The sequence below is a fragment of the Ranitomeya imitator genome, chromosome 10 (assembly GCF_032444005.1).
Source record: "Ranitomeya imitator isolate aRanImi1 chromosome 10, aRanImi1.pri, whole genome shotgun sequence".
NCBI lineage: Eukaryota > Metazoa > Chordata > Amphibia > Anura > Dendrobatidae > Ranitomeya > Ranitomeya imitator.
In genome coordinates this window covers 87,931,505-88,205,313 of record NC_091291.1, presented here as the reverse complement: position 1 = coordinate 88,205,313, position 273,809 = coordinate 87,931,505, and the positions used below count along the sequence as shown (strand labels likewise).

The following is a 273,809-nucleotide window of genomic DNA, read 5'->3' as shown; positions in this document are numbered from 1 at the left end:
GGGAAACGCAGAGCAACATAAAGTCAGCCATGAGTGTCAGACTGCTAACAGGCGAGACTTCCGTGTCCTCACCAACAGGACGACTGACCATGCTGTCTTCCTTCTCATCCACCTCTTCCTTCCTGTTCTCAGGCCATCCACGCTGGACAGACGATATGACAGCTGTGCTTGTAGTACCATCTATAGTGCATGAAAGTAGCTCCTGTTCTTCCTCCTCCTCCTCTTCCTCATTGTCTACCAATCCACATTGGAATGACTTGAGGCTGGGCGGAGTGTACTCTGTATGGTTCCTTGCTCCATGTCCTCGTGCTCCACCTGCAATGCATCCTCTTTAATTTTAATTGTGAGCAGAGAGGTTTTCAGAATGCAGAGAAGCAGGAAGTGGCGCTAATTATGGCGTCGTCAACGCTCATCATCTTGGAGCAGTCCTCACAGTTTTTGAGGATGGTACATATGTCTGACATCCATGTCCACTCCTGAGGTCTTCTGTGTGGAGTCTGAACTAAATAACAATGGCCTTGTTGATGCTGGTAGTCAACAACTGCCCTCTTCTGCTGACAAATCCTTTCCAACATTTGCAGTGTAGAGCTCCAACGCGTGGGGACATCACACACCAGTCGGTGAGCCGAAAGCTGTAAACACTGCTGAAGCACGGCAAGGGCGGCTGAAGCTGTAGCTGACTTTTTAAAATGGGCAGACAGGCTGTATACTTTTACTAGCAGATCCGGCATCTCTGGGTAGTTTTTGAGAAAACCTTGAACAACGAACAACGAGGTTAAGCACATGGGCCAGGCAAGGTGTGTGTGTGAGCTCACCTTGCCTCAGAACTGCCATCAGGTTCTGGCCATTGTTACACACGACCATGCCTGGCTGTAGGTTCAGCGGTGTCAACTAGGCTTGAGCGAAACGGATCGGACAAATTCAAAAGTTGCCGACTTTTGGCAAAGTCGGGTTTCATGAAACCCGACCCGATCCTAGTGTGGGATCGGCCATGCGGTCGCGATCTTCACGCCAAAGTCGCATTTCGTATGACACGTTTGACGCCATTTTTTCAGCCAATGAAGGAGCGTGGGCAGAGTGATGACATAGGTCCTAGGGGCGTGGACGCCTATCGCCATCTTGTCGCTTGTGCGCTGTAGCGATTTGCAATGTGTAACACCAGCTTTTCTGTTCAGGGACGGAGGAGAGAGAGAGAGAGAGAAAGAGAGAGAGAGAGAGAAAAAAAAGGTTAGATTTCCCATTGACTTTGCATTGGGTTTCGTGTTTCGGTCAATCCCCGACTTTTCGCCATAATCGGCCGATTTCACTCGACTCGACTTTTGAGATAGTCGTGTTTCGCGAAACCCGACTCGACCCTAAAAAAGTAAAAGTCGCTCAACCCTAGTGTCAACCAAAAATGTGACTGTTCTTTCAGCACTGTCCACAGCTCTTCTGCATTGTGCAGTTTGTCACATAAGCAGATTAGCTTCAGCACAGCCTGTTGCCGCTTTGCTGAGGCAGTGCTGCAGTACTTGCTGCTTCTGACTGATGTGCTCATTTCAGAAATGAAGGATGAAGAGGAGGAAGAGGTGCAGGAGCTGTAGACTGTGGGGGCAACCCAAATTGATGAAGGGCCTGCAATCCTCGGCGTGGGAGGATGTGTTTAATCCCAAGGTCTGACTGGGTCCCGGCTTCCACTATGTTAACCCAGTGTGCAGTCAGTGAGATGTACCGTCTCTGCCCACAAGCACTTGTCAACGTGTCAATGGTTAGGTGGATTTTCCCAGTAACAGCATTGTTGAGGGCACAGGTAATGTTGTGGGACACATGCTGGTGTAATGCCGATAAGGCACACAGGGAGAAATAGTGGCAACTGGGGACCGAGTACCTTAGGACGACCGCCGCCATCATGATGTGGAAAGCTTCTGTCTCAAGGAGCCTAAAGGGCAACATTTCGAGCCCAAGCAGAAGATAAATATGAGAATTTAGTACTGTGGCCTGTGGGGCGTTAGCTGGGTAATTCCGCCTGCGTTCCAATGAATGGGGTATAGACAACTGAAGGCTGCGCTGGGACAAGGACGTGGACGGGCTTGAGAATGGTGCTGTTTGACTGTGGGCTGTTGCAGGTGCAGGGCACGAGGCATCTTCACATGCACCGTGGACTGGGGATTGGCTTCTACGCGAAACAGTGGAAGAAGCAGTGGTGTCACCTGCAGACGGTGTTCCTGGAGCCTGGGGTTCAGCCCACAAAGTCGGGTGCTTTGCTGCCATGTGCCTGATCATGCTAGTGGTGATCAGGCTGGTAGTTTTGCTACCCCTGCTGATGCGAGAATGGCAGGTGCTGCAAATGGCCTGTTTGGGGTTATTGTCAGAGTCTTTAAAAAATAACCAGACTCGGGAAGATCTAACATTTGGAATGGCAACTTCCGTCATGTTGGTGTTACGGGGAATGGATGCACACCTTCTGTCTGCGGCCACCCCACTGCTTCTTCCTGCCTGTTGGGGTGCTATGCCTCCTTCCCCATGTGTGCTGCTGTTCTCGCTCTGCATGTCCTCCTGCCAGATTGGGTCAGTTACTATGCCATCCACCACCTCGTCTTCCAAATCCGCACCCTGCTCCTCCCCCTGACTTTCTGGCAATTGTGTCTCATCATCATCCACCTCTTTTGACACTTTCGCACCATCGCCTTTGTGTGACCATGGCTTTTCAAATCTTTGGGCATCGCTACATGCGATATCATCTGGCCCCACTTCAAATTGACTGGTCGTGAGACCGGAATCTTTAAAGGGAAAGCTGGACAGCTCTTCGGAGTGTCCAAGTGTGGGATCAGTTGTCTCAGGGCACTCAGCATGGTGGGAGGAAGGAGGATCAGGGTGAGTAATATGCGGTCCACACTCACGGCTACTCAGACTTGACCACGTGGAAGACGTGGTGGTGGTGGTGGTGGCTAAGTGACTGGAAGCATTATCGCTATAAAACCAACAACCGTTTCACATTGCTCTGGCTTCAATAGTGGTGTGCTGCAGTCCCCTAGAAATTGGGGCAGGAAGTTCTAGAGAGAAGATGTGAGTCTCTGTTGTGGCCCACTTTCAGCTTGGCCATGGCCTCGTCCTCTACATGCACCATCAGCATCACGTCCACTTCCCCGTCCCTTGCCTTGCCCATTTTAAATGGACTACTGAAATATTTGAAAAGTTCAATACAAATAGATTAATTTTGAGAAAACTTATATGTGATCTGTATGCCTGAAATGCAAGGATTTGGAGACCACAGTTACACCAGGCGTCTGATGGAGATAATAGATTGTTTAAGTATGTGGCCTTTTTAAAAAAAATAATAATCATTTTTACACCACAAAATAATGAGTAGACCAAGGCTAGCAGACAAAACAATGCAATGTATGCCTGCAAAGCAAGCATTTTGACCCCACAGATACACCAGGCGTCTGACAGAGATAACAGACTGTTTAAATATGTGGCCTTTTTTTAATTTTTAAACCACTAAATACTGAGTAGACCAAGGCTAACAGACAAAAAAATACAATGAATGCCTGCAAAGTGAGGATTTTGACACCACAGTTACACTGGGCGTCTGACGGAGACAACAGACTGTTTAAATATGTGGCTTTTCAAAAAAAAAAAAAAATTTTACACCACAAAATAATGAGTAGACCAACGTTAACAGACAAAACAATGCAATGTATGCCTGCAAAGCAAGGATTTTGACTCCACAGATACACCGGGCGTCTGATGGAGATAACACACTGTTTAACCCCTCTCTGACCTTGAACGGGATAGTATGTCCGAGGTTAGAACCCCCGCTTTGATGCGGGCTCTGGCAGTGAGCCTGCATCAAAGCCAGGACATGTTAGCTGTTTTGTACAGCTGACTTGTGCCCGCACTAGCGGTGGGTGGAATCGCGATCCACCCGCCGCTATTAACTAGTTAAATGCCGCTGTCAAACGCTGACAGCGGCATTTAACTAGCACTTCTGGCCATCGGGCCGGAAATGCGCACATCACTGACCCCTGTCACGTGATCGGGGGTCAGCGATGAGTCGGCAGGACGACCAGAGGTCTATTGAAGACCTCTATGGTTGTTGATGCTGGATTGCAGTGAGCGCCACCCTGTGGTCGGCGCTCATAACAATGCAGCAGTTCTACTACATAGGAGCGATCTGAGCATCGTTCCTATGTAGCAGAGCCAATCAGGCTATGCCAGCTTCTAGCCTCCCATGGAGGCTATTGAAGCATGGCAAAACTTAAAATAAATGTTTTATAAAATATGAAAAAAATTAAAAAAATATAAAGTTTAAATCACCCCCCCTTTCACCCAATTCAAAATAAAACAATACAAAAAATCAAATATACACATATTTGATATTGTCGTGTTCAGAATCGCCCGTTCTATCAATAAAAAAAATATTAACCTTATCGCTAAACGGCGTAGCAAGAAAAAGTTTGGAAAGACAGAATTATGTTTTTTTGGTCACCACGTCATTGCATTAAAATGCAATAATGGATGATCATAAGAAGGTATCTGCACCAAAATAGTATGATTAAAAACTTCAGCTTGGCATGCAAAAAATAAGCCCTCACCCAACCCCAGATCATGAAAAATGGACACGATGTGGGTATTGGAAAATTGTGCAATTTAATTGTTTTTTTAGGAAAGTTTTGAATTTTGTTTACCACTTAGATAAAAACTAACCTAGACATGTTTGGTGCCTATGAACTCGTAATGTCCTGGAGAATCAAAATATCAAAATGGCAGGTCAGTTTTAGCATTTAGTGAACCTAGCAAAAAAGTCAAACAAAAAACAAGTGTGGGATTGCACTTTTTTTGCTATTTCACCACACTTGGAATTTTTTTCTCATTTTCTAGTACATGACATGGTAAAAACAATGATGTCTTTCAAAAGTACAACTTGTCCTGCAAAAAATAAGCCCACACATGGCCATATTGATGGAAAAATAGAAAAGTTATGGCTCTGGGAAGGAGGGGAACGAAAAACGAAAAAGCAAAACCGAAAAAAGCTGGGGTCATGAAGGGGTTAAATGTGTTGTTTTTTTTAAAAAAAAACACAAAATAATGAGAAGACCAAGGCTAACAGACAAAACAATGCAATGTATGCCTGCAAAGCAAGGATTTTGATACCACAGATACACCAGGCATCTGATGGAGATAACAGTCTGTTTAAATATGTGGACTTTTAAAAAAAATAAATAAATTTAAACCACAAAATACTGAGTAGACCAAGGCTAGCAGACCAAAAAAATGCAATGTATGCCTGAAAAGCAAGGATTTGGAGACCACAGATAGACCAGGCATCAGACGGAGATAACAGACAGATCAAAATGTGGCCTTGATTTTTTTTGGCCCAACAAAATTGTGTCAATAAGTAGGCTATGACACAAAAAAAAAAAAAAATTTGAGTACTAAAATTGTTAAATATTAAGCACAATGATATGCGATGCGTGTGGTGTACAAATCACAGTGATAAATATAAGAACTGTAGCTAAATATTTTTGGGCTAGCTACAGATATTTGGGGCAGCAAAATGGTGTCCAAAAATGTTGCAAGGCACATCGCTAGCGCGTGCCGAAAATGGCACACACTAGCGATGCGCGTTAACATTGCTGCCAATGGGTGCGCTAACGGACGCGTTGCAATTTCGCTGTGCAATGCTGTCCGTTAGCGCTGTCCCATTAACGCAATGGGAACCTAGCCTAAGACACTCCAAAAAATCATATAGTACCAAAAAAAGGCCTGATTTTTCTGATCACATCTGATGCCTGGGACAAAAAAATTTTTTAAAATTGTTAGAGATTTTCACGCTCTTGTATTGCAATGACCTGGTTGTAGTCTGCAGCGTGACAAAGCAAATAAATGTAGAAAAAATGAGGCTATGGATTGCTTTCTGATAAAATTAGCAGGTATAAGCTGCAAAAAAAATAAAATAAAATTGCCACGGTACCTGCAGCTACGTACAGTATATATAAAATACGCAGCAGCAGACAGGAATTGAGCTTTTTGAGGTATGCAGTGAGATCTAAATACTCACATACAGTGCCTGCATGCCTTGCACTGATGTGGATATGTGCACATAGACTCCCCTGCCTACCTAGCACTGCAATCTACCGTATATACTCGAGTATAAGCCGAGATTTTCAGCCCAAATTTTTGGGCTGAAAGTGCCCCTCTCGGCTTATACTCGAGTCACGGTAGCGGTGGGGTCGGCGGGTGAGGGGGAGAGGGCGCTGAGGTATACTTACCTAGGCCCAGCGATCCTGACGCTCGCCCTGCCGTCCCACGGTCTTTTGTGCTGCAGCTTCTTCCCCTCTTCAGTGGTCACGTGGGACCGCTCATTACAGAAATGAATAGGCGGCTCCACCTCCCATAAGGGTGGAGCCGCCTATTCATTTCTCTAATCAGCGGTGCCGGTGACTGCTGATAGAGGAAGAGGCTGCAGCACAGAAGATCGTGGGACGGCAGGGGGAGCGCCAGGATCGCTGGGACTAGGTAAGTATGTCATATTTACCTGTCCCCGTTCTAGTCGCCAGGCGCCGCTCCATCTCCCCGGCGTCGCTCCATCTTCCCGCGTCTATCTGCGCTCTGACTGTGCAGGTCAGAGGGCGCGATGACGCATATAGTGTGCGCGGCGCCCTCTGCCTGATCAGTCAGTGCGGAGAGACGCCGGGACCGGACGCTGGGAGCTGCAAGCAAGAGAGGTGAGTATGGCTTTTTTTTCTTTTATTGCAGCAGCGGCACAGATTTATGTGGAGCATCTATAGGGAAATATGAACGGTGCAGAGCACTGCATGGGGCACAGCTATGGGACAAAAATGAATGGTGCAGAGCATATATGGGGCAATATGAACGGTGCAGAGCACTATATTGGGCACAGATATGGGGAAATAATGAACGGTGCAGAGCATATATGGGGCACAGATATGGGGCAATATGAACGGTGCAGAGCACTATATGGCACAGCTATGGGGAAATATGAACGGTGCAGAGCACTATATGACAGAGCTATGGGGAAATATGAACGGTGCAGAGCACTATATGGCAGAGCTATGGGGAAATATGAACGGTGCAGAGCACTATATGGCACAGCTATGGGGAAATAATGGTCTATTTTTATTTTTGAAATTCACCGGTAAATGCTGCATTTCCACCCTAGGCTTATACTCGAGTCAATAAGTTTTCCCAGTTTTTTGTGGCAAAATTAGGGGGGTCGGCTTATACTCGGGTCGGCTTATACTCGAGTATATACGGTATGTACCTCCGAATTAGCCCCCTAAAAAGGACTGTTGGTTTATCAGAATTTGTGGATTGAACAATAGCAGACCCATACTAACTAGTAAATGTAAGAATCTGACCCTATCTCAGCAGCAGCTCTCCTCTTATAGACCTGATGACGCTGTGCGGCCAGCCAATCACTGTAATACCACAACAAAGATGGCTGCAGTATTACAGTGCATGGGAGACAATCCCTGCATGCTGATTGGCGCTCTAAAAAGCACCAAAATTAAAAGGAGGAGACCCGAGCTCCCGCCAAATAATTCCGGAAATACTCTCTGCTCACCGAGTACACCGAGCATAGTGATACTCGGGCGAGTACCGAGCACGTTCGCTCATCACTACTAATGAGGGATTTGACTAGTCCATGGGGCGTTAGTTTCCCCAGACTAGTCAGCCCTCTTTCCATGTTATCACGCCACTGTGAGCGTGATAACATAATTTTCACAAGTCGGCGTCATCGTCACTCATGTAAGTCTCGCACATGCACGCTGCTCATTTGAGCAACATCACTGCACCTCTGTAGCTGGGTGCATGCTTCCCAATTTCAGAGGCGCACTGTACATGACCAGAAGTTCGGAATACGACTCTTCTGAATGTTAAAATGAAAAAAGTTTCAACTCGCCTCCTGTGCCGGCACCATTTCAGTACTGTCAGCCCTCACTCTCCTGCGGCTTATGTGAGGTTGTTATGACATGTAAGTCATGCACCCAATCAGCACTGATGTCTCTGTTCTGCCTTCAGATGTATAAGTAATTAATAGGAAGGGGGCGGCCAGGGGCAGCACTCATTTCCTCTTGGTTACTTATACAGTATTTCTGAAGGTGAGGACAGTGACGCCAGCATTGATTGGGTGCAGGGCTCAAGTGTCATAACAAACTCACGGAAGGCTCAAAAAACACGAGTGGCAGCACCACTGGAAATGTGCCAACATGGGAGGGGAGTATAAGATTTTTTATTTTAACGGGGAAAAACATGGACAATGAGAAGAGCTTGTCCAAGTAGAGAACAGCCCCTTTAGTTTAATAAGAGGACTTTATTTATAGGGGCCACAGCTGGGTATAATAATATTACTGCATGGGGGGTTATGATGACAAAGGGGGTTTATTATTAATGTATGGGGAACAAATAGGAAGATAGTATACTGATTGAGTGCCAAATAGAAGGACTTTATATTATATGTTGGCCAAATAGAAAGATGTAATACTACAGGGTGGGCCATTTATATGGATACATCTAAATAAAATGGGAATGGTTGGTGATATCAACTTCTTGTTTGTGGCACATTAGTATATGGGAGGGGGAAACTTCTCAAGATGGGTGGTGACTATGGCGGCCATTTTGAAGTTGTCAATTTTGGATCCAACTTTATTTTTTCCAATGGGAAGAGGGTCATGTGACACATCAAACTTATTGAGAATTTCACAAGAAAAACAATAGGGTGCATGGTTTTAACGTAACAGGGAAGGATTGTAAAAGGGAATCTGTTACCACATTTTTGCTACCTCATCTGAGTGCAGCATAACGTAGGCAAAAGGACCCTGAATCCAATGGTGTCACTTAGTTTACTGGGTGCAGGAGCTGTGACACAATCAGAGCTTTTATGTGTAGAATACAGCAGAGCTGAGGAAGCTGCCCCAGCCCACACCAGGCTCTGTACATACAGGGTCTATAGGTAGTGAGCTGCTTATCACCGGAGGGGGCGTTGCTGGCAATTTTAATGTCTTAGGGTGCTTTCACATTGCATTTAATGACATGTTCGTGGGTTCCTTCAGGGCTTATGTCCAAACCCCCTTCAAAATTGGATTCAGACATATGTGCCGACGGGGCCATAGACTATAATGGTGCTGGCAGAGCCAACGTACAGCCACTGGTAGTGGACACCCAGATATAGTAGACAGCAACATGTTGGTGGGTGGGAGTAGAGGGAAGGTGGGTCAGGTCTATATTCTGCCTTTATGCCCAGATTACTCTAATTATGCCACTGTCTTTCCTAGACATTTTCTAGAATTGTCTAATAGGGTGCAATAAGGGTCTAGAAAATAACCCCATGTCTGGTAATGTTCAGTATTCTTGCTGTATACTCCACACGGATTCATGTTGCTGCTTTATCATCTTTCTGTACATTATTCCCATGGAATAGCCGGGCAGGTGTGGGAATCTCGCTGTTGCCTTTCCTTTCTGATACTTCTGGCTTTAGGCTTCTGGAGCTCTGTCACGTCCGTTCCTCTGTAGCTGGCGATTTAGTAATATGCCATATATAATGTTACAGTCAGGTGCCCACCATAAATTTCTATGAAGGTCTCAGCATCATGGACAGTAAATCAATGCTTTCAAGGCAATAACACATGCTGCACGAGGATATTCTGTAAATCTAGAAATTAAACATACTGATCAGAAAATGGCAATTATATTGACACTTGAGAAAAATATAAGGAAATAAAATGGGAATAATTTGCTTTGAATTCTCATAGAAGACAATTTCTTCTCTATATCAATGTTTTCTATCCGTCAAGATGATATCAAGGATTTTTCCATTCTCGGGGGGCCTGTACATTAGTGGTTGTCACACAGTAATTGCCATGTGGCCACAGGTTGCCTTGCAGGAATTACCCTGTTGCCATTAATTGCCACAATTTGGCAGAAAGTACAGGTGAAGCCTCAAAACTACAGCAAACCACAACGGTAAATGGCTCTAACTGCTCTTCTGCAAGCCATGGTGCATTTTTACAATGTTGTTCTTGCCCACAGGCAATTCTTGAGGCCCAGTTACTATGTGACAGAAAACATTTGTGACAAATGATGAATTATCCAAAAACATCTGGTTAATGAAAACCACGTCTACAATATCAACCAAGCTCAAAAAAATGAAGAGTACAAAAAAAATAGTTGTAAGCCATAATACATTTTTGTGCAAAAATAAAAATACGCAAAATCCAAATGTTTTTGCTTTTAAAAAAAGGGGCAGAAAAAGAATGTAGAATTGGGGACCTCACATATTTAATAGTGTTCTTGATAACGGACGACACTGGCATTCCCAAGATGTCAACGCACCGGAGCCCGTAAAAGTGTAAAGGAGACATTGTCACATCTTTCGCTTTAGATTTGTGTTAACGGATTATAGCTTGGAGAAAGAAGAGAAAGCATTACTTACAGATGCAACACGTTGGCAAGTGGACCAGGCAGGTGACTTAAACTCGGAGAACAGCACCAGATTTAACTTCTCTGTTCTTTGTGCCGATACCAGCCGCACATTGGAAGAAGAATACAAGTGATAAAGCAAATAGATATTAACACTGTGGCTAAAGAGCGAATTCTCACACGGATTCTCAAAAATTATGAATTGATACACACATTTTTTAAGTGGGTTTTATAGTGTGAACATTTTCTACAGATTTATAGACTGGATTCTTATCTCACACAAACCCTATATATAAATTATATAAATCCCTGGTATACAGGCTGATAATTGACCGGACAAGCATACTTGCTTCTGAGTCACTGGGCCACATAAACATGGCAGCAATCAGCCAACAAATGAGAAAAGAACTTGTTCACCAGCTGATCACACTTGTTATGCCTCAAGGATCGTTCTGATGGAGGTTTTCAGTGCCTGTGCAAAACTGGATAGCACATGGGCCAGTGTACGATACAGACTAGAGCTCAGAGCATCGGACAGCCCAGAGGCTTCAAATAGATTGATGTAAGTGCTTCAAAACATTTTTTTTTATCTCCTCGGAGACCTTTGGTAATGAAAACTCATGTGGGGGAAACTTCCTCAACCCATCCTTGGTAAAGAACACCACAAGTCCTTTGTCCGTTTATTTACACAAGAGGTGCATTTGGGCCTTTCTCCCATTGTATGAATCCATCTTTATTTTTATTATACACAGAGTTGAGGCACATCTAAGAGTCGTATTCACTGCCCCATCCCTGCTTAAGTTGATTCCGTGGGCTTTTAGTGCCACCGGTGGCATAACATCTGATAGGCGCATCCGCCTGTTAAGTGGAAATGCTGACAGGCTGACTGTTCTCAAAATGAATATGGCTTGGATTGGCTCAGATTTTTCAACTCTGTCTGACGACAGCATTGGAACTTAAAGACAATGCAACATTTTTTCTGGTATATTCCCATGCACCCCTTCCCACCTCAAAAAGGATATATGATTCATGGTTTAATATTTTTTCTTGTCCTCCTCTTTCTCCTACACCATATCAACAGGGTTATTATGGAGGACTAGCAGGCGGCCCTCCTGCTAAATTCATTTTCAGGGCTACATACTTTATTTTCAAAAATAACACCATACTGTTTGCTGGCGGAAGCACAACAAACACGGTCATCCACGAGACCTAGCTTCCTGTCCCACTTCGCATAGGGATGCGTGACACCACTCTTGAAGCCAGAACAGTGCAAACAGGTGGTCAGTTGGATGTTGGATGACAGATAATGCTTCCAGTCTGTTTCCAAACACTACTGTCTTCCACAAGGTTCAGTCTCACAAGCAAGGAGTCTGGACCACTTGCCCTGCACGTTTCAACAGGGACATTAGGACATCATGTGTAGTGATTCCCTAAAATTTGAGCAACCACATTCAGAAGAGGACAACAGTGGGTAGTGCCAATTAGTGTCCCAAGAGGTAGATGATGATGAGATACAGTTGCCAACAAGTGATGTTGTTAGGTCAATGAGTCAGGAGGACCAGAGTGTGGTAGTGGAAGATGAGGTGATGGGCAATGAAGTCACTGATCTAACCTGGGAAGGTGTTGTGCCAAGCGAGCACAGTAGCACAGAGTAGGAGGGATATTTAGCACCGCAACAATCAGGCAGAGGAAGTGTGTGGCCAGAGTGAGAAGGCAGGCAACTGTTCCCCAGGGCACTCAAATGCTGCAAGCTCCCAAGCCAAGGGTTAGGTGTTCGCCAGTCCGGCACTTTTTTAAAGAAAGTGCAGACGATAAAAGAACGGTCATTTGCAACCTGTGCCATACCAAGATGAGCAGGGTCCAGACCAATACCAGCCTGAGCACCACCTGTACTGTATGTTCAGGCACATGTCATCTAAGCACCCGGCTAGGTGGCCGAACATCTAAGTAAACAATCAGTGCCTGCGGGTGACACCACTGCCTCTTCCCCTGTACTAACTGCTTGCCAATCCACTGTCCAGGAGGCTGGCACGAAAGACTCAGACCCCATGCTTGTTGTACATTCGTAAGTATCATCTGCAACCATGTCCAATTCCTTGCCCTAGAACAGCTTTCAGCTATCCCTAACACAGACCTTAGAACGCAAAAGAACATACTCACTGGCCCAAACACTGCATGGGCACATTGTCAGACTGTTTGCCCTGGAAAATTTTGTCATTAAGGCTTATGGACAAGGAGGCTTTTTACAACCTCATGCTGGCTTCCATCCCCCCAGTACTAAGTCCCCAGCTGCCACTTTTATTTCCCGTGTGCCATCCCCATCTTACACCAGCAAGTGTCCCATAACATCACCCATACCCTGACCAACACAGTTAATGGGAAGGTCCACTGTGGCCAGGGATGCTACATTTCCCAGACAGCAGACTGAATGAACCTTGTGGAGGTCAGGGCAGAGTCAGATTCTGGGATGGTACATGCGCTACCAACTAAGAGGATTTGGAGTGCTAGTTATATCAGGGGTTCCACCATCTCATTCTTCATCTCCAAGTTATCATCTCAGAGCACGTCATCCAGATCAGTCGCAAGCTGTAAGCACTGCAACAATACCTCAGTGAAGCAGAAAAAGGCTCTGTGGAAACTAGTTTGTTTTCAGTGACAAACAGCAAACCGCCAGAGTTGAGGAAAGGTACAACTGACAAACTAATCTGTTGTTCTCTCTGAACGTACAACCAGGTATGGTCTTTTGTGATAATGGCCGTAACCTGGTGGTGGCTCTGAAGCTTGGCAATATCGCACATGTACCATATCTGGCCAACGTGCTCAACTTAGTGGTTCAGTGCTTTCTGAAAACCTACAGAGATGTGTCTGGCTACTTGTAAAGGTACGTCGAGTCTGAGCCCGTTTCTGCAAGTCAGCTACAGTTGCAGCCGATCTGGCAGTGTTGCAGCAGCGCTTGCAAGTGCCAGCTCAGACTGGTGTGCGACGTAACCACATGCTTGAACTCTATATTACACACATTGGCAAGGCTTTGTGAGCAGCAGAGGGCATTCGTTGAATGCAAGCTACAACATGCCCGTTGATATTTCAGTCAGCTTCCATCTGTAACAACTGGCAAGTGGGCATTGATGTCTGACATCTGTAAGGTTCTACAAAATTTTGAGGAATCGACAAAGATGGTGAGTGATGACGCCATAATCAGTGTAACCATCCCGCTTTTGTGTCTACTCAAACATTTGCTGCTCAGAATTAAAGAGGAAGCTTTGCTTGTTGAACTGATGGCGATGGAGGAACAAAGTGCATATTCTACACATTTAGGTGAGATATGGAAGGAGAGGGATACCAGTCTTCTTTTTCATTTAGATCTGGTCCATCCATTATGTTAAAGTCTCAAAGCAGGCTGTGGACTAACCTGCGGCAGTCCTAGATGGACATCTCCCATTTCATGACCAGGCATGTTCTAGCTAGTTGCAAAGAGCCCTTAACACAGTTCATAAGGTGTCAGGCCTCCTGAATAACCTGTATGGTATGTTCCCCAGCAGGGCCGGACTGGCCATCGGGCACTTCTGGCAAATGCCAGAAGAGCTGGTGCTAGTAGTGGGCCACTGCACTCTTTCCCCCCCTCCCCCCACCAGTGCCGCCGCCACATTCAACTATACCGGTGTCTATGACGCCGGTATAGTTCAATGCAATGATGGAGGAGAGAGCGTCCGCTGACGCTCCCTCTCCCATCATTCCCCGCTCTGCCTCTGACACTGCGGGTGCGCAATGACGTCATATCATCGCGCACCTGCTGTGTCCCGGGCCGACTGCAGCTGCCGAGACAGAAGACAGGAGCAGCGCGGGCAAGAGGAAAGGTGAGAAGTGTGTTTTTTTTTGTTTTTTTTAACTGGACTGTGGAGCCATTATCGGGGGAATGAGATGTGGGTTGTGCTGTATATACCACTGTGTGGGCTGTGCTGTGTATATACCACTGTGTGGGCTGTGCTGTGTATACTACTACGCGGGCTGTGCTGTGTATACTACTACGCGGGCTGTGCTGTATATACTACTACGCGGGCTGTGCTGTATACTACTACGCAGGCTGTGCTATATACTATGCAAGTTGTGCTATATTATATGCGGGCTTTGATATATACTATGGGAGGTATATTATATTCTATGGGGAGGCCGTTATATACTATGTGGCTGTGTTATATACTATTGCGGGGGTATATTCTATTCTATGGGGGAGGCTGTTATATACTATGGGGGGTATATTATATTCTATGGGGGAGGCTGTCTTATATACTATGGGGGGCTGCATTAGATTTTATGGGGGGCTACATTATATATTATGGGGAGGTGGGCTGCATTATATTCTATGGGGGCTGTATTAGATTTTATGAGGGATGATTGTGTCATACTCTTTGATGGGGCTGCATTATATTCTATGGGGAGGTGGGCTGTATTCTATTCTATTCGGGGCTACATTATATTCTATGGGGGGCTGTATATTTATATTCTATGAGGGGTAATTGCATCATACTCTATGGGGGGCTGCATTATATTCTTTGGGGGGTTACATTATACTCTGGGGTGGCTGCATTATACTCTGGGGTGACTGCATTATACTCTGTAGGGTGGTGGCTGCATTATACTGTATGTGCGCCGCATTATACTGTATTGAGGACTATGGGGAATACATTATATTATATGAAGAACTATGGGGTGCATTATACTATGGGAAGTGAATTGTACTACATGGATGACTATGGCGGAGCATTATACTATATGGAGCACTATGAGGAGTGTATTATGCTATATGAAGGACTATGAGGAGTGTAATATACTATGTGGAGGACTGAGCAGTGTATTTTAATATATGGAGGACTATAGGGAGTGTATTATTCTATATGGAGGACTGTGGTGCACATTATAATATATGGAGGACTATGGGGTGTATTTTACTAAACAAGTAAAATGCTGCATATTCAGATTGTTTTTGCCGGAACAAAAATCCTTGTTCTCAGCAGCACATCGCCGGTGTAAACTGTAGATGTGCTGCTGATAACATGATACAGTATGGTGATCTGTTAGTGATCTATTAGTGATCGTTCTGTCCCATCATTATTCCTCAGCTGGTGGAAAGAGGCCGGGAAACAAGTGTTGAACAACTTCAGTATTGTCGATCAAACTCATTTAGCGGCCTGAACTCAGCGCATGTAAATACAACCGAAATGCTTTTGTGTGATGTGCAATATGTTAGCATTTGGGGCCCCATTTTAAACTTTGCCTAGGGCCCCACTTTGCCTAAAACCGGCCCTGCCTACAAGTGTACAAAGATATTATACAGTCACCATGTGACAAGTGGGCCTGTGTAACTTCAAATGCCAGGGCTGAATTTTAGTCCCAGTCCGGCCCTGTTCCCCAGGAACTAGTCTGTAAAGCCCAAAGTGTGCTTTAGGTTGCTCCAGTATATAGAGACTCTGAGGTCATTTTCCAGGGCATCTAACAGGGCTTGTGTGAATGGACACTGCTAAAATAGATGCAAGGGTGTTTCCTCAGCGAAAGAGCATATTTGGCAGTACCTAGTGTTACACAGTCCACAGGCATGTATGAAAGTTCTCAGTGTCAGACTTACCCCTGAACAGCCATCCATGCCAGGTCTTTGTGCCTGTTGGTTAACCTGCTAAAAGCCACATTTTTCCTATCGCCACGACAGCACCCACAACGAGAGAGGGGATCCGCCCACCTTCCGGACAGGAACCTACAGGTTAAAAAGGGGCGGTCCCCCTCGCCCTCCAGTTTGGGTTCCTGTCCGGACGGCGGGAGCCTACAGGTCGTTTCACCTACCCGGGTCCGCCAAGCCTCTGTGCGGTGTCCGGGTGAGAACGGCAGAGTCGGGGGCCCGGAAGCAGCGTCGGGGGAAGTCCTGTGTCCAGCTTCCCCCCTCGTCTGGCAAGGAGCGGCTGAATGCCGAAGTGGCGTTCCCAGGGGAAGGCACGCCGCCCTGGGTCGTCCACACGCGCGCGACGCTGCGGGAGCAGGTCGGCGCTTATGACCCGGAAGTGATCGATCGACTTCCGGAGGAGACCGGGAGGAGGAGTACGGGACTTTTGAAAAGGAGCAGCGCTCAGGTGAGATGTGTGTGCGGCAATATGTCTTCAGCAGGAGACGCTGAACACCGACAGGCAGGAGAGCACAGGTCTCATAGCGGCGAACGTGGGCAGCAGGATCCTGGCAAACCAGCGTCACATCGCGCCTCACCCCCTCAAAAACCGGGGAAAAAGGTCTCCAAATCCAAGCATAAGCAATGTGCTGTATGCACAGAGCCTCTACCTGACACCTATGTTAAAAAGTTATGCCAATTATGCATATGTCGTATGTTAGAAGAAGAGGCCCCTCTCCGGGTATCGGATCTGAGTGAAGTAATTAGGGAAGAAATAAAATCATCCCTTAAAACCAGACGGCATGAAAAAAGCAGTGTGGAGTTGGTGTCCGATTCCAGCCCTTCAGTACAAGAAGGCGAGTGCTCAGAAAGTTCTTCGGCATCCTCTTCAGATGAGGAGGGAAGACCTTGCTTTTCCATGGAGGGTATGGAAACCTTAATTAAGGCAGTCCGTGCAACTATGGGGGTTGCAGAGAGTAAAGAACCAAAAACAACCCAGGAGATCATGTTCGCAGGGCTGAGCCAGAGAAGTCGGAAAGCCTTCCCAGTGGTGGATTCTGTTAAAGATCTGGTCAAACGGGAGTGGGACAAGCTGGATAAAGGGTTCTTACCTTCAGCGGCAAAAAGAAGGTACCCCTTTGAAGATGACACTTTGTCACAGTGGATGAAGGTTCCTAAAATAAATGCGGCAGTAGCCTCTACTTCAAAAACAGCCTCACTTCCGTTAGAAGATGTAGGGCTCCTCAAGGATCCTTCAGACAGAAAGGCTGACATGCTCCTTAAAAAACTATGGGAGTCATCATCTGGAGCCTTTAAGCCGGCTATTGCAGGCACCTGTACGGCCAGATCAATCATAGTAACATAGTAACATAGTAACATAGTTAGTAAGGCCGAAAAAAGACATTTGTCCATCCAGTTCAGCCTATATTCCATCATAATAAATACCCAGATCTACGTCCTTCTACAGAACCTAATAATTGTATGATACAATATTGTTCTGCTCCAGGAAGACATCCAGGCCTCTCTTGAACCCCTCGACTGAGTTCGCCATCACCACCTCCTCAGGCAAGCAATTCCAGATTCTCACTGCCCTAACAGTAAAGAATCCTCTTCTATGTTGGTGGAAAAACCTTCTCTCCTCCAGACGCAAGGAATGCCCCCTTGTGCCCGTCACCTTCCTTGGTATAAACAGATCCTCAGCGAGATATTTGTATTGTCCCCTTATATACTTATGCATGGTTATTAGATCGCCCCTCATTCGTCTTTTTTCTAGACTAAATAATCCTAATTTCGCTAATCTATCTGGGTATTGTAGTTCTCCCATCCCCTTTATTAATTTTGTTGCCCTCCTTTGTACTCTCTCTAGTTCCATTATATCCTTCCTGAGCACCGGTGCCCAAAACTGGACACAGTACTCCATGTGCGGTCTAACTAGGGATTTGTACAGAGGCAGTATAATGCTCTCATCATGTGTATCCAGACCTCTTTTAATGCACCCCATGATCCTGTTTGCCTTGGCAGCTGCTGCCTGGCACTGGCTGCTCCAGGTAAGTTTATCATTAACTAGGATCCCCAAGTCCTTCTCCCTGTCAGATTTACCCAGTGGTTTCCCGTTCAGTGTGTAATGGTGATATTGATTCCCTCTTCCCATGTGTATAACCTTACATTTATCATTGTTAAACCTCATCTGCCACCTTTCAGCCCAAGTTTCCAACTTATCCAGATCCATCTGTAGCAGAATACTATCTTCTCTTGTATTAACTGCTTTACATAGTTTTGTATCATCTGCAAATATCGATATTTTACTGTGTAAACCTTCTACCAGATCATTAATGAATATGTTGAAGAGAACAGGTCCCAATACCGACCCCTGCGGTACCCCACTGGTCACAGCGACCCAGTTAGAGACTATACCATTTATAACCACCCTCTGCTTTCTATCACTAAGCCAGTTACTAACCCATTTACACACATTTTCCCCCAGACCAAGCATTCTCATTTTGTGTACCAACCTCTTGTGCGGCACGGTATCAAACGCTTTGGAAAAATCGAGATATACCACGTCCAATGACTCACCGTGGTCCAGCCTATAGCTTACCTCTTCATAAAAACTGATTAGATTGGTTTGACAGGAGCGATTTCTCATAAACCCATGCTGATATGGAGTTAAACAGTTATTCTCATTGAGATAATCCAGAATAACATCCCTCAGAAACCCTTCAAATATTTTACCAACAATAGAGGTTAGACTTACTGGCCTATAATTTCCAGGTTCACTTTTAGAGCCCTTTTTGAATATTGGCACCACATTTGCTATGCGCCAATCCTGCGGAACAGACCCTGTCGCTATAGAGTCACTAAAAATAAGAAATAATGGTTTATCTATTACATTACTTAGTTCTCTTAGTACTCGTGGGTGTATGCCATCCGGACCCGGAGATTTATCTATTTTAATCTTATTTAGCCGGTTTCGCACCTCTTCTTGGGTTAGATTGGTGACCCTTAATATAGGGTTTTCATTGTTTCTTGGGATTTCACCTAGCATTTCATTTTCCACCGTGAATACCGTGGAGAAGAAGGTGTTTAATATGTTAGCTTTTTCCTCGTCATCTACAACCATTCTTTCCTCACTATTTTTTAAGGGGCCTACATTTTCAGTTTTTATTCTTTTACTATTGATATAGTTGAAGAACAGTTTGGGATTAGTTTTACTCTCCTTAGCAATGTGCTTCTCTGTTTCCTTTTTGGCAGCTTTAATTAGTTTTTTAGATAAAGTATTTTTCTCCCTATAGTTTTTTAGAGCTTCAATAGTGCCATCCTGCTTTAGTATTGCAAATGCTTTCTTTTTACTGTTAATTGCCTGTCTTACTTCTTTGTTTAGCCACATTGGGTTTTTCCTATTTCTAGTCCTTTTATTCCCACAAGGTATAAACCGCTTACACTGCCTATTTAGGATCTTCTTAAACATTTCCCATTTATTATCTGTATTCTTATTTCTGAGGATATTGTCCCAGTCTACCAGATTAAGGGCATCTCTAAGCTGGTCAAACTTTGCCTTCCTAAAGTTCAATGTTTTTGTGACTCCCTGACAAGTCCCCCTAGTGAAAGACAGGTGAAACTGCACAATATTGTGGTCGCTATTTCCTAAATGCCCGACCACCTGCAGATTTGTTATTCTGTCAGGTCTATTAGATAGTATTAGGTCTAAAAGTGCTGCTCCTCTGGTTGGATTCTGCACCAATTGTGAAAGATAATTTTTCTTGGTTATTAGCAGAAACCTGTTGCCTTTATGGGTTTCACAGGTTTCTGTTTCCCAGTTAATATCCGGGTAGTTAAAGTCCCCCATAACCAGGACCTCATTATGGGTTGCAGCTTCATCTATCTGCTTTAGAAGTAGACTTTCCATGGTTTCTGTTATATTTGGGGGTTTGTAACAGACCCCAATGAGAATTTTGTTACCATTTTTCCCTCCATGAATTTCAACCCATATGGACTCGACATCCTCATTCCCTTCGCTAATATCCTCCCTTAAAGTGGACTTTAGACAAGACTTTACATAGAGACAAACCCCTCCTCCTCTCCGATTTTTACGATCGTTTCTAAACAGACTGTAACCCTGTAAGTTAACTGCCCAGTCATAGCTTTCATCTAACCATGTCTCGGTTATTCCCACTATGTCAAAGTTACCTGTAGATATTTCTGCTTCTAGTTCTTCCATCTTGTTTGTCAGGCTTCTGGCGTTTGCGAGCATGCAGTTTAGAGGATTTTGTTTTGTTCCAATCTCCTCACTGTGGATTGTTTTAGAAATGTTCTTACCTCCCTTCTGAGTATGTTTTCCTGGGTCGTCTTTGTTCGAGTCTAATGTTTTTCTTCCCGTCCCCTCTTCTTCTAGTTTAACGCCCGCCTGATGAGTGTAGCGAGTCTTCTGGCGAATGTGTGTTTCCCAGGTTTGTTGAGGTGTAGTCCGTCTCTGGCGAGGAGTCCATCATGGTCTGGGTGACTCAGTTGGAGGAGCAGCTTAAAGCGAAGGTACCCAGGGACAAGTTGCTGAATTCCCTGTCTCAGGTCAGAGAAGGAGCAGCTTATCTAGCAGATGCCTCAATTGATTCTCTGAAATTGGCTGCAAGATCGGCAGGTCTTTCGAATGCAGCCAGACGGGCTCTATGGCTAAAGACATGGAAGGGGGATGCCCAGGCTAAGGCCAAACTTTGCTCCATTCCATGTAGGGGTGAGTACCTATTCGGCCCGGTGCTGGATGACATCCTTGCAAAGGCAGAAGATAGGAAGAAGGGATTTCCTAAAACGTTTAATCCCACTTTTAGGAACGCCTTCTGAAGACGCATGCCCTTCAGGAGATTCCAGCCAGACCAGCAGGGGTATAATCGCGATTCGGAAACATCAGATCATAAGAAGAAAGGTGGATACTATAAGAACCCTTCATCTTTCTCAAGACGTAGATGTAACTACAGATAGAACAGATCTACCAGTAGGGGGAAGACTAAAGTTCTTCTCAGATAGATGGAAAAAGATTACTTCTAGTGCCTGGATAATGGGGGTGGTTGAGTCCGGATTAAAATTAGAATTTTTGAGAACTCCCCCAGATCATTTTGTGATAACATCACTGGACACTCCGGCCCAACAACAGGCCTTAGAATTAGAGATTCAACAATTGCTTACAAAGCGAGTTATTGAAGAAGTCCCAAAACATCAGGAGAAGACAGGCTTTTATTCTCCGCTATTCTTAATCTCTAAACCTGATGGGTCCTTTAGGACTATCATAAATTTACGTAAATTTAATAGATATCTTCAGTACCACGCTTTTAAGATGGAATCCATTAAGTCAACAACTAAGCTTTTGTTTCCTAGGTGCTACATGTCGGTCTTGGATCTAAAAGATGCGTACTACCATCTTCCAGTTCACAGAAATCACCAGCAATTCCTCAGGATGGCAGTATGGGTAAACCATCAGATTAAACATTTTCAATTTTTGGCAATGCCCTTTGGCCTGTCCATGGCACCTAGAGTTTTTACTAAGGTTGTTTCTGAAGTAATGGCCCATATTAGGGAAAGAGAAACCCTTGTGGTGCCCTATCTAGACGATTTTTTGATAGTAGGAAATTCAATTGACCAGTGTACGTCTAGGGTAAATGCCATAATATCATCCCTACAGGATCTCGGATGGATAATCAACTGGGAAAAGTCAAAACTGGAACCCACAAGACGTCAAATGTTCCTAGGAGTTCTTCTAGACTCAGAAGATCAGTCATCCTTCCTACCAGAAGACAAGAAGCGGAAGATCATTCAAAGGATCACGGCCGTAAGAAAAGCTCCAAACTTAAGTTTAAGAGACGCAATGTCTCTACTAGGATCTTTGACTGCGTGTATATCGGCGGTAAGATGGGCTCAGGTTCATACCCGAATACTTCAGTACGAAGTTCTTCGAGCAGAAAAAGATCTTCACGGTGCTCTGAGCAGAAAGTTCAAATTATCACCCGCCACTCTTCACGATCTGAGATGGTGGCTCAATCCAGCACATTTGTCAAAAGGAGTTCTCTGGACCATCACTCCGAACAATACAGTTACAACAGATGCCAGCCCGTTCGGTTGGGGAGCCCATATGGGAGACATTCTAACCCAAGGGCGATGGTCGAGTCAGGAGTCCCAGAATTCCTCGAATCTAAGAGAGCTTACTGCAGTCTATCAGGCTCTTCTTTCCTTACTACCATCCCTGAGGAATACGCATGTACAGATACAAACAGACAATATGACTGTGGTAGCCTACATCAATCATCAGGGGGGGACAAGGTCTCGATCCCTGATGACCACTACAGCACAGATATTGTCCCTGGCCGAGAAACACTTACAATCCCTGTCGGCAGTACATATAAGAGGGGAACTCAATATAGAGGCGGACTACCTCAGTCGCCATTCCCTTTGTCAGGGAGAGTGGTCCCTAAACCAACAGATATTCGATCAGATAGTCAATCTGGGGGGGTTGCCGACAATAGATCTGTTTGCTACGAGGAGGAACAGGAAGGTCAGGAAGTTCGCATCCTTACATATAACAGACCAACCATTTATAGTGGATTCCCTTCGTGTCCGTTGGGACTTCCAGCTGGCATATGCCTTTCCCCCAATGTGTCTGATTCCGATAGTTCTCAGGAAGATCCGGGAGGAAAGAGCCAGAGTGATCTTAATCGCCCCCTTCTGGCCCAGGAGGCCTTGGTTCTCTCTCCTCATGACAATGTCTGTGACCGATCCCTGGGTGTTGCCAGTGGTTCCGGAACTCCTCTCTCAGGGTCCATTTCATCATCCAAATTTGGAGACTTCACTTAACGGCCTGGAATTTGAGAGGGAGCTTCTGAGGGAGAGGGGGTTCTCTAACGCTTTAATAGCTACTTTATTGAAAAGTAGAAAGGAGGTCACTACAAAGATCTACTCAAAAATTTGGAAAAAATTCCTTTTGTTTCATCAGCAACCATTAGGAGATAAGGCTCCGATTTCAGCTATTTTAGAATTCCTTCAGAAAGGCTGGGAATTGGGCTTAGCGGTCAACACTCTAAGAGTTCATGTTTCAGCCTTGGGAGCTCTATATAACAGTGATGTAGCTGGTAATAGATGGGTTGCTAGATTTATTAAGGCATGTCAGCGTTCTAACCCAATCCATATTGTAAGAATACCCCCTTGGGATTTAAATTTGGTACTTGAGGCGTTGACTGAACCTCCGTTCGAGCCATTAGACTCTATTTCAATAAAAAATTTAACCTTAAAAACAGCTCTACTCTTAGCATTAACATCTGCCAGGAGGGTCAGTGATATACATGCGTTATCAGTAGATCCTCCCTATCTAATAATTCTCCAGGATAAGATTGTCTTAAAGCCTGATCCTGCATATTTACCAAAAGTAGCATCTAAATTTCATAGAAGTCAGGAGATTTATTTACCATCCTTCTATGAAGATCCAGGTTCAGAAGAGGAGAAAAAATATCATACTCTAGATGTAAAGAGGGCGATATTAGAATACCTGGATAGGACACAAAGCTGGAGACAGAGTAGGGCTCTGTTTGTTTCTTTCCAGAATCGGAAAAAGGGTTCTGGTGTCACGAAGAACTCTATCGCTAGATGGATTAGAGAAGCGATATGTCTTGCCTATTCTGCCAAGGGAGTAACACCACCAGAAGGCATCAGGGCGCACTCCACTCGGGCCATGGCATCATCCTGGGCGGAGAAGGCAGATGTCCCCATTGAAATGATATGTAAGGCGGCAACTTGGTCATCACCTTCCACCTTTTATAAGCACTATCGCCTTGATCTATCTGCTAATTCCAGCTTACAGTTTGGCCGTTCAGTACTTAGTGCTGTGGTCCCTCCCAGTTAAATAGTCTTTGAAAGTCTCTCGTTGTGGGTGCTGTCGTGGCGATAGGAAAACCGGTTTTTACGTACCGGTAATAGGATTTTACAGAGTCCACGACAGCACCCATACATTCCCCCCCGTATTTAGTTTCTTATTCCTGCACTCTGTTGGAAGGTGTGCCGTAGAGTTCACTCTATAGAGGTGGTGGTATTTAGTATTGTTTAATATGATATTGTCATGTACTGATTCATTGGCGGTAACCCTTGTACTCTGGAACACAAACTGGAGGGCGAGGGGGACCGCCCCTTTTTAACCTGTAGGTTCCTGTCCGGAAGGTGGGCGGATCCCCTCTCTCGTTGTGGGTGCTGTCGTGGACTCTGTAAAATCCTATTACCGGTACGTAAAAACCGGTTTCACCACAGTCTCGGTAAGCTTATGAATGGTGTTTGGTTTCTTTCCGTAATTCGAACAGGAGTCCCTTGAGATGTTCCCTGACAAACTTGAGCACCTCCTGGGGACCAGGGGATCTTCCAGTTATAAGGATAGGAGCGGTCCACTAGTCCCGACTATTTAGAATGGATGGGCTGCAAAGGAGGAGATGGAGAGTTGTGCTCCTGGTGTGGACGGGCAAGTCTTGCCTGTTGGGAGGTCTGGCTCACATGGCTGACTTTATGTCTCACTGCCTTTCCTGTGACACTCGCGTTATTTGCATTTTGGCGAATAATGATTACTGGTTCTTAAAGGGACACTGTCACCTGAATTTGGAGGGAACAATCTTCAGCCATGGAGGCGGGGTTTTCGGGTGTTTGATTCACCCTTTCCTTACCCTCTGGCTGCAATATTGGATTGAAGTTCATTCTCTGTCCTCCATAGTACACGCCTGCACAAGGCAAGATTGTCTTGTGCAGGCATGTACTACGGAGGACAGAGAATGAACTTCAATCCAATATTGCAGCCAACATGCAGCCAGCGGGTAAGGAAAGGGTGAATCAAACACCCAAAAACCCCGCCTCCATGGCTGAAGATTGTTCCCTCCAAATTCAGGTGACAGTGTCCCTTTAAAGTGCCTCTAATACACTATTCCTACTCCAGCAGTTAATCTTATTCTAATTGCAGATTTGAGCAGTATTTATTAAGGAAAATAATCTACTTTATTTGAATTAGCCCTGAAAAGGACTGTTGGTTTAATGTTGCACCAGCCGGTACTGGAACGCTATACAGGTCCTTCTCAAAAAATTAGCATATAGTGTTAAATTTCATTATTTACCATAATGTAATGATTACAATTAAACTTTCATATATTATAGATTCATTATCCACCAACTGAAATTTGTCAGGTCTTTTATTGTTTTAATACTGATGATTTTGGCATACAACTCCTGATAACCCAAAAAACCTGTCTCAATAAATTAGCATATTTCACCCATCCAATCAAATAAAAGTGTTTTTTAATAACAAACAAAAAAAACATCAAATAATAATGTTCAGTTATGCACTCAATACTTGGTCGGGAATCCTTTGGCAGAAATGACTGCTTCAATGCGGCGTGGCATGGAGGCAATCAGCCTGTGACACTGCTGAGATGTTATGGAGGCCCAGGATGCTTCAATAGCGGCCTTAAGCTCATCCAGAGTGTTGGGTCTTGCGTCTCTCAACTTTCTCTTCACAATATCCCACAGATTCTCTATGGGGTTCAGGTCAGGAGAGTTGGCAGGCCAATTGAGCACAGTAATACCATGGTCAGTAAACCATTTACCAGTGGTTTTGGCACGGTGAGCAGGTGCCAGGTCGTGCTGAAAAATGAAATCTTCATCTCCATAAAGCATTTCAGCCGATGGAAGCATGAAGTGCTCCAAAATCTCCTGATAGCTAGCTGCATTGACCCTGCCCTTGATGAAACACAGTGGACCAACACCAGCAGCTGACATGGCACCCCACACCATCACTGACTGTGGGTACTTGACACTGGACTTCAGGCATTTTGGCATTTCCTTCTCCCCAGTCTTCCTCCAGACTCTGGCACCTTGATTTCCGAATGACATGCAAAATTTGCTTTCATCAGAAAAAAGTACTTGGGACCACTTAGCAACAGTCCAGTGCTGCTTCTCTGTAGCCCAGGTCAGGCGCCTCTGCCGCTGTTTATGGTTCAAAAGTGGCTTTACCTGGGGAATGCGGCACCTTTAGCCCATTTCCTGCACACGCCTGTGCACGGTGGCTCTGGATGTTTCCACACCAGACTCAGTCCACTGCTTCCTCAGGTTCCCCAAGGTCTGGAATCGGTCCTTCTCCACAATCTTCCTCAGGGTCCGGTCTCCTCTTCTCGTTGTACAGCGTTTTCTGCCACATTGTTTCCTTCCGACTTACCATTGAGGTGCCTTGATACAGCACTCTGGGAACAGCCTATTTGTTGAGAAATTTCTTTCTGGGTCTTACCCTCTTGCTTGAGGGTGTCAATGACGGCCTTCTTGACATCTGTCAGGTCGCTAGTCTTACCCATGATGGGGGTTTTGAGTAATGAACCAGGCAGGGAGTTTATAAAAGCCTCAGGTATCTTTTGCATGTGTTTAGAGTTAATTAGTTGATTCAGAAGATTAGGGTAATAGGTCGTTTAGAGAACCTTTTCTTGATATGCTAATTTATTGAGACAGGTTTTTTGGGTTATCAGGAGTTGTATGCCAAAATCATCAGTATTAAAACAATAAAAGACCTGACAAATTTCAGTTGGTGGATAATGAATCTATAATATATGAAAGTTTAATTGTAATCATTACATTATGGTAAATAATGAAATTTAACACTATATGCTAATTTTTTGAGAAGGACCTGTATAACACACGTCTCTTCTGCAGCAGAAACTCTCCCTATACTACTTCCATGTGCAATAAGCTGAAAATGGCGTTACCGCGTCTTATATAGACCAAATGACGCTATGCAGCATGCCAATCACCGGCTGCGACCCGCGAGATGTCACACCCAGGCCAGTCCGGTCCATGAAGCTACAGCCACCTACCGTCCAGCCCAGGTGTGACATCTCACGGGTCCCAGATGATGATTGCGGTCCAAAGATCGTAAGTGATGCGGCCACGGCTCAGATGTGACGACTGTGCAGGTCATCTGCGGGACCAGAGTTCCAGCGAGCAGAAAGGACATGGGCGCTCCTGGAAGTGACCATGACAAGGAGACATGGTAATATTAGATTTAAGGCCTTTGATTGTTTGGGCAATGTGTTTACTGACCTGTGACACTACAGGCATGATGTTAGAATTGAAACAGCAGTCACACAGTCTCCCCTGAGGAATCTTACTGAAGAGGAAATCCGTAAGGAGCAGCGCACCACACTTTCCTATAAACCTGGACATTGCAGTATCATAGAAGACAATCATGGGATCATGACAGGCTTGGGGATTTGAATCTGGATGCATTTTATGGTAAGATTGTTCCGTTACATACTAAGGGAATGAATAAGTGGAAGATCGTCATTGTGATATGAGCAGGTGTCCCTATTTGTTAATCTTGTCATCACCTAGTTCTAGTCAAAAAAAGTAGGGTAGACATTGAGCCAGAACCAATTGTATCTTGTTTAAATCCAATGGATTGGGTGTATATTTGACTTTGTTGTGGAACACCCTTTAGTGGATTGTCTTCATTGTGCTAATTCTGCCAGTGCAGTTATTTATTCCTGCAGGAATTTTTTTTTTTTTACTATTGAATGTATTTTTAATAGCATTAATTAAAAGATACATTTTAATTTTTCACCACTTGATGCTTATTTGGAAATCCACTCTACTCGCAGTTATTAGGCCGGCCTCACACTAGCGAGTTTTACGGACGTAAGAGCGCAGAAACTACGTCCGTAAAACTCGCATAAAATACGGTACAATTATTCTCTATGCCCCTGCTCCTATCTGCCGTATTAAACTGATCAGTATTATACGGCTTTCTACGGCCGTAGAAAATCGCAGCATGCTGCGTTTGTCACCGTATTGCGCAAATAAAACGTCAATGAAAGTCTATGGAAGCCCCAAAAATACGGATTACACACGGACCAGTAGTGTGACTTGCGAGGAATACGCAGCGGTGTTAGCGAGAAAAGCCGGCAATTCAGTGCGGTGTACAGTAAAATCACACTGACAGCTTACAGTAGAATAGGTAGAATAAATGTGTACACATAGAATAGGTATATATATACATATATGTCAGTGAGACACATATATGTATATATATTATTACTTCATCCAGCGCGATATAGCAGAAAGCCGGCAATTCAATTACCGGCTTTTGCTTTCTCCTTCCTAAACCCGACATGATATGAGACCTGGTTTACATACAGTAAACCATCTCATATCCCCATTTTTTAGCATATTCCACACTACTAATGTTAGTAGTGTGTATATGCAAAATTTGGCCGTTCTAGCTAGTAAATTAAAGGGTTAAATGGCGGAAAAAATTGGCGTGGCCTCCGGCACAATTTTCTCCGCCAGAGTAGTAAAGCCAGTGACTGAGGGCAGATATTAATAGCCTGGAGAGGGTCCACGGTTATTGCCCCCCCCTACCCCCCCTGGATAGAAACATCTGCCCCCAGCCACCCCAGAAAAGGCACATCTGGAAGATGTGCCTATTGTGGCACTTGGCCACTCTCTTCCCATTCCCATGTAGCGGTGGGATATGGGGTAATGAAGGGTTAATGCCACCTTGCTATTGTAAGGTGACATTAAACCAAATTAATAATGGATAGGTGTCAATTATGACACCTATCCATTATTAATCCAATACTAGTAAAGGGTTAAAAAAAACAACACACACATTATTAAAAATTAATTTAATGAAAAAATCAAAGGTTGTTGTATTAATTTATTCTACTCTCCATCCACTCACTGAAGACCCTCGATCTGTAAATAAAAAAATAAAAATAAACCAACAATATACATACCTTCTGAGGATCTGTCACGTCCAATGATGTAAATCCATCTGAAGGGGTTAAAATATTTTGCAGCCACCAGCTTTGCTAATGCAGCTGCTCATGTCTGCAAAACCCCGGAGAATGTAGGTAAAGTAGGTCATTGACCTATATTTAGCTTCATTTGCGGTGAGGCGCCCTCTGCTGGCTGTTCCTAGATCGTGGGAACTTTCCTAGAAAGCTCCCTGGCTCGAGTTCATATGAGGACAATCAGCAGAGGGCGCCTCTTATGATCTCGAGCCAGGGAGCTTTCTAGGAAAGTTCCCACGATCTAGGAACAGCCAGCAGAGGGCGCCTCACCGCAAATGCAGGTAAATATAGGTCAATGACCTACTTTACCTACATTCTCCGGGGTTTTGCAGACATGAGCAGCTGCATTAGCAAAGCTCGTGGCTGCAAAACATTTTAACCCCTTCAGATGGATTTAAATCGTTGGACGTGACAGATCCTCGGAAGGTAAGGATATTGTTGGTTTATTATGTTTTTTTTTTATTTACAGATCGAGGGTCTTCAGTGAGTGGATTGAGAGTAGAATAAATTAATACAACAACCTTTGTGATTTTTTTCATTAAATTAATTTTTAATTGTGTATTTTTTTTAACCCTTTACTAGTATTGGATTAATAATGGATAGGTGTCATAATTGACACCTCCCCATTATTAATTTGGCTTAATGTCACCTTACAATAGCAAGGTGGCATTAACCCTTCATTACCCCATATCCCACCGCTACACAGGAATGGGAAGAGAGTGGCCAAGTGCCAGAATAGGCGCATCTTCCAGATGTGCCTTTTCTGGGGTGGCTGGGGGCAGATGTTTCTAGCCGGGGGGGGGGGGGGGGAGGGGGGGCAATAACCATGGACCCTCTCCAGGCTATTAATATCTGCCCTCAGTCACTGGCTTTACTACTCTGGCGGAGAAAATTGTGCGGGAGCCCACGCCAATTTTTTCCGCCATTTAACCCTTTAATTTACTAGCTAGAACGGCCAAATTTTGCATAGACACACTACTGACATTAGTAGTGTGGAATATGCAAAAAAATGGGGATATGAGATGGTTTACTGTATGTAAACCAGGTCTCATATCATGTCGGGTTTAGGAAGGAGAAAGCAAAAGCCGGTAATTGAATTGCCGGCTTTCTGCTATATCGCGCTGGATGAAATAATATATATACATATATGTGTCTATTAATATATATATATATATATATATATATATATATATATATACAGTATATATGTTTTTTTTTTAACACATGGATCCCTTGTATAGCCGTATGTCGGTTTTGCAAGCCTGCGATAAAAACACGCAGTACGGATGACATACGGAGGATGCCATGCGCAAAAAACGCTGAAACACCCTGCCTACGGAGGAGATACGGACCACTATTTTGGGGACTTTTCAGCGTATTACGGCCGTAAAAAACAGACCGTATTTTCATACGCTGAGTGTGAAGCCGGCCTTAAAGGCACATTAAATCAGCCATCATGTGAAGGGAAAGATGGGGGCTTGACGTGCGAACCTGCATCAAAAGCAGGGACACGACTTTTGATGTACATGTAAGTCAAAGGTCATAACGGGGTTAATGTTCTGTGTACAACCAGGGCTGCCACAAGGAATTTCAGGGCCCCATACTGGCAACATTTTTGGACCCTCTTGAGACTCCGCCCAGGCTCCTCCTCTTGAACTTTCCACAGTCCCATCGCCCACTCTTATGTATTTTTCTTTAAGGGAATGTGTCACATACATTTTTAAAATGATCAATAACACTACATACAAGGGACAAATACCATCACAATTGTGGATAGTCGGGGTGTGGAAGGTGCCAAAAAATAGGCTGCAAGCCTCAGCTGTCAGCTTTATTACGGCTGGTTATCAAGAATAGAGGTGTTTTTCTTTTAAATTATTTAAATAATTAAAGAAAATGGCGTGGGGTCCTTACCTGTTTTTGACAGCCAAGTACAGTATTAATAAGTACAGTAAAATACACACCCAAGGTAACCTTCGCTCACAGCCTCCAGGTGCTCCAGCAGCTGGAAACTCCAGTAACCTTAAAATGTCCCTCAAAGTTTCCTATGAGGTTTCTGTAACTCGCAGCTTCAAGATGGCTCTTGAGCGCCGGATTTGCATCAGTCCTGCACTGGCACTTACAAAACAAGAGAAACAGTTGCTAAGATGTGATATGACTGTTCTTGTTAATGGATTTAAAAAATTAAAAAAAATGAGTGGGAGTTTCTCACAATTTTCAAAAGCAGCAGCAGCAAAGCTGACAGCTGATGTTAATATTCTGGGAAGGAGGTAAATATATCTAAAGGGTCCCAGGCTATTAATAGCCACTCACAGCGATTTGGTTTTACTGGTTATTTTATGAAGGGACCCCAAAAAAGACATAGCGTCCTCCCTATAATTTCAAAGGAGCAAAGGCAAAACAGACAGCTGTGAACGGATAGCCAGAGAAGGGGCCACTGAAATTAGCCCTCCTCCCAGGCCAAGATCAGCCCTAAACCTGGTGCTTAGCTGTCGCTCTTCCCACTGGCGCTGCGGTGGTTGCAAGTGGGGTAATATTTATGGGGTTGATGTCACCTTTGTATTGTCTGGTGACATCAAGCTCAGGTGTTCGTAATGGATAGGGGTCTAGAAGACGCCTCCATTACTTACCCCATAGTATGTTTGAAAATAAACACACAGCATGAAGTCCTTTATTTGAAATAAAAATCACTGTTTTACACATTTGAAAATAAAAAGCAAAGTTAAAACTCCTCATATGCCTATTCCATTAATGCCCTTGTCCACTGTATATAAATAAAAAACAAAATACTCACCTTACGCCTAAACTACTGATGCCCATGTCGACTGTTAAAAAAAGGAGAATAAACCACATCCCTCCACAGTCCGATGTGACTATAATCCATACTGTCCCAGGAAGACCCAGATAATTTGGATAAATGTTAAATCAGTGACACAACCGCTATCCCCGCCAGCCGGAACAGAATGAAACCAGCGCAATCCCCCTGCTGGGCCTAGCACTCAGCTCTTGTGAGAAAGTTCACTGGAGTTCATAGCTGGATCCCGGTGAGCTCACTTACAGCACCGCTGTGTGAGAACTTTCTCATGCAATGAGTGGTGCCGTGAGGTCACTGGGGTTCATCATGTTTGAACTCCGGTGAACTTTATTGTGGTAGCTCAATGCTAGACACTGCAGGAGTGATTATGCTCCGGTCAGTATGTGCCAGTTTGCAGGTATAGCGGTTGCATCACTGTTGTGACTGCTATACAACTCATGTGGACTGTCGTGGAACAGTATGGATTATCTTCACATCGGACAGGTGAGGGACATGGTTATTATTTTTATTTTTGTTACAGAGGACATGGACAGTGGTCGATTAGGTGTTAGTCGAGTATTTGTTATTTTGTTTTTTTTTTTACAGGGGACAAGGACTTTAATGGAATAGACATAAGGGAAATATAACTGTTTATTATTTCAAATAAAGGAGTCTTTCTTTCAAGTAAAAGATTTTATTCTAGCTGTGTCTTCTTTACAATCTAACTATGGGGTAAGTAGCGGGGCATCGTTTAGATGACTCTCCATTACTAACCTGTGCGCTTGTTGTCAGCGCACATAAAACAGATGACATCAACCCTACAACCATTACCGCACTTGCCACGGCACCAGGGCAAGTGGGAAGATCCAAGCAAAGCGCCAGAATAGGCACAACTAATAGATACACCTTTTCTGGGACAGCTACAGGCTGCTATTTTTAAGCTGAGGTGTCAATATCCATAGCCCTTTACAAGCCTGAGTGTTCCAGCCTCCAGCTGTCTGCTTTAGCTTAGCTGGTTGTCAAAAACCGAGGGGGGGGGGGAGCCCAAGCTGCTTTTTTAAAATTATTTAAGTTAAAAAAAAATAAAAAACAACAGCCGTATTCTTGATAACCAGCCATGTAAAAATGACAGCTGAGGGATGCAGCATGCAACTGTCAGTTTTGCCTGCGCTGGTTATTAAAAATAGAAGGGATCCCACATCTTTGTTTTATTATTTATTTACAGCACAGATGCCGACTGATAAATATTCTCATCAGCAGCTCCTCTGTTTTCAGCGACAGGTGTTGGCTGATGGGAGAAGTACTCTCATCAGTAAAATGCCTGTGCCCGGAGGTAACTTTTTTACTGCCAGTCACAGCTGCTGGCTCACACTGTCATCTGACAGAGCGGACATCGCAGCGTTGTGATCTGCACTAATGATTTTATCGCCAATCAGAGCCCATGTTGGCAGCACTTTCATGCAGCTGACGGCTGGGCAAACAATGGATGTTCGGGCTCCCCATTCATTTTTTTTTTTAGATGTTTGGCCGAACTTGAAGATCCATGGCTTCACCCATTATTAGTTCTGTGCATTACATGCACGCTAAGGCCTATACATTACACTTTTGGCTGATCTCCAGGGATTAGCCAACATTATTAAAAAAAAGTTTCTAAAAGCAATAATTTTATTGCAAATAATTATTTGCAGAACACCCCAAAACCGCTGTCCTTTTAAATCTACATCGTTTCAACGTTGGTGATCTTCGTTAGACATTCTTTCCGTCCCCACAGTGAGGACATGCCATCCATGTGCTAATGACCACGGTAGCCCAATTGACAATCTTGATATGTCACGCGGAGGGGAAAAAAACGAATAGCCAAGTTTGATGAGTGGTGATTGGCAGCAGCTTATCCCACTTTCCTTTCTACTTTTTTTTCCATTTTACAAAACTTAAAAGAAGCAAACTTGACAATTAGTGTTATTTCTTGATATTGCCCACCCCAGAGTTTTAAAGGGATTTTCTTGGAAAAATAGGCCAAGCATGTAATCTGGGGGGGGGGGGGGGGGAGAGTGATTCCGACCTCCGTTCCTGGCACAGCACACCATTTCTATGAGGTTATGAGACTGCTGTATGATAAACAATGGTGTGAAGACTCGACAATGTAGCAGTCGAATGACGTGCTTATCTTTGTAGTAGCACATTTTAATTTCTCCTCTTGAATTTTAATGAGTCTGACTGAAGGGTTTGCTCATTGTTAAAACAACAGCCACTTAAATGCCTTTTTCACCTTCAATAAGGAAACCACTAATCTCTCCCATTCCTTATACAAGTACTTTAATGGATGCTGGGCGGAATGTCATTAACACTCAGTTGGTTCCAGTCACTAACATATCTGGGACAACATGGAACAGGTTAAGAAAGGGCAGGATAAAAAGGAGAAAAAGGCAGAGTTTACAGCTGTAATAAACACTAAATGAGTAAGAGGAATCAGGAGACAAAGTAGTGAAATCTTCAACTAAGCTCTTTTAAAGATCCATAATCTTAAATGAAAGTTAAAGGGAATGTGTGTTGGCTAATTCTAGCCGTACCGCTCCATCTGATCACATGTGGGTGTAGCTTGTAAGAACACAAGTGAATCTTTAGACTGGAAGTGCTCTGGGTGGGATGATGCTTCATCACTGCCTCCATTCTTGGCGTCGCTCCTCCCACCTAGGTGATTGACACGCTGCAGCACTGCTATCAATCATTCAGGGGAGGGTCTTAGGGCTCATACTTGCGTGAAACACGGCCGAGTCTCGCATGTTAAAATCTGGCTCTGCCACCGGCACACCAGAGCAGAGCGTGCAGCCGCATAGCAATACATGGAGCTGCACGCTCCGCTACCAAGTGCCGGGGGCAGAGTCGGATGTTACCATGTGAGACTCGGCTGTATTTCACGCAAGTAAGTATGAGCCCTTAGGCTGAGAACGTAGCTGGGAGCCGAGGCAGTGGAGGCGCTCTCTCCTGCCTAATACAGCAGAGTGGCTTATCTTCATCATCTGTCCGGATGAATATTACCCTCTTTATCTATTGACTTATGTACACTGCTCAAAACATAAAGGGAACACCAAAGTCCCACATCCTAGATATCACTGAATGAAATATTCCAGTTGAAAATCTTTACTCATTACAAAGTGGAATGTGTTAAGAATAAAACCTAAAAATTACCAACGTAAATCACAACTAATATCCCACGGAGGTCTGGAGTTGGAATGATGCTCAAAATCAAAGTGTAAAATGAAGTTACAAAGTTACAGGCTGATCCATCTTCAAGACAAAGAAATAATGCTCAGTAGTGTGTGTGGCTTCCATGTGCCTGTATGACCTCCCTACAATGCCTGGGCACACTCCTGATGAGGCGGCGGATGGTCTCCTGAGGGATCTCCTCCCAGACCTGGCCTAAAGCATTCGCCAACTCCTAGACAGTCTGTGGTGCCATGTGACATTGGTGGATGGTACGAGACATGATGTCCCAGATGTGTTCAATCGGATTCAGGTCTGCGGAATGGGCGGGCCAGTCCATAGCTTCAATGCCTTCATCTTACAGGAACTGCTGACACACTCCAGCCACATGAGGTCTGGCATTGTCCTGCATTAGGAGGAACCATGGGCCAACTGCACCAGCATATGGTCTCACAAGGGGTCTGAGGATCTCATCTCGGTACCCAATAGCAGTCAGGCTACCTCTGGCGAGCACATGGAGGGCTGTACGGCCCTCCAAAAAAAGGCCACCCCACACCATTACTGACCCACTGCCAAACCGGTCATGCTGAAGAATGTTGCGGGTAGATCGCTCTCCATGGCGTCTCTAGACTGTCACATGTGCTGTGTGAACCTGCTTTCATCTGTGAAGAGCACAGCACGCCAGTGGCAAATTTGCCAATCCTGATTTTCTGTGTAAAATGCCAAGCGTCCTGCATGCTGTTGAGCTGTGAGCACAACCCCCATCTGTGGACATCGGGCACTCAGACCATCCTCATGGAGTCAGTTTCTAAACGTTTGTGGCCTGCTGGGGGTCATTTTGCAGGGCTCTGGCATTGCTCCTCCTTGCACAAATGCTGAGGTAGCGGTCCTGCTGCTGGGTTGTGCCCTCCTACGGCCCCCTCCACGTCTCCTGGTGTACTGGCCTGTCTCCTGGTAGCGCCTCCAGCCTCTGGACACTACGCTGACAGCACAGCAATCGTTCTTGCCACCGCTCGCATTGATGTGCCATCCTGGATGAGCTGCAGTACCTGAGACACTTGTGTGGGTTGCAGAGTCTGTCTCATGCTACGAGTGTGAAAGCACAACCAACATTCAAAAGTGACAAAAACATTGGTACTGAGATGTGGTCCCCACCTGCAGAACCACTCCTTTTTTTAATGTGTCTTGATAATTGCCAATAATTTCCATTTCTTGTCTATTCCATTTGCACAACAGCATGTGAAATTGATTGTCAAACTGCTGATTCCTAAGTGGACAGTTTGATTTCACAGAAGTTTGATTTATTTGCAGTTATAGTCTGCTATTCAAGTGTTCCCTTTATTTTTTTGAGCAGAGTATATCCAATTCGGATCTGCAGGCAGACCTGGCAGTTTCATCAGCAAGTTGTTATATGCTATGGTATTGCTATGTTGCCCTATGTCAGAGGTAAGGCTGTATAGGGACAAAGGACAACCCATGTGGAGCGGGGGCGCCATTTCACTATCTCATAGGGTGCCCTCCTCTGCTGACAGGCAGGAGACAGCTTTTTAGGTATCGTTTAGTTATGTAGTCTCTGATACAGCTTTTGAAACTGACAGCAATCAACGATAATGGATAAATCTACTAGTTACCGATTACTGCATGGTGACTCAATTGTGACAGACGCTATACATCCCCTAGAATTGACCATTAATGATTGATCTATGGTCATGTCCCCATCTCCAACCTTGAACAAATATTGTTGTTTTCATGACTAAGATGGTTTTGGTTTTCTGGTTATTGACATATGTTAGGTCTGTCACCCTGATCAGTGCTGCTATCTCTGGGTTAGGTTTGACTTTTTTTTAAGACCCATATATTGGGGTTTCTTTGATTAAAATATGGTGTTCTAGGGACAGCCGCCAAGGAGCGTGGGCGTAACTGTCATGTTATAGGGTGCCAACCTCCGTGGGTAGGCAGGCATTCAGAATAGGTCCCTGTTTATCAATTATTGTGTGTGATATGTTATGTCTTCTTAAAGCATACCTAATAAAAACATTGATTTTAGACGTTTGCATATGTTCGCTGTTTGTTGAAATCTCTCATTTGAATTCTACTTGTGCTAAAAGGTAAAAATTCACTTGTTTTCTTCTAACCTACACAATCAGTATGGGGGCTGGCAGGTTCTATTTAATAGATAAGTAGTAATGTAGATAAAGGGATTATTCTCAAGATAAATTATGACCTATTCCTGGGTTAAGGTATAATGAAGTGAACTCTGGGGATCCAACCCCACAATCCCAAGAAAGACTCTGAAACCAAATTATCACAGAGCTCAGTCTTGGATGGAGAAGTACACCGCACCCTCAACTACAGCTCCATTGGTATTTGGACTGCCAGAAATGTCCAAGCGATGTGTTCTGAACGGAGAATTCTCTAGCTGTAGATGCTCTGGGCATGGGCAGAGCAAGGAGGGAACATCTACTGGTGATCTCCACTCCCTATGCCTCTTTAGTACCTGCTACTGGCTGGACAGACCCACACTTACTTAAAGCATCCATAGATCCTTCTACTGTCTTCAGTATAGTCGTGGATTCACACACTAATCCTATACAGTTGCAGAGAGTTCTGCTACATATCGTAAAAGTCTTTCAGAACTTAATGTGCTAACCTACCACATACATGACCCGTGTGCACCCCTGTAGCCCCCCTGCCAGGTATATGACCCTTGTGCACCCTTGCAGTCCACCTGCCAGGTATATGACCCATGTGCACCCCCCTGCCAAGTATATGACCCGTATGCACCCCTGTAGCCCCCCTGCCAGGTATATGACCCGTATGCACCCCTGTAGGCCCCCTGCCAGGTATATGACCCGTATGCACCCCTGTAGCCCCCTGCCAGGTATATGACCAGTGTGCACCCCTGTAGCCCCCCTGCCAGGTATATGACCCGTGTGCACCCCTGTAGCCCCCCTGCCAGGTATATGACCCGTGTGCACCCCTGTAGCCCCCCTGCCAGGTATATGACCCGTGTGTACCCCAGCAATCCACCTGCCAGGTATATAACCCATATGCACCCCTGTAGCCCCCCTACATACAGACGAATGATTCCCCGGGAAAGCACTTTTACTCGTCTAAAGATTCATTTCATTGCTGGTTATCAGACTTCGGTGCAACAGAAAAAGAGTCAGAAAATACTATCCTTATCTTTCCATAAAGCTCGTTTAATATCAGAATATTACTGAACTTCCCAGGCTCCCATCCCGCATTTTAATGCATGTATCTCCAAGAGACATAGCATTCCAGAATCATACAACTTTACCAGCTATAATACATAAAATAACTATGCCACAAACATACATTGGGATAATTATATAGTTTAGACACCCATCCACAATAATTAAAAACACAAGAGTATGAATGTTAATATGGCCTTACGCAAAAATAATACTCCCACATCTTGTCTTAAGCCAATGTTAAGAGTACATTTCTCATGTACAATAGGAATATATCTGGAAGATTTTCTTTAAATACATATACATACAGAAAGGATGCAGAAAACTCCCTTTAATGGGAACCACAGCTGAATATAGCTGTGAATAACCTGTCCTAAAAGTGCAAAGGCGCGTCCCTAGACTGCTTCCTGATCTCCTAATCCAGCAATATCAGTATGCGAGACGGGCGAAGGAGCAGACCCAGTGGGAGAAGCGGACTACGGACATGATACTCGCCCACTTCCACCACCTCCACTAGTCAGGGATTGGCTGCAGGGGCTGAGGAGCTGGTGGAGATCTCAGTGCCTACAAAACAACACAATGAAACTTTGTTCCTTTCAGCTGGTGCTAATCTAGCGGATGAAGGAGTCCAAATACAAAAATGAAGTAGTGATTGCAGGCTCGCATATATATTCTATGTATACTGTCTGAACATGCTGCATCTTCATGCGAGCACCAGATATGAGCGATTGTCTACGTGGAGTACAAGAGTCCGCACGCTAGGAGACATGGTTAACAGGCGATCTCTGCGGGGACATCCTGTGTAGAGCAGCAACAATCTGTCGGTAATTGGCAGCGCAGAATACTGATTTGTGGCGAGGATCAGCACGGAGCACACGTCACGGCCGACTAAACGCACTCTCTTCCCACTCTCCAGCACTTTGGTCATGCGGGACGTTTTAGGACAGCCTTCAGAGGAGCATACCGGCGGTCTCATTGACAGGTGGCAGTGTGACTTGGCAGGAGAGGTTCAACGCTGCTGAGACTGTGAAGCTCTGGTCCTTTCTTCAGGCTCAGGATGGGAAGACAAAACTGGGAGCAGGGAGAACGGAGGAGAGGAAGAACCTCCGGTATAAAGATCTTAGCACTGTCAGTGCAAATACAGAGGCAGGCACGCAGGCAACCTTATTACTGGCCCTAAAGATTATTTGCTTTACTGGTGCCTGCCTCCAGGGTGCTAGCTCAGTAGTGTTTTTGGCAACCTGCACTAATGTGTCTGGAATTGGAGCATCTGAACACCATCTGGTGTTTGCCCATCATTTATTTACGGCAATGATCGTTTTTTCTTTTGTCTTCTCGTCGAGATGAGAAAATACGAAAGATCCAATTTTTGGCAAAATATTTCATGGCACAAACATGTGGCTTCTGAGGCTTGTAACAAACAGGTAACATTCTAATTTTTCACATCCTACGCGCCCAACAGGCTAAGCATACTGGGAAGAGACGGGTTAAATCTTATCTGTCACACTATTAATCAAACGGAAAGATCTTCCTGGTTATAAGGCGACCGTGGCGTGGCTTCATACAGACACGACTGCTCTTCACCGGCTCTCTTGGTCTAGCCAATATTCCGTCTAGCCTACAGTGAGGTGTATCTGGTGTGCTGGATGAGCATGACATAGGGAAGACCGGGCTGTAAGCTCTGCAGGGTTTGTCCAAGGTCTACAAGAGACTGCAGGATTGGTAGTGGGCTGCAGGCAGATCCCTCCAGGGGGCCGAAGTCTCCTGGACCAGAGCGAAGACGGCTTCAATTTCAACCCTTGTCAGTAGGGAGCATTGTGATATCTGCGGATGAAGGAATAATCAGACAATTATTTACAGGCGTGCATCATTACCCCCAGTATGAAGGCAAATCTAATACATATGCTACACAAAGACAAGACAAAAACAGCAGCTGCTTCATGAATCGATGGATATATCTATATTGCTGGATATTAGACAGCGGGATGTAAGGAACATTAACCTTGTCACTTCTTTCCGTTCTCCAGGACATCTGAGGACAATAGTGAAGATTTCAGCAAGATATCGCATAAATAAATACTCATAGCCAGAAGCTATTTTATTCTTCGGCCAGAATATAAATTAATATTATAATGGATCTGATTAGAATTTGTGGTTTCTATGCTAGAAAGATATCAAATCATTCACAAAGCGACCAGACAATTATAGATTGTGAGTCCAGGACTATCCCATCGGGGACATGAAAGAAGGATATCAGCTTCCATCAGAAACAATCTTTCATGTTACTGGTAGAGATGGGCGAACCCGATCAGTAAAGTTCGGCGTCCATACATAACACCTACTGTTCGGGCACGGACACAGAGCATGAACTTCACCAGGACGTCTGTTACTGTTTGGGTTCGGCCCATCGAACTCCAGGTGTTTGTCGCACGGTCATGTTCATGACAGCATGGCAAACACTGCTTCTGATCAGCAGTAAAATGACAGCAAGAGCCCGCAGATGTGATTGGAGGTATAAAGTTTACCTCTGGTTATTGGTGTCGGCTGATGGGACAACTGCTCGCATCAGCCAACGCCTGCTGCCGCTAATAACAATGAGAGCAGGAGCATTCATCAGCTGGTTTCTGCGCTGTAAATACCGTATATACTCGAGTATAAGCCGACCTGAGTATAAGCCGACCCCCCTAATTTTGCCACAAAAAAACCTGGGAAAACTTAATGACTCGAGTATAAGCCTAGGGTGGGAAATGCAGCAGCTACCGGTAAATGTCAAAAGGAAAAATAGATACCAATAAAAGTAAAATTAATTGAGACATCAGTAGGTTAAGTGTTTTTGAATATCCATATTGAATCAGGAGCCCCATAAATCTCCATAAAGTTTATGATGGCCCCATAAGATGCTCCATATTAAAATATGCCCCATATAATCCTGCATAAAGGTTAATAATGGCCCCATAAGATGCTCCATATTAAGATATGCCCCATATAATCCTGCATAAAGGTTAATAATGGCCCCATAAGATGCTCCATATTAAAATATGCCCCATATAATCCTGCATAACGGTTAATAATGGCCCCATAAGATGCTCCATTTACATATTTGCCCAATATAATGCTGCACAAATGTTGATTATGGCCCCATACAGACACTTGCACCATACAGTGCTGCACAAACGTTATGGCCCCATACAGTGCTGCACAAACGTTATGGCCCCATACAGTGCTGCACAAACGTTATGGCCCCATACAGTGCTGCACAAACGTTATGGCCCCATACAGTGCTGCACAAACATTATGGACCCATATAGTGCTGCATAAACGTTATGGCCCCTTATAGTGCTGCACAAACGTTATGGCCCCATATAGTGCTACACAAACGTTATGGCCCCATATAGTGCTGCACAAACGTTATGGCCTCTTATAGTGTTGCACAAACATTATGGCCCCATATAGTGCTGCATAAACGTTATAGCCCCATACAATGCTGCACAAACATTATGGCCCCCTATAGTGCTGCACAAACGTTATGGCCCCATAGATGCTCCATACAGACACTTGCCCCATTTGCTGTGATAAAAAAAAAAAAAAAAAAAAAATCACATACTCACCTCTCAGTCGCTCAGGCCCCCGGCACTTTCAATAGTCACCTGCTCCTCATTCCGGCGCTGCTCCATCTTCAGCACTGACGTTCAGGCTGAGGGCGCGCACTAACCTCGTCACCGCGCCCTCTGACCTGAGCGCCACCGCTGAAGATGGAGCGGCGCCGAAACGAGGAGCAGGTGAGTATCGCGCAGCGTTCCCCCTCCCCGTTATACTTACCTGGTCCTGGCCCTGTTCAGTCTCTGCTTCCCCCGCGCTGCAGCTTCTTCCTGTACTGAGCGGTCACCGTTACCGCTCATTACAGTAATGAATATGCGGCTCCACCTCTATGGGAGGTGGAGCCGCATATTCATTACTGTAATGAGCGGTACCATGTGACCGCTCAGTACAGGAGGAAGCTGCCGGCGCCGGGAAGCCAGGGACCGCGCCAGGAGCAGGTGAGTATAATTAGACAGCCCCCGCTCCCCCTCACCTGCCGACCCCTGGGTATGACTCGAGTATAAGCCGAGAGGGGGACTTTTAGCCCAAAAAAGTGGGCTGAAAATCTCAGCTTATACTCGAGTATATACGGTAAATTAAAAAAAAAAATGGTGTGGGTTCCCCTGTATTTTTGATAACCAGCCAGGCAAAACTCACAGCTGGGTGCTGCAACTCTCAACTTCAGCCAGCCTGGTCATTAAGAATAGAGGGGTCCGCAAGCCATGTTTTTAACCCCTTCCCGACCCATGACGCCACGTAGGCGTCATGAAAGTCGGTGCCAATCCGACCCATGACGCCTATGTGGCGTCATGGAAAGATCGTGTCCCTGCAGATCCGGTGAAAGGGTTAACTCCCATTTCACCCGATCTGCAGGGACAGGGGGAGTGGTAGTTTAGCCCAGGGGGGGTGGCTTCACCCCCTCGTGGCTACGATCGCTCTGATTGGCTGTTGAAAGTGAAACTGCCAATCAGAGCGATTTGTAATATTTCACCTATTATAAGTGGTGAAATATTACAATCCAGCCATGGCCGATGCTGCAATATCATCGGCCATGGCTGGAAATACTAATGTGCCCCCATCCCACCCCTCCGATCGCCCCCCCAGCCCCCCGATCTGGCCGGTACACTGCTCCGGCTCCCCTCCGTCCAGTGCTCCGCTCCCCCCCGTGCTCTTGTCCGCTCCCCCCGTGCTCCAATCACCCCCCCGTGCTCCAATCACCCCCCTGCACTCCGATCCACCCCCCCGTGCTCCGTTCCAGCCCCCCCATGCTCCGTTCCAGCCCCCCTGTGCTCCGTTCCAGCCCCCCCGTGCTCCGTTCCACGCCCCCCGTGCTCCGTTCCACGCCTGCCGCGCTCCGATTCCCCCCCCCCCCCCCGTGCTCCGATCCCTGTTGTGAATTCTGTGGCTGAATTCACTCCTGTGGTCACAAGTGGTACTGCAGCTTCTGGGCTTCCTCCCTCAGGTGTTCTGGTGAGCTCGTTGGCTGCCTTGTTATTTAACTCCACCTGATTCTGTCTTCCTTGCTCCTTGTCTATGTTCCAGTGTTGGATCTGAGCTTCTGGATCTTTCCTGTGGCCTGCTGCTCTGCTTAGATAAGTGCTTCTTTGATTTTGTTGCTGTTTTTTCTGTCCAGCTTGTCTATTCGTTTTTGCTGGAAGCTCAGACGCAAAGGGTGTACCGCTGTGCCGTTAGTTCGGCACGGTGGGTCTTTTTGCCCCCTTTGAGTGGTTTTTTGCTTTAGGGTTTTTTGTAGACTGCAAAGTTCTCTTTGCTATCCTCGCTCTATCTAGAATATCGGGCCTCACTTTGCTGAATCTATTTCATCCCTACGTTTTGTCTTTTCATCTTGCTAACAGTCATTATATGTGGGGGGCTGCCTTTTCCTTTGGGGTATTTCTCTGAGGCAAGTCAGGCTTGTATTTCTATCTTCAGGCTAGTCAGTTCCTCAGGCTGTGCTGAGTTGCATAGGTAGTGTCAGGCGCAATCCACAGCTGCCTTTAGTTGTGTTCAGGATAGGTTCAGGTATTGCGGTCTACAGAGATTCCACGTCTCAGAGCTCATTCTGTTGTTTTTGGGTTATTGTCAGATCACTGTATGTGCTCTGATTACTGGCACACTGTGTTACTGGATTGCCTACATAACAGTACAAGGAGCCAAACTAATGATTCTCAATAGAGGGAAAAAAGAAGTTCTGACATCATTTTTTTTTCTCAGCTCTGTGTTCAGTCTTTTTTTTCCCCTAGACATTAGGGTGCTTCAGGACACAGCTGTGGACATGGATATTCAGGCTCTGTACTCTTCAATGGATAATCTCGTTATAAATGTACAAAAGATTCAAGATACAATTGATCAGAAATCTATGCTAGAACCAAGAATTCCTATTCCTGATTTGTTTTTTGGTGATAGAACTAAGTTTCTGAGCTTCAAAAATAATTGTAAGCTATTTCTGGCCTTGAAACCTCATTCTTCTGGTAATTCAGTTCAACAGGTTTTGATTATTATTTCTTTTTTGCGCGGCGACCCTCAGGACTGGGCATTTTCTCTTGCGCCAGGAGACCCTGCATTGAGTGGTGTCGAAGCGTTTTTCCTGGCGCTTGGATTGCTGTATGATGAGCCTAATTCAGTGGATCAGGCTGAGAAAAATTTGCTGGCTTTGTGCCAGGGTCAGGATGATATAGAAGTATATTGTCAGAAATTTAGGAAGTGGTCAGTACTCACTCTGTGGAATGAATCTGCGCTGGCAGCTTTGTTCAGAAAGGGTCTCTCTGAGGCTCTTAAGGATGTCATGGTGGGTTTTCCTATGACTGCTGGTTTGAATGAGTCTATGTCTTTGGCCATTCAGATCGGTCGTCGCTTGCGCGAGCGTAAATCTGTGCACCATCTGGCGGTATTGTCTGAGATTAAACCTGAGCCTATGCAGTGCGATAGGACTATGACCAGAGTTGAACGGCAAGAACACAGACGTCTGAATGGGCTGTGTTTCTACTGTGGTGATTCCACTCATGCTATTTCTGATTGTCCTAAGCGCACTAAGCGGTTCGATAGGTCTGCCGTCATTGGTACTGTACAGTCCAAATTCCTTCTGTCCATTACCTTGATATGCTCTTTGTCATCGTATTCTGTCATGGCGTTTGTCGATTCAGGCGCTGCCCTGAATCTGATGGATTTGGATTATACTAAACGTTGTGGGTTTTTCTTGGAGCCTTTGCGGTGTCCTATTCCGTTGAGAGGAATTGATGCTACACCTTTGGCCAAGAATAAACCTCAGTACTGGGCCCAGCTGACCATGTGCATGGCTCCTGCACATCAGGAAGTTATTCGCTTTCTGGTGCTACATAATCTGCATGATGTGGTCGTGTTGGGGTTGCCATGGCTACAAACCCATAATCCAGTATTGGATTGGAACTCTATGTTGGTATCCAGCTGGGGTTGTCAGGGGGTACATGGTGATGTTCCATTTTTGTCTATTTCGTCATCCACTCCTTCTGAGGTCCCAGAGTTCTTGTCTGATTATCAGGATGTATTTGAAGAGCCCAAGTCCGATGCCCTACCTCCGCATAGGGATTGTGATTGTGCTATCAATTTGATTCCTGGTAGTAAATTCCCTAAAGGTCATTTATTTGCGAATGACTGCGGCTGGAGGCGTCACGGTGAGGTGTGATGAGAGGCGGCTGCAGGGAGAAGTGTGAGTGCGGCCGCTCCTGAGTAGTGGTGGGCGCAGGGGGCGCTGGCACTGAGGACCCCGAGTGTTGGGTGCAGGGCTCAGAGCAGTGTGATGGGTGCACCTTACCAGCTGTCAGGCTTCTACCAGGGCAGGGGTTGATTTTACACCATAAGTGGGAATTGGGCCCCCCTCAAAAAGAAAAGGGCGATGCCAACTGCGGTGCGCTGCTCCTTTTTCCGCGTGGTCCTCGTCGCCCTCCTCCTTGTCGCTCTCCTCCAGCTTCTCTACCTCTCGCTTCTCTCTAACCTCCATGGACAGCAGCAGCAGCGCTCTGCCCATCCAGTGCTGGCGGGCACCCCCCGGGCAGAGCCAAGATGGCAGCGGGAGCAGAAGGACCACCTGAAGTCCGTGCTGGCGTCCGGTGGCATCCTAGATGCCGGCGGACAATACCGCATTTACCGCCATCTCTTGGCCCGTGACGCGGGGCAGTCTAAGGATGTGGCGTTGGCATCTCATGCCAGCCTGAGTAACCTGTGGCATCTGCAGGAGCTGGTGCAGCGGTGGGATGGTAGGATCTCGTTAGCGCTGTTTGCATCTAGCGGAGCCCAGGCGAAACTAGCCGCGGTGCTGACCTATACCCTCGCCCAGCTGTGCCCATCAGTGAGGCAGAGGGTATCCGTCCATCTGGTGTGCCAGTCCGGAGATACAGCCGTCTTCCCAGAACAAGATGACGCAGCCGAGTTTGCCCATCTTCAAACGTGTCAGGCCGTCTTCGCCAAGGTGGCAAATCTGGGCACAAATATAATAAACTACGCAAGGAACACGTCTTACCCCAACAATCTGCTCCGAAACGTCGCCAGGGGCGGAACTGGGAGCGCAGCCTTTGTACTGGTGCTCGATATTGATATGGTGCCCAGTCAGGGGCTGAGGTCAGGCTTTTTAGACCTGGCTGATAAGGGGGTTGATCCACACCTGGTATTTGTGGTGCCTGCCTTTGAAATTAGACATACTAGGCGGCTGCCTGGCACCAAGGAGGAATTGCTGCGACTGTACCAGGTGGGAGAAGTGCGAGCGTTTTATGAGGAGTTATGCCCGCGATGCCAAGCACCTACTAACTATTCAGTGTGGCTAAACCTACCGGAGAAGGACCCTTCTAGGAGACTGGCAGTCGCCTACGTGGTGGAGTGGAGAGATCCGTGGGAACCGTTCTATATCGGGAGTAAGGACGTGCCAGCCTACGACGAGAGGTTCAAGCAGTACGGGTTCAACAGGATCAGTCAGGCTTGTGAGCTGAATATGGCCGGCTTCTCCTTTGCAGTCCTGGACTCTGCATTTTTGCTTCATAAAGGCCATAAGCTCCCGGGGGACTTCCACAGTCAGAAAGAGGAGGAGAACAAAAGGAACCGCTTACTATACAGGGGCTTCAAGGAGGAGCTGAAGATGAAGTACCCCCATTCCAGCAGACGCTGTTAATAGTATTGATGACCTGAACTGTGTGATGGGGAGTGGGAGATGTAGGTCATGGACACTGTATTTTTTAGAATTGCAGGATGGGTCTAGATCTAGTGAATCTAACAACCCCCCCTCCAATGTGATGTACCTTTTTATTTATTGATGTGTGCGACTACTCAAAATATGAGACTGCATCTATCGTATCGGTCAGATCAAATTCCTCTATTATTCCTAACATATGGTAATTTCTTAGCATGGATCTAACTCATTCCTGTTCTGTGTATCAAAAGGTTTTGTTTTTTTTTAAAGTTTTCTGTATAAGACCGGTTTCATACAACTCAAATATTAACTAAACTGAACACTCCGGTAGAGCCCGCCGGCACTCTTTCCTTGCCTTGGGCGCGGGAGGCCCGCCAGCGCTCTGTCCTTGCCTTGGGCGCGGGAGGGCATCCGGCATTCTGTCCTTGCCTTAGGCGCGGGAGGGCATCCGGTGCTCTGTCCATCCCTTGGGCGCGGGAGGGCAGCCGGCGCTCTGTCCTTGCCTTGGGTGCGGGAGGGCAGCCGGCGCTCTGTCCTTGCCTTGGGTGCGGGAAGGCAGCCGGTGCTCTGTCCTTGCCTTGGGCGCGGGAGGGCAGCCGGCGCTCTGTCCTTGCCTTGGGCGCGGGAGGCCCGCCAGCGCTCTGTCCTTGCCTTGGGCGCGGGAGGGCATCCGGCATTCTGTCCTTGCCTTGGGCGCGAGAGGGCATCCGGCGCTCTGTCCTTGCCTTAGGCGCGGGAGGGCATCCGGTGCTCTGTCCATCCCTTGGGCGCGGGAGGGCAGCCGGCGCTCTGTCCTTGCCTTGGGTGCGGGAGGGCAGCCGGCGCTCTGTCCTTGCCTTGGGCGCGGGAGGGCAGCCGGTGCTCTGTCCTTGCCTTGGGTGCGGGAAGGCAGCCGGCGCTCTGTCCTTGCCTTGGGTGCGGGAGGGCAGCCGGCGCTCTGTCCTTGCCTTGGGTGCGGGAGGGCAGCCGGCGCTCTGTCCTTGCCTTGGGCGCGGGAGGGCAGCCGGTGCTCTGTCCTTGCCTTGGGTGCGGGAAGGCAGCCGGCGCTCTGTCCTTGCCTTGGGTGCGGGAGGGCAGCCGGCGCTCTGTCCTTGCCTTGGGTGCGGGAAGGCAGCCGGTGCTCTGTCCTTGCCTTGGGCGCGGGAGGGCAGCCGGCGCTCTGTCCTTGCCTTGGGCGCGGGAGGCCCGCCAGCGCTCTGTCCTTGCCTTGGGCGCGGGAGGGCATCCGGCATTCTGTCCTTGCCTTGGGCGCGAGAGGGCATCCGGCGCTCTGTCCTTGCCTTGGGTGCGGGAGGGCAGCCGGCGCTCTGTCCTTGCCTTGGGTGCGGGAAGGCAGCCGGCGCTCTGTCCTTGCCTTGGGTGCGGGAGGGCAGCCGGCGCTCTGTCCTTGCCTTGGGTGCGGGAAGGCAGCCGGTGCTCTGTCCTTGCCTTGGGCGCGGGAGGGCAGCCGGCGCTCTGTCCTTGCCTTGGGCGCGGGAGGCCCGCCAGCGCTCTGTCCTTGCCTTGGGCGCGGGAGGGCATCCGGCATTCTGTCCTTGCCTTGGGCGCGAGAGGGCATCCGGCGCTCTGTCCTTGCCTTAGGCGCGGGAGGGCATCCGGTGCTCTGTCCATCCCTTGGGCGCGGGAGGGCAGCCGGCGCTCTGTCCTTGCCTTGGGTGCGGGAGGGCAGCCGGCGCTCTGTCCTTGCCTTGGGCGCGGGAGGGCAGCCGGTGCTCTGTCCTTGCCTTGGGTGCGGGAAGGCAGCCGGCGCTCTGTCCTTGCCTTGGGTGCGGGAGGGCAGCCGGCGCTCTGTCCTTGCCTTGGGTGCGGGAGGGCAGCCGGCGCTCTGTCCTTGCCTTGGGCGCGGGAGGGCAGCCGGTGCTCTGTCCTTGCCTTGGGTGCGGGAAGGCAGCCGGCGCTCTGTCCTTGCCTTGGGTGCGGGAGGGCAGCCGGCGCTCTGTCCTTGCCTTGGGTGCGGGAAGGCAGCCGGCGCTCTGTCCTTGCCTTGGGCGCGGGAGGGCAGCCGGCGCTCTGTCCTTGCCTTGGGCGCGGGAGGGCAGCCGGCGCTCTGTCCTTGCCTTGGGCGCGGGAGGGCAGCCGGCGCTCTGTCCCTGCCATGGGAAGCAAGCCTAGCCTGATAAATGACTAACAACCCTCTCCTGAATGCACACAGAGAACTCAATAGTGAAGGAAGGAGAACGGCCTCACACAACACATAAGGTGGGAATAAACTTTTTTAATTATTATGTAAAGGGTCTCTGTCCGTACATGATGACTGTTCAAACTAAGTCCCACTCCTCGGTGCTTCACGGTGCAGCCAGTCCTTTATATACTCCTCCCCACCTGCTTGATTTCTCTCAGTCTCCACCTCCTCTCCTTTGATTGACAGGTTTCATAGCGCCCGATAAGAAGGAAGGTGTTTTGATAAATGATTATCCCCTATAGATTGTAAGCTTGCGAGCAGGGCCCTCACTCCTCTTGGTATCTATTTTGAACTGTGATTTCTGTTATGCTGTAATGTCTATTGTCTGTACAAGTCCCCTCTATAATTTGTAAAGCGCTGCGGAATATGTTGGCGCTATATAAATAAAATTATTATTATTATTATTTATTTAATTTATCCGTGCCTGAACACACCGCTATGCGCAGTTATGTGAAGGAATCCCTGGAGAAGGGACATATTCGCCCATCGTCATCACCACTGGGAGCAGGGTTCTTTTTTGTAGCCAAGAAGGATGGTTCGCTGAGACCGTGTATTGATTACCGCCTTCTTAATAAGATCACTGTTAAGTTTCAGTATCCCTTGCCATTGTTATCTGACTTGTTTGCTCGGATTAAGGGGGCTAGTTGGTTCACTAAGATAGATCTTCGTGGTGCGTATAATCTGGTGAGAATCAGGCAAGGAGATGAATGGAAAACGGCATTTAATACGCCCGAGGGTCATTTTGAGTATCTAGTGATGCCGTTCGGACTTGCCAATGCTCCATCTGTTTTTCAGTCTTTTATGCATGACATCTTCCGTGAGTATCTGGATAAATTCCTGATTGTTTACTTGGATGACATTTTGATCTTCTCAGATGATTGGGAGTCTCATGTGAAGCAGGTCAGAATGGTTTTCCAGGTCCTGCGTGCTAATTCTTTGTTCGTGAAGGGATCAAAGTGTCTCTTCGGTGTGCAGAAAGTTTCATTTTTGGGGTTCATCTTTTCCCCTTCTACTATCGAGATGGATCCGGTTAAGGTCCAAGCCATCCAGGATTGGACTCAGCCGACATCTCTGAAAAGTCTGCAAAAGTTCCTGGGCTTTGCTAATTTTTATCGTCGCTTCATCTGTAATTTTTCTAGCATTGCCAAACCATTGACCGATTTGACCAAGAAGGGTGCTGATTTGGTTAATTGGTCTTCTGCTGCCGTGGAAGCTTTTCAGGAGTTGAAGCGTCGTTTTTGTTCTGCCCCTGTGTTGTGTCAACCAGATGTTTCTCTTCCGTTCCAGGTCGAGGTTGATGCTTCTGAGATTGGAGCAGGGGCGGTTTTGTCACAGAGAGGTTCTGGTTGCTCAGTGTTGAAACCATGTGCTTTCTTTTCCAGGAAGTTTTCTGCTGCTGAGCGTAATTATGATGTGGGCAACCGAGAGTTGCTGGCCATGAAGTGGGCATTCGAGGAGTGGCGTCATTGGCTTGAAGGAGCTAAGCATCGCGTGGTGGTATTGACTGATCATAAGAACCTTACTTATCTCGAGTCTGCCAAGCGCTTGAATCCTAGACAGGCCCGTTGGTCGTTATTTTTTGCTCGCTTCGATTTTGTGATTTCGTACCTTCCGGGCTCTAAAAATGTGAAGGCGGATGCTCTGTCTAGGAGTTTTGTGCCCGACTCTCCGGGTTTATCTGAGCCGGCGAGTATCCTCAAGGAAGGAGTCATTGTGTCTGCCATCTCCTCTGATTTGCGGCGAGTGTTGCAAAAATTTCAGGCTAATAAACCTGATCGTTGTCCGGCCGAGAAACTGTTCGTCCCTGATAGGTGGACTAGTAGTTATCTCTGAACTTCATTGTTCGGTGTTGGCTGGTCATCCAGGAATCTTTGGTACCAGAGAGTTAGTGGCTAGATCCTTCTGGTGGCCATCTCTGTCACGGGATGTACGTACTTTTGTGCAGTCCTGTGGGATTTGTGCTAGGGCTAAGCCCTGCTGTTCACGTGCCAGTGGGTTGCTTTTGCCCTTGCCGGTCCCGAAGAGGCCTTGGACACATATTTCGATGGATTTCATTTCTGACCTTCCCGTTTCTCAAAAGATGTCAGTCATTTGGGTGGTCTGTGATCGCTTTTCTAAAATGGTCCAATCTGGTGCCCTTGGTTAAATTGCCTTCCTCCTCTGATTTGGTGCCTTTGTTCTTCCAGCATGTGGTTCGTTTGCATGGCATTCCTGAGAATATTGTTTCTGACAGAGGTTCCCAGTTTGTTTCAAGGTTCTGGCGAGCCTTTTGTGGTAGGATGGGCATTGACCTATCTTTTTCCTCGGCTTTCCATCCTCAGACTAATGGCCAGACCGAACGAACCAATCAGACCTTGGAAACATATCTGAGATGTTTTGTTTCTGCAGACCAGGATGATTGGGTGTCCTTTTTGCCGTTGGCTGAGTTCGCCCTTAATAATCGGGCCAGCTCGGCTACCTTGGTCTCTCCATTTTTCTGCAATTCTGGGTTCCATCCTTGTTTCTCTTCAGGACAGGTTGAGTTTTCGGACTGTCCTGGTGTGGATTCTGTGGTGGACAGGTTGCAGCAGATCTGGACTCAGGTAGTGGACAATTTGACCTTGTCCCAGGAGAAGGCTCAACTTTTCGCTAATCGCAGACGCCGTGTGGGTCCCCGACTTCGTGTTGGGGATCTGGTTTGGTTATCTTCTCGTCATATTCCTATGAAGGTTTCCTCTCCTAAATTTAAACCTCGTTTTATTGGTCCGTATAGGATTTCTGAGATTCTCAATCCTGTGTCCTTTCGTCTGACCCTCCCGGACTCCTTTTCCATACATAATGTATTCCATAGGTCGTTGTTGCGGAGATATGTGGCACCTATGGTTCCATCTGTTGAGCCTCCTGCCCCTGTTTTGGTGGAGGGGGAATTGGAGTATATTGTGGAGAAAATTTTGGATTCTCGTGTCTCTAGACGGAAACTCCAGTATCTGGTTAAATGGAAGGGTTATGCTCAGGAAGATAATTCCTGGGTTTTTGCCTCTGATGTCCATGCTCCAGATCTTGTTCGTGCCTTTCATGTGGCTCATCCTGGTCGGCCTGGGGGCTCTGGTGAGGGTTCGGTGACCCCTCCTCAAGGGGGGGTACTGTTGTGAATTCTGTGGCTGAATTCACTCCTGTGGTCACAAGTGGTACTGCAGCTTCTGGGCTTCCTCCCTCAGGTGTTCTGGTGAGCTCGTTGGCTGCCTTGTTATTTAACTCCACCTGATTCTGTCTTCCTTGCTCCTTGTCTATGTTCCAGTGTTGGATCTGAGCTTCTGGATCTTTCCTGTGGCCTGCTGCTCTGCTTAGATAAGTGCTTCTTTGCTTTTGTTGCTGTTTTTTCTGTCCAGCTTGTCTATTCGTTTTTGCTGGAAGCTCTGAGACGCAAAGGGTGTACCGCCGTGCCGTTAGTTCGGCACGGTGGGTCTTTTTGCCCCCTTTGCGTGGTTTTTTGCTTTAGGGTTTTTTGTAGACTGCAAAGTTCTCTTTGCTATCCTCGCTCTATCTAGAATATCGGGCCTCACTTTGCTGAATCTATTTCATCCCTACGTTTTGTCTTTTCATCTTGCTAACAGTCATTATATGTGGGGGGCTGCCTTTTCCTTTGGGGTATTTCTCTGAGGCAAGTCAGGCTTGTATTTCTATCTTCAGGCTAGTCAGTTCCTCAGGCTGTGCCGAGTTGCATAGGTAGTGTCAGGCGCAATCCACAGCTGCCTTTAGTTGTGTTCAGGATAGGTTCAGGTATTGCGGTCTACAGAGATTCCACGTCTCAGAGCTCGTTCTGTTGTTTTTGGGTTATTGTCAGATCACTGTATGTGCTCTGATTACTGGCACACTGTGTTACTGGATTGCCTACATAACAGATCCCCCCCCGTGGTCCCCCCCCACCCCATCATACTCACCGATCCTGCCGGGGTCCCGTCCATCTTCTCCCTGGGCGCCGCCATCTTCCAAAATGGCGGGCGCATCCGCAGTGCGCCCGCCGAATCTGCCGGCCGGCAGATTAGTTCCAAAGTGCATTTTGATCACTGAGATATAATCTATCTCAGTGATCAAAATAAAAAAAATAATAAATGACCCCCCCCCCCTTTGTCACCCCCATAGGTAGGGACAATAAAAAAAATAAAGAAAATTTTGTTTTTCCACTAATGTTAGAATAGGGTTAGGGGTAGGGTTAGGGGTAGGGTTAGGGCTAGGGGTAGGGCTAGGGGTAGGGTTAGGGGTAGGGTTAGGGGTAGGGTTTCGGTATGTGCACACGTATTCTGGTCCTCTGCGGATTTTTCCGCTGCGGATTTGATAAATCCGCAGTGCTAAACCGCTGCGGATTTATGGCAGATTTACCGCGTTTTTTTTCTGCGCATTTCACTGCGGTTTTACAATTGCGATTTTCTATTGGAGCAGTTGTAAAACCGCTGCGGAATCCGCACAAAGAAGTGACATGCTGCGGAATGTAAACCGCTGCGTTTCCGTGCAGTTTTTCCGCAGCATGTGTACAGCGATTTTTGTTTCCCGTAGGTTTACATTGAACTGTAAACTCATGGGAAACTGCTGCGGATCCGCAGCGTTTTCTGCAGCGTGTGCACATACCTTTAGAATTAGGCTATGTGCACACGGTGCGGATTTGGCTGCGGATTCGCAGCAGTGTTCCATCAGGTTTACAGTACCATGTAAACATATGAAAAACCAAATCCGCTGTGCCCATGGTGCGGAAAATACCGCGCGGAAACGCTGCGTTGTATTTTCCTCAGCATGTCAATTCTTTGTGCGGATTCCGCGGCGTTTTACACCTGTTCCTCAATAGGAATCCGCAGGTGAAATCCGCACAAAAAATGCTGGAAATCTTTTACCCGCGGATTTTTCAAAAATGGTGCGGAAATATCTCACACGAATCCGCAACGTGGGCACATAGCCTTAGGGTTAGGGTTGGAATTAGGGTTGTGGTTAGGGTTGTGATTAGGGTTATGGCTACAGTTGGGTTTAGGGTTAGGGGTGTGTTGGGGTTAGTGTTGGAGGTAGAATTGAGGGGTTACCACTGTTTAGGCACATCAGGGGTCTCCAAACGCAACATGGCACCACCATTGATTCCAGCCAATCTCGTATTCAAAAAGTCAAATGGTGCTCCCTCACTTCCGAGCCCTGACGTGTGCCCAAACAGTGGTTTACCCCCACATATGGGGTACCAGCATACTCAGGATAAACTGCGCAACAATTACTGGGGTCCAATTTCTCCTGTTACCCTTGTGAAAATAAAAAAATGCTTGCTAAAACATCATTTTTGAGGAAAGAAAAATGATTTTTTATTTTCACGGCTCTGCGTTGTAAACGTCTGTGAAGCACTTGGGGGTTCAAAGTGCTCACCACACATCTAGATAAGTTCCTTTGGGGGTCTAGTTTCCAAAATGGGGTCACTTGTGGGGGGTTTCTACTGTTAAGCCACATCAGGGGCTCTGCAAACGCAACGTGACGCCCACAGAGCATTCCATCAAAGTCTGCATTTCAAAACGTCACTACTTCACTTCCGAGCTCCGGCATGTGCCCAAACAGTGATTTACCCCCACATATGGGGTATCAGCGTACTCAGGAGAAACTGGACAACAACTTTTGGGGTCAAATTTCTCCTGTTACCCTTGGGAAAATAAAAAATTGCAGGCTAAAAGATCATTTTTGAGAAAAAAATTTTTTTTTATTTTCATGGCTCTGCGTTATAAACTTCTGTGAAGCACTTGGGGGTTCAAAGTCCTCACGACACATCTAGATTAGTTCCTTTGGGGGTCTAGTTTCCAAAATGGGGTCATTTCTGGGGGATCTCCAATGTTTAGGCACACAGGGGCTTTCCAAACGTGACATGGTGTCCGCTAATGATTGGAGATAATTTTCCATTTAAAAAGCCAAATGGCGTGCCATCCCTTCCGAGCCCTGACGTGCGCCCAAACAGTGGTTTACCCCCACATATGGGGTATCAGCGTACTCAGGACAAACTGGACAACAATATTTGGGGTCCAATTTCTCCTATTATCCTTGGCAAAATAGGAAATTCCAGGCTAAAAAATCATTTTTGAGGAAAGAAAAATTATTTTTTATTTTCATGGCTCTGCGTTATAAACTTCTGTGAAGCACCTGGGGGTTTAAAGTGCTCAATATGCATCTAGATAAGTTCCTTGGGGGGTCTAGTTTCCAAAATGGGGTCACTTGTGGGGGAGCGCCAATGTTTAGGCACACAGGAGCTATCCAAACGCGACATGGTGTCCGCTAACGATGGAAATAATTTTTCATTCAAAAAGTCAAATGGCGCTCCTTCCCTTCCGAGCCTTACCATGTGCCCAAACAGTGGTTTACCCCCACATGTGAGGTATTGGTGTACTCAGGAGAAATTGCCCAACACATTTTAGGATCCATTTTATCCTGTTGCCCATGTGAAAATGAAAAAATTGAGGCTAAAATAATTTTTTTTGTGAAAAAAAAGTACTTTTTCATTTTTACGGATCAATTTGTGAAGCACCTGGGGGTTCAAAGTGCTCACTATGCATCTATATAAGTTCCTTGGGGCGTCTAGTTTCCAAAATGGGGTCACTTGTGGGGGAGCTCCAATTTTTAGGCACACGGGGGCTCTCCAAACGTGACATGGTGTCCGCTAAAGAGTGGAGCCAATTTTTGATTCAAAAAGTCAAATGGCGCTCCTTCCCTTCCAAGCCCTGCCGTGCGCCCAAACAGTGGTTTACCCCCACATATGAGGTATCAGCGTACTCAGGACAAATTGGACAACAACTTTCGTGGATCAGTTTCTCCTTTTACCATTGGGAAAATAAAAAAATTGTTGCTAAAAGATAATTTTTGTGACTAAAAAGTTAAATGTTCATTTTTTTCTTCCATGTTGCTTCTGCTGCTGTGAAGCACCTGAAGGGTTAATAAACTTCTTGAATGTTGTTTTGAGTACCTTGAGGGGTGCAGTTTTTAGAATGGTGTCACTTTTGGGTATTTTCAGCCATATAGACCCCTTAAACTGACTTCAAATGTGAGGTGGTCCCTAAAAAAAATGGTTTTGTAAATTTCGTTGTAAAAATGAGAAATCGCTGGTCAAATTTTAACCCTTATAACTTCCTAACAAAAAAAAATTTTGTTTCCAAAATTGTGCTGATGTAAAGTAAACATGTGGGAAATGTTATTTATTAACTATTTTGTGTCACATATCTCTCTGGTTTAACAGAATAAAAATTCAAAATGTGAAAATTGCGAAATTTTCAAAATTTGCGCCAAATTTCCGTTTTTATCACAAATAAACGCAGAATTTATTGACCTAAATTTACCACTAACATGAAGCCCAATATGTCACGAAAAAACAATCTCAGAACCGCTAGGATCCGTTGAAGCGTTCCTGAGTTATTACCTCATAAAGGGACACTGGTCAGAATTGCAAAAAACGGCAAGGTCTTTAAGGTCAAAATAGGCTGGGTTATGAAGGGGTTAAATTATTTAAATAAATAACTGAAAAAACAAAACAAAAAAAAACGGCATGAGGTCCCCCTCATGTTTGACTAGTCAAGCTAAAGCAGACAGCTGGAGGCCGGTATTCTCAGGCTGGTAAGGGGCCATGGATATTGTCCCCTTTCAGCCTAAAAATAGCAGCCCACAGCTGCCCAGAAAAGGCGCATCTATTAGATGCGCCAATTCTGGCGCTTTGCGAGGCTCTTCCCACTTGCCCTGTAGCGGTGGCAAGTGGGGTTCATATTTGTGGGGTTGTTTTGTCTGGTGACATCAAGCCCACAGATTAGTAATGGAGAGGCGTCTATAGGATTACTAATGGATAGTTGTCTTACAGTTACATGGCAAACAAAGGCAGCCAAAATAAAGTCTTATTTTAAGTAAAACAAAAACACACTTTTACTATTTTATTTAAAAATAACAAAAAGCACAGTTCTACTCACCTAACGCCCCTTCCATTGAATCCATGGTCTCCTGTAATTAAACAAAAATAAAAAAAACCAACAATGTTCCTCACCTGGGTGTGAGAACCCATCTATTTTTGATGACCAGCCTTGCTGAAGACGACAGCTGAGGCTTGCAGCCTCTAGCTGTGAGATTTGCCAGGCTGGTTATGAAAAATACAAGTGAACCCATGCCGCTTTTTTTTTTTGTATTGGTGGCAGCAAGCATCAGTTGATGGGAGCAGTAGTTCCATCAGCCAACACCAATGGCCGGAGGTGAACTGTATACCTCTGATCACAGCTGCAGGCTCACACTGACTTAACAGCGTGGAAACCGCGGATGTGTAACCGGTGGTGATGATTTTACTGCCGATCAGAAGCAGCGTTTGCCGTGTTTGGCAAATACTGATGTTCGGGCCCCCGTTCAAGTGAATGGAGTCTGGATTCGGGACCGGGTACTGTTCTGGTACCCAAACTTTTTGTAACTGTTCGGCCGAGCCTGAAAATCTAGGTGTCCTTCCGTCTCTAATTACTGGCCATTAACGGAGACTTCTACACACACACACACAGACCAGTCAGTGGCAACAATTTCAGACTGTATATAGACATGCTGCCTGACAAGGGAAGTAGTAACATTTAGTGGTCAATGTATTTATACATTTCTGTGTGTCGAGTCAATTCCACTCATTTCAGTGGAGTTAGGCTGCAATACCAGACACCAATCATGAACAGATTTGGCACAGCTCTTGGAGACCATCAAATGTTTCTCTAGTGATGCGTTGCTATAGTTACTCAACTGCTGCTGCCAATCACAGACCGTGGCAGTGAAGGAATGGTGACATCGCAGACCGTGGCAGTGAAGGAATGGTGACATCGCAGACCGTGGCAGTGAAGGAATGGTGACATCGCAGACCGTGGCACTGAAGGAATGGTGACATCGCAGACCGTGGCACTGAAGGAATGGTGACATTGCAGACCGTGGCAGTGAAGGAATGGTGACATCGCAGACCGTGGCAGTGAAGGAATGGTGACATCGCAGACCGTGGCAGTGAAGGAATGGTGACATCGCAGACCGTGGCAGTGAAGGAATGGTGACATCGCAGACCGTGGCAGTGAAGGAATGGTGACATCGCAGACCCTGGCAGTGAAGGAATGGTGACATCGCAGACCCTGGCAGTGAAGGAATGGTGACGTCACCATTCCCTCACTGCCATGGTTTGTGATATCACAGACCATGGCCGAGAAGGAATGGTGACATCACAGACCATGTGGCAGTGAGGAGTGGGGACATCAGACCACGGCAGTGATGAGTGGTGACCTCACAGACTCTTGGCAGTGAGAAATGGTGGCATCACAGACCATGGCACGTCCACAGGTATAACAGCAAGGGAGTACCGTATTTTCTGGTGTATAAGACGACTGGGCGTATAAGACGACCCCCAACTTTTCCATATAAAATATGGAATTTGGGATATACCTGCCGTATAAGACGGGGGTTATCTTATACGCCCAGTCCGCTCACGTGACCGCGACGTCATCGAAGGTCCTTCACTCACTGCATTCTTAGGAACGGAGGCAGACGCTTGCACCGCTGAGAGCCAGGGTCCGTCAGAGGGGTGAGTATATCAATATTTTTTATTTTTATTCTTTACATGAATATGGATCCCAGGGCCTGAAGGAGAGTCTCCTCTCCTTCAGACCCTGGGAACCATCCAGGATCGCTCCATGCACCCGTACCCGGCGTATAAGACGACCCCCGACATTTGGGACAATTTTTAGGGGTTAAAAAGTAGTCTTATACGCCGGAAAATCTGGTATATATATCAATTTGTTACTTTTACCCTATATGCATAGTGCCTGTACAGTATTTGGTAAGGCCAGATAACCACTTTAAGTGATATATAAAGTCGGATTTAGTCATTTCCCCCCCGCCCCCAATATTTAGACCAGGGAGTTAGATAAGGTAAATATACTGTATTGGCTCACATTGAAAGGTAAATGTCCAGTGTGAGATATGGTAAATTGATATTTTGATATCTGATAGAATGCCCTGTCAGACACATTTTGGCCCCAAAAAATTGCTCCCAAACTCAGCCCCCACCCTTGGGATTCCCCAAGACTAATGTTTTTCTTTAATTTGCTCAAGCAAACAGGCTTTTGAAGCTCTCTCCAGGGGAGCTCAAAAGGCATAGACCCTGTGTCTTCCAGCACCACGTTCTGCAATTATCACAGGGATGTGAATTCTTGTGCAGGACCAGCCAACTGGAGTCCTTTGTTTGACTCAAGCATTACAGATCCCAGACCAGCACTAGGCTGATATTGAAACTAGAAAATGACCTATAATAAAAGAATGCAATATCTCTGAGCCTAGCCAAGCACATAATCGGAATCTGTATTCCTTTCTCCACAAGCCCATCCCATACAGCCGCATCTAGAACTCGGCTTTGAGTTACAAAGCATAGCTACCTGGAATTAAATATGGTAGCTGTATTTGGTCTCCCTGCGCAGACAAAATCCAGCTGAACCCCAGTGGCGCCGCTGCCGCTCCTTTCAGAGCTTCCAGCGGAAAGTTATGAGCCTCCACGATTCTGGACAGAAAACCATACTCTCAGATATGGGAAGAGAGAGGCTGCACAAGCCCAGGGGTGGGCGCAGCGTGTGGGAGGAGGCAGCCTAGGGGATAATAGGCATCTCCTCATTTTGGACTCAGACTTTCTACTGGCAGGAGGCAAGTTAGCTGATGCGGCCAGAGAATCACGCAACAAAAATTTGGACCGGTAATCCATCAGTGCCTCCCTGTGATCACATGCTACATAAGGTAATTACAACCTATCTATACCCTACCCTTATACTACACTTTTGACTGTATACTTGCATATCTGTTCTTGTAAATATATACCTGCATATTTCTAGGGCACCTTTCTGCGATTAAATAAAAAATTAATCTTGGGCTGCTCATTTATCTCGATTCATGAATCCCCACGTCCGCATGCTCAGTTGGTTATTATACGCTACCCGGGTTGGTTTCTGACCCGATATAAGCCTGCTGTCGGAGGGGGCTTATATTGAACGAGGAACTGGTGGAAGCATACCGTACTGTGTTAGTGAGGAGCCCTGACAGTGAAAGACGGGAGGTTTATATATATATTTATACCCAGCCTGAACTGGTGATGTATATTCCCCCCTTCACTTGGAGCGCCTCAATAACTTGTACCTATAAGGGAAGCCTTTACGGCAACTATTTGCCCTTCCTGACTGACCTGGGGCAAGTGGTGGCGCCAGAGTGCTGATCCCTGCTGGGTCCTTCTATCCCCTCCCCAGAGGTAAGTGAAGTCGACACACCCCTTCCCCTGTGCGATTCGTCACATCCAGCATCTGTAGAGAAAATCCTAACTTTACACCACCTCAGTGAAGAACTTCACAAGTGTCCTACTGGAGCTAAAGAGCACAAAGCCCGCACCCGAACGTCTGCCTGAGGACGGTTGGTGCTGGTAGCTTGGATTAGACGTGCCGCGGAGCAGATATCGACACCCGTGGTAAACTCATGTGAAATATCTGTGCCACCTTAGAGAATTCCTATATTAGCCTTTTCCTAACATTAAATCTTAATTCATCTTGCTGAAACATCAAAAGTTAGACTATTGAAATAAAAATAGACGTGAAATCCTCTTCTGGAAATGCGCCCCTGATGTCCGACACTAAATCACAGGAGCCGGTTAGGTAACTGCTGATCACTTGTAATGATTACTGCAGAGTTGCAGCACTGAACAATCCAATAAAATAACCTTCAGTGATTACCAATATCCCTTACTTAACCAAGTGCGGTCATGGAGGCTTAACTCCTTCAGGTGCGGATCTGTCTGCACACCGGGCAGGCATCGGAGAAAAGCTTCATGATGGCACTTGTACGATGTGCTCATTTTCTAGCTTTCATTCTGTAGTATACATATCCCGAGGGGGATACACAAGATATGCCTTTAGGGGGTACTCATGCCGTAATGGATTTACAGAGAGGGAACATCGCTTATAAACAATGAGAAGCATGCGACTGTCGTGTGAAAACTAAATAAGGCCAAATTAAAAGGGTTCTCCGGCAGTGCTCACCTCTACATCGTAGGAGAGAGGGGGCCGGTGGCAGCATCCTTTCAGATACCTGGCGACCCGCAAGCAAAAGTGTAGGTATTGTGCGCCTGTTGTAAAGAGTCGGCAGATATTTGTAGGCAAGATATCACAAGGAGCCACTCGCCTCCACAGTGGAAGTAAGCCAAACCAGATCACCCTATATTTCCCTCTCTGCCTTACATACTCCATACTGGACTATCACCCCGAGGTCGGGAGAGCCCCATTCTGCCGATACATGAGGATCCTGGAGATGTTTACACAGGGCCCTGCTTGTACTTGCAGTCCCAGCTTCTCTCCGACATGCAATCCCATGTGAGGGGCCAGCAGACCATGAACAATCCTGCCTGTGAGCAGACGGTCGGGGGCCGCAGGTTGTGCGCCCCGATCTAGAATCACTGCACTGTCCAGCAGCTTTTATAACTCTGCACCACGTCATGTAGATTGAATACACAATTAGCTCAGGGTTTGGTGCAGCTGAAGGTAACCATCCGATAAATTCAGATTTTTAAGGATGAGTCACCCACTGCTTTTTCTTGATCGACTAAATATATGTTATGCTGGTAAAGTCGCCCACGGGACAGATGTGGTCAGTGCAGAAATCCAATAGTCTTATCTGAAAAGAAGACTTTATTCTGTAAACATGGACAGAATCGACATCCGGCTGATGGATTTGAGGATGGGGCTGGTATCGCTACAGGTGGAGTCTCATGGGGTCACACATGGGTAAGGGGCCATCTGCCATGTGTGCGTTTTCCTGCTGACTTACTTCGATGAACATAAATTACATTTTGTAAGTGTGAAATTGGTAATTGAGTAACGAGTCTGCGGAGAGTAATTTGTGCCATACTTGGCAGACCGGGCACGGCCCCCCGCCACATCCGGCTCTTCAGGGCACAGACCTACGTAGGGGCATTGGGTGCGGCGGTGCACACAGCCTACCGAGGACAATTCTTGTACGCAAGATAATTGAGAAATCGGAAGCGAGGAGAGGTCCTACATATGGCTTTATTTTTTGTCTGACGATCTGGTGTCTGGTAAATATTCAGAGCCCAGAAACTTCAGAGCTCTTCGGTGTAATCGGGGGACCAATTTAGGCTATGTGCACATGTCAGGCCTCTTTGCAGAAATTTCCTGAACAAAACCAAACTTTTTCAGCAGGAAATCAGCATGCGTTTTTTTTCGTGTGTTTTGTGCGGATTTTTCACATTTTTTTCCGGAGCTTCCCAATGCATTAAATAGAGGGAAATCCGCAAAAAAAAGCAAAATTAATGAACATGCTGCGCTTCTTACCGCGATGCGCAACATGTGCACAAAAATTGCGGATTGCATTCTATTAATAGGATGCTTAATGGATGCTTTTTTTTTTTGCAGTTTTATCGCGTTTATAGCGAAAAAAAACCATGAAAAATCCAGAACGTGTGCACACAGCCTTATTGTACCGAGAACTGACGCCTGGAGGCTAAATTAATGGTGGGGTCTAACACCTGCTATAATTGTCAATCAGGGGGTTAAATTACTATTGTGGTAAAGGTTCAACATGAATCTTGCAATGAGAGGTCTGAATGTATCTTGTGGTGGGGGGTGTCGATTTTGCGATGGATGGTATGAATTATTTTTCCTTATGGGGTGCCAGTTTTATTTTGCGGTTTGAAATCTGGGCTCTAAACTAATTTTGTTGTTCCGTGCGTACTAGTTTTTCATTCTTCTTATTTCTTTTAGGGGGTACCTCAAAATAAGACTTGGTGCCCCCAATGCACAGAAGGGGCAGGAAACCACCATTAAAGGTGAACATTTCACCTGGGGGTCTTCAAAGCTCATTATCTAGACTGGTAGACCACATGAAGGTGTCAGTCTGTCTTGTTATACCTGGTTCTTCTTCCAAGAGGCCCGATGCCGCCAGCTTATTCCGGAGTGCACTATAACAGTTTTCAAGTCCCTGTAATGTATAAAATCCAAACAAAGATATCATTCACCGAGGCATAAGCATCAAATATTTGTGCTCAAACGAGTTACCATACTTCTCTCTGAAGCACAAAACATGTGGTCACACAAAAGCCACAGACTACCAAATGAAACACATTATGGGCCCGATCCACAAAGGTATTGTCACCAAATATGGTGGTAACACACCTTCAAATACTGCAATATTTTTATGCAACAAAGTTACACAAAAATTGTGCAATTTTTGCCACTTGTATGCCAGTTTCGTCCAGCTCTGCTAAAGTAGGCAAACATGGGACTGGGCGTAACAAAGCCCGCCCGGCAATGTCATCAAATGTTGTGGCACAAATGTTACTCCAGTCCCTGACTAAAGTAACATTTCTTTTGGAGGCACAGGCCAGTTTCTAAGATGTGGCGTGCAGCTACAAATGAATTGGGACCTCGCATCAGGCCGGCTAATGGTAAGAAGAGCTACAGATGGTAGGAGCGACTCTCCGGTCTCCCGTCCAGCAGCCGCAGAGTACTGACGTGGCCAATGGACCATTTCGCAATAACTCTAGTCTTTACTTATTATACAATTTTATTTGCTCACCTTGAGCTGCTGCAAGTCTGTTTCAATCTTTTCTATATAATGCAACATCTGCTTGAACATCTCTGAAGGTGGCGTGGGCTCGAGGTGCCCGGTGTCAGGGGGGTTCAGCCGGTCTGCTGCATATGAGGACCCTGCTTGGTGCTCGGAATATGTGCATTGAGTAGAGGATTCCGCGTAAACAAAGTCGTCATCTGTGGAACTTTCTTGCATGTTCTCATAGCCCTCCAGAATCAGATATCTCCCTGCAATAAAAATAATAAAAAAAAGCATTCAAAACAAAAAGAGCACTGCTAGAAGCAAACAATAAATATAAGAGCCTACAACAGATACTGACCTGATATCCGATACTGAACGTCGTCTGAATCTTTAGTGTCATTCTTTGACTGTTCTTCGCTTTGAGGTTCATGAGCATCAAAAAACTGCTCGGAGCCATCTTCTTCTGCCAAGTCTGAGAATACACTGCCATGCTCGGAGTGGCGCTTTTCAGCCTTTTGCTGTACAGGAGATTGCTTATTTGCACACGTCTTTTCCATTCGTTTCCTCTGGTGGTTGTGTCCCAAAGGTCTCGTCTGTTTGTCACTGTCCGTCATCTGCTGGACACTCCGACTGCAGAAACGCTGGAAGTTTTCAGCTTCCTCTCGCTGAAGGAGCTTGACCTGCTGCAGTAATAACTCTCGGAGTTTTTCCACTACAGGAAACAAATGTAATATATAATAAGAACATTAATCAGTTAAGGTACCTTCACACATAACGATATTGTTAACGATATCGTTGCTTTTTGTGACGTAGCAACGATATCGTTAATAAAATCGTTATGTGTGACAGCGACCAACGATCAGGCCCCTGCTGGGAGATCGTTGGTCGCTGAAGAAAGTCCAGAACTTTATTTCGTCGCTGGACTCCCTGGAGACATCGCTGGATCGGCGTGTGTGACACCGATCCAGCGATGTCTTCGCTGGTAACCAGGGTAAACATCGGGTAACTAAGCGCAGGGCCGCGCTTAGTAACCCGATGTTTACCCTGGTTACCATGCTAAAAGTAAAAAAAAAAAAACACTACATACTTACCTAACGCTGTCTGTGCTCCAGCGCTGTGCTCTGCACTCCTCCTGCACTGGCTGTGAGCGTCGGTCAGCCGGAAAGCAGAGCGGTGACGTCACCGCTCTGCTTTCCGGCCGCTGTGCTCACAGCCAGTACAGGAGGAGTGCAGAGCACAGCGCTGGAGGACAGACAGCGTTAGGTAAGTATGTACTGTTTGTTTTTTTTTACTTTTAGGAAGGTAACCAGGGTAAACATCGGGTTACTAAACGCGGCCCTGCGCTTAGTTACCCGATGTTTACCCTGGTTACCGGCATGGTTGGTCGCTGGAGAGCGGTCTGTGTGACAGCTCTCCAGCGACCAAACAGCGACGCTGCAGCGATCCGGATCGTTGTCGGTATCGCTGCAGCGTCGCTTAATGTGAAGGGGCCTTAACACGGGTCGCACACATGAAGGTCAATAATTCATTTGTATCCATTACACTCCACACAAGGGACACGGAAGCAAATGAGTGACAGCGATCGGTGGGAGTCGTGGATCGGTCAATGTTTCTGGTGCCAAATGGCCTTTATCGCCATGTCATAGCCAAAAGGCTACAATCATGAGTGGCCCTGGTCTCATAACTGTGCACAATGCTGCTCCAGACATGGACGATTGCTCGCAGGGGTCAGAAAGGACATTTTATTAACCCTGCTGTTCTGTTCGGTCTGGGGAGACCTATTTTGAACTTTGGTATTTTTTGGGGTGTTCAAGATGCGGTTCTGAAACTTGTGGTTGATTGACTTAAATGAGGATGGGTCGGTCGGCCACGGGTTTCAGAGCCGCATCTTGAATATTTTAAAGAATATTGAAGTTCAAAGTCGGTCATTTTTGACCAACAGAACAGCAGGGTTAAATAGCTGACATGATTCAAGTGGATTTTTTTGGCCTCTCTCTGGATCAACTGGAGTCTTAAGATGAACTTAATGGACATATTGCTAATAGATCATCTATCTTGCTCTGGGAAGCAGAATGGCATCTATATTAATCACCACCACACTTCCTCTGACTCTGGAAAGATACAAATAACTACATAGGCAGTGGCGCTTTCCCTGCGCAGAACATAATTACTCACATTTATGGATCAGTAATCTGGAAAAGTTTAGTAAAAGTGTCATTACTGGTTGTCAGCCATGATTGCGAACACAGATATTCAAGACTTCGCTCTATGAGACAGGAGACAGCTCAATAGCTCAGATTGAAGTGAGATTTTCTTTTTGCAATAGGGTAAAAAGTATTTAATTTGAGTGTTCTGGGTCGTCACACTTACGACCAAATTCTTGGTCCTTCTCTCAGAGGGGCCCACCGCCGGGCCAGACAGGGGGGCCCACCGCCGGGCCAGACAGGGGGGCCCACCGCCGGGCCAGACAGGGGGGCCCACCGCCGGGCAAGACGGGGGGGGGGGGGGCCCACCGCCGGGCAAGACAGGGGGGGCCCACCGCCGGGCAAGACAGGGGAGGGCCCACCGCCGGGCAAGACAGGGGGGCCAAACAGTAGTGAAGGGGTTGTAAAACTGATCATACACTGAAGTGCTTCTAGCTTTAGTTAAAATGGTGAAAAATGCAAAGTGTGAAAATGAGTAACAGTTACTTTGTTGCTTTCTAAAAGATGATGTCAATCATACTTACAGTTTCTGAGGGCGTCCTGTGCCCATGTGTGCTCGGCAGCGGTGTAGTAGGACATGCGGCTAGGACTGGCAGACGTCGGGGGCAGATTGCTCTGCACTGGCTGGACCGAGCTGTCCCCCCCACTATGGGCTAGTGCTGAACTCTCCGTGCCTGAATCCTTGTCTGAAAGGAGAAGACAACTTATCAATGTTTCATCTCATCTCTTCCCAAAAGTGCAGATAATAAAAAGGAGCCAACACATGGTACACAACTATCATCAGTATATGGTCAGCCACAAAATGCCATTCACCCTGATCCGTCAGAGCACTCGTCTGGGGGCCGGGTCCGTACCATCAATCTCTCCTTAAAGAAACAAAAAACTTAATGGGATTTATGAACAAATCAAACTTCAATTTGGTGACTTCCACAACTTAAGCTCGATCTCAGGATATTACAGCTCACAAATGCCATTTTGGGGTACCCCAAGATTTTAATGCATCCCCTTTCCATAGGTACCAAGATAATAACTGAATGCTGGAGGTCTACAGGACCAGCAGAAAGTGTGGCGTACGGCTCTCAGGCAGTCCCACAGTCAATGAATGGAGTGAAGGTGCTCATACCATCAGTAAATTATCCCCAAACCCTATGGAAAAATCAGTGATGGGATCTGGTTGTTTTTCTTTTATTTTAGGGGTAACTGCGTGTGTTCAGTTTGCTTAATCTCCCAATTGTCATTTCAATCGTCTTATTATGCCCTGCAGTAGTGTTAGACAATATACCTCTAAGAGTACTAGACGGCATCGGCCATAGACCATGACTGGAGCAAGGGGCACAGGTTCGACCTCCGTTCCCTTCAGACAAGGCCCCTGTATTTGGGGTCATAGGTTCCCCGATCTTCGCATGCACTAAGGCCCCACATTCTACTGATGGGAAGTTCTCTCCTATATCTGGAAACCCCCTTTACCTTAGTCTTACACACTGGATTAAAGGTCTGCTCAATGCAACAAACCTTTTAAATGTACGGGAGGATCGGAACGGTCCCCTGGCGGAAGATGTTGGGGGAGAGAAGGGTCCGGGGGCCGATCATTTCATTCTCAGGGAATAAAATCTGCCACTAGAGGTGACGGCAGACTATTGTCCGCTCCCCATACAGAACCTGTGCACGCTCAGCCAAGTGCACAGACAGGAGAACCGGTGCAGAAGAGTTTTCTGGACAGTCTTACAAAGGCAATACTAGTGACTATAGCAGGCTTGGCACTGTGCACGCTGCATGTATTGGAGTATTCTCTATGGGTAAGTGCTGGAATCATTACAGGGGACCCTGGTAGTGAAGCTGAACTGCCCCTCGTTTACAGAGGAAACAACGGGGATCAAACACTTCAGTTACGCCACCAGGAACCAATGGAATATAACAACCCAGCAAACTAAGAGGGACCGGCTCAGGAATAAAGAGGTCAGCAGCAAAGTTGTAGCTACATGAGCTGCTGCATGTAATACTGCCCTCCCCATAAGGGGGCGCTGCATGAGAAGGGCATGGCCTGATACCGGATGGCTATCACAAAGGGTGATGGAGAGAAAAGCCTATACAGGATCACTGTACTTGGGCTCTACAACAACACTACATTTGCAGCTATTTTCCCATACCAGGCATATGTGGGTCATTGGCAGGACATGGAGGGATATTATATACAGCAGAATTGAATCCTCCCCAAATGACTGCGGATGACGGCTCCACAACCAGCGCCGTGGTGTGTCCTCGTGTTATGTGGAGAACATCGACAAAGAATGACTTTTGGAATGAGCAGATAGGAGTTAACATATGGCGACCGCATCTATCCGGGGCCAAGAATACAAAGCAAAGCGTATAACAACGTGCCGCGTTCCGCTCAGACAAAGCGCGTCTGCTACTGAGCCCAACCAGGCCCATGGACAATGCGGAGGCACCAAGACATCGGATCACGGACAGCCATAACTGGCCGGAAGAGAAGACAAACACAAGGCGGATTTACAGACTGATGACAAAAGGCAGGAAAAAAGTGACGACGTACCTCAAATGGACCCCAGGCTGTAAGCTGCAAGAGCATCATTGCCCTCACTGCAAACAGACTTTAAAGCTGGCACAGACATGACAGTGCGGGCAGAGATGGACACCGCTGACAATGCCAGGGAATACCATCGGGGATCTCCCTCCCTGCCTGAAGCACGGCACATTTTAGTATTTTTCAGAGCTGTTGTGTTAAATGTTCATGTACAGGACTGTGTACAAAACAAGGCTGCAACGTAAGAACGCTTTCCGAAATTTAGAGTTAGATTTTATCAATTTACAAAGTACAAAGTGATGGAGAATGAGAAATCGAAGGGAAATCCGTGTTTGGTGCCACCACCATTTCCGTTCTTCTAGGTACACGTGCAGTCAGAGATTCTGTAGGGTTATAGTCAGGTGTACGAGGAACCAGCCAGACCAAAGTGTGAGAATCATCATCGTTTTCAATAGGAAGAATCGCAGTCATTAACTGAAACAGAAATCGCTGTGTAGGAGGCTTAAAACTGGGTGAGGAACGGCCGACCTCTGCTACAAAGGTGAGGTTGTGGAAGACAGTTCCATATCACAGGGGGAAAAAAGGGCGAAGGCGCTCACACCTTTAGTAATAAATCAATATGCAGGTGCACACATACACTTGTCCAATATACATAAGCACACTAGTTTATGAACACAAATTCCACTATTGCTACACACAAAAAATGCAGGCTACTTTGATAAAAAAAAATTTGAGGACTGTTTGCTCACATAAGGCCAATTTGCGATTTATTGAAGTCACATTGCTTTTTTTTTTTTCTGTCTTGTATTCATTGACTTTTTTGCACCAAATTCTTCAAAATGGTGACTAAGGTTTACTAATCCTCAAGGATTTTATCAAAACTACAACAAGCAGTCCAGTAAGTGGCGCCTCGCTGGAGTCAGCATCTCTGCCCCTACATTGTGATTCTCTCAAATTGGGTAGCAAAAACCTATTGACAGATTCCCTTTAAAATTATGCTTAAATGTAAAGAAGAACAAGGAGTCCTGGAAGTGATGACATGTGTCCACAGATCCCTGGTCTCAGCATTGAGCCCGTCTGGGAGTACATGAAGAGACAGAAGGATTTGTAAAAGCCTCATACCCAGAAGATCTGTGGTCAGCTCTCCATGATGTTTGGAACATTGGGCAGAGTTCCTTTAAAGACTATGTAAACGTGCACCTAGAACAATTGATGCTTTGATGCAGTTTTAAAGGCAAAAACACCAAATATTGATTTGATTTAGATTTCCCTTTTGTTAATTCACGATATTTCTATCAATTAACAAAATACCATCTGCTCCTTTTATTTGTAAAGCATTCTTATTTTTCAGCATTTTTCCCACACCTGCCTAAAACATTTGCGCAGTGATTTGGTTAGGTTAGAAGTGTATATAAGCTGCACATACATGGCCACAATGACATTATACATTACTCACCTGAGCGAGGCCCAGTAAGGGCTTCCCCTCCTTTATCCTCCTGGTCAACTTTCTGTTTCTCTCCATCTTCATGTTCTTCTCTGATAATATAAAATAATAAAATAACACGTGTCAGTCCCGAATATTTATATACAATAAAAAAAAATCATGGAAAACAAACGAAAAGATATTAGCAATTTCACAAGAGCGAGGCGAAAGAAATCAGGATGGGCCATCAGTGAGGACACCGTGACTGGTCCCCCTGCAGCATCACCCAACGACTGGAAGAAGCAGAGCGCCTGAATTTTTTTTTTTTTTTTTAACTCATACTTAGGGCTCATACTGACCCTTGTTTTTCAGGGATAGCATTTGTATGTATGATAGTCCACAGGGCAGTTCACATTAGATTTTTTCCTTTAAAATTAGTTGTTTATGCAAACTCATGGAGTCTTGGCCCATTTTAATCAGAATCTCACATTAGACTCGACAATAAAAGTCTATGGATCTGAGGAAAAAAAAGCAGGCAGCACTTGGATGCCATCCGTGCGTTCTCGGTTTTCTCACAGACTGATGCTTGTTTTTTTTATCAGAGAAACACCAGAAAACTGACAAAAATCTGACACTGACCAATCTCTGGATGACTCGGATCAAATACACTGATGAAGCTCGGATTGTTTTTTTTTTGCATAGGAGAATCCCTGACGTGTGAAGGAACCCTTAGGCCATGTTCACACAATGCGTTTTTTACTGCGGAACCGCTGTGATTTTGCCGCTGCGGGTCCGCAGCTGTTTTCCATGCAGGGTACAGTACAATGTACCCTATGGAAAACAGGAACCGCTGTGCCCACATTGCGGAAATTCACTAAAAAAGCCGCGCTGAATAGCCGCGGTAAAAAAGAAGTACCATGTCACTTCTTTGTGCAGAACTGCAGCGGTTCTGCACCCATTGACCTCCATTGTGAGGGTCAAACCCGCAGTAAAACCCGCAGACGAAAAAAATATCTGCGGGCTTTCTGCGGTTTGTGGTGCAGAACCGCTGCAGCAGGAAGTGCGTGGGCGGAGTGTGGCTGCCCCTCCCCCCCCCCCCCGTGCCCCAATCCCACCCCCCCATGCTCCGATGCCACCCCCCCCCCCCTGTGCTCCGACGCCCTCATCTCCCCCCCTTATACTTACCGGGCCTCCCGGTGTCCGTCCGTCTTCTCCCTGGGCGCCGCCATCTTCCAAAATGGCGGGCACATGCGCAGTGCGCCCGCCGAATCTGCCGGCCGGCAGATTCGTTCCAGGCACATTTTGATCATTGTGATAACCTCACAGTGATCAAAATAAAAAAAAAAGTAGATGACCCCCCCCTTTATCACCCTCATAGGTAGTAACAATAATAAAATAAAAAATGTATTCCCCCCCCCCCCCCCCCACTACAGTTAGAACTAGGGTTAGGGTTAGGGGTAGGGTATTTTCAGCCATTTTAACCCTAAAAAAACTTCCTAGAAAACACACAGACTCTGCAGAGAAAACTGCATAAAAAACCGCACTAAAAACCGCATAAAAAAACGCATCAAAAAACGCACCAAAAAACGCACCAAAAAACGCACCTGCGTTTTCTGGCAAGAGCTGCGGTTTTTAGTGCAGAAAAAACAGCAGGGAAATCAGGAACGTGTGAACATGGCCTTACTCAGTTCTTAATATAGTCAACCCTGGCCCCTCACCACACCGTGCCAACCCGGCCCCTCACCACACCGTATACCCCTTTAGGCAACTAAACTGTAGTGACAAATTAGAACTTCTATATGTGACTGTCGCAGATATTCCCAGATACCTGCTGATTTTTACTGACGGCTCTTTCAGAATTTTACTTACTCATTTGTAATCACTGATGTGACTTGTAGTGGAATTGCAGGTCTGGGATCCTCCACTTTCGATGCAGCAGCCATTCTTGTAATTAAGTCATGCCAACTAAAAAAAAAAAAAAGAAACAGCACTGTGAGGGCAGGTTCAAAGGGCAGAGCATGTAAGGAACAGCACTGTAAGGGCAGGTTCACAGGGCAGAGCATGTAAGGAACGGCACTAAGGGGAGGTTCACAGGGCAGAGCATGTAAGGAACAGCACTGTAAGGCCAGGTTCACAGGGCAGAGCATGTAAGAACAGCACTGTAAGGGCAGGTTCACAGGGCAGAGCATGTAAGAACAGCACTGTAAGGCCAGGTTCACAGGGCAGAGCATGTAAGGAACGGCACTGTAAGGCCAGGTTCACAGGGCAGAGCATGTAAGGAACGGCACTGTAAGGGCAGATTCACAGGGCAGATCATATAAGGAACAGCACTGTAAGGGCAGGTTCACAGGGCAGAGCATGTAAGAACAGCACTGTAAGGCCAGGTTCACAGGGCAGAGCGTGTAAGGAACAGAACTGTAAGGCCAGGTTCACAGGGCAGAGCATGTAAGGAACAGCACTGTAAGGGCAGGTTCACAGGGCAGAGCATGCAAGGCACAGCACTGTAAGGGCATGTTCACAGGGCAGAGCATGTAAGGAACAGCACTGTAAGGGCAGGTTCACAGGGCAGAGCATGCAAGGCACAGCACTGTAAGGGCAGGTTCACAGGGCAGAGCATGCAAGGAACAGCATTAAGGCCAGGTTCACAGGGCAGATCATGTAAGGAACAGCACTGTAAAGGCAGGTTCACAGGGCAGAGCATGTAAGAACAGCACTGTAAGGCCAGGTTCACAGGGCAGAGCATGTAAGAACAGCACTGTAAGGCCAGGTTCACAGGGCAGAGCATGTAAGAACAACACTGTAAGGCCAAGTTCACAGGGCAGAGCATGTAAGGAACAGCACTGTAAGGGCAGGTTCACAGGGCAGAGCATGTAAGGAACAACACTGTAAGGGCAGGTTCACAGGGCAGAGCATGTAAGGAACAGCACTGTAAGGCCAGGTTCACAGGGCAGAGCGTGTAAGGAACAGAACTGTAAGGCCAGGTTCACAGGGCAGAGCATGTAAGGTACATCACTGTAAGGGCAGGTTCACAGGGCAGAGCATGCAAGGCACAGCACTGTAAGGGCAGGTTCACAGGGCAGAGCATGTAAGGAACAGCACTGTAAGGGCAGGTTCACAGGGCAGAGCATGTAAGGAACAGCACTGTAAGGCCAGGTTCACAGGGCAGAGCATGTAAGGAACGGCACTGTAAGGGCAGGTTCACAGGGCAGAGCATGCAAGGAACAGCACTAAGGCCAGGTTCACAGGGCAGATCTTGTAAGGAACAGCACTGTAAGGGCAGGTTCACAGGGCATTTCATGTAAGGAACGGCATTAAGGCCAGGTTCACAGGGCAGAGCATGTAAGGAACAGCACTGTAAGGGCAGGTTCACAGGGCAGAGCATGTAAGGAACAGCATTAAGGCCAGGTTCACAGGGCAGATCATGTAAGGAACAGCACTGTAAAGGCAGGTTCACAGGGCAGAGCATGTAAGGAACAGCACTAAGGCCAGGTTCACAGGGCAGAGCATGTAAGGAACATCACTAACGCCAGGTTCACAGGGCAGAGCATGTTTTTGTGCAAATCTGATAAACATGAACATTGCCAGGACAGTGACCAAGGTGACTCCATCGGCTTAGTCAAGTTTATGGCTCTGTGGGGTTGTCTTTGGAATAGTTTTTGGGTTGATTCCAACAAGCCCTGACTTTGTACTACGCAGCGAGCACTGTATGTGTGACCTAAGCCTTACATGAGATTCAGAGTAAAACATTGCAACATAGATCAAAATATCATCTGGTAAGGAATCTTAAAACTTGTATTCCCAATATCACGGAATTCCAATACTCAGACATTTTATTATTCCAGAAAAGAATTGAAGAAAAACTAGAGCATCACAGAAGAAGGCCAAGCGGGGCAGAGATGAGCATTCGTGAGATTCCTTACATTATAATACTAAGTGATAAAAGTGCATCTTAGGGCAACATTTTATACCAAGGTTTTCAATTCAATTTCTTTAAACTGCTTTTCCCACTAAACACATTTAGCAGCTCTCTGTAGGATAGGATATAAGCGTCTGATTACTGGAAGTCCAACTGTTAGGACCCCCAGTGCGCCTCCAAGTTATAAACTACTGAAAGAAATGCAAGTCCGTCCAAACAAGTAGTACTGCAGGGTAAACATATCCGAACTTTGAGGACTGCGGATATGCCAATAGTCCAGACTGAAAACAGCTAAGGGTATAAAAACGGATAGGTTTCATCAAAGTTTGCCAAATGTTGGAAACCTATCTAATAGCAGGTTCAAGGACATTCCTCTAAAGTAGCCTTTAATCGAATTATTGATCCAGAAAAACCGCAAGGTCACACTTTCAAGATGAATGACATCCTCACTAAATAAGAGGTTGGGAGACGCTTATAAAGCAACTCAGCTTTTAACACCTTAAAAATGACAAAACTTTTCACAACTTTCTGTTAACTCTTTGTACTAGCGTTGCATTACATAATGGCTTTAACTTGGATAACATCTAAAGTTCTATGTACTGCAACTTTCAATCTAAGAGAATATTTAAAAGGACTTGCATAGGATTAGAAAATTATGGCTTCTTAGAGCTGCAACTGGTGGTGCACATTATAGTTCATGCTACAAACATTATCAAAAATCCATTTATCGGTCATGGTGTATATTATATATTCTTTTTCAAATTGCCACTAAGGCATCAAATTACCCAATTTGTTTCCATTCACAATTTACACTACCGTATATACTAGAGTATAGGCCGACCCGAGTAGAAGCTGAGGCACCTAATTTTGCTACAAAAAAACTGGGAAAACGTATTAACTTAAGTATAAGCCGGGTGCATTGTCCCCTCATCCCTATCTAGGTATGCATGGCTCCCCATCCCTGTTCTTGTATGCATGGTTCCTATAAAAAAAACAAACAAAAAAAAAAAAAACACATCCTACATACCTTCCCTGCGCGCCCCTGCTGCATCTCGTTCTGCTGCCAGCAGCTCTTCCAAAAGTAATGAATATTCACTCCACGCCTAAGGGAGTGGAGAGGGGTGAATATTCATTACCTAAATGATCGGGGGCCACGTGATCGCTCGGCTGTAAGACTGACACCGGAAGGAGATGGAGCGAGGGCACGCAGGGAAGGTAAGTAGGATGCTCGCTGGAAGCCAGCAGCTGTAACTGTGCACGCTATAAGAGAAATGAATATTCACTGCCAGTGCAGTGAATATTCATTTCTCTTTAGCAGCAGGCACAATTACAGCCGCAGCAGCCGGCTCCTGCCTCTGTGACCTGCTGCTCTCCCGCTCCCCCTCCCCCGCTGTCTTTCTGGGACAATGACTCGTGTATAAGCTGAGGGGGCGTTTTCAGCACATAAAAATTTGCTGAAAAACTCGGTTCATAAACGAGTATATATGGTATATACATGCATGTAAAAAAAAAATGCATACAAACAGTTAAAAACCTGATGGTTCCTCCATTTGAAAGCAAACTGTGTGTATAATTACTATTAGGATTTACGAGCTTAATTCCAATTAGACTAAAGATTTATATAAAAGTATATGCTCTGTAAACCCCTTTGAGAACACCTGTATAAGGCAAAACACATCTGGAGGGCCAGTATATGGCGAAACACCTGGAAAGAGAGTACCTAATATTTTGATGTTGAGTGGTCTCTATTTTTACAACGCTGAGAACTGCACTAACTGCCAATTTACATCTAATTAGAATAGTGAGCCGTAAGATTGTGAATAATAATGGCAAACACAGTGGCATGTAAAAGTTTGGGCACCCCTGGTTAAAATTACTGTTATTGTGAACAGTTAAGCAAGTTGTAGATGAAATGATCTCTAAAAAAGGCCTAAAGTTTAATTACTAGAAAAAAAATTGTGTGCTCAGATAACTTTCACCAAGGTTTCAGACCTTAAAAGCTTGTTAGGGCTATGGTTTGTTCACCATCATCGTTAGGAAAGGTCATGTGATGCAAAATTACCAGCCTCCTCTAACTTTGTGCCGAAAAACAGAAGCCATGGGTTCTTCTAAGCAGCTGCCTAGCACTCTGAAAATAAAACTGGTGGAGGCCCATAAAGTAGGAAATGGCTATAAGATAGCAAAGCGTTTTCAAGTTGCCCTTTCCTCAGTTCGAAATCTAATTAATAAACGGCAGTTAACAGGAACAATGGAGGTCAAGATAAGACCTGTTAGATAGACCAAGCAAAAATTCAGAGAGCTTATCATAAGATTGCTAGAGAGGCAAATCAAAACCCCCACTTGACTGCAATAGACCTTCAGAAAGATTTAGCAGACTCTGGAGTTGTGGTACATTGTCCTACTGTTCAGAGACACCTGCACAAATATGGCCTTCATCAGAAGAAAACCTCTCCTGCGTCTTCACTATAAAATTCAGTGTCAGAAATAGGCAAAAGAACATCTAAACAAGCCTGATGCACTTTGGAAACAAGTCCTGTGGACCGATGAGGTTAAAATAGAACTCTTTGGCCACAATGATCAAAGGTATGTGTGGAGAAAAAAGGGCACATAATTTAAAAAAAAGAACATCTCGCCAACCATAACATGGGGGTGGATCAATCATGCTTGGGGTTGTGTTGAGGCCAATGGCACAGGGAACATTTCACAGGTAGAGAGAAGAATGGATTCAAAGAAATTTCAACAAATTCTTGATGCAAACATAACACCTTCTGTAAAAAAAAAAGCTGAATTTCAAAAGAGGATGGCTTCTACAAATGGATAATGATCCTAAACACGCATCAAAATCCACAATAGATTAGTTCAAAAGGCACAAGCTGAAGGTTTTACAATGGCCCTCACAGTCCCCTGATTTGATCATTGAAAATCTGTGGCTAGACCTCAAAATAGCAGAGGATGCAAGACGGCCCAGGAATCTCACAGAACTGGAAGAATTTTCCAAGGAGGAATGGATGAAAATCCCTCAAACAAGAAATGAAAGACTCTCAGGCTACAAAAAGCGTTTACAAGCTATGATACTTTCAAAAGGGCGTGCTACTAGGTAGTAATCATGCAGGGTGCCCAAACTTTTGCATTGGACCATTTTCTTTATTGTTATTTTTAAATTTAAAAGAGGACTTTTATGCCTAAAATACAAAGGAAATGTGTCATCTTTAACTTTAGACCTTTCAGAGATCATTACATCATTAATTTGCTTAACTGTTCTCATAAGTAATTTTCACCAGGGGTGCCCAAACTTTTACATGCCACTGTATGCACCTGTATAGTTCACTTTCAAAGATTTGGGGGGTTTGATTACATTTCATTATTAATATAAGTGTACCTAGTGTAAATATTTTATTGAATGTGAATGGAGACCAATTGGAACAAAAAATATAAAATAAAATAAAAAAAATCATGCAACCTGTTCATGGCTATGTTTTGTTTTTTTAACCCCGTACAACCCCAGTGGAGTTCTCCATCTCGTTGTTTAAATCTGCAAATATTGGGGTAAAGGATAAACAGTAAAAAAACTGTATTCTTGAACAAAAAGTAAAAAAAAGCCCCATACATAAAAAGAGGAAAAAAAGGGAGTGGGGGAGGTAAAGCATTCTATTTTTGAGATGAGATAAGTAGACTGTTTCGTGCAAAGTAATACTACTAATAAGGGGTTAACAAATGCCATATTTCCCCAAGATAGGTGATAATTTTATGATCGCCGAGGGTCAATCTGCTGGGATCTCCTCCCTAATTACAGGTCCCACAGGCACTGAGTGAATGGAGCATTAGTGAGCATGTGCGACCATTCAATGTCTATAGAAGTGGTGATTGATACCTTTTAATGGCTAACTGAAAAGATGGTAACAAATTGCAAGCTTTCGAGATTATGCAGGTCTCTTCACCAGGTGAAGACTAATGCAAAATCTGAAGAATCACATATTTATACACAACACAGCACAGAGAGAAAGAATGCAATAGACAAGTGATGTGAAGCAGAATTATGTGAGAGGGATAGACATAGATATTGGAACATTTCATAGATAAGGAAGTCGTAATGTTTTATGGTCCTCTGAATGAGTCTGGTTCTGTGTTGCGATGACCCCAGAAGGTCTGAAGAGCAAATTCCTTAATTGATGTAAAAAAACAAATCCATGCGACACATTCATTCCTGCACTGAGAGTGTCAAAGGTCGTCATCAGTTTATACTCACAGACTTCTGTCTTTCTGAGATTTGCAATTACCATTTAAAACAAGTACTTTTATGTCCATGATGCTATGACCGGGGATACAAAAATGTTTTGCTACCGGTAGGTCCATTCTTTTTTTCTCTTATTGTGTGGCGATGAAAATTCATCCTTGTTCTAAGCTTTTGCCCTGTCTCCCCCACATACAGACCCCCCAGTTGGACATTTAGTACAAATAATTAAATACACCTCATCAGATTATTTAATTATTTGTACTAAATGTCCAACTGGGGGTCTGTATGTGGGGGAGACAGGGCAAAAACTTAGAACAAGGATGAATTCTCACGGCCACACAATAAGAGAAAAAAGAATGGACCTACCAGTAGCAAAACATTTTTGTATCCCCGGTCATAGCATCATTGACATGAAAGTACTTGTTTTAAAAGGTAATTTCAAATCTCAGTAAGACAGAAGAGTCTGTGAGTATAAACTCATGACGACCTTTGACACTTCGTGGAGGAATGAATGTTTTGCATAGATTTGCGTCTTTTTACATCAATTAAGGAATTTGCTCTTCAGACCTTCTGGGGTCATCACAACACAGAACAGACCCATTCAGGGGACCATAAAACATTAAGACTTCCTTATCTATGAACTGTTCCAATATCTGTGTCTATCCCTCTCACATGATAATTCTGCTTCCCGTCACTTGTCTTATCTATTGCCTTCTTTCTCTGTGCTACGTTGTGTATAAGCATGTGATTCTTCAGATATTGCATTAGTCTACGCCTGGTGAAGAGACCTGCTTAATCTCGAAAGCTTGCAATTTGTTACCATCTTTTCAGTTAGCCATTAACCCCTTTCTGACATTAGACGTACTATCCCGTCGAGGTGGGGTGGGCCCCTATGACCACCGACGGGATAGTACGTCATATGCGATCGGCAGCGCTCATGGGGGGAGCGCCGGCGATCGCGGCCGGGTGTCAGCTGCCTATTGCAGCTGACATCCGGCACTATGTGCCAGGAGCGGTCACGGACCGCCCCCGGCACATTAACCCCCGGCACACCGCGATCAAAGATGATCGCGATGTGCCGGCGGTACAGGGAAGCATCGCGCAGGGAGGGGGCTCTCTGCGGGCTTCCCTGAGCCCCCCGCAGCAACGTGATGTGATCGCGTTGCTGCGAGGGTCTCCTCACCTCCCTGCCTGCTCCAGCCCCGGATCCAAGATGGCCGCGGAGGGAGGTGGCTTCACAGAGCCTGCTCAGAGCAGGCACTGTGAAGCCTGCAGTGCTGCATGTCAGATCGGTGATCTGACAGAGTGCTGTGCAAACTGTCAGATCATCGATCTGTGATGTCCCCCCCCGGGACAAAATAAAAAAAGCTAAGAAATTTTTTTCCAAATGTCTAAAAAAAAAAACAAAAAAAAATATTCCTAAATAATGAAAAAAAAAAAAAAAAATTATTCCCATAAATACATTTCTTCATCTAAATAAAAAAAACAATAAAAGTACACATATTTAGTATCGCCGCGTCCGTAACGACACGACCTATAAAACTGGCCCACTAGTTAACCCCTTCAGTAAACACCGTAAGAAGAAAAAAAAAAACGAGGCAAAAAACAACGCTTTATTATCATACCGCCGAACAAAAAGTGGAATAACACGCGATCAAAAAGACATATAAATAACCATGGTACCGCTGAAAACGTCATCTTGTCCCGCAAAAAACGAGCTGCCATACAGCATCATCAGCAAAAAAATAAAAAAGTTATAGTCCTGAGAATAAAACGATGCAAAAATAATTATTTTTTCTGTAAAATAGTTTTTATCGTATAAAAGCGCTAAAACATAAAAAAAATTATATAAATGAGGTGTCGCTGTAATCGTACTGACCCAAAGAATAAAACTGCTTTATCAATTTTACCAAACACGGAACGGTATAAACGCCTCCCCCAAAAGAAATTCATGAATAGCTGGTTTTTGGTCATTCTTCCTCACAAAAATCGGAATAAAAAGCGATCAAAAAATGTCACGTGCCCGAAAATGTTACCAATAAAAACGTCAACTCGTCCCGCAAAAAACAAGACCTCACATGACTCTGTGGACCAAAATATGGAAAAATTATAGCTCTCAAAATGTGGTAACGCAAAAAATATTTCTTGCAATAAAAAGCGTCTTTCAGTGTGTGACGGCTGCCAATCATCATCCGCTAAAAAACCCGCTATAAAAGTAAATCAAACCCCCCTTCATCACCCCCTTAGTTAGGGAAAAATTAAAAAAATGTATTTATTTCCATTTTCCATTAGGGTTAGGGCTAGGGTTGGGGCTAATGTTAGGGTTGGGGCTAATGTTAGGGTTGGGGTTAGGGTTTAGATTACATTTACAGTTGGGAATAGGGTTGGGATTAGGGTTAGGGGTGTGTCAGGGTTAGAGGTGGGGTTAGGGTTACCGTTGGAATTAGGGTTAGGGGTGTGTTTGGATTAGGGTTTCAGTTATAATTGGGGGGTTTCCACTGTTTCGGCACATCAGGGGCTCTCCAAACACGACATGGCGTCCGATCTCAATTCCAGCCAATTCTGCGTTGAAAAAGTAAAACAGTGCTCCTTCCCTTCCGAGCTCTCCCGTGTGCCCAAACAGGGGTTTACCCCAACATATGGGGTATCAGCATACTCAGCACAAATAGGACAACAACTTTTGGGGTCCAATTTCTCCTGTTACCCTTGGGAAAATACAAAACTGGGGGCTAAAAAATAATTTTTGTGGGAAAAAAAAAAGATTTTTTATTTTCACGGCTCTGCGTTACAAACTGTAGTGAAACACTTGGGGGTTCAAAGCTCTAACAACACATCTAGATGAGTTCCTTAGGGTGTCTAGTTTCCAAAATGGTGTCACTTGTGGGGGGTTTCTACTGTTTAGGTACATTAGGGGCTCTGCAAACGCAATGTGACACCTGCAGACCATTCCATCTAAGTCTGCATTCCAAATGGCGCTCCTTCCCTTCCGAGCCCTCCCATGCGCCCAAACAGTGGTTCCCCCCACATATTGTGTATAATCACACTCATGACAAATTGGGCAACAAATTTTGGGGTCCAATTTCTCCTGTTACCCTCGGGAAAATACAAAACTGGGGGCTAAAAAAATAATTTTTGTGGGAAAAAAATGTGTGTTTTATTTTTACAGCTCTGCATTATAAACTTCTGTGAAGCCCTTGGTGGGTCAAAGCGCTCAAAACACATCTAGATAAGTTCCTTAGGGGGTCTACTTTCCAAAATGGTGTCACTTGTGGGGGGTTTCAATGTTTAGGCACATCAGTGGCTCTCCAAACGCAACATGGCGTCCCATCTCAATTCCTGTCAATTTTGCATTGAAAAGTCAAACGCCGCTCCTTCCCTTCCGAGCTCTCCCATGCGCCCAAACAGTGGTTTACCCCCACATATGGGGTATCAGCGTACTCAGGACAAATTGTACAACAACTTTTGGGGTCCAATTTCTTCTTACCCTTGGGAAAATAAAACATTGGGGCGAAAAGATAATTTTTGTGAAAAAATATGATTTTTTATTTTTACGGTTCTGCATTATAAACTTCTGTGAAGCACTTGGTGGGTCACACCTCTAGATAAGTTCCTTAGGTGGTCTACTTTCCAAAATGGTGTCACTTGTGGGGGGTTTCAATGTTTAGGCACATCAGTGGCTCTCCAAACGCAACATGGCGTCCCATCTCAATTCCTGTCAATTTTGAATTGAAAAGTCAAACGGCGCACCTTCGCTTCCGAGCTCTGTCATGCGCCCAAACAGTGGTTTACCCCCACATATGGGGTATCGGTGTACTCAGGACAAATTGTACAACAACTTTTCGGGTCCATTTTCTCCTGTTACCCTTGGTAAAATAAAACAAATTGGAGCTGAAGTAAATTTTTTGTGAAAAAAAGTTAAATGTTCATTTTTATTTAAACATTCCAAAAATTCCTGTGAAGCACCAGAAGGGTTAAAGGGACAATCTGTCACCTGAATTTGGCGGGACTGGTTTTGGGTCATATGGGCGGAGTTTTCAGGTGTTTGATTCACCCTTTCCTTACCCGCTGGCTGCATGCTGGCTGCAATATTGGATTGAAGTTCATTCTCTGTCCTCCATAGTACACGCCTGCGCAAAGCAATCTTGCCTTGTGCAGGCGTGTACTATGGAGGACAGAGAATGAACTTCAATCCAATATTGCAGCCAGCATGCAGCCAGCGGGTAAGGAAAGGGTGAATCAAACACCCGAAAACTCCGCCCATATGATCCAAAACCAGTCCCGCCAAATTCAGGTGACAGGTTCCCTTTAATAAACTTCTTGAATATGGTTTTGAGCACCTTGAGGGGTGTAGTTTTTAGAATGGTGTCACACTTGGGTATTTTCTATCATATAGACCCCTCAAAATGAATTCAAATGAGATGTGGTCCCTAAAAAAAAATGGTGTTGTAAAAATGAGAAATTGCTGGTCAACTTTTAACCCTTATAACTCCCTAACAAAAAAAAATTTGGGTTCCAAAATTGTGCTGATGTAAAGTAGACATGTGGGAAATGTTACTTATTAAGTATTTTGTGTGACATATCTCTGTGATTTAATTGCATAAAAATTCAAAAGTTGGAAAATTGCGAAATTTTCATAATTTTCGCCAAATTTCCATTTTTTTCACAAACGCAGGTACTATCAAAGAATTTTTACCACTATCATGAAGTACAATATGTCACGAGAAAACAATGTCAGAATCACTGGGATCCGTTGAAGCTTTCCAGAGTTATAACCTCATAAAGGGACAGTGGTCAGAATTGTAAAAATTGGCCAGGTCATTAACGTGCAAACCACCCTTGGGGGTAAAGGGGTTAAAAGGTATCTACCACTGAGGACTCTCAATTCTAAATATTTTTCTATCTACTGGCTAACACAGTCCAAAGATATATATGGTCCAATAAAACAAGAAAAAAGCAGCAACACTCCACTTCTTGGTGAAAAAACAACCTTAGTCCTTTATTGCATAATAAAGCTCATGGACAAGGTATTACGGGTAAAACAAGTGCAGGTTATGCAGGCAAATGAAGCAGGACGACGGCCGTTTCACGCAATATGCGCTTCTATGGGTCCAGATCATCTGGACTAAGGTTGTTTTTTCACTTTGAAGTGGAGTGTTGCTGCTTTTTTCTTGTTTTATTGGACCCTGTATGCACCTTCTTCATAGCAAGCACCTCCAGCAAGGTGAAGGTTTCTGGAATGTGTCCGTGATTCAGAGCTCATTCATCCTTTATCAGTGAGTACTAAAAGCGGTTTTTCTCAGTGCCATTCATATCTCTTTTTACCAAAGATATATATTTTTCCTGTATAGAAGTGGTGGTCGCTAGTGATGAGCGAATATACTCGTTACTCGAGATTTCCCGAGCACGCTCGGGTGTCCTCCGAGTATTTTTAGTGCTCGGAGATTTAGTTTTCATCGCCGCAGCTGAATGATTTACAGCTAGTAGCCAACATAAGTACTTGTGGGGGTTGCCTGGTTGCTAGGGAATCCCCACATGTAATCAAGCTGGCTAAGAGATGTAAATCATTCAGCTGCGGCGATGAAAACTAAATCTACGAGCACTTATAAATACTCGGAGGACACCCAAGTGTGCTCGGGAAATCTCGAGTAACGAGTATATTCGCTCATCACTAGTGGTCGCACATGCTCAGCACTAGTCCATTCAAACAGGGGGCTCTGGGACCCTCATTGTCTGAATCTGTGAAAGTCTCAGCAAACATTTATCATATAGCCTGTGGACAGGTGATCAATGTCGCTTATGGGACAACCCCTCTAACTCAGGGTGCTGTAATAATGGGGCTTGTAAACTACAGACCCCTATGAAAACGCACATTTCTCTGAACAGTTGCTTTCTTTACACATTCTGCCCCATTCTGCTTCATACAAACCTTTACAACACGCAGTTCTATAGTATTTGTCACATACACATTTCTAGAAAGCAGACGAGTGTGTGATAAAACATTGCTCATTGTTAGCAGCAGTGTAACATACACGTTTTTTTCCGACACGGTGTTCGCGATCAGCTCATAGATTTGTGCTCCATTGTCTGACATGGATATAACAAAGAGGGCCTTGTTATCTGTGGATAAAGAAGAGAACAAAATATGAATGGAAGAACTTTGGGGGAAGGGAATGACACAAATCCACAATATCAGTAACATACACCATCACTGCAGCTCCTTCACAGACTTGAGGATAAAGAGCAGAGTCAAATTTTTGTCCTAGGGTAACCAGTAACAAACTAAATCATAATATACCCCATAAATAGATTTTATTGTTGAATAATTAAAATACCAAGCTGTGGTAATTCCATACACACAAAACACACCGTGAAAATTTGGTATAGGGATGAGTATTCTACACTGATCACTATACTGGTGCCTGCCTATCTGCAGGGGTTGGCGCCCTAGGGGAAGGGTTGTGCCCGCTCCACGATGGCTGGCCCTGGGGTCCCTAGGTTAAGCCCTAATAGTCCAATTGGGTCCCTCTACCCAGATGTATTGCTAAAGGTACCCCTTAAACATAGATCACTCCTATAATAAAGGAAAACTAATCCCCACACCATGCTATAAAAACAATAGAGAACATGTGAGAAGGCAAAGGACGGCAATTGGATAGATGCAGCACAAGGGCTAACAGTGTTGTGCACAGTATACTGTCATAGATACCTAAATCTCGCATATCTTATGTCTCCAATTTGCCCAAATAATCATATGAACACCAGTGTACCACATCACATGGTTAATGTCCTTTTATGCCACGCTATACTGCCGAGAGTACACTGATACATCCAAATCAGAGTTCGTGTCAAGATAAAGTACTCATATAGCATGCCGTCCGCCTCTCATGAACACCGCCTCAACGTGTTTCGCCCCTCTGGCTCATCAGGAGGCCCGATTCCATAACATGTATCCCGATAGTATATGATAGCTCTAATATGATCTATGTTTAGTGCTCAGGGGTACCTTTAGCAATACATCTGGGTAGAGGGATCCAATTGGACTATTAGGGCTTATCTAGGGACCCCAGGGTCAGCCATCGTGGAGCGGGAGCGCCACAACGCTTCCCCTAGGGCGCCAACCCCCGCAGATAGGCAGGCACCAGTATAGTGATCAGTGTAGAATACTCATCCCTATACCAAATTTTCACGGTGTGTTGTGTATGTTATTACCACAGGTTGGTGGTATTTTAAGTATTCAACAATAAAATCTATTTACGGGGTATATTATGATTTAGGTTGACAACGTGCAGAGGCAGCAGAGGCAGAGTCATAGCCAGATAGGTGGGATGTGCGGGATTTAAAAGGACCGTGCTCCCTTTATTTGGGTGACTGCCGAGGGTCCCATAGGCCAAGCTTACGTCGTGGCACAGCTTTGTGGTAGGATCTCTTACATATTCGGTCAGTGCTATATGAATATAATTAGGCACATTCACACTAATCACTGACCTGTTGCTACTTGTCGGACCAATACGGTGTTCAACTTGATGACGGGACTGAAGATGTGTTTGCTGTCCGACATGGTGGCCAGGATCTTGCTGTGGCATCGGAGAATCAATTTGTCATCCTGTCTCTGAAGCAATACCAGAATGTCTTCCAACAGCAGCGTGTACAGATCTGTGAACGAGATTTACGTGACTACGTCTTCATGATGTTACCAGATGGCCACAGGGTGACCTTTCACAAAGACCAGAAAACAAGATTAGGCCACGCAACTGGCCAATGCCGAGTGCAAAAAAGGCAAAATGTCCATTCTGGGAAATCACAGCCGATAAACACTGGTCTGCAGACAATACCACGAATAATAACATTAACACTCTAGGCTATTGATGAGCAAAGTAAAAAACTGGAAAATCAGAACCACACTAATAAGCAATCCTTAAGTTGGATCTGTCAGCACAAGATGACTGTTCACGCACAAGTGTCCTGTGCACCTTTGGCATGGGCAAGCGGCTCTGTGCACCTTTGCCACGGGCAAGCGGCTCTGTGCACCTTTGGCATGGGCAAGCAGTTCTGTGCACCTTTGCCACGGGCAAGCGGTTCTGTGCACCTTTGCCACGGGCAAGCGGCTCTGTGCACCTTTGCCACGGGCAAGCGGCTCTGTGCACCTTTGGCATGGGCAAGCAGTTCTGTGCACCTTTGCCACGGACAAGTGGTTCTGTGCACCTTTGCCACGGGCAAGCGGCTCTTTGCACCTTTGGCATGGGCAAGCAGTTCTGTGCACCTTTGCCACCTACCCGCTTTCCCTTTACTTCCATCCTCTCTGGTCTGTGAAGTCAGAACTGTAATTTTATGACAGTGGGTAAGCGATAGATGGAAAACAATCTGGGAGAGTGCACTGAACTACCCAGAAACACCGAAGGGTGCACAGAGCGCCTGTTCTTGCTTTGTAATCTTGTGCTGACAAATTCCCTTTAACAGCCAAAGCTACTGTATAAATAATACCTGTCTGATATTGTCTGGTGAAAACTGGTTATCATCTATCCGCGGGATTCAGCCTGATCAATGGGGAATCAACCACTGGAACCTGCCCCTATGGCGGCGTGCTGAACGGGGCCTAACTGGGCACTATTATCCCCCATTACAAAAAGGAATGGCAGGTCAGATGTCAGTCTAACACTTTATACATTCTCCATGAGAAAACGTTAAGCCCAGCACTTGGCAGCCCCATGGGCAATGAATGGAGTGCAGATTGGGCATGTGCATTGCCCCTCCATTCCAACAAGGATTAAAAAAAAAAAAATCCATACGGATCTCTGCAGTCGGACCCCCATTGGTCAGCAAGTTATCGTCTATACTTTGCATGGGTAATAGAGAAGTTGTCTGGCGAAAAGAAGGTAACTACTGCACACCAACTAAGAAACTCTTGGCAATTCCCAATCTTTGGATGAACCTAGGCTTGCTCCAGTTATATGCGACACATCGGTGCACCGGGAAAGCTCCTGGCATACACATCCGGTGTAGCCTCCCTCCTCACCACCTAAAATCAGACCAAATTAACCCAAGTCCTCACTGTAAAAGTTGTTTTTTTTGTGGCTTTGCTCTATGAGTAGTTCAGCAGAATGCACTTGTGTAAAATGTGAAACGCAGGGGTGAAAAAAGCCTCAGCACTAATTAGGAGTCCTGCGGATATTGTCACCGGCTGCATCTACCCAGACAATAATTGCATCAAATCCGCTCATTTCTAAAGGTTTTATAGAATAGAAATGTCACTTGTGTTTTTTATTCCAAATCTCGCCATTTATTACCAATGATCTTGTCTCTGTTCACTTTCCAAGCCAAGGGTCCTTCATGAACCATCTTCCTCTTTGTTAAATCCAGATTCTGCAGAACACAAAGGGGAAAGATTCACATTTTTTAACCCTCTAATTTAGAAGAGTAGAGCCGAATGAAATAATAGTAAATCCCAGACTCCGGATCGATGCAAAACCAACAAGAAATAACAAAGACGTATCAGGCAGAAGCAGCTGGACGGGCTGGGATTAAACATTTGGGGCGGAAATGGAGAAGGATCAATACGATATACAAGAGAAGGATGACACCTGTAAATAGATTTCATATAGAGACCGCGTCCATGACAGGATTTAGAAGTAGGGTGAGAAAAAGTAATAAAAAAATATATATATATATTTATTAGACAAATCGGGGAAAAAAGGATATATAAAAAAAAAGACAAAAAGAAATAGAGTGAATGCAGTGATGATGCCATGAGTGTCACCAAAACAGCCCTGCTGGGGTACAGAGACCCACTAGGGTGATCCAGGTATCCGAGAAACCGGATCCATTGGGTGCACAAGATCCAATTATGTGCATGTGAGACGCTAAGATCCGCCATGTTGTGGGGCAGAGGGCAACCTTCATCTCACTTTAAGGATTGTCCACATCCCCAAGAAAGCAGAAAGGCCGATTGATAGGTTTTATGACTTATGACCGTGTATAAGGATTTTCTACGTTTTCCTTTTGGTATTAGCCAGCAATTGATATCTTGTTGCTAAACTTAAAGACCCCGTCAATCATTGTTGGGGAAGCGCAATCCCACGATCCTCATGCTACACTTACAGGGCAACCTCTACAAGAGTTCTGCACTTTCTTCTGTAAATCCTCAATAGTCATCAGCAGAAAATTACCTATCGTTCAAATAAGGATTTTTGTGTTACTTTCTTTTATTTGGTATTTTTTCTTTTATCTCATGACCCTTGTGTAGGGGGATTACACCAAAAAACAAACCCCAGCCCCACAGCCCCACCCCCCTAAAATTAGTAATCTTGCAACTTTCACACTGGGGCATTTTTACACTCCTATTTCCTGTCTTTTCAAGAAAAAAGGCTGAAAAGGAGCGCTTCCGAGGAGGGGAAGAAAAACTAAGGCCCCTTTAACACATCAGTTTTTTGCTATCAGACGCAGTCTGACGAATTTTGAAAAAAACGAATCCTGCGACTGATGCCGCCGGACACGTTTTTTTTTTTTCTTATAGACTCATATTAGCGACGGATGGCGTCATGTTTCATCCATTGTTCGCCGGATCCGTCAAAAATTGTTTTTTGTCTGGTGGCCGGAGACGACGGACAAAGTAACATTTTCTGTGTACGTCGAAAAAACGGACAGCAACGGATCGGTTGCCATCCGTCGTTGGCTGGAATGGAAGCCTATGGGCGCCGGATCCGTCAAATGACGGAATCTGGCAACGGATTCCGTTTTTGCTTCTTTTTTTTCTTTTTTTTTTAACTGAGCATGATCCGATTTATTTAGCCAGATCCGCTAGTCAGATGCGTCGAAAAAAACGAATCCGTCACATTGGGTTTTCACAATCTGTGACAGATCCGTCGACCCAGCGGGTTGTGACTGACTGCAAAAAACTCGTGTGTGAAAGGGGCCCAACAAAACACACTAGATATCCTGAATGTCTACAACTTTATTATAGCTCAACCAGCTTGCTACTGCCAGGTCCAGACTTCCTAATCAGGTGCCGTATAGTAAAACAGCTGGAAAAAAAAGCGAAAACAAAAAAGGAGCGCCAGGCGATGAGAACAATGAGCTCACATGGGCACATGGGGAGTTAAGGATTGAAGCTCCACTTCGTAGGGGGGAGAACGATTCCTATCCCAAGGTCAGCCTCTCCTCTGTTATTGAGTTGTAAGTCTTTATCCATGAAATTAATTCTGCGAGTCTCTTGCTGGATTGACACTCACTCCAGTATATGGCTTAAACTGCATTGGTCTACGGGCAAGGAGGAGAGGATGACCAGGAATAAAAGGGGAAAGAATCCTTCAGCTCCCCATGTGCTCTCACTGTGCTCTTCGGCTTGTGCTCCTTTTTTTTGCTTGTTTCTTCAGGAGTTTCAGCAGATCCCCATCAGCAGAGGCAGGATTACAATGGTAGGTAACGCCTAAACACAGCTGATCACACCGGATCCAGCAAATCACAATAGGTCACGGCTGATCCTGCTAACTCTCCATTCACAATGACTTTTGCATACACAGTAAAAACTTCAATATACAATTCATTGTGGCTGTGTACACGGGTTGTTTCCTGAAACAGTAATTTAGTCAAGACGCCAATGTGAAAATTGCAAGATTTCATTTTTTTTTAAATTTCATTAAAAAAAAAAATATGGAACACAAATACCTGACTCACAACAGGTCAATTTCTAATGGTAGGAATCAGTACCAAAAACGGTCACGCAATTGTGCCGCCAATCACGAAACCATGAAAGATGAGAGTTACCCTTTATGACAAGTGATTATGCGCATGAAGTCATTAGATTGATAAATTACATTTCTTGCAGAAAATAGTCGCTGGTGGAATTCACCTGGTGACAGAAATCCTTCCCATCAGTTCTAGTTCTCATCACAGTGACAGATCACACGGTATACTGCCGTCTAGACCAGTGAAGAGAATAATTCCAGTATCTCCACACTGTGACTAGACTCCTCGCCTGGCTATTAAGGTACCTTCACACATAACGATATCATTAACGATATCGTTGCTTTTTGTGACGTAGCAACGATATCGTTAAGGTAATCGTTATGTGTGACAGCGACCAACGATCAGGCCCCTGCTGGGAGATCGTTGGTCGCTGAACAAAGTCCAGAACTTTATTTCGTCGCTGGATCTCCCGTGGACATCGCTGGATCGGCGTGTGTGACACCGATCCAGCGATGTCTTCACTGGTAACCAGGGTAAACATCGGGTAACTAAGCGCAGGGCCGCGCTTAGTAACCCGATGTTTACCCTGGTTACCAGCGTAAAAGTAAAAAAAAACAAACACTACATACTTACCTACCGCTGTCTGTCCCCGGCGCTGTGCTCTGCACTCCTCCTGTACTGGCTGTGAGCGTCGGTCAGCCGGAAAGCAGAGCGGTGACGTCACCGCTCTGCTTTCCAGCCGCTGTGCTCACAGTCAGACCAGAGAAGCAGAGCGCCGGGGACAGACAGCGGTAGGTAAGTATGTAGTGTTTGTTTTTTTTTACTTTTACGCTGGTAACCAGGGTAAACATCGGGTTACTAAGCGCGGCCCTGCGCTTAGTTACCCGATGTTTACCCTAGTTACCCAGGGACTTCGGGATCGTTGGTCGCTGGAGAGCTGTCGGTGTGACAGCTCTCCAGCGACCAAACAGCGACGCTGCAGCGATCCGGATCGTTGTTGGTATCACTGCAGCGTCGCTTAATATGAAGGGGCCTTCATATATGCCAAATGTTTCACAAACGTAGACTGGCAAACTTGCAACACCACATGCGGCTTCTACTGTAACTATTAGACACTAATACTGCATTTTTAAAATAATCTCATGAATATGATGCCGGGGCAAAAAGTAAAACGGGTTTTTGTTTTTTACTAGCACGAAAACGCAAATTCCAACATGTAAACCATGAACAAGCCTGTTATTGCTGGTTCTTATCTCTTTAATGAGTCTGTATCAAATGAGAAAAAAACCCATCAATGCTTCACACTTACCAAGTTAGTTAATATGAACACATCCATAGTCATTGGAGCAATCTACTGCTACGGCAGGCAAAGGAAAGGATTCCGGAACGCCAACGCTCGATTCCGACCATAACCGCAGAAGAGCTACAGACTCAGACTTTGTTCACACCAGTTCCCTTCCTGCTCCCTTGCAGGTTCCAGGATATATGACAGCAAGAATAACAGTCTGTATTGCCATAAATGCTGTCAAAACCCCCTATTTATGGACAACAGACCCAATGCGCTGAGATTTTTATCAAAGTGGAGTCATCATAGCTGCCTCTGCTCCCACTAAAATTAATTTCCCTTTGGAACATACAGAAGTTTCCAAACGTTCTTGTATCCATATAATGGGCCCCGCTCATTACTGCATTCGTGCCTTTTTTTTGGCGTTTTACATTTACATAGTAACATAGTAACATAGTTAGTAAGGCCGAAAAAAGACATCCAGTTCAGCCTATATTCCATCATAATAAATACCCAGATCTACGTCCTTCTACAGAACCTAATAATTGTATGATACAATATTGTTCTGCTCCAGGAAGACATCCAGGCCTCTCTTGAACCCCCCGACTGAGTTTGCCATCACCACCTCCTCAGGCAAGCAATTCCAGATTCTCACTGCCCTAACAATAAAGAATCCTCTTCTATGTTGGTGGAAAAACCTTCTATCCTCCAGACGCAAAGAATGCCCCCTTGTGCCCGTCACCTTCCTTGGTATAAACAGATCCTCAGCGAGATATTTGTATTGTCCCCTTATATACTTATACATGGTTATTAGATCGCCCCTCAGTCGTCTTTTTTCTAGACTAAATAATCCTAATTTCGCTAATCTATCTGGGTATTGTAGTTCTCCCATCCCCTTTATTAATTTTGTTGCCCTCCTTTGTACTCTCTCTAGTTCCATTATATCCTTCCTGAGCACCGGTGCCCAAAACTGGACACAGTACTCCATGTGCGGTCTAACTAGGGATTTGTACAGAGGCAGTATAATGCTCTCATCATGTGTATCCAGACCTCTTTTAATGCACCCCATGATCCTGTTTGCCTTGGCAGCTGCTGCCTGGCACTGGCTGCTCCAGGTAAGTTTATCATTAACTAGGATCCCCAAGTCCTTCTCCCTGTCAGATTTACCCAGTGGTTTCCCGTTCAGTGTGTAATGGTGATATTGATTCCCTCTTCCCATGTGTATAACCTTACATTTATCATTGTTAAACCTCATCTGCCACCTTTCAGCCCAAGTTTCCAACTTATCCAGATCCATCTGTAGCAGAATACTATCTTCTCTTGTATTAACTGCTTTACATAGTTTTGTATCATCTGCAAATATCGATATTTTACTGTGTAAACCTTCTACCAGATCATTAATGAATATGTTGAAGAGAACAGGTCCCAATACTGACCCCTGCGGTACCCCACTGGTCACAGCGACCCAGTTAGAGACTATACCATTTATAACCACCCTCTGCTTTCTATCACTAAGCCAGTTACTAACCCATTTACACACATTTTCCCCCAGACCAAGCATTCTCATTTTGTGTACCAACCTCTTGTGCGGCACGGTATCAAACGCTTTGGAAAAATCGAGATATACCACGTCCAATGACTCACCGTGGTCCAGCCTATAGCTTACCTTAAAAACTGATTAGATTGGTTTGACAGGAGCGATTTCTCATAAACCCATGCTGATATGGAGTTAAACAGTTATTCTCATTGAGATAATCCAGAATAACATCCCTCAGAAACCCTTCAAATATTTTACCAACAATAGAGGTTAGACTTACTGGCCTATAATTTCCAGGTTCACTTTTAGAGCCCTTTTTGAATATTGGCACCACATTTGCTATGCGCCAATCCTGCGGAACAGACCCTGTCGCTATAGAGTCCCTAAAAATAAGAAATAATGGTTTATCTATTACATTACTTAGTTCTCTTAGTACTCGTGGGTGTATGCCATCCGGACCCGGAGATTTATCTATTTTAATCTTATTTAGCCAGTTTCGCACCTCTTCTTGGGTTAGATTGGTGACCCTTAATATAGGGTTTTCATTGTTTCTTGGGATTTCACCTAGCATTTCATTTTCCACCGTGAATACCGTGGAGAAGAAGGTGTTTAATATGTTAGCTTTTTCCTCGTCATCTACAACCATTCTTTCCTCACTATTTTTTAAGGGGCGTACATTTTCAGTTTTTATTCTTTTACTATTGATATAGTTGAAGAACAGTTTGGGATTAGTTTACTCTACTTAGCAATGTGCTTCTCTGTTTCCTTTTTGGCAGCTTTAATTAGTTTTTTAGATAAAGTATTTTTCTCCCTATAGCTTTTTAGAGCTTCAATGGTGCCATCCTGCTTTAGTAGTGCAAATGCTTTCTTTTTACTGTTAATTGCCTGTCTTACGTTCAGTGTGTAATGGTGATATTGATTCCCTCTTCCCATGTGTATAACCTTACATTTATCATTGTTAAACCTCATCTGCCACCTTTCAGCCCAAGTTTCCAACTTATCCAGATCCATCTGTAGCAGAATACTATCTTCTCTTGTATTAACTGCTTTACATAGTTTTGTATCATCTGCAAATATCGATATTTTACTGTGTAAACCTTCTACCAGATCATTAATGAATATGTTGAAGAGAACAGGTCCCAATACTGACCCCTGCGGTACCCCACTGGTCACAGCGACCCAGTTAGAGACTATACCATTTATAACCACCCTCTGCTTTCTATCACTAAGCCAGTTACTAACCCATTTACACACATTTTCCCCCAGACCAAGCATTCTCATTTTGTGTACCAACCTCTTGTGCGGCACGGTATCAAACGCTTGCACCTTATTTTTATTTTAAAGTTGCACAGTTTGTAACCTCGACCCGACATCCACCATACATGTATGGCACACATCGAGAACTGGTGTATGGAGGAGGCTTAGAGGATGAGCCAACTGCCCCATCGCCAGCAGATGATGGCTGCGTTACTCAGCCACCATCTGCCTCCAACAGCAGCAGGTGGAGCAGAGTTTGGTATCGCTGTGATCGTACTGACCTGGAGAGTCATGATGTCCAGTAGTTTTTAGCAGAGTATTATAAGAAAAAAAAAAAGTAAACCTGCAAACGCTGAATTGCCCCTGACGTTTTTACATACTTATCACTGTGCCCCCTTATGTCCTTTTGGATTGTCTGAATGTCCCCTTGAAGTGTTCTAAGGTTTGAAGAAGATTCCGTATCCATGGGATCAGAAAAGCTTCCCAATTGCTGAAAATCTCACCAATCATGAGATATGCTGTTCTACTCCTCCGAAATGGACGACTGCAGATAGCCAATCGCAGCACTCAGCTGGTCTTCAACACGTCAACCTCTGCTCCATTTGCACAGGTTCTTCAGATCCCCGACTCTGCAGATCAGTGAAGGAAGAGCAAGAAGGTATCCCATATTCCAAGAATGGGAGGATAATAATCATGGGACCTCACCAATTAGGAGCACTGCTGTTTCATTTATCCGTAGTGGACCGCTGAGGATAGGCAATCACAGCACTCAGCTGGTCTTCAGCATGTCGACCTCAGCTCCATTTGCACAGGTTCTTCAGAGCCCGGATTCTACAAATCAGGAAGGTATCCCACATTCCAAGAATGGGAGGATATAACAATCAAGGGACCTCACCAATTATGAGCACTACTGTTTCATTTATCCGTAGTGGACTGCTGAAGATAGCCAATCACAGCACTCAGCTGGTTTTCAGCACTTCGACCTCCATTCACACAGATTCTTCAGAGCCTGGATTCTCAGGATCAGTGGAGGAAGATCAGGAAGGTATCCCGTATTCCAAGGGAGGATAACATTTAAACTTGAGAATACCCGTTTAACAAGTCCAGTGCTGGAGGCCACACATGCACAGTACTTGGTCAGACTCACCTTTCACGCGAGCAGCATAGTGTCCACCAGTACTGTGCGGGGTACTGAGTGCACCAGAATAAGCTGACCAATACCGGACATTGTGAAGATGATTGAAACAGACATCAGGAGGCACCATGACAAGTGTGTTATACCTACACACAGGAGTATTTTCTTTAAATAATTCCAAAAGAAAACTGTATTGTGAGCATTACCCTTTAAGAAAAGAGCCTAAGAGGTTTCCTATGGCAATGTATCTAGAAGGTGAAGGCGTACAGCATGAGGTATGCCTAAAATTTGCATGCATCACAGATAATTTTTCCAAACAATAAGCATCGCTTTCATCTGTCATTTCTAATCACTTCCCTAATTTGCATGCTGGTATAATTCATTATCGTTTGGGTTTGCGTCATGTATCTAGGCCGGCAGCAGCGTTATTTACCTTCCCGGAAATCTAGTCGGGCAATAAGTGACTTGGTAAAAACATCGTTACTATAAATTTCATCTTCTGAACTGCTCTGCTGGAAAAGGCAAGCACGAATTTAGAAATGTAAGATTTCATTATCTGTCACAGACCTTGTACTATAGTACACACCGCGGAACCATTACACGCACATCATTATGAATACGGCTCCCCGCAATGAATATTAAGATTGCTAACGAGCATTAATGAAGCAGATGTTTGCATATTTGTCGAAGAAAATGCAATTAATCATCTCTACATGAATACATAACTAACAAACTACTTGAATATGCCACCATTCACTGGGCACGTAGCGTGCTTCATAGGTACAGTACCTTGAAGAAGACCTGTCACGAGGTCAGAAATTAACAGTTTTGCTCTTATTTTATTCCTGCTCCTCTACCGAGTATTCCGTTATTTTCTTTTTTTAAATCCGCCATTCGGTTCCAGAGACATGGGACTTTTTATTTGGTGCTGTTTTTCAGTCTTTACTAAGGGGGCGTGGCTAACAGAGTGACAACGCAGCGCTGCCTACAGACACACCCCTAGAGCATTTGGTGAGCCACACCCCCCAGTAGAGACAAAAATTAGCACTAAATTAAAAGTCCTGTATCTCTGGAACCGTATGGTGGATTTTAAAAAATAAAAAAGCGGAATACTCAGGTGAGCAGCAAGAATAGAATGATAGTAAAAACTGGCCACTTTTGACTTGGTGACAGGTTCTCCTTAAAGCAATGCCTAGAAGATAGTGTCTCATGAAGGCTCGTAAATGAAACTACTAGATATTACTTGTGCCACAGTACAAGTCGCTGCAGTGTGCATCAGGACTTTCATGTTTGAAGACTTTGCTATCTTATATGGTTAGGATCATAGTGAGTACTTTTGTGGCACGACCACATGGTCTTCAGTAGCAAAATCTTCACTAAGTTATGTGGCTTTCCCAGTGGAAATTGAGAAATTACTGCATCTCTGTTGTATATCCGACCAGTTTGCACACACAGAGTCTGGAGCAGGACAATAGTGGGGCCATCCTCAGCAACCAATCACATCTATTTTATTTTCAAACTAGAATGAGTTTAGTTGCTATGGTGATCTGCCACATTCCGTCCGAATTCACTTTTAGAGTGCTAATATATTTCAAGCAATGTGAATGTCACCCTATGCTGGACTGCAGTTTATTCTGGTAAGAACGTGACTTTTAGTAGACAACGGAACAGCCTCATAAATCTTATAAAAAAAAAAAAAGTTTCAAACAACATACAAGAACATCGCACCACAAACAAACCGCTATAAATGGGGCTGCCCGCAGTGAATATTAAGAGGCCTCAATCATTGAAGCAGATGGCTGCATATTTATCTGCGAAAATGCAATTAATCTTCTCTCCATTGCTAGATTTGTGAAAGTCGGAATAATCGAGGACAGGGGATAATTAGCATATCACATTCGCAATCATTTCCCAGAAGTATTCGGTATAGATGGGATGCAGAATGAGGGGACTGAGAATCTGTCAGTGTACTGCGAAGTCTGTAACTCACCTATTTCTCAGCTCCTTATGACCACACACTACATTAAAGAGCAAGATGGGGCAAAATCTTTAATGAAACTCAATTGCAAATATGACTTTTAGTCCCAAATACATTTATTTACAAAAAACAAAAAAAAAAGTGTCCCAAAACGTGGACAACAGCCATAAAAGAATTGCTATTTAAAGTAATTACTATGGTAACAATCTAGAGCTACTCCGTCATGTATAACCAAGGCTAAGAGGGAGGCGCATTCTTACATACGGCCCGTGTGCTCACTGAGCCCCATAGGCCAACATCCCGTGCCCACAGCCATCAGTCCAGAGACTGATCACTGAGTACAATGGGCAGGAGCAGCGGTACTGCCATAGTCGGGTCACGGGCGGTATACACAGAGGGAATGCAATGCCGCAGGTATAAGAGGTCAGAATGGAGACATTACTCAATAATCAGTATAACATGACAAGCTAATGATTGGCAGCAGCTTACCCGTAACTCATCAATCATCGGATACTCCCCCGGCTTTAGGTAGGACAGGTCAAGTCTTCGCTGGTAGTCTTCAAGTCTCTGGAATCAGATACAAATACTTAATAGCGGGTTCACAGGACACGGCCTCCGACTACGAGAAGTTCCTAATAAATAGCTTTAGATTAACTCATTTTGTGTGATGGGCTCTGGTCATCAATTAACAGAATGGCACCCATTACCTCTTCACAGAAAGAGGGAGGCTTCACAGTAAACAGTCTTAAAGGGGTTGTCCAGGCTTGGGACAAAAGTCTGCAGGCACTATAAGTTAGAATGCGTGCACACGATTTGCACACTTGGGGACACACGCTGACTACATGTGTCCCAGAGAAGCCGAACGCGCCTAGTGGGTACATGGCCGCCCTCTCCTCCCACCAATACCTGGTAATACTGAGCGTGAGCACTGCACGCTGAGACACACACCCTGACGGCAGACATTGGTCCCAAGCCTGGACACAACCCCTTTACACCAGGAACGGACAGTGTAATCAGTAACCTGGTCATCCGCACTATCAGCGATCACAAGCCCTAGGAGCAGCCCATCTGTTCTGCTCCGACCGTTCCCTTCACCCCTTCCCAGCGCAGCCCATTTCTGTTTTTTCACCCCTTCTTCCATGAGCAATAACTTTTTTTTTATTTTTTAATCCACATGATGTATGGGGACAGGATTCTTTACAGGATATCACTTATTTTACCATACAGGGTCCTGGCAAACCAAAAAAAAAAATCCAAGTGCAGTGAAATTGCGAGGGGAAAAAAATGCAAATCTGACATGTTTTTTTGGGTATTGTTTTCATAGTGTACATTGTGTAGTAAGTGACCAAGCAATAAGACTGTCATTGGTACGATTATGGGGATACCAAATTTATACAGTTTTTTTTATATTTTAGTGGTGCAAAATAAACAAAAACAAAAAAAAACTTCTAAACATTTTTTTGAGGGGTCACCATTTTCAGAGACTCATAACGTTTTCATTTTTTGGTCCATGGAGCGGTGCGAGTTCTTTTTTGAGGGTCGACAATTTCTTTTGCTGAACGCATTTTGCACTGGATATCATATTTTGATCAAGCTACTATTTTTATATTTTGATACATTAGCCTTTTCAAGACTATACCAAAAATGGGCATATTTTTCATTATCTTTAATAAAAAAGGATAGTAATTTGAAGTGTTTTTTTTTTTTTATACTTATTACTACATGTATTATTAGTCCCCTTAGGGGGATTTGAACCTGTGATCATCTGACCGTTTATACTATACTCAGCAATGCCACAGTAATGCTGCATGTAGGAAAAAGCCATGGTCTCCTCTGAAGTCCGGCCACAGGCTGAGCTTCAAGGGAGCTCCATGATGACAGACATGGAAGTCTAACAGACCCCTGGCTGCCATAGCGCTCCATAGACGCCCCGCGATCACGTCAATGGGGCACATTGAATGACACTTAATGGCTGTGACACAGCCAGGGTCTGCCTCTATCTTCCAGGTATACGGTGCACTGTCCCCAAGAGCTGGCTCTACGCACGCATTACTGACTTGCGCCGTATATGTACGGCAGATGTCAGTAAGGGATTAAACCCATGTTCGTATCTGCGCTGTTCCAAATTAAATTGTTTAAGGAAAAAATAGATCTGTCACAGAGTTTCACTTTCCTCTCATAATGAAGACAAAGCAGCAGGTGTCCGTTGGGGCCGCAGCGCAATGGTAACACCAAAACGTTACGGCTCCCATCATAGGTTCATAGTGATTCCACACTAAAGAAACCATCACAAAGAACAGTGCTGGTCCTTCATGGTCGGCCCTTAGCCGCTGCACGCTCCCAGCTCACCTGCTTGTTCTCCGCTTCTCGGACAGCCTGGTTGACATGGTTCAGTATACGCCGGCAATGGTCCGCAGCGTTCTTTACCTTCAGCTTCTCTTCTGGTTGGTCTAGTGAACACAACGGAAACGTAAATCAACCAGCTGGAGCCAAGGTCCACCAGACCACACTGTGTTCTCGGAAACACTGGAGCACTCCAGATTAAGGCTTTTTTCACACACGGATTTCTGATTAATACTTCTATGCCAAAACCAGGAGAGTCTCCAAAACAGAACAGCCAGGAATCTTTCGATCATATTTTTCTGGTTTCGGCATACAAACACTGCTGCACAATACTGACCACATACAGATGTGTGAATAAGCCCTAACCCATGCTGGCTGCTACTTTGTAGCCTGGCTCATTCATGATGCACATTTTCCGGGCAGCGTCTATTGACAGGTTCCTTTTAAATCAGAATTTTATGCTAAAAGGTATTTAAAATAAACATCTTGCAACTTTCACGCTCCGGCCTAATATTAGACTCACACTTCCAGTTCTTTCAGGAAAACACAATGAACATGAGCAGCAATAGACTGCCCGATGCTGCGGTGGTAAGATCACCTCCTGTGGATAGTGGATCCTGCGTTATCTACTGTGCACAGAGGTTACCTTACATTGTACTTTTGTCTGTGACGATAATTAGGCTGCTGAAAAGTCCTCTTTACAGAACAGCAAGTGTGACCCTAAAATTAGATTTAGTGGCCACGGTGATAACACAGGATTTCTAATATTTTTTTGGTTTTTAACTACAGATCGTAGAAAAAAATAAAAAATATATACTGTATTATATTATTATTATATATATTCTACTGGTTGCATAAGAGGACAATGTGGTCACAGTCTCTGGAGTGCACCAATAAGCGGTCACATCACACATTGGGTAATATAGAATAGCGCCGAACAAGGCAAAATTACACATCTTATCAGAAAATATATAAGCATTTCATTTTCTGATTTGGAAAATGATTCTCCCACACAAAACACTGGTATCTTCCAGACAGACACAAATACATCCATATATAACTGTAGCAGTACAGCATCTGCTGTGCCATGCCCACTGTATTTGCATTACTGAACACCAGGTAATTAAAGGGAACCTGTCAGGAGTATCCAGCCTCCTAAGAAGTCTATATGGGCATGCAGGTCATAGGAAGCTGAATACATGATACCTTGATATCTGCGATCTGAGGTCTTATTCCAGAGAAATACACATTTTCTTATATACCATCTTTTTCTGACTATAAGACGCATTTTTGTTCCCCAATATTTTGGGGGAAAGTGGGGGGTGCGTCTTATAATCCGAATCTGTGTGCTGTGCTGTAGAGGAGGGGGAGCGGCTCTGGGGTGGGCTGGCTGCAGAGACAGCAGGAGGTCCTGTGCTCCCGCTCATTAGCCTCATGAAATATTCACTGCACCTGCTGTCCATCACCTCCGTGCTGAAGATGTGGGAGTGGATTCACAGGGGAGCAGCGAATATTACATGTGCCTGCATCTCCCCCCCTCCCATCATGGATACGGCCCCGTCACTCTTATATGCTCACCCTGTGCTGCTGGCAGGCATATGCCCCCATGCTGCTGGCAGGCACATGATAAAATAAACTCTTAACTCACCTTCTGATGATGGCTCCGTGCTCACAGCTCCTCGGTTGTGCTTCCTGTGTCTGTGCCCAGGTCACATGATCCGATGCCTGGGAAACAGGAAGCACAACTGAGGAGCTGTGAGCAAGGAGCCATCATCGGAAGGTGAGTTAAGAGTTTGTTATTTTATCATGTGTCTGCCAGCAGCACAGGGGGGGGGGGGGCATGTGTCCAGCAGCACGGGGGGGGGGGGGGGGGGGAAGGGGCATGTGTCTGCCAGCAGCACGGGGGGGGGGGGGGGGGGGCATGTGTCTGCCAGCAGCACGGGGGGGGGGGGGGCATGTGTCTGCCAGCAGCACGGGGGGGGGGGGGGGGGGGGGAAGGGGCATGTGTCTGCCAGCAGCACGGGGGGGGGGGGGGGGGCATGTGTCTGCCAGCAGCACAGGGGGGGGGGCATGTGTCCAGCAGCACAGGGGGGGGCATGTGTCTGCCAGCAGCACGGGGGGGGGGGGGAGGGGCATGTGTCTGCCAGCAGCACAGGGGGGGGGGGGGGGGCATGTGTCTGCCAGCAGCACAGGGGGGGGGGGGCATGTGTCCAGCAGCACGGGGGGGGGGCATGTGTCCAGCAGCACGGGGGGGGGGGGCATGTGTCTGCCAGCAGCACAGGGGGGGGGGGGGGCATGTGTCTGCCAGCAGCACAGGGGGGGGCATGTTTCTGCCAGCAGCACAGGGGAGGGGATGTGTCTGCCAGCAGCACAGGGGGGGAGGGGAGGGGCATGTGCCTGCCAGCAGCACAGGGGGGCATATAGTGACTGGGGGGCCTGTACCTGCCAGCAGCACTGGGGGGCATATTGTGACCGGGTGGGGGGGGGGGATTTGGGCATGTCCCTGCCAGCAGCACAAGGGGACATATTGTGACCAGGGGGGCATGTGCCAGCACAAGGATGGGGGTTATATAGATACCAGGATGAGGGACATATGATTTGTAAGACGGACACTGGTATTATAAGACCCATTTAACATAAAAAAAATATTTTTTTCTCTTTTTATTCACCAAATTTGTGGGTGCGTCTTATGGTTCGGTGCGTCTTATAGTCCGAAAAATACGGTATAAATGAGCTGTTAAGACCCATAGGCCGGACATAGATCTCCCTGAGAATCTGCCTCCAGAGCCTTTTTTAATTAGAAGGCAGAGTTACCAGTGTGAGACATGTAACTAACACATTACAGTAGAACTGAACTTTGTCTCATAACAAACATGTTTGCAGTAGCAGCTCTCACAGCTCTGCTGTATCACAAAACGGACTACCTGCAAGATGGAAGATGAAGCCCAAAGAGGACAGATGTGTCAGGTATAAATCACACAGAACTCTGCAGTGAGACCAGGAGAGCAGACTGTCAGTCATTACATGTCTCACACTGGTAACGCTCCCTTTAATTTAAAATAAGTTCTGGAGGCAGATTGTCAGGGAGATCTATGTCCGGCCCATAGATCTTCACAGCTTATTTACATATAAGAAAAAAATGGATTTTTCTGAAATAAGACATCGAATCGCAAATATCAAGGTATCATTTTATTCAGCTTCCTATGACCTGTATGCCCGTACAGACGGCTTAGGAGGGTGGATCCTGAAAGGTTCCCTTTAACATAGGCGGAAAAGATACCGGAGACCTTTACAGCAATTAGTTTAACAGACGGAAACCAGCCTCATCCCGGTAATTGATTTCCACCCCAGGTAAAAGCTCCTAAATATAGTGGGAGTCCATCAGCGCCCGCTGACCTGAGTACTTGGCGATGTTGTCCAGCAGTAGCGGGTATTTGGTCAACCTCTGCATCTCTGTTGGAATAATGTCCTTCAGCTGCAAGCGTCTGCACAGTGGATTACTCTCAGCATCCTGCAGGATACATCCATCATTGTTAACAAGACTTATTACATGCACCAGCAACTTACCATCAAGTACTTCACTTCATTACAAATTACATGAGAACAGCTCCACGCTATGCCTAGCACATTACCCAGCGCACGAGAGGCCAAACGCTCCGATCACAAGTTCCCCAGATCTGTCTCTATGGTTAATGTTCCCACAGTTCTGTCCAGAGTCCATTGAATGCCCGTTCATACGTGATCATTAAGTAATGTCAGTGGGGGGGATGACGCATCTCAGGCCCCAGAGCCTTCCATGGGGTGACTATTCTATACGGCACCACTGGTGACATTGAATGCAAGAAAAAAAAAAGTGACAATCTACTTCTATTCCACCGATAGCATCCTAGCAAGAGTTTCAATTAAAACATGATATGTGATGGGAGAGAGGGGCACGGCAGGAAGTAATGCAATGGCTTCTAGTTCCCAACAACAGATGGTTCTCTGCCAATCAGCAGACCCCCACGGGTAAACATCAACCTTAGAGGGGCTCCGCTGAAGATCAGTTATCACCTATCCACCAGATAGCTGGCAACTTGCTGATTGGTGGGGTCTGCCGCTGGGACCCACCAACTTCTACCCCCCATTAGGAAGGAGCGGCAGTGCATATGTGCGGCATGAGCACATTATTCCCTATGGGGGGCTGCTGAGCGCTGCTTTCTCCTGCAGCCCCATGGAGAATGAATGGAGCAGTGACCAGGCCCTCAACCTACCGCTCCATTTTGTAACATGTATGAAAGTTTCCGCATACTGACCATTGGGGACAGCTCCAGCGGTGGGACACCCAACAAATCAGCAGGTTACCCTCTATCTCTCCTCTGTAAAGCGGATCTGTCACCAGATTTCTAAACAACAAACTGCATACATTATTACATAAATCTATTGAACCTGGTGAGGTTGGTGTACTTCTTAAATCCAAGTCAAAATTACTTGATTAATTAATTCACCTTCCCAATAAGAAAATGAGCATTTTATTACTGGAGCCGGACTCATTCTGACATCGGGCTAGAAAACTTCCACAAAGGGTTTATACAGCCATTCTGACAGAAATTTTCAATGTAAGTAGGCCAGCTTCTTCAGGCCCAATATCTAATTAATAATGTAGGCAGTTAGCACTGTAAAATCCGGTGACACATTCACTTGAAGTGGCAAGTGACAAGTCAATCTACAGAATAGAGATCACCTGTTAGATAGTAATGTGGATTTCTGTGCCTGTTCTACGTCAGACGTCATAGCACTGTGTATTCCTGATGCCTCCCCAATAGAGCGGTGTATAGTAATGGTATATGGGACTGAAATCCGGACTGTTGTGATCTTGGATTGAGGTCAGCTTTCATCCTTCAGCTCTACATGTGCGGCTTTTACATGTATCGGCCCCATACACAGTAACGTCGGCCTAACCTGCCTATTTTGGCAAGACTAGCCGCCTCTACCCTAAAGATGACGTCCGGATAGAGATCAGTCAACTTTACATTTTCCGGTTTCGAACATGGGCTGCGATCAGAACCCACAGGACAACATTTTCCTGGTCATCCTCACAGAAAGGACGATATCTGTAAAGTGCTATGCAATATGTTGGTATAACATAAGCATACTACATTAAATACCTGACTTTAAGGAGGTAAGCGGCATGGTAGGTGGAGCGTGCATGTGTATGGGCGGGGGTCTCGGGAAGATGTTACAGGCCAAGTAAGCGCGTGGCTAATAACCTCTAAGGCTACGTTCACATTTGCGGTGCGTCGGGCGCAAGCGCGGCGACGCATGCGCCCCTATATTTAACATGGGGGGCACATGGACATGCGTTTTGTTGCGTTTTGTGGTGCATGCGTTTTTTGGGCGCAAGAGTCAGGGCGCAGAGGACGATGCTTGTTGCATTTTTTTTCCGCTATAAAAATGAACGCATGCATCACAAAACGCAGCGTTTTGCATGCGTTTTTGCGTGCGTTGTGTGTTGCGTCGCCGACGCAGCACACAACAACGCAAATGTGAGCGCCGACGCAGCACACAACAACGCAAATGTGAGTGTAGCCTAACTAATAAAGGGGCAAATTAACCATCTTACCGTCTAACAGCCAGAAATAGAGCAGAGCACTAATGGGGGCGAGAACAGAAGGCAGCATTTGGGTAGAGAGCCCCATGGCTACACGAGCACCGTGCTCCTCCTGTCCATACTGCAGGGACGCTCTGACAGCTGGAAACTTCCCTAAAGAAACTGACAAAGGCCAATACTTCTATATAAGACACTGTGGCTGCCACGGGGGGTCACTACATCACACAACTAGCCGAGACCATTAGATGCTCTACAATCGGCGACCCTCTGTTGATGGCTGCCACAAGATATTACAGCAGTGCCGGTGATTGGTTTTAGATACGCTGCTCCTGGGTCATTGCTCTTTATTCGGATGGCAGCCGGAGGACATGGCCGAGACGGTTCCCTTTATATCTGTCCGTACATCAGACACTATACACCAGCACTAGGACGGCCGCAGTACTGGGCTGTAGGGAACTGTGAAACTATTACACCAGCGTTCATCTACAGAAGATTTCTCTACCTTCACACCTTATTGATACTGCATTTTTGGATTTAGTTTCCTCCCATCATAATCCTTTTTTTTTCCCATTCCCAAACCTCTGAGTGCTTGTTTTATGCAGGACAAGTTATGTTGTAAATGACACCACGTCCTAGTTCTATATACTGTACTACAATAACATGAAATGGAAATAAAACCGACCATGAAATTCTGCAATTGTTCCTCATGATTAGTTTTTACAGCATTCACATGCCATTAACTTTGTAGTAAACATAACGGTGTCAAACCCACCCAGCAAACATAGTGGCGGACAATATATCACTCTGCAATAACGCTTCAGAATGTGACTGCAGAGTAAACAGCTGCAGGAGTGCGGAGGCGGCTGTCAGACACAGCCTGACTCCCCTGCCTTACTGATCTCTGTATACGCAGCACTGCACAATCACTGCGTAATCCGGATACGAAGTGCAGCTGCAGGAGTGCGGAGGGGGCTGTCAGGCACAGCCAGACTCCTCTGCCTTACTGATCTCTGTATACGCAGCACTGCACAATCACTGCGTAATCCGGATACGAAGTGCAGCTGCAGGAGTGCGGAGGCGGCTGTCAGGCACAGCCAGACTCCTCTGCCTTACTGATCTCTGTATACGCAGCACTGCACAATCACTGCGTAATCCGGATACGAAGTGCAGCTGCAGGAGTGCGGAGGGGGCTGTCAGGCACAGCCAGACTCCCCTGCCTTACTGATCTCTGTATACGCAGCACTGCACAATCACTGCGTAATCCGGATAGGAAGTGCAGCTGCAGGAGTGCGGAGGCGGCTGTCAGGCACAGCCAGACTCCTCTGCCTTACTGATCTCTGTATACGCAGCACTGCACAATCACTGCGTAATCCGGATACGAAGTGCAGCTGCAGGAGTGCGGAGGCGGCTGTCAGGCACAGCCAGACTCCTCTGCCTTACTGATCTCTGTATACGCAGCACTGCACAATCACTGCGTAATCCGGATAGGAAGTGCAGCCAGCGCTTCTTCCTTCAGACCCAGGCGACAGGAGAGTAGAGGAGCTGTCGAGCCCTAACAAATATCTGTGCAATGTGGCCAAGACGTTGGATTTCCAATGTAACATGGGCTAATATGCTAACCTGTGTGAAATACACTGAAAAAAAAAACCCGCAGTCAGTCCAATTTGGTTTCTTGCTCCACCCCCCCAAAACACACGAGTGATACCTACTATATAATTGTCTAAGGGTCACTTCCGTCTGTCTGTCCTTCTGTCACGGTTATTCATTCAATGATTGGTCTCGGCAGCTGCCTGTCATGGCTGCCGCGACCAATCAGCGACGGGCACAGTCCGGAAGAAAATGGCCGCTCCTTACTCCCCGCAGTCAGTGCCTGTCGCCCGCATACTCCCCTCCGGTCGCCGCTAACACAGGGTTAATGCCGGCGGTAACGGACCGCATTATGCCGCGGGTAACGCACTCCGTTACCGCCGCTATTAACCCTTTTTGTCCCCAACTTTTTACTATTGACGCTGCCTATGCGGCATCAATAGTAAAAAATGTAATGTTAAAAATTAAAAAAAAAAACCTGCTATACTCACCCTCCGTTGCAGCTTGCGCCGGCCACCATCTTCCGTTGCAGGTTCAGGTGGCAGAAGGACCTGCCATGATGTCACGGTCATGTGACCGCGACGTCATCACAGGCCCTGCGCGCCTGCGCTACAAAGACCTGCCATGATGTCACGGTCATGTGACCGCGACGTCATCACAGGTCCTGCGCTAATACCAACCCTGGGACCGGAACCTGCCGTGGACTACAAAGGCTCCCTCGGAACGGTGAGTATATGTTTATTTTTTATTTTTTCACCTGTGACAAACCTGGCTGGGCAATATACTACGTGACTGGACAATATACTACGTGGCTCTGTGCTGTATACTACTTCGCTGTGCAATATACTACGTGGACATGCATATTCTAGAATACCCGATGCGTTAGAATCGGGCCACCATCTACTGTGTGTGTGTGTGTGTGTGTATATATGTGTGTGTATATATGTGTGTGTGTGTATATGTGTGTGTGTATATGTGTGTGTATGTGTATGCTCATTTAGAGCCGAAAACGTCACACAGACATGTGGGTCTGATTAAATCCTGCACATTTATTAAGAAAAATGGAGTGCTGCCTTCTTTTTTGGAAAAAAAAAAAAAAAACTGAAAGAAAGCTCGTGTGTATACCCACAGACACCATACATGCATACAGACACACTTAAACAACACAATGGAACTTCAAGTCAATCACACATCTGAAATCAACCTGTCCAGTTTTGAAGCAACAACACCTATTATGAATCAATTTCTCCTGCTGTTGTGCAAATGGCACAGACAACAGGTAGAAATGATAGGCAATTTGCAAGACACCCCCTATAAAGGAGTGGTGGTTTGGTCATTTTGTCATTGCTCTCACCCCTATCGGTACTGTACAGTAGAATGACGCAGTGTCTACAACCCAGAAGTTGCTCAGGTAGTGCAGCTCATCCGGGATGGCACATCAATGCGAGCTGTGGCAGGAAGGTTTGCTGTGTCTGCACAATGTCTGTAAAATGACCTTTAAAAGGCCACTAACATTTCAAACTGTCAGAAACAGACTCCATGAGGGCGGTGTCCTCAAGGGCTCTACATCCACAAGTGGGTGTTGTGCCTACAACCCATCACCGTGCATGGCGATTGGCATTTGCCAGAGAACACACATTGGCAGATTTGACATTGGCGCCCTGTGCTCTTCACGCATGAGAGCAGGTTCACACTGAGCACAAAGAGTCTGGAGACACCGTGGAGAACGTTCTGCTGACTGCAACATCCTCGAGCATGACCGGTTTGGCAGTGGGTCAGTAATGGTGTGGGGTGGCATTTCTTGGAGGGCTGCACAGCCCTCAATGTGCTAGCCAGAGGTACCCTGACTGTCATTAGGTCCCGGGATGAGATCCTCAACCCCTTTTGTGAGACCATATATCCAGGTGCTCTTGAACATGGGTTACTTTTGACGAACAACAATGCCAGACCTCATGTGGCTGGAGTGTGTCAGCAGTTCCTGCATGATGAAGGCATTGATCCTATAGACTGGCCTGCCGATTCTCCAGACCTGAATCCAATTGAGCAAATCTGGGACATCATGTCTCGTTCCATCCACCAATGCCACATTGCACCACAGACTGTCCAGGAGTTGACTGGTACTTTAAACCCTTAATAACCAACAATATGTCCTTTTACTGACCTGCGATTTAAGGGACTAGCATCCCCCGACAAGTGACAATCCAGCAGCTGTCAGCAGTACTTTATAGCTGATAACTTGCTGCATCAGCCATGATCAGTGCTGGTACAGACTATAAATCATTTATTTTCTTGTGCAGTGTATAAAACACAAAATTAAGGGAACACTAAAACCCAACATCCTAGATATCACTGAATTAAATATTCCAGCTGTAAATCTTTAGTCACTACATAGTGAAATGCGTTGAGAACAATAATACATAAAAATGATCAATGTAAATCAAAATTAATATCCCAGGGAGGTCTGGATTTGGAATGATACTCAAAATCAAAGTGGAAAATCAAATTACAGGCAGAATCAGCAGGTACATTTGTATCAAAGAATACAATAAGTAATGCAATCACCCCCCATGGTCTGTACGCACGATCACCACCCAAGACTCCATTGCTGAACAAAAACAATGTTCAAGCGCGTTTCCACTTTGCTCAGCAACATTTAGACAAGCCTGTGAAATACTTGAAGAATATAGTCCAGTCAGATGAGGCCAAAATAAAACTTTTTGGATGCCATAATACACACCATGTTCGGAAGTCAAAAGGAACTACATATAACCCCCCAAAAATCATAAACAGTGAAGTTTGGAGGTGGGAACATCATGGGGTGGGGCTGATTTTCAGCAAACAGCACTGGCAAACTTCATACAACGGAAGGAGAGCTGAATGGACAAAAGATATTCTTCATAATCTGCAGTCATCTACCAGGATGATGAAGATGAAATGACATTTCAGCAAGACCATGATCCCAAACACACAGCCAAGGAAACGCATATGGTTTCAGAGAAGGAAAATAAATATTCAAGAATGTCCCAGCCAATCACTGGACCTGAATGCAATAGAAAATTTATGGCAAGAACTAAAGCTCAGAGTTCATAGAAGGAGCCCACTGAACCTTCTGGATGTGAAGAATGTTTGTGTAGAAGAATGGGCCAATTTCACACCTGAGCAATGCCTACGACTAGTTTCTCCATACAGGAGGCATATTGAAGCTGTCATCACCAACAAAGGCAAACATATCTGTCTGTGTATGAATATTATTATTTTTTATTATTATTATTATCTAATATATAAAGCTGAATGTGTGTGTGTATGTGTGTATGTATGTATGTATGTATGTGTGTGTGTGTGTGTGTGTGTGTGTGTGTGTGTGTGTGTGTGTGTGTGTGTGTGTGTGTGTGTGTGTGTGTGTGTGTGTGTGTGTGTGTGTATGTATGTGTATATGTCCGGGATTGGCATCTGAACCGTCGCAGCTACAGCCACAAAATTTTGCACAGTCACACGTCTGGACCCCGAGAGCGTCATAGGCTATGTTGTGAGGTGAAATTTTAACCCCGCGCTTTCCAATTCACCAAACAATTTTGCCCCTATCTTCACAATGGGGAAAGGAAAAGTGTTGGAGGCAAATTGACAGCTACCAGATGTGAACAAGGGGTACTTAAAGAATGAGAGCGATGGCGCCAAAGAGTATATACCGTACAGTTGATAAGGTGGGGCCCCGACATGGGATACTCACCACACACGGGGATATGAACACACACAAAATGCGCCACACACTACCACGTGCTTGAACACATATACCACCCTCAGCACACATTTCACCACACATACACCAACCTCGCCACATAAAAGTCGAAACACAAGTCGCCGCTCAAAACTCGCCACGGGCAAAACTCGCCACATGCAAAACTAGGCTCACACAAAACTCGCCACACGTGCAAAACTCACCTCATGGGAAAACTCGCCACACGCAAAACTTGCACCCGCGGAAAAATTGCCACATGCACAAAAGTTGCAACACATGCAAAAGTTGCCTCACACAAAACTTGCACATACTCAAAAGGCGCCATGCGCAAAACTCGCCATGCGCAAAACTTGCTGCACACAACTTGCTACACTAACCTGTCTCATGCAACTCGACACACAAAAAGTTGCTACACGCATGTCGCCACATGCAACTCAACACACACAACTTGACACAGGAAACTCGCCCTAGAGCACACACAAGTCTGGTATTATTTTTCAAAAATAAAAATCTGATTAATAAGCAGACAAACTACAAGAGCAACAAATGTACCATATAGGAAATACGCCAGCTGTCAGTCACATGACCTGTCTATTATGTGTATGTGTGAGCTAATATATACTGCCAGGGGGAGGGTTTCCTGTTGCTGGGGATTTATCAGTCTGCCAATTTAGCTTACAAATACAGAGGTAAAAATACTGACCAAATAACGTGTGAACGAGGTCTAATACAGGAGGAGATGACATACAGATATATACTATGTACAGGGGAGATCACACACAGGTATATACTATATACAGGAGAGATGACACACAGGTATATACTATATAGAGGAGGAGATGACATACAGGTACATACTATATACAGGAGGAGATGACATACAGGTATATACTATATACAGGAGGAGAGGAGACACAGGTATATACTATATACAGGAGCAGATGACCTACAGGTATATACTATATACAGGAGATGACATACAGGTATATGCTATATATAGGAGGAGATGACATACAGATATATACTATATACAGGAGGAGATGACACACATATATACTATATACAGGAGGAGATGACATACAGGTATATACTATACTAGCTATTGAACCCGTTCTACGCCCGGGTGGCGAGCATTTATATTGGTATATGGTCTCCATCCTGGTATGTGCTGCTCCATCCTGCGCCCTAATCTTGTCATGTGCTGCTCCATCCTGCGTCCCCATCCTGTCAGGAGCTGCTCCATCCTGCGCCCCCATCCTGTCATGCGCTGCTCCATCCTGCGTCCCCATCCTGTCATGTTCTGCACCCATCCTGCGCCCCCATTCGGTCATGTGCTACACCCATCCTGCGCCTCTATTCTGACATGTGCTGCACCCATCCTGCGCCTTCATTCTGTCATGTGCTGCTCCCATCCTGCACCCCCGATCTGTCATGTGCTGCTCCCATCCTGCGCCCCCGTTCTGTCATGTGCTGCTCCCATCCTGCACCCCTGCTCTGTCATGTGCTGCTTCCATCCTGCACCCCCATTCTGTCATGTGCTGCTCCCATCCTGCACCCCCGTTCTGTCATGTGCTGCTCCCATCCTGCACCACCGTGCTGTAATTTGCTGCTCCCATCCATATGCCCCATACACTGCTCCATAAAGGTTTATGGCCCCCATAAGATGCTCCATATTATATGCCCCGTACACTGCTCCATAAAGGTTTATGGCCCCCATAAGATGCTCCATAGTATATGCCCCCGTACACTGCTCCATAAAGGTTTATGGCCCCCATAAGATGCTCCATATTATATGCCCCGTACACTGCTCCATAAAGGTTTATGGCCCCCATAAGATGCTCCATAGTATATGCCCCCGTACACTGCTCCATAAAGGTTTATGGCCCCCATAAGATGCTCCATATTATATGCCCCGTACACTGCTCCATAAAGGTTTATGGCCCCCATAAGATGCTCCATAGTATATGCCCCGTACACTGCTCCATTATGGTTGATGGCCCCATAAGATGCTCCATAGTATATGCCCCCGTACACTGCTCCATTATGGTTTATGGCCCCCATAAGATGCTCCATAGTATATGCCCCCGTACACTGCTCCATTATGGTTGATGGCCCCCATAAGATGCTCCATAGTATATGCTCCCGTACACTGCTCCATTATGGTTGATGGCCCCATAAGATGCTCCATAGTGTATGCCCCGTATGCTGCTGCGATATATATATATAAAAAAAAATACCATACTCACCTATCGTCGCTGGGCGCCGAGTGCTGGGGGGCCTGAGCAGGCAGGGACACCGGCGCGCTGTGGGGGTCAGGTGCCGGTATCGCCGCTAGCTCAGGCCCCCGACACTTGCTATATTCACCTGTCCCCCGTTCCAGCGCTGCCCGCCGCTTCTTCCGGGTCCTCTGGCTATGACTGTTCAGTCAGAGGGCGGCACGCATTAAGCGCGTCATCGCGCCCTCTGAACTGTGAACGTCACAGGCAGAGGACCCGGAACACGGAGCCACACGGAGCCGCACGCAGCGCTGGAACAGGGGACAGGTGAATATAATACTTACCCTCCTGGCACGTCCACGGTCCCTGCCTCTCCATTGGAGATGGCGGTGTGCGTTCAGTGTTTACGCATACCGCGATCTCCTGGGAGCGTCACTCTGTGGGGTCCAGACTGCGCCGGCGCTTGCGCAGTCTATAAAGGCTTCGGACAGAGTGACGCTCCGAGCGTTATATTATAGATATAGGAGATGACATACAGGTATATACTATATAAAGGGGAGATGACACAGCAGGTATATACTATATACAGGGGAGATGACATACAGGTATATACTATATACAGGAGATGACATACAGGTGTATACTATATATAAGGGAGATGACAAACATGTATATACTGAAGTGAAAATGAAAAGGTGTGAGTGCAAAATGAGAGGAGTGAGGGAAAATAGTGGAGTGATCGGAAAATGACAGCTGTGAGGTCGAAATGAGTAAGGGGGAAAATGAGAGGTGTGAGAGGGAAAATGAAAGATGTGATGGGGAAAATGAGAGGCGTGATGGGAAAATAAGAGAAGTGAGGTGCTATAACTAACCACAGATGTTTACTATGCCCAGGCAACGCCAGGCTCTTCAGCTAGTTATTATATATATGTGGTGTATGTATATGTGTGTATATATATATATATATATATATATATATATACACACACACATATATATATATACACACACACATACATATATATATATATATATATACATACACACACACACATTATATATATATATATATATATATATATATATATATATATATATACATACACACACTTATATACACACACTAGATGGTGGCCCGATTCTAACGCATCGGGTATTCTAGAATATGTATGTGCACGTAGTATATTGCCCAGCCGCGTAGTATATTGCCCAGTCGCGTAGTATACAGCGCAGAGCCCGCGCAGTCTACAGCAGAGCCCGCGCAGTGTACATTGCACAGCCCGCGCAGTGTACATTGCACAGCCCGCGCAGTGTACATTGCACAGCCCGCGCAGTGTACATTGCACAGCCCGCGCAGTACATTGCACAGCCCGCGCAGTACATTGCACAGCCCGCGCAGTACATTGCACAGCCACGTACTAGTATATAATACAGCCCACGTAATATATTGCACAGCCCACGCAGTATATAGCAATGTGGGCACCATATCCCTGTTAAAAAAAAGAATTAAAATAAAAAATAGTTATATAGTCACCCTCCGTTGGCCCCCGGATCGAAGCGGTTACAGACGCTCCTCACGCGCTCCGGTCTGAAGAGTGCATTGCGGTCTTGCGAGATGACGTAGTGGTCTCGCGAAACTGCACGTCATCATCTCGCGAGACCGCAATGCATGGAGCGGTCCCCAGGGCGTCGCGAGGAGCGGGAAAGGCCTGTTCCTGATCCGACGGACGGTGAGTATATAACTATTTTTTATTTTTTTAAATTATTTTTAACATTAGATCTTTTTAATATTGATGCGGCCTAAGCAGCATGAATAGTAAAAAGTTGGTCACACAGGGTTAATAGCAGCGTTAGAGTGCGTTACACCGAGGTCAACGCTGTCATTAACCCTGTGTGAGGGCTGACTGGAGGGGAGTACGGAGCGGGCACTGACTGCGGGGAGGAAGGAGCGGCCATTTTTCCGCCGGACTGTGCCCGTCGCCGATTGTCGTGGCTGTCAGTGACTTGGATTTCCATGACAGACAGAGGCCGCTACCAATGAATATCCATGACAGACAGACGGAAGTGACCCTTAGACAATTATATAGGAGATATTTGCACAAACACCTAAAAAAATGAATAAATTAGCTTGTGTACAAGTGAGGAATGTGGGTGCTCCAGGGTGCCAATCATTACTTTGTGTGAATACACCCCTCGCAATAGTGCAGGTATATAGAGGATATCTGTCTAGTACATATCTGTATCCTCCTTGCACACGTAGGGCAGGGCCATGTAAACAATTTCTTATGAAAAATTAAAACGGATGGTGATACTAAGGTCACCCGGCTTACACTTCTCAGGTATGGCACTGCCAGGGGCGGCAAGGTCATTACCAGGATAAATGCCCTCACGTGTATAGAAGATATGGCGATGTTTATGAATGACTGCACAACGGGGAATTCTACACTGGATTCCAGCTCATTTGCAGAATATTAAAGAATAAATACAACTAGATGTGATGTTTGCTCTAAGGGGCTATGGCAGCGCCAAGCACTGGAAAAATAATGAATAGAAGATGAATGCAAATTCCAAAAAATTCAAAGAAAAGAAACTACTCCTGGTTGTAAGGGTTCGGCTGTAACTCAATATACCGGGATCATAAAGGATAACATCAGTGTCACATTCAATAGAGGAACGGTGTGTTCTAGGATCGGCCACTGATGATAAAAGCTTAGAAATACTCCCCACATTCATGTCAGCTGCCATTAAACTTCATCTATGGAAGCATCGGATGAAAGGCTGGGCTCACCACAGGAGATCACTATTCCGCTGTGCATCGATTCTGGAATTAATATTTCAAGGCTTTTTCCCATTATAAGGACTTATGTCCTATTCACAGGACCTGTGATAAGTGTTACATAGCCTGCAGGTCTGACCCCGACCACATGAACAGTGGTCTCGCCTTCCCCTAATTGAATGGTGCTGAGGCGGAGATAACGAGCATACCTACAGCTTTTTCGACCTCTTTGATAACTGATATTGTAAATTTTTCTAAATTTATGCGGATTAAAGGGATTGCTCAGTAGAAAACCATAGCGGACATCTTCCAAAAACTGAACCAATGTAAATAGAAATGAGCTGCAATACCACACACATCCTATTGGCAGATGTGGCGCGGTTTTTCAAAGAAAGCAGCCATGTTTTTCTAGCAACCCTATAAGAGACTATCGAAACCTTTAGCAAGGAAAATGTATTTCCATATGCTGGTAGTTATCGCACATCAGCACAGGTTGTAATCTTCACTCCCACATATATTCTCACACCCCGCCATCATAGCCACTTTTCAGACTTATCTCACAATGGCGCTTCCCTCCCAGAAACATGCTGGATTTGAGGTTCAGCAAAATGATCTGATACATAAAGCATGGCATTATTTTTGGGGTGATATCATCTTTTACAACCATTAGGGAATAAGACAGTCGTATAAGTCAGATGAGGATCGCAATGCAATGCTCTCCCAACCCGAGCATGACAACTGCATAGAAATACATGCTGCCACGCTCAGGTCAAGAGATCCCACGGCAAGTCTGAGACATGTGCTGCAATCCTCCTAGTTATACAGCTGACGCTTTCATTATTTGTTTCTCTGAAAGACAATGATGCAGAGATGGGTGAGAATTACCTTCCTCTGCAGGGTCTGCCATGGGTTCTCTTTACTCTATACCCTCGTACACAGCCTATGTGATTACCCTTCCCCTGCAGAGTCTGCCATGGGTTCTCTTCTCTCTATAACGTCGTACACAGCCTGTGTGATTACCCTTCCCCTGCAGAGTCTGCCATGGGTTCTCTTCTCTCTATAACGTCGTACACAGCCTGTGTGATTACCCTTCCCCTGCAGAGTCTGCCATCGGTTCTCTTCTCTCTATAACGTCGTACACAGCGGTGTGATTACCCTTCCCCTGAAGAGTCTGCCATCGGTTCTCTTCTCTCTATAACGTCGTACACAGCCTGTGTGATTACCCTTCCCCTGCAGAGTCTGCCATGGGTTCTCTTCTCTCTATAACGTCGTACACAGCGGTGTGATTACCCTTCCCCTGCAGAGTCTGCCATCGGTTCTCTTCTCTCTATAACGTCGTACACAGCGGTGTGATTACCCTTCCCCTGAAGAGTCTGCCATCGGTTCTCTTCTCTCTATAACGTCGTACACAGCCTGTGTGATTACCTCTTCTCTTGCAGGGTCTGCCATGGGTTCTCTTCTCTCTATAACGTCGTACACAGCCTGTGTGATTACCCTTCCCCTGCAGGGTCTGCCATGGGTTCTCTTCTCTCTATAACGTCGTACACAGCCTGTGTGATTACCCTTCCCCTGCAGAGTCTGCCATGGGTTCTCTTCTCTCTATAACGTCGTACACAGCCTGTGTGATTACCCTTCCCCTGCAGGGTCTGCCATGGGTTCTCTTCTCTCTATAACGTCGTACACAGCGGTGTGATTACCCTTCCCCTGCAGGGTCTGCCATGGGTTGTCTTCTCTCTATAACGTCGTACACAGCCTGTGTGATTACCCTTCCCCTGCAGGGTCTGCCATGGGTTCTCTTCTCTCTATAACGTCGTACACAGCCTGTGTGATTACCCTTCCCCTGAAGAGTCTGCCATGGGTTCTCTTCTCTCTATAACGTCGTACACAGCCTGTGTGATTACCCTTCCCCTGCAGGGTCTGCCATGGGTTCTCTTCTCTCTATAACGTCGTACACAGCCTGTGTGATTACCCTTCCCCTGCAGGGTCTGCCATGGGTTCTCTTCTCTCTATAACGTCGTACACAGCCTGTGTGATTTCCCTTCCCCTGCAGAGTCTGCCATGGGTTCTCTTCTCTCTATAACGTCGTACACAGCCTGTGTGATTACCCTTCCCCTGCAGGGTCTGCCATGGGTTCTCTTCTCTCTATAACGTCGTACACAGCCTGTGTGATTGCCTCTTCTCTTGCAGGGTCTGCCATGGGTTCTCGTCTGTCTATACCCTCGTACACAGCTTGTGTGATGTCCCTTCCCCTGCAGAGTCTGCCATGGGTTCTCTTCTCTCTATACCCTCGTACACAGCTTGTGTGATGTCCCTCCCCTGCAGAGTCTGCCATGGGTTCTCTTTTCTCTATACCCTCATACACAACCTGTGTGATGTCCCTTACCCTGCAGAGTCTGCCATGGGTTCTCTTTTCTCTATACCCTCATACACAGCCTGTGTGATGTCCCTTACCCTGCAGAGTCTGACATGGGTTCTCTTTTCTCTATATCCTCGTACACAGCCTGTGGGATTTCTCTTCCCCTGCAGAGTCTGCCATGGGTTCTCTTTTCTCTATACCCTCATACACAGCCTGTGGGATTCTTCCACCTTTTTCATTGTGCATTTCAAAACATTTACACTTTCACAGAGTTCAACTGGTCTGATCTACCCCCTCTAGATATTTAGATGCTTTCTTTTCTCTTCAAATGTTGACTTAAATCTATTCCCCTCTACAATGAAAAAACGTAATTCTTTAGTAAATTCAGTATACTGCCTACAATGGTGCCTCAGGTCACAAGTACACTGCACACCATACTGAACTAACACTAATTTAGCACGTTCCTATGTTCTATTAAATATCATGAAAGTAAAAAAAGATCATGTGAAACTGAACTTGCAAGAGTCCGCAGTTATATGAAGAGAATCTAATAAAATGTCACCTACCTGAACAAACATTAAGAACTTCGAGTCCTTCTTCTGCCGGGACTTTATCATTTCCAAGGCAAAAGGTTGATTGCTACAGAAAGTTGCTACTGCTTGCTTCAGTTTCTCTTCCTCGGGTCCACAAAACTACACAGACGGACATATTACTTAGAGGAAACATGGCTGACTGTAAGGAACGCGCACCAGGCAGAGTTAGGAGAACTTACCCAGCTTAAAACGTCATCACCAATTTGTTTTATTACAGAATTTTCATGGCGTTTTTTGACGGCTTTCATCTGCTCCTTCAGGCCAACTGAATATTAAGGATAAAAGTGTCAATGGACATAGACACCAACATACAAGTCAGACGCAGCCTTCATTTAGAGACCCTAATCGGTAACAAAGGAAAACAACGCACTCCTGCCGTGGATCTGCTTTGGATAATATAGGCTCCTGATGGATCACTGCTACATGTCATTGTATGGAAACCTCCATAATTTACCGAGAGTGTACACGGCTCATTGAGGCATAGTACGTCTACATTCACACTGAGCATGCAGTACCAGTCCGATAACGCTCTTGGTGCATATGTCAAATGTATGCCAACGTACTGATGGCAATGCTTGCCTGCACAAGGGCATCCATCAAAGATATACATCACAAAATCGTATAACTCTGGCGGACAATGCAAAACGCAGGGCAAAAGTATCCTACAAGGAGACATCCAATACCGTTATTTTGGTAGCCTATCCTATGCATAGGCCATCGGCACCCCCACCGGTGAATGATCAGATGCCCTACAGTGTCGTCACCCGTACAGTGGCCGATGCCAGGTACTGCACACCCAGCCCTATTCTTATCCTTACAATATATCCCTACGTAATGGCTCTTACTCACCATGAATCTCTAGGATCTCCTCCAAATTGGAAAACACGCTTCGCGTTTCAGCGGGGTTTAGGAGGCCTTCTCGGATCACTCTTTGGTGAAACACTTGGTTGAGAACATTAAGCGTCCGGACATGCGCCCTCTCCGTGTAGAACAGCTCTGAGCGAGAGAAGAGCAAGAGCTGAAACACTCCGAAGCCATCAGCAAGAACACAAATACATGGAAAAGTATCTGCCCCCTTCTCAATGGGAAACGTATAGGGATCTCAGAGCATGAATGCCCCATCACACATTTTATGGAGTGACTGACCATATTTACAGCAATCTGTCAGTAAGACCAAACCGCATACATGGGCATGCAGACCTTTATTTTACTCATTCCACAGCGCTTTACAGACATCATCTCTGTCCCCACTGGGGCTCACCATCTAGATGCCCTGTCAGTATGTCTTTAAAGTGTGGGAAGAACCCAGAGGAAACCCACGCAAAACACGGGGAGAACATACAAACTCCTTGCAGATGTTGTCCTTGGTTGGATATGAACCCAGGACCCCAGCGCTGCAGGCTGCAGTGCTAACCACGGAGCCATCGTGCTGCCCTAAAGATTTAAAAGTAAAATCCATAGACACCTTTATATCTTCTATCTGTTGCTGCATTCCCAAGTAATTAGTGTTTAAATTCATATGCAAATGAGGTGTTAAGTGCTTCTGGGCGTGACTTAGTACCTAATAGGCCTCTGCCTCCCCATGTTTCACTGCTCAGCACCAGTTTCGTTAAAGGGAACCTGTCACCCCCGTTTTTTGAGATTGAGATATTAATACTGTTAAATAGGGCCTGCGCTGTGCGTTACTATAGTGTATGTAGTGTACCCTGATTCCCCACCTATGCTGAGAAATACATTACCAAAGTCGCCGTTTTCGCCTGTCAATCAGGCTGGTCTGGTCAGGTGGGCGTGGTGACATCGCTGTTTCTTCCCCAGCTTTCCGTTGGTGGCGTAGTGGTGTGCGCATGTCGCAGTGACGAATCCACTGCGCGCACGGGAAGAAGCAGTTTGCATCTCGGCTTTGGGAAAATGGCCGCCGCGATCTCTTCTGCGCACGCGCGGCATCCCGCGGCCATTTTCCTGAAGCCCCGTGCAGCAGAGCACTCCATCTGCGCACGCGCGGCCCCAGGAAGATGGCCGCCCCCACCGATGACAGGGGGTAATAGCGCAGATCGCGCGCTGCTTCTTCACGTGCGCGCAGTGGATTCGTCACTGCGACATGCGCACACCACTACGCCACCAACGTAAAGATGGGGAAGAAACAGCGATGTCACCACGCCCACCTGACCTGACCAGCCTGATTGACAGGCGAAAACGGCGACTTTGGTAATGTATTTCGCAGCATAGGTGAGGAATCAGGGTACACTACATACACTATTGTAACGCACAGCGCAGGCCCTATTTAACAGTATTAATATCTCAATCTGAAAAAACGGGGTGACAGGTTCCCTTTAACTTGACTGATAAGCTCACTTCTGTGTGATGTCAGGTTCCAGACAAGGAATAATCAGATGGTGAGCTATGAAATCAAGCTAAAGAGGCGGCTGCTGGTGGGCGGGGAAACAATCTTCTGAGCCAGAGACTTTATCACACCCAGAGCACTTAACGGCTCATTTGCATTGGAATTAAAATGCCAATTACTCAAAAATACAGCAACAGATACAATAAATAAAGGGGTAGATGGATTTACAGTCCAAAGACCTGCAAATCACTATATATGGTTTGGGGTGAGGAAAGTCGATCTTACGGACTGTCTCCCTTTAATACATAGCTGCATTTGCCCATAAATGCTTTCCCTGAAATAGCGCACGAACGATGAATGAATGAGTTTTTCCCAGTCGCCTCATTTTTCCTGCATGCTGTCGATATATTGATCTTCTAGCCATAAAATATTCACCAGTTGATCTGCTGTGGAAGTGATGGATTTATAGTCCTCGAGTCACAATGTCCCAGTTCAGCAAAACCTGAGGACAGCAAAACCTGAGGACAGCATCCGCAAGCTGCAGTCTCCGGAGAGGAGAGCCATTCCTGGCCCGCGAGGAGTGTATGCCGCGGCCTGTAAATCACCGCGCCGCACCGTCTGCTCCGGGGAGGCGTTATGCAGGACAGTTATGTAGCTTATTTCATTTTCTGTTCTATGTTTATGCTATAACCATATAACTGTGTAATGCTGCATAAAGTGCATTTACTCATAAAATAGAAGCCATTACTGCAGACGTGTACACAATGTGTGCTGGACAGTAACGGGGCTCCAACATTCAGAAGATAAGGGGTTACACTGAGAAGGGTGGAATGGCCCGCACATTAGGAATAAAGCTGCAGCTTTCAGACATACGGGGGCGTATTAGTACAATTGAGACCATGCAAACTTCGACTATACGCGTCTTAAAGAGCGTCTGATTTATCGCAGGGGTTCATGCCGTGTGGTTAATCTGCCCATTGCAGGAGTCACATTTACCCTCCACATAAGCCACAACCATAATCTAGCCCCCTACACAGAAGCAGGGCAGCCCCATCTCCACTGTCACAGTATAAAACATCTACAAAGCTACTGCCATCAAGTAAAGGTGTAAAAACACAAGCACAAAAATATTCTTAAAAAGCAATAAAAAAAAAATATATAGGAGTCCAGTATTTTGATTTTGACCTCATTCTCATATTTGAAGGCTTCTTCCCTAAATTACAAGTAATCCCTATCTTATCCATAGGAAAGGTGATAATTTTGGGTTGGATGGGTGCCATAGTGGTGGACCTCCAGTGATCCTGAAGATTGGGGCTCTGCAGCCTTGTCTTACATGGAGGTGCACATACTTGTCTATCGGATTGCTGGAGAAAGCCAGGGCTGTCGTTTGCCACTTCGGGAAGTCCCAATGACAATGAATTGAGCCCAGGCTGACCATACGCACCTTGACTCTAAGATGGGACAATAAGGACCCGTTCTTGGAGGTCCAGATCCCCGAATTTGGGAACAGTGGGGTCCCAGCAGTGGGCACCCCAGCAATCACAAGTTAAAAAAAAAAAAATTTAGAAGACATTGCCCATCACTTAGACAACCTGTTCTCAATTGCTACATTCCCTCTCATAAAATAAAATGTCTGTCCTCCCTTCTGGTGCCTTTCCAGCGATGCCCGCACTGTAATTAAGAGAGTGATTGGCTGCAGGCTCCCGCGGCATTCCAACGTCCCGCGAGTCCGGAGAGCTGGCACCGGAGAGGAGTACGGGCGGCCTTACTGTACAAGGAGGAATAAGAAGCCGAGAAGGAGCAGTCCGACCAGTGGAGAAAGCCGTATTATACTTGTACCGTGTGTGGCACCACAAACGTAACACCGCCAGCTCCCAGATAGTAAAACATCCCTGTCTCCCCCTGTCCAGCCACCCCAATACATTGCACAGCCTATCCCTTTCTGTGCAGCCTCCACCGGCTGTATAGAATAGCGACTGGCTTTATGAATATACATTTCATATGCTGCAAAAATGGGTTTTAGAAGAGGAGCCCCCCCAAGAGCGAGAGCCGCTGGGCCTCCATATGCCCCCGGGGTTCTGAGCTTTCTCACGAGATCCAGCATGTCTCTGTGCACAGCTGAGCTGTGCCCACTACTCACATCCACAGCACAAACACCACTCCACACATTAGGTGACAATTTATAGACAGGAAGCAAAACATCAGGGGTCGCGATAACAAATGTGTAACAGCAACCTCCACACACAGGACAACGTCATGACTGCATATCCGGGAGACGTCCTTACCATGGATGACCTCCTGCTGTTTGATCTCATGTGCTTTAAGTCCCTGTAAAACATCTCTGCTGACCAGTTGCTGCCAATTGGGAGGATCGACCTCCAGATCTAGATCAAGGTGCTCATCTTCACTCTGAATGTCCCCAATACCCAAGCCGTCCAATCTGAAACAGGGACCACAGCAAAATTAGTTCCTGCATAACATTATTGTGGTGCTCACTAAGGGTTACTCCCAAAATCATAAGTTACTCCCTATTAATTGTGAACACAGAGCAACACAATATGGGGCCCAGGATCCCAGGAATCAAGACTCTGCAGAGCCCTGTCTTGAACAGAGCAGCGGTGCACATGCTCCATCTTTACTCCATTCATTCTCTTTGGGACTGCTGAAACTAGCAAGTGAAACTCGCCAATCTCCAGTAGTCTCATATACCATGAATGGAGCTGAGGTTACGCATGTGCACCACCTCTCCATCCAAGACTGGGGGACAATGAATGGAGCTGAGGTTACACATGTGCACCACCTCTCCATCCAAGACTGGGGGACAATGAATGGAGCCGAGGTTACACATGTGCACCACCTCTCCATCCAAGACTGGGGGACAATGAATGGAGCCGAGGTTACACATGTGCACCACCTCTCCATCCAAGACTGGGGGACAATGAATGGAGCTGAGGTTACGCATGTGCACCACCTCTCCATCCAAGACTGGGGGACAATGAATGGAGCTGAGGTTACCCATGTGCACCACCTCTCCATCCAAGACTGGGGGACAATGAATGGAGCTGAGGTTACGCATGTGCACCACCTCTCCATCCAAGACTGGGGGACAATGAATGGAGCTGAGGTTACACATGTGCACCACCTCTCCATCCAGGACAGGAGGACAATGAATGGAGCTGAGGTTACGCATGTGCACCACCTCTCCATCCAAGACTGGGGGACAATGAATGGAGCTGAGGTTACGCATGTGCACCACCTCTCCATCCAAGACTGGGGGACAATGAATGGAGCTGAGGTTACACATGTGCACCACCTCTCCATCCAGGACAGGGGGACAATGAATGGAGCTGAGGTTGGGCATGTGCACCACCTCTCCATCCAAGACTGGGGGACAATGAATGGAGCTGAGGTTACGCATGTGCACCACCTCTCCATCCAAGACTGGGGGACAATGAATGGAGCTGAGGTTACACATGTGCACCACCTCTCCATCCAAGACTGGGGGACAATGAATGGAGCCGAGGTTACACATGTGCACCACCTCTCCATCCAAGACTGGGGGACAATGAATGGAGCCGAGGTTACACATGTGCACCACCTCTCCATCCAAGACTGGGGGACAATAAATGGAGCCGAGGTTACACATGTGCACCACCTCTCCATCCAAGACTGGGGGACAATGAATGGAGCCGAGGTTACACATGTGCACCACCTCTCCATCCAAGACTGGGGGACAATGAATGGAGCTGAGGTTACGCATGTGCACCACCTCTCCATCCAAGACTGGGGGACAATGAATGGAGCTGAGGTTACACATGTGCACCACCTCTCCATCCAAGACTGGGGGACAATGAATGGAGCTGAGGTTACACATGTGCACCACCTCTCCATCCAAGACTGGGGGACAATGAATGGAGCTGAGGTTACACATGTGCACCACCTCTCCATCCAAGACTGGGGGACAATGAATGGAGCTGAGGTTACACATGTGCACCACCTCTCCATCCAAGACTGGGGGACAATGAATGGAGCCGAGGTTACACATGTGCACCACCTCTCCATCCAAGACTGGGGGACAATGAATGGAGCCGAGGTTACACATGTGCACCACCTCTCCATCCAAGACTGGGGGACAATGAATGGAGCTGAGGTTACGCATGTGCACCACCTCTCCATCCAAGACTGGGGGACAATGAATGGAGCTGAGGTTACACATGTGCACCACCTCTCCATCCAAGACTGGGGGACAATGAATGGAGCTGAGGTTACACATGTGCACCACCTCTCCATCCAAGACTGGGGGACAATGAATGGAGCTGAGGTTACACATGTGCACCACCTCTCCATCCAAGACTGGGGGACAATGAATGGAGCTGAGGTTACACATGTGCACCACCTCTCCATCCAAGACTGGGGGACAATGAATGGAGCGGAGGTTACACATGTGCACCACCTCTCCATCCAAGACTGGGGGACAATGAATGGAGCTGAGGTTACACATGTGCACCACCTCTCCATCCAAGACTGGGGGACAATGAATGGAGCTGAGGTTACACATGTGCACCACCTCTATCTAAGACGGGGGACAATGAATGGAGCGGAGGTTACCCATGTGCACCACCTCTCCATCCAGGACAGGGGGACAATGAATGGAGCTGAGGTTACGCATGTGCACCACCTCTCCATCCAAGACTGGGGGACAATGAATGGAGCCGAGGTTACCCATGTGCACCACCTCTCCATCCAAAACAGGGTGGGGGGGGGCAATGAATGGAGCTGAGGCTACACATGTGCACCACCTCTCCATCGAAGACAGGGGGACAATCAATGGAACTGAGGTTGACCATGTGCACCACCTCTCCATCTAAGATGAGGAACAATGAATGGAGCAGAGGTGGAGCATGTGCACCACCTCTCCATCCAAGACGAGGAACAATCAACGGAGCTGAAGTTACACATGTGCACCACTTCTCCATGCAAGACTGGGGGACAATGAATGGAGCTGAGGTCACACATGTGCACCACCTCTCCATTTAAGACGAGGAACAATCAATGGAGCAGAGGTGGCGCATGTGCACCACCTCTCCATCCAAGACGGGGGGAAAATGAATGGAGTGGAGTATGTGCACCACCTCTCCATCCAAGACTGGGGGACTATGAATGGAGCTGAGGTTACGCATGTGCACCACCTCTCCATCCAAAACAGGGGGGGGCAATGAATTTAGCTGAGGCTACTCATGTTCACCACCTCTCCATCGAAGACAGGGGGACAATCAATGGAACTGAGGTTGAGCATGTGCACCACCTCTCCATCCAAGACGGGGAGAAAATGAATGGAGTGGGGTATGTGCACCACCTCCCATCCAAGACGGGGCTCTGCAGAACTGTCCTCCGGATCGCTTAGGTTCCAACGATCAAAAAGTGGATTGGGTATTACTTGGGATTTTGTTAATAACCCTTTAATATGTTCATGCATTGAAATATATTTTTGGTATAACTATGTGGTGATATTCGCCATAGTCCAGACATATCATGACTTCTGTATATGCTGAATATAATCTGTATGTATATCAAGTAATCATTGTGTCTGCATAAAATATGCTAAAATAATCCTCACTATCTCTCAAAAAGGGTTATCGTAAAGAAAAAAAACCAAAAAAAAAAAAAAACAATCTTTTAGGAGGTACTTAAAATAAAATACATGCAACTTACTAATATGCCTGCACAAAGAAAACGGTCCTGATCTGAAGATATGGGCACTGGTTGGGGCAGCTGCATCTCCAGGTTGTGTTTGACATAAGAGAGCTTCCTATGGTGGCACATGGCTACTGGTGCGAGTGGCGGAGGCTGGATGAATGCTCATTTCAATATCCAAGCCAGCCCCCTAACTAGCCATTCTGGCTGTGACACAGAAGGCGGCGGACTTCCCTGACACACATCATTGGTTACAGATGTGGAGCAGCAGGGATCTGCACTAATCTCCTGACATAGGGGACCGTATATAACACAAATGGCGGGCGCCTCTGCGTGCTGTGCCAGAAAGGCCAAGCCAGTCACATATGGAACCAGATATAGGAAGAGTCCTGTCACTCCAGGGAAGGAAACACGCGGGACCCCGGTCAGACTAAATCTACGTTGTGGCTCGGTCCTCGGCCGAACATTAAACCATGTTTAGCATACATCGCTGAGACCATACAGCCAGCGTCCGATACACGCTGCCCCTTGATGCATGTCCGATCCACGGGCATCATATCAGCTGTTGGGGTCACTTTTAGTGGACAAATACTAAAAGTTTAATATTTTTACTGTTTAATGATAAGAATAAAAGTCTAAGAAGAAAAAAAAAACACCAACTGATTTTATAGGTTATCACTTTTGTTTTTACAGATCTATTTTGTGAAGTCTATAAAACAAACAAAACTAAGACAAAAAAAAAAAAAAGACTCGCCTTCGTGACAGTTTTGGCGTGCCATGGTCACTGAATCTGGGGAATGTAAACAAAATATACAATAAATGATCATACAAATTAGTAAATGACATACAAGTTACCCACAGATTGTTATCTTGTCAGAAGCGGCTGCGACATCTTGTAAAGAGAAGTTTAAAGGGGTCTTCCCTTACTTTACTGCGAGAGTTAAATATATTGCGATACTCCCCACCAGACTAGGGCCGCTCTCCACGCTGCCCCCATAAGTCTGCTTTCATCAACATTCTGCGGGGGCACCACACAACTGCTGATTGGCTGCAGCCTTCACAGTCTGTCCCAGCCAGTTTCTGCTCAGTCAGAATGTGAAGGCTGCAGTCAATCACTGGTCCAGCAGGCGAGTATAGTGTATACATTTTTTTCTTATTACACGGCCCTGGGCCCATTTACAAAAACTTTTGAAAGTGAAGGAAAACCCTTGAAAAGGTAGAGATTCTCCAAGACAAAAAGTACCATAAAGACAACAATCAATATAATGTTATTTTCAGCACAGGGACACAGTGTCTAAGGCCATGTTCCCACATAGCGGAAACACATTGGCGCAAATTCATCAAGTCTGTGGTAGTCTTTCTGCAGTAAAAGGCGCCAAATTCATTAAGCAGTACATGCCACTAAATGAATATGGCGCCTCTTGTGAGTGGCGTGCACCTCTGTGCCACAAAACGCTACTCCAGTCAGGGGCTGGAGTATAATCTCTGCCATACAAAAATCATCAGTGACGGAGACCAGATTACTATTGCATAGTCCGCAGAAATAAAATGCAGCATTTTTGCACGTGGAAACAAGGCTTAGAGTCTCTCTCTCAGGGGTCACATCTACCATGAAAAAAGTTTTCATTCCTAGCAAAAATATAGTCAGGACTAATAACAGTACCGATCAGAGTCTTTCACTTCTTCCTGCAAAAGATCCAGTGGAGAAGGTGGGAAGTCAAAGAGGGAACCTGAGGTCCGTGAACCTCCATCACAGGAGTCTGTGGAGCCTTCTGTGCTGACTTTCATGGCTGCTGGGGGGGAAAAAAAAAGAGGAAAATGGTGAATGTGTCCGTATAGAAGTCTAAAGTGGATAGCAGAGGAATGGTAAATCTGCTGCACAGCCGTGCACTCACCGCCATCCAACTCCTTACTACCATCCGGGGAGCTGACGCCTAAGGCACTATTAGCAGGAGGAGAGGAAAAGGGGCTGAAGGAAGAGTCATGGCCGTCTACAGAGCCACCACTAGAACGCAGTCTGCTCTCTGCCGGCTCAGGGCTGCTGGATGACGAGGTTGATAAGTGCTTCGGGTGTTTCTGCATTTGCAAGGCTCGTGAAACTAAAAAAAAAAAAAAAAAAAGAGAGATTTCAATCACACATGATGTCATTTTGTAGTCACAATGGGTAACACTTCACGGCGGCGCTCACAATTTTGCAGGCTTGAGCTTTGAGCTCTCCAAGCATCAATGGCGGCTAAAGGACTGCACATGGTCCACTTGGTCATTGCACCCTGGTAATGTCCTCCTTGTATTAGACGCCGCACTGCGACTTCACAATAAACATTTTACACATGGGGTCACCGATCCCGAGACACAAAGCCCTGTGCCCTCCATTGTGGAAGACAAGATGATCCGTGACCGTCACACACTGTGAAGCAGCCTTCAAGCACAAGGAGGTGGCACGTGACCATCTTTAAGATATTCAGTGGGATTTACAGGAAAGGTGAACACAATCTCAGACATTTACAGTGTGCGCTTTGTGTAACACGCCAGTGACAACATGATGAATGGCTGCACCAAACCACCAGGTTTAGGAGGAATGCTTCACATATATCTGTTTATTTTACAAGTATTCCTGCCAGTCATCTCATCCCCCATCTTCTCCAGTACTCAGTGTGTCAGGCATCTCATCCTATCTTCTCCAGTATTCCCGCCAGGCATCTCATCCCATCTTCCCCAGTATTCCCGCCAGGCATCTCATCCCATCTTCCCCAGTATTCCCACCAGTCATCTCATCCCATCTTCCCCAGTACTCCCGCCAGTCATCTCATCCCATCTTCCCCAGTACTCGCGTCTGGCATCTCATCCCCATCTTCCCCAGTATTCCCGCCAGTCATCTCATCCCATCTTCCCCAGTACTCGCGTCTGGCATCTCATCCCCATCTTCCCCAGTACTCCCGCCAGTCATCTCATCCCCCATCTTCTCCAGTACTCGTTGCGTCAGGCATCTCATCCCATCTTCTCCAGTATTCCCACCAGTCATCTCATCCCATCTTCCCCAGTACTCGCGTCTGGCATCTCATCCCATCTTCCCCAGTATTCCCGCCAGTCATCTCATCCCCCATCTTCTCCAGTATTCCCGCCAGTCATCTCATCCCATCTTCCCCAGTATTCCCGCCAGTCATCTCATCCCCCATCTTCTCCAGTATTCCCACCAGTCATCTCATCCCATCTTCCCCAGTACTCGCGTCTGGCATCTCATCCCCATCTTCCCCAGTATTCCCGCCAGTCATCTCATCCCCCATCTTCTCCAGTATTCCCATCCCCATCTTCTCCAGTACTCATTGCGTCAGGCATCTCATCCCATCTTCTCCAGTATTCCCGCCAGGCATCTCATCCCATCTTCCCCAGTACTCGCGTCTGGCATCTCATCCCCATCTTCCCCAGTATTCCCGCCAGTCATCTCATCCCCCATCTTCTCCAGTATTCCCATCCCCATCTTCTCCAGTACTCATTGCGTCAGGCATCTCATCCCATCTTCTCCAGTATTCCCGCCAGGCATCTCATCCCATCTTCCCCAGTACTCGCGTCTGGCATCTCATCCCCATCTTCCCCAGTATTCCCGCCAGTCATCTCATCCCCCATCTTCTCCAGTATTCCCATCCCCATCTTCCCCAGTACTCGCGTCCGGCATCTCATCCCATCTTCTCCAGTATTCCCGCCAGTCATCTCATCCCCATCTTCCCCAGTACTCGCGTCAGGCATCTCATCCCCATTTTCCCCAGTACTGACATCAGGCATCTCATCCCCATCCTCCCCAGTATTCCCGCCAGGCATCTCATCCCATCTTCCCCAGTATTCCCACCAGGCATCTCATCCCATCTTCCCCAGTATTCCCACCAGGCATCTCATCCCATCTTCCCCAGTATTCCCGCCAGGCATGTCATCCCATCTTCCCCAGTACTCCTGTCAGGCATGTCATCCTCACTTTCCCAGTACTCCCGTCAGGCATGTCATCCCATCTTCCCCAGTACTCACATCAGGCATGTCATCCTCACTTTCCCAGTACTCACGTCAGGCATGTCATTCCTCACTTTCCCAGTACTCCCGTCAGGCATGTCATTCCTCACTTTCCCAGTACTCCCGTCAGGCATGTCATCCTTACTTTCCCAGTACTCCCGTCAGGCATGTCATCCTCACTTTCCCAGTACTCCCGTCAGGCATGTCATCCTTATTTTTTCAGTACTCCCATCAGGCATGTCATCCTCACTTTCCCAGTACTCCCGTCAGGCATGTCATCCTATCTTTCCCAGTAGTCACGTCAGGCATGTCATCCTATCTTTCCCAGTAGTCACGTCAGGCATGTCATCCTCACTTTCCCAGTACTCCCGTCAGGCATGTCATCCTCACTTTCCCAGTACTCCCGTCAAGCATGTCATCCTCACTTTCCCAGTACTCCCGTCAGGCATCTCATCCCATCTTCCCCAGTATTCCCGCCAGGCATGTCATCCCATCTTCCCCAGTACTCCCGTCAGGCATGTCATCCTCACTTTCCCAGTACTCCCGTCAGGCATGTCATCCCATCTTCCCCAGTACTCACATCAGGCATGTCATCCTCACTTTCCCAGTACTCACATCAGGCATGTCATTCCTCACTTTCCCAGTACTCCCGTCAGGCATGTCATCCTCACTTTCCCAGTACTCCCGTCAGGCATGTCATCCTCACTTTCCCAGTACTCCCTTCAGGCATGTCATCCTCACTTTCCCAGTACTCCCGTCAGGCATGTCATCCTCACTTTCCCAGTACTCCCGTCAGGCATGTCATCCTCACTTTCCCAGTACTCCCGTCAGGCATGTCATCCTCACTTTCCCAGTACTCCCGTCAGGCATGTCATCCTCACTTTCCCAGTTCTCCCGTCAGGCATGTCATCCTTACTTTCCCAGTACTCCCGTCAGGCATGTCATCCTCACTTTCCCAGTACTCCCGTCAGGCATGTCATCCTTATTTTTTCAGTACTCCCATCAGGCATGTCATCCTCACTTTCCCAGTACTTCCGTCAGGCATGTCATCCTTACTTTCCCAGTACTCCCGTCAGGCATGTCATCCTCACTTTCCCAGTACTCCCGTCAGGCATGTCATCCTTATTTTTTCAGTACTCCCATCAGGCATGTCATCCTCACTTTCCCAGTACTCCCGTCAGGCATGTCATCCTTACTTTCCCAGTACTCCCGTCAGGCATGTCATCCTCACTTTCCCAGTACTCCCGTCAGGCATGTCATCCTTACTTTCCCAGTACTCCCATCAGGCATGTCATCCTCACTTTCCCAGTACTCCCGTCAGGCATGTCATCCTCACTTTCCCAGTACTCCCGTCAGGCATGTCATCCTTATTTTTTCAGTACTCCCATCAGGCATGTCATCCTCACTTTCCCAGTACTCCCGTCAGGCATGTCATCCTCACCTTCCCAGTACTCCCGTCAGGCATGTCATCCTTATTTTTTCAGTACTCCCATCAGGCATGTCATCCTCACTTTCCCAGTACTCCTGTCAGGCATGTCATCCTTATTTTTTCAGTACTCCCGTCAGGCATGTCATCCTCACTTTCCCAGTACTCCCGTCAGGCATGTCATCCTCACTTTCCCAGTACTCCCATCAGGCATGTCATCCTCACTTTCCCAGTACTCCCGTCAGGCATGTCATCCTCACTTTCCCAGTACTCCCGTCAGGCATGTCATCCTTATTTTTTCAGTACTCCCATCAGGCATGTCATCCTCACTTTCCCAGTACTCCCGTCAGGCATGTCATCCTCACTTTCCCAGTACTCCCGTCAGGCATGTCATCCTCACTTTCCCAGTACTCCCGTCAGGCATGTCATCCTCACTTTCCCAGTACTCCCGTCAGGCATGTCATCCTCACTTTCCCAGTACTCCCGTCAGGCATCTCATCCCATCTTCCCCAGTATTCCCGCCAGGCATGTCATCCCATCTTCCCCAGTACTCCCGTCAGGCATGTCATCCCATCTTCCCCAGTACTCCCGTCAGGCATGTCATCCTCACTTTCCCAGTACTCCCGTCAGGCATGTCATCCCATCTTCCCCAGTACTCACATCAGGCATGTCATCCTCACTTTCCCAGTACTCACATCAGGCATGTCATTCCTCACTTTCCCAGTACTCCCGTCAGGCATGTCATTCCTCACTTTCCCAGTACTCCCGTCAGGCATGTCATTCCTCACTTTCCCAGTACTCCCGTCAGGCATGTCATCCTCACTTTCCCAGTACTCCCGTCAGGCATGTCATCCTCACTTTCCCAGTACTCCCGTCAGGCATCTCATCCCATCTTCCCCAGTATTCCCGCCAGGCATGTCATCCCATCTTCCCCAGTACTCCCGTCAGGCATGTCATCCCATCTTCCCCAGTACTCCCGTCAGGCATGTCATCCTCACTTTCCCAGTACTCCCGTCAGGCATGTCATCCCATCTTCCCCAGTACTCACATCAGGCATGTCATCCTCACTTTCCCAGTACTCCCGTCAGGCATGTCATCCTCACTTTCCCAGTACTCCCGTCAGGCATGTCATCCTCACTTTCCCAGTACTCCCGTCAGGCATGTCATCCTATCTTTCCCAGTAGTAACGTCAGGCATGTCATCCTCACTTTCCCAGTACTCCCGTCAGGCATGTCATCCTCACTTTCCCAGTACTCCCGTCAGGCATGTCATCCTCACTTTCCCAGTACTCCCGTCAGGCATGTCATCCTTACTTTCCCAGTACTCCCGTCAGGCATGTCATCCTCACTTTCCCAGTACTCCCGTCAGGCATGTCATCCTCACTTTCCCAGTACTCCCGTCAGGCATGTCATCCTATCTTTCCCAGTACTCACATCAGGCATGTCATCCTCACTTTCCCAGTACTCCCGTCAGGCATGTCATCCTTACTTTCCCAGTACTCCCGTCAGGCATGTCATCCTCACTTTCCCAGTACTCCCGTCAGGCATGTCATCCTTATTTTTTCAGTACTCCCATCAGGCATGTCATCCTCACTTTCCCAGTACTCCCATCAGGCATGTCATCCTCACTTTCCCAGTACTCCCGTCAGGCATGTCATCCTCACTTTCCCAGTACTCCCGTCAGGCATGTCATCCTTATTTTTTCAGTACTCCCATCAGGCATGTCATCCTCACTTTCCCAGTACTCCCGTCAGGCATGTCATCCTCACCTTCCCAGTACTCCCGTCAGGCATGTCATCCTTATTTTTTCAGTACTCCCATCAGGCATGTCATCCTCACTTTCCCAGTACTCCCGTCAGGCATGTCATCCTCACTTTCCCAGTACTCCCGTCAGGCATGTCATCCTCACTTTCCCAGTACTCCCGTCAGGCATGTCATCCTCACTTTCCCAGTACTCCCGTCAGGCATGTCATCCCATCTTCCCCAGTACTCACATCAGGCATGTCATCCTCACTTTCCCAGTACTCCCGTCAGGCATGTCATCCTCACTTTCCCAGTACTCCCGTCAGGCATGTCATCCTCACTTTCCCAGTACTCCCGTCAGGCATGTCATCCTATCTTTCCCAGTAGTAACGTCAGGCATGTCATCCTCACTTTCCCAGTACTCCCGTCAGGCATGTCATCCTCACTTTCCCAGTACTCCCGTCAGGCATGTCATCCTCACTTTCCCAGTACTCCCGTCAGGCATGTCATCCTTACTTTCCCAGTACTCCCGTCAGGCATGTCATCCTCACTTTCCCAGTACTCCCGTCAGGCATGTCATCCTCACTTTCCCAGTACTCCCGTCAGGCATGTCATCCTATCTTTCCCAGTACTCACATCAGGCATGTCATCCTCACTTTCCCAGTACTCCCGTCAGGCATGTCATCCTTACTTTCCCAGTACTCCCGTCAGGCATGTCATCCTCACTTTCCCAGTACTCCCGTCAGGCATGTCATCCTTATTTTTTCAGTACTCCCATCAGGCATGTCATCCTCACTTTCCCAGTACTCCCATCAGGCATGTCATCCTCACTTTCCCAGTACTCCCGTCAGGCATGTCATCCTCACTTTCCCAGTACTCCCGTCAGGCATGTCATCCTTATTTTTTCAGTACTCCCATCAGGCATGTCATCCTCACTTTCCCAGTACTCCCGTCAGGCATGTCATCCTCACCTTCCCAGTACTCCCGTCAGGCATGTCATCCTTATTTTTTCAGTACTCCCATCAGGCATGTCATCCTCACTTTCCCAGTACTCCCGTCAGGCATGTCATCCTCACTTTCCCAGTACTCCCGTCAGGCATGTCATCCTCACTTTCCCAGTACTCCCGTCAGGCATGTCATCCTATCTTTCCCAGTACTCCCATCAGGCATGTCATCCTCACTTTCCCAGTACTCCCGTCAGGCATGTCATCCTTACTTTCCCAGTACTCCCGTCAGGCATGTCATCCTCACTTTCCCAGTACTCCCGTCAGGCATGTCATCCTTATTTTTTCAGTACTCCCATCAGGCATGTCATCCTCACTTTCCCAGTACTCCCGTCAGGCATGTCATCCTTATTTTTTCAGTACTCCCATCAGGCATGTCATCCTCACTTTCCCAGTACTCCCATCAGGCATGTCATCCTTATTTTTTCAGTACTCCCATCAGGCATGTCATCCTTACTTTCCCAGTACTCCCGTCAGGCATGTCATCCTCACTTTCCCAGTACTCCCGTCAGGCATGTCATCCTTATTTTTTCAGTACTCCCATCAGGCATGTCATCCTCACTTTCCCAGTACTCCCATCAGGCATGTCATCCTTATTTTTTCAGTACTCCCATCAGGCATGTCATCCTTACTTTCCCAGTACTCCCGTCAGGCATGTCATCCTCACTTTCCCAGTACTCCCGTCAGGCATGTCATCCTTATTTTTTCAGTACTCCCATCAGGCATGTCATCCTCACTTTCCCAGTACTCCCATCAGGCATGTCATCCTTATTTTTTCAGTACTCCCATCAGGCATGTCATCCTTACTTTCCCAGTACTCCCGTCAGGCATGTCATCCTCACTTTCCCAGTACTCCCGTCAGGCATGTCATCCTTATTTTTTCAGTACTCCCATCAGGCATGTCATCCTCACTTTCCCAGTACTCCCGTCAGGCATGTCATCCTATCTTTCCCAGTAGTCACGTCAGGCATGTCATCCTTACTTTCCCACAACTCATGTCAGGCATGTCGTAGTTCCCTAGATTGTAATGGCAGGTAGCAATGCCTCACTTCTTTTGTAGTCCCTGCAGAGCCCACTGCCGCTTCTACAGTTCTACAGTGGCCGTACAGTACCCCCTATTACCTCTTCACTACCATGAAGCGTGATGCTATCGGCCACATCATCCAGCTTCCTGAGCTTGTGCATGAGGCATAAGGAGCAAACTCAGAAGTGGATGGTCTTCTGCATAAGTCACCGTGTGACTGGGGCGTGCAGCCCTAAATATGGTCACATCTCAGGCTACTAAGGAGGAAATCCCCCTGGGGGTACAAGCCGCTAACCACTTACTTGCATTACTGTCTTGCCGGCTTGGCCTTCGCGGAGGGCCTAAGATGCTGGACAGCCCACGGCGTTTCCACTTTTCCTCCCCTTCTTTATCCTTCTTCATGCTTTGCTAGAAAAAGTAATCAATCAGCAGTTTAGTAAAATAATGTACAAATCACAATCCAAGCAAAATCTAGTCAATTTCTAGAGATTTCACATATTGTGCTCCAAAAGCAAAAGATGCAAATCCCAGCGGCAACAACGCTACGCAGCACAGAACGGAAGAAGCAGAATGAGCGGAGTGCAGGGATTGTTCTTTGACAATGAAATTAAAACTATTTTAATGAGCAAGTGCCAGGTCCTTAAAATAGGAAAGGGCCAAAAGGAAACCACTAATGGAACATGGATGCCCGAGATCAAGAATAATGTACAACGTCAGGAACAAGTTTTACAGAGAAGCAATCATGGAACATCACAGGAGAAGCTGCTTTAAATATAGAAGGTTCAGAAACCCCTTGTACCCAAGCTGCAGTGTGCTTAAAAAAAACAAAAAAAACAAACAAAACTGTGCGTTACTCACCCTCCCCGGGTCCAGAGCGGAGTCCTGCCACTGCTCCCGCTGTTGTGTAATGAGTACAATGATGATGTAACGCTGACAGCGCTGCAGCCAAATCGGTCGGCTCAGTGGCCCAGGCCATCATTGGCTACAGTGCTGCCAACATGACGTCAATGAGGTGGATAACAACAGATACCAGGGAGCAGTAGCGGAGACCCAACGATGGACCTGGGGAAACTGAGTAAAGCGCAATTTATTTTTATAAAATAAGCTGCAATTGGGGAACAGAGGTTTCCAAAACGGAAAAACACCTATAAAGTAATAGTGGGTATTTTATGTCCACTCCCTAGTATACGGACTAGTCACATCACATGTGCACAGATTCAGACCAGCCGACGATGCTTTGTGGGCGGATTTATACCTTGATTTTTGGTAGGAAGCCAATACGCCCACGTCTCTGTTCCAGAATTCTCGGCTCTTTAACTTTTACACCAAGGTGCTTCATGTAGGTCAGGATAACGTACTGTATACTGCCACTGTACAGGAAAAAAGAGAAATCCGCTTACTGCTAGGAAGAAGGACCCGCACGTGGGACAGATCTGCTGCTGGGCACCTTCTCTGGGGGGGGGTGTACTTTTAATAAAAGGCTTTCCAGTCTTATGTGGATAAGTCACCGTAACATGAAAAGATCCAAGCTTTCTAATATGCTTTGCATTTCAAAGATCTGCAATTTCTGCCAGTAAATAAGGATATTTCATAAAGCCATACATCTAAAGCTTAAAAGGGAATCTGCAGTGGGATCCACCCTCCTGAGCCGTCTATATGGCCATGTAAGTCATAGGAAGGGGAAAAAATGATACCCCGATATCTGCGATCTGACGTCTTATGACAGAGATCCACATTTTTCTCAATATGTAAATGAGCGATTAAGATCTATGGGTCGGACATAGATCTCTCTGAGAATCTGCCTCTTGGGCTTAAATTTATCAGAAATAGTGCATTACTAGTGAGTAGATCAGGAGAGCAGACTGTCAGTCACTACATGTCTCACACTGGTAATGCCCCTTGCACTTTACATAAGCTCTGGAGACATTCTCGGGAAGATCTATGTCCAGCCCATAGATCTAAACGGCTCATTTACATATTAAGAAAAATGAAGATTTTTCTGGAATAAAACCTCAGATCGCAGATATGAAGCTATCATTTTATTCAGCTTCCTATAACCTGCAAGCCCATATAGACTTAGAAGGGTAGATCCTACTAACAGATTTCTTTTAAATGGGTTCTCCGGGAAAAGGTTAAAAAAATAAAAGGAAGAAAATGGTATAATTTACATTTTGTAAATTTAGAAAAAAAACGTTTAACTTTAATTAGGAATCCACACTCATTTTACCTAGAGGTCTAGTCACTAGAGTATACATGAAAATGTCCAGCACGTGCTTTTCATGTGTAGGAAAATGTGCTACCTGTGGAATTTCTGAATTTAAATGCTAGAGATACCAGGGTGCTGAGGTAAGAAGAGGCTGCTCACACTGCTGTCCACCCCATCTGGTCTAATAAGGAGATACCAGGATAGTGGAGGTAAGAAGAGGCTGCTCACACTGCTGTCCACCCTATCTAGTCTAATACAGGAGATACCAGGATAGTGGAGGTAAGAAGAGGCTGCTCACACTGCTGTCCACCCTATCTGGTCTAATACAGGAAATACCAGGATAGTGGAGGTAAGAAGAGGCTGCTCACACTGCTGTCCACCCTATCTGGTCTAATACAGGAGATACCAGGATAGTGGAGGTAAGAAGAGGCTGCTCACACTGCTGTCCACCCTATCTGGTCTAATACAGGAGATACCAGGATAGTGGAGGTAAGAAGAGGCTGCTCACACTGCTGTCCACCCTATCTGGTCTAATACAGGAGATACCAGGATAGTGGCGGTAAGAAGAGGCTGCTCATGCTGCTGTCCACCCTATCTGGTCTAATACAGGAGATACCAGGATAGTGGAGGTAAGAAGAGGCTGCTCACACTGCTGTCCACCCTATCTGGTCTAATACAGGAGATACCAGGATAGTGGAGGTAAGAAGAGGCTGCTCATGCTGCTGTCCACCCTATCTGGTCTAATACAGGAGATACCAGGATAGGGGAGGTAAGAAGAGGCTGCTCACACTGCTGTCCACCCTATCTGGTCTAATACAGGAGATACCAGGATAGTGGAGGTAAGAAGAGGCTGCTCACACTGCTGTCCACCCTATCTGGTCTAATACAAGAGATACCAGGATAGTGGAGGTAAGAAGAGACTGCTCACACTGCTGTCCACCCTATCTGGTCTAATACAAGATATACCAGGATAGTGGAGGTAAGAAGAGGCTGCTCACACTGCTGTCCACCCTATCTGGTTTTATAACAGGAGATACCAGGATAGTGGAGGTAAGAAGAGGCTGCTCACACTGCTGTCCACCCTATCTGGTCTAATACAGGAGATACCAGGATAGTGGAGGTAAGAGGCTGCTCACACTGCTGTCCACCCCATCTGGTCTAATACAGGAGATACCAGGATGGTGGAGCTAAGAAGAGGCTGCTCACACTGCTGTCCACCCTATCTGGTCTAATACAGGAGATACCAGGATAGTGGAGGTAAGAAGAGGCTGCTCACACTGCTGTCCACCCTATCTGGTTTTATAACAGGAGATACCAGGATAGTGGAGGTAAGAAGAGGCTGCTCACACTGCTGTCCACCCTATCTGGTCTAATACAGGAGATACCAGGATAGTGGAGGTAAGAAGAGGCTGCTCACACTGCTGTCCACCCTATCTGGTCTAATACAGGAGATACCAGGATGGTGGAGCTAAGAAGAGGCTGCTCACACTGCTGTCCACCCTATCTGATCAAAAGAAGAAAAGAAAAAAAAAAAGAGCAAACCGCCTTTACAGAAATTGGAGACAGCTGAAGAGGGTCATTAGTGGTGGGTGCTATATACTTCTGGTGAAGCACAGAGAAAACCAGAAGAGGGGGGATGGGGAAGAAGAGAAAAAAAAAGATTCAGCACATCCATCTGGTAAATATCTAGAAAGTATTTATTTTTATTAGGAATCCATTAACACACAAAAAGGCCTGTAGAAGACATGTAAAAATTGGACGTATTTCTGGCGAAACTGCCCTTACTGATAAATATAACTAACGGCGGTATCGCCAGATGTTTACATGTCTTCCATAAGCCTTGTTTGGGTTTTAATGGATTCCTAGTAAAAATGAATACTTTTTTTTTTAAGATATTTACCAGATGGCTGTGCTGAATTTCTTTTTTTTTCCCTCTTCTATCTGATCTAAAACTGGAGACACCAGGGTGCTGAGGTAAAAAACAGCTCACACTACTGCCCATCCTGTCTATCGGATCTAATACTGGAGATACCAGGGGTGCTGGGGTACGAGGAGGCTGCGGACACTGCTGTCCACCCTATCTCATCTAATACTGGAGATACCATGGGTGCTGAGTCTGCTCACACTGCTGTCCACCATGTGTATCTGATCTAATATTGGAGATGCCAGGAGTGCTGGGGTAAGAGGAGGCTGCTCACACTGCTGTCCATCCTATCTGATCTAATACTGGAGATGCCTGGAGTGCTGGGGTAAGAGGAGGCTGCTCACATTGCTCTCCACCCTATCTGATCTAATACTGTAGATACCAGGGGTGCTGAGTCTGCTCACTCTGCTGTCCACCATGTCTATCTGATCTAATATTGGAGATGCCTGGAGTGCTGGGGTAAGAGGAGGCTGCGGACACTTCTGTCCACCCTATCTGATCTAATACTGGAGATACCATGGGTGCTGAGGTAAGAGGAGGCTGTGGACAATGCTGTCCACCCTATCTGATCTGATACTGGAGATACCATGGGTGCTGAGTCTGCTCACACTGCTGTCCATCATGTCTATCTGATCTAATATTGGAGATGCCAGGAGTGCTGGGGTAAGAGGAGGCTGCAGACACTGCTGTCCACCCTATCTGATCTAATACTGGAGATACCAGGGGTGCTGAGTCTGCTCACACTGCTGTCCATCATGTCTATCTGATCTAATATTGGAGATACCAGGAGTGTTGAGGTAAGAGGAGGCTGCGGACACTGCTGTCCAACCTATCTGATCTAATACTGGAGATACCATGGGTGCTGAGGTAAGAGGAGGCTGTGGACAATGCTGTCCACCCTATCTGATCTAATACTGGAGATATCATGGGTGCTGAGTCTGCTCACACTGCTGTCCATCATGTCTATCTGATCTAATATTGGAGATGCCAGGAGTGCTGGGGTAAGAGGAGGCTGCTCACATTGCTCTCCACCCTATCTGATCTAATACTGGAGATATCATGGGTGCTGAGTCTGCTCACACTGCTGTCCATCCTATCTGATCTAATATTGGAGATGCCAAGAGTGCTGGGGTAAAGGTACCGTCACACTTAGCGACGCTGCAGCGATACCGACAACGATCCGGATCGCTGCAGCGTCGCTGTTTGGTCGCTGGAGAGCTGTCACACAGACAGCTCTCCAGCGACCAACGATCCCGAGGTCCCCGGTAACCAGGGTAAACATCGGGTAACTAAGCGCAGGGCCGCGCTTAGTAACCCGATGTTTACCCTGGTTACCAGCGTAAAAAAACAAACAGTACATACTTACATTCAGCTGTCTGTCCCTTGCCGTCTGGTTCCTGCACTGACTGCTGGCCGCAAAGTGAAAGTGAAAGCACAGCACAGCGGTGAGTCACACAGCGGTGACTCACCGCTGTGGCTGTGCTCTGCTTTCACTTTACGGCCAGCAGTCATTGCAGGAACCAGACGGCAAGGGACAGACAGCTGAATGTAAGTATGTACTGTTTGTTTTTTTACGCTGGTAACCAGGGTAAACATCGGGTTACTAAGCGCGGCCCTGCGCTTAGTTACCCGATGTTTACCCTGGTTACCAGTGAAGACATCGCTGAATCGGTGTCACACACGCCGATTCAGCGATGTCTGCGGGGAGTCCAGTGACGAAATAAAGTTCTGGACTTTCTTCCCCGACCAGCGATCTCCCAGCAGGGGCCTGATCGCTGCTGCCTGTCACACTGGACGATATCGCTAGCGAGTACGCTGCAACGTCACGGATCACTAGCGATATCGTCTAGTGTGACAGTACCTTAAGAGGAGGCTGCTCACATTGCTCTCCAGACTGTATCTGATCTAATAATGGAGGTACTGAGATAAGAAGAGGCTGCTCACACTGCTGTCCAGCCTATGTTATCTAATACAGGAGATACCAGGGGTGCTGAGGTAAGAAGAGGCCGCTCACACTGCGGTCTACCCTATTTGATCTAATACTGGAGATACCAAGGTGATGAGGAAAGAAGAAGCCAAGTACACTAATCAACCAAAAATACAACAGAAACCGGTGAAAAAAACAAACAAACACTACCACGTGTCAAAAGGTCCAAGGAAAGCTAGAACTAGAGATTCAGAAGCCGACTAAAAGAAAGATGTTCCCAACAGCTTAAAGTATGGCCCTACGTACGCACAGAAACATTTAACAAAGGTGATAATTTGCCATTTTATACAGTAAAACATTTTACGGAATTTAAAAAAATCATATCATACCAGTAATGGACATAATGGTTCTCAGTTTAAAAACTCAGAAAAGAGGTGTCAAACCTAACATACTTGTATTAACAGGAGTATCAGACAAGTTTCTATTTTTACTTTTCTCTTTAAAATCCTTGTATCTCCCAAGAAATTTCTCCTCCTCCACAAAAGGGAGATGTCACAAATTTCTCTGATCTAGCAAGGTAGTGGTTTTCCCGTTCAACAGAAAAAGTACCAATTACACTCGGCAACAGCCCAGCACAAGTCATTATTTCCCTTTCATCTAAACGATGGGTAGTATGAGGCCAAGTGAACCTGAAAATGGATGAACAGATACACTGAAACCCTGGCAGAATCTTCTTACTACGCATTTTATTCTTATTCCTTCCAGACTACAATCTATACATTTAACAAGACCCATTATGAATGGTAAAGAGTTGGGGTCTACTTGAACGCTCGTATAACCTTGTAGATTAACCAAACAGGCAAAATGATCAAACCATCCTGTGTAAACAAGATTTGTGCTGCCGAGAACAATGGAAGCCTATGGGAACTGAACCACATATTATGGATCAGTCAGTGTGCATCATTAAGTGCAGTCTGGTAGGTGAGGTAAAACCAATTTTAGTCCCTGAATAAAATATAAAAAAATAATTATTGTAGTATATCAAACAAGGGATCACAAAAAAAATAAAAGAAAAAGTTCTCAAAAATATAAATATCTGAATTATCTCCAAATTCCATATATCCTAGTTTAAAGATAAAGAGGGGAAAAAAAAAAGAAAAGAAAAAAAAGTAAAGATAGCTGGTATTACTGCATCTGCAAAAGTCTGATGTAGCAAAATGTAAAAGCAAAGTATTTTATAAACATTCACTAAAAAGCGTTCAAAAAGGTATCAATAAAAATGCCAGCGGAAAAACCACAAGGCCTTATACTAAACTTATACTTCGTTCCATAGAGTAGACTTTTCAGCAGTCTTATTATCACCACAGACAGGAATTAAATTTGGCAACTCAATACAAAGTAGGTACACAGGATCCACTATCGCCTTTGCCCAGATCAAAAAATTATCACAAAATCCTTCAATACAGGTTTAACAGGGTCAGGGGCGGCCTCTTACGCAGGGTCAGGGGCGGCCTCTTACGCAGGGTCAGGGGCGGCCTCTTACGCAGGGTCAGGGGCGGCCTATTACGCAGGGTCAGGGGCGGCCTATTACGCAGGGTCAGGGGCGGCCTATTACGCAGGGTCAGGGGCGGCCTATTACACAGGGTCAGTTGCGGTTTATTACACAGGGTCAGGGGCGGTCCATTACACAGGGTCAGGGGCGGTCTATTACACAGGGTCAGTATATTACACAGTGTCAGAGGCGGTCTATTACTACTTATGTCCATGTGGCTGCTGAGAAATACAGTAAGTATGAGACCAATACTAGGCGTAGTGACCAGTGTGAACACTGCAAGATGATTTTTTTAATTTTATTTAGTGGTATGGAACAATATCTACTATATAAAGCTGAATGTGTGTGTGTGTGTGTGTGTGTGTGTGTGTGTGTGTGTGTGTGTGTGTGTGTGTGTGTGTGTTTTTATGTGTATGTGTGTGTGTGTGTATGTCCGGGATTGGCATCTGCACTGTCGCAGCTACAGCCACAAAATTTTGCACAGTCACACGTCTGGACCCCGAGAGCATCATAGGCTATATTGTGAGGCGAAATTTTAACCCCGCGCTTTCCAATTCACCAAACAATTTTGCCCCTATCTACATAAATCGGGAAAAAGGGAAAGGAAAAGTGTTGGAGGCGTCGCAGCTACAGAAACAAAATTTTGCACAGTCACACGTCTGGACCCCGAGAGCGTCATAGCCTATGTTGTGAGGTGAAATTTTAACTCCGCGCTTTCCAATTCACCAAACTATTTTTCCCCTATCTACATAATGGGGAAAAAGTGAAAGGAAAAGTGTTGGAGGCAAATTGACAGCTGCCAGATGTGAACAAGGGGGACTTAAAGAATGAGAGCGATGGCGCCAAAGAGTATATACCGTACAGTTGCTAAGGTAGGACCCCGACATGGGATACTCACCACACGGGGATATGAACACACACACATAATGCGCCACACACTACCACGTGCTTGAACACATATACCACCCTCAGCACACATTTCACCACACATACGCCAACCTCGCCACATAAAAGTCGAAACACAAAAGTCGCCGCTCAAAACTCACCACATGCAAAAAATAGGCTCACGCAAAACTCGCCACAAGTGCAAAACTCACCTCATGGAAAACTCGCCACACGCAAAACTTGCACATGCGGAAAAATTGCCATATGCACAAAATTTGCAACACATGCAAAAGTTGCCTCACACAAAATTTGCACATACTCAAAAGGCACCAGACATAAAACTCACCACGCGCAAAACTCGCCATGCGCAAAACTTGCTGCACACAACTTGCTACACTAACCTGTCACATGCAACTCGACACACAAAAAGTTGCTACACGCATGTTGCCACACAAAACTCATCTCATCTCACAAAAGTCGCTACATGCATGTCGCCACACACAACTCAACACACACAACTTGACAAACGAAACTCGCCCTAAAACACACACAAGTCTGGTATTAGCCTTCAAAAATAAAATTCTGATTAATAAGCAGACAAACTACAAGAGCAACAAATGTACCATATAGGAAATACGGCAGCTGTCAGTCACATGACCTAGTATGTGTGAGCTAATATATACTGCCAGGGGGGAGGGCTTCCTGTTGGCTAGGGATTTATCAGGCTGCCAATTTATCTTACAAATACTGAGGTAAAAATACTGAGCAAATAACGTGTTAACGAGGTCTAATACAGGAGATCACACAGATATATACTATATACAGGAGAGATGACACACAGATATATACTATATACAGGAGAGATGACACACAGGTATATACTATATAGAGGAGGAGATGACATACAGGTACATACTATATACAGGAGGAGATGACACACAGGTATATACTATATAGAGGAGGAGATGACATATAGGTACATACTATATACAGGAGGAGATGACACACAGGTATATACTATATACAGGAGGAGATGACACACAGGTATATACTATATAAAGGAGGAGATGACATACAGGTACATACTATATACAGGAGGAGATGACATACAGGTATATACTATATACAGGAGGAGCTGACACATAGGTATATACTATATACAGGAGCAGATTACCTACAGGTATATACTATATACAGGAGGAGATGACATACAGGTATATGCTATATATAGAAGATGACATACAGGTATATACTATATACAGGAGGAGAGGACACACAGATATATACTATATACAGGGGAGATGACACAGGCATATACTATATATAGAAGGAGATGACATACAGGTATATACTATATATAGGAGGAGATGACATACAGGTATATACTATATATAGGAGGAGATGACATACAGGAATATACTATATATAGGAGGAGATGACATACAGGTATATACTATATACAGGGGAGATGACACACAGCAGGTATATACTATATATAGGGGAGATGACATACAGGTATATACTATATACAGGAGATGACATACAGGTGTATACTATATATAAGGGAGATGACAAACATGTGTATACTGAGGTGAAAATGAGAGGTGTGAGGTGAAAATGAAAAGGTGTGAGTGCAAAATGAGAGGAGTGAGGGAAAATAGTGGAGTGATCGGAAAATGACAGATGTGAGGTCGAAATGACAAGTGTTAGGCGGGAATGAGAGGAGTGAGGGAGAAAATGAGAGGAGTGAGGGGGAAAATGAGAGATGTGAGGGGGAAAATTAAAGATGTGATTGGGAAAATGAGAGGCGTAATGGGAAAATAAGAGAAGTGAGGTGCTATAACTAACCACAGATATTTAGTATGCCCAGGCAACGCCGGGCTCTTCAGCTAGTTAAAAATACAATTTGACAAAATCCATTTCACTTAAAAACCTGATTTCTGATAAAGGTGATCTTTTGATGACATTATATGCTCGGCTGCTGTGCAGAAGGATCATGAGGACGCTCACAGAATTTGGTAGTATGGTGAATACCACCTGTGTGGCAGCCAACACCCAGAATAAAGACCTATCACTCATTCTTATCCTCCACTGGCTCGGACCCCCATTCACATCCGCTGGAGGGACCACTGCGTTCCACAGCCTTCCTTTCCCGTGTGATCACTGCATCTTGTGACGAGTCCGCTCTGAAACGTTCTAATAATCCAATCTGTGGGTCTCCCATTACAGGAGGGTTTCGGAGGCTCGAGGATTTGGTAGATATTTGTTTCGTTAACAGAGTTTAGCGTCTGCTGCTTGACGACTTTTAATCAAGTCAGGATAATGAAGCTTTTCTCCTCGGAGACCATCGGTGCGCGCAAATAGAATTTTTTCTTTGATATGAACCCAGCCGATCTTAATTAAACACATTGCAATCTATGGATTAAACCCTGAACGTTTCTGCAGAATGCAGATGTCCTGAAGGTCTGATCCATATCTGGGTGCGGGTCACTGAAGGTGAAGGCAATTCTCTGACGTTTGCACCTATGTGATCTAGAAGGGGTGCTCCAGCTCTCAGAAATGTACTGGGTGGGTGATGACTCTTAGATCAGCGAGGATCCCTCCGTCCGATGCCTCCCGGCCATGCTCTTGGAGCCCACTGGGGACAGGGGACATAAGTTGTGATCAGTGAAGATCCCAGGGAGGAGATCCACATGGATCTAACAATTCAGGTGTGTGCAGTGGATGGGTGATCATCTTCGTACACTGGATTACCTCTTTAGGCTGGTAAAACACTGGCAGCCATCACTGGGCGCTAATGGGCTGCAGCCGTCATGTGACACTGCTTATTCCAGGATGGCTGTAGAGGGGAAACCACAATCCAGAGCCAGGACCAGTGCTGGTTCGGGAGGAGAATACACGATTTATCATTTTATATTGAATCCCCTCCCCAGGAACAGGCAGCAGAAGTTCTAAGGTAGGAAAACTCTCCATCTTAGAACTCAGCATTCTGCTATTCCTCCATTATCCCTCCTGGACAGCTGGCTGGGTACCCTGACCCTTAATGACACCCAGATGTCAATTTATTCATTCAGGTTTCCAAGAAGGGTAACAGAGGAACAGCATCAGGATGTATAGAAATGACTGGATGAGGTCAGTGTGTATTCGTCCAGTCCAAGTGCTGAGGAACAGAAGAAGAACGCGGCCCTACGCCGATCTCCACGGCTGGATCATGGGAAATGTAGGCGCTTACTAGCACGGAGCCGGCAGGAGGCTGCAGGTCTTCACGTCATCTTCTCCTCTGTACCAATAATAAGAGATAACCAGCATTTCCCTCCAGACAGGTGCGGCTCTCCGTGCAGAGCAGCTGGCTACTGAACTATCCGGATTACAGTCCGATGGCTTCTGCCGCCTCCGTCCCTCCTCTTCTCAAATTATAAACTTTATCAGCTAGAATATTAAAAAGGGACATTGTGCAGGTGGTCCGCACGCCTTCAAAACTGCCCGGACCCATGGACTCCACAGGGCCAATAAAGGAGTCCTGTGGTGTCTGTACAGGTGGTCCGCACACCTCCAAAACTGCCCTGACCCATGGACTCCACAGGGCCAATAAGGGAGTCATGTGGTGTCTGTACAGGTGGTCCGCACACCTTCAAAGCTGCCCTGACCCATGAACTCCACAGGGCCAATAAGGGAGTCCTGTGGTGCCTGTACAGGTGGTCCGCACGCCTTCAAAACTGCCCTGACCCATGAACTCCACAGGGCCAATAAGGGAGTCCTGTGGTGCCTGTACAGGTGGTCCGCACACCTTCAAAGCTGCCCTGACCCATGAACTCCACAGGGCCAATAAGGGAGTCCTGTGGTGCCTGTACAGGTGGTCCGCACGCCTTCAAAACTGCCCTGACCCATGGACTCCACAGGGACAATAAAGGAGTCCTGTGGTGTCTGTACAGGTGGTCCGCACACCTCCAAAACTGCCCTGACCCATGGACTCCACAGGGCCAATAAGGGAGTCCTGTGGTGTCTGTACAGGTGGTCCGCACACCTCCAAAACTGCCCTGACCCATGGACTCCACAGGGCCAATAAGGGAGTCCTGTGGTGTCTGTACAGGTGGTCCGCACACCTCCAAAACTGCCCTGACCCATCGACTCCACAGGGCCAATAAGGGAGTCCTGTGGTGTCTGTACAGGTGGTCTGCACACCTCCAAAACTGCCCTGACCCATCGACTCCACAGGGCCAATAAGGGAGTCCTGTGGTGTCTGTACAGGTGGTCCGCACACCTCCAAAACTGCCCTGACCCATGGACTCCACAGGGCCAATAAGGGAGTCCTGTGGTGTCTGTACAGGTGGTCTGCACACCTCCAAAACTGCCCTGACCCATGGACTCCACAGGGCCAATAAGGGAGTCCTGTGGTGTCTGTACAGGTGGTCCGCACACCTCCAAAACTGCCCTGACCCATCGACTCCACAGGGCCAATAAGGGAGTCCTGTGGTGTCTGTACAGGTGGTCTGCACACCTCCAAAACTGCCCTGACCCATCGACTCTACAGGGCCAATAAAGGAGTCCTGTGGTGTCTGTACAGGTGGTCCGCACACCTCCAAAACTGCCCTGACCCATGAACTCCACAGAGCCAATAGAGGAGTCCTGTGGTGCCTGTGCAGGTGGTCCGCACACCTCCAAAACTGCCCTGACCCATGAACTCCACAGAGCCAATAGAGGAGTCCTGTGGTGCCTGTGCAGGTGGTCCGCACACCTCCAGAACAGCCCTGACCCATGGACTCCACAGGGCCAATAAAGGAGTCCTGTGGTGCCTGTGCAGGTGGTCCGCACACCTCCAGAACAGCCCTGACCCATGGACTCCACAGGGCCAATAAGGGAGTCCTGTGGTGCCTGTGCAGGTGGTCCGCACACCTCGAAATCAATCCTGACCCATCAACTTCACAGGGCCAATAAAGGAGTCCTGTGGTGTATGTGCCATAGTCATAAGATCAATGTTACTCACTGGCAGGGGTCTTATTCTTGTGCATACGTATAGTAGGATATCGCCCATTTACCCCCTCAGTCACCTGCTTTCCTCTACATCATGGCAAAGCAAAGCTTTACATATATTAAACTGGGAAAACAGACAAACTTTGAACTGGGACCACTTAGGTGTAGTAATAACAACGTCTGGTGAGTGAATACAGAGAATATTTTGGCAATTTATTTTCATAAAACTTCATTACGCAACTTGCTTTCAAATAATCCTGACACTTCTCTATGACTAATGAGGACACTAATCACCAAAAAATGAAGTACAACCTAAATAAAGCCAAGAGATTGATCACAACTGCGCACATCCTCGTGGCAGCAGCTGTACAAGCCTTCTGTGGCCCCGAAAGGTGTGAGCGTGCTCTATCGTCAGAGCCCCGTCCAGAAGCTATGCCTCAGGGTCGCCATGAAGCCATGTCCTGCCCATGTGGTTCCTTCTGCATCCATCTAAAGCAGGGGTGTCAAACTGCATTCCTCGAGGGCTGCAAACAGGTCATGTTTTCAGGATATCCTTGTACTGCACAGGTGATAATTTGATCACCAACTCATTATTTGTGTAGGTGATTAAATCACCTGTGCAGTACAAGGAAATCCTGAAAACATGACCTGTTTGCAGCCCTCGAGGAATGCAGTTTGACACCCCTGATCTAAAGAAAACCCGGCACCAGGACAAAAGTGGTCAGGTTTTGCCTAGTGTTTTCCTTCGGAGATATCAGGTGGATATGTAATACCAATCTGCTGCTCCCACAGGGTTAAATAGCATCTGAATTAATGCTATTTTATATAAAATGATTATTATTTCTGCTGAGTACACTGTGTTACGTGGCTATGTAACCTCCCCGCACTCATATATATCCTTACCTTGAACCGTTTTACTACCCGCAAGTCGCCTTCTATTATGCTGGGTGCAGTTATCAAAGAAACTAACTCTGACTCGGTCACTGACGTGGCAGAACGTGGCGTCACATCACAATATGGAAGTGGGAAGAAAAATCACAGACACGTGTAAAGTAGCCCAAGCTCACACGGATGCAACATTGGACGCCGTGCTTAAAGGGAATGTGTCCGCAGAAAATTACAGCTTATTTAACCCCTTCAACCCAGGGCAATTTTTTTCCCTCCCCTTCCTCCAAGAGCTATAACTTTTTTACTTTTCCATTCACATAGCCATAGGAGGGCTTGCTTTTTTTGCAGGCAAGTTGTACTTTTGAATGACACCATTCATTTTATCGTGTGATGTACTGGAAAGCGGGGGGGAAAAAAAAAAAAAAAAAAAAAAGACTCCAAGGGTATTGACATTACAAAAGAAAAAGTTGCAATTCCACAATTGTTTTTTGTGCTTGCTATTTATCATGTTCACTACACAGTAAAACTGATCTGACAATATGATTCTGCAGGTCAGTACGAGTATGTAGATACCAAACATGAATAGCTTTTAAGTTCTTTTTTTATTTAAGTGATAAAAAAAAAATGTAAATTAGCCTTTTTTTCAAGAACCACACATTTTCCATTTTTCGGGATCCGGGGTTGGGCGACTGCTTATTTTTTGCATCCTGAGCTGATGTTTTAATTAATAATAATAATAATAATAATCTTTATTTATATAGCGCCAACATATTCCGCAGCGCTTTACAGTTTAACAGTTTCAAACACAACAGTCATAAGTAACAATGTTAATAATACAGTAATAAAGCAAAATAAGACAAAATAAGACGACCCTGCTCGTGAGAGCTTACAATCTACAATGAGGTGGGGGGGGATACAAAGTACAGTTGTGTATTTACAATGATGTATTTACAATGATGGTCCAGCCATCTTCAGGGGGTGGGGGATAGATGGAGATACTGAATGGGCTACACACACACACACACACACATAAAATGAGTTTGATTAGGGAACGTGATAGGCCGCTCTGAACAAATGAGTTTTGAGCGAGCGCCTAAAACTATGCAAGTTATGGATGGTCCTAATATCTTGGGGTAGAGCATTCCAGAGGATTGGCGCAGCACGGGAGAAGTCTTGGAGTCGGGAGTGGGAGGTACGGATTAGTGCAGAGGTTAGTCGAAAGTCGTTTGCAGAGCGCAGTGGTCGGCTAGGCCGATAGACAGAAATGAGGGAGGAGATGTAAGGCGGTGCCGCACTGTGGAGAGCTTTGTGGGTGAGAACAAGTACTTTGAATTGTATCCTGTAATGAATGGGCAGCCAGTGTAACGACTGGCGAAGAGCGGACGCGTCCGAGTAACGATTAGCCAGATGGACGACCCTGGCTGCTGCATTAAGGATGGACTGGAGAGGGGAAATTAATTAATAACATTTGGCAGATATGGTGTTTGGATGGATAGCTATTGCATTTTATTGCAACGTTGCAGTGACCCCCCCCAGCCAGCGTTAGGGGCAGGCAGCTGCCTAGGGCCCCCACTCCCCCAGCTAGCGGCACATCACACAGCCGCTATGGGACCTATGTGAGGCAGGGGCCCGCCTGCCGCCAGCACCGACTCCCCCGCCGCAATGAACTATAAACGTGTGCCAGTATAGTTCAAAGCAATGATGGAGGAGAGAACATCACCTGATGCTGCCTCTCCCATCATTCCCCGCTCTGCCTCTGACACTATGGGTGCGCGATGACGTCATCGCGTACTCACTGTCTGCCAGGCAGTGCAGCCGCTGAGTCAGGAGCAGGGAGCAACGCGGGCAAGAGGTGCGGGCAAGAGGTGCGGCTTTTATTTTTACTATAAAACAGTGAGTACTGGACTGTGGGGCCAGTGCTGTATACTACGCAGGCGGTATATTATATTCTATGGGGGAGGCTGTGTTATATATTATGGGGGGTATATTATATTCTATGGGAGGACTACATTATATTCTATGGGGGGCTGTATTAGATTTTATGAGGGAGGATTGCATCATACTCTTTGATGGGGCTACATTATATTCTATGGGGAGGTGGGCTGTATTATATTCTATTCAGCGCTACATTATATTCTATGGGGAGCTGTGTTATATTTATATTCTATGAGGGGTGATTGCATCATACTCTATGAGGGGCGCTATTAGCAGCTGCTAAATGACATCATCATGCAGCGCCGTGGCTGTGCGAGACAGGAAGCTGCCGGCGATGGTGCGGCTTCAGGATATCGTGCGCAGAGGTGAGGTGTGTGAGTGCAGAGAGGTGAATGGTGCTGTGTGTGTGTAGGTGGAGGAGAGGGCAATGATGGGGTGATGGGACAGAAGGCAATGATTGGGTTGACGGAGAGGGCAATGATAGGGGTGGTGGGGAAGAGGAAATGATGGAGGTGGTGGGGAAGAGGAAATGATGGAGGTGGTGGAATGGGCAATAATGGGGTGGTGGGGAGAAAGCAAAAATGGAGGTGGTGAAGAGGGCAATAACGGGATGTGGGGGATTTATAATGGATTTAAGAACAGGGGGAGGTGGAGGAAGACGCTATTATCGATTATTATGTCTAACACAGCCCCTTAGTATACAGTGTACTCAGAAAAATTGTGAGAAAAAGATACATGCCCATGTCAGGGATCACCCAAGCCAATCAACATTATAAACAAGCTTTATTGCAGAACCAGAAAACACATAAAAACAATTAAAAATACATAGAGGATAATTCACGTAGATACAAATCAATAAATGAAGGGTCCAATACCCAAGCAACGGTATCCCTAGGCTGGAGATAATAACATGTACAAAGGTTTGTTAATAGCAACACAGCACATATATATGAAGCAGGAGAAAACACTTGCAGCCGGATCCCGGCATAATCTCAGTGGTTTGGACTAAATAAATGAATAAAGTCCCTCCTAGATCTGTGTGCACAGGCAATGTGTCCTGCCCAATGGTCAAAATAATGACAATACAGGTCATTCTCAAAAAATTAGCATATAGTGTTAAATTTCATTATTTACCATAATGTAATGATTACAATTAAACTTTCATATATTATAGATTCATTATCCACCAACTGAAATTTGTCAGGTCTTTTATTGTTTCAATACTGATGATTTTGGCATACAACTCCTGATAACCCAAAAAACCTGTCTCAATAAATTAGCATATCAAGAAAAGGTTCTCTAAACGACCTATTACCCTAATCTTCTGAATCAACTAATTAACTCTAAACACATGCAAAAGATACCTGAGGCTTTTATAAACTCCCTGCCTGGTTCATTACTCAAAACCCCCATCATGGGTAAGACTAGTGACCTGACAGATGTCAAGAAGGCCATCCTTGACACCCTCAAGCAAGAGGGTAAGACCCAGAAAGAAATTTCTCAACAAATAGGCTGTTCCCAGAGTGCTGTATCAAGGCACCTCAATGGTAAGTCTGTTGGAAGGAAACAATGTGGCAGAAAACGCTGTACAACGAGAAGAGGAGACCGGACCCTGAGGAAGATTGTGGAGAAGGACCGATTCCAGACCTTGGGGAACCTGAGGAAGCAGTGGACTGAGTCTGGTGTGGAAACATCCAGAGCCACCGTGCACAGGCGTGTGCAGGAAATGGGCTACAGGTGCCGCATTCCCCAGGTAAAGCCACTTTTGAACCATAAACAGCGGCAGAGGCGCCTGACCTGGGCTACAGAGAAGCAGCACTGGACTGTTGCTAAGTGGTCCCAAGTACTTTTTTCTGATGAAAGCAAATTTTGCATGTCATTCGGAAATCAAGGTGCCAGAGTCTGGAGGAAGACTGGGGAGAAGGAAATGCCAAAATGCCTGAAGTCCAGTGTCAAGTACCCACGGTCAGTGATGGTGTGGGGTGCCATGTCAGCTGCTGGTGTTGGTCCACTGTGTTTCATCAAGGGCAGGGTCAATGCAGCTAGCTATCAGGAGATTTTGGAGCACTTCATGCTTCCATCGGCTGAAATGCTTTATGGAGATGAAGATTTCATTTTTCAGCACGACCTGGCACCTGCTCACAGTGCCAAAACCACTGGTAAATGGTTTACTGACCATGGTATTACTGTGCTCAATTGGCCTGCCAACTCTCCTGACCTGAACCCCATAGAGAATCTGTGGGATATTGTGAAGAGAAAGTTGAGAGACGCAAGACCCAACACTCTGGATGAGCTTAAGGCCACTATTGAAGCATCCTGGGCCTCCATAACATCTCAGCAGTGTCACAGTCTGATTGCCTCCATGCCACGCCGCATTGAAGCAGTCATTTCTGCCAAAGGATTCCCGACCAAGTATTGAGTGCATAACTGAACATTATTATTTGATGGTTTTTTTGTTTGTTATTAAAAAACACTTTTATTTGATTGGATGGGTGAAATATGCTAATTTATTGAGACAGGTTTTTTGGGTTATCAGGAGTTGTATGCCAAAATCATCAGTATTAAAACAATAAAAGACCTGACAAATTTCAGTTGGTGGATAATGAATCTATAATATATGAAAGTTTAATTGTAATCATTACATTATGGTAAATAATGAAATTTAACACTATATGCTAATTTTTTGAGAAGGACCTGTATACTCTCCATAAATGCAATGGGGTCCCCAGGTGGATCCCCTGACGCTGGGCTCCCCAAGAAGGTTTTGAAGAAGGCAATAGTCAATACTTAGCCCCGGCCCCAATGCAGTCAGATGGTCGCCCGCCCCAGCATGAAGTCCAGCCAACGGGATACCCAAACCCACGCGTTCCGACACTTGTGGTGTCTTTCTCAAGGTGGAAGTAATTTTTCAGTCTATGGTATTAGTGAATGGTGCCCGCCCAATTGTTTGTTTGTTTGTTTGTATAAAGTGTACTCGCTTACATATAGCACAGTGCCTTAGATTTGTCACCTTAAGAGACACATTTCCTGCACAGGGACCCCAAGCTGTCCGTGTCCGCTCCTGGATGGTGGCATACATAGAGGGGCTGGGAGCATATAGACGCATCACAGGAGGGGCTGGGGGCATATAGACGCATCACAGGAGGGGCTGGGGGCATATAGACGCATCACAGGAGGGGCTGGGGGCATATAGGCGCATCACAGGAGGGGCTGGGGGCAAATAGACGCATCACAGGAGGGGCTGGGAGCATATAGACATCACAGGAGGGGCTGGGGGCATACAGACATCACAGGAGGGGCTGGGGGCATATAGACATTACAGGACGGCCTGCGGCTGCCACTGCAGTCGTCGTTGGTGGGACTGAAGCATGGAGTGCAGTGCATGCTGACTCCAAGATATGTCAGTGTCTTCAGTGCATGCGCTGCAGTGTTCTGTACCAAACGTTGCGTGCATGTGCTCTCAGTCTCAGGAGCAATTAAAAAGCTGACAGCCAGCAAAGCAAATCAGTCCGGGGGCCGCAGAAAAGGAAACAGTGGGCTGCAAATGGACCACGGGCCAGAGGTATATTCTCCATCCGAGGCTCGTGATCATTTTACATAACAATAGGAGGAAACAATTAGGGAAGACCAAGCTTTACTTGGACCACTAGGTAAAAGTTCTGGATAGGGAACCTTTTTTCTGGGCTTATCGCTCCTGGACTAAGTTTAGTAATAAAACCCACTAAGTAACTTACCATTTCTCATCTTCAGGAGGCTGTGATGAGAGTCTGTACAGTAAAAGAGAAAAAATATGTTTTAGTGAAGTCAAGATAATGCCACTAATGATATACACCATAATAATGTAAAAATACTAACACCACAACTTACAGAAGATGAAGCTTAAAGGGAACCTGTCACCCCGAAAATCGCGGGTGAGGTAAGCCCACCGGCATCAGGGGCTTATCTGCAGCATTCTGTAATGCTGTAGATAAGCCCCCGATGTTACCTGAAAGAGGAGAAAAAGACGTTAGATTATACTCACCCAGGGGCGGTCCCGCTGCTGGTCTGGTCAGATGGGCGTCTCTGGTCCGCTCCGGCGCCTCCTATCTTCTTTCCATGACGTCCTCTTCTGATCTTCAGCCACGGCTCCGGCGCAGGCGTACTTTGCTCTGCCCTCTTGAGGGCAGAGGATAGTACTGCAGTGCGCAGGCGCCGGAAAGGTCAGAGGCCTGGCGCCTGCGCACTGCAGTACTTTGTCTGCCCTCAACAGGGCAGAGCAAAGTACGCCTGCGCCTGCGCCGTGGCTGAAGATCAGAAGAGGACGTCATGGAAAGAAGATGGGAGGCGCCGCAGCGGACCGGAGACGCCCATCTGACCAGACCAGCAGCGGGACCGCCCCTGGGTGAGTATAATCTAACGTCTTTTTCTCCTTTTTCAGGTAACATCGGGGGCTTATCTACAGCATTACAGAATGCTGCAGATAAGCCCCTGATGCCGGTGGGCTTACCTCACCCGCGATTTTCGGGGTGACAGGTGCCCTTTAAAAGGAAGACACCAAGTTAAGTGAGCTGTCGTGACGAGAAACTGACTAAACAGATTGATCCACTATACCTTATTACTGATGGCCTATCCCAAAGACAGCCATCAATATCTGATCAGTGGGGTGTGACCCCAGATCAGCCGATACTGGTACTGGCCAGAAGCTCTCAAGTGCTTCCGGAACACAGCAGCTCCGTCAGAACTATAGAGGCCCCGGCCGGATGCTGCAGATCCCACCAGCACTCACGTGAATAGGTAGAACATCCGCAGTACCTGGCTGTGGCCACTATAGAAGTGATGGAAAGGTTTACTAATTAACACTTTCCCTGCCACGGACACAATAGGTCACGACTGGCTTTTGCAGCGGCTAGATCGCAAGATCTTGGTATTGCATGAAATCCTTTTTATGTTTTGGCCTTTAAAAGGATACCAAGCTGAAAGTTTTCAGTGCAATAATTCGAGGGGGGCAGGGCATTTTGAATTTGGGACAAGAATGAAAAGTTTTAGGAGGGATAGGGTGAGGGTCTGACAGCGAAGAACCCCACAATCATCAGAACAACTGAGGGACTAGGTGCCATGTCTGCTTCAGTTCCTTGCACAGCTCTACATCCAACCATCATAGTTCTGTGCATGCCCAGTGGTTGAATCCCCAGTAATCGGAAAGTGATCAGACATAATGAAGCAATATGCCTTACTGAGGAGGACCAATGACGTGGTGGTCTCTAGCCACAAGTGATGTTCTGGGACGATTCTATGGCAGCACTATTATTTCTGGTGATCCTGCAGCTTGAGGTTGATCTGGAGGACACCAGGAGTTTTCCATGTGACCTGATAGACTACGTCAATGTTGTCCGTGCATTAATATCAGAACAACATCACTTACAAAACCTCCTCAATCTTCTGTAAGATTGGCTCTGCGCAGATTCTCTCTTTTTCCAGTGTGCTGCGTTCCCGTGCCCGTTCTGCATCCAGTTTGGCCAACTCACTTTCCGCCAAAGTCAATCCCATGTTCCGTTTTTGCCTGGAGGATAAAAAGGTCAGGATTGATCGGTATGTGTTCATTCAGAATGTCCTCATCTGTGGCCAATAAACCGAACGATGTGTATTTACCTGAAGTCCTCTAAGAGCTTCTGAACTTCCGGACACATCTTCTCGTGCATTGTGTGCACATATTGTCGCAGTAAGTCTTCGGGTATTAATTCTGGCCTTCTTTTCTCTATATTCAATTAATAAGAATAATAGGTAAATAGGTCATCCAAAGCTACACTACAGTACACGGGATATTGTTCACCATGTCGCTGGTTGTCAGATGCTACACAAAAAGAAGGCTAAGAACTGGCAGGCAACCTCTTAAAATGGATCACAGAAAGACTAAAATCCTTAGTGAACGTTTCCACCTCCGACCTCCCTGCTGTAGTGATCTCACCCTGCTCAGTATAACATCCAGCTGTTAGTCAGGCTGAGCAGAGATTCAATCTACAATCTACTTGATGACAGATTCGCTTCAAAAGGGATGGTGCAAACCCTTCAGTAAGTTCTCAGGAGCCCCCCGGCCCACCACACTCAGAGCCAGGAGCAGAGGGCCTGGGCGAACCTGCTACCAGGTGACAAGGGCTCACTTTTTGCCATCAGTCTACTTCTCCTGCTTTCCTGAGTATTACGTTTTGTTTTTACTTTTTAATTGTGCCATATGGTTTCAGAGATCTGGGCCATTTTATTTGGTGCTACGTTTTATTGTCTTTACCGAGGATCATTGCTCACAAGGTAACAGTGCAGAGCAGCATAAAGACAAGCCCCGATGAGATCATAAAAATCAGCACTAAATAAATCGGTCCATATCTCATGAACTGTTTAGAGCAGGGGTGGATAATTAATTTTCCCGAGGAGGCCGCCTGAAAGACCGTGACTGTGGTAGAGGCCAAATCAATAGGTTAAAATGACTACTTCTCAATGTTAATATTAACATTATATTTTATATCATATCACTTAATATTGAGCAGAGTTAAGTATACCAACATCTCCCTGTATACCATATGAACCTGCAAACAGTCCCCCCTATATACATCATAACCCCCGATATACAGCATGTGCCCCCCTGTGGCCTCCAATATATATCATGTGCCCCATCAAACCTCCGATATACATACATGTGTCCCCCTAGCCTCCGATATACAGCATGTTGCCCCCTAGCCTCCGATATACAGCATGTGCCCCCTAGCCTCCTATATACAGCATGTGCCCCCCTGTGGCCTCAGATATACAGCATGTGCCCTGCCCCCCCCGTGGCCACCAATATATATCATGTGCCACATCAAGCCTCCGATATACAGCATGTGCCCCTGTAGCCTCCAATATACAGCATTTGTTCCCCCGTAGCCTCCGATACACACCATGTGCCCCCCAGGAGCCTCCGATACACACCATGTGCGCCTCCGTGGCCTCCGATATACAGCATGTGCCCCCTGTAGCCTCCAATATACAGCATGTGCCCCCTGTAGCCTCAGCTATACAGCATGTGCCCCCCACCTTAGCCTCCGATATAAAGCATTTGTTCCCCCGTAGCCTCCAATACACACCATGTGCTCCCCGTAGCCTCCGATACACAGCATGTGCCCCCCGTAGCCTCCGATACACACCATGTGCCCCCCCGTAGCCTCAGATACACACCAGGTCCCCCCCCCTCGTAGCCCCCGATACACACCATGTGCCCCCCGTAGCCTCAGATACACACCATGTGCCCCCCCGTATCCTCCGATACACACCATGTGCCCCCCGTAGCCTCCGATACACACCATGTGCCCCCTCTGTAGCCTCCGATACACACCATGTGCCCCCTCTGTAGCCTCAGATACACACCATGTGCCCCCTCTGTAGCCTCAGATACACACCATGTGCCCCCCACAGTAGCCTCCGATACACACCATGTGCCCCCCACAGTAGCCTCCGATACACACCATGTGCCCCCCACAGTAGCCTCCGATATACAGCATGTGCCCCCCACAGTAGCCTCCGATATACAGCATGTGCCCCCTGTAGCCTCCGATATACAGCATGTGCCCACCACAGTAGCCTCCGATATACAGCATGTGCCCCCCACAGTAGCCTCCGATATACAGCATGTGCCCCCTGTAGCCTCCGATACACACCATGTGCCCCCCACAGTAGCCTCCGATATACAGCATGTGCCCCCTGTAGCCTCCGATACACACCATGTGCCCCCCACAGTAGCCTCCGATATACAGCATGTGCCCCCCACAGTAGCCTCCGATATACATCATGTGCCCCCTGTAGCCTCCGATATACAGCATGTGCCCCCCGTAGCCTCCGATACAGCATGTGCCCCCCGTAGCCTCCGATATACAGCATGCGCCCCCCGTAGCCTCCGATATACAGCATGCGCCCCCCGTAGCCTCCGATATACAGCATGCGCCCCCATAGCCTCCGATATACAGCATGCGCCCCCCTCGTAGCCTCCTATATACAGCATGTGCCCCCGTAGCCTCCGATACAGAGCATGTGCCCCCCGTAGCCTCCGATATACAGCATGTGCCCCCCGTAGCCTCCGATATACAGCATGTGCCCCCCGTAGCCTTCGATATACAGCATGCGCCCCGTAGCCTCCGATATACAGCATGCGCCCCCCCAGCCTCCGATATACAGCATGCGCCCCCCCGTAGCCTCCGATATACAGCATGCGCCCCCCCCGTAGCCTCCGATACACAGCATGTGCCCCCCATAGCCTCCGATATACAGCATGCACCCCCCGTAGCCTCCGATACACACCATGTACCCCCCCCCCCGTAGCCTCAGATACACACCATGTGCCCCCCGTAGTCTCCGATATACAGCATGTGCCCCCATAGCCTCCGATATTGAGCATGTGCCCCCCGTAGCCTCAGATATACAGCATGTGCCCCCCGTAGCCTCCGATACACACCATGTGCCCCCCGTAGCCTCCGATATACAGCATGTGCCCCCCCCCCCCCCCGTAGCCTCCGATACACACCATGTGCCCCCCGTAGCCTCCGATACACACCATGTGCCCCCCGTAGCCTCCGATACACACCATGTGCCCCCCGTAGCCTCCGATACACACCATGTGCCCCACCTTCCTCCTGTTCCCCGGCACTCTGCCTCTGCTCTCTCCCATGCATGGACTTTCTGTAGTACACAGGTGACTATGGAAGGACTTCTTTGCGACTGCTGTCTCACACGCTGAGTGGTGGAAGAGTGAGCCAGCTGCACCGTCTTCCACCAACGTATTTACTGCTGTCTGCATCCCGAGGATATGGAGGCCGGTGACAGCGAGAGGTGGATGGATGGCATGGAGCAGCCATGGGCAACTGTTTCAGCCCATCGGCTATCTCTGCCCGCAGGCCAGTCTGGAACATTCAGAGGGCTGGCAGTGGCCCGCACTTTGCCCAGGTCTGGTATGGAGGATTGTTGAAAAAAATAAAAATTCAATACTTACCTAGTCCCGGCGCTCCCCCTGCCGTCCCACGGTCTTTGGGTGCCGCAGTTCTTTCCCTGTTCAGCGGTCACGTGGGACCGCTCATTAAACTTATGAATATGGACTCCACTCCCATAGGGGTGGAGCCACATATTCATTTCTCTAATGAGCGGTAACGGTGACCGCTGATAGAGGCAGAGGCTGCGGCACCCGGAGACCAGCTGTCCGGGGGAAGGAGCGGGACGCCGGGAGCAGGTAAGTATTGCATATTCACCTATCCCCGTTCCACACGCCGGGCGCCGCTCCATCTTCCCAGCGTCTCTCCGCTCTGACTGTGCAGGTCAGAGGGCGCGATGACGCATATAGTGTGCGCGCCGCCCTCTGCCTGAACAGTCAGTGCGCAGAGACGCCGGGACCAGACACTGACAAGCTGCAAGCAAGAAAGGGGAGTGTGTTTTTTTTTTTATTGCAGCAGCCGCAGCATTACACTGGTAGCACAGCTTTCTATCGCACATCTATGGGGCAATAATGAACGGTGCAGAGCACTATATGGCACAGCTTGATATATGGGGCAATAATGAACGGTGCAGAGCACTATATGGCACAGCTTTATAAATGGGGCAATAATGTACAGTGCAGAGCACTATATGGCACAGTTTTATATGGCACATCTATGGGGCAATAATGAACAGTATGGAGCATTATATGTGGCACAGCTTTATATGGAGCATCTTATGAGGCAATAATGAACAGTATGCAGCATTATATGTGGCACAGCTTTATATGGAGCATCTTATGGGGCAATAATGAATGGTATGGAGCATCTATTTTTATTTTTGAAATTCACCGGTAGCTGCTGCATTTCCTACCCTAGGCTTATACTCGAGTCAATAAGTTTTCCCATTTCTTTGTGGCAAAATGGGGGGGGTTCAGCATAGTCTTGTACTACAAAGTTGTACATTCAGTTTAACAGGCTTTTAAATTATTTTTTTTTTAACCAAACCCCGCCTCGGTAGCTGCTCACTGCAGTCACACTGATGCGCAGGGTAATGAAGAGGAATTGAAGCACAAAGTAAAGCGGCAAAGCTTCCATTACACAAGGAGACATCTCTTCAGCTTACCTAGTTCAAGGGCAAGGTCTTCTGGAACAGACACTCGAAGATGCTGTAAAAAGAACATTAATAGCGTCACTACCTGCCATACACTTACAACTACCGCAATACTGTTTACTGTGAAAAAGACAAGGCTGACCCCAAACTCAGCAGTGTACTTGTTGGGAGCGCACCCTTCTACTGCATCATCTTCTGCAGACATCTAGACTAACGCAAAGGAAAACTATGCGTATGACTGAGATATCACACAATTCTAGGCCTTTCTGAAGTCTCCAAGGTCCAGTTTAGTAGATCAGTGGGGGTAGATAGAACAAGCTCTTACGGCAATAGTATGAACCGCTAAATATGGGTACAATACGCCCATATGATTGGGGTCTACAGCCCCCATTAGACTGATGTCGGAACCATTCGCTGATCTCGATAGGTTCGGTGAACACCGAGATGTATGAGGGCACCGGCAGACTGTCCATCAAGGAAGATGTCAATGGACAGTGAGCATTTTCTCTGTGTGTTTCTCAGAGAACACGGGAACGCTCAGTAGGGCGAACTTACCTGTTTATGGGAAAGAGAGCGGAGATATCTTTTGGCCAAAGCATTGTGGGGCCGACAGATATGGGTGGGCTTAAGTCTTCACACTATTAGCCTGATAACACAATATCTGGCTTTAATGCAAAAGTAGTGATAGACTTGTACCCAGTTTTTGAAAGAACCCATCAGCAAGGTTGTCCCAAACATCTTGGAGCACTAACCACAGATGGTCTGTGGATGTCGCTTGTGAAATCCTTTTGTCTCCTCATGCGATCCCAGACAGGCTCACTTCCAAGGCTCCTTGTTCTTCGCACAGACGATCGTTCTTTCTGACATTGGCTGTATGTTGGGGGCTGTTGTCGTGCTGCAGACAGACGCCTTCCTGATGGTCTTACATGATGGCTAAGTATGTGCCTGTATTTTGACACCATTGTATTTTGAATGGTGTCGCATAATACAAGTCACCACTTATCAATACGATCAGGGAAGGGGCTGATGGTCTCCAAGTATATTCTGCAGCAGGACAATGACCCCAAACATATGGCAAGTGTCACTATCTTTTATGTAAAGAACAAGGAGCCCTGGAAGTGATGATACGGCCCATGGATCCCCGATCACGACACCATTCAGTCTGTCTAGGATTAGGGATTTGCAGAAGCGACATCTGCAGAAGATCTGTGGTTAGTTCTCCAAGATGTTTGGAGCAGCCTCCCTCTCAAGCTCTTTCAATAACTTTGTGCAAGTGACAAGTGCACCGAGAAGAACTAATGCTGACTGAAGGTGAAGGGCGGTCACACCAAATATTTGTGTCATTCAGATTTCTCTGTGGTTCATTCACTTTGGTAATAAAAAATAAACTATCAGTTAACAAAATACACTTATTTTTTACAGCATTATTATATTACAACATTTGTTTCACATCTGCCTGAAACTTTTGCACAGTACAGTCATTTATTAGACAAAAAAAAAAGAACTTGAAACATAAACGCAATATTTGCAAGAGGTCTTAATGTTACATTCCCATTCAAATGGTGACGCTTTGTAAATGCATGCCATTTGCCTTTATATAAATCAACAAGCAGGACTTTACTGTCCACACACTCCTGGCAGACTCTCTGCTCCATAATCTGCAGAGCTGCACTCCGAACACCAATATTGTTGAAAGAAAACCGGTTACGTTCAAAAAACGCCGTTTACCAGACCAGCAGATATAAGGTTAACATCCTGCCTGGCTGCCATAGAGCAGAGGGTGCAGGGAGGAAACGAACTTATCTCCGCCCTGCGGCTGCTCACTTCCTTCATCAGGGAAGTGTTCGGGGAAGTCACCACTCATTATCCAGTGATCCCTGGCACACCGACAGCCCACTCTGCACTCACACACTGCGGTACATGAATGACGGGGAGTGATTGCAGCCAGTGGTTGCAGCGCGGATACACAAGTTCATTTTCTCCCTGTAACCGCTGTTACAGTAAGGCAGCTGGGCAGGATCTTTATGATATATCAGCAGATTAACCCTATATCTGTAAGTCAATAGTGTTTTTCGGACATGAATGGTTTCCTTTAAAGGATATTTTTTTAGCTCTTGGATGTTGCAGGGCTAAGTGACCAAAATAAAGGCAAAGCAATGGTGATCAAGATCTAAAGGAATGAACATCCTCCAGGCTGTGTGACCTCACCATTCACTACTATGAGGTTAATAAAGGGATAGGGCTGGAAGGGGAAATACAGTAATAAGAAACTAAGTAATTGTTAAAGTAAATGGCACTCTTGTTCTCACCGCCGTCCGCTCCAGGAAGAACTGGTAGAATTCAAGAAATACTCTCCGCGTTTCCTTTGGGTTGGTTTGCTGATAAAGGTCTCCATACAGGTAGCAGAGCTGTGGGAACACAGCAGGTCGTATTATTAGTTCCAGAAAATAAGATCACTGAAGTGGTTTTCTAGGATTAGTCCAACAGGTCTGTTTCTTTCTAAAATCGGGTCACACCTGTCCACAGAGGTGTCTGGTACCACCACTGGAGTGAGGGCGGCCGAGCCGCAGTACGAGACAACCTGTGGACACGTGGGCTGCGGGTTTGTTTTTAATGATGTACAACTCCTTTAAAGTGTAACTTTTAGTTTATAAATTATTAGTATGCATTTACATAAGCAACTTTTCCCAACATAACTTATCAGTAACAAACACATCAGAGGAAACTGGAGGGGTTGGAGGAGGCTAACCTCCAACCGATGGAAACTGAAGACCTAACCTCTGGATAGGCCATCAACACCAAAGTCCTTGAAAACCCTTTAGGGTAAGTTCACACAGGGCGTTTTTCTGCTGCTTTTTTCTGCAGAAAAACCTGATCTTCTTGGCAGGAAAGAAGCTGCTTCAAAAACGCAGGTTTAGGTGCGATTTTGGTGCGCATTTTGTTGCGTTTTTGGTATGTTTTTTTCCCTCTATGCTGATGTCCTTAAATTTTCAGCAGCAAAAACGCAGCAAATAATGATACCTGCGTTTTATCAACACCCATTCAAGTCAATGGGTGAAAAACGCTGAAAAAATACAGCAAAAACGCTAAAAGTAGTGACATGCTCTATGTCCAAAAAAAACGCAGCCAAGCACAAAATACTGATCACACAAAAAACCTATGTGTGCATGAGATTTCTGAAATCTCATAGGCTTTGCTGGTATTGTAAAAAACAGCTGAAAATTAGCATAAAAAACGCAGCAAAAACGTCCTGTGTAAACTTACCCTTAAGACTTTTTTCACATTTCCGTTGGTACGGAGCCGTCACGAAGCGTCGGCGCGACGTACCGACGGAAGTGTGCGCTTTCACATTTCCGTCAGACTGCAGGGTGAGGAAAGATCGTGAGAGCGATATTTCCTGCTGAGCATGCACAGTCTGAAACACTGGATGCAACGTACAGAAAACATTCCCTTGAACGTTTTTCTGGGACGACGGTCTGCCAAAATCCGACGGACGCAACGTGTGGCAAAAAGGTCGCGATCCGTCGGCAATACAAGTCTATGGGGAAAAAAACGTATCCTGCGGGCAAATTTGCAGGATGCGTTTTTTTCCCAAAACGACGCATTGTGACGGATTAAAAAAAAAACGGAAATGTGAAAGTAGCATTAGCTGTTAACAATTTAGCAGTATAAAACAAAAAGGTAACAAACCACGTACTATAGTTTGTTACAAAAAAAATTAATGCTAAAGGCTACCTTCAGTAAAGCCAATTTGGCTGTTCAATAATGGAGCAGGTAACGGTCTAAGGAGCTGGGAGAGGGAGCTAGAGTGAGACAATCAGTGAAAAAAAAAGATGCTGCTGCAGCTTCAAGTGTTATATCCTGCCACACAGCTGGATTCACAGCAACACTGCTCACTGCAGTTGTAGTGTGGCTTTTATGCTACTTTTGAGGGGTATGCTGCATAGAAATAGACATGACTGCTTGCCTATGTGTGCAACAGGTCTCAACCTCCAACTGAAACAGAGTTCAGAGAAAACGGACATTAAAAAAAGAGCCTGCAAAGAGGAAAAATGCTTAAAAAATGCCATGTATAAGTTTTATGGTCAAAAATACCATTACTCCTCATGTACACACAAGGCAGTTGGATCGGAGACCGGGGAATCGATTCCCCCAAGGTCAGTAACTTGTGACCGCTGGACGCGGAGTCAAGCGAATCTCCCGATTCCCAGCTCATCCTTTGATTAGCCCGGGCTGACATGACGTAGTATGTGCGACTGGGTAATCAAAAAAAGAGCCAGGAATCCCAGGAGGTAAGGGGAGAATCACAGGGCTCCGGTTCGGAGGTCGCAGATGACTGACCTAACCGATGCACCGGCGTCCAGAGAACAGATTCTCCCATCTCTAAAAGCAGCTTACTCTGAAGAGTTACCTGAAATAACAGGGACTTTCTAAAATGTAAACTTAAATTAAAATATTCACATAAATGCTAAACTCCAAACAACTGAAAATACAATTTTTGGCCAATTATTGGTCATTTAAATTTCAATTCCTGAGCCACTCGTGACCTTATCAACTAATGGATAGTGCATAAGCCGGTCAGGACGCAGCGTAGGCAATGTGCGTTGTCAGCATCACCAGTGTGCAGAGGTGTCCGCAGCCTCCCGGAGAGGATGTATTAGCAGATGCTCACCGACACTGCTGGCCACCGAGGCATTAATATATGCAGCGTGGCATCTCCAGAGCAGCAGGCTACAAGATATTTCACCATTATTAAATTACAGGAAAAGTGGTTCTGCAAATGGCTCTACACTTCTGACACCCTGTCCATGTATTAGCTATTCAGACAGTAATCTGACTACTTGAACGTCCAGGTGTTAATGAGCCAGGTTATGCCGGGTACGCACACAAGACAGGAGCAGAATACAAATAATGCCAAAATAAGTTCTGCAGTGAGCAGCAGCTGGTGATGAAGAGGTTATTAGGATTTTAGGTCTATAAAGCCAAGGTTAATCAAAAGGTGGGCATCACTGCTTTCCATATCTTCTGTTACCTACCAAAGGTGCAGGGTCAAATTGAGAAACTACATGGAATATAAAAACTGCAAGGTGCGCAGGGTGAGACTTCAAGAGGTCCATACTTTGGAAGCAGCTACACTGGTCAGCCACCTGCTGGGAGAAGAGAAAGCCAAGTAAGCCCCATAAGATGACAATCTGGAGTTCTTCTCTATTACAGAGCTAAGACCACCATTACAGTTCCTTATCGGACAGGACACAAGAAAGGCAAGTCTAGAGAGTCACACATCCATGACAAGGCAGACTAGGTGTTCAGAGGTCTACATGACGTGGCAAACCTGGCTGGAACTCATCTTTTGCCCTAAACATTATGGAATTAAAAAGCTACAGAAAGTCTGACTATGCATTCACTCTTTGGCGGCCAGGCATGTGTCCTTCCAGCGTCCTGCTATAAGAGCACTCAAAAAAATGGGGAACGATCAATCTTATATGTAGATATTTATGTGAGAGATCTATAATAAGTAAGTCCAGGGTGCAAGACTTATAAAAGGGACTCCGTCAGAACAGAATGACTGTTTAACCTAAGTTTAGGCTCTTAGTGCCCCCTTGGCGCGGCCATACAGTTCAGTGCACCTTCCCACCTGCTTGTTCCCCTCTATCTCCAACCTCCTCGTCTTTGCTTAACAGCTCTGGCTTTATATATCCAGAGAATAATGGAAAAATAGTAGATGGAAAGGTGCACTGAACAGTATGGCCACGCCAAGAGTGCACCGAGCACCTGAACTTGGTTTATAGAGAGGTGCACTGAACAGTATGGCCACGCCAAGAGTGTACCGAGCACCTGAACTTGGTTTATAGAGAGGTGCACTGAACAGTATGGCCACGCCAAGAGTGCACCGAGCACCTGAACTTGGTTTATAGAGAGGTGCACTGAACAGTATGGCCATGCCAAGAGTGCACCGAGCACCTGAACTTGGTTTATAGAGAGGTGCACTGAACAGTATGGCCATGCCAAGAGTGCACCGAGCACCTGAACTTGGTTTATAGAGAGGTGCACTGAACAGTATGGCCATGCCAAGAGTGCACCGAGCACCTGAACTTGGTTTATAGAGAGGTGCACTGAACAGTATGGCCACGCCAAGAGTGCACCGAGCACCTGAACTTGGTTTATAGAGAGGTGCACTGAACAGTATGGCCACGCCAAGAGTGCACCGAGCACCTGAACTTGGTTTATAGAGAGGTGCACTGAACAGTATGGCCACGCCAAGAGTGCACCGAGCGCCTGAACTTGGTTTATAGTCATTCTGTGCAGACAGGCATTCTTTAATTGTATAGGCCAATTCTAAACACGGTTTGGTTTTTCCCATACAGGTTGAGTTTTTGGGCATGTTAGTTGGGAGTGCCCAACTATTAACTGCAAAACTAACAAATAGTGAAATGAGCGTTCTCAATCTTATGAAGGCTGTCCGGCGCTGTGCACCATCTAGACATTGGCTTATAATAGAGCTCCTGATATTGTCGAGCACAAAGTGGAGTCACAAATGGGGTGAAAAACCTTCTTGAGCAATGGATCAAATGTATCATTCTCCAGGTTTAAGACAAGTTGGAATCTCGTCTCTAGGAATCTCGTCTCCAATACCTAAACCACCGTGAGGATCTCTTGTGCCTATCCTTTACCCTGGACATTTAGGTCTCATTATACTCTATGTGATCGCCAGAACTGCAGGACTTTCCTTCTCCCTATAGCACCACTCTCCCCCTCACTCCAAACTCTTCTCCCCTACATTACATTGCTCTTGTGCTTTTCTTTACTGGACCTTTTTGGGTTCAGAATAAACAAGCAATGATAATTCTTTTGGTTAATAGAGAAAGCATGTAGTGTAATTGCTTTCATCTACCGTATATACTCGAGTATAAGCCGACCCGAGTATAAGCCGACCACCCTAATTTTGCCACAAAAAACTGGGAAAACTTAATAACTCGAATATAAGCCTAGGGTGGGAAATGCAGCAGCTACTGGTAAATTTCAAAAATAAAAATAGATAAGAAATAAAATTAAAATTAATTGAGACATCAGTAGGTTAAGTGTTTTTGAATATCCATATTGAATCAGGAGCCCCATATGATGCTCCATAAAGTTTATGATGGTCCCATAAGATATTCCATATTAAAATATGCCCCATATAATCCTGCATAAAGGTTAATTATGGCCCCATAAGATGCTCCATACAGACACTTGCCCCATATAGTGCTGCACAAACATTAATTATGGCCCCATAAGATGCTCCGTACAGACACTTGCCCCATATAGTGCTGCACAAACGTTGATTATGGCCCCATACAGACACTTGCCCCATATAGTGCTGCACAAACATTGATTATGGCCCCATAGATGCTCCATACAGACACTTGCCCCATTTGCTGTTGCTGCGATAAAAAAAAAAAAAAAAAAAAAAAATCACATACTCGCCTCTCGTTGCTCAGGCCCCCAGCACTTTCAATATTCACCTGCTCCTCGTTCCGGAGCCGCTCCATCTTCAGCGTCTTCTGCACTGACGTTCAGGCAGAGGGCACGCACTAACCACGTCACCGCGCCCTCTGACCTGAGCGTCGCTGCAGAAGATGCTGAAGATGGAGCAGCGCCGGAACGAGGAGCAGGTGAATATCGTGCACCGCTCCCCTCCCCATTATACTCACCTGCTCCTGGCGCAGTCCCTGGTTCCCCAGCTTCTTCCTGTTTTGAGCGGTCACCTCTATGGGAGGTGGAGCTGCATATTCATTACTGTAATGAGCGGTACCATGTGACCACTCAGTACAGGAAGAAGCTGCCGGCACCCGGAGAAGCAGGGACTGCAGGGACCGCGCCAGGAGTAGGTGAGTATAACTAGACAGCCCCAGCTGCCCCGCCGACCCCTGGGTATGACTCGAGTATAAGCCGAGAGGGGGACTTTCAGCCCAAAAAATGGGCTGAAAATCACGGCTAATACTCAAGTATATACGGTATATTCTTTTGCATAGTATTTTTTCTTGTTTCTCATATGTAATACTTTATGAAAACACAGTAAACATTCAGTTATATAAAAATGCTGAGGAGGCCAGTAAAAAACCATACAAGATGCATATTATTATTATAACTATCTAGGATTATATATAATGGAGCCATTTAAGGCTAAGTACACATTAGCGTATCTGTGCGCAGCGTATGATCTACATGCGCAAACGCATGGCTATGCTGCATTTATCCAGATCAGCTTACGCATGACGCAAAAAAAAAAAAAAAAACCACTGCGTGTGCATGCGTTTGTATGCGTATGCATTCGACATTTCCAGGAGGGCGTGTCTCAATCGGTTCCTGGACATGCGCAGACCGAAGAACGCAAGCGCATCGAACGCATGTCCTTGCGTACCAATGCGTTCCCATACAGTAATGCATTGTTTTGACGCACTTATCCGCATGCCTGCGCATATTTGATGCCTCAAAAAAATGCATTATGTTGCGTTCGCCGCACACCGTGAAACAACGCACAGGGACGCATCCGCCCGCAAACTGATGCTAACGCATGTCTCTACGTACACAATGTTAAACATATGAACGCAAGACGCATGCAGATCTATACGCAGGCACACGCTGCGCACAAATACGCTAATGTGAACCCGGCCCAAGCGAGTAAAATGCCAAACACCATCTCAAGCTGCCCATTTCATTACCTGCTCTGGTTCAGCATCGAAGTCTTCGTCCTCAGCACCAATAATACTATGTGCAAAGCGAGCGGAGGGACTTCCCATGCTGGACTGAGAATCCTCGAGCAAAAAAGACAAGACCGCAAATAAGTGAGCAGGTCACGTTACAGGCCGCACAGTCGCTGCGCTAGGACGGTGGGATTACAGACATTATGCAGATTTCTGCATCCCCTAACATACAGGGAGACGACATTATCCTTATATCCATAACATATTTCAGTACAATGTGCATAACTGGAGCTTACACTCCCCCCAACAATTCCACGCAGCAGGTCAAGCAGAGATTAGGGGGCTTGTATGGTGGCTAACACACAGCACAATGCATGCAGAGCACAACAATGGGTAAATGAACGCAGAGGATCAGATGCTGCAGATTAAGCCTGGGGTCTACATACTGTATCCAGATACTCGCTCTTTTCAGGGCTTTCTTCCAGAAAACTCTTTTCTCTTTGTCCACTGCATGGGCTCTGTAAAGATGGATGAAAAAAGAGCGATTACTAGAAAGCACAAAATCATTGCCACGTTTAGGCAAGAAATAACACAAAGACAAAATATCATTTATCAATGCTTAGACTGGGTTCACACCTGTGTTTCGGAATTTAGTTTTTCCCATCTGGGTTAGGGAGTTTTACAATGTGCAGGACTGACACATAACTAAACACGGACCCCCAACATACTTAATGGCGTCCCTCTGAGTCTGTTTGTATCTGTTCCTCCTGATTAGAGATGGGCGAACCTGGACAGTAAGGTTCAGCGACTGTACCAAACACGTACGGTTTGGGCACGGACACCAAACACTGACTTCACCTTTCTGTTCTGGTTCGGAGGCAAGTAGTCAGCTGATGGGACTACTGCTCCCATCAGCCTCCAACTGCTGCAGTTAATAACAGTGAGTGCAAGCATGGCTGATGGGAGTATTCATCACCTGACGCCTGTCCTCTAAATAAATAAAAAATAAGGGTTCCCCTATATTTAGATAAGCAGCCAGGCAAAACTGACAGCTGCAATCCTCAGATGCACCCCCCCCCCCCCCCCCCCCATTTTTGACAACTAGCCTTACTAAAGCAGACAGCTGGGGGCTGGTAATCTGAGGCTGGTAAGGGGATATGGATATTGCCCCCTCAGCCTAAAAATAGCAGCTTTGCTTAGCTCTTTCCACTTGCCCTGTGGTGGTGGCAAGAGGCGTAATATTTGTGAGGTCGATGGCATCTTTGTAATGTCCAATGACATAAAGCCCACGGTTTAGTAATGGAGAGGCTTCCATAAGACGTCTATCCATTACTAATTCTATAGTTACATGGTAAATAAAGACACAGCCAGAATAAAGTCTCATTGAGCAGCGGTGAGTTCATTGGGAGAAATTTGTCCCGGTGACCTCTCTGAGCTCAGCGCTGCACCATAAGACTTATCTCACTGTGCTAGCGATGATCGAACTGGAGGTCACCGCAGTTCAGGGGCCCGGCTGGGAACGCAGCCTCACTGACCATCAGTAACCTCAATGATGTCACCGCTAGTCACTGACGCTAAGCTCGCAGCAGATTATTCTTCGTTCTCAGCCTGGACGGTCGCATCTTGGCACAGTCAAGGTCGAAAACTAGTTATCCCCAGACATGTATGACGGCGTGTGACAGAACGACGGGACAGGTGAGGGATAAGGTTGCTTTTTATTTTTGTTTTATTACAGGAGACATTGGCTTCAATGGAATGGGTGTTAGGCAAGTATAACTGTGTTCGTTATTTTTAAATGTAAAAGTGTGTTTTGTTTTATTTCAAATAAAGGACTTTACATGGTAAATAAACACACAGCAAACATAGCTATAGGAACAGTAATGGATAGGTATTTCACAGGCACCTCTCCATTACTAAGCCATGGGCTTGATGTCGACGAACAATACAAAGGTGACATCAACCCCACAAATATGAACCTCACTTGCCACCACCACAGGGCACGTGAGAAGAGCTGGGCAAAGCATCTAATAGACGCGCCTTATCTGGGCGGCTGCGGTTTTTAGGCTGGGAGGGGGATCAAAATCCATGGCAACTTACCAGCCTGAGAATAAGAGCCACCAACAGTCTGCTTTAGCTTGGCTAGTTGTCAAAAATAGGGGGGATCCCACGCTGCTTTTTTAAAATTTAAACATAACAAAAAACAAACAAACACGTGGTGACCCCTCTATTCTTGATAACCGGCCTTGCTAATGCTGACAGCTGAAGGTTGCAGCCCCTCAGTTTTGCCTGGCTGCTTATCAAAAATACAGGGGAACCCCAATTTTTTTTTTATTATTTATTTAGAACGCAGGCCAATGAAGACTCCTACCAGCCCCCGCCTGCTCTTGCTGTTATTAGCGGCAGCGTAGGCTAATGGGAGCAGTAGTCTCATCAGCCTACGCCAGTGACCAGAGAAACGTTTTGCTGTGGGAACATCAGCTGCCTGATCGGAAGTAATGATTTTACTGCTGATCAGAAGCAGCGTTTACCGTGCTGCTGATGCACATGACTAACACTTGATGCTAGAACCCCCCCATTCAAATGGATGGGGTCCGGTACTGTTCTGGTACCCAAGTTTTTAAAAAAAAAATTTATTTTTTAAACTGTTCAGCCAAACCCAGCGAACCCAAACATCAAGGGGTTTACCCATCTCTACTACAGACCCATTTTAGACATGAATTCTATTTGTCTAGTCCTAAAACAAACCCAGATATAATCCCAGCCTTATTAGCACACGGCACTGGTATAAAGAGTGGGCCACAGCCCTGTGCAGGAGATGTCCGAGGGGCGGCCATGAGTGTTTTCCTACTGCCGGTTTGCTGGATTACTGAAGAGCTCTAGTTAATTCACAGTGCAGTTCAAAAAAGTGAATAATAAGGATCGTGCACATTTTACATTTGCAAACTAAAAAGAAAATATATGGCTTATGTAAGACTATATAATCAACAAAAAGCAAGGTTTAACGCCAACTTCCCTGGTGGTCTGGGATAGCAGAAGGTTAAAGCTAGCCTCCATACAAGAATTTAAGCCACCCTACATATGGCCGACAAGCAAGAAAAAAAAAAATTCTCCACATTTTCTGGATGAAACTGAACGATTTTTTATTTGCTCGTGTGAACCTCACAGTGGGCTATGGACACTTTCTGCAACTCACTCGACAACTGTGTGATGCTTGTCGGAACGGATGTGGTTTATAATGTGTCAATGTGAGGCTATATTTTGGAATTATCGAATCCAATCAAAATGTAAAGTTAGAGAAAAGTATGTAGAGCGCCAGCACTGTCATCACTCAGCACGAGCCGCTGATAAATCTCATCAGTTAGATGGATTTAGTCCCACTAAGTCTGGTTTCGTTCCTGCTCTCTATATGGGAAAAGCTAGCGAGGACTGTGCGGCTTTCATGGCGCTGGCTATAATACGTGGAGCTACGGAAAAAGCTGAGTGTTTGTTTCCATATGCCAATTTACTGCCAGCTGCAAAGTCTAAAGACAGACAAAATCCAGCAATAAAGCATAAAGATTATATCAAGAATCGCCCTAGAAAAAAGACCTGACCGCAGTAGTATGGAGATCCTGGATTCATTCATAAAAAGACGAGTTCACAACGGAGCAGCAGGATCATCACTCACATCTGTAACATTACTGCTTGGACGCGATCCATCGCCAATGATGTAATCGCAGCGTTCCTGGTCAGAGGAGTAAGAATCCAGCTCATTCATCTGCAAACAGAAGATACAAGTTGTACTGTGCGGCAGAGAGGAAAAGAATGGCGTTCCTAGCCTGGAATCTGTGTGTTTAGGTGGTTGCTTCTATTCCTCTACATTATTTACCCATAGGGGTTGTCCAGCCTTGGGGTACAAGCCTGCGCTAATTCTCCCAAGCTGGAAGCAGGCTGTCACGTGAGTGCAAGTATGCAATTTGCACACTTCCGGCCACATTCCGACTAGACGTGTCCAACCTCATTCAATGCACTTGCATTGAGCAAGGCTGCACATGTCTAGTTGGCATGTGGCCTCATGTATGCAAATCACATAAAGCGGTCACGAACCCGCCACCCATGGCGGCACCTTAGAATCCTCATAGCGCAGTGCACATGGTTGTGAGGAATCACAAGTCTGCAGTCACATAGAGTGACTGCAGACTTGTACCCTGAGCAAGAATAACCAATGTAACTATACACAGATACATATGCATTCATAGAATAAAAACTTATCATAATAACTCGACTAAAAAGATAGTCCACCCCTGGGGACTTTTTATTTTCCTTAAATGCATGTACTTGGGGCTAAATCATTTCTGTGTTTGGGTTTTATTTTGCACGGTTTCGTTATCCAGGCTCTTTATTTATTGACAGCCAACTTTGATGTGGTCTGTGGTCAGAAATCAGCTGAGAGGAGCTCAGAAACAGATAAAGATACCCAGTCCCTGCCAGACGGTGCCAGCAAGCTGAATGATAGACTCGTCATTACCTCATTTCGGAGCCAGCAATAAATATTGGAACACAGAGGCTAGAGAGGGCCAACCGTGCAAAATCTTTAAACCCAAAAATTACTTTTTTTGTGCCAATTACATGCAAGTTAAAAAGAAAAAAAATTATTGTACAGAGGGCGGTCCTACCAGTGACTGACAGCCATCGCTGCATACATAGACACAGGGAGGACTGTCAGTCACTAGTAGGACCGCCCACTGGACTCATACATACAAACACCAGGAATTTCAGTAATGAGTAAAATGCAAGTTATACGGAAATATTTTCCACAAACCTATCAATCTGATTGGCTCTTCTTGCTCTATAACATCCTGCCTGCAGGTCAGAAACCATTTGCAACATGACTGGTTACCTTTAGAAGGGAGTTTTATTCTCTGTTCCTTGGTCAGAATAGCGAAGACCAGAAAGCCGACTGGGCAGATGAAAAGATTAGAGGCCTTAAGGTACCGTCACATTTAGCGACGTTGCAGCAATCTAGACAACGATGCCGGTCGCTGCAGCGTCGCTGTGTGGTCGCTGGAGAGCTGTCACACAGACAGCTCTCCAGCGACCAACTATGCAAAGTCCCCTGGTAACCAGGGTAAACATTGGGTTACTAAGCGCAGGGCCGCGCTTAGTAACCCGATGTTTACCCTGGTTACCAGTGCTAATGTAAAAAAAAAAAAAAAACACTACATACTTACCTACCGCTGTCTGTCCCCCGGCGCATTCCTGCACTGACTGTGAGCGCCGGCCGGCCGTAAAGCAGAGCGGTGACGTCACCGCTGTAATCTGCTTTACGGCTGGCCGGCGCTGACAGTGCAGGGAAGCAGAATGCCGAGGGACGCGACAGACACCGGAATGTAAGTATGAAGTGTTTGGTTTTTTTTACATTTACACTGGTAACCAGGGTAAACATCGGGTTACTAAGCGCGGCCCTGCGCTTAGTAACCCGATGTTTACCCTGGTTACCAGTGAAGACATCGCTGAATCGGCGTCACACACGCCGATTCAGCGATGTCTGCGGGAGATCCAGCGACGAAATAAAGTTCTGGACTTTCTGCTCCGACCAACGATGTCACAGCAGGATCCTGATCGCTGCTGCGTGTCAAACACAACGATATCGCTATCCAGGACGCTGCAACGTCACGGATCGCTAGCGATATCGTTGTGAAGTTGTTTAGTGTGAAGGTACCTTAAGAGATACAAGACACTTTCCAAACACCTTGGCATCCCGACGTCAACAGATTAAAATGTCACATCAAGAAGTTTGCCAATCATTGAATATTCAAGAAACTCCAGGAAACGAAAGAACCATAAAGAAAACTGGTTCAAAATGTTGCAAAGAAACAAGTGGAGAAGTGATGGCTTCAACCAGCACCATATCGAACACACTGAGCAATAGAGGGCTCTATGGCAGAAGACCTAGGAGGTGTGATTGGGGGGTCCCATGTGTGTGGGGGCTCAGGACCGAGCTTCCATCGATGCCGTCACTCATCTGACAGCGGCCTTTATATGCAATGGACGTTGGTGCTTGCATATACCAGCTCCCATCAGCCCTCCGCAACCGCAGGACACAGGCGGATAAATTACGGCAAACGGGGTCTTCTGCCACCATATTAGTAGTCCTGTGAAGCTCAGGTACACACTGATCTTGATAAACTATACACACTATATACTACAGGTTACAGTCCACAAAGGGGAATTTAAAAAAAAAAACAGTTTACAAAAATCTAAGAATAAAAAAAGAAAAATAGAATAAATGCAAAAATTAAAAATCACTCCACTTTTCCCATTAATAAAGAAATGTAGAAAATAAACATATCTGGTATTGCCACGTACGTAAAAGTCCACTCTACAAATGATAAAATTAATTAACATGACAGGTAAACGCCAGAGTGAGGGAGAAAGAAAAACAAAAATAAATAAAATACTAAAAAGAGAGATTGATGTGTCACATGTGCCCCACATTGGTATCAATAAAACGCAGGGGAAAAAAAAAACTGACAGCTCAATTGATGGAAAAAAATTTTATGGGTCCATGAAAATGGAGACACAAACTCACCATCTTCATTTTTTTCTTCTTCACTCAAAAGGAACTTTTCACCTCAAAATGCGGTCCAGTCTGCAGGCACCGTGTTACAGAGCAGGAAGAGCGCAATGGATTGATATATAGTGTTGTGGGAAAGGATTCAGTAAAATCTGGGCGCACTTTAAACTTCCCCTCTTTCTGGGGTTTTGGGTCCAGTGGGCGGTCCTATCAGTGACTGATAGCCATCTATGTATGCAAGGCTGAGCTGTCAGTCACTGATGGGTCCAGTGGGTGGTCCTATCAGTGACTGATAGCCATCTATGTATGCAAGGCTGAGCTGTCAGTCACTGATGGGTCCAGTGGGTGGTCCTATCAGTGACTGATAGCCATCTATGTATGCAAGGCTGAGCTGTCAGTCACTGATGGGTCCAGTGGGCGGTCCTATCTGTGACTGATAGCCATCTGTGTATGCAAGGCTGAGCTGTCAGTCACTGATGGGTCCAGTGGGTGGTCCTATCAGTGACTGATAGCCATCTATGTATGCAAGGCTGAGCTGTCAGTCACTGATGGGTCCAGTGGGTGGTCCTATCAGTGACTGATAGCCATCTATGTATGCAAGGCTGAGCTGTCAGTCACTGATGGGTCCAGTGGGCGGTCCTATCTGTGACTGATAGCCATCTATGTATGCAAGAGCTGTCAGTCACTGATAGAACCGCCCACTGGATCCAAAACCCCAGAAAGAGCAGAGCATTTAATGAGTACAGCAGACTATACCTAATGCATTCTTACAACACTATAGAGGAATACAAGTGTCACATGGTAAGATTTCAGTCATGGTTGCTGGCACTAAGGCCTCACCCTCGTGCTACACAATATGATGCCTAGAACACTATAGCGCCCCCCTCCACCAATTTGGAGAAACACAGGTGGGAGTTTTAGAGCAGAGCACTCCTACAGAACGTGTGGGGTTCGGAGACATGACTTCTCTCCCAGGTGCTGACTACATGTTCTCTGCTGACTACATGTCCTCTACTGACCTGTGTGGGAGATTTGGTTTTACATAATTGTTCTTGGAGCTGCTGTATGTGTTTCTTGGTGTCTTGGATGTCCTTGTAGAGCCGCGTAGATGGCGCGCTGTTGTACTCCTCCTGGGACGACTAGGATCAGAGGGACAGGAGACATTGGTAGGGAATAAAGCAGCCACCCGCGACCTCCTCACCGGCGCAGACACCAACCTGTAACTGCTCTTTTTCCTTCTGCAGCATTTTCTTCAGAATGTCTAATTTCTGGTCGTGCATAATATTGTTCTGCTCCTAATACAAGAAGTGCAGCGGTGGTAGGAAAAAAATACATTACATTTCTCCAACTATTATATTACGCTCTATAACGTTAGGAAAGGAAAGTACTCACCCCCAATAATATGGGGCTGGTTATCCTTTCTAAGGGTCCGTGCCCATGATTCACTGGAGACAAGTGCAATGGAGAAAAGGGATCATTCTCAGATAAAGGGACGTGGGGGGATCCAGGAGGGCGACCTTGAACTGTAAGAGCCACATAGGAGCCGGCTGTGTAGAAATCAGTATGGGAGAATTAGAATGTGTGTATAAGCACCGCGCAACCCACATGGAAAATGCACAGAATTGCTATAGTCTCTCACAAACATACAAAATTGGTCATTTCTGTAAATGTATTTAATTTTTGCTTACTATAGTAGGAAATTCACTTACACTTTATAAGCTTCACAACTTCAAGGTGGTTGGAGTGTGTGACCAGGGTCCCATTGACCTGGAAGAGAAAAAATAATCATCTTTATTTTTATATAGCGCTAACATATTCCGCAGCGCTTTACAGTTTTGCACACATTATAAGGGTAGATAGAAATCTTACAGGAGATAGCAGCAGACAACGCACTACTATGACGGGCCAGCATAGTATGAGGACAGGAGGGCCAATGACGGGCCAGCATAGTACGAGGACAGGTGAGCCAATGACGGGCCAGCATAGTACGAGGACAGGTGGGCCAATGATGGCCAGCATAATACCAGGACAGGAGGGCCAATGACGGGCCAGCATAGTATGACGACAGGTGGGCCAATGACGGGCCAGCATAGTACGAGGACAGGTGAGCCAATGACGGGCCAGCATAGTACGAGGACAGGTGGGCCAATGACGGGCCAGCATAGTACGAGGACAGGTGGGCCAATGACGGGCCAGCATAGTACGAGGACAGGTGGGCCAATGACGGGCCAGCATAATACGAGGACAGGTGGGCCAATGATGGGCCAGCATAGTAGGAGGACAGGTGGGCCAATGAGGGCCAGCATAATACCAGGACAGGAGGGCCAATGACGGTCCAGCATAGTACAAGGACAGGTGGGCCAATGACGGGCCAGCATAGTAGGAGGACAGGAGGGCCAATGACGGGCCAGCATAGTAGGAGGACAGGAGGGCCAATGACGGGCCAGCATAGTAGGAGGACAGGAGGGCCAATGAAGGGCCAGCATAGTACGAGGACAGGTGGGCCAATGACGGGCCAGCATAGTATGAGGACAGGTGGGCCAATGACGGGCCAGCATAATACGAGGACAGGTGGGCCAATGATGGGCCAGCATAGTAGGAGGACAGGAGGGCCAATGACAGGCCAGCATAGTACAAGGACAGGTGGGCCAATGACAGGCCAGCATAATACGAGGACAGGTGGGCCAATGATGGGCCAGCATAGTAGGAGGACAGGTGGGCCAATGAGGGCCAGCATAATACCAGGACAGGAGGGCCAATGACGGGCCAGCATAGTAGGAGGACAGGAGGGCCAATGACGGGCCAGCATAGTAGGAGGACAGGAGGGCCAATGACGGGCCAGCATAGTAGGAGGACAAGAGGGCCAATGACGGGCCAGCATAGTAGGAGGACAGATCGGCTAATGACAGGAAAGCATAATACGAGAACATGTCAGCCAATGTAGGTGCCAACCTTATTCTGCATGTATGGGACCTCTATAGATAATGAACATAATCTTTTGACAGTGGACACCGTACCCCAACAGTATAATGATCTGCACTGCAGTATATATAGAACACAACCCCCCTAACGCATGCTCAGGCCCTCCATGGGGACTAAAAACAAACAATTTCACTCAAACAGTAAATATCATTTAGTAAAAAGAAAACTGAACACCAGAACGGCCTTTTATCAGTCAAACACCCTCCCCAAAAAATGTAATTAAAAAAAAAAAACCACATTGGGTAAACTTCAAAATAGCATCAATAAAAACAGTAGCTTGCCACATGGAAAAAAAAGCTGTCACACCTATCTATCGATGGAGAAATCTAGAGTTACGGTTATCAAACAATGGAGAAAGGGCAATACAAAGAAAAAAAAAAATATATATATATATATATATATATATATATATATATATATATATATATATATATATATATATATATATATATATATATATATATATATATATATATATATATTTTTTTATACAAGTTTCTGAATTTTTTTTCACCAGTTAGAGTAGTTATCTAGTAAAAATAAGCTATGGCCTAACCACGGGATTAGAGTGCCCTGCTCTGCCAATCAGGGCCAATCAGAACCCCACGATCTAGAAGTGATCAGCAATCTTGTGGACAGGTGACAGAGTGGTCCGCGGAGGATAATGTGGCCCCTAACCACAGGACTCGCAATGGTCAGCAGAAGGGGGACATATATCCTGTGGATAAGTAACAGCTTATACAGTAACCGGCATTTTAATATTTCATAAATCAATAGCACATGTTATATATCAGAGAGATCGGCTTCTTGCTCGGCCATTATCTAACTTCTCATGTTGGAGGTAAGATCTGCATTCAGTGCTGACACTTTCCCATCACCGATATAGGAGATGGCGGTTGGTGCTGATATACGGAAAGAGGGAGGAGCTAAAGACCGAGGCTCCTCCTCCTATCTACATAGAATCTCATCAGCACCAACTGTCATCTCTTATCTCAGGTACTGGAAGGTGTCCGCACTGAATACAGATTTTATCTCAGAATTAAGAACTGTAATAATGGCCGATCAATTATGGCTGACAAAGGTGCAAACTTCTCTAAAATATATATCAGTGTTACCTATTTTCATGTGTACTAATGATTTATTATAGAAAAATAAAAACTTATTCTAACTTCAGACAACCTCTTTTTGTGGTGGGAGCTTTTTTTTTTTTTTTTTCTTTTAGAAATTAAAAAAATTTTTTAAAAAAATGTATCTGCGTCGCCATTTTAACTAACAAACTGCACCGTATAGCATGGTAACCATGTCCCAGGGACCGTGCATACACACAGGAAGAACATTTTGGCAGTGTCCTGTATCGTGCACCATGTGGTGCAGTCCAGGCCCTTACCTTGATGATGCGATCTCCAGTCTGCACCCCAGCTCGCATGGCAGCTCCATCTAAACCAAAAAACAACCAGCTCAAAATGACAATTTATAGCTACTAGATAATATGAAAAAAGTAAATCACTGGGCATATTATGGCCAAACACCAAGGGGCCCTATAGCAGATATTTATTATGCTCACTTATATAGCACCAACATATTTACCGATATCATCACTGCCCCATTGGGGATCACAATCTAGATTCCCTATCAGTATGTCTTTGGAATGTGGGAGGAAACCGGAGTACCCGGAGGAAACCCACGCAAACACGGGGAGAACATACAAACTCCTTGCAGATGTTGTCCTGGGTGGGATTTGAACCCAGGACTCCAGCGCTGCAAGGCTGCTGTGCTATCCACTGAGCCACCATACAATGCTAGCTACTGAGCCCCCATACAATGCTAGCTACTGAGCAATCATACAGTGCTATCCACTGAGCCCCCACAGTGCTAACCACTGAGCCACCATACAATGCTAGCTACTGAGCCCCCATACAATGCTAGCTACTGAGCAATCATACAGTGCTATCCACTGAGCCCCCACAGTGCTAACCACTGAGCCCCCACAGTGCTAACCACTGAGCCCCCACAGTGCTAACCACTGAGCCCCCACAGTGCTAACCACTGAGCCCCCACAGTGCTAACCACTGAGCCCCCACAGTGCTAACCACTGAGCCCCCACAGTGCTAACCACTGAGCCCCCACAGTGCTAACCACTGAGCCCCCACAGTGCTAACCACTGAGCCACCACAGTGCTAACCACTGAGCCACCACAGTGCTAACCACTGAGCCCCCACAGTGCTAACCACTGAGCCCCCACAGTGCTAACCACTGAGCCCCCACAGTGCTAACCACTGAGCCCCCACAGTGCTAACCACTGAGCCACCACAGTGCTAACCACTGAGCCACCACAGTGCTAACCACTGAGCCACCACAGTGCTAACCACTGAGCCACCACAGTGCTAACCACTGAGCCACCATACAATGCTAGCTACTGAGCAATCATACAGTGCTATCCACTGAGCCCCCACAGTGCTAACCACTGAGCCACCACAGTGCTAACCACTGAGCCCCCACAGTGCTAACCACTGAGCCCCCACAGTGCTAACCACTGAGCCACCACAGTGCTAACCACTGAGCCACCATACAATGCTAGCTACTGAGCAATCATACAGTGCTATCCACTGAGCCCCCACAGTGCTAACCACTGAGCTAATAGACAATTGTCCGCCAGATAACGGCTGGACAGTCAGCGAGCTCTTCCCCATCCAGGAGCGTTAGTTCTGCTAAGCCAAGAACAAAAAGGATCGGCAGTTCGAAGATCGGATATCTTCCCAAACATGGAGAGACGTAAGGCCCTCCCATGCATGACGGTCAGCCATGGAAGGCTTGGGGTCTTCTGAGGGACCCTTCATTCTCTGCTCCCAGCATCTGTGAAGAGCATATTAGGAGTCTGACGGCATTAATGATGGCGCTCACATTCATTCACTATCATTACCAAAGGCAATGTCAGCTAAAGGTTAGCGTTCTCCACCACAATCCTACGTAATAAAGCAGGCCCACTGGTACGTGCTAATAACATGTACAACACATGCTGCGGGGCGTCCACCACCGCTAATCTGGTCCTCCACATTAGATCATCACCATCCCCGGCCAGACGTGAAAGGCACGATGTCTGCCAACACAACCACAACAGCAGGAGCGAGGACAGGGGAGAACGTCACACTTATGGAGGCTTACCTTCCTTCACCGACTGAACAAAGACAGGGTTATCGCCACTGACCGTCAGCCCGAAGCCATTCTCATCCCTCTGTATGATCACACAGCGCTGAACTAAACCTGCATGGAGAAGATGCGAGCATTACACCACGGGAAATGAGACGGGCGTGTACACCATCTGCCCAGTCTGGACATTCACGGTACATGACAAGACATCTGCCACCGTGCCCCATACCTGGTTCCGGAGAACGTCTTCTTGGTCTGCTATGTGGAGCAACCACTAGTGGAACCGCCAGGTTTTATTTAGTCTGGGACTACATGGTGACTTTGGGCCCGGACACAAACCGTGCGCCATAGTTTGCTACGTGTGGCTGCAGCATCCTGCAGGCGAGAGACCAAGGTGACCACGACCAGCAAGCCCAAAAGTGACTAGCTTCTCGTGGTCCTCTAAGGGTTGTGATGTATCAGCGGCACATAGCGGTCTTTGGCCTGTGTCCCCATGTAGCCCCATACCCAAGGATTGTTCACTAATGGACACCCCCCGCACAATCAATTCAGGGCTTTATAGAAAAATGTAAAGAATGTATAATAATAATAATAATAATAATAATAATAATAATAAAGAGTCAGCGGCTGCCGATTGGCTGCAGCGGTCACGTGACACGTGGTCATGTCCCTGCAGGGTCAGCAGCGCAGACATCGCTGTACGTCGTCGTGTCTGGAGGTGCGCACACATGGAGGTCGTTTTCTATAGGTCTGTGAATGGATTAATCTGGGGTAATGGGTGCGGTAACAGGAGTTGACGGATGAAGTTTCGGGTCAGGACTTTTCTCATTAATGTTACAGTACATATGAAGATACTTGTAGGTGAAGGTTGGTACTTTGTGGATAAAAATTGTAAGCAGCAATAACCTCGCTGTCCTAGGAATCCGTCAGCAGCTTAGTTACTTCGGCCTAATCATTGTGGGTTGGTTTCCAGCACTAACAGGTCTTTCACTGCAATTCTAAGAATGCTGGCAAAATCCACAATGGTAAATTCAGCCGTATGGTAGCATCACACGTGCACAGATTTTCATCTACAGACGTTTTTTTTGTACTGGAAAGAATGAAGTCTACTTAGCTATGCGTCCACACAAAAAGTAAAAGGTTAAAAACACTATAAAAAATGCATTGCATGCCCTTCCACCTGACATCCCCAACCTTTGATCATCCAATAACCGAGGGGTTTTTTTTCGAGACCATTTGGAGTAGAAACTCTCCAATCATAACTCACAGTTTTTAACTATTTAGAAAGTTTCTGCTGCAACGACAGAAAAAAACCCTCAGTGTATAGAAGCCCTCATACCCTCAAGGGGAGGTTTTACAGCGTGATGTGCAGACACCCTGATCCCAGTGATGTGTCACTTACTGGGCTGCTTGCTATAGTTACAATCAATAACTTATCAGCAGGAGATCACTAGAGGACCATTAAAACCTGCTGCCATGTAGTCCCCCATACTCATGAGCTCTGTGTAATTCCACACCCACTATTGATTGGCAACTTGCTGTGTACACTGTGCATAGGCAGAAAGCAGCCAATCAGTGATGTGGGTGGGGTTATTTAGAGAACTGCTAGATGTGCAGCAGAGAAGACAGGGATTTTCATCAGAACTGCAGCAAGAAGCTCAGTAAGTGATGAATTGATCTATCGGTCGAATCGGGGTCTCCTGCTGCCCCAATGGGGGCCCAACAATCTGCTGACAGATTCCCTCTAGGGCTCAGGGGCAGAATCTACATTGTTCTGTGATTATAAAGCGGTTGCAGACATGAAAGCATTTGTGAAGCACAAGTATTTTTTTGATTGAGCGCTAATGTGATGAGATGTAAGATTCTTATGGAAAACAAAGGACAGAAGAAGAGCGATTCACAAACAAGTGCACAGACATAAGAGGCGAAGCAGCAGCCTGCACCCTCCACCCCAGGACATCGCTAAGGCATAACACACCAACCATTTATCCCTCCCTGGGAAAGGTGGCGAGGAGCCGCACTTTGGTCACGGCTCACATTTGTTCTGCCGCAATATGGGGTAAATAGCGGCAGAAAGTGACAGTCCGGCGCCATGTGAATAGGCCTTATAGACCACTCCTGGCAATAACCGCTATGGGTAGAGGACGTCTAGCCGGGCCACAGTCTGCGGCAGGTAGCTACTGTATTACACGCCGGATGCTTAGAAGAAGGGCGCTGTGCGTTTTTCAATAACTTCAATGGTGGTATGATTTTTTTTTTTTTTGTAGCCTTCCCTACTTGGGACAGTCACATCTCAAGAAGTTTTCCGACAATTCCAAAAAAATAAATAATATGTCCAGGTAGTGCACAATCCTTTAAATTGATACCATTATTGCCATAAAGTGACAGATGGCACCTGATACGCCTGCAGACAATATCTGAGAGCGTGTCGTGCGCACGCTATTGCGATTCCTCAGTATTCCTGGTGCGGTCGGATGTCACGTGAACACATATCCATACTTTACATACTTGCGGTCACTTGCCGACAAGTCTCATCCTGCATTTCTCAATGAGAGAAGTTGAACAATTCTAGTCGGCACGTGACCGAAAGTCTGCAGATTGTGCAGTCATGTGACCATCCGCTAGGGGACCTGTGACTACGCGCACTGTATGAGCCCACTATTCGGCGGTCCCCAGTCACATGGAGACTGCAGACTTCTGTCCCTAGTCTGGACAACCCCTTTATTAGACACATTACCTATACTACTGATGGGACTGGCCTCTAAAGGGAAAAGTCAAACAATAGGAAAAGCACTCAGCTACTAGGACTGACAAGAAGAAAAACACATTCAAATTTTCCAAAGGTATTTTATAGGGGGAAAAAAACACACATTAAGATTTTTTTTTTTTTTGGGGGGGGGGTGTTATTATAAACAAAGAATTAGAGCAACATACAAAAGTGCAGGATAAAGACGACCAGTGCAAACTGTAAGGGGGTAAATACAGGTTCCGAATAGTTAAGAATGCACTCATACATCGGCTGAAGAACTATAACTCCCAGCAGATCCTGACATAGCCGGAGGTTTGAGACTACAGCACTTCTGACATGTAATAATCATAGCTCATATACAGTATAATAGATGCAGGTCTTGGCAACGAGCCGCACATGATGGAGTTAGGACGATGTGGAGTTTGTAACAAGGGAAAGTCACTGTTCTGTAATTTGGCGGAAACAAAAATGGGAATCAGCTGGAAACGGGCAAAAAGAAGCGTCTAATAATAACCCGCTGATGGAGCCACAGAGGCCCACTCTCCTACAGAATGTGCACCCGGGATCGCATCCGGCTACACTGGGACAGGGGGCGGCGACACCGGGGCAGGGGGCGGCGACACCGGGAGAGGGGGCGGCTACACCGGGAGAGGGGGCGGCTACACCGGGAGAGGGGGCGGCTACACCGGGACAGGGGGCGGCGACACCGGGAGAGGGGGCGGCTACACTGGGAGAGGGGGCGGGCGACACCGGGAGAGGGGGGGCGGCGACACCGGGACAGGGGGCGGTGACACCGGAAGAGGGGGCGGCTACACCGGGAGAGGGGGCGGGCGACACCGGGAGAGGGGGCGGCTACACTGGGAGAGGGGGCGGGCGACACCGGGAGAGGGGGGGCGGCGACACCGGGACAGGGGGCAGCGACAACGGGACAGGGCGGCGACACCGGGAGAGGGGGCGGGCGACATCGGGAGAGGGCGGGCGACACCGGGAGAGGGCGGCGACACCGGGAGAGGGGGGGCGACACCGGGAGAGGGGGTGGCGACACTGGGAGAGGAGGGGGGCGGCTACACTGGGAGAGGGGGCGGCTACACTGGGAGAGGGGGCGGCTACACTGGGAGAGGGGGCGGCTACACTGGGAGAGGGGGCGGCTACACTGGGAGAGGGGGCGGCTACACTGGGAGAGGGGGCGGCTATACTGGGAGAGGGGGCGGCTACACTGGGAGAGGGGGCGGCTACACAGGGAGAGGGGGCGGCTACACTGGGAGAGAGGGCGGCTACACTGGGAGAGGGGGCGGCTACACTGGGAGAGGGGGCGGCTACACTGGGAGAGGGGGCGGCTATACTGGGAGAGGGGGCGGCTACACTGGGAGAGGGGGCGGCTACACAGGGAGAGGGGGCGGCTACACTGGGAGAGAGGGCGGCGACACCGGGAGAGGGGGCGGCTACACTGGGAGAGGGGGCGGCTACACTGGGAGAGGGGGCGGCTATATTGGGAGAGGGCGAGTGTCAGTCTTCCTACACAGGCACTAATTGGAGACATGAACCAGTGACACATCCTTCACATTCAGCATCTGGGGTGCAGATCATCCGTGGTCCAGGATCTTGCTGGTATAGGTGCATTCCTGCATTTATTACATTAAACTGCTTTCACACAATACAGGTTTTCTGGAAGAAGATACCACTGGAGTTATAGACAAAGACAAGAAGCTGCAACTCAAATGGACAGACTGCAATGGCATTATCCAAAAATCGCAGGTCCTAGCACTGTTATTGGAAAGCAATCAGCGGCTTGTACACATTTAGCTTTAGAAACCTTCAGCCATGACGTGTTCTCATATAGGGGAGTGGAGGCCAAACATATTTTTACATGAGGGGAGCAGCTCCACAATCAAAGCGAAAGACACCCCTCTCTCCCCCAATTATTTCTATATGTCAGGTGCCTGGAGAGCAAGGAGACATGGGTCCGCCCGCTGGGCACCGGCGTGTAGAGCACAGTGTGCACGGAGGGGTGACCACTCATGCATACCTCCACTTTATTCATTCTCTACGGGATTGCCGGAGATGGCGCGTTCAGCACTTATAAGACTGACAGGAACTACAGCGTGCACATGATCGACCTGAGCTCCATTCACACAGCGCTCTTCAGAGCCCCAGTTCTCGGGAATAAAGTAAAGACTTGTGTCCCCATGGCAACAGACTACAAGTACACGGTTTGTAGTCAGTGTCCGCAACAGTACTTCCTTCTATTGGCCCCACACCTCTTGAAAATGATAAATTCCATTGTTGTTATTCTGCCATTATTATTATTCCAAATGATAAATTCCAAGTGACAAATCTGGAGGTTATCTACTAAATAATTATCTAAGGGTCACTTCCGTCTGTCTGTCTTTCGGTCACGGTTATTCATTCGCTGATTGGTCTCGCCAGCTGCCTGTCATGGCTGCCGCGACCAATCAGCGACGGGCACAGTCCGGAAGAAAATGGCCGCTCCTTACTCCCCGCAGTCAGTGCCTGTCGCCCGCATACTCCCCTCCGGTCACCGGTAACACAGGGTTAATGCCGGCAGTAACAGACCGCGTTATGCCGCAGGTAACACACTCCGTTACCGCCGCTATTAACCCTGTGTGTCCCCAACTTTTTACTATTGACGCTGCCTAGCGGCATCAATAGTAAAAAATGTAATTTTAAAAATAATAAAAAATAAAAAAAACCTGCTATACTCACCCTCCGTAGCAGCTCACGCCGGCCGCCATCTTCCGTTGCAGGTTCCGGTGGCAGAAGGACCTGCCATGACGTCACGGTCATGTGACCGCGACGTCATCACAGGTCCTGCGCTAATACCAACCCTGGGACCGGAAGCTGCCGTGGACTACAAGGGGCCCTCGGAAAGGTGAGTATATGTTTATTTTTTAGTTTTTCATCTGTGACAAACCTGGCTGGGCAATATACTACGTGGGCTGGGCAATATACTACGTGGGCTGCGCAATATACTACGTGGGCTGGGCAATATACTACGTGGGCTGGGCAATATACTACGTGGGCTGCGCAATATACTACGTGGGCTGCGCAATATACTACGTGGGCTGCGCAATATACTACGTGGGCTGCGCAATATACTACGTGGCTGGGCAATATACTACGTGGGCTGGGCAATATACTACGTGGGCTGGGCAATATACTACGTGAGCTGGGCAATATACTACGTGGGCTGGGCAATATACTACGTGGGCTGGGCAATATACTATGGGCTGGGCAATATACTATGTGGGCTGGGCAATATACTACGTGGCTGGGCAATATACTACGTGGCTGGGCAATATACTACGTGGCTGGGCAATATACTATGTGGGCTGGGCAATATACTACGTGACTGGGCAATATACTACGTGGCTGGGCAATATACTACGTGGGCTGTGCAATATACTATGTGGCTGGGCAATATACTACATGGCTGGGCAATATACTACGTAACTGGGCAATATACTACGTGGCTGGGCAATATACTACGTCACTGGGCAATATACTACGTGGCTGGGCAATATACTACATGGCTGGGCAATATACTACGTAACTGGGCAATATACTACGTGACTGGGCAATATACTACGTGGCTGGGCAATATACTACGTCACTGGGCAATATACTATGTGGCTGGGCAATATACTACATGGCTGGGCAATATACTACGTAACTGGGCAATATACTACGTGGGCTGGGCAATATACTATGTGTGCTGTGCAATATACTATGTGGGCTGTGCAATATACTACGCTGATATACATATTCTAGAATACCCGATGCGTTAGAATCGGGCCACCATCTAGTAAAGAAATAAGCAACAGATGGCAGGATGACTGCAGGATTGGGCAACACTGGGCTTCGGGTCATTAACTGGAACTTAAACTTCTTAAAAATAGTTTTACAGGACTTTTTTTTATTAGATACAGAAGAAAATTAACTATTTTACTGGTGGACCTGCCTCAGCCATTAGTAATTAGACAAACTATATAAAATATATACTGAGCACAATGTTGGGATATTAATACCCCAACTAAAGCACAAGCAACATCAATGATCACACACAAAAAGTAGAGACCAAGTGATCAAAAGATATTAAGCGGCAGAGCGAGCGGCAGAGCTGTGCAGGTTACAGAAGGGCATGCTTTGAAGATTTAGGCAACAGAACATAAAGCACCAGGAGCCAGGCCTACAGGTAAGGAATGCCATGCAGATGGAGAGAGAATTAGAGAAAAATAAGCAGCGGACGTGCAGGTGGCAAGGGCCACTCTCGCAGCTTGGGCTTACCATAGGTCTCTTGTCTACTCTCATCCCAAGTAGACTTTGTCTTCCTGGACGAACTCTCTGCACAACAGTGGAAGAGAGAAGGAGACATGAAGATGCAAGGCGATAATGTCACAGACAAATTATTTAACTGTAAAAATCAAGAAAAGGTCCTAAAAACGCAGTCATTGTATCCATAGTGTGGGAGAATGGGCCACATAACATGGCGGGGAAGCTAGGTTAAAGAATACAACAAAAGACTCCGGTGAGAAGATTCTGGAGCTCACGTAGGGTCCCAGCCCTCCAAGAGAAAGGACTCCATGACTTAGATGAGCTTATTGATGACCTCTGATGCTCCGGTCATCTCACGTCATCTTCATCATACATCACACTGTAGATGGATGGTATAAATGTTTGTCTCATCGCATGTGGGATGGCGGGCACACTAAGAATAATGCATTACTTCTATAGGAGTCATCCCACCGACCTACCATTAATTCCACTATACACACATCTAATTTGTTCTAATTAGTGATTAGCGAGCATGCTTGTGCGTTAATAGTGTCTTCAGCGTGCATGTCTCGTGGCTGTTTGATAGGCAATCCCTGGATGTGTTGCGGCTACTGAACAGCCCCGAGACATGCAGCCGCGGGGACTGGAACATTGCATTCAAGCACGCCGAAGACACTCGGTTGGAACACGAGCATGCTTGGATATCGCCTTATCTCAGCACGTTCACACAGCACTAGTTCTAATTCTAATAAGTTCATAGACCTAAGACAGCTCTCAAAAAATGCTCGTTTGGCCAGCAACCCAGCAACTACCTCCCCAACATTTTCAACAAGGGTAAAAGGAGTAGGCCACTTCCAGACATGGCTACATGTGGCCTATCGCCCTTGATTAGGTGTTTAGGTCTTACAGATGATGCTGGAGTCATCAGGAGATTCCCCGTCGTACATGGTAGGGCTCACACAGCATTCAGCACGGTTTTCATGTCTCAGTCGTGGTTTCGGTCTGGATCCCCCCCCAAATAGCATTCAGACGTGTTCCTGATGGAGTCATACATTCAATAAGGCAAACAGAGACTAAAACTTGAACCTTCAGGCTCGGTTTGATCTCCTTTCCTATAGACTACTTTCCTGTGCCAGCCTGAAAAGATGGACACAGTCAAAAAGGTGAGCAAGTGTAAAGTAACGTTTCAACTTTTGCCTAAGTTAACGCAATGGCACATCTGACCCTGTTTGCTACGGATTGAGATGGATGCCCGGACAAAGCCATGAATGCAGAGCTGACCGCTGTGCCCAAAAGGCCCTCCGCTGGCTGGCCAGTCCCGGTGAAGACGGCAGGAGGACCCGACCGTAATGTGAAGGAGGGGTTTACACTTTGTATTACTGGTGACTAAACCCTGCAGTCTCAGTAGAATTGGTCACCCATCTAATAAGTAAGGGGCGCTATCATTTCTTTGTACAGAAGCCGCAGTGCAAGGTGTGAAGCAACAACATATTCCCCTTTCCCAAACCAAAACACGTTGGGAATGGGGTGGGGGTGCAGCATTATTGTTTCTATAATTAAAGCTGGATTTGGAACAGTCGGGGGAATGGACCCAAACTCTGAAATAACACTAAGTACTCACCCATGCCTGGGTGGAAAATTCCTTTAAGACTTTTTTTTTTTTTTTGCAAATATGCCTCAAGCAGTATAAGCTATTAAGCCTGAAATTATATCCAGCTATACATGGCAACTAAAGTACAAAAAAGAAGACCACCCGATGGTGGCACAGATCAGCCAGGCTACAGAACGCTCTGCCAAGAGAGTGGCTTCATTATATTCATTTAGAAAGGGTCGATATTTTTGATGATCAAAACCTGTAAGATTACAGGGTGAATGACACGCACTTGTGTCTTTCTTTTCAACTTGACAATGTAATTACAGAAGATGCGGTAATGGGTCGGAGCGCGAGATCACCAGCTCCTTCACACCTAGAAGGCCATTATGTCCTCACCGAGGGCGCAGATACTAAAGCCCTTCTTTTATTTAGTGTCACAGTATTTTCTACTAATCACTAGAAAGCAACGTAAACCTGATTGAGAAGGATCTAGGCAGGAGTAATCAAAGCTTTAGAGTCAGGGCTCCTTCTCGGATGAGTCTGGCACGGCAATACCCGGCACTGCACTTGGCACAGAGGAGCGGAGCGTGCGGCTCCATGTATTCCTATGTATTAGAGTTACGGCTCCTTCTCTCGGGTGAGTTTGGCACGGCAATACCCGGCACTGCACTTGGCACAGAGGAGCGGAGCGTGCGGCTCCATGTATTCCTATGTATTAGAGTTAGGGCTCCTTCTCTCGGATGAGTCTGGCACGGCAATACCGGGCACTGCACCTGGCACAGAGGAGCGGAGCGTGCGGCTCCATGTATTCCTATGTATTAGAGCTAGGGCTCCTTCTCTCGGATGAGTCTGGCACGGCAATACCCGGCACTGCACTTGGCACAGAGGAGCGGAGCGTGCGGCTCCATGTATTCCTATGTATTAGAGCTAGGGCTCCTTCTCTCGGATGAGTCTGGCACGGCAATACCCGGCACTGCACTTGGCACAGAGGAGCGGGGCGTGCGGCTCCATGTATTCCTATGTATTAGAGCTAGGGCTCCTTCTCTCGGATGAGTCTGGCACGGCAATACCCGGCACTGCACCTGGCACAGAGGAGCGGAGCGTGCGGCTCCATGTATTCCTATGTATTAGAGTTAGGGCTCCTTCTCTCGGGTGAGTTTGGCATGGCAATACCCGGCACTGCACCTGGCACAGAGGAGCGGAGCGTGCGGCTCCATGTATTCCTATGTATTAGAGTTAGGGCTCCTTCTCTCGGATGAGTCTGGCACGGCAATACCCGGCACTGCACCTGGCACAGAGGAGCGGAGCGTGCGGCTCCATGTATTCCTATGTATTAGAGTTACGGCTCCTTCTCGGATGAGTCTGGCACGGCAATACCCGGCACTGCACCTGGCACAGAGGAGCGGGGCGTGCGGCTCCATGTATTCCTATGTATTACAGTTACGGCTCCTTCTCTCGGATGAGTCTGGCACGGCAATACCCGGCACGGCACTTGGCACAGAGGAGCGGAGCGTGCGGCTCCATGTATTCCTATGTATTAGAGTTAGGGCTCCTTCTCTCGGGTGAGTTTGGCACGGCAATATCCGGCACTGCACCTGGCACAGAGGAGCGGAGCGTGCGGCTCCATGTATTCCTATGTATTAGAGTTAGGGCTCCTTCTCTCGGGTGAGTTTGGCACGGCAATACCCGGCACTGCACTTGGCACAGAGGAGCGGAGCGTGCGGCTCCATGTATTCCTATGTATTAGAGTTAGGGCTCCTTCTCTCGGATGAGTCTGGCACGGCAATACCGGGCATTGCACCTGGCACAGAGGAGCGGAGCGTGCGGCTCCATGTATTCCTATGTATTAGAGTTAGGGCTCCTTCTCTCGGATGAGTCTGGCACGGAAATACCCGGCACTGCACCTGGCACAGAGGAGCAGAGCGTGCGGCTCCATGTATTCCTATGTATTAGAGTTACGGCTCCTTCTCTCGGATGAGTCTGGCACGGCAATACCCGGCACTGCACCTGGCACAGAGGAGCGGGGCGTGCGGCTCCATGTATTCCTATGTATTAGAGTTAGGGCTCCTTCTCTCGGGTGAGTTTGGCACGGCAATACCCGGCACTGCACCTGGCACAGAGGAGCGGGGCGTGCGGCTCCATGTATTCCTATGTATTAGAGTTAGGGCTCCTTCTCTCGGATGAGTCTGGCACGGCAATACCCGGCACTGCACTACCCGGCACTGCACTTGGCACAGAGGAGCGGAGCGTGCGGCTCCATGTATTCCTATGTATTAGAGTTAGGGCTCCTTCTCTCGGGTGAGTCTGGCACGGCAATACCCGGCACTGCACTTGGCACAGAGGAGCGGAGCGTGCGGCTCCATGTATTCCTATGTATTAGAGTTAGGGCTCCTTCTCTCGGGTGAGTCTGGCACGGCAATACCCGGCACTGCACTTGGCACAGAGGAGCGGGGCGTGTGGCTCCATGTATTCCTATGTATTAGAGTTACGGCTCCTTCTCGGATGAGTCTGGCACGGCAATACCCGGCACTGCACCTGGCACAGAGGAGCGGGGCGTGCGGCTCCATGTATTCCTATGTATTAGAGTTAGGGCTCCTTCTCTCGGGTGAGTTTGGCACGGCAATACCCGGCACTGCACCTGGCACAGAGGAGCGGAGCGTGCGGCTCCATGTATTCCTATGTATTAGAGTTAGGGCTCCTTCTCTCGGGTGAGTCTGGCACGGCAATACCCGGCACTGCACCTGGCACAGAGGAGCGGAGCGTGCGGCTCCATGTATTCCTATGTATTAGAGTTAGGGCTCCTTCTCGGATGAGTTTGGCACGGCAATACCCGGCACTGCACCTGGCACAGAGGAGAGGGGCGTGCGGCTCCATGTATTCCTATGTATTAGCGTTAGGGCTCCTTCTCTCGGATGAGTCTGGCACGGCAATACCCGGCACTGCACCTGGCACAGAGGAGCGGGGCGTGCGGCTCCATGTATTCCTATGTATTAGAGTTACGGCTCCTTCTCTCGGATGAGTCTGGCACGGCAATACCGGGCACTGCACCTGGCACAGAGGAGCGGAGCGTGCGGCTCCATGTATTCCTATGTATTAGAGTTACGGCTCCTTCTCTCGGGTGAGTTTGGCACGGCAATACCCGGCACTGCACCTGGCACAGAGGAGCGGGGCGTGCGGCTCCATGTATTCCTATGTATTAGAGTTAGGGCTCCTTCTCTCGGGTGAGTTTGGCACGGCAATACCCGGCACTGCACCTGGCACAGAGGAGCGGGGCGTGCGGCTCCATGTATTCCTATGTATTAGAGTTAGGGCTCCTTCTCGGATGAGTCTGGCACGGCAATACCCGGCACTGCACCTGGCACAGAGGAGCGGGGCGTGCGGCTCCATGTATTCCTATGTATTAGAGTTACGGCTCCTTCTCTCGGATGAGTCTGGCACGGCAATACCGGGCACTGCACCTGGCACAGAGGAGCAGAGCGTGCGGCTCCATGTATTCCTATGTATTAGAGTTACGGCTCCTTCTCTCGGATGAGTCTGGCACGGCAATACCCGGCACTGCACCTGGCACAGAGGAGCGGGGCGTGCGGCTCCATGTATTCCTATGTATTAGAGTTAGGGCTCCTTCTCTCGGATGAGTCTGGCACGGCAATACCCGGCACTGCACCTGGCACAGAGGAGCGGAGCGTGCGGCTCCATGTATTCCTATGTATTAGAGTTAGGGCTCCTTCTCGGATGAGTCTGGCACGGCAATACCCGGCACTGCACCTGGCACAGAGGAGCGGAGCGTGTGGCTCCATGTATTCCTATGTATTAGAGTTAGGGCTCCTTCTCGGATGAGTCTGGCACGGCAATACCCGGCACTGCACCTGGCACAGAGGAGAGGGGCGTGCGGCTCCATGTATTCCTATGTATTAGAGTTAGGGCTCCTTCTCTCGGATGAGTCTGGCACGGCAATACCGGGCATTGCACCTGGCACAGAGGAGCAGAGCGTGCGGCTCCATGTATTCCTATGTATTAGAGTTACGGCTCCTTCTCTCGGATGAGTCTGGCACGGCAATACCGGGCATTGCACCTGGCACAGAGGAGCAGAGCGTGCGGCTCCATGTATTCCTATGTATTAGAGTTAGGGCTCCTTCTCTCGGATGAGTCTGGCACGGCAATACCGGGCACTGCACCTGGCACAGAGGAGCGGGGCGTGCGGCTCCATGTATTCCTATGTATTAGAGTTAGGGCTCCTTCTCTCGGGTGAGTTTGGCACGGCAATACCCGGCACTGCACCTGACACAGAGGAGCGGAGCGTGCGGCTCCATGTATTCCTATGTATTAGAGTTAGGGCTCCTTCTCTCGGGTGAGTTTGGCACGGCAATACCCGGCACTGCATCTGGCACAGAGGAGCGGAGCGTGCGGCTCCATGTATTCCTATGTATTAGAGTTAGGGCTCCTTCTCTCGGATGAGTCTGGCACGGCAATACCCGGCACTGCACCTGGCACAGAGGAGCGGGGCGTGCGGCTCCATGTATTCCTATGTATTAGAGTTACGGCTCCTTCTCTCGGATGAGTCTGGCACGGCAATACCGGGCACTGCACCTGGCACAGAGGAGCGGGGCGTGCGGCTCCATGTATTCCTATGTATTAGAGTTACGGCTCCTTCTCTCGGATGAGTCTGGCACGGCAATACCCGGCACTGCACTTGGCACAGAGGAGCGGAGCGTGCGGCTCCATGTATTCCTATGTATTAGAGTTACGGCTCCTTCTCTCGGATGAGTCTGGCACGGCAATACCGGGCACTGCACCTGGCACAGAGGAGCGGGGCGTGCGGCTCCATGTATTCCTATGTATTAGAGTTACGGCTCCTTCTCTCGGATGAGTCTGGCACGGCAATACCGGGCACTGCACTTGGCACAGAGGAGCGGAGCGTGCGGCTCCATGTATTCCTATGTATTAGAGCTAGGGCTCCTTCTCTCGGATGAGTCTGGCACGGCAATACCCGGCACTGCACCTGGCACAGAGGAGCGGAGCGTGCGGCTCCATGTATTCCTATGTATTAGAGTTAGGGCTCCTTCTCGGATGAGTCTGGCACGGCAATACCCGGCACTGCACCTGGCACAGAGGAGCGGGGCGTGCGGCTCCATGTATTCCTATGTATTACAGTTAGGGCTCCTTCTCTCGGATGAGTCTGGCACGGCAATACCGGGCACTGCACCTGGCACAGAGGAGCAGAGCGTGCGGCTCCATGTATTCCTATGTATTAGAGTTAGGGCTCCTTCTCTCGGATGAGTCTGGCACGGCAATACCCGGCACTGCACCTGGCACAGAGGAGCGGGGCGTGTGGCTCCATGTATTCCTATGTATTAGAGTTAGGGCTCCTTCTCTCGGATGAGTCTGGCACGGCAATACCGGGCACTGCACCTGGCACAGAGGAGCGGAGCGTGCGGCTCCATGTATTCCTATGTATTAGAGTTAGGGCTCCTTCTCGGACGAGTCTGGCACGGCAATACCCGGCACTGCACCTGGCACAGAGGAGCGGGGCGTGCGGCTCCATGTATTCCTATGTATTAGAGTTAGGGCTCCTTCTCGGATGAGTCTGGCACGGCAATACCCGGCACTGCACCTGGCACAGAGGAGCGGGGCGTGCGGCTCCATGTATTCCTATGTATTAGAGTTAGGGCTCCTTCTCTCGGGTGAGTTTGGCACGGCAATACCCGGCACTGCACTTGGCACAGAGGAGCGGAGCGTGCGGCTCCATGTATTCCTATGTATTACAGTTACGGCTCCTTCTCTCGGATGAGTCTGGCACGGCAATACCCGGCACTGCACCTGGCACAGAGGAGCGGGGCGTGCGGCTCCATGTATTCCTATGTATTACAGTTACGGCTCCTTCTCTCGGATGAGTCTGGCACGGCAATACCCGGCACTGCACCTGGCACAGAGGAGCGGGGCGTGCGGCTCCATGTATTCCTATGTATTAGAGTTAGGGCTCCTTCTCTCGGATGAGTCTGGCACGGCAATACCCGGCACTGCACCTGGCACAGAGGAGCAGAGCGTGCGGCTCCATGTATTCCTATGTATTAGAGTTAGGGCTCCTTCTCTCGGATGAGTCTGGCACGGCAATACCGGGCACTGCACCTGGCACAGAGGAGCAGAGCGTGCGGCTCCATGTATTCCTATGTATTAGAGTTAGGGCTCCTTCTCTCGGGTGAGTCTGGCACGGCAATACCCGGCACTGCACTTGGCACAGAGGAGCGGAGCGTGCGGCTCCATGTATTCCTATGTATTAGAGTTAGGGCTCCTTCTCGGATGAGTCTGGCACGGCAATACCCGGCACTGCACCTGGCACAGAGGAGCGGGGCGTGCGGCTCCATGTATTCCTATGTATTAGAGTTACGGCTCCTTCTCTCGGGTGAGTCTGGCACGGCAATACCCGGCACTGCACCTGGCACAGAGGAGCGGAGCATGCGGCTCCATGTATTCCTATGTATTAGAGTTAGGGCTCCTTCTCTCGGATGAGTCTGGCACGGCAATACCCGGCACTGCACCTGGCACAGAGGAGCGGAGCGTGCGGCTCCATGTATTCCTATGTATTAGAGTTAGGGCTCCTTCTCGGATGAGTCTGGCACGGCAATACCCGGCACTGCACCTGGCACAGAGGAGCGGGGCGTGCGGCTCCATGTATTCCTACGCGGCCGCACGCTCCGATCTGAGTGCCGGGTATTGCCGTGCAAGTGAGTAGGAGCCCTAACTGGGAAGAGCATAAAGGGTAGCGCTCAGCAGTCTGCGGCTGTCCTTTTTATGTAATAAAAGAGATATTGGATTATTATCCACCACCAATTAACAAAAGTGCTTAGTAGAGTCTCTAATGTCTCCCGAAAGGGCCAGACTTACTACTAAAGCCAAACCCGACCCTGGGATGCAGAGAGGAGTCTGATAACCTACAAGGCCCTTCTCGGTCACATCTGCAGAGGTGGCCGGTAGCCTAGTGCTGCCACGTACTTCACTACGCAGGCACATTGTGGTTGCCGCTTATGGCGCTATGGCCACCACGATGGCCATTTTAGAAAAAAAGTTTTATCAAAGCTGGGAAACGCAACTAACAGAAACCTTCCAAAACAGAGTGGGTTTATTTTAAGCTTTACCAAAAAAAAAAAAAAAAAAAAAACTGAAAAAACTGCTTCTGAAAAAAAAAAAAAAAAAAAAGTTTTCCAACTTTTAGGTTTTTCAAGCTGGTTTGTAGCAGCTCTGCCAAAACGGGGAAGGCAGGGTAGTGCAGGCCGTGGACAAACCCCATCCAATTCATGAAACATGCCAGCGTTTTGTAGGGCAGAAACGATACTGCAGTCTCTGAATGGAGTAGCACTTCTGGTGTGCCACGTGAAGACACAGGCCACTGATAAGAGGTGTCCAATTCAGTAATGGCATGGGCGCCCATCAATGAATTTGGCTTCTTATACTCCAGCAAGACTGGCGCGGCATGAGGAGGCGCCACTCCAGTCTAGAGGACTGGGCCCCTTGCCAGCCCCATACCGCACAATACCAAATGGTCCCAGCACAACGCTCTACTCCTGTCATATGGTATTATTGCACCCAGAAATAATGATTCCCGGCGATCAGTGTGAGGGACCTAGAGCACACCAACACTGCAGACCGGCAGCTGTGACAGCCAACAGAACGCCATCCTGATCAGCACACGATTGTTGACCCGAGCGCACGGGACCAGTCCAAGGTACTGAAGATTGTGGCCATAGACCGTTTATACAGCCAGTGCTGTACGAAGGGGGCAACGGCTGTCAGACTGGAGCTAGGGCGGCCACAATACACAATGCTAGTTGTGAGAAGATGGCTGTGGGAAACACATCCCGATGTATATTCTAATTTTTCCTTACTAGATCTAGTATATTACTAAATGTATTTTCCCATCTTACTCAGAGATGGCATATTCCTTGTTGGGAGGTCTGACCTCTGGGTCCTCCACAATTCTAAGAATTGTTTCTGGTGTGTCCTCTTCTCAAGAGCGTTCCCGGCCACCACTGATGGGCGCTCTAGTCAAGTGCCCTGAACAGTCGAGTGATGGGGGTCAAACTTTGGTCAAAATGGTAGCGGAGGGAAATCAGCGGCCCCCATTCTGGAGATGATCTAAGTCTTAGAATCTGGTCCCACCTTCTATCAGACATTTATTGCTTATCGTAATACTAGGCCATAAACGCATTTCATAAGACAATCCCTTTAAGTGATGGTATCCCCTAGCAATGTGCCATCGCTTACTAACATAGGAATACCTCTTTTAAGCAAAAAAAAAAAGTGAAATTATAATTGCTCAGAAATGCACCGCTGCTCAGCCTCCTGGCTTCTCCCATACCGGAGGCCAGTGTGGTCCTGTACATTGACAATCAGGACCAGCAGCATGATAGTGCGGCCTGCCCACACTGTGCGCTCACCTATGCTGCAAGCAGCGTCAGCTTTTCCTCTGCATGAGAGGAGTTCTCACCCAGCCGTCTGGCCCCCCCTCCTCCCATCCAGCCGTCTGGACCCCCTCCTCCCATCCAGCAGTCTGGCCCCCCTCCTCCCATCCAGCCGTCTGGACCCCCTCCTCCCATCCAGCAGTCTGGCCCCCCTCCTCCCATCCAGCCGTCTGGCCCCCCTCCTCCCATCCAGCCGTCTGGACCCCCTCCTCCCATCCAGCCGTCTGGACCCCCCTCCTCCCATCCAGCCGTCTGGACCCCCCTCCTCCCATCCAGCCGTCTGGCCCCCCTCCTCCCATCCAGCCGTCTGGCCCCCCCTCCTCCCATCCAGCCGTCTGGACCCCCCTCCTCCCATCCAGCCGTCTGGCCCCCCTCCTCCCATCCAGCAGTCTGGCCCCCCTCCCATCCAGCGGTCTGGCCCCCCTCCTCCCATCCAGCCGTCTGGCCCCCCTCCTCCCATCCAGCAGTCTGGCCCCCCTCCCATCCAGCGGTCTGGCCCCTCCCCAGCGGTCTGGCACTCCCCCCCCCCCCCCCCTCATCCGGCGGGTGGCACCCCCCCATTCAGATCAGAGCTTGAAAGCGCTAAAGCAAAGAGCGAGCATGCTCATTCAGTGCGTAGGACCTGGCTCCCTCTATTAGGCCGGCCTCACACTTCCGTGTTTTACGGACGTAAGAGAGGTGCTGAAAATACGGATTGCATACGGTACAATGCTTCTCTATGCCCCAGCTCCTATCAGCCGTATTTTACTGATCCGTTATTATACGGTCTTCTACGGCCGTAGAAAATCGCAGCATGCTGCGTTTGTCACCGTATTGCGCAAAAAATACGCCAATGAAAGTCTATGGGGGCGAGAAAATTACGGACTACACACGGACCATCAGTGTGACTTGCGAGAAATATGCAGCGGTGTTCTATAGAAAAGCCAGCAATTCAGTGCGGTGTACAGTAACATCACACTGACAGCTTACAGTAGAATAGGAAGAATAAATGTGTACACATAGAATAGGTATATATATATATATATATATACACACACACAATAGCAAGGTGGCATTAACCCTTCATTACCTCATATCCCACCGCTACACGGGAATGGGAAGAGTGGCCAAGTGCCAGAATAGGCGCATCTTCCAGATGTGCCTTTTCTGGGGTGGCTGGGGGCAGATGTTTTTAGCCAGGGGGGGGGGCCAATAACCGTGGACCCTCTCCAGGCTATTAATATCTGCCCTCAGTCACTGGCTTTACTACTCTGGCGGAGAAAATTGCGCGGGAGCCCACGCCAATTTTTTCCGCCATTTAACCCCTTAACTTACTAGCTAGAACGGCCACATTTTGCACATACACACTACTGACATTAGTAGTGTGGAATATGCAAAAAAAAAATGGGGATATGAGATGGTTTACTGTATGTAAACCAGGTCTCATATCATGTCGGGTTTAGGAAGGAGAAAGCAAAAGCCGACAATTGAATTACCGGCTTTAAAGCCATCTAGCGCTGTATGAAAAAAAAAATTATATATATATATATATATATATATATATATATATATATATATATATATATATATATATATATATATATATATATATATATATATATATATATATATATACACACATACATACATACATACACACACACACACACACACACAATACATATGTTTTTGGGAGCACATGGATCCATTGTATATCCGTATGTCGGCATTGCAAGCCTGCGAGAAAATCTCGCAATACGGATGCCATACGGATTACATACGGAGGATGAGATACGGACCACTATTTTGGGGACTTTTCGGCGTAAATTACGGACCGTATTTTTATACGCTGAGTGTGACGCCGGCCTTAGACTGCAGAGGTGGCCAGTATCCTAGACAACAAGCAGTAAACTTCAGAACTAAGAGTCCAGCATTCTTGAGAGGATTTTTTAATAAGAGGTGAATTGCAAAATTGTATCAAACAAGCACTTTGCAATTTTTCTGATTTAACAAGATGAGCCAACCCCTATATAATAACCAATGATGTTTTTTATTTTTTTTTACAGTAAAGTCTATAGATACATTGAGAACGATGATGATGAATGATGATGATGATGTGAATAGCATTCCCCGCATACCTTCATGTACATGCCCTAATTCCGCACAGGAATATCACCATCTCCCCTCTATTGGAAACCATGTAGAGCAGAATTGGTGCCGTCATCCACTTCATGACCATAACCCATTTCTAAGATGACATTTTTCCCCCCCATCAGGTGGAGGTCCCGTCCTCCAATAGTAGAGGTACGGACATGGCACAGACCCATGCCGCCATGATTACCAGCAGCGGACTACGGCTGTGCTTGGACATGACAGGGGTAACTATCATGCACTACAGAACCCTCTATAATGGATTTTGTTGTAGGGTTCACAATAAGAATGGAACAGTGAGTATCTGTAGGGTCCTACCTGTGGGATCAAACTCCTGAGCGGAGACGTCATGGGACGAGCTGATGCTGCGCTCCACCTTCTGCTTCCTGTCGGCCGATATGTCGCTGCTCAGAATGCTGCCATGCCTGCAAGAAACCCACCGTCAGCGAACACATGAGCAGAGCATGGACGCAAGGACCGGAACCCAGGCCCCAGACTAGAGAAAACAACCTGCATGTCGTAGAAAAGGGCATTGTCTTCTGGAAAAGACGGTGATCCGCCATGGTCTGCCTCCTGCTGCGTGCTAGCTGTCCAAGGGGTTACGCCGTATACAGCGGTGCATCTCACCAGCCACTCCCCGCAGAACTACAGTGCCCAGCATGCCCCGACAGATGCAAGACTACGACGCCCAGCAAGTCCCAACAGCCCCAGGCCAGGGAGCTACTATGGCTCTCCCTATCTGCCCCAATATGATCACTTTTATATTGGTCAGTAGGCCCTGAGGAAGGTCTAAGAGCGAAACGTTCGTGAATCTTTGTTGTTGGACTGCAGATTAACCCCTTCGTGACTGGAGCTTTTTTTCCTTTTGCGTTTTTGTTTCTCGCTCCCCTTCTTCCCAGAGCCATTTTTGTATTTTTCCGTCAATATGGCCATGTGAAGGCTTATTTTTTGCAGGACAAGTCGTACTTTTGAACAACACCATTGGTTTTACCATGTCGTGTACTAGAAAACGGGAAACAAATTCCAAGTGCAGTGAAATTGCAAAAAAAAAGTGCCATCCCACACTTGCTTTTTTGTTTGACTTTTTTACTAGGTTCACCTAATGCTAAAACTGAGCTGCCATTATGATTCTCCAGGTCATTACAAGTTCATAGACACCAAACATGTCTAGGTTCTTTTTGGTCTACGTGGTGTAAAAAAAAATTCCAAAATTTGTCGTTAAAAAAAAAAAAAAAGACATTTCGATACCCATAGCGTCTCCATTTTTCGTGATCTGGGGTTGGGTGAGGGCTTGTTTTTTGCGTGTCAAGCTGACGTTTTTAATTATACCATTTTGGTGCAGATATGATCTTTTGATCGCCTGTTAACATCAATGGCGACAAAAAAAAAACATAATTCTGGCGTTTTGACTATTTCTTGCTACGCCGTTTAGTGATCAGGTTAATCCTTTTTTTATTGATAGATCGGGTGATTCTGAACGCGGCAATACTAAAATATGTGTAGGTTTGATTTTTTTATTGTTTTATTTTGAATGGGGCAAAAAGGGGGTGATTAGAAATTGTATATATTTTTTTATATTTTTAAAAACTTTTTTTTCTTCTTCTTTTGCCATACTTCAATAGGCTCCATAGGAGACTATAAGCTGGCGCAATTTGATTGGCTCTGCTACATAGAGGCGATGCTCAGATCGCCTCTATGTAGCTGAATTGCCGAGTTGCTATCAGCGCTGACCACTGGGTGGCGCTCATAGCTATCCAGCACTGACATGGACCGATGACCCCTGATCACGTGACGGGGTGTCACCGATGCGCGTACTTCCGGCCCAATGGCTGGAAGCCCGATTTAAATGCCGCCGTCATCAAGCTCAGACAGACGGTGACTTTTCCATTATCTATATAAAAAACAAACATAACAGACAATACTAACTGAGGGATATGACACGTGATCTACACGATATATTAGTTCACGTCAATTCTCATCGCTATCATCTAAGGTTCTATACCCCCTCTTCCCTTCCCCCCTTCTTATAATAGTTGAGTTATAATTGCTGCATATTTGTTTCATACAACTTAAATTACCTAGTCAAGGAGAATGTATTGTTCCTATTTAGTTTACTATATATTTCCCCCTGCGAGGGGATCCTTGTACTTTACAACCCATGTTATTCATGTTAAAATGATGTACTCTACAATAAAATTGTCAGTTTCACAGCTGCATTTAACGAGTTAATAGGCACGGGTGGATCGCGATTCCACCCGCGCCTATTGCGGGCACATGTCAGCTGTTCAAAACAGCTGACATGTCCCGGCTTTGAGGTGGGCTCACTGCCGGAGCCCGCATCAAAGCGGGGGCACTGACATCGGCGTAATACTACGTCCGATGTCAATAAGGGGTTAAACTTCCTCTACTCTGAGCCAAGTTCTCCTGTGTATCATTTACGGAGGGCTACTATAGTTTTGCAGCACATATGATGGCACCCCAGAGATCAGACAGGTTGCCCTCACCTCGCACATAATACGGGTGTCTGTAAAGCGCAGCCTTCACCACGATCTATTTTGTGGCTAGAACGTCTGCGCTGATCGCCATCCATACGGCATCTGCAGCCATTTACAAGCCATCCATGACCGAGCAATTTCTGCTCTCTCGCCCTCTCAGTCAAAGAGCCAAAATATCCCCCCCCCCTCCCAGACATAAGACATAGTTTTCACGAGATGAGCTGTAATTCTGAATGAGACCATTCATTCCACCAAGTGCACTGAAGAGTGAGAACAAAATTCCAAATGTAATAAAATAGAAAAAACAAGAACCAGATTCAGCCAATGGGTTTTCGGCTCTTGGCGGCCTCCATTCTTTTTGCTGCATGTTTTGGGGAGAGTGGAACGTCAGAAAAAAATAAAAATATTCTGGCAATTTTCTTTTTGTTTGACATTTCAATAATTGAGTTATGTTATATCCTTCGTTCAGAGTTGTGCGGCTATGACAACGCCACATGCTTTTTGCACCCCTTCTTTTAGCCTCCAGTCTTTGTGAAGCTTATTTTAGTATTGCACAATATAGTAAATTACTGATACCGTACGAATTGGAGGTGCGAGGTTTGGTTCATTGATCACCCAGAGTGCTGCGATGGGGGCCTGCCAGTCCCCCGCTTGCTTCAGTTACCATGCCTACCTGTGAGCTCCCCCTAATCTTGAGGCCGATGGGTGCTGGATTTATTGCACTATGCAATGAGGCCATTTAAAGGTCACAGTTTGTGGTGATCAGTGGCATTTAAATGGTTAAACAGACGTGATCAGAGCCCTCTCTCTGTAAATCACAGGTAGACAATGGGCTTGGCTCCATACACCCACACCAACGTAGGGCAGACCAGTAAGGACGGCCACCAGTATCCGAGCACCTACTGATTCATCACCATGGATCCATAAAAGTCTATCATTACTGATCCAAATCACACACGTGAAGAACGTCCCGACGGCAAAATCAAGAACAAGGGATTAAGAAACTAAACCATCCGTATACAAGACGTATAATGCACACTAACGTGAACGTACCTGGTTGGTTTTCTTCCATGAAACCTGAAAAACAGAAGGGAGATGGGCCGTTATTATCAGGAGAGACATTGTGCCTGTGTATTACCATAAGTCAGGAACATGTAGCAATGGGGGCCAGTAATCCCAGCGGGGCCCCCAGCCGGCCATAACACATCCTGTGTGGATGATGAACGTCCAGCATATGAGCATATCAGAATGACTCGCGGTAATGGGGGCCAGGCTGCAGGGGGCGCTGCCTGAGGACCTCGGTGATGAGACTGATGGGAAAGAGGTGCATCTGTGCCAGTCTGACACCGCAGGGGGCAATACATATACGATTTGGGGAGGAGAAATGTACTGAAGGAATCTGTCAGCAGGTTTTCGCTTCGTTATCCTAAGACTGCGGTACTAATTTGGTGGGTATATTTTAGGTTTTTATTTTAAGACTGCAGCAGATCAGGGGTGACTGATTTCCATGATGTGTGTCATATCAGGCTGAGTGCTGTGCACTTGCAATTAAGGTTCTATCATTAGTACATTATCACTGCCAAGACTAAGCGTTTGTTAACCCATTTAAGTGCAGCATGATGCAGGGGCAGAGACCCTAATTCCGGCGGTGTGTCACTTACTGGGCTGCTTGCTGCAATATTGATCAAATCACCATTTTCTCTGCTGCAGGACTAGCAGCTCTGAGTGCTGAGCTCTGTATAACCTCGCCCACACCACCGATTGCTTGCTTTTTGTGTACACTGTGCATAGGCAGAACGCGGCCAATCAGTGATGGGGAGGGGTGGTACAGGGGTCATGAATATGGACGACTACATGGCAGCAGGCTCAATAGTCCTCTAGCGGTAAAATCAGTTTTATCAGCAGGAGATTATCAAAACTAAAGCAAGCAGCCTAGTAAGTGACACATCAAGGTCTCTGTCTCTACATCGTGCTGCTCTCAGATTACATGGCAAAAACCTAGCGATAGACTCTCATTAAGTGATAAATATTGTATTGTGTCAGAATTTAGGTGCACAATCTGTCCCTACAGCCTGACAAACCTGATTGTGTGGACGTGGCATTAGGTGCGTGTCTGAACGCCATGCCACTGTTGGGACGGTACACCTAAACCATGTGTGACCGGCCCTTGTATCTTCCTACCAAGAAGGCAAGCCTGTAGATCTTTTGGCCTTTTATGTCAGAAGTTAGTGCACAGCTAGTGGGACCTGGCGGGTACCCTGCTGCCACCCGTGGGCATGCCGAAACTTCTATAGAAGGGTCGGGAGATCTTGGTCATAAGTAACCCCCATCTCTCCCCATTCATTTTCCAACAAAGTAAAACTTCTCAATGTCTGTAGGTCACACAATGAAGGATGCTGAGAAGTGTTCTGCCTTGTGGGAGAAGGGCAGCACACCCGCTGGAATTTCGCCGATCCCCCTCAGTATAGCACTGTCCGCATCCCCTTCCACCAGCCACGTCTGGGCTCGCTGCCAGATAACGGACAGCTTCTCTGTAGCCTGTGAAAGGGGGCGACGTCTGCATTTCCTGCCTCTACGCGGGGGCACCGATGCCCGAGCCGTGTACAGGACGGGTCTCCTTCCACTACATAATCACTGAGGGACGGCGTATAACAAGAAAGCATGTCATCCACAGCATGTCAATATCAGGCAACCGAAAAGACCAATTCTGCAATATAACACATGACAATCGGGCTTGTACTCTGGGACAAATGTGCACATGCACGGTACTAGTTACAGCCAGGGGATACAAGAAGTCCACACACCCCTGTTCAGCTGCCAGGTGTTTATCACTGAGAACAAAAACCGGAAACAAAGAAACATTTCAGAACTTTTTCCACCATTAATGTCACCCATAATCTGTATAATTAAAAAGCTGAAATCTTTTGAGTGGAGAAAGAAAAATAAAAGACTTAAAATAATGTGGTTGCATAAATATGCACACCCTTAATGTAATACTTTGTTGAAGCAACTTTTGAATTGCTGACAGCATTCTGTGTTTTTGTGCAGCAGTCAATCAGCGTGGTACATCTAGAATTGGCAATCTTCGCCCGCTCGTCCTTGAGTAGCTCCAAATCCGTCAAGACCGTGAGGACATCTCCTGTACACAGCGCCCTATGCAGGGCACTCACTGATCTTCTGGTGCAGCCATTCTTTTGTGGATTTGGTGGAATGCTCAGGTTGTCGCTGTGCTGAATGGTGAAATTCCTCTTCATCATTTTAGCAGAGGCCTGAAGGTTTTGATGCAAAACTGACTGATATTTGAAATATTTGTTCATAATTCCCTTCACTTTGACTTTAAGCCCCCATAACAGTTGTCAAAAAACAGCCCCAAAGAACAATGCTGCCCCCACCATGCTTCACTAGGGGTATGATGCTCTTTTGGTGATATGCAATGTTGGCTTTGCATCAAACATACCTATTGAAATTATGCACAAAAAGTTCATTCTTGGTCTCATCAGAACATAATGCATTTTCCCATGTGTTGCTCACAGACTTTACATTAGTTTTGTCAAAACAAACAGAATTGAATGTTTTTAATTGTAAGAAGCGACTAGTCTTGCCACCGTATCACACAGGCCAATTCTATGAATGCAGGAGATTGTTGTTACACGCAGCACACAACCAGTTCTTCCTGCAGCTCCTTTAATGTTGCTGTAGGCCTCTTCGCATCCTCCCAGACCAATTTTCTTGTCTTTCCATCTTTTATTTTTTAAGGGACGTTTAGTGTTAGGAAAGGTCACTGTTGTGCCAAGTGTAAGCCACTGCCTGATAGTCTTTAGTGTTCCATGGTATATCTAATCCCTTAGAATTTTTTTTGCACCCTTCACCTGACTGATAACTTTCAGCAACGAGATCCTTTGCTGTGCTGTAAGCCAATTACAGACAGTGGTTTTTGCAGTAAAACGCAACTAATAAAATGTCAGGAAAATCCTACTAGAACAGCTAAATTGCATATTGAGTTTATCAGAATCGCTGTAGCTGATCTGACGGGAAGTCGCATGCATCCAGCCGCAACAATGGCGTCACACCAGACCGGCTAGTCAAAAGAAAAGTGTTGGATGCTCGGTGTTTACCAGCCATTGGATCAGATCCTGCAACTCGATTCGCACCCCTTTGACCATTCACCTTGTCAAGTTCTGAATATCCAGGGAGAATACACTGTGTGCAGAATTATTAGGCAAGTTGTATTTTGATCACATGATACTCTTTATACATGTTGTCCTACTCCAAGCTGTTCAGGCTTGAGAGCCAACTACCAATTAATCAGGTGATGTGGATCTCTGTAATGAGGAGGGGTGTTGTCTAATGACATCAACACCCTATATAAGGTGTGCTTAATTATTAGGCAATTTTCTTTCCTTTGGCAAAATTGGTCAGAAGAGAGATTTGACGGCTCTGAAAAGTCCAAAATTATGAGATGTCTTGCAGAGGGAAGCAGCAGACTTGAAATTGCCAAACTTTTGAAGCGTGATCACCGAACAATGAAGCGTTTCATGTCAAATAGCCAACAGAGTCGCAAGAAGCGTGTTGGGCAAAAAAGGCGCAAAATAACTGCCCATGAATTGAGGAAAATCAAGCGTGAAGCTGCCAAGATGCCATTTGCCACCAGTTTTGCCACATTTCAGCGCTGCAACATTACTGGAGTAACAAAAAGCACAAGGTGTGCGATACTCAGGGACATGGCGAAGGTAAGGAAGGCTGAAAAACGACCACCTGTGAACAAGAAACATGAGATAAAACGTCAAGGCTGGGCCAAGAAATATCTTAAGACTGACTTTTAAAAGGTTTTATGGACTGATGAAATGAGAGTGACTCTTGATGGGCCAGATGGATGGGCCAGAGGCTGGATCAGTAAAGGGCAGAGAGCTCCACTCCGACTCAGACCCCAGCAAGGTGGAGGTGGGGTACTGGTATGGGCCGGTATCATCAAAGATGAACTTGTGGGACATTTTCGGGTTGAGGAAGGAGTGAAGCTCAACTCCTAGACCTACTGCCAGTTTCTGGTAGACAACTTCTTCAAGCAGTGGTACAGGAAGAAGGAAGAAAAACATGATTTTCATGCAGGACAATGCTCCATCACAGGCCTCCAACTACTCCACAGCGTGGCTGGCCAGTAAAGGTCTCAAAGAAGAAAAAATAATAACATGGCCCCCTTGTTCACCTGATCTGAACCCCATAGAGAACCTGTGGTCCCTCATAAAATGTGAGATCTACAGGGAGGGAAAACAGTCCACCTCTCGGAACAGTGTCTGGGAGGCTGTGGTGGCTGCTGCACGCAATGTTGGTCGTAAACAGATCAAGCAACTGATAGAATCTATGGATGGAGGCTGCTGAGTGTCATCATAAAGAAAGGGGGCTATATTGGTCACTAATTTGTGGGGATTTTGTTTTTGCATGTCAGAAATGTTTATTTATAACTTTTGTGCATTTATATTGGTTTACCTGGTGAAAATAAACAAGTGAGATGGGAATATATTTGTTTTTTTTTTTAAGTTGCCTAATAATTCTGCACAGTAATAGTTACCTGCACAAACAGATATCCTCCTAAGATAGCCAAATCTTAAAAAAAACACTCCAACTACCAAAAATATTAAGCTTTGATATTTACGAGTCTTTTGGGTTGATTGAGAACATAGTTGTTGATCAATAATAAAAATAATCCTCTAAAATACAACTTGCCTAATAATTCTGCACGCAGTGTAAGAGGAAGAGCGTAATGTAGAGCTTTGAGAAGATACTCAGACCGACATTTCATGGTGAATCCAGGCATATAAGGGGCAGCTCAAACCAGGACCACATGTGGACACTGTTGCATGCAAATTCTATAATCAATATTAAAAGGCTTCCAAAAAACTATAATATAGAAAAATAATCCTGTAACCAGTAGATTCCTCTAAGAGCATCCTTAGGTTAAGTCAAAGGATCAACAAACTCAAATAGTGTTGGATGGTGAAGGTAATTGGAACTATTGGTATTAGGAACTTATTAAAAAAAAAAAAGCCAGAAATCAAGTAATTTGTTAAAGTTTCACAATCATCTTTATCGAAAGGACCCACCATTACGTAGACTTTTTTTCTGGAACTTGGCAGATGAGCAAAAAGTAAGCGTGGCCGTCCTAATAACATAACTCCAGCCGCCTAACGTCAACAATACAGCTTTTTTTTCTGCATGTCGGAGCTAACAGGGTGTGTACCTGCCTTAGAAAGCAGCCAGAAATATTTATCTGGAGCTGCAGTTGCAATAATGCAAGGTGCTTGTCTCTCCGGCGTCCCACACTAGCACGTATGGAGATGATTCACAACAGAATGGGGGATTTCCCAATATTCGTCAGGGATGAACAGCCTAAGCATGGTGGATTAGCGGGGCCATGGGTACAGTGTCGGCACAACCCAAGGAAGGATGAGCGATAAGCTCCCAACATGTTAGACAAAAACACACTGAGAAATGAAAGCCAACCAAGTCCATTAGTGTGGAAAACATCTGCGGATTGTTATTCATTCTCCACAAAACACTCTGTCAATCTCAATCTGCCACCACCCCATAGATTACAAAAAGTAAATATGGTGTATTCCAAAACCTATAGCACCCCCAAACGTCTAACTGCACGGATGGGATCACAAGATCCCATATCCAAAATGTGTCCACATACGTTGCAGGAAACTAGGACGACACAGCGACTTAGCGATATAGTGGAAGTAAGTGGGGTCACACTGTGACCCGTAAGGTACCTCGAGAAGCAAGTTATAAAAAACTCCAATGATTCCTATTCTGTGCCTTGTAGATCACGACTTGATCCTATTCACTTGCATTATGCTAAAGATGCAACCAAAATTCAATATGGAGGTAAAAAATAAAGGACAGTAAAATATAGTCCGTTTTACACAGATGCAAAACTTGATAGAGAAGAGCTAATTTTGCTTTGGTGAATCAGTATAGCTCAGCCGCTCTCCGCCGTTTGTCACTCCACCTCCAGGAGTCGGAGCCTGGGTGGAGCCAATCCTATGAATTACTGAGATGGGAATAATCCTTCAATTCCAAAAGTACATCTTCTACTTACCGTCCTGATCAGTAAAATACAAGAAAACACGGCTGTAAGGAACAAAGTATGGGAAAACCAATAAGACAAAGTTGTGGTGGGATCCCAAACATTATAGCGTGAGCTTTCAGGAATGTCCATGTTCTCCACATCATACTGCTGAACTAAGGACAACCACTAACACAAAATGTCGGCACAGCTCAGTCGCCAGCCGGCTATTGGCACAGAGGTAACATCTGAGGTTTGGCCAGTCGCTGTGGCATTAGTTTCTGTGATCAGACAGGTTTTGTCCACACAACACAAACAGTGGATAACATCAGGCGGTTACACAACCTGGTGCGTCATTCACAGAAACCCAACACTACGTGGAGGTGCTGCAACGGGAGAAAATCTGGATGTGATGCTCTGATCACACAGAGAGTAGGACGTTTCATAAGAATGCCGGCTCAGGAAATACTTAGTGATCCTCGGGGCATCCTCAACCTCTACAGCACATCACAACGGCAACCCAAGACGTCAGATTTCAGGGACAACATGAATGGGGGGCGTTTAGGGACATGCACCAAGTCAGGGATGTATCACTTATCCCGCTGCCTGACAGTACCCCAGATTTACACACCGGGATATTTTTTCTTCTTATGGATTCCATACTTGTGGAGAACTGCAGCATGCCCCAAGTCATGTCATAGTGGTAGGGTACAGCGATGGAGGTCGTGGGGGGGGGGGGGACACAGACTGACACCATCTGTGCTCCTCCATGGTTTCTATAAAATAAGCAATAGCTCCACTCTTGTCCCTGGCCATACATCATTCATCAGCAGACACATCAGTGTGAACATAGCCTTACAGGTTCTTCATCAGTCCATTCTGCAGGATACTGGGCCTGACTATCCTGTGATCAGCTCAGCAATGCCTTCCCCACTGCATCACCTCACGCTGGTGCCATATTAACGCTCGGAGCTACAAACGTTTCCAAAATATCCTAATAAAGCCTAGACGGAAAATTCTCTTCTGCATCACCATCAAATCAGACAAGTCGTGACATGATTAGGAAGTACAAAAGGTTTTCAATGGCAGCCCCATTACCCCAGGGGAAAGTCAATTATCCGCTGACTCCCAATCCAGACAGAGAATTGTAGAAAATCACTGTCAGGTTCAGTGAGGTTTTTTTTTTGTTCACAGAATATATAATATTAATGTAAAGAACATCTTGCTCTGGAATATGGCGCCATACACGTCCGAGTACAGCTATGTTTTGCAGTCGAGGTGTTTGAGTCCGGAGGAATGTGCGGCGAGCCTCACCGCATTGTTCTGTACCTCGTAGGGATTAGCTCTTCAATATCGGCCATGTCTGCAGGCGATCGGCACACCTGTTCTCACTGTCTGCAAAACCAAACCAGGAACAACCTTCCAGAGAAGATTTGTGAACCTTCAGGACCTTCCATACTTCTGCAGAAAGTCCACCTAAAACTACAACAGATTTACACACAAGTCCTAAAAGTAGATAGAAGGAAATCACACAAATTACACAAAAACATTACACACTACACTATCAATTATTAAATGAGGAAAATGATCCAATAGGACACGTGAAAGTATGTGAACCCCCGCTTTCAGTATCTGGGGTGACCACTTGGGCAACTACAGTTGAACATTTCATGGACTGTGGTTAGTCCTACACATTGGCTTGGTGCAGGACTTATCCCTATAAAACAGCTTGATTTCTGAGATGTTGGTGGGTTTTTCCCATGATCTGCTCGCTTCCGGTCTTTCCTCAACACTTCTATAGGATTACAGGGGTTGTCTAGTCTTAAGCTACAATTCTGCAAGCGCACTATGTGACTGATGACTTGTGAATGCTCACAGCGAGGATTCTCCGGAGCCGGGCGCACGTCCACATGTGATATCGCCACATAGATAAAGCACCGCCTCACTCAATCCAAGTGTATAGTGCGAACCCAGATAGTCTAGTCAGAAGGTGCCCAGGAGCATGCATATCACATACTTGTGGTCACGCACCTGCCCACTCTTGGCACCGGAGAATCCGCACAGCACTGACAGCGTAATGTGAGGATTCAAGAGTCTGCAGTCAAATAGGGCGCCGGCAGAGAACAGCGCGCCGGCGGAGAACAGCGCGCCGCGCAGAGAACAGGGCGCCGCGCAGAGAACAGGGCGCCGCGCAGAGAACAGGGCGCCGGCAGAGAACAGGGCGCCGGCAGAGAACAGGGCGCCGGCAGAGAACAGGGCGCCGGCAGAGAACAGGGCGCCGGCAGAGAACAGGGCGCCGGCAGAGAACAGGGCGCCGGCAGAGAACAGGGCGCCGGCAGAGAACAGGGCGCCGCGCAGAGAACAGAGCGCCGCGCAGAGAACAGAGCGCCGCGCAGAGAACAGAGCGCCGCGCAGAGAACAGAGCGCCGCGCAGAGAACAGAGCGCTGCGCAGAGAACAGAGCGCCGGCAGAGAACAGCGCGCCAGCAGAGAACAGGGCGCCGGCAGAGAACAGCGTGCCGGCAGAGAACAGAGCGCCGGCAGAGAACAGCGTGCCGGCAGAGAACAGTGCGCCAGTATACTTGGAGCTTAAGACCAGACAATCCCTTTAAAAAAGGTCAGGACTTTGACTTAACCATGCCAAAATTTCTACTTTATTCTCCTTTAACCATTCTTGTGTAGAACGACGTGTGCTACTTGGGTCCATTTTCTTGCCGCACAACATAACTTCAAAATTCAACATTCCATCAACTATGACCACCGTCTTGCCCAGATGCAGCCCCTGGCCATAATGCTACAATCACCAAGCTTCATACATGGTAAGCAGCTGGCTCATTTCTCATTTAAGCTCTATTTTAGTCTCATCCAACCACAAAACACTGTTCCAATAGCCTTATGGCTTGTCCAAGTGATCTGTGGCAATCTGCACATGGGCAGCAATGCTTTTTTGAAAGCAGCAGCTTAAGGCCAAGTTCACACCTTCAGTATTTGGTCAGTGTTTTACCTCAGTATTTGTAAACTAAAACCAGAAGAGGAACAATCAGAGGAAAAGTATAAGGCTATGTGCACATGTTCAGGAATTCATGCAGAAAATTACTGTGAAAATCCGAACATTTCTGCCAGATTTCCGCATGAAATCCGCATGCTTTTATTGCGCGTTTTTTGCGTGGTTTTGACGCGTTTTTTGCGCGTTTTTTCCAGACATTTCCCAATGCATTAGACAGTGGGAAAACCGCGAAAAAAACGCAAAATTAATGAGCAGGTTCATTATTTTTTCGCAATGCGTTTTTCATGCGGAAAAACGCACATCATGTGCACAGAAGTTGCGGATTTCATTAAAAATGATAGGATGCTTAATGTATGCAGATTATTTGCGGTTTTATAGCGTTTTTATAGCGCAAAAACGCTAAAAAACACGCAAATAATCTGCAACGTGTGCACATAGCCTAATAGAAACACGTCACCTCTTCTGCATTTATCACCCACTCCTGGTTTTGTCTTAGAAATACTGAGGTAAAAAAACTGAGCAAATACCGAATGTGTGAACATTGTCTTATCCTTGCAATCCTGCCACTGTCCTCCTAACAGTTTAGTCATGTACAGTCATATGAGAGACACCTTAAAGGGGATGTCCACGGCCAGAATAACACCTTCTTGCTCTAAATGTTTGGCTCTGATGAGCAAAAAAAAAAAAAAAAAACACACACACACCTCACCTTACATGCAATTCCCACTCGCTCTCCCAGGGCTCCTGTGCTGTTGTGAAACGTGACCCCTGCGTCCAACCAGTAATGGCGTCACTGTCCCGTATTTTGTTGATTTGAGCATGAAAGTCCGGTCTGCAGCTGCTCTCTGACTTCCTCTTCATGTTCAATTTGACAGGAGGCAGGGACAGTGACCCCAGCGCGAGTCCCAGGAACATGAGTACCGACACCACTGGAACCGAGCCAGCATGGGAGGAGAGTATTGGCTTTTTTAATTTATCGGGGCTAAGCGTACAAGAAGGGGTTGTCCTAGTAGTGGTCAGTTGCTTAGAGGTCACCTTGGATTCCTTTATGACTTTGTGAACCATTATATTTGTTGGTCGATCACAACTGGGGAGGGTAAGGATGGTCCTGACATTACTCCAGTTGTATACAATCTGTCCGATGTGGGTTGGTGGACTGCAAACTCTTTACAGACAGTTCGGTAACGTTTTCCAGCTTGATGACTATAAACAACTCATCTTCTGAAGTCCTCAGAAATCTCCTTTGTTGATGCCATGAAACACTTTCAAGAATACGTGTTGTTGGGATCAGACTTTGTTGCACACGGTCAGTATCAGGCAGCGCTTTGAACACAGCCCATGTCCACTGCGGCCAAAGGGCTGCCGGCTTTTGAATGCAGGTGAATCCACGTGTTCATTAAACCTTGAGGAATCACCACATCCCAATACATTGTACGGGTGACATTTATCTGGTGGAGGCTCGCGTCTCCGCAAAATAAATAGACATGCTGCAGTATGGAGAGACGCGCCGCATGTCAGTCTCCGCGGGTGAGCCATGGGCACCGATGCACGCATAGTGGACATGAGATTTCTTGAAATCCATCCACTATGCTGTAACATCTGGATGCTGCGGATGTACGCAAAGTCCAACCCGAGGCATTTACTGTCCGTGGGAACAAAACCTGATGGATCCCTTTTCTATAAGTAAAAACAGGTCGCCCACTCACATCTGATGGTCGTCCCTTTGATTAAACATCATCACACTGAGGCTACATTCTCACAAGTTTTTGGTGAGTTTTTTTATGATGTTTATTTTCGAGAGAGAGAGAAAAAAAACAAAACACACTATTTTACTTACATCAAAAACTCACCAAAGCTCATCATGAAAATGTAGTCAACTTCAAATTATTTGCTAATTCTAGGAGGGTCACATACTTTTGCCATTCACAGACATGATAGTGGATTATTTTGCTCATTTAAAAAAAATTGCAAAGTTTAATTTTTATTTTTTACTCATTTGTTCGATTTGCTTCTTTATCTACCGTACTTTTAGGACTAGAAAATTGGACAAGTTTTAAGTCATAACTGCATAAATATACAAAATTCTGAAAGGTTCCCAGCTTTGAAACACAAGTGTACGCGGTAGACTGAACCATAAGCGTAGATGGATCCTTCGCTATCTTCAGTAATGTGAAGAGTTACTACAACTCATGAAGTGGTGCATAAAAACATATAAAACACTAATTACAGAACAGTAACAATAATTACATGGCTGCACACTGCCCTGTGCACAGCATTCAGCCCGGCACTAATAGCAAGCTTGTACTACAATGGCAGGCGACCAAAGCCGCTTTCTAGAAATAGAATTATACTCTACGTGTGATTCACAAATGTGCCTATCATTAAAGGGGGATTCCACCCCATGGCTACTTTCACACTTCCGTCGGTACGGGGCCGTCGCAAACAGTCGGCCCTACGTATTGACGGACGTTGTGCTACATTTACAACGCATCCGCTGCCCATTGTGATGAGCGGGGAGAAGGTGGCGGAGTTCCGTCTGCGCATGCGTGGTCGGAAATGGGGGACACGTCGCACAAAAAAAACGTTACATTGAACGTTTTTTGTGATGACGGTCCGCCAATTACCTACGCATCCAGTGCACGACGTATGGAACGTGTGTCCATACGTCGCAATGCGTCGGTAATACAAGTCTATGTGCAAAAAACGCATCCTGCGGGCAACTTTGCAGAATTGCGATTTTTGCACAGAACGACGCATTGCGACGTCTTTATAAAGACGGAAATGGGAAAGTAGCCTAAGGCAAGCTTGAGGAACACCAGCAGTGTGGAACATATACAATGTTAGGCCATGCTCTGCATGTGCAAAACCATTGCATTTTGCTCCAAACGCACACAACAGCAATCTATCCGATTTGTGGGTTCTTTATACACTTTGAGCAGTTGATTTTTTTCTTTTAAGTGTGGAAATGCTAGAATTCAGAGTTTGCATTTTGTTTTACATGCATTATTTCAGGCTGTTAATAGAAACCTAAAACCTGAAAGGGAACAAGCAGTAGAACAGAACATTGGAGCATAGATTTCCACACAAGGACAGACTATTAGCAAAAAGTGCAGCTTGCAGAATACTGGTTGTGTAAAGCACACTGTTAGGATTCAGCTCTGATGAGTAGTCATCACATGGCCACAAGTTTCAGATCTGCAGACTAGTGCTCCCGGGATGACTAGCTTCACATCCACCTCTAAGGCTCTACTGAGGGAAGCCTATGAGAAAGCAATCAACTGAACCAGCTAGAAGAGCCCAATCCTAACAGTGTGAACAATGCATACTGTAAGTAGTAGGTAAGCTGCACTGATTGCCCCAAGTCTGTCCTGGGGTGGAAAACCCATTTAACCATTTTGTGTACTAATTTTTGAAAGTCTAAAACCAGTGGCCCAATATCAAGTGGACCCTGATGTCACATTAACAGGATCAGACTGACACTTTCTGCCCTGTTAACTTGAAGAGGTATTCCCATCTAGTACATGCCATAAGTGTATAGCGCATGAAAATCCCACCAAAGACACCTCCGTGTATTATAGCGGATGCAAATCCCACCAATGAAACCTCCATTATAGCGGATGCAAATCCCACCAAAGACACCTCCATGTATTATAGCAGATGCAAATCCCACCAAAGACACCTCCATGTATTATAGCAGATGCAAATCCCACCAGTGAAACCTCCATGTATTATAGCGGATGCAAATCCCACCAAAGACACCTCCATGTATTATAGCAGATGCAAATCCCACCAGTGAAACCTCCATGTATTATAGCAGATGCAAATCCCACCAGTGAAACCTCCATGTATTATAGCGGATGCAAATCCCATCAGTGAAACCTCAATGTATTATAGCAGATGAAAAATCCCATCAGTGAAACCTCCACGTATTATAGCGGATGCAAATCCCACCAATGAAACCTCCACGTATTATAGCAGATGCAAATCCCACCAATGAAACCTCCGTGTATTATAGCGGATGCAAATCCCACCAATGAAACCTCCGTGTATTATAGCGGATGCAAATCCCACCAATGAAACCTCCGTGTATTATAGCAGATGCAAATCCCACCAATGAAACCTCCATGTATTATAGCGGATGCAAATCCCATCAATGAAACCTCCATGTATTATAGCAGATGCAAATCCCATCAATGAAACCTCCATGTATTATAGCGAATGCAAATCCCACCAATGAAACCTCCATGTATTATAGCAGATGCAAATCCCACCAATGAAACCTCCGTGTATTATAGCGGATGCAAATCCCACCAATGAAACCTCCGTCTATTATAGCAGATGCAAATCCCACCAATGAAACCTCCGTGTATTATAGCAGATGCAAATCCCACCAATGAAACCTCCATGTATTATAGCGGATGCAAATCCCATCAGTGAAACCTCAATGTATTATAGCAGATGAAAAATCCCATCAGTGAAACCTCCCTGTATTATAGCAGATGCAAATCCCATCAGTTAAACCTCCATGTATTATAGCAGATGCCAATCCCACCAATGAAACCTCCACGTATTATAGCGGATGCAAATCCCACCAATGAAACCTCCCTGTATTATAGCAGATGCAAATCCCATCAGTTAAACCTCAATGTATTATAGCAGATGCAAATCCCACCAGTGAAACCTCCATGTATTATAGCGGATGCAAATCCCATCAGTGAAACCTATGTGTATTATAGCAGATGCCAATCTCACCAATGAAACCTCAATGTATTATAGCGGATGCAAATCCCACCAGTGAAACCGCCATGTATTATGAGAACAGGACGCTTCGGACGGACATAGACATTAGATGGATGGTGGCTGAACGATGCTTCGGCTGGCAGCATTCTCTGCCATCTCTCCCACACACGACGGCCAGCGGTTTATCTCAAGAATAACAATGTGATCAGCAGTCCAAAATCAGACGTGTGTGATAGACATCTCTCTGACCATCGGCCGATGCCCCTGAACAAACCAATCTGCTGGCCAAACCAATCAATATCGGTGGGGTCAGCCGACAGTCTACGATACAGTGGAGCAAAAAAGTATTTAGTCAGTCAGCAATAGTGCAAGTTCCACCACTTAAAAAGATGAGAGGCGTCTGTAATTTACATCATAGGTAGACCTCAACTATGGGAGACAAACTGAGAAAAAAAAATCCAGAAAATCACATTGTCTGTTTTTTTAACATTTTATTTGCATATTATGGTGGAAAATAAGTATTTGGTCAGAAACAAAATTTCATCTCAATACTTTGTAATATATCCTTTGTTGGCAATGACAGAGGTCAAACGTTTTCTGTAAGTCTTCACAAGGTTGCCACACACTGTTGTTGGTATGTTGGCCCATTCCTCCATGCAGATCTCCTCTAGAGCAGTGATGTTTTTGGCTTTTCGCTTGGCAACACGGACTTTCAACTCCCTCCAAAGGTTTTCTATAGGGTTGAGATCTGGAGACTGGCTAGGCCACTCCAGGACCTTGAAATGCTTCTTACGAAGCCACTCCTTCGTTGCCCTGGCGGTGTGCTTTGGATCATTGTCATGTTGAAAGACCCAGCCACGTTTCATCTTCAATGCCCTTGCTGATGGAAGGAGGTTTGCACTCAAAATCTCACGATACATGGCCCCATTCATTCTTTCATGTACCCGGATCAGTCGTCCTGGCCCCTTTGCAGAGAAACAGCCCCAAAGCATGATGTTTCCACCACCATGCTTTACAGTAGGTATGGTGTTTGATGGATGCAACTCAGTATTCTTTTTCCTCCAAACACGACAAGTTGTGTTTCTACCAAACAGTTCCAGTTTGGTTTCATCAGACCATAGGACATACTCCCAAAACTCCTCTGGATCATCCAAATGCTCTCTAGCAAACTTCAGACGGGCCCGGACATGTACTGGCTTAAGCAGTGGGACACGTCTGGCACTGCAGGATCTGAGTCCATGGTGGCGTAGTGTGTTACTTATTGTAGGCCTTGTTACATTGGTCCCAGCTCTCTGCAGTTCATTCACTAGGTCCCCCCGCGTGGTTCTGGGATTTTTGCTCACCGTTCTTGTGATCATTCTGACCCCACGGGGTGGGATTTTGCATGGAGCCCCAGATCGAGGGAGATTATCAGTGGTCTTGTATGTCTTCCATTTTCTAATTATTGCTCCCACTGTTGATTTCTTCACTCCAAGCTGGTTGGCTATTGCAGATTCAGTCTTTCCAGCCTGGTGCAGGGCTACAATTTTGTTTCTGGTGTCCTTTGACAGCTCTTTGGTCTTCACCATAGTGGAGTTTGGAGTCAGACTGTTTGAGGGTGTGCACAGGTGTCTTGTTATACTGATAACAAGTTTAAACAGGTGCCATTACTACAGGTAATGAGTGGAGGAAAGAGGAGACTCTTAAAGAAGAAGTTACAGGTCTGTGAGAGCCAGAAATCTTGATTGTTTGTTTCTGACCAAATACTTATTTTCCACCATAATATGCAAATAAAATGTTAAAAAAACAGACAATGTGATTTTCTGGATTTTTTTTTCTCAGTTTGTCTCCCATAGTTGAGGTCTACCTATGATGTAAATTACAGACGCCTCATCTTTTTAAGTGGTGGAACTTGCACTATTGCTGACTCACTAAATACTTTTTTGCCCCACTGTATATCCTGGGTCCTTACTCCTCCATCACAGAGGTTGTTGGAATGACCTTGTTCTAGAGATACCGCAGATCACCCTGGTGGTCTCTGCATCTACTATACTTCTATGGGATATCCTGCCGCGGATATGCCGCAACTGTACGAGATGGGAATACCAGGTAATAATAGATCCACCAAACATGAGCCCGTCCACCACATGGTCACACGCATGTCTACTGCGCAGATCACCATTAGGCTATGTGCACACGTTGCGGATTTTGCTGCGGATGCGCAGCGGATTATCCGCTGTGGATTCGCAGCATTTTTCCATGAGTTTACAGTACCATGTAAACCTATGGAAAACAAAATCCGCAGTGCACATGGTGTAAAGATAAAACATGCGGAAACGTAGCATTGTTTATTCCGCAGCATGTCAATTCTTTGTGCGGATTCCGCAGCGTTTTACACCTGCTCCATAATAGGAATCCACACAAAATCTGCAAAAAAAAAATAGCGGTAAATCCGCAGTGCGGTTTACCAAAATCAGTCCGGAAAAATCCGCAACGTGTGCACGTGGCCTCACTCTGCACACAGACGTAGGATAAGGCCAGGGCGACTACACCATCACACACCATAGAAATGACAATCAATGGGAACAGATTAGAAAATATCTAGCAAGTCAGTTTGAAGCTTTTCATCAAGATAAGACGAATAGTAAGACATGTGACGTCTTATAAGAGACTTGCTACTGCCCAGATTACACAACCAGTAATAGGAGGCCATGCACGGAAAATCCAAAGTCTGGGACTGAAAGCGAAAGAACAGTACCTGAGTGTCCCCAGCACCATGGAAAAAGTGATGGGATAATAGCCTGGCTGCAGCACGGAGGGGTCCGAGCACCGCGCAGACACAGAAGAGCCTTGTGTGCGGCCGCACATACAGGAGGGTATACAGAACCACGGACAATTGGGGGAGAGGGCCCTGCACACCGGGGACGCACACTACAACACTGCTCTATAGTTACACACCAAATCCACTCACTTCAATATCATTCCTTCCAGCTAAAAACTTTTAAAAATTACTTAACTTCTTAATACTTTTTCTGACTCAAAAGCAGAGCTCCGACTCCCCTGCAAATGCATCAATATAACAGGGTACCCAACAACAAGAAAATATATATATATATATATATATATATATATATATATATATATATATATATATATATATATATATATAAAACGGTCTAGACGCTTGTTCCCCAATACAAAATAATATTGCTTCTGTAGGGATCTGATGTGCCAGTATTGATAAAATCCACACTAGAAGCCATAAGCAAATCAGACTGGAAGTGCTCTAGGGGTGTGTCAGTGCACTTAAAAGAGGTAGTCCCCTTGCTCCAGCGCTCCCCTCGCAGCGGCCCCCAGGCTCCAGCGCTCCCCTCGCAGAGGCCCCCAGGCTCCAGCGCTCCCCTCGCAGAGGCCCCCAGGCTCCAGCGCTCCCCTCGCAGCGGCCCCCAGGCTCCAGCGCTCCCCTCGCAGCGGCCCCCAGGCTCCAGCGCTCCCCTCGCAGAGGCCCCCAGGCTCCAGCGCTCCCCTCGCAGAGGCCCCCAGGCTCCAGCGCTCCCCTCGCAGAGGCCCCCAGGCTCCAGCGCTCCCCTCGCAGAGGCCCCCAGGCTCCAGCGCTCCCCTCGCAGAGGCCCCCAGGCTCCAGCGCTCCCCTCGCAGAGGCCCCCAGGCTCCAGCGCTCCCCTCGCAGAGGCCCCCAGGCTCCAGCGCTCCCCTCGCAGAGGCCCCCAGGCTCCAGCGCTCCCCTCGCAGAGGCCCCCAGGCTCCAGCGCTCCCCTCGCAGAGGCCCCCAGGCTCCAGCGCTCCCCTCGCAGAGGCCCCCAGGCTCCAGCGCTCCCCTCGCAGAGGCCCCCAGGCTCCAGCGCTCCCCTCGCAGAGGCCCCCAGGCTCCAGCGCTCCCCTCGCAGAGGCCCCCAGGCTCCAGCGCTCCCCTCGCAGAGGCCCCCAGGCTCCAGCGCTCCCCTCGCAGAGGCCCCCAGGCTCCAGCGCTCCCCTCGCAGAGGCCCCCAGGCTCCAGCGCTCCCCTCGCAGAGGCCCCCAGGCTCCAGCGCTCCCCTCGCAGAGGCCCCCAGGCTCCAGCGCTCCCCTCGCAGAGGCCCCCAGGCTCCAGCGCTCCCCTCGCAGAGGCCCCCAGGCTCCAGCGCTCCCCTCGCAGAGGCCCCCAGGCTCCAGCGCTCCCCTCGCAGAGGCCCCCAGGCTCCAGCGCTCCCCTCGCAGAGGCCCCCAGGCTCCAGCGCTCCCATCACAGAGGATCCCCTCGCAGAGGCTCCCCGGCTCCAGCGCTCCCCTCGCAGAGGCTCCCCGGCTCCAGCGCTCCCCTCGCAGAGGCCCCCAGGCTCCAGCGCTCCCATCGCAGAGGCCCCCCGGCTCCAGCACTTTGTATTATATTTAATTTTGGAGGACACTTATTCAGGCACAAATAAGGGAGGAGAGTATAGGCTTTGTAATATTATCAGGGCCGAACATTTCGTTTAAGAAGGGGGGCGCCCTAGCAGTGGACAAGCCCTTTAAGGCTATGTTCCCATGATGAGTTTTTGGTCAGTTTTTTTACGCTGCTTATTCTAGAAAAATGCAAGTAACCTATTTTACTTAATAGGTTCTGAAAATGTATAATATGAAAAGCTCATGGTGGGAATGTAGCCTCAAGCCAAGATCCCAGAATGCGCTTTTGACAATGTGTATTCTCGCGGTGTCATAGACGCACGGCCTCACACTTCCAGCAGAGCAATGGGTTTATAGAGATCATCGGCCCCAGGTGCTTTATGTTACTCAGTGCAACATACCTGCGGGTTTCAAATGCAGAATATGCCTATTTCTCTTACAGGTACACAGAGATTCCCCATAGACTTATATTATGGGGCGGCACGGTGGCACAGTGGTTAGCACAGCAGACTTGCAGCGCTGGAGTCCTGGGTTCAAGCCCAATCAAATGTTCTCGTGGGTTTCCTCCGGGTACTCCGGTTTTCTCCCACATTCCAAAGACATACTGATGTCCTGGGTTCAAGCCCAATCAAGGACAACATCTGCAAAGAGTTTGTATGTTCTCTCCGTGTTCTTGTGGGTTTCCTCCGGGTACTCCGGTTTTCTCCCACATTCCAAAGACATACTGATGGGGCTCACAATCTAAATTCCCTAACGGGGACAGCGATGATAATGTGTGCAACCTGTAAAGCGCTACGGAATATGTTAGCGCTATATAAAAGATTATTATTATTATTATATGCCTTTTTACTGCATTGCCAAGGCACAAACGCATAAAAACACAAGTAATCCACAGCTGACCATCAATAAAGTGGTCAATGTTAAATGCCACAAAGTATCAAAATCAATGCAGCTTTATTTAAAACAAAGTATACCAAGACGACACACAAACCGCAGCTTCAAAAACCCATGATAAAAAAGAAAAAAAGCATTCAAAACAATGAAAAAACACAAGTAACCTGATTGCACTTCTGGGTGTATCGTGCCAACACAAAGAGTGGCATCAGAAGATGGACAGGGGGCAGAGAGTGCCCGGCCAGTGTGTGAGAGGGCAGCCACAAACGCCAGCAGCAATCAGGCAGTGGCACTCTGGGAAGTGAGTGGAGCCAATCAGAAGTCAGCAAAGGGCCCCAATATACAGAGGAGGAGCCATAATTGTGCACCAAAGCCTCCTCATTTACATATGTATTAGACGTGATCTCAGGTAGTGTACCAGTAACATACCAGTAACAGGTACCGTGCTTGTTATAGGGGCTAAACCCTCTGTTTAACCTTTTTAAAGTGCATTTGGGGTGAAAGAAAAAAGACAGATTTAATAGAGGAGCACAAACGATGCTGCAGATTTCCCCACACCATTTCCACAATGACATCCATAGGATTTGGCCCGAATTCTGCAGCTGCAGCTCGGTCCTGTGTGACTGCACCCTAAAAAATGGTGTCCAGCTGTGCGCTTCTAGAAATACACAAAACGCACTAATCCATTTTTACCTCCATAAGTTCATCAGTGCTTTCATTCTAGATTCTACCTCCAGCCCTGGCAGCTCCTCTTCGGGCTTGTACTGTGAAGCGGAGCTTTCCCCGCTTTGGGCATGTTACCTGCCCACATCATGGCATCCAGGCTGCAGAGATGAGGACAACCTAGTTGGTTTTTTCTTCTTTGCTGCAGTGATATTAGCTTGTAAATTGTAGGTTATAATTTGTAAGAGAGGTTGTCCTATACATATAATGCCCTGTAAACATGAATATTTACCCTCTAAGCTCTTTTGCAGTTTGCTTTATTAGAAAACTCCCAACTATTCTTTATACAGAAAATCCCTCTAACGTCTTTTTTTACCGTACTTTACTTCTTGTGATGTTTTAAGGGGGATGCTGAAAGGAGACATCATCAAGATGAACAAGACACTGTCAGCAAGTGATGCCCCCGACAGCTTCTGCTGCCCCACAACTTCTTTCACTGAAAGGAAACATCACCAGGAGGGAGCGGTGACGGGAGCAGGGTGAGTGATAATGATCTGAGGACGGTAACAAAAGCTGCGGGTGGAAAACATTGCGGTCACTGCTTTGTGATTGATTCTGAACATCAGCAGTGCTAGAAGATCTGGTAAGTGAGCGCTGCGCCAACTCCTGAGGACATCCTGTTTCGGAGGACTGTGGTGGAGGCTCTGCCATACTCGTGGCACTATGTAATCACTCACAGCTCTGCAGTCTGTCATTACATGTCTCACACTGAGAAACCTGTCCTAAGCTATTGTGGAGGCCTGACTTATTTCTCCCTCTATGCTGCTGTCTGCTTATGATTGGCCAGCATCATACAAGGGAAGAAGTACACGCCCCCTAAAGAGAAATCTCTGGTAATCTCAGACTTAAAATTATAAACTAAACTTTGCAAGATAATATCTTCATAGCAGAGAGGAGAAATTAAAATCTATGATTATTCAGCTCTGCAGCCACTAGTATATTGAGGCTAGTTTAATACATATGTTCAAATTGGCCAAAGGTCCTCTTTAAAGGGGTTGGCTCCCCATAATTAATGGTTATAAATTGTAAAGTGCTTATAAAAACAAGCGCATTTGCCATTGTTTCTGTATCAACAAATCCTCTTCATTCTCAAGAGTGTTGGGATTTTCACTTTTGTTCCACCCAGCTGGAGCACAATCCGGACGGGTTTAGCGTCTCTGTGATACACTGATGCTGCAGCCACCAAAGTGTCCATCTTCAGGAGCGCACTGAACTCCGCAAACAGGAAGCCAGGAGGCCGAGGAGCAATGTGCTCCTGAAGATGAAACTTCACAACTACCCTTTACCAGCAAGTGACTGGGGTCAGATTGACTTCTTACAACTACAGCAGTTCCTCATCTCCATGCACTGGCTGTGTCAGAGAAGCAGAGTAATTACTGATTGTGCTACACAGCCAGCCCCCTTCATACAGAACACTAATCATGTGCCGACAGAAGTATACTAGTAACGGTTTCAATAAAGCTGATAAATATTCCATCAGAGCAGATGTCTGGTTTAGGCAGCAACTGACGTGTGGCCGTTCACTGGCTACAGCCGGCACGTCACAGTGTCGTCAGTTGTGATCCTTTGTAAATCCAGTGTGCGAGTAGGTGTCAGTGTCAGAACACGATCAGCTACATTACAATGACATCCTACGGCATCAAGACCTCTGCGGATTGTGGCTGCAGAAATACACAAACCCCATTAATAATTCATACTGTGAGGGGGATTGTATACGAGGGTCGATATGTATCCCCCAGGATACGGTTCGCTCTCTCCAGACCGGGTATTACAAGTGGCCCAAGTCAGTGTTGGTTTGCAAACTGCAGTGCAGGTGGCTCTGCAACATTCAGCTCAAGTGTGCAGTTAACACAGAGCCAAGGGAAGCAAATGACTGGTGCCCCATCAGCTTTACACAGTGGTGCAGTCGCCCACGGCAACAGGTCTCAGATTCGGACTGTCTTGATGCCCCGGCTGTGATCTGAAGGATACTGTTTGTTTTTCATTTGTAAGTTTTGGACATTAAAGACATTTGCTTTGAAGTTATCTATGGCCCCTGCCTATCTATCACACTGTGCCACCCCCGCTGCACTACAATACACATTTAAAGGAGGTTGAAAAAAACAGAATAATAACACAAAATTCTGCATCTCTGTTTCCAGTAATGGTTCAACCAGCACAGAAATTATGCAGTACTAGATGGTGGCCCGATTCTAACCTGACAATTATATATAGAGATGTGATATGAACCAATGTTGTGACCAAAAATCAATGAAAACTGACACTTGGCTCAGAAGTCAAGGATGGGAGACTGCAACATCCTAACATTATCTGGCACCAGATGAAGATGTAAGATGGATAATTGTACAATAGGACCGGACCACAGGTCTCCGCACAACACCCAGCTCAGGGCAGAGACTGCTACAATGCAGAAGATAGCGGACGACAAATGTAACATGTAAGAATATGGAGGTCCGCACAATACCAGCGCCCAGACGCATCGCTGGCATGGCTAGAAGTGTGCCCGACTCTGGACTGTCACTATTACACACAATAGCGGGCCACAACTGGGGACAGAACTGTCACCGGACCAGAGGTGGCAGCTTGGGCTCTTGCTCTCCTCCCCTCTGCCCCCTTTTTAGTTAGTGCTAATTTCCGGTGATCACAGATGCTCGGAGGCATCTTTAGGCTGCTCTGCAGAATTACTGTACCTGGTGAGCCAGCGCCCCTTGGTAAAGATCATGACAAACTGCACTAAATAAAAAGGCCCAGATCTATGAAACCACGGTGTATTTACAAAGAAAAAAGGGGAAAACTCAGGGAAACAATGGGAAGACGACAAAAACTGGACATTTTTGACTTGGTGACAGATCTTCCTTCAAACGTGGCCAATAAACTTTCCCAACAAGTGAAGAAAGCTCCAGGTTACACCAGACTGCCAGCATCACCGCCCCGGCCTATAATCAGGAGGACTCACTATTATAGTATTACAGGGCAGCTCCCGGGTATAGGAGGCTTTATAATGGTGAGGACTCGCCGTGCTGTAATAACAGGTACCCCCCAACAGAATGATATATATACACAGCAATGGGGTCTGTTATTACATGTGTCCCCCAATGTATGGCAGGTATATAATGCCGTACGCTCCCCAGCAGCAGCCGCACATTCCCTCTCCCCTGGTCCTGCCGTACGCTCCCCTGCAGCAGCCGCACATTCCCTCTCCTTCCATAAGTTCCCCTGCAGCCGCACTTCCCCCTCTCCCCTGGTCCTTCCATACGTTCCCCAGCAGCTGCACATCCCCCTCTCCTTCCATAAGTTCCCCAGCAGCCGCACTTCCCCCTCTCGCCTGGTCCTTCCATAAGATCCCAAGCAGCCGCACTTCCCCCTTTCCCCTGGTCCTTCCATAAGTTCCCCAGCAGCCGCACTTCCGCCTCTCGCCTGGTCCTTCCATACGTTCCCCAGCAGCCGCACATCCCCCTCTCCTTCCATAAGATCCCCAGCAGCCGCACTTCCCCCTCTCCCCCGGTCCTTCCATAAGTTCCCCAGCAGCCGCACTTCCCCCCTTTCCCCCGGTCCTTCCATAAGTTCCCCAGCAGCCGCACTTCCCCCTCTCCCCCGGTCCTTCCATACATTCCCCAGCAGCCGCACTTCCCCCTCTCCCCCGGTCCTTCCATAAGTTCCCCTGCAGCCGCACTTCCCCTCTCCCCTGGTCCTTCCATACGTTCCCCTGCTTCTGCACTTCCCCCTCGTCCTTCCATACGTTCCCCAGGCAGCCGCACTTCCCCCTGTCCCCTGGTCCTTCCATACGTTCCCCAGCAGCCGCACTTCCGCCTCTCGCCTGGTTCTTCCATAAGTTCCCCAGCAGCCGCACATCCCCCTCTCCCCTGGTCCTTCCATACGTTCCCCTGCTTCTGCACTTCCCCCTCGTCCTTCCATATGTTCCCCAGGCAGCCGCACTTCCCCCCTCTCCCCCGGTCCTTCCATAAGTTCCCCAGCAGCCGCACTTCCCCCTCTCCCCCGGTCCTTCCATAAGTTCCCCAGCAGCCGCACTTCCCCCTCTCCTCCGGTCCGTCCATAAGTTCTCCAGCAGCCACACTTCCCCCTCTCCCCCGGTCCTTCCATACATTCCCCAGCAGCCGCACTTCCCCTTCTCCCCCGGTCCTTCCATACATTCCCCAGCAGCCGCACATCCCCCTCTCCCCTGGTCCTTCCATACGTTCCCCTGCTTCTGCACTTCCCCCTCGTCCTTCCATACGTTCCCCAGGCAGCCGCACTTCCCCCTCTCCCCTGGTCCTTCCATACGTTCCCCAGCAGCTGCACATCCCCCTCTCCTTCCATAAGTTCCCCAGCAGCCGCACTTCCCCCTCTCCCCCGGTCCTTCCATAAGATCCCCAGCAGCCGCACTTCCCCCTCTCCCCCGGTCCTTCCATAAGTTCCCCAGCAGCCGCACTTCCGCCTCTCGCCTGGTCCTTCCATACGTTCCCCAGCAGCCGCACATCCCCCTCTCCTTCCATAAGTTCCCCAGCAGCCGCACTTCCCCCTCTCCCCCAGTCCTTCCATAAGATCCCAAGCAGCCGCACTTCCCCCTCTCCCCCGGTCCTTCCATAAGTTCCCCAGCAGCCGCACTTCCCCCTCTCCCCTGGTCCTTCCATAAGTTCCCCAGCAGCCGCACTTCCGCCTCTCGCCTGGTCCTTCCATACGTTCCCCAGCAGCCGCACATCCCCCTCTCCTTCCATAAGTTCCCCAGCAGCCGCACTTCCCCCTCTCCCCCAGTCCTTCCATAAGATCCCCAGCAGCCGCACTTCCCCCTCTCCCCCGGTCCTTCCATAAGTTCCCCAGCAGCCGCACTTCCCCCCTTTCCCCCGGTCCTTCCATAAGTTCCCCAGCAGCCGCACTTCCCCCTCTCCCCCGGTCCTTCCATAAGTTCCCCAGCAGCCGCACTTCCCCCTCTCCTCCGGTCCGTCCATAAGTTCTCCAGCAGCCACACTTCCCCCTCTCCCCCGGTCCTTCCATACATTCCCCAGCAGCCGCACTTCCCCCTCTCCCCCGGTCCTTCCATAAGTTCCCCTGCAGCTGCACTTCCCCCTCTCCCCTGGTCCTTCCATACGTTCCCCTGCTTCTGCACTTCCCCCTCGTCCTTCCATACGTTCCCCAGGCAGCCGCACTTCCCCCTCTCCCCTGGTCCTTCCATACGTTCCCCAGCAGCCGCACATCCCCCTCTCCTTCTATAAGTTCCCCAGCAGCTGCACTTCCCCCTCTCCCCCGGTCCTTCAATACATTCCCCAGCAGCCGCACATCCCCCTCTCCCCCGGTCCTTCCATAAGTTCCCCAGCAGCCGCACATCCCCCTCTCCCCTGGTCCTTCCATACGTTCCCCTGCTTCTGCACTTCCCCCTCGTCTTTCCATACGTTCCCCAGGCAGCCGCACTTCCCCCTCTCCCCTGGTCCTTCCATACGTTCCCCAGCATCCGCACATCCCCCTCTCCTTCCATAAGTTCCCGAGCAGCCGTACTTCCCCCTCTCCCCCGATCCTTCCATAAGTTCCCCAGCAGCCGCACTTCCCCCTCTCCCCCGATCCTTCCATAAGTTCCCCAGCAGCCGCACTTCCCCCTCTCCCCCGGTCCTTCCATAAGTTCCCCAGCAGCCGCACTTCCCCCTCTCCCCCGGTCCTTCCATAAGTTCCCCAGCAGCCGCACTTCCCCCTCTCCCCCGGTCCTTCCATAAGTTCCCCAGCAGCCGCACTTCCCCCTCTCCCCCGGTCCTTCCATAAGTTCCCCAGCAGCCGCACTTCCCCCTCTCCCCCGGTCCTTCCATAAGTTCCCCAGCAGCCGCACTTCCCCCTCTCCCCCGGTCCTTCCATAAGTTCCCCAGCAGCCGCACTTCCCCCTCTCCCCCGGTCCTTCCATAAGTTCCCCAGCAGCCGCACTTCCCCCTCTCCTCCGGTCCTTCCATAAGTTCTCCAGCAGCCACACTTCCCCCTCTCCCCCGGTCCTTCCATAAGTTCCCCAGCAGCCGCACTTCCCCCTCTCCCCCGGTCCTTCCATAAGTTACCCAGCAGCCGCACTTCCCCCTCTCCCCTGGTCCTTCCATAAGTTCCCCAGCAGCCGCACTTCCGCCTCTCGCCTGGTCCTTCCATACGTTCCCCAGCAGCTGCACATCCCCTCTCCTTCCATAAGTTCCCCAGCAGCCGCACATCCCCCTCTCCTTCCATACATTCCCCAGCAGCCGCACATCCCCCTCTCCCCCGGTCCTTCCATAAGATCCCCAGCAGCCGCACATCCCCCTCTCCCCTGGTCCTTCCATACGTTCCCCTGCTTCTGCACTTCCCCCTCGTCCTTCCATACGTTCCCCAGGCAGCCGCACTTCCCCCTCTCCCCTGGTCCTTCCATACGTTCCCCAGCATCCGCACATCCCCCTCTCCTTCCATAAGTTCCCCAGCAGCCGCACTTCCCCCTCTCCCCCGGTCCTCCCATAAGTTCCCCAGCAGCCGCACTTCCCCTTCTCCCCCGGTCCTTCCATAAGTTCCCCAGCAGCCGCACTTCCCCCTCTCCCCCGGTTCTTCCATAAGTTCCCCAGCAGCCGCACTTCCCCCTCTCCCCCGGTCCTTCCATAAGTTCCCCAGCAGCCGCACTTCCCCCTCTCCCCCGGTCCTTCCATAAGTTCCCCAGCAGCCGCACTTCCCCCTCTCCCCCGGTCCTTCCATAAGTTACCCAGCAGCCGCACTTCCCCCTCTCCCCCGGTCCTTCCATAAGTTCCCCAGCAGCCGCACTTCCCCCTCTCCCCCGGTCCTTCCATAAGTTCCCCAGCAGCCGCACTTCCCCCTCTCCTCCGGTCCTTCCATAAGTTCTCCAGCAGCCGCACTTCCCCTCTCCCCTGGTCCTTCCATAAGTTCCATAGCAGCCGCACTTCCCCTCTCCCCCGGTCCTTCCATACATTCCCCAGCAGCCGCACTTCCCCTCTCCCCCGGTCCTTCCATACATTCCCCAGCAGCCGCCCATCCCCCTCTCCCCCGGTCCTTCCATACGTTTCCCTGCTTCTGCACTTCCCCCTCGTCCTTCCATACATTCCCCAGCAGCCGCACATCCCTCTCTCCCCCGGTCCTTCCATAAGTTCCCCAGCAGCCGCACTTCCCCTCTCCCCCGGTCCTTCCATAAGTTCCCCAGCAGCCGCACTTCCCCCTCTCCCCCGGTCCTTCCATAAGTTCCCCAGCAGCCGCACATCCCCCTCTCCCCCGGTCCTTCCATACATTCCCCAGCAGCCGCACATCCCCCTCTCCCCCGGTCCTTCCATACATTCCCCAGCAGCCGCACATCCCCCTCTCCCCCGGTCCTTCCATAAGTTCCCCAGCAGCCGCACTTCCCCTCTCCCCCGGTCCTTCCATCAGTTCCCCAGCAGCCGCACTTCCCCTCTCCCCCGGTCCTTCCATAAGTTCCCCAGCAGCCGCACTTCCCCTCTCCCCCGGTCCTCCCGTACATTCCCCAGCAGCCGCACTTCCCCTCTCCCCCGGTCCTTCCATACGTTCCCCAGCCGCCGCACATCCCCCGGTCCTTCCATAAGTTCCCCAGCAGCCGCACTTCCCCCTGTCCCCTGGTCCTTCCATAAGTTCCCCAGCAGCCGCACTTCCGCCTCTCGCCTGGTCCTTCCATACGTTCCCCAGCAGCCGCACATCCCCCTCTCCTTCCATAAGTTCCCCAGCAGCTGCACTTCCCCCTCTCCCCCGGTCCATCCATACATTCCCCAGCAGCCGCACATCCCCCTCTCCCCCGGTCCTTCCATACGTTCCCCTGCTTCTGCACTTCCCCCTCGTCCTTCCATACATTCCCCAGCAGCCGCACATCCCTCTCTACCCCGGTCCTTCCATAAGTTCCCCAGCAGCCGCACTTCCCCCTCTCCCCCGGTCCTTCCATAAGTTCCCCAGCAGCCGCACATCCCCCTCTCCCCCGGTCCTTCCATACATTCCCCAGCAGCCGCACATCCCCCTCTCCCCCGGTCCTTCCATAAGTTCCCCAGCAGCCGCACTTCCCCTCTCCCCCGGTCCTTCCATCAGTTCCCCAGCAGCCGCACTTCCCCTCTCCCCCGGTCCTTCCATAAGTTCCCCAGCAGCCGCACTTCCCCTCTCCCCCGGTCCTCCCGTACGCTCCCCAGCAGCCGGTTCCCCGGTTCTCACCTGTCCGAGGCCGCAGACTGTATTCCGCTCATTGGGTTCCTCGGGGCTCTCCTCTCTCAGCCAAGTTGCATGTTAGTTGCACTCTCGCTGGACTCGGGGACTCGGGGTCAGTCTTCCCGCCCCGCAGGGGGATGGAAACTCCAAGCTGCAGCTCATAGGGGCACTGAGGACATGGAGGCCGGAGCGCTAGGCGGAAAAAGTCACCAAACCAAGAGTTTTCTTCTGCCGGTACTCAAGGGTACTAAGTACCAGCACCTCTCCGGGACTCATCGTGCTCAACGCGCATGCGCGAGGAAATCTCGCGAAGCTAGAACAGGCGACGCATGCGCCGTTCGCCTAGGTGAGTTCCTCTTGTTGCAAATCCCTGTTGTGAACTGCGCATGCGCTGTTACGTCACCACCAATTGCGGGCTACACGGGTTGTCGGCAGGAAAAGCTTATTGGCGAGAGCTCCGCCTGCCGGCGCTGTTACCGCGTCTCGCGGTGTTATGCCACTGCTTTGAAAACAGACACAATGCGCATGCGCGCTGATCATACAGGAACTTCTATTTTATGAGACTTTTTTGCTTTAAAATCTATATTTTTACATTGAATGATAATATTCATCCCACATCCAATTATGTCTGGTGTTTGTCTCTGATGAATGGAATTACTGACAGAAATGCCTGCACTGCCTGATAGCACTGGAGCCTGCCAATAATGTATGTGTGCAGGAGTGCAGCCTCCAGAACACGTACTGGACGACACAGGCCTTAAAGGGGTTGTCCTGTGAGACCAAGTTATCGCCAGGCGCTAATTTACTGATCGGTGAGGGCCCGACCACTAGGACTATTGTAACTCTCTACTAATCGGCCTCCCTCTTACCAGACTCTCCCCGCTCCAATCTGTCCTGAATGCTGCTGCCAGGATCATATTCCTCACCAACCGTTACACCGATGCCTCTACCCTGTGCCAGTCATTACACTGGTTACCCATCCACTCCAGAATCCAGTACAAAACTACTACCCTCATCCACAAAGCACTCCATGGCTCAGCACCACCCTACATCTCCTCTCTGGTATCAGTCTACCACACTACCCGTGCCCTCCACTTCGCTGATTACCTCAGGTTAGCATCCTCAATAATCAGAACCTCCTACTCCCGTCTCCAAGACTTTACATGTGCTGCACCAATTCTTTGGAATGCACTACCTAGGTTAATACGATTAATCCCCAATCCCCACTGCACCGACTGTCATCATGGGGCACTTATAGTGCTGCCAGAGCCGAGCAGCCGGTCTGACACAGACCACCGCTCCATTCACTCTATGGGGCAGCTGGAAAGAGCCGCGCTCAGCACCCCACAGAGACTGATGGAGCGGCGTTCGGACCTGCTGCCCCGTCCTGTCGGTGCAGACCCCAGCAGTTGGATCCCCACGATCAGTAAGTTATCACCCATCTTGTGGACAGCCGGAGCACACTGCCACCATCAGCCAGAGCACACTGCCACCATCAGCCGGAGCACACTGCCACCATCAGCCGGAGCACACTGCCACCATCAGCCAGAGCACACTGCCACCATCAGCCAGAGCACACTGCCACCATCAGCCAGAGCACACTGCCACCATCAGCCAAAGCACACTGCCACCATCAGTCGGAGGACACTGCCACCATCAGCCAGAGCACACTGCCACCATCAGCCGGAGCACACTGCCACCATCAGCCAGAGCACACTGCCACCATCAGTCAGAGCACACTGCCACCATCAGCCAGAGCACACTGCCACCATCAGTCGGAGCACACTGCCACCATCAGCCAGAGCACACTGCCACCATCAGTCAGAGCACACTGCCACCATCAGCCAGAGCACACTGCCACCATCAGCCGGAGCACACTACCAGCATCAGCCAGAGCACACTGCCACCATCAGCCAGAGCACACTGCCACCACCAGCCAGAGCACACTGCCACCATCAGCCAGAGCACACTGCCACCATCAGCCAGAGCACACTGCCACCATCAGCCGGAGCACACTGCTAACATCAACTGGAGCACATTGCCAGCATCAGCCGAAGCACACTGCCGCCATCAGCTGGAGCACACTGCCGCCATCAGCCCAAGCACACTGCCGCCATCAGCCAGAGCACACTGCTAACATCAACCGGAGAACACTGTCTGCATCAGCCGGAGCACACTGCCAGCATCAGCCGAAGCACACTGCCGCCATCAGCCGAAGCACACTGCCGCCATCAGCCGAAGCACACTGCCGCCATCAGCCAGAGCACACTGCCGCCATCAGCCAGAGCACACTGCCAGCATCAGCCAGAGCACACTGCTGCCATCAGCCCGAGCACACTGCCGCCATCAGCCAAAGCACACTGCCGCCATCAGCCGAAGCACACTGCCGCCCTCAGCCAGAGCACACTGCCGCCATCAGCCAGAGCACACTGCCAGCATCAGCCAGAGCACACTGCCAGCATCAGCCAGAGCACACTGCTGCCATCAGCCCGAGCACACTGCTGCCATCAGCCCCAGCACACTGCCGTCATCAGCCAGAGCACACTGCCACCATCAGCCAGAGCACACTGCCACCATCAGTCGGAGCACACTGCCGCCATCAGCCGGAGCACACTGCTGCCATCAGCCGGAGCACACTGCCGCCATCAGCCCGAGCACACTGCCGTCATCAGCCGGAGCACACTGCCACCATCAGCCAGAGCACACTGCCACCATCAGCCGGAGCACACTGCCACCATCAGCCAGAGCACACTGCCACCATCAGCCGGAGCACACTGCCAGCACCAGCTGGAGCACACTGCCGCCATCAGCCGGAGCACAATGCCGTCATCAGCCGGAGCACACTGCCACCATCAGCCGCAGCACACTGCCATCATCAGCCGGAGCACACTGCCAGAATCAGCCCGAGCACGCTGCCAGCATCAGCCGGAGCACACTGCAACCATCAGCCGGAGCACACTGCCACCATCAGCCGGAGCACACTGCCACCATCAGCCTGAGCACACTGCCACCATCAGCCGGAGCACACTGCCACCATCAGCCAGAGCACACTGCCACCATCAGTCGGAGCACACTGTCGTCATCAGCCGGAGCACACTGCCAGCACCAGCTGGAGCACACTGCCGCCATCAGCCGGAGCACAATGCCGCCATCAGCCGGAGCACACTGCCACCATCAGCCGCAGCACACTGCCGTCATCAGCTGGAGCACACTGCCAGAATCAACCCGAGCACGCTGCCAGCATCAGCCGGAGCACACTGCAACCATCAGCCGGAGCACACTGCCACCATCAGCCGGAGCACACTGCCACCATCAGCCAGAGCACACTGCCGCCATCAGCCGGAGCACACTGCCACCATCAGCCGGAGCACACTGCAACCATCAGCCGGAGCACACTGCCACCATCAGCCGGAGCACACTGCCACCATCAGCCAGAGCACACTGCCGCCATCAGTCGGAGCACACTGCCACCATCAGCCGGAGCACACTGCTTGCATCAGTCGGAACACACTGCCACCATCAGCCGGAGCACACTGCTTGCATCAGCCAGAGCACACTGCCACCATCAGCCGGAGCACACTGCTTGCATCAGCCAGAGCACACTACTGCCATCAGCCGGAGCACACTGTCACCATCAGCCGGAGCACACTGCCGTCATCACCCGGAGCACACTGCCGTCATCAGCCGGAGCACACTGCCTGCATCAGCCGGAGCACACTGCCGCCATCAGCCGGAGCACACTGCCACCATCAGCCAAAGCACACTGCCACCATCAGTCGGAGGACACTGCCACCATCAGCCAAAGTAAATAAATTCTGTTGTCAGTCTCTGTCCACGATACGTAAATGTCAGTGCAGCTCCACAGCTCCTGTCGCTTGTAAGCACTGGGATATGGTGGTGGCTGTGCGCCTGCTGGAGACCCTCATTTTTCTATATACTGCAGCGATACAGAGATATCACAACATATACTATGTGGTCACACACTCACAGGTTCAAGTCCCTTAATGAGACTAAAACTAGAATGTTTTAAAAATATATCAAAACCCAAATACCTCATTTCTTTTCACCCCATTTAAACTAAAGAAATGAAAAAAATTAAGCACATGTCATCGTCACGTCCCAAAATGTCCAGTCTAACAAAGTAACTTCTTAAAAATGTACCAGTTGCAATGATCACATTGCTTAAAATTCAAATTTATCATATTCGCCAAGTTTTCCCCAAAAATTTGATTTCCTGTTCGCCTCAAATCTCAACACTGAAGAGTCTATAATAGATTGGAAAGTGTGGGTATAACTTACTTTTCAGTCTCCTAGGACTGTATTCAACCCCATTGAGCAAACACAGCTTTTTTAACGTGTAAATTAAAACTTATCTGGATGGAGGAAAAAGGATGATAATTGGTGGTAACCAAAAAAGTATTTGGGTGTGTTGGGTGTAGTCTGTGGCATAGTTGGAGTCTGATGAGCCCGGTGCAAAATATGGACCTGGACCCCCCCACCTCTATGTTGGTCAGATGTATGGGCCCTTTTAACTTTGTAGATCTTATAAAGAAATGCGTGTTTGCCCTCCTCATGTAATAATCCCCCAAACCTGACCTTTTCCTATAATCTCCCCATCCTGACCTCTTCCTATAATAATCTTCCCCATCCTGACCTCTTCCTGCAATATTCTTCCCTATCCTGACCTGTTCCTATAATAATCTCCCCCATCCTAACCTCTCCTTGTAATAATCTACCCATCCTGAACTCTTCCTATAATAATCTCCCCCATCCTGACCTCTTCCTGTAATAATCTCCCCCATCCTGACCTCTTCCTATAATAATCTCCCCCATCCAGACCTGTTCCTATAATAATCTCCCCATCCAGACCTGTTCCTATAATAATCTCCCCCATCCTGACCTCTTCCTATAATAATCTCCCCCATCCTGACCTCTTCCTGTAATAATCTCCCCATCCTGACCTGTTCCTATAATAATCTCCCCCATCCTGACCTCTCCTTGTAATAATCTCCCCATCCTGAACTCTTCCTATAATAATCTCCCCCATCATGACCTCTTCCTATAATAATCTTCCCCATCCTGACCTCTTCCTGTAATAATCTTCCCCATCCTGACCTCTTCCTATAATAATCTTCCCCATCCTGACCTCTTCCTATAATAATCTTCCCCATCCTGACCTCTTCCTGTAATAATCTCCCCCATCCTGACCTCTTCCTATAATACCCCAAAGAAAATATTTACTCACAACAATTGTAAAAGTTTTTTTTAAATTAATACATTTTATTATTAGAAAGACATAACACAATCAATAACATTTTTATTAAAAATATATATATATGTGTACAATCTAAAATAGACAAAAATAAATACATGCACAATATAGATCAGTGCGTGGGGGGGCTAAGGCGCACAAAAACTGACTGATAACACCAAAACAGTATATATCAAATTGTTAAAGGAAATATAATCAAGTAAAAATATATAAAATTAAATGATAACACGGCTGATAACTATTCACAATGAAATATATAAGAAAATATACATAATAATATTAAATAAATAATATTTCATATGATAAAGCATTATTTTGATAAAATCCAATAATAATTAAACGCATATCCATATATGATGAGCCTGTAATTGGTACATAATTGATGATATGATAAAAGAAAGTGAAATAAAAAAATAAAGTGAAATTGAATTTCACTTTATTTTTTTATTTTTTTATTTTTATTTTTTTTTAATTTCACTTTCTTTTATCATATCATCAATTATGTATCAATTACAGGCTCATCATATATGGATATGCGTTTAATTATTAAGCCTTCTATAATTCTCTTCCTATAATAATCTCCCCCATCCTGACCTGTTCCTATAATAATCTCCCCCATCCTGAACTCTTCCTATAATAATCTCCCCCATCCTGACCTCTCCCTGTAATAATCTCCACCATCCTGAACTCTTCCTATAATAATCTCCCCCATCCTGACCTGTTCCTATAATAATCTCCCCATCCTGAACTCTTCCTATAATAATCTCCCCCATTCTGACCTCTTCCTATAATAATCTCCCCCATGCTGACCTCTTCCTATAATAATCTCCCCATCCTGACCTCTAGCTGTAATAATCTCCCCCATGCTGACCTCTTCTTATAATAATCTTCCCCATTCTGACCTCTTCCTGAAATACTCTTCCCTATCCTGACCTGTTCCTATAATAATCTTCCCCATCCTGACCTCTTCCTGTAATAATCTCCCCCATCCTGACCTCTTCCTGTACTAATCCCCCCATCCTGAACTCTTCCTATAATAATCTTCGCCATCCTGACCTCTGACCTGTTCCTATAATAATGTCCCCCATCCTGACCTCTTCCTGTAATAATCTCCCCCATCCTGACCCCTTCCTGTAATAATCTCCCCCATCCTGATCTGTTCCTATAATAATCTCCCCATCCTGAACTCTTCCTATAATAATCTCCACCATCCTGACCTGTTCCTATAATAATCTCCCCATCCTGAACTCTTCCTATAGTAATCTCCCCCATCCTGACCTCTTCCTATAATAATCTCCCCCATCCTGACCTCTTCTTATAATCATCTCCCCATCCTGACCTCTAACTGTAATAATCTCCCCCATGCTGACCTCTTCTTATAATAATCTTCCCCATTCTGACCTCTTCCTGAAATACTCTTCCCTCTCCCGACCTGTTCCTATAATAATCTCCCCATCTTGACCTCTTCCTGTAATAATCTTCCCCATCCTGACCTCTTCGTGTAATAATCCCCCCATCCTGACCTCTTCCTATAATAATCTTCACCATCTTGACCTCTCCTTGTAATAATCTCCACCATCCTGAACTCTGACCTGTTCCTATAATAATCTCCCCCATCCTGACCTCTTCCTGTAATAATATCCCCCATCCTGACCCATTCCTGTAATAATCTCCCCCATCTTGACCTCTTCCTATAATAATCTCCCCCATCCTGACCTCTTCCTATAATAATCTTCGCCATCCTACACCTTCGACAAGCCTACAACCTGCAGTAACCACCGATCGACCAAACCACTGCATGACCATCTCTACCCTCGCCTACAGTATTCTCACCCATCCCTTGTAGATTGTGAGCCTTCGTGGGCAGGGTCCTCACTCCTCCTGTACCAGTTATGACTTGTATTGTTTAAGATTATTGTACTTGTTTTTATTATGAATGCCCCTCCTCACATGTAAAGCGCCATGGAATAAATGGCGCTATAACAATAAATAATAATAATCCTGATCTCTCCTTGGAATAATCTCCCCATCCTGAACTCTTCCTATAATAATCTCCCCCATCCTGACCTGTTCCTATAATAATCTCCCCCATTCTGAACTCTTCCTATCATAATCTCCCCCATCCTGACCTCTTCCTGTAATAATCTCCCCCATCCTGAACTCTTCCTATAATAATCTCCCCCATCCTGACCTGTTCCTATAATAATCTCCCCATCCTGAACTCTTCCTATAATAATCTCCCCCATTCTGACCTCTTCCTATAATAATCTCCCCCATGCTGACCTCTTCCTATAATAATCTCCCCATCCTGCCTCTAACTGTAATAATCTCCCCCATGCTGACCTCTTCTTATAATAATCTTCCCCATTCTGACCTCTTCCTGAAATACTCTTCCCTATCCTGACCTGTTCCTATAATAATCTTCCCCATCCTGACCTCTTCCTGTAATTATCTCCCCCATCCTGACCTCTTCCTGTACTAATCCCCCCATCCTGACCTCTTCCTATAATAATCTTCGCCATCCTGACCTCTGACCTGTTCCTATAATAATGTCCCCCATCCTGACCTCTTCCTGTAATAATCTCCCCCATCCTGAACCCTTCCTGTAATAATCTCCCCCATCTTGACCTCTTCCTATAATAATCTCCCCCATCCTGACTTCTTCCTATAATAATCTTTGCTATCCTGACCTCTCCTTGTAATAATCTCCCCCATCCTGATCTGTTCCTATAATAATCTCCCCCATCCTGAACTCTTCCTATAATAATCTCCACCATCCTGACCTGTTCCTATAATAATCTCCCCATCCTGAACTCTTCTTATAGTAATCTCCCCCATCCTGACCTCTTCCTATAATAATCTCCCCCATCCTGACCTCTTCATATAATAATCTCCCCATCCTGACCTCTAACTGTAATAATCTCCCCCATGCTGACCTCTTCTTATAATAATCTTCCCCATTCTGACCTCTTCCTGAAATACTCTTCCCTCTCCTGGCCTGTTCCTATAATAATCTCCCCCATCCTGACCTCTTCCTGTAATAATCTTCCCCATCCTGACCTCTTCGTGTAATAATCCCCCCATCCTGACCTCTTCCTATAATAATCTTCACCATCTTGACCTCTCCTTGTAATAATCTCCACCATCCTGAACTCTGACCTGTTCCTATAATAATCTCCCCCATCCTGACCTCTTCCTGTAATAATCTCCCCCATCCTGACCCATTCCTGTAATAATCTCCCCCATCTTGACCTGTTCCTATAATAATCTCCCCCATCCTGACCTCTTCCTATAATAATCTTCGCCATCCTACACCTTCGACAAGCCTACAACCTGCAGTAACCACCGATCGACCAAACCACTGCATGACCATCTCTACCCTCGCCTACAGTATTCTCACCCATCCCTTGTAGATTGTGAGCCTTCGCAGGCAGGGTCCTCACTCCTCCTGTACCAGTTATGACTTGTATTGTTTAAGATTATTGTACTTGTTTTTATTATGTATACCCCTCCTCACATGTAAAGCACCATGGAATAAATGGCGCTATAACAGTAAATAATAATAATCCTGATCTCTCCTTGGAATAATCTCCCCATCCTGAACTCTCCCTATAATAATCTCCCCCATCCTGACCTGTTCCTATAATAATCTCCCCCATCCTGAACTCTTCCTATAATAATCTCCCCCCATCCTGACCTCTTCCTATAATAATCTTCGCCATACTGACCTCTCCTTGTAATAATCTCCCCCATCCTGATCTCTTCCTGTAATTTTCTCCCCCATCCTGACCTCTCCTTGTAATAATCTCCCCCATCCTGACCTCTCCTTGTAATAATCTCCCCCATCCTGAACTCTTCCTATAATAATTTTCCTCATCCTGACCTCTTCCTATAATAATCTCCCCCATCCTGACCTCTTCCTGTAATAATCTCCCCCATCCTGACCTCTTCCTGTTATAATCTCCCCCATCCTGACCTCTTCCTATAATAATCTCCCCCATCCTGACCTCTCCTTGTAATAATCTTCCCCATCCTGACCTCTTCCTGTAATAATCTCCCCCATCCTGACCTCTCCTTGTAATAATCTCCTCTATCCTGAACTCTTCCTATAATAATATCCTCCATCCTGACCTCTTCCTGTAATAATCTCCCCCATCCTGACCTCTTCCTATAATAATCTCCCTCATCCTGACCTCTCCTTGTAATAATCTTCCCCATCCTGACCTCTTCCTATAATAATCTTCGCCATCCTGACCTCTCCTTGTAACAATCTCCCCCATGCTGACCTCTTCCTATAATAATCTCCCCCATCCTGACCTTTTCCTATAATAATCTTTCCCATCCTGACCTCTCCTTGTAATAATCTCCCCATCCTGAACTCTTCCTATAATAATCTCCCCCATCCTGACCTCTTCCTATAAAAATCTTCGCCATCCTGGCCTCTCCTTGTAATAATCTCCCCATCGTGAACTCTTCCTATAATTATCTCCTCCATCCTGACCTGTTCCTATAATAATCTCCCCCATCCTGACTTCTTCCTATAATAATCTCCCCCATCCTGACCTGTTCCTATAATAATCTCCCCATCCTGAACTCTTCCTATAATAATCTCCCCCATGCTGACCACTTCCTATAATATTCTCCCCCATGCTGACCTCTTCCTATAATAATCTCCCCCATCCTGACCTGTTCCTATAATAATCTCCCCATCCTGAACTCTTCCTATAATAATCTCCCCCATGCTGACCTCTTCCTATAATAATCTCCCCCATGCTGACCTCTTCCTATAATAATCTCCCCATCCTGACCTCTAACTGTAATAATCTCCCCCATGCTGACCTCTTCTTATAATAATCTTCCCCATTCTGACCTCGTCCTGAAATACTCTTCCCTATCCTGACCTGTTCCTATAATAATCTTCCCCATCCTGACCTCTTCCTGTAATAATCTCCCCCATCCTGACCTCTTCCTGTACTAATCCCTCCCATCCTGACCTCTTCCTATAATAATCTTCGCTATCCTGACCTCTCCTTGTAATAATCTCCCCCATCCTGAACTCTGACCTGTTCCTATAATAATCTTCCCCATCCTGACCTCTTCCTGCAATATTCTTCCCTATCCTGACCTGTTCCTATAATAATCTCCCCCATCCTGACCTCTCCTTGTAATAATCTCCCCATCCTGAACTCTTCCTATAATAATCTCCCCCATCCTCACCTCTTCCTGTAATAATCTCCCCCATCATGACCTCTTCCTATAATAATCTTCACCATCTTGACCTCTCCTTGTAATAATCTCCACCATCCTGAACTCTGACCTGTTCCTATAATAATCTCCCCCATCCTGACCTCTTCCTGTAATAATCTCCCCCATCCTGACCCATTCCTGTAATAATCTCCCCCATCTTGACCTGTTCCTATAATAATCTCCCCCATCCTGACCTCTTCCTATAATAATCTTCGCCATCCTACACCTTCGACAAGCCTACAACCTGCAGTAACCACCGATCGACCAAACCACTGCATGACCATCTCTACCCTCGCCTACAGTATTCTCACCCATCCCTTGTAGATTGTGAGCCTTCGCGGGCAGGGTCCTCACTCCTCCTGTACCAGTTATGACTTGTATTGTTTAAGATTATTGTACTTGTTTTTATTATGTATACCCCTCCTCACATGTAAAGCACCATGGAATAAATGGCGCTATAACAGTAAATAATAATAATCCTGATCTCTCCTTGGAATAATCTCCCCATCCTGAACTCTCCCTATAATAATCTCCCCCATCCTGACCTGTTCCTATAATAATCTCCCCCATCCTGAACTCTTCCTATAATAATCTCCCCCCATCCTGACCTCTTCCTATAATAATCTTCGCCATACTGACCTCTCCTTGTAATAATCTCCCCCATCCTGACCTCTTCCTGTAATTATCTCCCCCATCCTGACCTCTCCTTGTAATAATCTCCCCCATCCTGACCTCTCCTTGTAATAATCTCCCCCATCCTGAACTCTTCCTATAATAATCTTCCTCATCCTGACCTCTTCCTATAATAATCTCCCCCATCCTGACCTCTTACTGTAATAATCTCCCCCATCCTGACCTCTTCCTGTTATAATCTCCCCCATCCTGACCTCTTCCTATAATAACCTCCCCCATCCTGACCTCTCCTTGTAATAATCTTCCCCATCCTGACCTCTTCCTGTAATAATCTCCCCCATCCTGACCTCTCCTTGTAATAATCTCCTCTATCCTGAACTCTTCCTATAATAATATCCTCCATCCTGACCTCTTCCTGTAATAATCTCCCCCATCCTGACCTCTTCCTATAATAATCTCCCTCATCCTGACCTCTCCTTGTAATAATCTTCCCCATCCTGACCTCTTCCTATAATAATCTTCGCCATCCTGACCTCTCCTTGTAACAATCTCCCCCATGCTGACCTCTTCCTATAATAATCTCCCCCATCCTGACCTTTTCCTATAATAATCTTCCCCATCCTGACCTCTTCCTGTAATAATCTCTCCCATCCTGACCTCTTCCTATAATAATCTCCCTCATCCTGACCTCTTCCTATAATAATCTTTCCCATCCTGACCTCTCCTTGTAATAATCTCCCCATCCTGAACTCTTCCTATAATAATCTCCCCCATCCTGACCTCTTCCTATAAAAATCTTCGCCATCCTGACCTCTCCTTGTAATAATCTCCCCATCGTGAACTCTTCCTATAATTATCTCCTCCATCCTGACCTGTTCCTATAATAATCTCCCCCATCCTGACCTCTTCCTATAATAATCTCCCCCATCCTGACCTGTTCCTATAATAATCTCCCCATCCTGAACTCTTCCTATAATAATCTCCCCCATGCTGACCACTTCCTATAATATTCTCCCCCATGCTGACCTCTTCCTATAATAATCTCCCCCATCCTGACCTGTTCCTATAATAATCTCCCCATCCTGAACTCTTCCTATAATAATCTCCCCCATGCTGACCTCTTCCTATAATAATCTCCCCCATGCTGACCTCTTCCTATAATAATCTCCCCATCCTGACCTCTAACTGTAATAATCTCCCCCATGCTGACCTCTTCTTATAATAATCTTCCCCATTCTGACCTCGTCCTGAAATACTCTTCCCTATCCTGACCTGTTCCTATAATAATCTTCCCCATCCTGACCTCTTCCTGTAATAATCTCCCCCATCCTGACCTCTTCCTGTACTAATCCCTCCCATCCTGACCTCTTCCTATAATAATCTTCGCTATCCTGACCTCTCCTTGTAATAATCTCCCCCATCCTGAACTCTGACCTGTTCCTATAATAATCTTCCCCATCCTGACCTCTTCCTGCAATATTCTTCCCTATCCTGACCTGTTCCTATAATAATCTCCCCCATCCTGACCTCTCCTTGTAATAATCTCCCCATCCTGAACTCTTCCTATAATAATCTCCCCCATCCTCACCTCTTCCTGTAATAATCTCCCCCATCATGACCTCTTCCTATAATAATCTTCCCCATCCTGACCTCTTCCTGTAATAATCTTCCCCATCCTGACCTCTTCCTATAATAATCTCCCCCATCATGACCTCTTCCTATAATAATCTTCCCCATCCTGACCTCTTCCTATGATAATCTCCCCCATCATGACCTCTTCCTATAATAATCTTCCCCATCCTGACCTCTTCCTGTAATAATCTCCCACATCCTGACCTCTTCCTATAATACCCCAAAGAAAATATTTACTCACAACAATTGTAAAAGTTTTTTTTAAATTAATACATTTTATTATTAGAAAGACATAACACAATCAATAACATTTTTATTAAAAATATATATATATATATATGTGTACAATCTAAAATAGACAAAAATAAATACATGCACAATATAGATCAGTGCGTGGGGGGGCTAAGGCGCACAAAAACTGACTGATAACACCAAAACAGTATATATCAAATTGTTAAAGGAAATATAATCAAGTAAAAATATATAAAATTAAATGATAACACGGCTGATAACTATTCACAATGATATATATAAGAAAATATACATAATAATATTAAATAAATAATATTTCATATGATAAAGCATTATTTTGATAAAATCCAATAATAATTAAATGCATATCCATATATGATGAGCCTGTAATTGGTACATAATTGATGATATGATAAAAGAAAGTGAAATAAAAAAATAAAGTGAAATTGAATTTCATTTTATTTTTTTATTTTTTTATTTTTATTTTTTTTTATTTCACTTTCTTTTATCATATCATCAATTATGTATCAATTACAGGCTCATCATATATGGATATGCGTTTAATTATTATTGGATTTTATCAAAATAATGCTTTATCATATGAAATATTATTTATTTAATATTATTATGTATATTTTCTTATATATTTCATTGTGAATAGTTATCAGCCGTGTTATCATTTAATTTTATATATTTTTACTTGATTATATTTCCTTTAACAATTTGATATATGCTGTTTTGGTGTTATCAGTCAGTTTTTGTGCGCCTTAGCCCCCCCACGCACTGATCTATATTGTGCATGTATTTATTTTTGTCTATTTTAGATTGTACACATATATATATTTTTAATAAAAATGTTATTGATTGTGTTATGTCTTTCTAATAATAAAATTTATTAATTTTAAAAAAACTTTTACAATTGTTGTGAGTAAATATTTTCTTTGGGGTATTTGTTTGTTGTCGAATATTTACTTCTTTGGATATTTTCAATATTATTTGGTATTTCTTTTCTATATAGGATTTCTTCTCATCCTATAATAATCTCCCCATCCTGACCTCTTCCTGTAATAATCTCCCCCATCTTGACCTCTTCCTGTAATAATCCCCCCATCCTGACCTCTTCCTGTAATAATCTTCGCCATCCTGACCTCTCCTTGTAATAATCTCCCCCATCCTGAACTCTGACTTGTTCCTATAATAATCTCCCCCATCCTGACCTCTTCCTGTAATAATCTCCCCCATCCTGACCCCTTCCTGTAATAATCTCCCCTATCTTGATCTCTTCCTATAATAATCTCCCCCATCCTGACCTCTTCCTATAATAATCTCCCCCATCCTGACCTCTTCCTGTAATAATCTCCCCCATCCTGACCCCTTCCTGTAATAATCTCCCCTATCTTGACCTCTTCCTATAATAATCTCCCCCATCCTGACCTCTTCCTATAATAATCTCCCCCATCCTGACCTCTTCCTGTAATAATCTCCCACATCCTGACCTTTTCCTATAATAATCTTCCCCATCCTGACCTCTTCCTTTAATAATCTCTCCCATCCTGACCTCTTCCTATAATAATCTTCGCCATCCTGACCTCTCCTTGTAACAATCTCCCCCATGCTGACCTCTTCCTATAATAATCTCCCCCATCCTGACCTTTTCCTATAATAATCTTCCCCATCCTGACCTCTTCCTGTAATAATCTCTCCCATCCTGACCTCTTCCTATAATAATCTCCCCCATCCTGACCTCTTCCTATAATAATCTCCCCCATCCTGACCTCTTCCTATAATATTCTTCGCCATCCTGACCTCTCCTTGTAATAATCTCCCCCATCCTGACCTCTTCCTGTAATAATCTCCCCCATCCTGAACTCTTCCTATAATAATCTCCCCCATCCTGACCTGTTCCTATAATAATCTCCCCATCCTGAACTCTTCCTATAATAATCTCCCCCATTCTGACCTCTTCCTATAATAATCTCCCCCATGCTGACCTCTTCCTATAATAATCTCCCCATCCTGACCTCTTCCTATAATAATCTCCCCCATCCTGACCTCTTCCTATAATAATCTCCCCCATCCTGACCTCTTCCTATAATATTCTTCGCCATCCTGACCTCTCCTTGTAATAATCTCCCCATCCTGGACTCTTCCTATAATAATCTCCCCCATCCTGACCTCTTCCTATAAAAATCTTCGCCATCCTGACCTCTCCTTGTAATAATCTCCCCATCCTGAACTCTTCCTATAATAATCTCCCCCATCCTGACCTCTTCCTATAATAATCTCCCCCATCCTGACCTGTTCCTATAATAATCTCCCCCATCCTGAACTCTTCCTATAATAATCTCCCCCATCCTGACCTCTCCCTGTAACAATCTCCCCCATCCTGAACTCTTCCTATAATAATCTCCCCCATCCTGACCTGTTCCTATAATAATCTCCCCATCCTGAACTCTTCCTATAATAATCTCCCCCATTCTGACCTCTTCCTATAATAATCTCCCCCATGCTGACCTCTTCCTATAATAATCTCCCCATCCTGACCTCTAGCTGTAATAATCTCCCCCATGCTGACCTCTTCTTATAATAATCTTCCCCATTCTGACCTCTTCCTGAAATACTCTTCCCTATCCTGACCTGTTCCTATAATAATCTTCCCCATCCTGACCTCTTCCTGTAATAATCTCCCCCATCCTGACCTCTTCCTGTACTAATCCCCCCATCCTGAACTCTTCCTATAATAATCTTCGCCATCCTGACCTCTGACCTGTTCCTATAATAATGTCCCCCATCCTGACCTCTTCCTGTAATAATCTCCCCCATCCTGACCCCTTCCTGTAATAATCTCCCCCATCCTGATCTGTTCCTATAATAATCTCCCCCATCCTGAAGTCTTCCTATAATAATCTCCACCATCCTGACCTGTTCCTATAATAATCTCCCCATCCTGAACTCTTCCTATAGTAATCTCCCCCATCCTGACCTCTTCCTATAATAATCTCCCCATCCTGACCTCTAACTGTAATAATCTCCCCCATGCTGACCTCTTATTATAATAATCTTCCCCATTCTGACCTCTTCCTGAAATACTCTTCCCTCTCCTGACCTGTTCCTATAATAATCTCCCCCATCCTGACCTCTTCCTGTAATAATCTTCACCATCCTGACCTCTTCGTGTAATAATCCCCCCATCCTGACCTCTTCCTATAATAATCTTCACCATATTGACCTCTCCTTGTAATAATCTCCACCATCCTGACCCATTCTTGTAATAATCTCCCCCATCTTGACCTCTTCCTATAATAATCTTCGCCATCCTACACCTTCGACAAGCCTACAACCTGCAGTAACCACCGATCGACCAAACCACTGCATGACCATCTCTACCCTCGCCTACAGTATTCTCACCCATCCCTTGTAGATTGTGAGCCTTCGTGGGCAGGGTCCTCACTCCTCCTGTACCAGTTATGACTTGTATTGTTTAAGATTATTGTACTTGTTTTTATTATGTATACCCCTCCTCACATGTAAAGCGCCATGGAGTAAATGGCGCTATAACAATAAATAATAATAATAATCCTGATCTTTCCTTGGAATAATCTCCCCATCCTGAACTCTTCCTATAATAATCTCCCCCATCCTGACCTGTTCCTATAATAATCTCCCCCATCCTAAACTCTTCCTATCATAATCTCCCCCATCCTGACCTCTTCCTGTAATAATCTCCCCCATCCTGAAATCTTCCTATAATAATCTCCCCCATCCTGACCTGTTCCTATAATAATCTCCCCATCCTGAACTCTTCCTATAATAATCTCCCCCATTCTGACCTCTTCCTATAATAATCTCCCCCATGCTGACCTCTTCCTATAATAATCTCCCCATCCTGACCTCTAACTGTAATAATCTCCCCCATGCTGACCTCTTCTTATAATAATCTTCCCCATTCTGACCTCTTCCTGAAATACTCTTCCCTATCCTGACCTGTTCCTATAATAATCTTCCCCATCCTGACCTCTTCCTGTAATAATCTCCCCCATCCTGACCTCTTCCTGCACTAATCCCCCCATCCTGACCTCTTCCTATAATAATCTTCGCCATCCTGACCTCTGACCTGTTCCTATAATAATGTCCCCCCATCCTGACCTCTTCCTGTAATAATCTCCCCCATCCTGACCCCTTACTGTAATAATCTCCCCCATCTTGACCTCTTCCTATAATAATCTCCCCCATCCTGACCTCTTCCTATAATAATCTTTGCCATCCTGACCTCTCCTTGTAATAATCTCCCCATCCTGATCTTTTCCTATAATAATCTCCCCCATCCTGAACTCTTCCTATAATAATCTCCACCATCCTGACCTGTTCCTATAATAATCTCCCCATCCTGAACTCTTCTTATAGTAATCTCCCCCATCCTGACCTTTTCCTATAATAATCTCCCCCATCCTGACCTCTTCCTATAATAATCTCCCCATCCTGACCTCTAACTGTAATAATCTCCCCCATGCTGACCTCTTCTTATAATAATCTTCCCCATTCTGACCTCTTCCTGAAATACTCTTCCCTCTCCTGGCCTGTTCCTATAATAATCTCCCCCATCCTGACCTCTTCCTGTAATAATCGTCCCCATACTGACCTCTTCCTATAATAATCTTCACCATCTTGACCTCTCCTTGTAATAATCTCCACCATCCTGAACTCTGACCTGTTCCTATAATAATCTCCCCCATCCTGACCTCTTCCTGTAATAATCTCCCCCATCCTGACCCATTCCTGTAATAATCTCCCCCATCTTGACCTCTTCCTATAATAATCTCCCCCATCCTGACCTCTTCCTATAATAATCTTCGCCATCCTACACCTTCGACAAGCCTACAACCTGCAGTAACCACCGATCGACCAAACCACTGCATGACCATCTCTACCCTCGCCTACAGTATTCTCACCCATCCCTTGTAGATTGTGAGCCTTCGTGGGCAGGGTCCTCACTCCTCCTGTACCAGTTATGACTTGTATTGTTTAAGATTATTGTACTTGTTTTTATTATGTATACCCCTCCTCACATGTAAAGCGCCATGGAATAAATGGCGCTATAACAATAATTAATAATAATCCTGATCTCTCCTTGGAATAATCTCCCCATCCTGAACTCTTCCTATAATAATCTCCCCCATCCTGACCTGTTCCTATAATAATCTCCCCCATCCTGAACTCTTCCTCCCCCATCCTGACCTCTTCCTGTAATAATCTCCCCCATCCTGAACTCTTCCTATAATAATCTCCCCCATCCTGACCTGTTCCTATAATAATCTCCCCATCCTGAACTCTTCCTATAATAATCTCCCCCATTCTGACCTCTTCCTATAATAATCTCCCCATGCTGACCTCTTCCTATAATAATCTCCCCATCCTGACCTCTAACTGTAATAATCTCCCCCATGCTGACCTCTTCTTATAATAATCTTCCCCATTCTGACCTCTTCCAGAAATACTCTTCCCTATCCTGACCTGTTCCTCTAATAATCTTCCCCATCCTGACCTCTTTCTGTAATAATCCCCCCATCCTGACCTCTTCCTATAATAATCTTCGCCATCCTGACCTCTGACCTGTTCCTATAATAATGTCCCCCATCCTGACCTCTTCCTGTAATAATCTCCCCCATCCTGACCCCTTCCTGTAATAATCTCCCCCATCTTGACCTCTTCCTATAATAATCTCCTCCATCCTGACCTCTCCTTGTAATAATCTCCCCCATCCTGATCTGTTCCTATAATAATCTACCCCATCCTGAACTCTTCCTATAATAATCTCCACCATCCTGACCTGTTCCTATAATAATCTCCCCATCCTGAACTCTTCTTATAGTAATCTCCCCCATCCTGACCTCTTCCTATAATAATCTCCCCCATCCTGACCTCTTCCTATAATAATCTTCGCCATCCTGACCTCTCCTTGTAATAATCTCCCCCATCCTGATCTGTTCCTCTAATAATCTCCCCCATGCTGACCTCTAACTGTAATAATCTCCCCCATGCTGACCTCTTCTTATAATAATCTTCCCCATTCTGACCTCTTCCTGAAATACTCTTCCCTCTCCTGGCCTGTTCCTATAATAATCTCCCCCATCCTGACCTCTTCCTGTAATAATGTTCCCCATCCTGACCTCTTCGTGTAATAATCCCCCCATCCTGACCTCTTCCTATAATAATCTTCACCATCTTGACCTCTCCTTGTAATAATCTCCACCATCCTGAACTCTGGCCTGTTCCTATAATAATCTCCCCCATCCTGACCTCTTCCTGTAATAATCTCCCCCATCCTGACCCATTCCTGTAATAATCTCCCCATATTGACCTCTTCCTATAATAATCTTCGCCATCCTACACCTTCGACAAGCCTACAACCTGCAGTAACCACCGATCGACCAAACCACTGCATGACCATCTCTACCCTCGCCTACAGTATTCTCACCCATCCCTTGTAGATTGTGAGCCTTCGCGGGCAAGGTCCTCACTCCTCCTGTACCAGTTATGACTTGTATTGTTTAAGATTATTGTACTTGTTTTTATTATGTATACCCCTCCTCACATGTAAAGCACTATGGAATAAATGGCGCTATAACAATAAATAATAATAATCCTGATCTCTCCTTGGAATAATCTCCCCATCCTGAACTCTTCCTATAATAATCTCCCCCATCCCCCCATCCTGACCTGTTCCTATAATAATCTCCCCCATCCTGAACTCTTCCTATAACAATCTCCCCCCATCCTGACCTCTTCCTATAATAATCTTCGCCATACTGACCTCTCCTTGTAATAATCTCCCCCATCCTGACCTCTTCCTGTAATTATCTCCCCCATCCTGACCTCTTCCTATAATAATCTCCCCATCCTGACCTCTAACTGTAATAATCTCCCCCATGCTGACCTCTTATTATAATAATCTTCCCCATTCTGACCTCTTCCTGAAATACTCTTCCCTCTCCTGACATGTTCCTATAATAATCTCCCCCATCCTGACCTCTTCCTGTAATAATCTTCCCCATCCTGACCTCTTCGTGTAATAATCCCCCCATCCTGACCTCTTCCTATAATAATCTTCACCATCTTGACCTCTCCTTGTAATAATCTCCACCATCCTGACCCATTCCTGTAATAATCTCCCCCATCTTGACCTCTTCCTATAATAATCTTCGCCATCCTACACCTTCGACAAGCCTACAACCTGCAGTAACCACCGATCGACCAAACCACTGCATGACCATCTCTACCCTCGCCTACAGTATTCTCACCCATCCCTTGTAGATTGTGAGCCTTCGTGGGCAGGGTCCTCACTCCTCCTGTACCAGTTATGACTTGTATTGTTTAAGATTATTGTACTTGTTTTTATTATGTATACCCCTCCTCACATGTAAAGCGCCATGGAGTAAATGGCGCTATAACAATAAATAATAATAATCCTGATCTCTCCTTGGAATAATCTCCCCATCCTGAACTCTTCCTATAATAATCTCCCCCATCCTGACCTGTTCCTATAATAATCTCCCCCATCCTGAACTCTTCCTATCATAATCTCCCCCATCCTGACCTCTTCCTGTAATAATCTCCCCCATCCTGAACTCTTCCTATAATAATCTCCCCCATCCTGACCTGTTCCTATAATAATCTCCCCATCCTGAACTCTTCCTATAAAAATCTCCCCCATTCTGACCTCTTCCTATAATAATCTCCCCCATGCTGACCTCTTCCTATAATAATCTCCCCATCCTGACCTCTAACTGTAATAATCTCCCCCATGCTGACCTCTTCTTATAATAATCTTCCCCATTCTGACCTCTTCCTGAAATACTCTTCCCTATCCTGACCTGTTCCTATAATAATCTTCCCCATCCTGACCTCTTCCTGTAATAATCTCCCCCATCCTGACCTCTTCCTGTACTAATCCCCCCATCCTGACCTCTTCCTATAATAATCTTCGCCATCCTGACCTCTGACCTGTTCCTATAATAATGTCCCCCCATCCTGACCTCTTCCTGTAATAATCTCCCCCATCCTGACCCCTTCCTGTAATAATCTCCCCCATCTTGACCTCTTCCTATAATAATCTCCCCCATCCTGACCTCTTCCTATAATAATCTTTGCCATCCTGACCTCTCCTTGTAATAATCTCCCCCATCCTGATCTTTTCCTATAATAATCTCCCCCATCCTGAACTCTTCCTATAATAATCTCCACCATCCTGACCTGTTCCTATAATAATCTCCCCATCCTGAACTCTTCTTATAGTAATCTCCCCCATCCTGACCTTTTCCTATAATAATCTCCCCCATCCTGACCTCTTCCTATAATAATCTCCCCATCCTGACCTCTAACTGTAATAATCTCCCCCATGCTGACCTCTTCTTATAATAATCTTCCCCATTCTGACCTCTTCCTGAAATACTCTTCCCTCTCCTGGCCTGTTCCTATAATAATCTTCCCCATCCTGACCTCTTCGTGTAATAATCCCCCCATCCTGACCTCTTCCTATAATAATCTTCACCATCTTGACCTCTCCTTGTAATAATCTCCACCATCCTGAACTCTGACCTGTTCCTATAATAATCTCCCCCATCCTGACCTCTTCCTGTAATAATCTCCCCCATCCTGACCCATTCCTGTAATAATCTCCCCCATCTTGACCTCTTCCTATAATAATCTCCCCCATCCTGACCTCTTCCTATAATAATCTTCGCCATCCTACACCTTCGACAAGCCTACAACCTGCAGTAACCACCGATCGACCAAACCACTGCATGACCATCTCCACCCTCGCCTACAGTATTCTCACCCATCCCTTGTAGATTGTGAGCCTTCGTGGGCAGGGTCCTCACTCCTCCTGTACCAGTTATGACTTGTATTGTTTAAGATTATTGTACTTGTTTTTATTATGTATACCCCTCCTCACATGTAAAGCGCCATGGAATAAATGGCGCTGTAACAATAATTAATAATAATCCTGATCTCTCCTTGGAATAATCTCCCCATCCTGAACTCTTCCTATAATAATCTCCCCCATCCTGACCTGTTCCTATAATAATCTCCCCCATCCTGAACTCTTCCTATAATAATCTCCCCCATCCTGACCTCTTCCTGTAATAATCTCCCCCATCCTGGACTCTTCCTATAATAATCTCCCCCATCCTGACCTGTTCCTATAATAATCTCCCCATCCTGAACTCTTCCTATAATAATCTCCCCCATTCTGACCTCTTCCTATAATAATCTCCCCCATGCTGACCTCTTCCTATAATAATCTCCCCATCCTGACCTCTAACTGTAATAATCTCCCCCATGCTGACCTCTTCTTATAATAATCTTCCCCATTCTGACCTCTTCCTGAAATACTCTTCCCTATCCTGACCTGTTCCTATAATAATCTTCCCCATCCTGACCTCTTCCTGTAATAATCTCCCCCATCCTGACCTCTTCCTCTACTAATCCCCCCATCCTGACCTCTTCCTATAATAATCTTCGCCATCCTGACCTCTGACCTGTTCCTATAATAATGTCCCCCATCCTGACCTCTTCCTGTAATAATCTCCCCCATCCTGACCCCTTCCTGTAATAATCTCCCCCATCTTGACCTCTTCCTATAATAATCTCCCCCATCCTGACCTCTTCCTATAATAATCTTTGCCATCCTGACCTCTCCTTGTAATAATCTCCCCCATCCTGATCTGTTCCTATAATAATCTACCCCATCCTGAACTCTTCCTATAATAATCTCCACCATCCTGACCTGTTCCTATAATAATCTCCCCATCCTGAACTCTTCTTATAGTAATCTCCCCCATCCTGACCTCTTCCTATAATAATCTCCCCCATCCTGACCTCTTCCTATAATAATCTTCCCATCCTGACCTCTAACTGTAATAATCTCCCCCATGCTGACCTCTTCTTATAATAATCTTCCCCATTCTGACCTCTTCCTGAAATACTCTTCCCTCTCCTGGCCTGTTCCTATAATAATTTCCCCCATCCTGACCTCTTCCTGTAATAATGTTCCCCATCCTGACCTCTTCGCGTAATAATCCCCCCATCCTGACCTCTTCCTATAATAATCTTCACCATCTTGACCTCTCCTTGTAATATACTCCACCATCCTGAACTCTGACCTGTTCCTATAATAATCTCCCCCATCCTGACCTCTTCCTGTAATAATCTCCCCCATCCTGACCCATTCCTGTAATAATCTCCCCCATCTTGACCTCTTCCTATAATAATCTCCCCCATCCTGACCTCTTCCTATAATAATCTTCGCCATCCTACACCTTCGACAAGCCTACAACCTGCAGTAACCACCGATCGACCAAACCACTGCATGACCATCTCTACCCTCGCCTACAGTATTCTCACCCATCCCTTGTAGATTGTGAGCCTTCGCGGGCAAGGTCCTCACTCCTCCTGTACCAGTTATGACTTGTATTGTTTAAGATTATTGTACTTGTTTTTATTATGTATACCCCTCCTCACATGTAAAGCACTATGGAATAAATGGCGCTATAACAATAAATAATAATAATCCTGATCTCTCCTTGGAATAATCTCCCCATCCTGAACTCTTCCTATAATAATCTCCCCCATCCTGACCTGTTCCTATAATAATCTCCCCCATCCTGAACTCTTCCTATAATAATCTCCCCCCATCCTGACCTCTTCCTATAATAATCTTCGCCATACTGACCTCTCCTTGTAATAATCTCCCCCATCCTGACCTCTTCCTGTAATTATCTCCCCCATCCTGACCTCTCCTTGTAATAATCTTCCCCATCCTGACCTCTTCCTGTAATAATCTCCTCCATCCTGACCTCTTCCTGTTATAATCTCCCCCATCCTGACCTCTTCCTATAATAATCTCCCTCATCCTGACCTCTCCTTGTAATAATCTTCCCCATCCTGACCTCTTCCTGTAATAATCTCCCCCATCCTGACCTTTTCCTATAATAATCTTCCCCATCCTGACCTCTTCCTGTAATAATATCTCCCATCCTGACCTCTTCCTATAATAATCTTCCTCATCCTGACCTCTTCCTATAATAATCTCCCCCATCCTGACCTCTTCCTGTAATAATCTCCCCCATCCTGACCTCTTCCTGTTATAATCTCCCCCATCCTGACCTCTTCCTATAATAATCTCCCCCATCCTGACCTCTCCTTGTAATAATCTTCCCCATCCTGACCTCTTCCTGTAATAATCTCCCCCATCCTGACCTCTCCTTGTAATAATCTCCTCCATCCTGAACTCTTCCTATAATAATCTCCTCCATCCTGACCTCTTCCTGTTATAATCTCCCCCATCCTGACCTCTTCCTATAATAATCTCCCTCATCCTGACCTCTCCTTGTAATAATCTTCCCCATCCTGACCTCTTCCTGTAATAATCTCCCCCATCCTGACCTTTTCCTATAATAATCTTCCCCATCCTGACCTCTTCCTGTAATAATATCTCCCATCCTGACCTCTTCCTATAATAATCTTCGCCATCCTGACCTCTCCTTGTAACAATCTCCCCCATGCTGACCTCTTCCTATAATAATCTCCCCCATCCTGACCTTTTCCTATAATAATCTCCCCCATGCTGACCTCTTCTTATAATAATCTTCCCCATTCTGACCTCTTCCTGAAATACTCTTCCCTATCCTGACCTGTTCCTATAATAATCTTCCCCATCCTGACCTCTTCCTGTAATAATCTCCCCCATCCTGACCTCTTCCTGTACTAATCCCTCCCATCCTGACCTCTTCCTATAATAATCTTCGCTATCCTGACCTCTCCTTGTAATAATCTCCCCCATCCTGAACTCTGACCTGTTCCTATAATAATCTCCCCCATGCTGACCTCTTCCTGTAATAATCTCCCCCATCTTGACCTCTTCCTATAATAATCTCCCCCATCCTGACCTCTTCCTATAATAATCTTCGCCATCCTGACCTCTCCTTGTAATAATCTCCCCCATCCTGATCTGTTCCTCTAATAATCTCCCCCATGCTGACCTCTTCTTATAATAATCTTCCCCATTCTGACCTCTTCCTGAAATACTCTTCCCTATCCTGACCTGTTCCTATAATAATCTACCCCATCCTGACCTCTTCCTGTAATAATCTCCCCCATCCTGACCTCTTCCTGTACTAATCCCCCCATCCTGTCCTCTTCCTGTAATAATCTTCCCCATCCTGACCTCTTCCTGTAATAATCCCCCCATCCTGTCCTCTTCCTATAATAATCTTGGCCATCTTGACCTCTCCTTGTAATAATCTCCACCATCCTGAACTCTGACCTGTTCCTGCAATAATCTCCCCCATCCTGACCCATTCCTGTAATAATCTCCCCCATCTTGACCTCTTCCTATAATAATCTCCCCCATCCTGACCTCTTCCTATAATAATCTTCGCCATCCTACACCTTCGACAAGCCTACAACCTGCAGTAACCACCGATCGACCAAACCGCTGCACGACCATCTCTATCCTCACCTACTGTATCCTCACCCATCCCTTGTAGATTGTGAGTATTCGCGGGCAGGGTCCTCACTCCTCCTGTACCAGTTATGACTTGTATTGTTTAAGATTATTGTACTTGTTTTTATTATGTATACCCCTCCTCACATGTAAAGCGCCATGGAATAAATGGTGCTATAACAATAAATAATAATAATAATAATCCTGATCTCTCCTTGGAATAATCTCCCCATCCTGAACTCTTCCTATAATTATCTCCCCCATCCTGACCTGTTCCTATAATAATCTCCCCCATCCTGAACTCTTCCTATAATAATCTTCCCCATACTGACCTCTCCTTGTAATAATCTCCCCCATCCTGACCTCTTCCTGTAATAATCTCCCCCATCCTGACCTCTCCTTGTAATAATCTCCCCCATCCTGACCTCTCCTTGTAATAATCTCCCCCATCCTGAACTCTTCCTATAATAATCTTCCTCATCCTGACCTCTTCCTATAATAATCTCCCCCATCCTGACCTCTTCCTGTAATAATCTCCCCCATCCTGACCTCTTCCTGTAATAATCTTCCCCATCCTGACCTCTTCCTATAATAATCTCCCCCATCCTGACCTCTCCTTGTAATAATCTTCCCCATCCTGACCTCTTCCTGTAATAATCTCCCCCATCCTGACCTCTCCTTGTAATAATCTCCCCCATCCTGAACTCTTCCTATAATAATCTCCTCCATCCTGACCTCTTCCTGTAATAATCTCCCCCATCTTGTCCTCTTCCTATAATAATCTCCCCCATCCTGACCTCTCCTTGTAATAATCTTCCCCATCCTGACCTCTTCCTGTAATAATCTCCCCCATCCTGACCTCTCCTTGTAATAATCTCCCCCATCCTGAACTCTTCCTATAATAATCTCCTCCATCCTGACCTCTTCCTATAATAATCTCCCCCATCCTGACCTCTTCCTGCAATACTCTTCCGTATCCCGATCTGTTCCTATAATAATCTCCCCCATCCTGACCTCTTCCTATAATAATCTCCCCCATCCTGACCTCTCCTTGTAATAATCTTCCCCATCCTGACCTCTTCCTGTAATAATCTCCCCCATCCTGACCTCTCCTTGTAATAATCTCCCCCATCCTGAACTCTTCCTATAATAATCTCCTCCATCCTGACCTCTTCCTATAATAATCTCCCCCATCCTGACCTCTTCTTGCAATACTCTTCCGTATCCCGATCTGTTCCTATAATAATCTCCCCCATCCTGACCTCTTCCTATAATAATCTTTGCCATCCTGACCTCTCCCTGTATTAATCTCCCCCATCCTGACCTTTTCCTGTAAAAATCTCCCCCCATCCTGGGCCTCCTTTCAGTAATAATGTCCCCATTCTGGCCTCTTCCAGTAATTATGCCCCCATCCTCGGTCCTATCCTATAGCAATGTCCCCTATCCTATGCCGCTTCCTAGTATAGTGTCCCCATCCTGGTATAATGTCCTTCGTTCTTATAAAATACATTTAAAAAAAATGAACACATTTTCTTACCTTCCCCCACTCCCAGGTCGGGCAGTGTCCACCTGTATAACTGGCGCAGAAGCCGGCAACTGACTGTTACATTCCAACATGGGCAGCGCATGACATCACTGCCACCCATAACAGGCATCTGATTGGCCGACAGCATGCATTGCAGTGTAGGTACCCAGCGGGTCTCTGCACCACAATACATTTCACCTGAATGTGCTTCCCATGATTTTGTGGTTAAGGCTTTCTTCAAGGTTCACATCAGCAGCAAATTTCATGCATTGTTACAGACATGGATTGAAGCAATGCACGTAAAACTTGCAGGAGAATAACTCATTGTGTACACTATACTGCCATTTTGCTATTGAAATGACTGGGAAGCTAAGGCTGGTTTCACCTTTGCGGTTGTGTCCGCAGCGTTTCTGACGCATACCTTCGCATGCGTCTTGATTTCCTATCTTTAACATTGTAGACGCAGGTGCATGCGTGTGCATGCGTTTGCATGCGTTCGCCCGCATTTGCTTACGCATGCGTCTTCGCGGTGTGTGACTGGGCGAGGCTAACGCACCATGTCGCAAATTTTGAGGCAGCAAATTTCCGTCAAATGTGCGCAGGCATGCACATGCGGATGAGTGCGTTAAAAAAACCTGCATTACTGTGTATGGGAACGCATGCGTACGCATGTCTTTGAGTACACATGCGTTCGATGCGCTTGCGTACTTCGGACTGCGCATGTCTAGGAACTGATTTAGCCACGCCCATTGAGACACGCGCTCCTGCAAATATCAAACGCATGCGCATAAAAAGTGTAAACGCTTGTAAAAATGCATGCAAATGCTGCGTTTTTTTGCCGTCATGCGCAAGCTGGTGCGGATAAAAAACGATTTGTTATCATGCGTTTGCATGCGTTTTTGCATGCATTTGTGGTTGAGGACGATATGCTGCGGACTCAACCGCAAATGTGAACCTATTCTTATTGAAAGCTGACTATATGTGCTTTGGTTGCAGATTCCATACCAAAATCCAATTAAACAAAATCTCAGTGTGAATACACCCATAATGGGGTTTCCCACTATTTTTTTCTTTTAAAAACTTGACCATGTGTGCACTGACTGATTCCCATCCTTCCCCTTACCCCCCATACCACTGCCCGCTGTGTCCCATCCATTACCTCACTGGTCGGTGTGTGACCAAGGCATCCATTAGGTCCTCGGACACCTGCTAATCAGTGCATGTACCAGTGGTCAGACACCCACCCCGTTCTCTTAATCAGTGCATGTACCAGTGGTCAGACACCCACCCCGTTCTCTTAATCAGTGCATGTACCAGTGGTCAGACACCCACCCTGTTCTGCTAATCAGTGCATGTACCAGTGGTCAGACACCCACCCCGTTCTCTTAATCAGTGCTTGTACCAGTGGTCAGACACCCACCCCGTTCTCTTAATCAGTGCATGTACCAGCGGTCAGACACCCACCCTGTTCTGCTAATCAGTGCATGTACCAGTGGTCAGACACCCACCCTGTTCTGCTAATCAGTGCATGTACCAGTGGCAGGGCTGCCACTAGAAATTTCGGGGCCCCATACTGGCAAAATTTTCGGGGCCCCCTTGAGACTCCGCCCAGGCTCCACCCCAGCCCCGCCTCCAGGCTCCACCCCTCGAACTGTCCACAGTCCCACCGCTCTCTCTTGGAAAAACTCCACTTCTCACCAATCACACATTAACAGTTCCCATCACCAGATCACACATATAGCAGGCAGCTTTTGTTTTGGCCAAAAGATTTTTTAAGCCGCCACCATAACACGGTAGACACTTTTGGCCGGGCCCTACTGTACTGTAACCTACTAAATATTTGTTAAAATATGCAATACAATTTAGGTATATTTTTATTTATTTTTCAATTTTTAAAATGCCCAATAATATCACATAGAAGGAACAAATACCACAACACCATGACCAGATGACATATTACCACCACAGTGATCGAATAATATCACATACAAGGAACAAATACCACAACACCATGACCAGACCACATATTACCACCACAGTGATCGAATAATATCACATACAAGGAACAAATACCACAACACCATGTCCAGACCATATATTACCACCACATAGTGACTGAATACTACAATTCTGATCAGTAATTTTTAAAAAAGCACCATACTATCACCATAAGTGCCATTATACACAGGAGATCTGTACTTAGTATGCAGTGTCTGTGTACAGATAATATAGTGATCACTAGTGAAATTATACACAGGAGCTCTGTATACAGTGTATAGTGTCAGTGTATAGGTAACACACTGACTCACCAGTGACGTCTCTAGGTGAAGTCCTTCATCTTTCATCCAGCACAGACCGCCATCATTTCATCCAGCCAGGACTTCTCTCTGCAGGAAATAACACAGTTATCTCGAGCTCCGCTTGCAGAACACATTACTTAATTTTTCACAACTTCTACATTACACCACATGAAGAAGGCGACATAGTATCACTCTATACAGTAACAGGACCGCCCCCCATTTAAAACAGTATACTCAAAAAATAAAATAAATACATCACTGCAGTAATAATATCCCTAAATTAACCCCTATGGTATTAATAATATCACCCAGCCTGGCCCCGTGTGTCTCATTCCTGGCGTCAGCCAGATATTCTCCCATCCTGCCCTCATGAGTATCCATTCTGCCCCATATGATCTCCTTATCCTGCCCCATATGATCGCCCCATGTGATCTCTCCATCCTGCCCCATCTGTCTCCATCATATCCATCCTGCCCCATGATCCTGCACGATCTGTCTCCAATTCTGCCCCCAGTGTCTCCAATCATGCCCCATGTCTCCATTCTGCCCCCTATGTCTCCAACCATGCCCCCATGTCTGCAATCCTGACACTTGTCTCCAATCATGCCCCCTGTGTCTCCATTCTGCCCCATCTGTCTCCAATCCTGCCCCATCTGTCTCCAGTCATGCCCCCATGTCTTTCATCCTGCCCCGTGTCTCCAATCATGCCCCGTATCTCCATTCTGCCCCGTGTCTCGCATTCTGCCCCTGGGTCTCACAGTCTGCCCCTGTGTCCAGCATTCTGCACCTGTCACTGTGTCCAGCATTCTGCCCCTGTCACTGTGTCCAGCATTTCTGCCCCACTGTGTCCAGCATTCTGCCCCAATGTCCAGCATTCTGCCCCTGTCACTGTGTCCAGCATTTCTGCCCCTGTCTCCAGCATTCTGCCCCACTGTGTGTCCAGCATTCTGCCCCACTGTGTGTCCAGCATTCTGCCCCACTGTGTGTCCAGCATTCTGCCCCACTGTGTGTCCAGCATTCTGCCCCACTGTGTGTCCAGCATTCTGCCCCACTGTGTCCAGCATTTCTGCCCCTGTGTCCAGCATTTCTGCCCCTGTGTCCAGCATTTCTGCCCCTGTGTGTCCAGCATTCTGCCCCACTGTGTCCAGCATTCTGCCCCACTGTGTGTCCAGCATTTCTGCCCCTGTGTGTGTCCACCATTCTGTCCCACTGTGTCCAGCATTTCTGCCCCTGTGTCCAGCATTTTTGCCCCACTGTGTCCAGCATTTCTGCCCCACTGTGTCCAGCATTTCTGCCCCTGTGTGTCCAGCATTCTGCCCCACTGTGTCCAGCATTTCTGCCCCACTGTGTGTCCAGCATTTCTGCCCCTGTGTGTGTCCACCATTCTGTCCCACTGTGTCCAGCATTTCTGCCCCTGTGTCCAGCATTTTGGCCCCACTGTGTCCAGCATTTCTGCCCCACTGTGTCCAGCATCCTGCCCCATTGTGTCCAGCATCCTGCCCCACTGTGTCCAGCATTTCTGCCCCACTGTGTCCAGCATTTCTGCCCCACTGTGTCCAGCATTTCTGCCCCACTGTGTCCAGCATTTCTGCCCCACTGTGTCCAGCATTTCTGCCCCTGTGTGTCCACATTTCTGCCCCACTGTGTCCAGCATTCTGCCCCACTGTGTCCACCATTCTGCCCCACTGTGTCCAGCATTTCTGCCCCACTGTGTCCAGCATTTCTGCCCCTGTGTGTCCAGCATTCTGCCCCACTGTGTCCACCATTCTGCCCCTGTGTGTCCACCATTCTGCCCCTGTGTGTCCACCATTCTGCCCCACTGTGTCCAGCATTTCTGCCCCTGTGTGTCCACCATTCTGCCCCACTGTGTCCACCATTCTGCCCCACTGTGTCCAGCATTTCTGCCCCTGTGTGTCCACCATTCTGCCCCTGTGTGTCCAGCATTTCTGCCCCGGTGTGTCCACCATTCTGCCCCTGTGTGTCCAGCATTTCTGCCCCTGTGTGTCCATCATCCTGCCCCCCGGGCCCCCCTGGATCGCAGCAGCTCTCAAAGAAAAAAAAAAAAACACAACTTCTTACCTGGCCAAGCTCCAGCGCCGGGTGAAGCTCCCTCTCCAGGCTCCACACAGACGCACTCGCCGCCGGGCCCGGCGGCTGACAATGACGTCAGACGCCGGCGGCGGCGAGTGCGCACTGCGGCCCTATTCAGCCGCCAGCCTCAGACTGGCTGGCGGCTGTTAACTATTGACGTGCGGGCGCGGGCCCGCACGTCAATAGTGTGCCGCTGCCGCAGCGCCTGCAGGGGGGGCCCGGTGACCAGATGAGACGGGGCCCGATGCGGGCCCCCTCTGCTCACCGGGCCCCATACGCCAGTCACGGCTGTCATGCCCTGATGGCGGCCCTGAGAGCAATGTGTGTGTGTACAGTGTGCAGAGCAATGTGTGTGTGTACAGTGTGCAGAGCAATGTGTGTGTGTACTGTGTGCAGAGCAATGTGTGTGTGTACAGTGTGCAGAGCAATGTGTGTGTACAGTGTGCAGAGCAATGTGTGTGTGTACTGTGTGCAGAGCATTGTGTGTGTGTACAGTGTGCAGAGCATTGTGTGTGTGTACAGTGTGCAGAGCAATGTGTGTACAGTGTGCAGAGCAATGTGTGTGTGTACAGTGTGCAGAGCAATGTGTGTGTGTACAGTGTGCAGAGCAATGTGTGTGTGTACAGTGTGCAGAGCAATGTGTGTGTACAGTGTGCAGAGCAGTGTGTGTGTACAGTGTGCAGAGCAATGTGTGTGTACAGTGTGCAGAGCAATGTGTGTGTGTACTGTGTGCAGAGCAATGTGTGTGTGTACAGTGTGCAGAGCATTGTGTGTGTGTACAGTGTGCAGAGCAATGTGTGTGTACAGTGTGCAGAGCAATGTGTGTGTGTACAGTGTGCAGAGCAATGTGTGTGTACAGTGTGCAGAGCAGTGTGTGTGTACAGTGTGCAGAGCAGTGTGTGTGTGTACAGTGTGCAGAGCAATGTGTGTGTACAGTGTGCAGAGCAGTGTGTGTGTGTACAGTGTTCAGAGCAATGTGTGTGTGTACAGTGTGCAGAGCAATGTGTGTGTGTACAGTGTGCAGAGCAATGTGTGTGTACTGTGTGCAGAGCAATGTGTGTGTACAGTGTGCAGAGCAAAGTGTGTGTGTACAGTGTGCAGAGCAATGTGTGTGTGTACAGTGTGCAGAGCAATGTGTGTGTACAGTGTGCAGAGCTATGTGTGTGTGTGTACAGTGTGCAGAGCAATGTGTGTGTACAGTGTGCAGAGCAATGTGTGTGTACAGTGTGCAGAGCAATGTGTGTGTACAGTGTGCAGAGCAATGTGTGTGTACAGTGTGCAGAGCAATGTGTGTGTACAGTGTGCAGAGCAATGTGTGTGTACAGTGTGCAGAGCAATGTGTGTGTACAGTGTGCAGAGCAATGTGTGTGTGTACAGTGTGCAGAGCAATGTGTGTGTACAGTGTGCAGAGCAATGTGTGTGTGTACAGTGTGCAGAGCAATGTGTGTGTACAGTGTGCGGAGCAATGTGTGTGTGTACAGTGTGCAGAGCAATGTGTGTGTACAGTGTGCGGAGCAATGTGTGTGTACAGTGTGCAGAGCAATGTGTGTGTGTACAGTGTGCAGAGCAATGTGTGTGTACAGTGTGCAGAGCAATGTGTGTGTGTACAGTGTGCAGAGCAATGTGTGTGTACAGTGTGCAGAGCAATGTGTGTGTACAGTGTGCAGAGCAATGTGTGTGTGTACAGTGTGCAGAGCAATGTGTGTGTGTACAGTGTGCAGAGCAATGTGTGTGTGTACAGTGTGCAGAGCAATGTGTGTGTGTACAGTGTGCAGAGCAGTGTGTGTGTGTACAGTGTGCAGAGCAATGTGTGTGTACAGTGTGCAGAGCAATGTGTGTGTACAGTGTGCAGAGCAATGTGTGTGTACAGTGTGCAGAGCAATGTGTGTGTACAGTATGTGCAGAGCAATGTGTGTGTGTACAGTGTGCAGAGCAATGTGTGTGTACAGTGTGCAGAGCAATGTGTGTGTACAGTGTGCAGAGCAATGTGTGTGTACAGTGTGCAGAGCAATGTGTGTGTACAGTGTGCAGAGCAATGTGTGTGTACAGTGTGCAGAGCAATGTGTGTGTACAGTGTGCAGAGCAGTGTGTGTGTGTACAGTGTGCAGAGCAATGTGTGTGTGTACAGTGTGCAGAGCAATGTGTGTACAGTGTGCAGAGCAATGTGTGTGTACAGTGTGCAGAGCAGTGTGTGTGTACAGTGTGCAGAGCAATGTGTGTGTACAGTGTGCAGAGCAATGTGTGTGTACAGTGTGCAGAGCAATGTGTGTGTGTACAGTGTGCAGAGCAATGTGTGTGTGTACAGTGTGCAGAGCAATGTGTGTGTACAGTGTGCAGAGCAATGTGTGTGTACAGTGTGCAGAGCAATGTGTGTGTACAGTGTGCAGAGCAGTGTGTGTGTGTACAGTGTGCAGAGCAATGTGTGTGTGTACAGTGTGCAGAGCAATGTGTGTGTACAGTGTGCAGAGCAATGTGTGTGTACAGTGTGCAGAGCAATGTGTGTGTACAGTGTGCAGAGCAATGTGTGTGTACAGTGTGCTGAGCAATGTGTGTGTACAGTGTGCAGAGCAATGTGTGTGTACAGTGTGCAGAGCAGTGTGTGTGTGTACAGTGTGCAGAGCAGTGTGTGTGTACAGTGTGCAGAGCAATGTGTGTGTGTACAGTGTGCAGAGCAATGTGTGTGTACAGTGTGCAGAGCAATGTGTGTGTACAGTGTGCAGAGCAATGTGTGTGTGTACAGTGTGCAGAGCAATGTGTGTGTACAGTGTGCAGAGCAATGTGTGTGTACAGTGTGCAGAGCAATGTGTGTGTGTGTACAGTGTGCAGAGCAATGTGTGTGTGTACAGTGTGCAGAGCAATGTGTGTGTACAGTGTGCAGAGCAATGTGTGTGTGTACAGTGTGCAGAGCAATGTGTGTGTACAGTGTGCAGAGCAATGTGTGTGTACAGTGTGCAGAGCAATGTGTGTGTACAGTGTGCAGAGCAATGTGTGTGTGTACAGTGTGCAGAGCAAAGTGTGTGTGTACAGTGTGCAGAGCAATGTGTGTGTACAGTGTGCAGAGCAATGTGTGTGTACAGTGTGCAGAGCAATGTGTGTGTGTACAGTGTGCAGAGCAATGTGTGTGTACAGTGTGCAGAGCAATGTGTGTGTACAGTGTGCAGAGCAATGTGTGTGTGTACAGTGTGCAGAGCAATGTGTGTGTGTACAGTGTGCAGAGCAATGTGTGTGTGTACAGTGTGCAGAGCAATGTGTGTGTGTGCAGTGTGCAGAGCAATGTGTGTGTGTGCAGTGTGCAGAGCAATGTGTGTGTGTGCAGTGTGCAGAGCAATGTGTGTGTACAGTGTGCAGAGCAATGTGTGTGTGTACAGTGTGCAGAGCAGTGTGTGTGTGTGTACAGTGTGCAGAGCAGTGTGTGTGTGTACAGTGTGCAGAGCAATGTGTGTGTGTACAGTGTGCAGAGCAATGTGTGTGTGTACTGTGTGCAGAGCAATGTGTGTGTACAGTGTGCAGAGCAATGTGTGTGTACAGTGTGCAGAGCAATGTGTGTGTACAGTGTGCAGAGCAATGTGTGTGTGTACAGTGTGCAGAGCAATGTGTGTGTGTACTGTGTGCAGAGCAATGTGTGTGTACAGTGTGCAGAGCAATGTGTGTGTGTACAGTGTGCAGAGCAATGTGTGTGTGTACAGTGTGCAGAGCAATGTGTGTGTACAGTGTGCAGAGCAATGTGTGTGTACAGTGTGCAGAGCAATGTGTGTGTGTACAGTGTGCAGAGCAGTGTGTGTGTACAGTGTGCAGAGCAATGTGTGTGTGTACAGTGTGCAGAGCAATGTGTGTGTGTACAGTGTGCAGAGCAATGTGTGTGTACAGTGTGCAGAGCAATGTGTGTGTACAGTGTGCAGAGCAATGTGTGTGTACTGTGTGCAGAGCATTGTGTGTGTGTACAGTGTGCAGAGCAATGTGTGTGTACAGTGTGCAGAGCAATGTGTGTGTACAGTGTGCAGAGCAATGTGTGTGTACAGTGTGCAGAGCAATGTGTGTGTGTACAGTGTGCAGAGCAATGTGTGTGTACAGTGTGCAGAGCAATGTGTGTGTGTACAGTGTGCAGAGCAATGTGTGTGTGTACAGTGTGCAGAGCAATGTGTGTGTACAGTGTGCAGAGCAATGTGTGTGTACAGTGTGCAGAGCAATGTGTGTGTACAGTGTGTGCAGAGCAATGTGTGTGTACAGTGTGCAGAGCAATGTGTGTGTACAGTGTGCAGAGCAATGTGTGTGTACAGTGTGCAGAGCAATGTGTGTGTGTACAGTGTGCAGAGCAATGTGTGTGTACAGTGTGCAGAGCAATGTGTGTGTGTACAGTGTGCAGAGCAATGTGTGTGTGTACAGTGTGCAGAGCAATGTGTGTGTGTACAGTGTGCAGAGCAGTGTGTGTGTGTACAGTGTGCAGAGCAATGTGTGTGTACAGTGTGCAGAGCAATGTGTGTGTACAGTGTGTGCAGAGCAATGTGTGTGTACAGTGTGCAGAGCAATGTGTGTGTACAGTGTGAAGAGCAATGTGTGTGTACAGTGTGCAGAGCAATGTGTGTGTACAGTGTGCAGAGCAATGTGTGTGTACAGTGTGCAGAGCAATGTGTGTGTGTACAGTGTGCAGAGCAATGTGTGTGTGTACTGTGTGCAGAGCAATGTGTGTGTACAGTGTGCAGAGCAGTGTGTGTGTGTACAGTGTGCAGAGCAATGTGTGTGTGTACAGTGTGCAGAACAATGTGTGTGTGTACAGTGTGCAGAGCAATGTGTGTGTACTGTGTGCAGAGCAATGTGTGTGTACTGTGTGCAGAGCAATGTGTGTGTGTACAGTGTGCAGAGCAATGTGTGTGTGTACAGTGTGCAGAGCAATGTGTGTGTACTGTGTGCAGAGCAATGTGTGTGTGTACAGTGTGCAGAGCAATGTGTGTGTACAGTGTGCAGAGCAATGTGTGTGTACAGTGTGCAGAGCAGTGTGTGTGTGTACAGTGTGCAGAGCAATGTGTGTGTGTACAGTGTGCAGAGCAATGTGTGTGTGTACAGTGTGCAGAGCAATGTGTGTGTGTACTGTGTGCAGAGCAATGTGTGTGTACAGTGTGCAGAGCAGTGTGTGTGTGTACAGTGTGCAGAGCAATGTGTGTGTACAGTGTGCAGAGCAATGTGTGTGTGTACAGTGTGCAGAGCAATGTGTGTACAGTGTGCAGAGCAGTGTGTGTGTGTACAGTGTGCAGAACAGTGTGTGTGTACTGTGTGCAGAGCAATGTGTGTGTGTACAGTGTGCAGAGCAATGTGTGTGTACAGTGTGCAGAGCAATGTGTGTGTGTACAGTGTGCAGAGCAATGTGTGTGTGTACAGTGTGCAGAGCAATGTGTGTGTACAGTGTGCAGAGCAATGTGTGTGTACAGTGTGCAGAGCAATGTGTGTGTGTACAGTGTGCAGAGCAGTGTGTGTACAGTGTGCAGAGCAATGTGTGTGTGTACAGTGTGCAGAGCAATGTGTGTGTGTACAGTGTGCAGAGCAATGTGTGTGTGTACAGTGTGCAGAGCAATGTGTGTGTACAGTGTGCAGAGCAATGTGTGTGTGTACAGTGTGCAGAGCAATGTGTGTGTGTACAGTGTGCAGAGCAATGTGTGTGTACAGTGTGCAGAGCAATGTGTGTGTACAGTGTGCAGAGCAATGTGTGTGTGTACAGTGTGCAGAGCAGTGTGTGTACAGTGTGCAGAGCAATGTGTGTGTGTACAGTGTGCAGAGCAATGTGTGTGTGTACAGTGTGCAGAGCAATGTGTGTGTGTACAGTGTGCAGAGCAATGTGTGTGTGTACAGTGTGCAGAGCAATGTGTGTGTGTACTGTGTGCAGAGCATTGTGTGTGTGTACAGTGTGCAGAGCAATGTGTGTGTACAGTGTGCAGAGCAATGTGTGTGTACAGTGTGCAGAGCAATGTGTGTGTACAGTGTGCAGAGCAATGTGTGTGTACAGTGTGCAGAGCAATGTGTGTGTGTACAGTGTGCAGAGCAATGTGTGTGTACAGTGTGCAGAGCAATGTGTGTGTGTACAGTGTGCAGAGCAATGTGTGTGTGTACAGTGTGCAGAGCAATGTGTGTGTACAGTGTGCAGAGCAATGTGTGTGTGTACAGTGTGCAGAGCAATGTGTGTGTGTACTGTGTGCAGAGCAATGTGTGTGTACAGTGTGCAGAGCAATGTGTGTGTGTACAGTGTGCAGAGCAATGTGTGTGTGTACAGTGTGCAGAGCAATGTGTGTGTACAGTGTGCAGAGCAATGTGTGTGTACAGTGTGCAGAGCAATGTGTGTGTGTACAGTGTGCAGAGCAGTGTGTGTACAGTGTGCAGAGCAATGTGTGTGTGTACAGTGTGCAGAGCAATGTGTGTGTGTACAGTGTGCAGAGCAATGTGTGTGTGTACAGTGTGCAGAGCAATGTGTGTGTACAGTGTGCAGAGCAATGTGTGTGTACAGTGTGCAGAGCAATGTGTGTGTGTACTGTGTGCAGAGCATTGTGTGTGTGTACAGTGTGCAGAGCAATGTGTGTGTACAGTGTGCAGAGCAATGTGTGTGTACAGTGTGCAGAGCAATGTGTGTGTACAGTGTGCAGAGCAATGTGTGTGTACAGTGTGCAGAGCAATGTGTGTGTGTACAGTGTGCAGAGCAATGTGTGTGTACAGTGTGCAGAGCAATGTGTGTGTGTACAGTGTGCAGAGCAATGTGTGTGTGTACAGTGTGCAGAGCAATGTGTGTGTACAGTGTGCAGAGCAATGTGTGTGTACAGTGTGCAGAGCAATGTGTGTGTACAGTGTGTGCAGAGCAATGTGTGTGTACAGTGTGCAGAGCAATGTGTGTGTACAGTGTGCAGAGCAATGTGTGTGTACAGTGTGCAGAGCAATGTGTGTGTGTACAGTGTGCAGAGCAATGTGTGTGTACAGTGTGCAGAGCAATGTGTGTGTGTACAGTGTGCAGAGCAATGTGTGTGTACAGTGTGCAGAGCAATGTGTGTGTGTACAGTGTGCAGAGCAATGTGTGTGTGTACAGTGTGCAGAGCAGTGTGTGTGTGTACAGTGTGCAGAGCAATGTGTGTGTACAGTGTGCAGAGCAATGTGTGTGTACAGTGTGTGCAGAGCAATGTGTGTGTACAGTGTGCAGAGCAATGTGTGTGTACTGTGTGCAGAGCAATGTGTGTGTACAGTGTGCAGAGCAATGTGTGTGTACAGTGTGCAGAGCAATGTGTGTGTACAGTGTGCAGAGCAATGTGTGTGTACAGTGTGCAGAGCAATGTGTGTGTGTACTGTGTGCAGAGCAATGTGTGTGTACAGTGTGCAGAGCAGTGTGTGTGTGTACAGTGTGCAGAGCAATGTGTGTGTGTACAGTGTGCAGAGCAATGTGTGTGTGTACAGTGTGCAGAGCAATGTGTGTGTACTGTGTGCAGAGCAATGTGTGTGTGTACAGTGTGCAGAGCAATGTGTGTGTACTGTGTGCAGAGCAATGTGTGTGTGTACAGTGTGCAGAGCAATGTGTGTGTACAGTGTGCAGAGCAATGTGTGTGTGTACAGTGTGCAGAGCAATGTGTGTGTACAGTGTGCAGAGCAGTGTGTGTGTGTACAGTGTGCAGAGCAATGTGTGTGTGTACAGTGTGCAGAGCAATGTGTGTGTGTACAGTGTGCAGAGCAATGTGTGTGTGTACAGTGTGCAGAGCAATGTGTGTGTACAGTGTGCAGAGCAGTGTGTGTGTGTACAGTGTGCAGAGCAATGTGTGTGTGTACAGTGTGCAGAGCAATGTGTGTACAGTGTGCAGAGCAATGTGTGTGTACAGTGTGCAGAGCAGTGTGTGTTTACTGTGTGCAAAGCAATGTGTGTGTGTACAGTGTGCAGAGCAATGTGTGTGTGTACAGTGTGCAGAGCAGTGTGTGTGTGTACAGTGTGCAGAGCAGTATGTGTGTACAGTGTGCAGAGCAATGTGTGTGTGTACAGTGTGCAGAGCAATGTGTGTGTGTACAGTGTGCAGAGCAGTATGTGTGTACAGTGTGCAGAGCAATGTGTGTGTGTACAGTGTGCAGAGCAATGTGTGTGTACTGTGTGCAGAGCAATGTGTGTGTGTACAGTGTGCAGAGCAATGTGTGTGTGTACAGTGTGCAGAGCAATGTGTGTGTACAGTGTGCAGAGCAGTGTGTGTGTGTACAGTGTGCAGAGCAATGTGTGTGTGTACAGTGTGCAGAGCAATGTGTGTGTGTACTGTGTGCAGAGCAATCAGGGCTGCCACTAGAAATTTCGGGGCCCCATACTGGCAAAATTTTCGGGGCCCCCTTGAGACTCCGCCCAGGCTCCACCCCAGCCCCGCCTCCAGGCTCCACCCCTCGAACTGTCCACAGTCCCACCGCTCTCTCTTGGAAAAACTCCACTTCTCACCAATCACATATTAACAGTTCCCATCACCAGATCACACATATAGCAGGCAGCTTTTGTTTTGGCCAAAAGATTTTTTAAGCCGCCACCATAACACGGTAGACACTTTTGGCCGGGCCCTACTGTACTGTAACCTACTAAATATTTGTTAAAATATGCAATACAATTTAGGTATATTTTTATTTATTTTTCAATTTTTAAAATGCCCAATAATATCACATAGAAGGAACAAATACCACAACACCATGACCAGATGACATATTACCACCACAGTGATCGAATAATATCACATACAAGGAACAAATACCACAACAC

The 273,809-nt window shown here is 46.9% G+C and overlaps 2 protein-coding genes across 4 annotated transcripts; one reads left to right on the top strand and one right to left on the bottom strand.

Annotated features, from left to right (window-relative positions):
* Positions 1-38,091: 38,091 nt before the first annotated feature.
* Positions 38,092-233,905, bottom strand: ARHGEF12 (Rho guanine nucleotide exchange factor 12). Of its 3 annotated transcripts, none has more exons than XM_069741781.1 (41): positions 233,616-233,905; positions 205,736-205,759; positions 202,506-202,612; positions 190,020-190,076; positions 182,981-183,079; positions 181,206-181,255; positions 178,546-178,603; positions 178,229-178,383; positions 178,054-178,131; positions 177,856-177,975; positions 173,948-174,037; positions 170,727-170,798; positions 170,299-170,391; positions 166,633-166,746; positions 163,906-164,004; positions 161,609-161,651; positions 157,148-157,253; positions 156,921-157,058; positions 155,254-155,286; positions 136,487-136,601; positions 135,534-135,639; positions 127,932-128,135; positions 127,700-127,829; positions 126,791-126,826; positions 122,628-122,782; positions 118,851-118,997; positions 118,181-118,266; positions 117,975-118,100; positions 102,544-102,658; positions 99,154-99,254; positions 97,294-97,371; positions 87,215-87,290; positions 85,416-85,583; positions 83,960-84,047; positions 71,650-71,745; positions 69,814-69,893; positions 66,340-66,501; positions 63,970-64,323; positions 63,636-63,877; positions 62,969-63,038; positions 38,092-39,948 (listed from the first exon to the last, which is right to left on the bottom strand). In XM_069741781.1, exons 1-41 carry the CDS (start codon positions 233,645-233,647, stop codon positions 39,917-39,919), a joined length of 4,335 nt encoding a protein of 1,444 aa, XP_069597882.1. In that variant the 5' UTR covers positions 233,648-233,905; the 3' UTR covers positions 38,092-39,916. The 3 variants fall into 3 exon arrangements, with proteins under 3 accessions (XP_069597882.1, XP_069597883.1, XP_069597884.1); XM_069741782.1 differs by having other exon boundaries at positions 127,700-127,826; XM_069741783.1 differs by having other exon boundaries at positions 166,633-166,743.
* Positions 45,533-47,652, top strand: LOC138651131 (beta-1,4-glucuronyltransferase 1-like). Its single transcript, XM_069741146.1, has one exon. It carries the CDS (start codon positions 45,575-45,577, stop codon positions 46,838-46,840), a length of 1,266 nt encoding a protein of 421 aa, XP_069597247.1. The 5' UTR covers positions 45,533-45,574; the 3' UTR covers positions 46,841-47,652.
* Positions 233,906-273,809: the final 39,904 nt, after the last annotated feature.

What these genes read in the sequence shown, in the direction of transcription:
- LOC138651131 (XM_069741146.1), top strand. Translation starts at nt 45,575, where the DNA reads ATGCCAACTGCGGTGCGCTGCTCCTTTTTCCGCGTGGTCCTCGTCGCC.
- ARHGEF12 (XM_069741781.1), bottom strand. Translation starts at nt 233,647, where the DNA reads ATGAGCGGAATACAGTCTGCGGCCTCGGACAG. An exon ending in AGGAAAAAGAGCAGTTACAG is followed by an intron (nt 177,976 to 178,053) that starts GTTGGTGTCTGC and finishes CTCTGATCCTAG; the next exon opens with TCGTCCCAGGAGGAGTACAA. An exon ending in GCTTCCTACCAAAAATCAAG is followed by an intron (nt 135,640 to 136,486) that starts GTATAAATCCGC and finishes TACTTTTTCTAG; the next exon opens with CAAAGCATGAAGAAGGATAA.